Source organism: Zootoca vivipara, chromosome 9, assembly GCF_965207765.1.
Source record: "Zootoca vivipara chromosome 9, rZooViv2.hap1.1, whole genome shotgun sequence".
Classification (NCBI taxonomy): Eukaryota; Metazoa; Chordata; class Lepidosauria; order Squamata; family Lacertidae; genus Zootoca; species Zootoca vivipara.
Genome location: NC_142592.1, coordinates 50,128,651 through 50,411,787, shown reverse-complemented (window position 1 = coordinate 50,411,787; position 283,137 = coordinate 50,128,651). Strand labels below are relative to the sequence as shown.

General features: G+C 43.6%; 5 protein-coding genes, 1 long non-coding RNA gene and 1 pseudogene across 13 annotated transcripts; 4 read left to right on the top strand and 3 right to left on the bottom strand.

Annotated features, from left to right (window-relative positions):
• The first annotated feature begins 24,657 nt into the window (after positions 1 to 24,657).
• Positions 24,658 to 65,816, top strand: TRIM24 (tripartite motif containing 24). Of its 2 annotated transcripts, none has more exons than XM_035127546.3 (19): positions 24,658 to 27,185; positions 39,219 to 39,337; positions 39,879 to 40,026; positions 40,806 to 40,938; positions 42,341 to 42,457; positions 45,092 to 45,206; positions 48,147 to 48,293; positions 49,950 to 50,067; positions 52,521 to 52,792; positions 53,219 to 53,383; positions 55,408 to 55,587; positions 56,469 to 56,604; positions 58,750 to 58,810; positions 59,223 to 59,391; positions 59,776 to 60,068; positions 61,680 to 61,815; positions 62,878 to 62,952; positions 64,579 to 64,728; positions 65,082 to 65,816. In XM_035127546.3, exons 1-19 carry the CDS (start codon positions 26,804 to 26,806, stop codon positions 65,289 to 65,291), a joined length of 3,126 nt encoding a protein of 1,041 aa, XP_034983437.3. In that variant the 5' UTR covers positions 24,658 to 26,803; the 3' UTR covers positions 65,292 to 65,816. The 2 variants fall into 2 exon arrangements, with proteins under 2 accessions (XP_034983437.3, XP_034983436.3); XM_035127545.3 differs by having other exon boundaries at positions 53,216 to 53,383.
• A 5,405-nt stretch (positions 65,817 to 71,221) lies between these two features.
• SVOPL (SVOP like) lies at positions 71,222 to 101,073 on the bottom strand. 6 transcript variants are annotated; one of them, XM_088652226.1, is made up of 17 exons: positions 100,945 to 101,073; positions 100,576 to 100,717; positions 97,415 to 97,556; positions 96,045 to 96,136; positions 91,428 to 91,526; positions 89,541 to 89,612; positions 88,808 to 88,932; positions 87,481 to 87,544; positions 86,697 to 86,822; positions 86,141 to 86,269; positions 84,628 to 84,701; positions 82,515 to 82,726; positions 81,703 to 81,814; positions 77,922 to 78,003; positions 76,674 to 76,763; positions 75,519 to 75,632; positions 71,222 to 71,437 (listed from the first exon to the last, which is right to left on the bottom strand). In XM_088652226.1, exons 3-17 carry the CDS (start codon positions 97,491 to 97,493, stop codon positions 71,426 to 71,428), a joined length of 1,482 nt encoding a protein of 493 aa, XP_088508352.1. In that variant the 5' UTR covers positions 97,494 to 97,556; positions 100,576 to 100,717; positions 100,945 to 101,073; the 3' UTR covers positions 71,222 to 71,425. The 6 variants fall into 6 exon arrangements, with proteins under 6 accessions (XP_088508352.1, XP_088508353.1, XP_034984458.2 ...); XM_088652227.1 differs by having other exon boundaries at positions 101,003 to 101,064; XM_035128567.3 differs by lacking the exon at positions 100,945 to 101,073 and having other exon boundaries at positions 100,522 to 100,842.
• Positions 101,074 to 110,852: 9,779 nt separating this feature from the next.
• Positions 110,853 to 146,112, bottom strand: ATP6V0A4 (ATPase H+ transporting V0 subunit a4). Of its 2 annotated transcripts, none has more exons than XM_035127314.3 (21): positions 146,044 to 146,112; positions 142,152 to 142,284; positions 140,401 to 140,479; positions 139,414 to 139,508; positions 137,629 to 137,754; positions 135,918 to 136,012; positions 134,798 to 134,924; positions 134,559 to 134,641; positions 130,039 to 130,132; positions 129,739 to 129,951; positions 127,281 to 127,431; positions 126,350 to 126,489; positions 125,732 to 125,889; positions 125,252 to 125,345; positions 122,471 to 122,589; positions 119,849 to 120,065; positions 117,966 to 118,073; positions 116,237 to 116,377; positions 114,222 to 114,339; positions 112,480 to 112,654; positions 110,853 to 111,309 (listed from the first exon to the last, which is right to left on the bottom strand). In XM_035127314.3, exons 2-21 carry the CDS (start codon positions 142,266 to 142,268, stop codon positions 111,219 to 111,221), a joined length of 2,541 nt encoding a protein of 846 aa, XP_034983205.1. In that variant the 5' UTR covers positions 142,269 to 142,284; positions 146,044 to 146,112; the 3' UTR covers positions 110,853 to 111,218. The 2 variants fall into 2 exon arrangements, with proteins under 2 accessions (XP_034983205.1, XP_088508350.1); XM_088652224.1 differs by having other exon boundaries at positions 110,956 to 111,309; positions 142,152 to 142,445.
• On the top strand, positions 120,723 to 121,564 carry LOC132592770 (phosphoglycerate kinase-like; annotated as a pseudogene).
• A 6,669-nt stretch (positions 146,113 to 152,781) lies between the features above and the next one.
• TMEM213 (transmembrane protein 213) lies at positions 152,782 to 156,675 on the top strand. Its single transcript, XM_088652222.1, has 3 exons — positions 152,782 to 152,944; positions 154,532 to 154,573; positions 155,529 to 156,675. Exons 1-3 carry the CDS (start codon positions 152,872 to 152,874, stop codon positions 155,696 to 155,698), a joined length of 285 nt encoding a protein of 94 aa, XP_088508348.1. The 5' UTR covers positions 152,782 to 152,871; the 3' UTR covers positions 155,699 to 156,675.
• Positions 156,676 to 160,459: 3,784 nt separating this feature from the next.
• KIAA1549 (KIAA1549 ortholog) lies at positions 160,460 to 273,430 on the bottom strand. Its single transcript, XM_035127547.3, has 20 exons — positions 273,035 to 273,430; positions 214,857 to 217,553; positions 213,444 to 213,532; positions 211,430 to 211,607; positions 210,385 to 210,515; positions 209,763 to 209,946; positions 208,110 to 208,169; positions 206,724 to 206,869; positions 199,662 to 199,839; positions 195,521 to 195,702; positions 183,598 to 183,800; positions 182,236 to 182,360; positions 178,970 to 179,175; positions 176,765 to 176,988; positions 174,602 to 174,746; positions 173,163 to 173,468; positions 171,900 to 171,952; positions 169,468 to 169,613; positions 167,967 to 168,121; positions 160,460 to 163,485 (listed from the first exon to the last, which is right to left on the bottom strand). The coding sequence occupies exons 1-20, from the start codon at positions 273,288 to 273,290 to the stop codon at positions 163,231 to 163,233; spliced, it is 5,919 nt and encodes a 1,972-aa protein (XP_034983438.2). The 5' UTR covers positions 273,291 to 273,430; the 3' UTR covers positions 160,460 to 163,230.
• Positions 162,701 to 169,977, top strand: LOC148684635 (uncharacterized). The gene is made up of 3 exons (XR_015945892.1): positions 162,701 to 163,448; positions 165,130 to 165,231; positions 169,362 to 169,977. It is a non-coding gene; the product is annotated as an uncharacterized LOC148684635 (long non-coding RNA).
• Positions 273,431 to 283,137: the final 9,707 nt, after the last annotated feature.

The window sequence follows — 283,137 nt, the reverse complement described above, 5'->3', positions numbered from 1 at the left end:
ATCTTGTGGCAGCTTAAAAGACTAACAATTGTATCGAGGCATAAGATTGTAGGTGCATGAAGTATTATCCTGAGTTGCACATGGTTGGGGTAGAATTGCAAACAGTGAGGTCAGAAGGAAATGAAGGGCGGGGAAGTACAGTCAGTAACATTGTGCACCTGTTGTGTATGTTGGAATGTTCTAGAAGAAACTTGAAAAATGCTCTCGAACAAGTTGCTAGGCAACAGAAAATCCCCCCAGCAACAGGTGCCTTTATTAAGGGCATGTGGCCAATAAAGGTCAGTCAGTATGTAAATGAACTCAGCAATTGAGTCTCAGAGCCGGATGGCTTGAGAAGGAATTATGTTGTTTTATTTGACCAGTGTAAATTTTTGTATATAATAAAGATTCTCTGTAAAAAGAAACTCTGCTGCAAGCCTGAAAAAGAATACAACTCAAGAGTAGATGCTTATGTGTCATCAGTGTATATATGTAGACAGATGCGTATACTGTATATGTGTTTGAATTTATGAAGAATGTCAGTGGGTTTGTAGCTACCTATACTAGTTTGAAACTGAGGTACAGAATGCCTGACAAAAAGCCTGACAGAAGTTTCTAATTGTGATTCCCAAAACTGAATTCATTGCAAGTGGAGTGTTGAGAACAAACATTTTGGCATTGGTTAGCCAATTAGCACATGTAGTGCAATAAACATTCACTTTATCAAACCGGTCCATAAATGAGGGAGCACTAAACCCATTGCTGAATTGTAATTCCGTAGTTTTGTGTTGAAGTCTCCCTTTGAGGTATCTCTGTTTCAGTACAGCCACCTTGGAAGATGAGCACTGCAGGCCAGTGGGCTGGTGATTCTTACCTCTGGATGGGCTGCCTCTTGGATAGGCTGTTTTGATTAGCTAGAACCCCGACCAGGAGAAAAAATATCTTATAAAAAGCAGCCTTAAAAAGAAAGTGCAGGTAAGAAAAGCGTTCATTTCTCTACTCCTATATATGTTGAGCTTTAGAGCTCACACACAGAAACATTCTCTATCACTTTATAGGGATTTAGTAAGATCCAAGATATATCATGCCACAGTAACACAGAGACTGTACATTGTTCTCCGTACCACAAAAACTCCTTACTCGCATGTAGAGCTTTGGTTGTTTGCAACTACCTTAGTAATATAATCAGTCTTAAAAGGGGAAATGAATCCCCACTGTATGCAGTTCATGCTGTATGTAGGGTTGCCAGACTCAATAGAGGACAGGACTTCTGTGCCTTTAATTGCCCTGCTCTCTTTTGAGTCTGGAAACCTTAAAGAGAAACCAGCAGACCCTTTGTTTAATTTCCAAGCAAAGGGTCTGCTGGTTTCTCTTTAAGGTTTCCAGACTCAAAAGAGAGCAGGGCAATTAAAGACACAGAAGTCCTGTCCTCTATTGAGTCTGGCAGACCTAGGAGTATGCTTCTGAATCCGCTTAACGAAAGGTTTTTTTCGAGCGGAGGTTGCATCTCTTAACGAATGGTTTTCCCCCGGCCGCGACTCGCTAGACGAATTTTTTCCCTTATTTCCCCCCCCGGGTTTTCCCACCTTTTCCCCCCTGGTTTTTTTTTTAAATGGAAAAACGGCCCAATACCCAGGGAGCATTGTGTCTCAGGCTTTAGAAAGCCTCCCCAATGCACCCTGGGCTCACTTCTCGAGGGCAGTTCCAGGATTGACTTCGAGGAGAGAGAGAGAGAGGAGAAAAACTTTTTGGAGGATTTCTACAGTGTGCAGTACAGTACAAGGTTTCCAGCTTTTCAGCACTTAAGGTAAGTTTATTTCAACTTTTCATAACTTTTAAAAACTTTTTAAAACAACTTTTTAATGTTTTTAAGTGCCTTTTTGGCTCTGGTTTGGTTGCATGGGGTTTTGTTGGTAAAAAATGTGGCTTTCTGGCTCTGGTTTGGTTGCATGGGGTTTTGGGGCCAAAAAAACTGCCTTTTTAGCTCTGGTTTGGTTGCATGGGGTTTTGGGGCCAAAAAACTGCCTTTTTTAGCTCTGCTGTGGTTGCATGGGGGTTTTAGGGTAAAAATGTGCCTTTTTAGCTCTGGTTTGGTTGCATGGTTGTTGTTTTTTTTTGCAAAAAAATGTGCCTTTTTAGCTCTGGTTTGGTTTCATGGGGTTTGTTGGTAAAAAAAATGTGCCTTTTTAGCTCTGGTTTGGTTGCATGGGGTTTTGGGCCAAAAACCTGCCTTTTTAGCTCTGCTTTGGTTGCATGGGGTTTTGTTGGTAAAAAATGTGGCTTTCTGGCTCTGGTTTGGTTGCATGGGGTTTTGGGGCCAAAAAACTGCCTTTTTAGCTCTGGTTTGGTTGCATGGGGTTTTGGGGCCAAAAATTCTGCCTTTTTTAGCTCTGCTGTGGTTGCATGGGGTTTTTTTGTAAAAAAAATGTGCCTTTTTAGCTCTGCTGTGGTTGCATGGGGGTTTGGGCCAAAAAACTGCCTTTTTAGCTCTGCTTTGGTTGCATGGGGTTTGTTGGTAAAAATGTGCCTTTTTAGCTCTGCTGTGGTTGCATGGGGTTTTGGGCCAAAACACTGCCTTTTTAGCTCTGCTGTGGTTGCATGGGGGTTTTAGGGTAAAAAATGTGCCTTTTTAGCTCTGCTGTGGTTGCATGGGGGTTTTAGGGTAAAAATGTGCCTTTTGAAGCTCTGCTGTGGTTTCATGGGGTTGTGGGCCAAAACACTGCCTTTTTAGCTCTGCTGCGGTTGCATGGGGTTTTTAGGGTAAAAATGTGCCTTTTTAGCTCTGCTGTGGTTGCATGGGGGTTTGGGGCCAAAAAACTGCCTTTTTGGCTCTGCTTTGGTTGCATGGGGTTTTTTAGGGTAAAAATGTGCCCTTTTAGCTCTGCTGTGGTTGTGGTTGCATGGGGGTTTTAGGGTAAAAATGTGCCTTTTTGGCTCTGCTTTGGTTGCATGGGGGTTTGGGGCAAAAAAACTGCCTTTTTAGCTCTGCTTTGGGTGCATGGGGTTTTGGGCCAAAAACTGTCTTTTTGGCTCTGCTGTGGTTGCATGGGGTTTTTTTGTAAAAAAAAATGTGCCTTTTTAGCTCTGCTGTGGTTGCATGGGGTTTTTTTTGTAAAAAAAAATGTGCCTTTTTAGCTCTGCTGTGGTTGCATGGGGGTTTTAGGGTAAAAATGTGCCTTTTTAGCTCTGCTTTGGTTGCATGGGGCTTTGGGGCAAAAAACTGCCTTTTTAGCTCTGCTGTGGTTGCATAGGGGTTTTTTTTTGTAAAAAATGTGCTTTTCTCAGATTGCCTTCTAATGTTTTCTATTCCTTTCCTTTTTCCTCAGATTCAGACTGACTTGGGTGACTTCTCCACGTTCAGTTTGAAGATTTTTGAAAGGTGTTCAGCATCTACAGTCAGGTAAGTTTCTTCGCACTTCTTAAAAACTGCTTGGGTAGGGTTGATTTTTTTGGATGAAAAAAGTGTTCCTTTAAGACTGCCTTCTAAGGTTTCCTATTCCTTCCCATTTTTCGTAGGTTCAGACTGACTTGGGTGACTTCTCCACGTGCAGTGGAAAATTGAAGATTTTTGAAAGGTGCCCAACATCTTACAGTGAGGTAAGTTTCTTAAATTATTCATTAAATTTTTTTCTAAGGTTTTCAGTGTCTTTCTTTAAGTTTTTAAAACTGTCTTCTTTTTTTCAACTGTAGGAACATGGGTCCCAAACAAGCAGCGGCCGAGAAGAGGACCAAGGAAAAGATCACCATAGAGATGAAGAAGGAGATCATCCGAAAGCATGACGACGGCATGCGGGTGACAGACCTCGCCAGGGAGTACGGGAGGAATCCATCCACCATCGGGACCATCCTGAAGATGAGGGAGAAGATCCTTGCGATGGATGCAGCCAAGGGAGTCACCAGGATCATGCCCAACCGGCCAGCTGTTCTTGAGGAGGTCGAGAAGTTGCTCCTCATCTGGATGCAGGAGAAGCAGCATGCAGGGGACACAGTGACCGAGGCTGTCATTTGCAAGAAGGCCAAGGCCTTGCACGCAGACCTCATCCAGCAACAGGCAGGACCCTCAGACGCGGAACCAGAAGTCTTCAAGGCGAGCAGAGGCTGGTTTGAAAGGTTCAAAACCAGATCCGGAGTTCACAGCGTGGTCAGGCATGGAGAGGCGGCCAGTTCGGATGTTCCTGCAGCTGAGAAGTTTGCCCCAGAGTTCCTTCAGGTCGTGGCGGAAGTTGAGGAGCACGTGTCCTCCACGGAACTGAAGGACATCTGTCGACAGTGGGAAAGCGTGCAGAGGTTTGCACGCCAACACCACCCAGACAAGAGCCTGGCACGTGTCCTTGCAAACACTTTCGATACGAGGGTCATGTCCTCTTTCAGAGGGATGCTGAAAAGGCGGCAGAAGCAGCAGTCCATGGACAGGTTCATCACGAAGAAGCCAAGAGTGGAAGAGGAACCTGCTGCTCCTGAGGCTAGCCAGCCTGAGACTGTTGCTGCCTGCTCTTCAGCGCCTTCAACCAGTTCTACCAGTTGAACAGCGTCCCCAGAGAGACTCTCCGCAGCTCTGGGTAGGTGCTGCCTCATGTTTCCTTGTTTTTAAATTTTTTTTGTCATGCTTATAAAGTTTTGCACTTTAAATTCTTGGCACTTTAATTTTTTGACATGCTCTGTGCAGAATGTATGCCTTTAAAGTGCACTTTATAAACACTTTGAAAACCAAATTTGGCTTTATTGTGACCTTTTTTGCCCATAGGAACGCATTAATTGATTTTCAATGCATTCCTATGGGAAACCGCGATTCGCTAGATGAAAAAATTGTTAAACGAATTTACCTGTGGAACGAATTAATTTCGTCTAGCGAGGCACCACTGTAGAGAAAACCAAGAAGAAATGAGAGACAGGAAGTGAAAGCCAGGCTCCTTCTGGCCTGTTCTTATAGTCAGCATAACCTTGAGAGAGAGATAACAGGACCAGATTGAACTAGATTAACTCAGATTCTCTGAAGGAATAACCCATGGGTCCCCAGACTACGGCCCGCGGGCCGGATGCGGCCCAATTGGCCTGCCAATCCGGCCCGCGAAAGGTCTGGGGGTCAGCATGGCCATCCTGCACTAATTTTTTAGAGCCGAGAGCCAAGCCGAGAGCCATTTTTCCCCCTTCGTCGCCATTTCCCCCCTCCTTCATTGTGGCTGGCCAGTAGCAGCCAATCAAAAAGTTGAAGTGCTTCAGGCCCCAGCCAATGGGTGGGCAGCAGCTGCACGTGTACAGGAGGAAGGGGGCTGTGCTAAGCTGGCTGATCGCCATTTGCAGCAGCCGCTTCTTACCAGAGCAGAGCCAGCCGGAGAAACCCCTTTCTTTGCTGCCGCTCCACCCTCCGCCGCAAGGAGCCCCTGCTGCAAGACACAGATAAGTGTTTTGTGTGTGTGTGTGTGTGTGTTTCAGCGCTCCTTCTGCAACGCCCTGCGCAGCTGCTTAGCCGCGCTGCTGCTCCCGCCGCCGGAGCCGGGCTGGCCCGACCCGCCGCTTGAAGAGGAGTTGGCCTGGCGCCGCCGCCTCCCCCGCCACCGTTCTCTTTCTTGAGGCCCCTGCCGCGGCCGCCTGGATAGCCCCGCCGCCTCCCCCTCCGCTCTCTTTCTTGCAGCTGCCCGGATGGCCGCTGCCGCCTCCCCCTCCCCCTCTGCTCATTTTCTTGCGGCCGCTACCGCGGCCACCCAGATAACACCGCCACCTCCCCCTCCGCTCTCTTTCTTGCAGCCGCTACTGCAGCCGCCCAGATGGCCACCGCCTCCCCCTCCTCCACCGCTCTCTTTCTGCCGCGGCCGCCCGGATGGCCGCCTCTGCCTCCCCCTCTGCTCATTTTCTTGAGGCCGCTACCACGGCCGCCCGGATGACCGCCACCGCCTCCCCTCCCCCTCTGCTCATTTTCTTGAGGCCCCTGCCGCAGCCGCCCGGATGACCCCACCGCCGCCGCCTCCCCCTCCGCTCTTTGTCTTGCGGGCGCTACCACGGCCGCCCCGATAGCCGCCTCCGCCTCCCCTCTCTTTCTGCCGTGGCCACCCGGATAGCCGCCGCCGCCTCCCCCTCTGCTCTCTTTCTTGCAGTCGCTACCGCGGCCGCCCGGATGGCCCCCTCCGCTGCCGCTCTCTTGTGGCTCTCGGCGCCTGGATCACCTCAAAGAGCTGGCTTTGGGATCCTCCTCCGGTGTTGCCCAGGCCCCTGGCCCACCCCCAGTCCCGGTCAGGCTGCCGTTAGCCCCAGCCCCGGCCCCATCGCTGCCGCTCAGCCTGAGCGCTCCAAATATGGCAGGCGGAGGTGAGCGGGAAAGCGGCTAGGGGCGCTGGGGTCTGGCGGGCTCCTGGCGGGGCTCTGTATGGTGTTGTTTTATTTTAAATATTATTTTGTGTTTATTATTTTGTGATTAAAATCATTATTTTAAATTTAAATATTGTATTGTTTTCCTGTTTTTTGTGCACCAAATGCAGTATGTTCAATGCACATAGGATTTCGGCTCCCCCCCACCCCCAAAAATATAGTCCGGCCCAGCACAGGGTCTGAGGGCGGTGGACCGGCCCCCGGCTGAAAAAGTTTGGGGACCCCTGGAATAACCCAAACATCAGGAACCTCCTGCTCGTTTCCAGGAAGAATGGAAACTGACTTGTCAGCTAGAAACTTCCAGCTTGCCCAAGCTTGTTTCACACGAAGTTCCAGAACCTTATTGAATCAAATAGAATAGATCTGTACACTATAAACCAGGCTTCCTCAACCTCGGCCCTCCAGATGTTTTTGGCCTACAACTCCCATGATCCCTAGCTAGCAGGACCAGTGGTCGGGGATGATGGGAATTGTAGTCTCAAAACATCTGGAGGGCTGTGGTTGAGGAAGCCTGCTTTAAACCAATACTGTACTTTCTGTACTTAAAGATGCAAGCCATGATATATACTGTGGTAGTGCATGAGGATATAAAATTGATTTCAGCAAATCTGAATGAGCTGATATTATTAGGTCCAGTTTCTTACGCTTTAGTCTGTCCCCTAAAAATGTTCTATAAGAGAGAGAGAGAGAGAGAGAGAGAGAGAGAGAGAGAGAGAGAGAGAATGGTGCTGGTAATGGTGAAGACAAATGCAACGTTTTAAAGCATGACATAAATGGTTTGAACACATATTTGCTGCATTATATGCTATGAAATTTATGAAATTGCCGGCGCAGAATTGTCAAACCACTTCCACTGCACGTAGAGATAAGTCTGTCTTCGACCTAAAATACAGATCCAACATGATGTTCATAGGCTTATAGAGAATAATCAAAAGAAATTATATTAAGAAGTCACAGAAGATGTTTCTAGGAAGACTGCTCTAAATATTTAACAGATGTGAATGTCTGCTATTAGAGCCAATAAATGTTCCCAAATCTTGTTTTTATGCTCTAACACTTTCCTATGCCTGTCAAGATAGGCCACCATCCAAAGGTGATGGGAGGTACTCTGTGCTGCTGAGGCCACCTGGGCCTCAAGCAAGAGCAATTGACCCAGAAGTACCCGCTCCTTCAGAGGGAATGTTACCCCACCAAGAGCAGGCCACCTCCCATCCATCTGGTCTAGGGAACCGCCCACTAACAGTGTCTCTGTCTTATCTGGACTGAGTTTCAGTTTAATGGCTCTCATCCACTCCATTACTGAGGCAAGATAGTGGTCCAGCACACTCACTGCCACTCATTGGTCTATTGGGCCATATTGTTTTTTAAGGCTACAAACCAATACATTTCCACTCAGCTCTATTAATAGGGCCTACTCCCAGGTAACTATATTTATGATAGCAGTCTAACATTTATAAACTGGAGCATGACAAATGATGGAGATGTAAGTTAAGAACAGCAGCAGTTCATACATTGTGGAGCTGACAAAAATATGCTGTATTAATCCTCAGTTTTTCAAAGTATTGAATAAATGATGGGTTATAATATACATGAAGAACCCCTACATCCTTTAACTGAATGGTTACCTGAAACAGAAGAAATTAAGGACTTAGAGAAGACATCCACTTTTGACTGCTGTCAGAAGGGTTGTGACATAAGCTTGGGGGTGGTAAAATAACTATCCTTCAATAACAGGTTGATTGTAAAAATAAAATACAGATAATTATCCCAATAATAAAATAATTGAATATGAGGGAAGCCAAATTAATAATAAACTTGTTAAGAAAAAGATTTTATTTGCAATATTTTGGAATGGCAAATTTCATTATGATATGGAGCCACACACTGTTGTTTCAGTTAATATAATCTTCTAATAGTTCTTTTTGTTCGTAAGATGGTTACTAGGAAAGTAAAAAATATTTTCAGTTCATCAGTAGTCAAATCTTCCTTTCACAAAGGCATCTGCGCCTTAATCCTCCCCCATAATATAGCAGATATGTTTGAAATGTAGGATTTTCTCAGCCTCATAGATTTGACCTGTTTCATTAAACAGAAGACCCACAGAGACAGATTCTTTCTTTCTCTTATTAATTTTAACATTAAATATGCCATTCATGCATTTGAGATAATGTGGTCCAAGCCATAAACCATGGGATTTCAAGCCAAAAGAGCTACGAACCAAACACATTGTTCACTGTGAATTTGCTAGTTCATTATCGTCGTTGGAACCGTGAATACTTAAAAACGGAATATTTGAACTTAAAGCTGGGGAATTCCCATAGGGATAAACGGCAAACAGCATACTAATCATGCACAGCACAGCACAGTCCCCCCCTCCTACAGATATTGCAACCATCCACCTTTATCTCCCATATTCCACTAGCTCTGTAACAAAGGCCCAGCTCCTGGGTATTTGAAGATATCGTCCCCGTCTGCAGCTACAATTAATATTATATGACAGAAGACTGGCTAAACCCATCCACCAAGCCCTGCAGCCATCTGTGACAGGTCATAAATATTCAGCCCACAGATTTGGAGCCCCGAGACTATATTGTACATCTCATATTGCTTTTCCTCCTGCAGAGGCACAAAATAGGTGTGTCTTGCGATGGGGCAACAGAATAATACCGAAAACCAAGCCTATCCCCCATTTTCCATAGTACTAGAGGGTTTAGTGAGAAGCAATGCAGGGTTTGGTTTCCTTTGGATGAGAGACCACTGGAAGCTTAGAGTGTCTTCATTGATTATCTCTGTTAGTTGCAGATGAGTGTGTGTGGAAACCAGCCTACTCTGCAAAGGTGAAATTTACATGAGCTGCTTGACTCACTTATGCCGCAAGCCCTGCTGCCCACTATTGACAAGTGGCGTCCAGAAGATTGCCCAGATGGGAAGGTGGCTGTTGGTCTGATAAAACATCCCCACGCCTGATTTCAATGAAATCTTGCCTTCATATATCTTTAGAATATAGCATCAAGTATTCTTCCACATTTTATCATAAAACTAGTAGTAGGCTGTGGTTGACTTAGTTGAAATACCAATGCCACAGAAGTATACTGTAAGATTTTATGTGGCCATATAATATTTATTCGGAACTAGAGAATGCTTCCCAAAGACTGGCTCTTTCCTCTTTCACCCATCACAGCCTTTCTTTACCACTTAAAGGACATGATTGAATTTAGCTGTATTAATGAGAATTTGCCAGTTGCACATATCTTTCCCATTAATCTAAATGGCATCTGAAATCAAACACAAAGTCCACAAATAATGGGGCCTTCTCTCTCTCTCCCCCCCCTTTTGCTGCATAATGAGTTCAGGGAATATCTGCCACCCAATAAGGAAGAGAATGGATGTCTGAGAATGCAGAGAGAAATGAAAGAGTTTAAAGTGTCCTACATAAAAGGCTGTGTAAGGCATTCTTTGGAAATGAATGCAGGCTTCGACAAAAGATGAGAGAAAAGGGGGCGCAGGGAGAACCTAGGACTTCATGCTGAGATGTGTCATGCATACAAAAAAAAGGTTGCTAAGGTAATATATAAGGCCACCATCTAAAGGGGAATGAACTGTAGGTAATGGAATGCAGGCACAAATACGGTTTGACGGGGCCAGACAGGATATATTAAGGTCTGGCCAAACTCTTGGAGAGGAGGCATGAAGACATCTATGTAAAAAGAGGGCAGGATTGGGGGGGAAACAATGACACCACTTTACAGGGTTGTTTTTTTAAAAGACTGCTATTGGAGTTTTATGATCAGGTATATTATATTCAACAATTTAAAAGAGTCATTATCAAAAATCAAGCATGTATTTGTGCGTTTTCAATGGCTCAATTCCATGCAACCTCCCACCCCAACACTTCCCCACTGCAAGCTATCCAGATTCTCAGTGTATTCCTGTGTGTCAGATCATAATTCTCTAAGAGGTCTGTACTGATCTGATTAGACGTCTCTAGGTCATAGCTGCCAAGTTTTCGCTTTTCTCGCGAGGAAGCCTATTCAGCATAAGGGAAAATCCCTGTTAAAAAGGGATAACTTGGCAGCTATGCTCTAGGTGATGATTTCTTTGAAATGTAGGACAACGATTGCCATTGATCAAATGCAAATAATCTCAGAATCATTAAAAGAATAAGGCAACACAGAAGGTGACTGGCTGACTTTATATAATAATAATAATAATAATAATAATAATAATAATAATTATTATTATTATTATTTATTATTTATACCCCGCCCATCTGGCTGGGTCTCCGCAGCCACTCTGGGTGGCTTCCAACAGAAAAATAAAATACAATAATCTATTAAACATTAAAAGCCTTCCTGAACAGGGCTGCCTTCAGATGTCTTCTAAAAGTCTGGTAGTTGTTTTCCTTTTTGACATCTGTTGGGAGGGCGTTCCACAGGGCAGGCGCCACCACCGAGAAGGCCCTCTGCCTAGTTCCCTGCAACTTGGCTTCCCGCAATGAGGGAACCGCCAGAAGGCCCTCGGTGCTGGACCTCAGTGTCCGGGCAGAATGATGGAGGTGGAGACGCTCCTTCAGGTATATTGGACTGAGGCCATTTAGGGCTTTAAAGGTCAGCACCAACACTTTGAATTGTGCTCGGAAACGTACTGGGAGCCAATGTAGATCTTTAAAGACCGGTGTAGCCCCACGTAGAGCGCATTGTAGTAGTCCAAGCGGGAGATAACTAGAGCATGCACCACTCCGGCTAGGCAGTCTGCAGGCAGGTAGGGTCTCAGCCTGCGTACCAGATGGAGCTGATAGACAGCTGCCCTGGACACAGAATTGACCTGCGCCTCCATGGACAGCTGTGAGTCCAAAATGACTCCCAGGCTGCGCACCTGGTCCTTCAGGGGCACAGTTACCCCATTCAGAACCAGGGAATCCTCCACACCTGCCCGCCTCCTGTCCCCCACAAACAGTAATTCTGTCTTGTCAGGATTCAACCTCAATCTGTTAGCCGCCATCCATCCTCCAACCGCCTTTTGTTGTTAGACCCTGGTAGACACACATCTAATATATCAGAGAGATCTTTAGAATTAAAAGGGACAAACATACCCTCCAACATTCCTCCGATGAAAATAGGGACGTCCTATTCCATAATGATAATTTTACTATTTATACCCTACACATCTTTCTGGGTTGATCCAGCCACTCTGGGCAGCTTCCAACACACTGTACTGTATATTAAAACATAATGAAACATTAAACTTTTTTTAAAAAAACTTCCTTATACAGGATTGCCTTCAGACAGCTCATCTATGTTGGAAATACCCGCATCTTGCTTTCTTCTAGAATAAGATTTATCAGGAGATAGAAAAGATTATTAAAGCGCATATTCAACTTTCTCCCCGTTATCACTACTAAATGTGTGGACAGATGCTATGAAGACATTTTGCAAAAAGAAACTTCTGACACAGATGCTGGCAAATCGCTGAAAAAAATTGACTATATCCTTATGGAATAAAAATCTCTGGAATTTAGTTATTGCAGACAAAATAATACATAACAGGTCTCTAACAGACAGGAAGTTCCTGATAATTTCTATTCAGTATAATGGGACTTTATTTAATATACTTTTGTTTCAGACATCGCTCCCCATGCCATCTAGAGAAATATGGTTGGCATGATTTTCGATTGGGTGTAGTTATGTTTAGGTTTTGTTTGGCCTGCCTTTGGTTGGATGTATTATTGAACTTTTATTATTGTTTACTTGTCTTTGTGGTTCCATAATTATTTGAAAACAATAAAAATGTTGTTTTTAATGGACAAAAGAGATTGGTAGGAATTAAGGTCGGTGTGAGATACAGTTATCAAACGAAACAGAAAAATCTCCTGTAGAAGCTGTGCTCTCCGGAGGCATACCCTTAAGTACACCCCTAGAAAAAAGCAGTGTAGAAGGAGCAGCTCATATTGAAGAAACTTGGATAAATGAGAGTTAATATAATATACTTTGTCTGGAAATGTTTTCTCCAAATGAAGATTAAAGAAAGCATTTCTTAAAAATAAATAAATTGATGGCTCTATGGAAATACAGTACATAGATCAAAATTAAACTTTAGAAGAAATGATGTGCCATGTTTCTTCTCATAATACCTAGTATGCCTTTATTTATTTATTTATCACCATCATCTAAAATTGCTAGATACTATACAAACATTACAACACATGGCATTCTTTGTTTCATCACCCTGATGTCAACTCACACCACCAGCTGTTGTCATGAGAGATGGCATATGACTCGGTGATGTTAGACTATATAACTAAACATGGTTGAGAAGGGAGAGATCAGGCTCATGTCTCCTATAAGTTTTAGTTCCATTCATGTTATCCCTTCCCTCCCATGCTGAGACAGCAGCTCAAAGAACCTGATGTATGGATCTAGACCAGGGATAAGAAACCTTTTTTTTCTGCATTCTCTTCTGGTCAACCTTCTGAAGACTCGCCGTTAGTGGGCAAGGCTAAAGGCCAAAGTCGGTGGAGCAACAGACAAAAGTTTACCTTTGTATAGCAAGCTAGTTTGGGAAACCCTGATCTTGAGTAATGAGTTATCATCAGAGTTCAAGGATACAATCCAGTCAGGTGCTTGGATGTGCAGCATGGCCAGTGAAGTGTCTGGGCATGAGAAGATGTGTGTAGCTTGGGGAGAGGTGCAAGTGTGAGACAGATTTCTAGAGGGCCACATTTGGCTCCTGGACCTAAGGTTCCCCACCCCTGATCTAAACCCATTCCTTCTTCCATGTTGTGGACACCTCAACCCAGCCATTGGCATCCTCAACCTCCTTTCCCTGAACAACATGGCTGTGCCACTCTAGGTACTTATTCTGGACTGGGAAAGGTCAGTTAGATGGCAGGATGGGGGACAATGAGAGATCCATCTTGTCCATCTTATAAGATAGTCTTTCTCAGGAGTCAAAATTAGCAGTGGCTTGCAATTGGGACAGAACAGAAGACATCCAAACCACTTCCTAGGTAACTACTATTTGCAACACTTTACCATCAGTTCCTAGCTGCAAACTGCCTGTTCAGTTATGTCTGAAAGCATGAATTTATGATGAATGAGTCAATGCACTCATCACAGATTAGAAATATGGATTGCCCATTGAACTTCAGTTAATCAGAGCTGATCCTCTGCAAAAAGTGTTGCGGCTGATGGCATTGCAATACGGGCAATGAATGCAAAATGCAGGCAGTGCACTTAAGATGAATTTCCCAAAGAATACATTGTGTGCATTACTTAAGCAAGAAAGACCTGGATATCTTCAAAATATCTTCTTCGGGGTACAGCAATTTATACACTTTTAACATTGATCTATAAACAAACCAGTTAATTTATAGCCAAGGTGGGTGAATGATGGCGAAAAGAAGGAATAATTTTAAGTATATTGGCTGTTGCTGGTGAATATAATAGATTTTCTTATTTAAATAACAATGCCTGGAGCCAGAGTCTTGTGTGCACTCTGACATGCATATGGAACTGCCGCTCATGCAAGATTGCACCACTTACTGCTGAGCAAAAAGTTATCTGAACAGAACTTTCAGCTGGAATTTTCAGCCTGTGGTGAATGATGGGGACTTACTTAAGGGGGGATTTATGTAGGTTTTGGGGGGGTGGGGTGGTTTACAAGCAGCAACAGATTTCCTGGTGGCAGACTCACAATGGCTACTCCTGCACTTTGAGAAAGCATACAGACCACACATTTAAAGGCACTCCCCAAAGAATCCTGGGAACTGTAGCTTTTTAAGGGTGCTGGGAATTGTAGTTTTGTCAGGGGCATAACAATTTCTAGGATTATTGAGGGGATGTGTAGCAGGGGTGTATGAATTCACACAAAGCCCACCCAAGGATGGGAAGAGGGGTGAAGACAATAGGGAGAGAGAATGTTGATTCACTCCTCTGCCCACATCCAGGGTTGGAACACAAACATGCAGATCAGATTGGAGGCCTGTGAACCTTTCAGAGCATCGTTCTTCATAAAATACCACTGCTTCCAGGAACTGTTTAATGGAAACTTGTTGATACGTGCAGAAACCACCACACTTTCTAGGTGCTCCAAGAAGCTAGAAAAGTTTTTGTTTTTTAAATGAACCAGAAAGCCCTTGGACCATCTCATTAAAGAAAAAGTAAATGGGGACAAACAGTACTTGGAAAGAGTTCATAGACTTGAGATCTAATACACATGCCTGTGTTCCAGTCTGAGCATGATTTGTTGAAAGTGGACTGGGAAGGTTTCACTCCAAGTTGTGGAGTGAACCAACCCCCCCTCTCCTTACAAACATTCAACGGGATGAGCTTACCAGTCTACTCATGTGCAAGAGATACAAACTGGATTGATACCATTCTATCTATTCCTAGAAGATGAAAGCATTTTATTAAGAAACTGTACGCGTGTCATTACAAGAATGAGGGGTGGGGAGAGAGCTTGTCACAATCCCTTTTCAAAGGCCATCATCACTAGGCAGCACGATTGCTTCCTTGTTTCTGCCTTTCTAGGCAAAAGTAGTGAATAGGGAGATCTTCCAGCAGCTCTACATCCTGAGGAGACAGGTGCCAGAAACATTGTTGAAAATCTTCATTCAAGAAAGGTATTTCTGCCAGATTTCTGGTTTTGTTACACATGTACAAAGGCAGAACAAAGAGCTATGTTTGGCAGTAATCTCAACCGTTGATAGGAATCTTCACATCTCCATTGGGAATGACCACAATCTCATTGAATAATTTAGTTTCTGATCTTTCAGAATGGTTAAACATTGTTCATACTTGCATAACCAAGTCTGCAATTAGTGTTCTTTCTGGCTGGCTATTTGCCAAGCTACATAATAAGGTTTTAAAAAGCACAGCCTTACCTTAACCCCCCCCCCCAAGAATTTGTGTGTGGGGGGGGAAACCCACACAAAATCCCCCAGGGGTGGTAGAAATTAGCTCCTGATCAGACTACTTTGCCTTTTTAATTGATGCCAGTAACAAGGCTATTTATAACTGAAGCACACCAAAACTCCAACCATAGCTTTTTAAAATTTACATCTACGGTGATCTACACTGAAATCAAATAAAGCTGGTATAACTATCACTTCTTTTCTATCCAGGTGATGTTATTCTTTTGGCTGAAGAGAATCACCCCATCTTCAGTGCAGAAGTGTGATGAGACTGAGTGAGGTTGCTTCCAGTCTACCTGTTGGCTGAGCAGCCATCCTGAATTGTTTACACGGTTTGTAAGGAAGTTATACAGTGGAAGCTTGTTTATTTAACAGCTATTCCATTTTGTTAGCAGGGAGGTTATTCTACACTTTCCAGTGCACTCTCCGTTATTATTTTTTACTACAAAAAGTGACTTTTGTTTGTTTTGAGAAGCAATTGAATCCTATACCCGCAAACTAGTGAAAGTGTCCCAGGAGCAGTGCAGGAAAATATTGATGGGTTTGAAAACTCAATCACTTGCCAAATTTCTCCTGCCTCTGCATTTCTTTTGGCAATGAAGGCTTGGGAGCTCCTATTTGCTGGAGGAGCGGGACGTCCTACCCTTTGGCAACCCTTGCTGTCAGAAACACTTCATATGCCATTTGACTTTTAACTTTTTTCATTATACCATGCTGAGTGTTCTAATGTTAATGTTATTGCTATTTATTAATTATGGTATTTTCTGCTTTTATTCAGTGCTTTTTCCTGGGGGTTCTCAAAGGTATGCAGTACCGGCACCTTCCCCCCACCCTATGTTAAAAGTGTGGCAGTTACTGTAACTACTTCATAGTAAGTACTAGAACTCTAAAAAACAACAACGGGTATATTAATTTATTATTATTATATTATCTTATAAAGGGTGGCTCAAGTTGGCTCTAAAAGGCAGTTTATAAATATTTTGAATACTAAAACAAACTAATATGCACATTGATGCATCTGTATTTCTAAGAATTTGCTGAATGAGCAGGGAAGTATTATATAGAAATTATATGTATATTTGATTAAATATATTCATGCATGTGCACAATCTAAAAAGAATGCTTTTTGCTTGACAAATACTGTTTCATTTATTTATGACATTTGTTCGCTGATCATCAAAAAAATTCTCTTGGGACATACAAAGCAAGACAGTATTAAAATTGTTCCATATAATAGAGATAAGTATAGAGTTTAGCTCAGATTGAAACCAACATTAAACCACAACAGCTTCAGTGAAAGGTGTCTACCTGGAGCTGAAATTGCCATAAAGTACCCAGGCAAACTTCTCTAGGGAGGTACTACCACTTAAAAGGCTCTCTCCTCAGTAGCCAGTTGCTTCACCTCCCTTGGAAGGAGCACACAGCCCAGGGCCTCTGAAAAGGATAAAGATCTCATGATTCAGGTAGGCATTTGTGAAAGGAGGCACTTTCGGGTGATTTGTTCCCAAGCTGTTTAGGGACTGATAGGTTTAAAGTAGCACTTGAAATTGGGAAACTTACCAGGAACCAGTACAGCTGGCAAAGCACTGGCAAAATATAATCAAAACACCCAGATCTAGTTAATAGACCTGCAGTTTTATCAAGACAGTTTTAAAAGGGTGCCCTACTTGCAATGCATGATGTGAGTGAGATCACCACAGCATGAACAACTGTGGCTAAGCTATCTTCATTCAGAGATGATCACAGCTGGTGTATCAGCTGCAGCTGATAAAAGGCAGCCTACTTAAGCTTTTAATGATAATGTTGGATCAGGGATGGGCAACGGGTGGCCTTCCAGATGTTGCTGGATTCCAGGCTCCCCATCAGTGCCAGCCAACATGGCCAATAGTCAGAGATAATGGGAGTTATAGTCCAGCAACATCTGAAGCAGCACAGGTTGCACATTCCTGCTTTAGATGGAGCACTATCTTTTCTAGAACAAGAATACCATTTACCTGGGTGAGGAAACACTCACCAACACTATATTTGCGTTTTGAGTCAGTTTTTTCAGCCTTTCTCCAATTCAGGATGTACACTGCTTCACTGGTGCCTGATGGAAATGAGAGAAGACTTGGGTGTCATCTGCATACAGGATTTTACCCATAGGCATGTTTATTTGGTATGTGGGAAGAGACTGATTAATTATATGTTTTATTCAATTAAAAATTATTTAAGCAGGATTCAGAGCAATGCATTTGTAATAATAAATTAATAAACATTTGCAGATTTTAAAAGTCAATTTTATTAAACCGCAGCAGCAACCACAACAACAACAACAATAGGGAAGCAAAAAGTGTGGATGCAGGACACTACACCTATATAAGACAATACACTTAATTACACTACACCTGTATAAAATAATACACAAAAGTAAGTTTTTGTTTTTTAAGAAAATGGACAATCAATTCTAGCAGATTTATTTCATGTGAATTTTGAGGATGAAAATCGCTAAATGCAAGATTCAGTTCTATAAGCTTACCAAAAAGGTATCAAGTGAGAAAATCAGCAACCTAAACATGTCTGAGATGTTATCTTGGCTTTATTTTTATTAGTCAATATGAGAAGAACACAGTGGCTCCAGCTTTGTAATATCAAAGATACATGAGGGAACATCTGCCATTATGACAGAATCATAAATCACAACACTGAAATCCTGACACATTTTCTCTGCAGCGAGTACATTCTCAAGATGAAACAACTGACAAATTGCCTAGATGGGAATATATTTTGCAAAAATATTATCTTTAGACATGACAGAGTCTCCAAATTTTCTACATCTGCTTCAAATGGTTATTTTAAAATAATGTTATTGGTGAGTAGTATTTTTCATGTGAGATCTATTCTAAAAGCCGTGATATGAACAGTTAGCCTAAGGTATCAGTTTTGATTCTCAAGCACTTAGTCAGTGCACACAGCATTAATTTCAACAGGGCAAACATTAGCAGAAGCTGTGTCTTCAGTCTACAAACGCACTTGTCACATTAGATTTAGTATCATTTTTCTTAGTAGGCGGCAATAATCACATGTTCCTCAAACTCACATGCTCCTGCATGCTGAAATTATAGGCTTACGCTGCAATCTAAATCCTGGCCGAGCAGGAGCAGGGCTTAATGGAGTGGTGGAGCAACCATCACATTTGCAGCCATGGTGCTCATGCCACTTGGGAAATGGGGTACAATTCATTGGGCCTAAATCCATCAAGTGAGAGCATGAGGTAAGCTCAGCTCCCTTACCCAATTTTGAGGCTTTCCACAGTTTGCTATCAGTAGGCATCCCACTAGCAGAACTTCTGCTCAACTGTACATTCCCTTACATGTGTTTTCTACTCTTAAGATTTTTGGGGTCTTTTAGCTTAAAGACTGTAATTGTTGAAAAATCAATTCAAATTCTACTCTTTAAAAATGTATTTTACCCTTCAGCCAGCTGCTTGTAACATTCTGGATGCTGGAAAAAAATGGTTGAGGCTCATTTGGAGGAACTTAAATTGAACTAAATAAAAGAATTCCTTCCAGTAGCACCTTAGAGACCAACTAGGTTTGTCTCCAAGTGTGCATGCACACTTCTTCAGATACACGAAAGCTCATACCAATGACAAACTTAGTTGGTCTCTAAGGTGCTACTGGAAGGAATTTTTTTATTTTGTTTCAACTACGGCTGACCAATACGGCTACCTACCTCTAACTGAAATTGAACTGATTTGAACACACTGTTCATTTTGTAAAGGGATAAACATGAACTAGAACAGGGTCCCCAAACTAAGGCCCGGGGGCCGGATGTGGCCCAATCGCCTTCTAAATCCAGCCCGCGGACGGTCCAGGAATCAGCATGTTTTTACATCGAGTAGAATGTGTCATTTTATTTAAAATGCATCTCTGGGATATTTGTGGGACCTGCCTGGTGTTTTTACATGAGTAGAATGTGTCCTTTTATTTAAAATGAATCTCTGGGTTATTTGTGTGGCATAGGAATTCGTTCATTATTATTTTTTTCAAAATATAGTCCGGCGCACCACAAGGTCTGAGGGACAGTGGACCGGCCCCTCGCTGAAAAAGTTTGCTGACCCCTGCTCTAAGGTGCTACTGGAAGGAATTTTTAAATTTTGTTTGGACCCCTGACCGTTAGGTCCAGTCGTGGACAACTCTGGGGTTGTGGCACTCATTTCGCTTTACTGGCCGAGGGAGCCAGTGTACAGCTTCCGGGTCATGTAGCCAGCATGACTAAGTCACTTCTGGCGAACCAGAGCAGCGCACGGAAATGCCGTTTACCTTCCCGCTGGAGCGGTCCCTATTTATCTACTTGCACTTTGACGTGCTTTCGAACTACTAGGTTGGCAGGAGCAGGGACTGATAAAAGACATTAAGAATGTTACTAAGGTAATTCAATGCATAGAGGAATACATATATTCATATTTGGAAAGTGTTAGTCAGCTTGAACATGGTTATATCATAAAACTGCATAGATCCAAGATCTATGTTTGATTAGGTTAATGATTAACCATTGTGTATCAAAGGTTAGTTTATTGTACAGTACTAGTATGACTTGTAGGATGTTCTGACAAGGAGATGTGATGTCATGGCTGACATGGAATGGACAACGTGGAACTAGTTATGTACTTAGCATGATGTAAGCAAAGTGTATAAAAGGCTGTGTGAAGCCTGTGATCAGTACAGTACCCATCACTTATGGGACTGTCCTTTACTGCAATAAAGTTAATATTTAAAGGATATTGTCTTGCTGGAATCCTTGGTTGCATTTCTTATTGAATTCCCTACCAGAAATGAACCTGACAGGGTTAATTTAACATAAGCAATTGTGGCCCACTACGCACCACACTACTGTAACTTGAAACCCAATGGGTGACCTTGGGCAAGTCTAGCCCTGTCAAACAAAGGGATCATTACCAGACCTGTCCTACAACACCCCAGGCTTATAATATTGGCAAATAACGTTCCAGCACCCAGCATAATCACTCCTGCAGTGAACACGCCCCTGTGACAAAAAAGTTGGTTTTGCTGGATCATCTCCAGTTGGATCAAAAAATGTTATTTTTTTTCTTTCCCTGCCAGCAAATGGTTAATGAACGGCAGCCTCTGATTGGCTGTGGTTTCAGGAGGGAGAGTTTACAAGGAGGGGATTTGAGAGTGAGGGGAAGGAGAGGGTTCGTTGAAGTGGGTTGGAATAGAGGTTGGAGAGGTCAGGAGATAGGTAGGGAGAAAGATTAGGAGACAGGTTGAGGTAGAACGAGTGAAAGTGAGAAAGAGTTGGTTCTGGAAAACAAAACAACTTCCACTCTGAGTGTATTGTGAAGGACCGAGTGTGGTGTCCTGTAGGAGGAATAGACCTGAATTTTCCTGGGAGGCAGAGGTTGAGCCAGGAGGAGTCTACTTGGGACTCAAATCTAGTCTGGAGGGGAGAGATTCTTCTAGGGAAAAGAAGAAACTCCCAAACCCAGTGAAGGGAGGGGGCGTGGAGAACCCTTGGGTCTATTGCGTAAGGTACCTCAGGAGCTGGATTGTTAAAGGGGGTGGATAACTGAAAGAAAGTATCAATGTATGAAGGAACCAAACCTATAAGGCAAAAACAACTGAGGACAGCATTAAAGTGAAATTGCACTGTATCACTGAAGTGACCTAAGTTTAATCCATTTGTGTTAAATACTACTGTGCCTTAAAGAAATATTTATTCTTTATTTAAAGAAAACCTGTCTGAGACTCCAACTTACTAGAATTCCCCTCACAAAGGTCCCCTGCAGGATACAGTCATATCTCATGATACGTCTACTTCATGTTGCGCCTTTTCAGATTACGGACACGCCGAACCCGGAAGTCCTGGAACGGGTTACTTCCGGGTTCGGCATGTCCGTAACCTGTGCGCATGAGCAGAAGCACTAAATCGTGCTTTGCGCATGCACAGAAGTGCCACATTGCATTATGCGCATGCGCAGATGCGGCACTTCATGTTGTGAACGGGCTGCCAGAACGGATCCTGTTTGCAGCATGAGATACCACTGTACTCTGGGTTAGAATTTAAAGAGGAAAGGAAAAGAAACCTTCGTGTAAAGGGTTGTTCAGTGAGGTCATGTAAATGAGCATATTGTTTAGTTAGTATTTTCCTAACCTACCTTTCTTCCATCACAACTCAATCCACTATACAAGGGTATTTCTGGAGACACTGATCGCTCTTGTCTTCAGTGAAGTCACTTTATCATATGCCTTTATATCATGCCTTCCACAAGTCCCTCTTCTCCCCTATGCATAGTGGATGTAGCTTTTCCATTACAGAAGAAATCTGGAGCATGCATGATGGAATATCTTGATTCCATGGTGCTTGGCCTGCCCTTTATAATGAGGAAGTAAGCAGACAGCAAAACTGAAAGATGTGGCCTTGAATTCCTAATTCCTTTCAGTTTCTCAAAGTTTAAAGTCTTTCCGTTTGAGGAACTGAAAAATGGGCCTAGCACATGGGTAGGCATACTAAGGCCCGGGGGCCAGATCCAGCCCAATCACCTTCTAAATCTGGCCCACGGATGGTCTGGGAATCAGTATGTTTTCAGTAGAATGTGTCCTTTTATTTAAAATGCATCTCTGGGTTATTTGTGGGGCCTGCCTGGTGTTTTTACATGAGTAGAATGTGTAAGTCCGGTCCCCCACAAGGTCTAAGGGACAGTGGACCAGCCCCCTGCTGAAAAAGTTTGCTGACCCCTGGCTTAGCACATGAAATCAAGCCTGGAGTTATTCAATACAATCTCTTTGCTACATAGGAAAAACAGGCATATTTGCATTTAGAGAAACAGTGATTGCACTGATTGGACAGATTTGCAGAAGATATGCACATGGTTTCAAGACGTATGGTCAAATTAGCTGCAGGATGAAGATCTCACACAACTTCATAATCACAGTTGGTTACAGGAAACAATTTCTGTGCAGCTTGTTTCAAAACTACCCCCCCACCAGCTTCTTATGAAATCTCTTGCAATAGCTTGTGAATTAAAACTAAAAAGTTTGAGCAAGTGGTGTTTGTAGCTATTGTGATGTTCTGTAGTTTCTTCCCTTTTGAACCAGAGAAGAGGGGAAAGAACACTGTGAAACTATGAAAGGCTTATCAGGGCAGAACTAAACAATGCAGTACAGCAGCCTTCTCCAAACTGATGCCCCCCCCAGTTGTTTTAGACTACAGAGACTAACTAAGTTTGTCATTGGTACCGTATGAGCTTTTGTGTGCATGCACACATCAGGGGTCCCTTTACCTTTACCATGCTAAGGCTGGTGCAAAATCCAGTCACCAACCTGGCTCCATGCCTGGGTAAGCACTTCCAGTGCATGCACATGAAAAGTTAAGCAACAAGAGTGCCCAGACATGTGCAGTAGAAGAAATCCAGTGCTGTGTCCAAACAGAAACACAGGCAGCAAAGCTCATCAGTACTAATTTACTGAGGTTCAACAGCTTAAGAACATAGTTACAGCATCACTGGATCCCCTGTGATGGTGAAAAGCTTCATAATGACAGAAGACAAATGAAGAACTCCAACCTAGAGGTCCAGATATATGGATCTGTGACCTTGGCTCTTTACAGACTCAGAAGAGTTAATTCACAAACAGGTGAACATCTGCCATAGCAAAGATAAAATCTAGCTGACTATGCAGAAACTGTATGTTAAAACCACCCTGACATACGATGTCTCAGCAATAAGCAGCACTATACCAAACAATTCAACTTTTGATATTCTTGCCAACATTAAAGGTAAAGGAGCCCTGACCGTTAGGTCCAGTCGCGGACAACTCTGGGGTTGTGGCGCTCATCTCGCTCTATAGGCCGAGGGAGCTGGTGTTTGTCTGCAGACAGCTTCTGGGTCATGTGGCCAGCATGACAAAGCTGCTTCTGGCGAACCAGAGCAGCGCACGGAAATGCCGTTTACCTTTCCGCTGGAGCGGTACCTATTTATCTACTTGCACTTTGAGGTGCTTTCGAACTGCTAGATGGGCAGGAGCTGGAACCGAACAATGGGAGCTCACCCCATCATGGGGATTCGAACCGCCAACCTTCTGATCGGCAAGCCCTAGGCTCAGTGGTTTAGACTTTAGATCACAGCGCTACCCGCATCCCCTTGCCAACATTAGTTCTTGCCAACTATGATTACACACAAACCACAGCGTTCATATTTAAGAACAGAGGTCATTCATATTTGAGTACACGTTAAGCTGACAAGTCAACAGCCTTTAGTCAATACAGTCAGCGTTCCCTGATACATTAATTAGTATTTAACATCCAGATAAACAATACAACTTTCCATCATTTCTATTTTCACATTTATACTAATCTAGAAGTTCTAAACAGGCATAAGCAAACTCGGCCCTCCAGATGTTTTGGGACTACAACTCCTATGATCCCTAGCTAACAGGGCCAGTGGTCAGGGATGATAGGATTTGTAGTCCCAAAACATCTGGAGGGCCAAGTTTGCCTATGCCTGTTCTAAAGTAACTTGGGAGCAATTGGGGGGAAGCCATTTCTCCTTTCACAACCTTATGGGGTAACCTGGATTTGAAAATAGAGAGGTAGTCCTTTTTGTAGAAGCATGCTGCGATTTATACATTAGATCAGCTAATAGGATCAGATGGAGAATTTATGTGTCATTTTCAAGTTGGATAGCTAGTGCCGAATGGCAGTGTCTCTTCCACTACTGCACCTTAGAGTGTATTTATGGACCATCGGGTTTGAGCATCTCACCATCACCTATATTTTTAGAGGAAATCATTTTATCTTTGCAGACATCTAGATTTATAATACAAAAGTTGTTTATAAAACTTTATTGGAAAGGTGTAAGTTGTTCAGCATTTTACAGATGACTGGAATAGGGTGTGTTCCATTCATCTCAATAAATGGAGAGCTGCTTTAGCACCTGTATCTAGTGTTTCTTCAAATTTAAAGCAAATATTGATTCAACAGAAACTGAGGTTCTGAGTATAATGGGCTCTCCGGCATCTTGATAGAAAGGAAATGCCTAGTTCAGATATATAGTGATGACAAAATACAGAAATGCTTTTTGAGGCATATGATGTGAGAATGTTCTGTAGTGTTTTCCTTCTGTTAATAAATGATTGTTCATATTAACTTTAGGGAAAACCTTTGACACTTGCAGATATTCACACACTTTTAAATGATATACCTGTGGCATTGGGATTAACAGATGGACAACAAAAGTGGATCTTGTGAGCCTATATAGTTGTTAAGAGACTTCGAGGTTGGATGGATAAACACCCACCTTCCACTCTTTGGACATATATTAATAAGTATGTTTAAATCAGGATTACTGTTTCTGTTAATGTGAGTTGAAAATGTTTTATTTCCTTTTTGTTGTATTTGCAAAATAAAAAACTATTAAAAATGAAATTGACATGAACTTACTCAATTTCAAGTAGCTCCTCCTGGCTCAATTCAGGTTTCCTATGATCAGCAAGACCAGTTTCCATTTATTTCAACTGTTATCTTTTACTACTTCAAAGGGAACAAAATGTTCAGGTATTTCAGCATCAAAGAGATTTGTTCCTTTTTCTGGGTGACGTAAAAGGAAATTAGGCATTTCATGTGAGCTGTGGTTATACATGCTTTTATTTATAAATAGCTTGTTCAAGATAAAAACAGGATTCTGAACAGTAGATTTTACTTACTACCCCTTCACATCAAGATTCTTTCCACCAAATTGTTTGTTGTGAAACTAGCTATTTGCAATTTGTTAATGGCAGTGATACTGCCCTCAGAGACATAAACCTAAGGACTGGGAGAGTTGTGGTCTGTTAAGCTTCAATTACATATTCAGACCTGCAACGTAGTAGGTTTTTAAAAATAGGGTTATATACAGCTCCATGGCATTGCTTTAAACACAGGTCTGCTATAGTATTTTTGCTAGACCATGGGGAGACAGCACACCCCTGCAATGCCAGGAGTTTGCCCCAGCAACTGTCCATCTTTCCACTGCAAATTTATATTGGGTAGTGAATACAGTCTCTTTCAGAGCAGGTCTGCATAGTAACAGAAGTTTCACTTGTTTCTCAGATAAATGTGGTATTCTCCTTAACCCGGTTAGAACATATGTTAGTCTGTCTGTATGGTCCAAATGGCTACATTCCTGTACAGTATGTGTTTTTATTACTTCTGAATAAGGAAACCTCTTGCTTTCTCTGCTGCTTCTTGGCCTTTGGGCAGACAGTTCAAACGATCAACTCACACAGCAAGTAACACTCCTCCATACCCATGTAAACAGAAAGCAAGACATTATAGGAGTGGTCACCAACCACTCAATCATGGTACAGCCAAACAAACACTCATCTCTACTATTCCAAATAACTACCTACGAATTGCGCAATTTTTCCAGTAGCATGCCTCAGCGGAAGATGAGAAGCCCGGCTTGTTCCATCAGCTCTGCTGGAAAAGCTGCTCTTTCTTGAGGAGGCAAGCTGTCCTCTGGAGAAAAACAAGGGTGGATTTTCTTTGGCATCTCCCTCCTGGTTCTGGAGTCACTTTGCTCACCAACGTATTTCTGGGAGAGCACAGCAGATATTTCTTCTAATTCAAGGAAGCTGGGTTCTGGACATGTTCCGGTTTTCCCTTGGACCAGTTCTGGGTTTAGTCTTCTCAAGGGTGGGGTGTGAGGAGAGAAGATCCTAGTTTTTCTTAAGCGTTGCCTCTGGTGGAGTTGGCATTGAAGTACTGGCCAGTTTGCAGACCTGGGGAGGAGGTTGGTCACCAGGGCTCTCCCTTTCACCAGCTGCCCTGCAGAACTCCTTGGAGGGAGTTCAGTATCCCTCAGGGGTGTAGCTCCAGAAATGAAAGAGTTAATATCTTCACTCTCCCACCACCCGCCCATTTGCTTCGATGGTGCTTACCTGCTCTTTCTGAGGGGCTTGCAAAGCACTAGGGCGGAGGGGGTCGTGGAAACAGTCTCACTTCGCTAGTACTTTACTCAGCCCCGTCGCTAGTTCCTAGCAGCAAACCAAATTGACCCACAACCACCTACCACATGCCGTCCCAGTCCTCCTCCTCTAGGCGTCTTTCGTCCTCCTTAAGCCGCCAGGCTGCTATTTCTCTCCCTTGGCCCGAAATGAATCCCCCGCCCCGAATTCGCCCAAGCCCAGAACAGCCTGCCAATCACACCGTTATACAAACGTAATAGCAGTTCCAAACGGTCGCCAGGCACCTGAGGAGGAAATTGACGCTCTGAGGCGGCTACGGCGAGACGGGGTCGATAGAGGGGGCGTGGCGTGAAGCGGCGGTCCTGTCACTGGAGGGGGCGCGAAGGGGGCGGGGCGTCGTTAGCCGTTGCCCGCGCGCGGCTGTGCGCGCTGGCGACCTCCTCTCCGGGTTCGGTCAAGGAGCAACCGACGTCGCTTGCTCCCAGCGGCCGTGGAGGGGCGGGGCTCCGCTCGTAAGCAGGCCGGGGGGACGGTGAGAGCAGAAGCGGCCGTTGGGAGAGAGGCGTTTCGCGCCTGAAGTGGCCGCCGCCGCCGCCGCCGAACAATGGACGAGCCTATGGCGGGAGCAGGGCCCACCGCGGCCGGTCCTGTCGCCATGGGTGGGGAAAACGAGGCTGAAAGCCGGCAAGGCCCCGCGGACCGGGCCGACGGAGAGTCGCGGCTCAACCTGTTGGACACTTGCGGGGTGTGCGGCCAGAACATCCAGAGCCGGCGGCCCAAGCTGCTGCCGTGCCTCCACTCGTTCTGTGTGCGCTGCCTACCCCCTCCGCACCGCTACCTCATGCTGCCGCCTCCCGCCGCACCTTCGCCGGGCGCCGGCGGCCCCAAAGACCCGCCGCTGCCTCCTCCGCCGCCTTTGCTTCAGCCTTCCCCGGCCCCCTCGTCGCCCGTTGCCACGCCGCCCTCGCCGCTGCACTGCAACCCGGGTAAGGAAGCCCGCGCGGCGGCCGTGTCACGACTGGGAGTGAGGAGGAGAAGAGCTCGTAGTTATCTCGGAGCAGGGCGGGCGGGAGAGGGCGGTTGTCGCGATTCCTCTCAGCGCTTTATACCGGAAGAAAAGACAAATTGAGGCAGGGTTCAGTTGGCGAAAAGTGGCGCTGAGGCTGAGGTTGGAATAGCGCTCTTTGTCATGGAAATCCTTTCCCCCCAAGTCCTGAGGCAGGAGAAGTGGGGAAGTGAGGGGGGGGGGGAAGCATTTCTTCTCCACGTACGTTTCAAAGAGGAGTCCCGGGATTTACAAAATGGGTTCCTGGGCCGAGTCTTACCTCAAGCTGAGCCCTGGTTCCGTAGCGGCATGAGCTGTGGTAGCCAAGTCGGGAGCCTGCTTCGTCGGGTGCGTAAATATGCACAGGCATATTTCGAGATACTTGAAGGCAAGCAGGCATGCGAAGGACCCAGTATCCCGGGAGCTGGCATGCGAAAAGCAAACAATAGTAGGGCGGGGGGGGGGGATGTGGTCATTTTGAGGTAGTGGAGGCAAGTGCTATGAAGACACAGGCTCTCCGCCTTTCCACAGAACTCTGGGATTTATGCTGCTGTGCAGGAAACTTGTGGGATTTTAAACGTGGGGCGCCGAGATCCGATGTAAAACGCCACCTTTGGGAAGGGAAACCATAATGGACTGCAACTTCCCATTGTTTATACACTGCATCCTGTGCTAGCATAGGTGCAAGCCAAGAAATCCCGTTCAGGGGCTGGCCTCCTGATTATCCTTGCTGAAGGAGATATTTGTGCTTAACAGCATGGTCCAAAAAGCAACTGTCTACTCTATTTTATTCCTCTACTGAAGATGTTGGGGCTGATGATAAGCACTTCAAAAGTAAAGCTTTAGAGCTGTAGCATCAGTCCTCATTTTGCTCAACAAAGATGACAGGGTAGTAACTATTTGTTATTTCTTTGTAGGGTACTTCAGTAAGGTACAGCAGGCTAAGGCTTTTCTTGATAGTTTTTTTTTGAGGGAGAGTTCCTTGTCCCTCTCTGGAGTTCTCAGTTTCTTCAGAAAGTGCATTTTTTGCTGAAAAAAGAGCTATTTGTGTGCATATCTTGTCTAGATGATAACTGGATGATAACCCTTGTCGCTAACCCTTGGCTCATAAGTAGTATGTTGTGTGCTTGAGGGAGATGGCTTGTATTAATAGAGATGAGTGTGTTTGAGGATAGTCATCTATGCATGTTATATATATTTATCTCTCTTTTTAAAAAATTCCTTGTCAGGATTTCCCATACATTACATAATTTCAAGTATAATATGCTACTTTTTTCTTACTTTGAAAACTATATACAATTATTCCAGTGACATGTTTTTCACTCTAATATGTCTGTTGTAAAGGTAATTCAGCTTTTGACCTGTCTGATAATTTTTCATCCATAGCAAAATTATTCTATTGCACGGCAAGCAGTGAAAGCTCTTTTTTCCATGGTTCCACTTCCCAGACCACAAATACTGTACAGTAGTACCTCTTGTTGCGAACGGGATCCATTCCAGAGGCCCATTCGCAACATAAAAAGGCGGCATCCTGAAGCACTGCATCTGCGTGTGTGTGTGGCGCAATGCAGCGCTTATGTGCAAAGCGCAATTTAGTGCTTCTGTGCATGTGCGCAGGTTACGGATGCACCGAACCCGGAAGTAACCCCTTCGAGGTTAGGCGCGTCCGTAACCTGAAAAGACGCAACCTGCAGCGGACATATCATGAGGTATGATTGTATACCAGTTTGGAATTTTTGTTCTAAAAGTTCCTATCGGTGTTATGAGTTTGGGGATGGCTAGGTTGTATGCCTGAGCCCCCAACTTTTAATTCCTGGATCCAGTGTAGATTAAATTGTTATAATAGCCATACCTGCCTGGTTATGGCCTTCTAGGTATGAGTCAGTAGGGGAGCAAAACAAGTGGTTCTGTGCTAGATGACAAATGAGTGGGCCTCCCTCCCTCAACTGTCTGTTAGTTAGAAAGAAAGACAAAAGGCCAGAGTAGAGTTTGAGTGCTATTAGCTAGCTAGAAGCTGGGTGCAAAAGCTGCAGGCTAGAAAGGCAGAGAAACAGCCATAGCTTATTTCTGCTGGAATTCAAGGAGGACCTTTGAGTGAAGATTTTAAAGCAGAGGTTGGTGGGCCATCTGCCACTGATGCTTTAATTGAGATTTCTGCATTATAGGGGGTTGGACTTTGAACAGTGTTTTGAAAAGGACTTTTGGAGATCCAACAATCAGCTGATCATAAGCCCTCTTTCACTGACAAGTTTTACATACCCCACACCTGATTGTCATGTGACAAAGGTCTTTGAGAGTAGAAGCTGTAAAGTGTAGAAAGTGTTGGAAAATGCTGAAAAGTGCAGACTCATTCAGCTAGCTGACTCATCCTCTAGATCAGTGGTCCTCAACCTTGGGCCTCCAGATGTTTTTGGCCTACAACTCCCATGATCCCTAGCTAGAGGGACCAGTGGTCAGGGATGATGGGAATTGTAGTCTCAAAACATCTGGAGGCCCAAGGTTGAGGACCACTGCTCTAGATGACTCATTCCTTGTACAAATATTGTATCAATTACAGCATGGGTAGGCAAACTAGGGGCCGGATCCGGCCCAATCGCCTTCTAAATCCGGCCATGGATGGTCCAGGAATCAGCGTGTTTTTACATGAGTAGAATGTGTCCTTTTATTTAAAATGCATCTCTGGGTTATTTGTGGGGCATAGGAATTCGTTCATTCCCCTGCCCCCCAAATATATATATTCCCCCCCCCAAGGTCTGAGGGACAGTGGACAGGCCCCCTGCTGAAAAGTTTGCTGACCTCTGAATTACAGGAAGACACATGGAGCCAGGAAGGATAAATACAATGGACTCAGTGTGCTCTCTAGCCTAGTCTAATCTTCTGTTTTACTTTGTTCTTCTCCATTATGTGTTTGTAAAGAAGTATGATTGCCTCAGTAAAGTTTTATTCATTTACTGTGAAGACTTTGCGTTTTTGACTTTGCTGCGCAACACTGATATAATGCCAGGTGTAGGGAAGGTAGGTGTGTGTTGACTGAAATGGCAGTCCCAGGAGGGGGCCAGGTGAGACTAATTCAGTTTGTGGGCTGGGACCTGCCACCCCATTCTAAAATGTGTTGTAGCTTTTCCATACTTTGGTCACATGTTATTTTAATGAACATAATTCATTCTGCAATAGCTCTTTTAGCATTCCATTTTTGTGACTTCCACTCTTCTGCAGCTCCTTTTTCCATTTTTTACTATTGTTACTATCCTGACATCACTATACATGGCTCAAGACTTTACAGAAGTCAGTGAACAAAAATTGTACAGGTTCTTCTCCAAGAAGCATACAATCTGAAATGTACAAGAACAGGGTATGCAAGAAGAGACTTGGATAGAAAAAGAATGTGAGCAAATTGCTGCAACATACCTGTATTGTACAGCTGAGGAAACTGTAATGTGAGACTTGAGACTTATTTAAAATATTTTAGGGCATCTTTCAGTGCAAATTTGGCTCGGGGTTGCTTATAACAAATATCAATAATAAAAACCACAGTTTCAGAAATACAGTGGTACCTCTGGTTAAGAACTTAATTCGTTCCGGAGGTTCGTTCTTAACCTGAAACTGTTCTTAACCTGAAGCACCACCTTAGCTAATGGGGCCTCCTGCTGCTGCCGCGCCGCCAGAGCACATTTTCTGTTCTCATCCTGAAGCAAGTTCTTAACCCGAGGTACCACTGTACCAGGATATGCTGAAAAGGAAAAGGTATGAGAAAAATCTGGATTCGGGGAGGGGAAAGTGTGGGAAGGCAGTGATTAGGAGAATGTCAAAAAGGCAACAGATAATTAATGGAAGTACAAGATGCTTACTATCCACATTAAACAACTATGAATGAGTCCCTAGTGTTTGCCTCATTGATCTTAATGACATGTGCATGTAGTAGTGGTTCAGACTTTCCAGCCCAAGATATAAGAAGATTGCATGGGGTGCCTGTACAGTATATTCAACTGTATTCTTTATACAAGTCAAAAAATACAATTGGCATGTTAAGGTTTGATACAAGTAAATTCAGTAATAGGCTATCTTGTGCTTCTAATAGCTCTAACAATAACTGTTTTAGTGACTAAAACACAACTTGAAAAACAAAACTATATTCATACATATAAAAAAGAAGCCATTAACATTAAATATATTATATGATAATATATTTCAGTATGTCAGTCTCTGGTACCATTGAATGGCGCTGCAAAAACAAGTTAAAGGTAGAGGGACCCCTGACCGTTAAGTTCAATCACGGACAACTCTGGAGTTGTGGCGCTCATCTCGCTTTACTGGCCATTGTGCATTGGAATCTACTCTGGATCAATATTGAGTAGAATTAATGACACCAACAGTGGTGGGCTTTGGCACTACAGTACTGTACTTGAAGTCCTTTTCTGTTTCACCTCCTGTCCATCCTTCCAGCATTGGCTACAAACACATTTCATCTGGAGGTCAGAAGCCCTAACAGAAGCCATATTGCTGTTACCTTTGCTGCTGTGCACCTTATCTTTTGCCAGTACTTTTTAAGAATCCTGTACCTAGTGTTCATGACCTAAAAGCAAACTTGGTAATGGCCAGAACAACATACGGTAATTCTTTTCAGGGTAGGGAAACAATAGTCATGTTATGCCTCTTAATGAAATATGAACAAATGGACCTTTGGAAACTGCACTTATATATAGTCTTATTAAAAATGCTGTGTGTGTTTTTAACAACTAGTGCTAACAGCTGCTGCATGAGTCCAGTGGAGTATACTGGTATATTCAGAATGACACCCATGTGTGTCAGGGATAGGAAACCTTTTTGGCTCCACAGGCCAGATCCTTATCAATCACATGTCGTTAAGATGTCATACGATTGATAGGTAGGTGGTTGTAGCCACCCACCTGTCAAAATCCCTTTTACTCCTGTGTTAAAGGGAGGAGTGAAGTCTTACAAAAGCCTTTGTGAGCCTCCCACACCCCTTTAAAGTTAGAGCAAGATTGGAGACTTAAAAGTAAAAGGGGGAAACCTACAAAGGGGGTCCCATTTTGAAAGCGACTTTAAAGGTGGGAGCTGATGAGTGAAGATTTAAATTCTGCTGTCTTGGCTGCACTGTTGTGTTCTCTACCGGGAGCCACATGCAGCCAATGCAGAATTAAATCCTGTCTTCCCACCTGTTAGCTGAGATCACTATTCAGCTGATGGGTAGATGGCTTTTTTTTTTTGGCAGAAAATGGCTTCACTGGCCAAATTGGCCCACAGGGCAGAGATTATCCCGCGTATGAAGAAATACATCCATGATGTCTATAAATAAAATGGAAATCGGTAGCATGTCATATAATGAGTGGTATTTGGTTGGGCTACCTTTTAAACAAAACATCAGACAAGAAATAGTAAGTTTGAAAACGATGGGTTAATTGACAAGCAATATTGCCTGGCAGAAATGCAAATGTTTGTTACGGATGTTGTTGCATTTGTGTCATTCTGATATTAACATTCAGTAGATAATATAATCAAGAGATGCAGTGGAGCCAGGTTATGACTGATGAAAAGAAACAATATAATTTTAAGGACACAACCATTTTTAAATTAGAACAAAAATTATTGTTCTTCAAAAGCAATTCTGAGTTAACATTGTAAATGGTTTAGCCAGAAATATTGATAAGCAAAAGAAGTTAAACTCAAACTCTTACCTTCTAGTATTATGTTTAAGAGAAAACCTCAACCTGCACAAATGTCAGCTAAAGAAGTGATACATGGTAAATACTGTATACTGAATCTGTGCTCCAGTTATTTGAACTCTTATTCCATTATCCCTCTGTCTCATGAGTTTTCATCAAACATTGCTCACACATTTTCAAACATTTGGTATCTGAAGAAGTGTGCATGCACACGAAAGCTCATGACAATGACAAACTTAGTTGGTCTCTAAGGTGCTGCTGGAAGGAATTTTTTATTTTGTTTCGACATTTTCAAACATTAAGGCTAGAAGCTGGCTGAAAAGTAAAATGGCTGAGATGCTTTGGAAGTTGAAATTTTCTGAAATAGCACCTTCTGCACTTTTTTCTGTGGAATTGCACACACAGAGCCATGGGTTTTGGAACTGTCTTCTGGAACTCTTGTACATGGAGGTAGTTGTTTGCTAAACCTTATAGTAAAATTTTACCTGTGTTAAAAAAGGGTATGCAGGGAACAATCATTTTGTGCATGTTCAAAGTACATGTGTAAGACAACCTTGGATTGTAATCTTGCAGTAATCCAGCCTTGATGTTTACCAGTGCATGGGCAACTGTGGTCAAGCTATACTAATCCAGGAACTGCTAGAGCTGTCTTAGCAGCCAGAGGTGGTAAAAAGCACTCCTTGTCACCTGCGACACCTGCTTCTCCAGTAGCAGAGCTGGATCTAGGAACATGCCTAGACTTATATACCTGCTCCTTCAAGAAGAGTGCAATCACATGCAAATAAATTTAGCTGACCAACTTCCAAGACTTGAGAATCACTCACCCAAAGAGCTTCTATCTTGCCAGGATTCAGACTGAGTTGATTAGCCCTCATTCAACCCACCACTACATCCATGTACTGGTCCAGGGCCTTCTCAGCCATTCCTGATTCTGATGTTACATAGGAATAAAGTTTGGTATCATCAGCATACTGACAGCTGCACCCAACTGCTTCATATAAATGTTAAATAATAGAGGTGACAATACAATGCTGTGCAGCACTGTATAGCTCAAGAGTCATGGAGTTGGGAAACATCTATTGCCATCTTCTGGATCATCCCTGGATGCAAATATAATATAAATATTAAAATAATGATATGATATGATTGATGTAATTATGGGGTACGGTATTAACATTCATGAATTGTTAATTGCTTGGTTTCATCATAAGTTCACAACAAACATTTCTTTCACTGTACAGTATTGTGGAAACTTTTCAGCTATTCTGTTTTTCTGTGGCTTTTAAAATATTATGTTTCCTAGTTCACAGAAGTGAAAGAAATAAGTATATAGGACATGGAGATATTGGTTAAGTTTAAACAGTCCACTTTCAGTTTTCCTCAGCCTTAATATTCAGTTAAGTTTGCTGAATTTCAAGGTCTTCCTGTTGGCCCTTAATTGAAGACTGGTGTGGTTATTTGTTGCTTCTCTTTTATGAGTTAAAACCTGCAACACAATAAAGCTGGTCAAGGAGCATGAAGAATTAAAACATAAAAGTTGTTTGAAAAAATTGCCTTCCTACATCATATAAATGGACTATCATGGCCTGCACAAAAACAAAAAGAGAAATGGTACAGTCATACCTCCGCTTGCAAATGTGATCCATGCGGGAAGCACGTTCGCAACCCACAGCGTTCGTATTCTGAAGCGCTGTGTCTGCACACACACGTGACGCAATTCGGAGCTTCTGCACATGTGTGTGACGTCATTTTGTGCTTCTGCGCAAGTGCGTGCGCTGAAACCCGGAAGTAACCCGTTCCGGTACTTCCGGGTTCGGCGCAGTCCGCAACCTGAAAATGAACAACCCGCAGCGTTCGTAACCCAAGGTATAATAATAGATTAATAAATGATGTAGGGTTCACCTGAAAAGGGGTTATAAAAAGGGGAAAATACCAGTACGTAAGTTCCTTTTTTTATTTGCTCTGCTGCTGGTGCTGCCCAGGACTCTCTCCTGCTGTGAGTGCCCACAGGCCCTGTCCCTACCTCTCTCCACCTGGTTTAGGGCGGGGCCTGGAAGGCCTCATAAAGGACTGCTGCCGCTGCTCTGCTGCTGGTGCTGCCCAGGACTCTCTCCTGCTATGAGTGCCCACAGGCCCTGTCCCTACCTCTCTCCACCTGGTTTAGGGCGGGGCCTGGAAGGCCTCATAAAGGACTGCTGCCGCTGCTCTGCTGCTGGTGCTGCCCAGGACTCTCTCCTGCTGTGAGTGCCCACAGGCCCTGTCCCTACCTCTCTCCACCTGGTTTAGGGCGGGGCCTGGAAGGCCTCATAAAGGACTGCTGCCGCTGCTCTGCTGCTGGTGCTGCCCAGGACTCTCTCCTGCTGTGAGTGCCCACAGGCCCTGTCCCTACCTCTCTCCACCTGGTCTAGGGCGGGGCCTGGAAGGCCTCATAAAGGACTGCTGCCGCTGCTCTGCTGCTGGTGCTGCCCAGGACTCTCTCCTGCTGTGAGTGCCCACAGGCCCTGTCCCTACCTCTCTCCACCTGGTTTAGGGCGGGGCCTGGAAGGCCTCATAAAGGACTGCTGCCGCTGCTCTGCTGCTGGTGCTGCCCAGGACTCTCTCCTGCTGTGAGTGCCCACAGGCCCTGTCCCTGCCTCCTTCCACCTGGTCTAGGGCGGGGCCTGGAAGGCCTCATAAAGGACTGCTGCCGCCGCTCTGCTGCTGGTGCTGCCCAGGGGAACTTGAAACAGCACAGAGTCCTTTTTAAAATGCTTTTTAAAGAATTTTTAATGTTTTTATCTTCTTTGGGGTGGTAGGTGGGAGGGATTTTTAGTTGGGTGTGGGAATCTGTTAAATTTTAGTGTATTTGTAATTTTTATTGTTTTTGGTTTTATTGTTTTATTGTGTTTGGGGTGGTAGGTGGGAGGGATTTTTAGTTGGGTGTGGGAATCTGTTAAATTTTAGTGTATTTGTAATTTTTATTGTTTTTGGTTTTATTGTTTTATTGTCTTTTTTGTGTTCTTCTTTTGTTGAGTTCTTTGCTGTTTTTTACAGAGGTTTTATTTTGTTTTTAAGGGGAGGGGTCAGGGCTGCCCGGGAGGGGGTCCCAGCAAGCAAAATGGCTGGGGCAGATTCCACAGGGGGGGGTGCACTGGAGCAACCGATCTCAGTGGTCACGGGTAGGAGGAGGAGTTACGCTAAGACCAGACCATGTCATTACCGAGGAGGCAGACTTAGTCGTTGTCTGAGGACTATCCCTGCCTCCAGGTCTGGTCCTGACCGGACGGATATTGGAATCAGCAAGGGATACCCACATGACCTGAAGGTGCTGCTGTGCAATGCCAGGTCGATGATGAATAAGACCACCGCCATTCACGACCTGATTGTGGATGGAGGATTTGACCTGGCATGTGTGACAGAGACCTGGTTGGAGGAAGCCGATGGGCCCGTTCTTGGCGCTGCTTGCCCACCAGGTTTCTCTTATGCACAGCAACCCAGGCCATCTGGGCGGGGAGGGGGGGTTGCAGTGATTTTTAGGAAGTCATTAGTTTGCACCAGGCGTCCTATTGGGAAGACCCAGTTCTCTGAGTGCATGTTCTGGAAGTTGGGCAATAGAGGCAGTACAGGATTCCTTTTGGTGTACCGACCTCCCCGCTGCACCAAGGATTCCCTGCCCGAGCTGCTTCAGGTCGTGTCGGATGTGCTCCTGGAGACACCTAGCTTGGTTGTCTTAGGGGATTTTAACATCCATGCCGACACGACCTTACAAGGAGCCGCTCGGGACTTCGTGGAAAGCATGGCCACCATGGGGCTGTCCCTGAATAAGTCTGGCCCAACTCATAGCCGCGGACATGCCTTGGACTTGGTGTTTACCTCTATGGATGTTGGTGATCTGACATTAAGTAAAAGCGAAACAAAAGAAGTGCCATGGTCAGATCACTTTCTGGTGCAACTGGACTTCTCCGCAACCCTTTCCCTCTGCAGGGAGGTGGGACCGATTCGGATGGTCCGCCCCCGCTACTTAATGGATCCAATTGGCTTCCAAAGAGTGGTAGGGGATCTTTTATCCCGTGTCGATGGCCTTTCAGCTGATTCCCTGGTGGCCCGCTGGAATGCGGAGTTAACCAGCGCTATTGACTGTCTGGCTCCGAAGCGCCCTCTCAGATTGCATGGAGCCCGGACAGCCCCGTGGTTTTCCCCGGCGCTGAGGGCAATGAAACAGTCGTTGAGACGGCTAGAGCGCCGGTGGCGGAAAACTCATTTTGAATCAGACCGGACACGGGCTAGAGCTCAACTTCGAGCCTACCAAGTGGCAATGGCGACGGCGAAGAGGACCTTCTTCACCGTCTCCATCGCATCTGCAGAAAACAGCAGCAGGAGACTCTTCCAGGTGGTTCGCAATTTAGCGGAACCACCTGCTCCATCCGGGCCCAGTACGGGCCACATGATCTCCTGCAATGATTTTGCAAAGTTTTTTGCAGATAAAGTCGCTCAGATTCGGGAAGAGGTAGACTCCACCGTGGGAGCAGGGCCGGGGCGGGGGAGTGCTAGAGTCCTGTCTAGTCAAGTTTTGTGGGATCAATTTCAATCTGTTACCTCCGAGGATGTGGACAGGCTGCTTAGACGAATGAAACCAACCACCTGTCTCCTTGATCCTTGCCCATCCTGGCTTATAAAAGCTAGCCAGGAAGGGCTGGGCGATGGGCTTCGCGGGTTGGTAAATGCTTCTCTCCATGAGGGAGCCTTCCCAGACCCGCTGAAAGAGGCGGTTATTAAACCGCTTCTTAAAAAACCATCTTTAGATCCGGCCAATATGGCCAACTATCGCCCAGTCTCAAATCTTCCATTCTTGGGCAAGGTGATTGAGCGAGTGGTTGCGGAACAACTCCAGGCACGCCTGGAAGAAGCGGACCATTTGGATCCCTTCCAGTCAGGATTCAGGCCTCATCATGGGACTGAAACTGCCTTGGTCGCACTGGTCGATGATCTCCGGCGGGCTAGGGACAAAGGTAAGAGCTGTTTCCTTGTTCTGCTGGATCTCTCAGCGGCTTTTGACACCATCGACCATAACATCCTTCTGGACCGTCTAGAGGGCTTGGGAGCTGGGGGCACTGTCATGCAGTGGTTCCGCTCCTTCCTCCTGGGCCGTGTTCAGAAAGTGGTGGTGGGGGATGAGTGTTCAGACCCCTGGGCGCTCACTTGTGGGGTGCCTCAGGGTTCTGTCCTCTCCCCCATGCTTTTTAACATCTATATGCAGCCACTGGGAGAGATCATCAGGGGGTTTGGGCTGGGTGTCCATCAGTATGCTGATGATACCCAGCTCTACCTCTCTTTTAAATCAGAACCAGTGAAGGCGGTGAAGGTCCTGTGTGAGTGCTTGGAGGCGGTTGGAGGATGGATGGCGGCTAACAGATTGAGATTGAATCCTGACAAGACAGAAGTACTGTTTGTGGGGGACAGGAGGCGGGCGGGTGTGGAGGACTCCCTGGTCCTGAATGGGGTAACTGTGCCCCTGAAAGACCAGGTGCGCAGCCTGGGAGTCATTTTAGACTCACAGCTGTCCATGGAGGCACAGGTCAACTCCGTGTCCAGGGCAGCTGTTTATCAGCTCCATCTGGTACGCAGGCTGAGTCCCTACCTGCCCACTGACTGTCTCTCCAGAGTGGTGCATGCTCTAGTTATCTCTCGCTTGGACTACTGCAATGCGCTCTACGTGGGGCTACCTTTGAAGGTGACCCGGAAACTACAACTAATCCAGAATGCGGCAGCTAGACTGGTGACTGGGAGCGGCCGCCGAGATCACATAACACCGGTCCTAAAAGACCTACATTGGCTCCCAGTACGTTTCCGAGCACAATTCAAAGTGTTGGTGTTGACCTTTAAAGCCCTAAACGGCCTCGGTCCGGTATACCTGAAGGAGCGTCTCCACCCCCATCGTTCTGCCCGGACACTGAGGTCCAGCTCCGAGGGCCTTCTGGCGGTTCCCTCATTACGAGAAGCCAAGTTACAGGGAACCAGGCAGAGGGCCTTCTCGGTAGTGGCACCCACCCTGTGGAATGCCCTCCCACTAGAGGTCAAAGAGAACAATTACCAGACCTTTAGAAGGCATCTCAAGGCAGCCCTGTTTAGGGAAGCTTTTAATGTTTGATGGATTTCTGTATTTTAGAATTTCTGTTTTTTTTGGAAGCCGCCCAGAGTGGCTGGGGGAACCCGGCCAGATGGGCGGGGTATAAATAATAAATTATTATTATTATTATTATTATTATTATTTCTAAACTTATTAATTCATGTCATTTTTTCTTTCTCCCTAGTTGGTGTTGTTCGTTGCCCAATTTGTGGCCAGGAATGCGCAGAAAGACACATTATCGATAACATATTTGTGAAGGATACTACTGAGGTTCCTACTAGTACGGTGGAGAAGTCAAATCAGGTGAGTGTGTCTGATGCTTTTCAAATTCCCTAAGCTGTCAACTCATCAGTCTTCTCTGCATACCTTATACTTAAAATGAAAATGTTATTGCTGTCATATTTTATATTCTAGTTGTCATCCAGGAAATGAAAGTATAGAAGGAGTAAAATATTTGTGTTGTTTGACATTTTATGTGTAAGATTCGCAGCTTACAGAGAGAATCTAGTTATCAAAGGGTAATAGTGAATATTACAATGTGGGAAGGCACAAAGTTTAGAATGGGGGAGAACTTTCTTCATCCCAATATCTAAATTCACTCATGGATAACCTTCTAGTGGTAGGCAGGATCAGAGGCAAATCTGAGCAGAGCAATGGATATGATTCTTACCTTTGTAAAGTAGGCTACATTCCTGCCAAAAGTCAGTGCCAAAATAAGTATATGTGTAGGTGAGAAATCTGATTTCTGTTTCTCACTGGTTTTCATTCCTACTAATAATGATGCCACTGAAAGCAAATATGCTGATTTGTTTCAATAGGCATACTTTTTATTTCTACTTACCAGGTTTGTACAAGCTGTGAAGACAATGCAGAAGCCAATGGTTTTTGTGTGGAGTGTGTTGAATGGTTATGCAAGACCTGCATACGAGCTCATCAAAGGGTGAAATTCACGAAGGATCATACAGTCAGACAGAAAGAGGAAGTATCTCCAGGTAAAAGTTCTTTTACTTAATGCTCAGATTATCTAATGCATTTTTTCCACATTCTCTTCTATGTATTAGTTTTGTTCATTTTCATTATTTCAGTACACTTCGGGGTTAACATCTGTGCCAGTCTTCAGATATTTTACACAAATGTTTTCAGGGAAATATCTCCTGATCAAGACTACTTTGGGGGGCCAGTGGATATCCATTGTTTTAAACTACAATTTAATGTGATGCGTGAATGAGGCTATTCAGTTCTAAGAAAAGAGGAAAGAAAAGGTTAACAATATCAATAAATATTATAGATAATTGTTTCTGAATGTGGACAGCAAGCCTCTGATTCTTTATATTCAATAATAACTGCCATACAATATGTTCTTGAACTATGAAGCATATTTAAGGCCCACCTGAGAGGATCATTAAATAATTTTTTAAATTTTGGAAACGTAACTTCTTATTTAGATTCTCATTGCTTGAATCTGGCATATGAAATCCTCAGACTAGATGCACAATCCTGCTCCCAACATAAAATGAGCAAAAGTGATATTTCTATTATTTCCCTTCTTTCATAATTTGGCATTATGTTGTGGAGAACAGTGCTAGAGCTCTCCATCAAGCATGCCTATAGAGAGTGTTGCTAGGCAACTTGATTGCATTGGGGGACCGGGATGGGAAGAATCTTCCTTGTTTCCAGTAATATATGTAGGGTTACTTGTAGTAATAAATTGCCCCTTCTAATCCTAGCAACAACAACAACAAAAGTTGATTTCCCCCCTTTAATTTTGCAGAAGCAGTTGGTGTAACTAGTCAGCGACCTGTGTTCTGTCCTTATCACAAGAAGGAGCAGCTAAAGCTTTATTGTGAAACTTGTGACAAGCTGACATGTCGGGATTGCCAGTTGCTGGAACACAAAGAACACAGGTATTACAATTGCATGTAACCAAGTTGAAGGTGAAACTGAAAGTTGAAGGCAGATTTAAATTTATTCCAAAAATATAAATATCCTATAACCTCTGTGGTGGTTCAGGTTGTAGCCTGAACTGTGAGAGAGAAGAGAGGCAAGCAAACCAGCTAGACCTACCACTCCTCCTTGTTAACTTAACCATTGCTGCCAAGTGGGTAACTTTATTTTTCTCTGACCATCTCCACTAAACAGGCTATTAACCTTCTGGACTTTAAGTATACCCAGTATACTTTCTATACTGGGTAGAGTAGTGTGGCACTTGGGCATGGAATGAATAAGACCTTGCACCATTTTTTTCCCAAGCAGATGGGGGGCACACCTAATTTTTCAGTTTTGGTAGCTACACATAAGAGCAGTTTAAAATAAGTGTACCCATCTATAACTGTTCTAGACTGTTTCCCAAATGGTTCAGCTTTCTGGCTTCCTTCATTGTGCTCTCTAACACATTCCAGTGTCCCTGTTCTCTTAAAGCAGTCTAGGTCCTTTTCTTTCTTGCAGCTCTTCAACTCTCAGTCCTTCAAGTTTCTGACTCCATAACTAGCTATTTTCTAGCTTGACTAATATACAATATTTCACCCCCACTTCCAACATTTTAGCTAATCAGGAGAAGAATGTATTACAGTGGTACCTTGACTTACAAATGCCTCGACTTACGAAGGTTTCGACTTACAAAGTCGGCAAACCCGGAAGTATTTTCGTCGCGCGTTTGGTCTGCGCAAAGCGCAAAATCACACTTCGCGCATGCGCAAAATGGACACTTTGACATACGAAGATTTCGACTTACGAAGAGCGCCGCGGAACGGATCGCCTTTGTAAGTCGAGGTACCACTGTAGTCCAGTTTCTATTTCCCCTTAATTGCCAGATTCCTAGCATGAAGCTTTGACCTTCCCATGCAAAATAGCATCTTGACCAGGCATTCCCAAACTTTGGCCCGCCAGATGTTTTGGACTACAATTCCCATCTTCCCCGACCACTGGTCCTGTTATCTAGGGATCATGGATTGTAGTTATATCAGTACAATTTTGGTTTTCCTCTTTTGCAGAAAAGGGGCGGTAAATTTTGGCATGACTAGTCTAAATGTCAAAAGTACTTAGAGGTTTTACAATATAATCTTGGACAATGTTTATGGCCATAGGCCATACAATTTTGGCAATCAAATGCTTTATTGATCATTATTTTATTGGCCTCCCATGACCTATAAAAATAAAATGATTTCATATGAAAAATTGTTGTCGCATAATTTGCCTTACCTTTTAGCAACTTTTTAAAAAGTCATTGTTGTGCGGTTCATTTTTTAGTAAGGCAAGATGGGGAATATTTTGCTATGTGCATGGTTTGTTGTTTTTCTTTTACTGCAGGTACCAGTTTATAGAAGAAGCCTTTCAGAATCAAAAGGTTATAATTGATACATTAATTACGAAGCTGATGGAAAAAAGCAAATATATAAAATATACAGGGGAGCAGATTCAAAATAGGTACTTGTTTTATAATAATAAAATATCATGTTTATACAACATATATTCTAGGCTAAATTTAATCTATAGCTATTTCTCATATTGTGGGTTTCAGGTGATATTTTCCCTTGAAGTATTTTTGTAATTGGTTTCATGACCATTGGAATTGTACTATATAATATAACAGTTTAATATGCACAAAAAAATTATCAGAATCACTGTAAAGAGGCTTGATGAACTATAATGTGACTGCATTTGCATTACTATTACTATGGATTATTGTTGTTGTTTTGTTCCTAAAAATATACTGCTTTACAAAAGAATAATAGAATTGTAGAGTTGGAAGGGACCACAAGGATCATTTAGTCTAACCTCCTGCAATGCAGGAATCTCAACTAAATCATACATTACTACTCTCTGCTTAAAAATTTCCAAGGAAGGAGAGTCCACCACCTCTCATGGGAGTCTTTCCCACTGTCAAACAGGTTTTACTGTCAGAAGGTTCTTCCTGATACTCAGTTGGAATCTCCTTTATTATAACTTTAATTCATTGGTTTGGGTCCTACCCTCCAAAGCAGGGGAAAACAAGCTTGTGCTACCCTCTACCGTCATACCTCGACATCCGAACGCTTCAACTTCCGAAGGTTTCGACTTCCGAAGTCGACAACCCCGGAAGCCTTTTCACCGCATGCGCCTGGCCACGCGTTCTGCACCTGCGCAGAGTGGTGCGTGCGGTCGGCGCTTCGACATCAGAAAACCTCGACTTACGAAGACAGCCGCGGAACGGATTGTCTTTGTAAGTCAAGGTACCACTGCATTTCAGGGGTCAGCAACCTTTTTCAGCCGTGGGCCGGTCCACCATCCCTCAGACCATGTGGTGGGCTGGACTATATTTTTTTTGGGGGGGGGATGGATGAAAGAATTCCTATGCCCCACAAACAACCCAGAGATGCATTTTAAATAAAAGGATACATTCTACTCATGTAAAAACATGCCGATTCCCGGACCGTCCGCGGGCCGCATTGAGAAGGCGATTGGGTTGCCTACCCCTGCTCTATTTGATGGACAGCCCTTTAGGTATTTGAAGATGGCTATCATATATCCTCTCAATCTCCTCATTACCCAGCTAAACATACCCAATTCCCTCAACCATTCCCCATAAATCTTGGTTTCCAGACTCTATCATCTTGGTTGCCTTCTCTGCACATATTCCAACTTGTCAATATCCTTCATAAATTGTGGTGGCTAGAACTGGACACAGTACTCCAGGTGTGGTCCAACCAAGGCAGGACACTGAACTTCTCTTGATGCAACCCAGAATATAAAATTAGCTTTTTTGTGCTGCCACATCACTGCTGACTCATGTTAAGCTTGTCATCTGCTAAGACCCCTATATCCTTTTCACATGTACTACTGGCAATCCAGGAGTCCTCCATCTTATATTTGTGCAGCTGGTATTGCTACCTAAGTGTAGAACTTAACATCTGTCCCTATTGAAAATAATTTTTAAAGTTTTGGCCCAGTTCTCCAATCTGTTAAGGTCACCTTGAAATCCCTATTCTGTCTTCAGTGGCATTGGCTACCCCTCCCAGTTTGGTGTCATCTGCAAATTTGATGAGCATTGCCTCAGTACCTTCATCCAAGGCACATATAAAGGATACAAATGAGAACTCTCTGCCCTAAGGCAAGCTGTCTAAAAATGGGAGTATGACAGAGTTGGGAGATGGAACAGGAAATGCAAATAATGGTGTACTCAAAATTATATTGATAAAAACACACACTACAATATTATATTGCTTATAATTAATATTTAAAAAAATAAACAGTCATTCAAAAAATTAAATTATATGGGAGGGGAAGGAGATTGATTTTGAGGTGTTCAATTACAAAGAGGAATAGTAGCATGCATGTTTTGAGAGAAGATCCCTGACAGAAGAACAGGGAAAAGAACAGTGCCTTTATTCTTTACCTTTCTGGTAGCTGGTGATGTGGGTTATCCAGAAAATTTTGAATGGAAAAAACTGCAGAAAATGTTACTTTGCAAATTAGCATAATTTAAATAAGAACATTTTCTGATGGCCTAAAGAGGACTTCTTTTACTTGTTTTTAGTAAACAAGGCTAAAAGCTTTGAAACTATCAAGCTTGCCTAACATTGCATTTGCAGTTCACAGTTGTTCATTTCTACTAATAAAAATATGAAACAGAACATTTTCTGCAGAAAAATAAAGCACTGGAAAATTTCATTGAAAATTGTACACTACACATCACTGCTGGTAACACAAGATGTGAAAGAAGCATTTTTTTTGGTATTTCACTTTTATCCATAAGGCTGAGGGTTCATTTTTCTTCCAATTTACCATTAAAGTTCAAACGTTCAAGATTCATAGAATCATAGAATTGTTATAGTAAGAAGGGACAATTCAAAGTTTTTCCCAAAGGCTCATGAAGTTGATTGGACATAATCCAGCAAATGCTAGTCGGAACAAAAATCCAATTAAAATAAGTAGAACTTGAGTTCATGGCTGTTTCATTCCATTTATTTCCTAGGGCTTAGTTAGGACCAAGTTTACTGGTGTCCAAAGATTTCAAAAGTTATTTTGCACATTTCCCATGTTGAGCATATTAAAGAGCATTTCTGTTTTCCACCTTTTTAGGATTCATGAAGTGAATCGGAATCAAAAGCTGGTGGAACAGGACATTAAAGTTGCTATTTTCACATTGATGGTAGAAATAAACAAAAAGGGGAAAGCTCTACTCCATCAGCTTGAGGTAAATTATTATTTACTGAGGGGCAACATTATGACCCCACTCTGACATACTGCACATTTTTAAAAATCACTTTGCAGTAATATGTACTGCTAAATAGATCTGAACATATTTGTCATGCTTTATTAAATGCATTTGTTATACTTTATTAAATTCTTTTAAGAAGAACAATTGGAAAGGTTTCAAAATTTTCTTCTTCTGCATAGGAGGGATTTCATATCGATAGACAATCCTGTATTTTTTTAAAACTCCATTGTATGTCTTTGAATACTACCCATCCAAACACAATCAGATATTGAGTATGCCTTTTCACACTAGGCATGTGATTACTTTGGATAATTTATATTTACATTGAAAACAAATAGTTGCAGTATGGAGTGCTCCTGCTTATTTGTTTTTAAAGAAATATGTGTAGAGTGTATTTAAGCCTTTAGTGTTGCCACATTATAAAATACATTAGAAATCACCAAATAAATATTTATAAAAAGTAGGAAAAACAGCAACTTTAAAGCATAACAGAGACATTTCAGTAAGTTAGCATAACACATCTTCAAACACCTCAGCAATTTCAAAACCAATAGCAGTAGCAGTTAAAACAGAACAAATGAATCCAGTTTTAAAGACTTGTACAGAAAAATCCATACACAATAATGGAGAGAAATGCATAAAGCTTTGGGCGGAGTGGTCACCACCAACCTAATTGACCTTAGCAACGAACCTGTGAGTAGGGCCTCTGAAGTACTCTTTATGTACATACATCAGGTCATGTGGGTAAGGTTGGTCATGATCTTTACCTAGTTACTCCATTTCCATCTCTGCCCCGTTACCTGCATACTGTGGCCATTGAGCATGTTAGATGCTTCTGACTGTTTAGGGGTTTTCTCCCCTTGTGTCCTTTGTGTATCTGTGGGTTCATTTTGGCTGCATGAGGTTCAAATAACATATTTGCTATTTGTATATTTGACGTTTGGCATTGGAATGCTGGGCCATTGTGACTACACTTTGGGATAACATCTTCCCTCGGCTGCCCACATCACTGCAGGTAAAATTCAATGAGAGAAGCAGGATATCCTCTCTTGTGTTTGAACAAGATGTAATACCAAACAAAATGCATAATTACTTTCTTTTCCCATAGAGGGATACTCATTTTCAAGGCCCACTACTGCTAATTTCCCAGGTATAAATCAAAGGATCAAAACAGCATTTGAAGAGGCTCATTGTATTCCATTATCAGCAGAGATTACCTTGAGCTGTGTTAGACTTTAGACTTAACTATTTTGCTTCAATTTATATACATGTATTAGCAATAGGGTTATGCAAGCATAAAGAAACATGTATAAAATGGCCATAAGGGCTTCTTTAGGGTTGTTTTCAGTATTAGACCTCTGTATTATATACTCTAGTTCAGGAAGCCTGACATAAGTAAGGCAGGCAAATGTCTGGTTACTGAAACAGAGATACAGTACAAAGATACTAAATGAAAGTACTGTATTTTTCCGTGCATAAGATGCCCCAATATATAAGACACGCCCTACTTTTGGGGACCCCAAATTTAGAAAATGGGCATATGCACTATCCATGTATAAGACGCCCCCAGATTTTTAACCTTATTTTAAAGTTAAAAAACCTACGGTAGTCTTATACCCAAGAAAGTATGGTACATTCTGTGGTTAAAAACAGGTGCAAAGAATGATTGAGAGAACAGTGTGGTTAAAAAGATGTCAATTTCCATGAGCTTGTGTTCAAATAGTCACTGAAAACAGGATATAGCATATAAAACCTTGAGCACTATTTAGAGAAAAAACACTTTATTGTCATTTTGAGGATGGAAATGTTATTTAACTTAAATGTTGTTTAACATAAACAGGCTTCTCATATAAATTAATAGTCATACAGTAAGGGGGTATAGAAAGGACGCGGGTGGCGCTGTGGGTTAAACCACAGAGCCTAGGGCTTGCCAATCAGAAGGTCGGCAGTTCAAATCCCCGCAACGGGGTGAGTTCCCGTTGCTCGGTCCCAGCTCCTGCCAACCCAACCTAGCAGTTCGAAAGCATGTCGAAGTACAAGTAGATAAATGGGTACCGCTACAGTGGGAAGGTAAACGGCGTTTCCATGTGCTGCTCTGGTTCGCCAGAAGCGGCTTTGTCATGCTGGCCACATGACATGGAAGCTGTACGCCGGCTCCCTCGGCCAATAACACGAGATGAGCACTGCAACCCCAGAGTCAGTCACGACTGGACCTAATGGTCAGGGGTCCCTTTACATTTAAGAGGGTTCAAAAAGCAGAACTTGGTCTTTGTTTAACACCATTTCTTGGACAATCAAGGTAGACACTGTTGCTATTATCTGGGCAGGTATGGTCCTTCATCGATAAAGATCTTTGCTTTTCTGCTTTGTTTCCAAGTTCATGAGCTTTTTTTTTTTGCAATGGAAGGATGTGATTGTTTACTTGTCTATTTTCTGGTGTTAAATAAAAGCACTCTGTTGGGCATTATCTGCCTGTGTGTTAATCAAGTGCGATCTTGTATTGCCTAGATTCCGAGAGCCTACATATTGGGAGAGATAGTTAGGAACTTGGGGGTTGTGCCCCTTTCTCAGCCCCTGGATTTTTCACAACCTTCTTAGCACTTACAACTTCTCTTTTAGAGTGTGCTCATTGAAATGATCACTTCTAGCACATCAGTCTTCTAGCATACTACTTTGAGTCAAAGGGTAGCTAACAAAGGGTAGAAATCAAAGGGTTTGAATAGTAATAAGATGTAAAAGACAAGGCTTACTTGTGTTTGATCACTTGAAGAGATGGAGATAATAAACACACAACTAGAGTAATGTGTTAGTGACAGTTAACACTTATGAACACAGCTGTTCTTGTATCTTCTCTGAAAAATGCAACTGTTTGAATTGGCAAAAGAACTGATGAGTGTCTGGGTTTGTCCCTTGCAGTGTCTAGCTAAAGAACACCGAATGAAGCTTGTACAGCAACAACAGGAAGTGGCAGGTCTTTCTAAGCAACTGGAACATGTCATGGACTTTTCTAAATGGGCTGTCACCAGTGGTAGCAGCACAGCATTACTGTACAGCAAACGCCTAGTAAGTGTTGGAAGTTGGGGTGCAACTTGCTTGCAGAGAAGAGTTTGCATGGGACTAAAACAATTAGAGTAAGAGAGCTTCAGTTTCCTTCACTGTCTCTGTCGCTTTGATCTCAATGCTGACCTATCCTTTGATCTTGTCTGGTATTTTCAGGTTGCCTTCTCTCCAATTTACGCCTCTACAAGACACAAAGGCACAGCCACCTTTGTTTTCTTCAACTTAGGATAGATTTTCTAATTCTAAATTAAATTATCCATGTTATGTATTTCCTATAATAAATGATTTGTTATTTTTCCTCAACAAGTGTCTCCACATATGCGATTGCAGCAGGCAAACTTAGTACAGTATCTAAACAGATTCACAAGGTAGCCCCCACACTGTGCATAAATTTCAAGAGTACGGATAGAGAGCTACTGGACTTTTGTCTAGGAAAGCCATAGTCATGGCAAGTTGATTACAAAGACAATGTTATAAGACTGTGCTCTTAGCAGGATATGGGAAAGCAAGGAACATAAGAACAGAGTCTGCTGAACAGTTAACTATAAACTTGCTACTGTTGTTCATTGTTCTACTATGGAAGCATGCAAAAACTAGAAAGAGTGCTTAAAAATAAACTCTGCAAGCAGGGATTAAAAATGTAATGCATGAGTTTAATAGTCATATTTTTAGATGCATGTATTAATGAGCTGGGATTGACCCAGGTGAGCATGCAGCTAATGGCTAACATGGGTTTACCATTGCAAGGGATGAAGCAGTCCACTCAGCAGCAGTGTGGGGAGAGGGGGGAGTCACAGCAGCATCTTTGTGGTGGCAGTGCTAAAGCTGTGTGTACACCTGTGTAGCTGCCTGCAACCCAAAGCTCCCTTGATCTTGCTGCCTTCTTGCCCTTGTCTTGGCAAGTGTAGCACCTTTACATGAGAAAAACCCTTTTGTCTCAATTAAATCCACAAGTGAAAGCACTGAACCTTTGATGCAGGCCAGCAGTTTCACATTGCCCCTTTGAAGTTGCTTTTTTCCAGCAAAGCCACATAAAGGGTAGTTGTTCAATCTAGAAAGAAACAAGAAACTGATTATTATATATTTTAAAAACACACAACAACCAGGTTTTTAAAAAGGTGTAGCACCATTATCCCATGGAGGGCACAGCCGCCACTTCACCTCCATCATGCACCACTGCTGAATCCAAGTTAAATAAATTCAGTCAAAGTATCTCCTCTCTCAGTTGTTGTTACATCCACTTATAGCCAAAGCTTCCTGTATTACACATTTTTGTCTTTCATTTTTATTATTAGCTGTTTGTTATTACAATACCATATTATGTATTTATTTCTGTTTATTATTACCTAGTGTAAGTTGTATCTTATCTGTCATGCTAGTTCACAGTTTTGAAAGAAGCCCTGTTGCATTGCCAGGAGCGATGCTGTGTATTCTAATTTAAATAATAGTACTGTATATTTTAAAGCCAATTATATTTGTGTCATGGGATTCATGAAATACAATATTATTGTTAAGAATGTGAGAAACATGCTATATGTTTTTTTTAAATCAATTTTAGGGTGGTATCATGGGGGGAAATAGCCTTTATGTGGAACACTTTCTCCAGATAACAGCAGAAAAAGTTGAACTTTTTCATACATTATTCCTGATTTATTCTAGATTACATATCGATTAAGATACCTCCTTAGAGCAAGGTGTGATGCCTTACCAGTGTCTAACACCACCACCGTGTTTCACTGTGATCCTAGCTTCTGGGCCCAAAATATCTTCAATTTAGGTATGGTACATTTCCATGTACATCTTTGTTAAAAACTTTTGATGTTACTAAACTTACTCTCTGAAATAACTGTTGGCATTGATTTCTTTTAAGAGGAATGGTTAGAGAACACATTCCCCCTCCAAACTTGATACCCTTCTTAGAATAATCCATTTCTGTTATTTTTTACTTCTTCCCTCCACTTTGGGAGGGAGGGACAAGAAAGCCTCCATTCATGATGAATTTCTACATAGAGATATCATTTATTGACAGGACATTTTGTGTTCTTTGTGTATGCTCCGAATACACACATCTGTCTTGTTGCCTGTGCAGGCGGTAGGAACCCCCAATTAGCTGCAGTTTTGAACTGCATGCATAAGCACATTGAAAAAATGTGTTGTCACATGACACATGTATGTATCAAGTACATTACATTTCAAAGATGGGAGTAGGGATGCTCAAGGAGTCAGATAGGGTGTATATTCCAAAGCAAACTCACCTGATCTGTATATCCCAGATTGGAATATTGTTCTTTTTAGAATCCACACACACAAAAGAGTATGGCGTAGTCCAAGGGCAGACTCTCGGCCTTTGTTTTTAATATGTAGTAGCTGCCTAGAGTGGCTAGAAAGTATGTTTCCTGTTGTACACATTGAAAATTGGGGCACAGATGCTCTTAAGAACAATGGGGGCATTATGTTCTGTCCCACCCAAGGACTTTGTACAGAAAAAGAATGTGCTTGCATGGATCTAAAGCAATTTTTGCTCTCTTCAGGGTGGAAGTCCTAGACAAGACTTCTGTGTAGTAATCCTTCTGTTTGTTGGTTAAGCAGTACTCTAGTTCCTCCTTTTACAGTTGTCATATTAAGGTGGAGCAGGGTTAATCTCTCTGCATTAGTATACAAAAATACAGGATCCAGGAATGAGCCTCAGACATGCAGATTTAGTTAACACATTTCTTCTACTTAATATGACTGGTTCAGCATTACAGAAAATAAAATGAGGTTAGTCAATAACATGTAAAAACATAGTATAATGAGGTAACTCAGAAACAAAGCATTACAGAAATCAGACCAATCAAATAGTCGAGGTACCTTTATTCATTACCTAGGTGCAAGCTGTGAGTCTCTCAGAAAGAGAGGACTGAAGAGAATCTCAAAGGAGGGAATGTTTATACTAAATTCCCCCGTTAAGAACAAAAATTTGATACTTTTGTAAAACTGACACAGTTTGGGGTGGGGGAACTATTCTAAGTTATATCAAAACTTACAATTCCATAAGGTATTTAGGCTATATATGTGAAAGGAATAGGATAAATTCCAGATTCAAATTCCATATCTTTAACTCAAACAAGATTCTTTTAACTCAAACAAGATGCTATCTCTGTGAAAACAATATTTCTGGCTAATTGGGTTCAATTAGTAATTTGTTGTTTTGGACACATGCAATAGAGGTTTGACAGTTCAAGGTTTTATGGATTTACAGTAGGGAGCTGCTTAAGGTTTCATTCTTTTATGGCAGGGCGAAAGTTACATTGTTTTAAGATAAGGAAAAGGAAACCATAGGATTGATATGTGAGCACAGCTTGTCTCACCAGTTATGATGTTCTGTAAAATGTTCGGGACATCACAAAGATACAAAGAATGCCTTCATTCCCAGTGTAACAAGCTGAATTGAGCTTCATTAGGTTGAAGGACATTATTTATCTTGAGTATCAGCTATAAGGTCCAATCCAATGACCAATGTCATCCAAGGCAGCATGTGCAGAAGTGGAATTACTTGCCCCAGATCAGTAGGGCAATTATCTTTTTTCTAAACAAAGTCCCTAGGATGGACAGCAAATCATCATGTTCTGCCACTTTCAGGGGCATTAATGCCCACTTTTTCAACTTGCACAGCAAGTTTCTAGCACTTCCAGGCAACTCTTACGTGTAAAGAGAGAAAACGTTTAAAGTTGGCCCTATGGTAACCTTGTAAATATTTTTTAATGTCTTTTTTAATGTAATTCTTGCTGATTTTTTGAAAGAAAAAGATCTACATATTAAATGCTAAAGTGGGAAGGAGCAGACTTTGTTGTGATCAAATAAGAAAAGGACACAAACTAAATTTAGGCTGATCCATTAATCCCTACATGGAAGTGACATCCTGTAGGAAATTTGCCATGATGAAGTGGCCATCAGTGTCTTGGAATGAAGGTCATGTAGTCCAACCCCCTGCATTGCTAGGTTAAGAGGATAACTGATAAGTACATACTTAACAGTTCGTAAGTATCTGACCATTATCTGACTATATTTGTGTTGGTCTAGGCAGCTAAATAAAAGTGTATGTGAACAACTTAGCTCCAGAGTTAACAGAAGGGTTTTTATTTTAGATATTTGGCAATGACACATGCCAGAAAGGTTAATGTGGCAGAGGGTATTGCCTAATGGTAGACAGTAAATCCTTAACTTGTAAATATAATTATTTTTATCCAGGTTCTCTGGTAATTGAAGATAATGAGACCCCACCACACATGCCTAAAAGCCCTGTGATGGAACCAAACATACAGCCACAAAGTGGCTTACCTTCAAATCAACTATCCAAGTTCCCAACACAGATCAGTTTAGCTCAACTGCGACTTCAGCACATGCAGCAGCAGGTCCTCGCTCAGAGGCAGCAGGCTCAACGGAGGGCAGGTCCTGTGGGGCTCCCAAATCCTAGAATTGCAGGGCCCATGTACCAGACTCCACCGCCACCACCTCCTCAGGTAAATTAGGGCAAGTCCAGAGTAGAAGACCCTTAGCCATTTGTATTTTGTTCAAAAGGAAAACTGAAGTCATCAGGGCAACCTCTAAAGACAGTTAATATTACCTTTATGCATTTCACAGAATTATAGTAACACCATATTGTCTGACCACCAGTGTATGTTTTATCTGTCCAAGAGTTCAGTCCCCTCTGTTGATTTCCTAGATGCTTACAGACATCTTAAGGAGATCTCTTGTCATATTGCTATGTAGCTTTCCCTGTTGTTCAAGCAGATTGTGAAACTGTTAGTTATCAGGCTACATAGCTTTATGTTGAGGGTGAATCCCACAGTACTCTAAACTGTTACTGCTCATTTTTTGTGAAACCTGAGAATGGATTTCTCTTTAACTTACAGAAAACTAAGAACACTGTTTTATCTTTCCAGCAGCCACCTCCACGTTTGGTTAACTTTCAGAATCACAGCCTCAAACCCAATGGCTCTGTTCCTCCAGCTCAGCCAATGAGGATTCCTCAAAATCAGAATATACCACAGTCAGCTGTACGGCCCAATCCACTGCAGATGGCATTTTTGGCACAGCAAGCTATTAAACAGGTAAAATGTTTTTATTGTTGAACACCCTGCCTTCCAAAAGACTTAACTGGAGTACAATACAGTAACTTAAAAGGAGCATCGAAGAGGTTATAACAGAACCCTAAATAGGATATATTGACCACATGGAGTCCTGATGTAACAAGTTTTCTAAGTATTTTGCAGACAAAATTGCTCATATCCACTCTGTTCTTGACACCACTGTTGAAGAAGTTCCTATGAAGGCATCTGAAGCACCTTTTAGTCTAGTTACTTGGAATGATTTTCAGTTGTTGCAGCCTCATAAAATCATAGAATTGTAGAGTTGGAAGGGACCATGATGTAGACATGATTTTCAACCCATAATAATAATAATAGATTTTTTGTACCCTGCCCTCCCCGGTCGGAGCCGGGCTCAGGGTGGCTAACATAATAAAATTAGTACAGTATACTAAGAACATAAAAACAGGCAATCAATTAATTATAATACATCTTAAAATTAATTAAAATACATCTTAGTGATCCCCCCTCCCCATCCCCACCCCTCCCCACCCCTTCTCTACATAAGTGCCTGGAAACTTCCATTTCACTGTATCTGAAGAAGTGTGCATGCACACGAAAGCTCATACCAAAATAAAAACTTAGTTGGTCTTTAAGGTGCTACTGAAGGAATTTTTTTATTTTACTTCGATCCAGACCAACACGGCTACCTACCTGTAATCTTAAAATTAGTTCAGAACGAATTGAAATCTGCTTTTGGGTAATTTTGTTTAGCCAAAGGGGATTGACTCAGTCCAGAAGGTGATAAATGCATCTTTGAAAGAGGGAATTATGTGAACTGCCTTAAAGCAGGAGACAGTGTTGTGACCACTCTTTAAGAAACCTCGTATTGTGATCTAGTGTTTGTGTCTTGCTTTGGGCAATCAGGACCTATTAGGGATACTGCTGGATTACTGCCTGCCTCACTCCCTGCTCCACAGTCTCTGCCTGAGCTAGAAGGTTGAACGCTAGGCTGTTGGTGTTGGGGGACATGCTGAGGCCACTCATTCTAAGGTGGCTTGGAACTTTGTGGCCTCCATGACAACTGTGGGGCTGCCTCAACATGTCATCAGACCAACACTTGTGGCTGACCACAATCTGAATCTGGTCGTCTCAACCGGGCAGGAAGAGGGTGATCTTAAGGTGGCTCATATTAATGCCAGTTCCTTGTCATGGCCAATCATTTCCTGTTTAGACTTTTAGCAGCTTCCCCCCTCCACAAAGATGGGGGACCTATTAGAATGTCTTGCCTTTGGAGGCTGGTGGAACCAATTGGCTTCCAAAAGACTCTGGGAGATTTTGCAATTAATATGACTGGCACTCCTCTTGAAGCCATGGCTGATCTGTGCAATATGCAGGTTATAGAAGTAAGTAAAAAAGAACTACTTTGCTGTCCATAACAATCTCTGAGTGAAAAATACTTCCAACTGTGCCTAATGTGTCTGTTTTAACTACAGAGCAGAGCAGGGAGAGATTAGGGCTCCTCAAAAAGAAGAGGTGTTATTGGAAAGGAGACACACCTTTAATAATGCTATTTAACTTTTCATGTAAAAGTAAAAACTGTACAGAGTACACATTACAATGACATTTTGTCTCCCAACTTGCGATTGAATGGCAGCATCCACTGTCATGGGACTATTGGCCACTACTGTAACTTTGTGCTAAACACAGTTCTACAACTTTAGTCTGTCAACAAGATATATGTATCTGTTCTCCTTTTCAAAGGTTAACATAGTTGGAGAGATGTTGGTGCCTGAGTGTAAACCACAGTTAACTAAAACCTGAGTGTTCACTGTAACTCAGCAATCAACAATTTCATTCAACTGAAAGCAGCTTGGAACATTTTTTTCTATTAACACCTAATTTTGCAAAATCACTTCACACCACCAAGGTACTACAAATAGTACAGCAAAGTGATATAAAGGCAGATTAACCCAATGCACTGCAGTTTTATTATTGGTATATATGATAAACTATTATTTCCTTAATACAGTTGTTGTTCTTTGTAGTGGCAAATCAACAGTGGACATGCTTCTGCTGCTCCCTCAAATGCCAGCAGTACAACATCCACTCCTTCCAGTCCTACCATTAATAGTGCTGCTGGATATGATGGGAAAACACCTGTTCCACCTATGATTGATCTGTCCTCAACAATGGGTGGCTCCTATACTCTGCCTTCTCTTCCTGATGTAAGATGGATATTGCACTATGTTTTGTATCTTGACTTCTTGAAAGCTTTATTACTTTTGTGGAAAGCATGTTGAATTGGCAGATGGGGAATGTGACAGCTTACACAGAAAACAGTCTAGTCCACAAATCAATAGTATGTCATTTTTCTAGTATGTCATATTCCACCAGTTTATATAGAAGTAACTGGGGCTTATATTAGTATGATTTTGCCTCTTTGCCCTTATTTTCTTTTGGTGCTAAGAGCAGAGCTAAGAGCCTATATTTTATGTGGTAATAGTCTAGACCTTGTCATATGTACAAACACTCACAAAAGAATTCTGTGGGAAATTCTGACATTAAGCCACTTTGTAGTTACTTCTTCATCTGATAGATATATTAAAGAAAAGCCCTGACATGATTGTCTTTCCTAACAGGTTAAAGTATTGGTGGGGAACTTGTGGTCCCTGGTCGAATTTCTTGCAGCAGATTTTCCCAAGGAAATGCGTCTCTCAACAGCAAAATAGGGCTTCTTTCCCCAGCTTAAAGCAAAGGGTGGGGGCAAGCATCCTTTGAGCCTAATTCCCCCCAACCCACTGCTCCCAATGGCCATCCAGCAGAGGCAAGATTTGCACCTACACAGCCCTTTGTGTCTTCTCATATTTTGAAGATTTTTTCCCTTAAAAAAATTAAACCAATACTTTTCTGCATTCCTAGTTTTACTTAGGTATGCAAACACCCTTGCTGGTCACCAGAGGGCCACCCACTTTACTCTTGGAGGGAATTATAGTTGGATTATATGTATGCGGCATTTACTTTACCTGTTACAGTCTTGAAATTAGTGAGTAATGAAAAGTGGTGGCATTGAGCCTCTCTGGCCTAACTATCTCTTAATTGTTTTAAGATTGACTGTGCAGGAAGCATTTCACTGGAAAGCATTGGGAGGAGAGAAGGAATTGTTGAGCAGAGCCAACCCAAACCTCCTTCACGCAAAACTGTCCAGTCCCCAAATTCATCAGTGCCATCTCCAGGCCTTTCAGGTATGGCTATTATTTAATAAACTCCTAATTTTCTGATAAAATGGATGGTGGGTTATTCTCTTGCCCCAGAATTGATTAATCACCGGCTCTGGATAGATTTGTATTTTCCTAAAGGAGCAGGTATGTAGGCTGGCAGTGCCCTTGATCCAGTGCTATCACTGAAGGCCCAGGTATCTTCAGTCGCTATGGCTGACTCACCAGTTAGTCTTTCCTAGATTAAGAGAGCCTGACAAGAGTCATTCACACTCTGATAACTATTGGTGTTTAGAGTTAACACACTCTTAGAAGCTGAGCAGAACACTGGATCCCTGTTGAAAGAGCATAGAATCATAGAATCATAGAATCATAGAGTTGGAAGAGACCACAAGGGCCATCCAGTCCAACCCCCTGCCAAGCAGGAAACACCATCAAAGCATTCCTGACAGATGGCTGTCAAGCCTCTGCTTAAAGACCTCCAAAGAAGGAGACTCCACCACACTCCTTGGCAGCAAATTCCACTGCCGAACAGCTCTTACTGTCAGGAAGTTCTTCCTAATGTTTAGGTGGAATTTTTTTTCTTGTAGTTTGAATCCGTTGCTCCGTGTCCGCTTCTCTGGAGCAGCAGAAAACAACCTTTCTCCCTCCTCTATATGACATCCTTTTATATATTTGAACATGGTTATCATATCACCCCTTAACCTTCTCTTCTCCAGGCTAAACATACCCAGCTCCCTAAGCCGTTCCTCATAAGGCATCGTTTCCAGGCCTTTGACCATTTTGGTTGCCCTCTTCTGGACACGTTCCAGCTTATCAGTATCCTTCTTGAACTGTGGTGCCCAGAACTGGACACAGTACTCCAGATGAGGTCTGACCAGAGCAGAATACAGTGGTGCTATTACTTCCCTTGATCTAGATGCTATATTCCTATTGATGCAGCCCAGAATTGCATTGGCTTTTTTAGCTGCTGCATCACACTGCTGACTCATGTCAAGTTTGTGGTCTACCAAAACTCCTAGATCCTTTTCACATGTACTGCTCTCAAGCCAGGTGTCTCCCATCCTGTATTTGTGCCTTTCATTTTTTTTGCCCAAGTGTAGTACTTTACATTTCTCCTTGTTAAAATTCATCTTGTTTGCTTTGGCCCAGTTGTCTAATCTGTTAAGGTCATTCTGAAGTGTGATCCTGTCCTCTGGGGTGTTAGCCACCCCTCCCAATTTGGTGTCATCTGCAAACTTGCTCAGGATGCCCTCAAGCCCATCATCCAAGTCATTGATAAAGATGTTGAACAAGACTGGGCCCAAGACAGAACCCTGTGGCACCCCACTAGTCACTACTCTCCAGGATGAGGAGGAGCCATTGATGAGCACCCTTTGGGTTCGGTCAGTAAGCCAGTTACAAATCCACTGAATGGTAGCATTGTCTAGCCCACATTTTACCAGCTTCTTTACAAGAATATCATGGGGCACCTTGTCAAAGGCCTTGCTGAAATCAAGATAGGCTACATCCACAGCATTCCCTTCATCTACCAGGCTTGTAATTCTGTCAAAAAATGAGATCAGATTAGTCTGACATGACTTATTTTTCAGGAACCCATGCTGACTTTTAGTGATCACAGAGTTTCTTTCTAGGTGCTCACAGACTGTTTGCTTAATGATCTGCTCTAGAATCTTTCCTGGTATTGATGTCAGGCTGACTGGGCGGTAATTGTTTGGGTCCTCTCTTTTCCCCACATTTCAGCCTGGATGTAATCACACTGACTCCTTGAATTGAGGAAAATACAAAAGCTACATTTCTTGCAAGAAGTACATGCTTGATAGGAAAGATCCTAGTTATAATTTACTAAGGTGGAGATGCAATGAACCATGCTTGCTCTTTCATTCCTCAAGGCATGAATGTGGCCTTGAGATAAAATATTTCTCATCCTCATTCAGGGATGTCCCCATACACCTTATCTGTAGCACGGGGGGTGGGGCTCTGGGCACATATTTTTGCTGTTCATAATTTATTTCCCTTGATTATTTCCCTTGATTTCTTCTGCAGTAGTGGGGCAGTGGAGTGGAAATCAAAATAATGCTTAACTACATCTTAAAATCATGTGTTCAACTTAACGGAAGCTTTTAATTCTATATAAAATAAGTTTTTTGACAAGATTTGTTTAAAATTCAGGTGCGGTTGTCCATCCTCCAATCCGTTCACCCAGTGCCTCTAGTGTTGGAAGTCGAGGCAGGTAAGCAAAAATAATAGGTCCTGAAAAAACTGTCAGTGTGAATTATCCAATTAAGATGTTTTTATCTGGCAATACAGAAATCTAAGAAACTGAAGATGGGTGCTGGTTATCATATTTGTTTCTTGCATCTTGCAGATGAATGTTAGTTCCACCCCTTTTTTGTAGTTGAACTTGATGGAGAGGAATGTTTTTGGGGTTTTTTAATGTGGTAACTACCCACTTAAAGCACGATTTTTTGTGTTGTCATGGTTGAAACACAAACTTTGAATGATCAAATGTGGAAAAAATACCACAGGCTGGTTCACACAATTATGACGTACCCTCTTCAAATTATCTAGAACTTGTGACAATAGTCTCGTTTTAGTCTTGCTTGATCTTTTATCCTCTTCCCCACTACTTCTTCCTTTTACAGCTCTGGCTCTTCTAGCAGACCATCAGGTGCAGATTCAACCCAGCGAGTCCCTGTGGTCATGTTGGAGCCTATAAGAATAAAACAAGAGTCTGGTGTGCCAAGTGAACACTATGATTTCCCTGTTGTAATAGTGAAGCAAGAAACAGATGAAGAATCCCGGAAGCAAAACGTAATCAAAGTATTAAAATAGTCTTTAAATTTGGGAGGGTAATTATTAAGTTGTCTAAGTTGTTACTCTTCTGCTCAGGATTTATATTATGCTAGAATACAAAAGAAAACTTCTAGTGAGGGTTACTTATGTTCTTCATGCTGATCTGGGAAATCATAGAGCACTCATGCTGTCTACTCTTTCGCACTCAAGAACTAAATGCTGGTATTTTTAAAATGCTGTAAGCTCTTTCTAAAGCCATAAATTTATCCAGTTATGGTAGTTGATTCAATTAGCTAGACCCTTACTGCAGAAGAGGCATGATTGTGTGCATCTTTATACACACATGTATATAACAATTTTACATTCTTTTCAGGCTGCATACTTTTTTCTTTTTCCCTACAGACTAGGTTTCCAGGAAATTTACTTACCTCATTGTTGTTGAATAACAATCGCAATCGCTCATCTGAAGCAACCGTCTTGAGAACAGAAGCACCAGACAGTACAGGTGACCAACCATCCAATGGCAAGGCAGCATGGATAGGGACACCTCATGTTGGAGAAAGCAGGAAAGATGATGACCCCAATGAGGACTGGTGTGCAGTGTGTCAGAACGGAGGAGAGCTTTTGTGTTGTGATAAATGTCCTAAAGTGTTCCACCTTTCTTGTCATGTTCCCACACTCAGGAATTTTCCAAGGTAAAACCAGCCAGACTATAAAACATTAGCTCAGACCTTCATTCTTTTTTATATATACAGTCATTTTCTAGTTTTAAAGCTAAACAGGAGCCATCAGTAGTTCAGATTGTGGATGTGTGAAACAACATACCCGTTATGGTTGTGGTGCTACAGTTTTGGATTGCGATTCCTAAAAAGTGCTCCATTGTTTTCTGGTTCGTATTTATTTAGTCTGAGGAGTACTGTTGATGTTCTAGTACTGCATTTGTTCTTTGTTATTGTTTGTCATGTTTGAAATATTTTTTGTGGTATGTTATACAACTTCAGCTATTTTAATAGAAACATTATTTTGAAAATGTAAACATGAGATCGATCTATCTTATCTATCTATTAAATTTGTATACCACCCTTTATCTGAAGGTCTCAGAGCCACTTCTGTGCCCAAATAGCCTCTCCTACAATTCCATATGCAAATACACAGAATTTGCAGTTGAAATGTGCATCTTCTTCTGATATAGTATCATTGCAAGATGATTTTACCTAGTTAAGAAGCAGGTAGGAGCACTCCTTCCTGTTTTCTAAGCTATTAAGATCCTTCAAAGGAGAAATATGTGTTTTTCTATGTTAAATAGAGGCAAAAGTATGTATTTCAGGAGCGCTGTTGTAGGAGAAAAGTTCTCTGAATATATGCATGTACGTCTGTCTGCTTCTCTCTGCATACATACATGTGTTACCACCTGTGCCATGCAAACCCAGATCAAAATAAGTTAGTCACCCAGTTATAGAGTATAATGTATCTAAATAAGAAAGGCTGAGGGAGACATTTTGCACACTGAGAAAATGCTTTTGGAGAGAAATTTCTGTTTTCTCTAGTCGGTTGTGATCTGCTGTCCAATGCTGCTAATTGTAGGGGACTCTTCCGTTTTGCTGTTAATCAAGAACAGCACAATATTAAGGGCAGTGCTTAACCTTCCCCATTTACTTCCCTGTTTTTAAACTAGAATATGCCTGTGATTTGCAATGCATAATAGACTTTCTATTGCTTCCTTTGACAATGGCAGCAGTTTTGGTACTTACTAGCAGCTAACATTTCATCCACTCTTTTTCTAAGGAACTGATGAGAAGACAGTTTTAGCAAGGGCCACTTTGTTGAAGCCAGTGGGGAATGGCAAGCCACATTCCTTCAATCTTCAGAGAGGCCGCCCAGCAAGTTCCTGTCCCCAACCAATGTAGCACTGTTTGCTTTCAGTGAGAAGGGAGAACAATAGATTCAAGAGAATGTTGCATAGCAGTGGCCTGCATGCTTATAATTCTGAGAAGAAGGAAGCAAATCTAACTGAGAGGAGAGAAATAGGAGGCACGGTGAAGACAATAATTTTAATAGAGCAAGCCTCACACATCCTTCTAAGTCCCTTAAGTGTTCATATGTTCTTAGATTTTCTTTCTGATAATGAGATGACAAATGGTGCCTGGGTGAAGAAATTCAAAATTGCAGAAGGCAAGCCCTATTTTTATCAGTTGACTTCATCTCAGCCTCAGTATTTTCTAAAACTCATTATAGATAGCAGATAAGAGTTTACTTAGAAACATTCAGAACATGGATTGATGCCTGTTTGTCTTCTCTTTGTTTAGTGGAGAATGGATTTGTACATTCTGCCGTGATTTGTTCAAGCCAGAAATGGAATATGATTGTGATGGCCCAAGTCATGTGACTGAAGAAAAAAGAAAACTGGAAGGCAATATGGGATTGGCACCTATGGATCAGAGGGTGAGAGTATAGTAATTGAAATGCATTGTGCATTGTGAATACACCTTGAAAAATGCCACAATAGCAATAAAATTATTATACCTCTGTAATTTCTTAGTAAGTAGTGAGAACTTGAGAGTATGTCCTAAATACATCTTACACCTGGATTCTGCTCTGGTCATGGCCTTTTCGATACCAGAAGTTTGTAGTATCTCACTGAACACATATTAACACTTCACTCTTGCACACAGGGAGGGGTGGACAAATGAGACCCATGATGCTTCTTCTTGAGTTTAAACCTCATTTGAAATCAGAGCAGTTTGATCCTCAGGCAGGTTTTTGCTCCTGTGTTTTCTTTACTTGGAAAGTGGTTTGAAGATCAAGTAAATGTGTGTCAGGTGTGGAGTATTTGAGTTGCCATGCCCACATTTTCTTTGTAGTTTTAGGGAATATGCTAATTAATTAGCAGAACTCCTATTCTTTGAGGTATATGTTGTAGCATGAATAAATAGCCTGACTAAGCATGAACAGATAAGCCTGCCATGTATTCAGAGGAAAAATAACCAGCCCTCCTATCCTGTTCCTGCTATACTATGCAGTGCAAAGCTATGGTTTGACTTAGTGTACCAACCTGAAGCTCATATCTTACCTCCCCTAGGGACAAATCATGAGCTGTAGCCAAGGTTTGTTCTTGGCTTTCCACTTGTGGTTTCTCCGTGGAAGACAAACCATGATCCTGTTTTTCAGACATAATGCTAAGTCAAACCTGGATTCACTCTGGATAACACAGCAGCAACAGGACCAGGGGAAGAGTGAAGCAGCCACAATTTTTCCTCTTGAGTTCCTGCAAACTGTGTCTGCAGTCCATTTTGTCAATACATCTTGAAAATTATGTATTGGTGGCAAAAAATGTAATGGAAGGGAAAGTTGCCTAGGAGGGTGGGAGTGGATCTCACTATGTCTGAATTTCAGCAGACTGTCTTCTGTAGCCTCAGAAAAATGCAGTTTCTACTGTGTTGCTGTTCTAGCTCTTCAAGGTGGTACTATGTGTAACTGAAATCATTCATCTTTTCTATTGTGCAGAAGTGTGAAAGATTACTACTGTACCTTTACTGCCACGAAATGAGCCTTGCTTTTCAAGATCCAGTCCCTCCCACGGTATGATGGCTATTTTATTTGCCACTAACATTCTGTGAGGATTCTGTTGGTGTTCATTACTGGTCAGATAAGATATTCTCCATGCTTCAGTGCAGTATATAATTTCAACAGAGAGAGAAGAAATGCTGATGTAAAAGCAGAATGCCATTTGAATCTCATATTTGAGTACAGTTGTTGACTGGCAATTTTTATTGAAGTACATTTATTAATGCAGTAGTTCAGTTTCTGATCTTCTTGCATCTTTTTATTAGTTAGTGCATGTCATTGAAGTAAATGCTACCAAGAGCCATCCATTATGTGTTTTACTATGCAGTGTGCTTAGAGATACATAGCTTTGCATAAGCAGTGTAATAAAAGCGAAAAGAGAGTATCCGTTTCCAAAAATGTATGGTGGAACCTTTTCTAGACTTTTTCTGCAGAAAATTTTTCATTTCACAAGTTAATTAGTAACAATGAATGAATGCCATCTGTAAATACTGTGGGTTGTATCTAATGCTAATCATGAGCATAATTGCATTTACACATCATAACTTTCATCCTCCTCCTGAAAAAAAATCCCCAAACCTATGCTCCAGAAGGTCTCCCAATCCTCCACATCTGATTTTGAGGGCATTCCAGGAGCTTGAGGGGAATAGGAGAGGGAGGCAAAATTCTGTTGCATGCACAGATGTGTATGTGGAGTTCCAGCATTTGTAATAGTCCAGTATTAGGCGGGCCTGGCAGTTTCAAAATGTTTAGGTTAGTTTACACAATAAAAACAAAACACTCCATAGATGCCGTCCACTTACTTTGAAGTTCCTATGCAATATGAACTAGAGCAGGTTGTCCTGTGTAAATAGGAGCCATTATCCATATGCTGTCATTGGCTCAGTTGCAACAGAAATTGATCAAAAGATTAACTACCTTGTTCTGAGGCAGGTATTAGGAGTATGCTAGAGCAATACATAGCACTGTACATCCTGTGCTGGGCCTAAAATAGAGATAATAAAAGATTGAGACCCAGCTCGCTGACATTTCTCCTAGTATAGGGGATGTGTTTGTGTTTTGCTGTGATAGCCTGCAATGTGCTGCTAAATGCAGTTTCTATAGAAATTTATTTCCAGTTGGCTTATCTAGATTTTCATTATGACACTGTCTTCAATAGCAATTTGAATCTAAGAATGTGTATGTATGTTAAATGAATAATATGCCTTTTAGAGACATTCCAATAACTGCTGTTTTAATATATATATACTGTATTGCTTTCAATTATTTTCAATAAGATACGAAGATTGCTCTCTCCATTCATAGCAGGAGTTATTTGCTTAAGATCTGCACAGCAGATGTTCACTTTCCCAGATAATGCCACAAGATGTATGCTAATGTATTACTGAGAAGATTCATCTACAGTGGTACCTCTGGTTAAGAACTTAATTTGTTCCAGAGGTCCGTTCTTAACCTGAAACTGTTCTTAACCTGAAGCACCACTTTAGCTAATGGGGCCTTCCTGCAGCCACCGCGCCACCAGAGCACGATTTCTGTTCTCATCCTGAAGCAAAGTTCTTAACCTGAGGTACTATTTCTGGGTTAGCGGAGTTTGAAACCTTAAGCGTTTGCAACCCAAGGTACCACTGTATTTCTTTCTAGGTGCCTGACTACTACAAAATAATCAAGAAGCCAATGGACTTGTCAACCATCAAAAATAGATTGCAACTGCATCATCCATTGTACACAAAACCAGAAGATGTTGTAGCTGATTTCAGACTGATCTTTCAAAACTGTGCTGAATTTAATGAGGTCAGAAAAGACTGTAACTATCATATCTCTCTCTCTCTCTCTCTCTCTCTCTCTCTCTCTCTCTCTCTCTCTCTCTCTCTCTCTCTCTCTCATCTATTGCTAACATATTGTTGCATACTAGTTTTATACTTCAAATGCTACTGTCAACTGTATCATAGTCAAATCGTATTTTGATTTGTTAAAGTGTTGATTGAGTCTTTGAATTTTAATTTGAGTAAGATTAATTTTATTCAACTAAATTAGTAGTGTTCGTGTGTTCAAGTTGATTTATTTTGGCGTTTGACTTACCCATTTTTTTATATGGGACTGCAAATATAAAACCTATGATATGATATGTTAAATTTCCCCAACAGCCTGATTCAGAAGTGGCTGATGCTGGCATGAAACTGGAAGCTTATTTTGAGGAACTCCTGAAGAACATTTTTCCAGAAAGAAAATTCCCTGCCCAGTCTTATTGCCGTGCTGATAGAGATAGTCCCAACTCAACAGATGACTCTGATGACGACTTTGTACAGCCACGGAAAAAACGTCTCAAATGGGAAGAACGCCAGTTTGTAAAATGAACTGGATATAGGCACTGCTAAAGATTTTTTCCCAATAAATATTTATCAACATTCATTTTGGGGAGGGAATTTTATGAGCACATTGACATCTACAGATATGGACATTCACTGGGAGTCCTACCTTGGTACAAATTTGCCAAGAAGTGAGGCATGTAGGAGACATTAGAAAAATTCTATAAAATTTACTCTTGGTTTTTAGAATTCATTCTGCCACCACTCTAAAGTGACAACTGTTCAAATCTTTTATTTAGAAAGGATTTGTAAAAATTAAACTAAAGTTAGAAACAAATTTAATGTGTAGATTTCAGGAAAATGTGATCTTACCAGAAATTAATTTACCAACGACATGTGGCTGGCCATAATTTCAGTTCTTTGTACTGTACATAACTGTTAGCCACTGAGAAGAGAAAAGCACTTGCTCTGATTTTGGCCTAGGATACAATGAATTGTCGTTGCTCGCAGAGAGCTACTTGTGCTCTGAAATGTAAGGAGTGGGGAGATGAATTAAAGTACTTCGAAAATGGACATTTGAGTGTCTTGTGCTCATATGGAGAGAATTTTTATACAATTGGTTGTAATTTCCTGCTGACCAGCATTGCATGTATTTCTAAACCTTAATCTAGCAATGGAAGTATTAAGGTTGACTTTTATCTTCATAGTTTATCCTATATTACACATACTGAGAGAGCTAGAAGGAAACCTCCCTCTGCTGCTTTTATGAGAATGAGTGGTCTGCTGTCATAAGCTGGTTTGGAATTTTTCATTAGAAACATACTGATTTACTCATTAAAGTATACTGTGTGATGCTTTCCCGAATGATTACAAAGAGAAAGATCATGTCTTTAAATTTATCCTCGCTTCAAATTTTGAGTATGCTATCAAAATCAACATTGAAATGGGAACTTTCCATGAACTAATAACAAGTGTAAACTACACTTGCACAATATGAAATTACTTTTAAATACCATGAGGAAATTCCATGGACAAAACTTGCCCCATTCCTGATAACAGGGTTGACAGCATCTGGTTTAGCTTCCACCACAATTCCCTTCATGCATCCTTTTAACTTAATTTGGCCTAAATAAGTGAATGACCACTATTCACTTCCAGAGGTTGGGACTCCCAGGGAGAGGGAGTGAGACCTCACATGGCCTAGAGCCTCAGCCTTGCTACCATGCCGCACCCACCGCTGTCCTGTTGGCCCGAGTTCACACGTTTGGAGCTTGTGGATTGGAAAAACTCCAGGAACGAGTGAGTGGGGAAGGGGAGAGGCCCTGGCCTGATTGCCCTGCTGTGAGGCGACCTCTGTTGTTGCCACGGAGAAGGGAAGGGACAAGGTGGGTGAACAAACTTGGGGACAAAAAGGCAGTCATTCCAGCATAGGCCCACTGTAGAGCCCCACCGCAATGTCTGGCTGTGGAAAAGGACCTCTAAAAAGAAGACGCTGTATTTTTTCAAGCGCCAATGTATGATACCTCCAGATTCCAGCCTCCCTCCTCATGTTCTTAGAATTATTCTTAAAGATTATATCTTTTACAAGTAACAGTAAGACTGTCAAGGAGATTTTATGTATTGCTTTCTATAAACCTTTCCCTGTGGTTGGAAAGACACTAAATACTCCTATGCTGACAAGATATCTACATCTACGCCTAATTTCCACCAATCCCTCATTGAAGCAATTTTATGTTTTATTTCCTAGAAGCAGCGGAAAGTTTGTTAGGAGTATTTTAAGCATTTTTTCTTATAAGTTCTATAAAGACTGAATTACGGGATGTGGAAAACGTCTAAGGGACACTGAGGAGGCATTATCCTCACCGAGGTCAAAGCAACTAAGAACTTACTCTTCCCCCCCCCCCATGGCGGGAGTTGCCTCTTGGAATGTAGCTATACGATAGAAACTCAAAATCGTTTCATTCCCTTAATTGCCCTTGATACAACATCAAAAGCTGAGAATCTGGATACGCCACAAATCGCAAACGCCAATGGTAGAATTAATGGGGATGGACCTTCCCCGAAGGGAACTATGGAGGCTGAACCTGATGATTGCACAAGCTGCGAACAACTCTATCTAGTAATTAGAACCTTACATTGCATATTTAAAAGAATATATGGCCTATCCTCATAGTTGTACAGCCTCCAACAAAAATTCAATACTCCATCGCAGCCAGGCCATGATGTGGCAGCAGGAGATCAAATGAGTCAGCGAATACCCCCTTCAATTAACAAATGTATTGCTAAATGCAATTACCGTACAACCACCAATCCTTGATTTTACAGCCAAGGAAAATATGCCTATCTGGGATGGGGATCTAAGATGGCCAACTTTGTGTGGGGCTAAAGAGCTTCTTACTGTGCTTCTAAACCTTGAGGCATCGCAAATAGATCTTTGTGCGGTGCTCCTTTAACTTCTCAGCACAGACATCAGAGAGTGATGCTCGCCTTCCAAACTGCAATAATTCCCTCCATCACCATTAGGCAAAAAGCAGTCCTGTCTAGTCGTGGTATGATCCCAACGAGAGTCTTCAAGGATTCCAACATTAAACCTCTCCTATCTGGGGGATTAACCCAAGAGGCTTCTCGTCCAACTAGCTCTGATCCATCAAAGAATGCTGGGCTATACGCCCCATACCAGCGCCAGACTTATAACACCTTCAACCCTTCAGTTAAGAACTACGACTGTGCCGATAATTGCCTGACTCCCCCGGAGGAACGAGAGCTTATTGCTTCCTTTGGAGTACTTCCTGCGACTGAACAACAGGAAATTATTAATAGACTGGACTCGCTCAAACTTCAGCTCTCCAATGTACTCTCCGATAGAGCTTCTAAGAACAACGTCCATCCTATTGCAATGGAGCCATACCCCCAAGGATGCTGAAGCACCTATCCCCCAATGCCCGCTTTCAAATAGAGTGGCCCGTGTATTGGATGATAAGGTTTTTACCAGGAAGCTAACCCTTGTTCCCCTCTTCACGTTGGACATGCATCTCCACTCCTAATAGATCTACACGCACCTCCCTTGATTAATCCGCAGAAGAATGAAATTCAAAATATATCTCAACCTGATAATTTGTCACCTTCCTACTCCATGCCGGAACTGGAGTCCTCATATACGGTCGTTCTGCCTAGAGCCGAGGTAACACAGGCCACTCCAAGGCTGGCCCCATCAACGCATTCCCGTCTACCAACAACTCCGGCATCGCAACAAATGCATGAAGGAGAAAATGCAGAGTCAAATGTCTCCCTGGAGTGGATTGAAGACCCAGCAGGACACATAAATCAATTGACCACAAGCTTACTAGCTATGTACCTGAGAAAGACAGCTCCAACTGATACTGGGTCGTGTGATTTGACTGTGCTTCAATTTGCTTCTGTGAGAAGGAACGACTCACTACGACAGGTTGATTACGTTGTACAGAATAGTAGGTCTGGGCAGCTCTCACACCAACCACCCCAACAAAGCAAAATAATGGACTTTTTATGGGGTCCTCCTTGCCTCTCAAGAGCACCCCCCTGCCCTTTAAATTACAGCTGGGCGGTACAGAAAATCTCCATTATCGGTCCTCTGTTGGAACATAGCTGGCTGGCGTAGGAAAAAGCTCAATCCAGAATTCCAGGAGTGTATTAATTCTTTCATATCATCCTATTACAAGAAACCTGGGAGGAGGGTGAAATTGTCATAAATGGTTTTGACCTCCTAACACTCCTCGGCACACGGGCATTACACCTGTAAAACACCTTACATCCTACCTATCAACCCTCACCACTGCTAACCATCGCTTTGCGTTCATCAAAGCAAGGTCTAACGCCTTCCCCTCCAGGGTTCTGTCCCATAGATTCTCTAAGGGCCGAGTCTCAGACTTATATTCCTGTGATAATCAGTCGAAAGAATCCGTCCAGCACATAGTTTTTGTTTGCCCTCTGAACAGTGCTGTTAGGAGAAATCTGCTGAGTCCATTCTGGACTCCCAGTCGAGACCCAACTTGCCTTTTTATTACAGGATACTAACTCAGTGGCAACCTTGCAAATGGCCTCTTACATGAATTCTAAAATCCTTCCATTTCCCCTTTTCTGTATTAAATATCTGAAAGTTGTATAGGTTAGACTTTTATTTATTCTTCCATTTGTATTTTATTTTATCCTATTTTATCGATTGTATGACAAACGTGTCTTGTTGTGTTTATTTTATGTATGAGCTTATAGCTGCAATAAAGGTATCTATCATTTCCAGAGGTCAGGGGAGCAGGGACATAGGATGATATGAAAGAATTAATACACTCCTGGAATTCTGGATTGAGCTTTTTCCTACGCCAGCCAGCTATGTTCCAACAGAGGACCGATAATGGAGATTTTCTGTACCGCCCAGCTGTAATTTAAAGGGCAGGGGGGTGCTCTTGAGAGGCAAGGAGGACCCCATAAAAAGTCCATTATTTTGCTTTGTTGGGGTGGTTGGTGTGAGAGCTGCCCAGACCTACTACAGCACGAGTTCCGCATTCCCGCCCGCTGTGCCGCACCCTCCAGCTTCCCGTCGCGCTCTCTGGTTCCCCGCTGTGCTTGGCCTTGTTGAAGGGCGCGACGGGGAGCTGGAGGGAGGGCGTGGTGCAGTGGGTGGGAACTCCGAACTCGTGCTCCGCCGGGCTGTGCTCCGCCTCTGCCCACCAGCCCCGCCGGCAGCGCCGCTCTCGCCCACGGCTGCGCTGGCCCTGCTTCTAGGGGGGCAGCTGCCCCCCTGCCCCATGCTGGGTACACCCATGCAGGGGAGTAAACCCACCCATTTGACACTACTGGATGTGCCAAGCTCTCATGAGAGGGAGCCTGCAGAGGAATTCAATGTGTGGCAGTGTAGTAAGATTCTTCCCTCTACTTCAGTTCCCCAGCTGCTAAAGGAGGATAAGATTACAGATAAGTTAAATGAATTATTTGCATTTGTCTTCACAATAGAAGACACAGGGCAGATCCCAGTGCCTGAACTAATCTTTGCAGGAGGTGAGTCTGAGCAACAGAAGGTTGCTGGTGATACTAAATTGTTCATTGTTGTTAAAACAAAAGAGATTATGAAGAGCTCTTAAAATGATCTCTCCAAGCTGAGTGAGCAGGCGGTAAAATGGCAAATGCTGTTCAATGTAAATAAGTGATGCATGTTGGGGCAAAAAATTCTTAATTTCACATATATGTTCATGGGGTCTGAACTGGCCGGGATTAGCCTGAAACGAGACCTTGGGGGTACAGTAGACAGTTCTTTGAAGTTTTTGTCGCACTATGAGGCAGCTGTGAAAAAGTCAAATGCCATGCGAGGATCACTAGGATAGTAATTGAAAAGAAAACTGTTGATATAATGCTATTTTACAAATCTCTTAACGGAATGCTGTGTACAATTTTGGTTGCCTCGCCTGAAAAAGGCTGTACTGTAGAGTTGAAAAAGGTTCAGAAAAAGGCAATCAGAATGATCAAAGGGATGGAGCAATTCCCCTATATAGTGTGTTGGACTTTTTAGTTTAAAGGAAAGGCAAGTAAGAGGTTACACGATAGAAATTTATAAAATTTATAAAATCATGCATGAAGGAACAGAAGTTTTTCTCCCCCTCTCAGAACACTAGGACTCATGAATGTCCAGTGAAGCTGAACATTTGAAGATTAAAGACAGATAAAAGGAAATATTCCTTCATGTTGTGCATAAACTGTGGAACTAACTTCCTTCAGGAGGTAGTGACAGCTACCAACATCTGCATACAACAACTACCTGAGGAACAGAATTATTATTTTAATGTGTTTACGTATCTGCCATCAGTGGGCTTATACAGCATGTTCTGCCATGTACATATGGTGGCTTGAATGAATGGGGGACAAGACATTTGCACATGTTACAGAGCCTTCTCAAGCCTGGATGTAGCATGATGTTGGGCACATTTTTAAAAAATCAACAACTTACCACACAGGGTACTGTCCCATTTATTTGTGCAGAGGTTTTCATTTTACATCATGGAAATGAAACAGGTTTATTAAAATGTAAAGACAAGAAACGTCTTTTTTTGGAAATGCGTGTGGAGAAAATCTCAGTACCTCTTCTGAGAAATAGGCTCAAATGCATGAAATGTAACAGAGCCCTCTTGGGTTTTTCCTCTTTCTAGTGGTCACCTTCATTTCCTTTGCTAAAAAGAGAAAAACAGGTGTTAAGAATAACAGATCTCCATCCAAGAATTAACTGGTGTCAGCTTTACAATCAGGATTAAATGCTTCTAATTTTTTTAGTCCAGTGCCCACTCAGCCACCATGTAGCAGCAGATACATCTATATTAAATTGCTTCCTTGGACAAATATCCCAATGCAGCAATCACTGACCTACAGGAGCTTGGCCCCCAGTTTCCCCCCAGACTTTTTTTGTTTGAGGAATTTCCTTCATAGCACTGCAATCTACATACATAGAAACACTTTCATTGGATGGTATTGGCTGCCTTAAATGGTTGACTGTAGTAAGTGTTCCATGTGATACGGCCCCTCCAAACTATATGTTGGTTCCACAGTTGTTAAATCACATTGCCGTTTCATGAATTCTTTCTCGATGAATGATTACATATGTGTAAGCCACCCTTGGAACCTTTTTCTGCCAAAGAGCAAGGGGGGAATGCCATACAGTTGCCAAGGCATCTCGCTCTTTTTTCCTACCTACGGTAAGTAGCATTTTTTGTATATTAAAGGAGGAACATATATTTCTGTGTATCTGTTGTGAAATGGGCTGTTTTAATTTTGTAGAAGGAAACTAACAGACAATAGCTTTCCTGAAGGCACCCATTCAGTTAATGAATCAATGCGAATTACACAAGATCTTCAGTTGAACCCATTGGCTTCTAATGCCACACCTCCCTCCCAAGTGTAAAGAGCTGGTGTTTCAAAGCTGGAGACAACTAGCCAGAAATTGATCCAACTACAATGGTACCTTGGTTTTCTAACAATCCATTCCAGAAGTCCGTTCAAGTTCGAAATGTTCAAAAACAGAAAACGGAAGCCTCAATACAGAAAACTCAAAACGGAAGCCGCGTTTCCTGTTCAACTTCTCCAAGGCACATTCAAAAATCGAGGCATTTACTTCCGGGTTTTCGGCATTCGAGTTCCGAAATGTTCAACTACGAAGGTGTTTGAAAACCGAGGTACCACTATGCATAGATAATGGACTCTTTTCTGCTGAGATTCTGTGTCTATTTATTAGCTTAGGTGCACATCTGCTTTGAAATGCGGCTTGCCCAGCTCTGCAGAACCTGGTGGTTCTACAACCACCAAACAATCTCCAAATATTGTTTAATAGCTTAGTAAATGTTCTTTTCTCTGCATTGCTGTTGTATTTCAAGCCATTTGCAGATGAATTACAGCTTCGAAGGTTGTGCGAGGAATAATTTGCCCCTGGTAACAGGGCAGCATGCAGAGGCCTAAATGAGATCTAAGTGGTACGTAAGGAATGAATTACCCTAATTGAAAGCGTGGTTTTTATTAGCAGTGTTAAGTTATTATAAATTGGTGGGAGGTGTTTTCTGGGTCACTGGGTTAATTATATGTCATTCCTTCTTATAACAAACTAGTGTGGCCTGATGCCTGTCAGCTTAGTGTAATAGCCACCCACAAACATGGTAGGGCTTTTTTGTGTACTTGTTGGACTCCTTATGATATTTTTTTAAGGGCATGATTTTTTTATTAAGAAAAAGCATGTAAAGAACAGGAAAAGAAATTGCACACACAACCCCAAGCCATCCAAGGATGTCAGTGACTTCAAGAGCCTACATTGGGGGGGGGGGGCAGGAGAAGAAAAGAGAAAAAGTAAGATTGCCAATCTCCAGAACCTTGATGTACACTTGAATTTGAGGTTGGCAGGCATCTCCAGAGCCAAGCCTTTTGGTGCTACCAAAGTACACAGTACAAAGGATTTCAGGAAAGGGTGAAAGGTGTCTCTTTTTTTTGTCTCTTCCAGGCTGGCTTGAGCTCTCGACAGGAGCATTGTCAGAAGCTGGGGATATACTATATATCATTTTGGAAAACCCCAAGAAACCCAGAAGACAAAAGTCAAGAGATTGTTGTGCATTATAATGAGTGAAATAAGTATTTGATCCATATGCAAAAGATGACTTAGTACTTTGTGGCAAAACCCTTGTTGGCAATTACAGAGGTCAGATATTTTTTGTAGGTGGCCACCAGGTTTGCACACATCTCAGGAGGTATTTTGTCCCACTCCTCTTTGCAGATCCTCTCCAAGTCAGTAAGATTTCAAGGCTGATGTGTAGCTACTCGAACCTTCAGCTACCTCCACAGATTTTCAATGGGATTAAGGTCTGGAGACTGGCTAGGCCATTCCAGGACCTTACTGTGCTGCTTCTTGAGCTACTGCTTTGCTGCCTTGGCCGTTTGTTTTGGGTCATTGTCGTGCTGGAATACCCATCCTTGACCCATTTTCAATGCCCTGGCTGAGGGAAGGAGGTGCTCACCCAAGATTTGACGATACATGGTCCCATCCATTGTCCCTTTGATGCGGTGAAGGTGTCCTGTCCCCTTAGCAGAAAAACACCCCTAAAGCATAATATATCCCCCTCCATTTTTGACGGTGGGGATGGTGTTCTTGGGGTCGTAGGCAGCATTCCTCCTCCTCCAAACATGGTGAGTTGCGTCGATACCAAAGAGCTCAATTTTGGTCTCATCTGACCACAACACTGTCACCCAGTTCTCTGGGTCATTCAGATGTGCATTGGCAAACTGCAGGCGGGCCTGTACATGTACTGTCTTGAGCAAGGGGACCTTGTGGGCTCTGCAAGATCTCAGTCCTTCATGGTGTAGTGTGTTACCAACAGTTTTCATGGTGACTATGGTCCCAACTGCCCTGAGATCATTGACAAGTTCCCCCCGTGTAGTTCTGGGCTGCTTCATCACCGTTCTCCTGATCATTGCAGCTCCACGAGATGAGATCTTGCATGGAGCCCCAGACTGAGGGAGGTTGACAATTATTTTGTGTTTCTTCCATTTGCGAATTATTGTCACCTCACCAAGCTGCTTGGCAATAGTCTTGTAGCTCAGTCCAGCCTTGTGCAGGTCTACAGTCTTGTCCCTGACATCCTTGGACAACTCTTTGGTCTTGGTCATGGTGGCTACTTTGGAATCTGCTGGTTTGATTGCTTTTGTCGACAGATGTCTTTTGTACAGGCACTGTAATGAGCTGGGATTACAGGTAAGACCTCTCCCTTGCAGCAGGTTCTTCTAATCTCAGCTCGTTACATACAGTGGAGATACCAGGTAGACTACATCTGGCTGGTTGATAGGGGATCAAATACTTATTTCACTCGTTATAATGCACATCAATCTCTGATTTTGTCTTCTGGGGTTTTTCCTGTTGTTATTCTGTCTCTCACAGCTTCAGTAAACCTACCATTAAAATTATGGACTGGTCATTTCTTCGTCAGAGGGCAAACGGGCAAATTTAGCAGGGGATCAAATACTTTCCCCCCTCACTGTATAAACATACAGAATATTTTAGGCTGTCTTTCATTACTGTGTTTCATTAAACAATTACAGGGAAGTATACAGCAAGTATATAGTCTTTAAATATAAGAAGGCATGTTATGCTACAGAGACAAACAGTCACCAATACTCCTAAATATCATAAATAGCTTTACTGCCTTGGTTCCTCTCAAAGGCCTGATTTATTATTCTTGAATGACACAAATTGGAGCTCATCAGGCTTTCAAGCTTTAACTTGGAAATCCCACTGGTTCCAGTCTGAATCAGGGCAGTTAATGGTGTGTATCTATCTATGTCAATATATCCAAGCAGTTAGTCTCTTAACTAGCTCCCTTTGCAAATAGGTTGGCCTTGCAAAACCGAGTCAGTTGTAATTATGCAACCCAAGCCCCCTTTGACTTAAGATACAAATAATCACTCCTATTTTGGGGTCTTCAAGTTCCTTCAGGTAGGCATATGGATGGCATAAAGGTTATCATTTGCGAGAGTGGATTGGAGGACATTCAGTTAACAGGAGGTGGGGAGGAGTCATCCTGCTAATCAAACGTTCTCCAGTCAACTCGTCAAACAGAAATTCACGGTAAGACCAATTTCCATTGCTCCTGATGTGGAGAGGCCTCCTATGAGACTTGTTTGTTTTTCATAATGGGGTGAAGTTCAAAGGACGCTGTCACAGTGGCCTTCGGCAGGGCAGGAGCCTGCTTCTGACCTTACACTACGGAAGGCAGGTTTACTAACCTGAAGCGCTCTCCCTCGTGTCTCAATGGGTAGAGTGAAAGCAGAGACAGCACACACGACACAAACGGAAGCGAAAAGGCAAAGTGCTCCCAAGAAAGAAGCATTCATGAGCACCTGCAAAGAAGCAATGTATTATTGCAACGCTGCCATGCAACTTTGTCAAACACATTTTTTAAACGCCCATAGGATTTCCTTCCCAGCTTTCTCAAAGTTTAGCATGCTGGCCAACAATCCAGTGCAGAAGCCTTTAGGAAGAGCCATGAAGCCTATCCAGTCCATCATCCACGTCTCACACTAGCCAGCCAGATTCCTGCAGGAAGCCCACAAACAGCACTTGACTGCAACAGTACTCTTCCCATTTGAAATTTCCAGCAACTGGTACCTGGAGGCATACCTTTCCAGGCTATAATCTAGGATTATTTTAACAGATATGGTGATAGATGGTGTTGCAACATGTAGTTGTTGGGAATACAATAGTACTACTCTAGCTTAGGGCCCCTCTAGACATAATTTTTTAATTGCATATCCATGATTATTTGTGGTCGTGATACTATCAAGGGGGTCATACATGATTCCTCTTTCAATACTGTTTGTGTTGCAACGTTTTCAGGGCAGCTATACAACTTCATTTGCAATCAGGGCATGTCCCGTAATTTCTTGGGAAAATCCTGTAACTTTTTATACCATAAATGCTCTGGTTTATTTTCTGCCCCACTTTTGTTGCACCATAGCCCTTCCAGACAGGGAAAGCATCTCAGAACAACTAATAAGGCAGGATAAACACGCTACTATTGTGTCAATAACTTATTAGGGAATGTTGCTGTTGTTTAGTCGTTTAGTCATGTCCGACTCTTCATGACCCCATGGACCAGAGCACGCCAAGTACTCCTGTCTTCCACTGCCTCCTGCAGTTTGGTCAGACTCATGTTGGTGGCTTCGAATACACCTTGTTGGTGGGGAATACACCTGCACTAAAACAACAGTCTGGAGGTGCCCTTTGGAGATCCTCCAAAAGTAAGAATAGCTTGACAAAAGGTCAACATCAGCTTTGGTATCATCCTCTTAGTTAAAAATGTAGATGAGAATACACATGAATTCAGGTCAGAAACCAAAGAATCAAAACAATTTAAGTAACTTTATTGAAAGTCATCTTACCTGGGCTATAAAAGGTGCCACCATAGCACCAATACGACATACAGAACCACTAGTGCCAAGGCCAACAGCTCTCATGGTAGTTGGATAAACCTATAATACAGTAATATAATTCAAGATCAGATCTATAGTATAGACTGAAAGGGAAACTGGGAAACTGTGTAACCGAGCATCCATTGTGGGTCCCAGAGTTTAGGTGGCCGTTGATTCAGAGATAGTATCTGCAGAAGATTCAATTGACAATCTTGTAAAAGATACTGCTTTAAAAAATGTTATTTGGCAGAATCCAATCAAAAGTAAGGCTAAAAAAAAAGCCCCATTAATTTAAATGAGAAAATACAATATGCTTAATTTTTGTGCCCATTTAGTTTACAAAGGCTAATAATAAAAGCAATGACAGCAAAACATTGCTGTTTGGAAATATAAAAATGTTGAATTTTACTTGGTTATTGTTTTGTTACTTGGACATTTCAACTATTTTGGGGGGATAGCAAAAAATGATAAAATGTTCCACCTCCGGTTTCCAGACGTTGAAAGAGTGTTTTTTTGTTGTTTTGTTTTTGCCTTAAACTCCCCCTAAAAAAGTAATGTCAAAATCAGCCTCAGCTATTCACTTCTGGACTTCAGATATGCATGAGAAGTGGAAGATAATAAATTATTCCATACTTATCTAACATAGATTTTCTCATGCTAGCCTGTGAAGAACAGAGTAACATTTACTACCAAGCAAGCGTTGGCCTAAGGAGATTCTTCTGTTGCACAACAACTTTTATGAGCTGCTAAATCATTTTGGTTTGTTCATGTATGCAATATAAGCATACAATGTTCTGTTAAATCACAAAAAGGAGTGGTACTGCAGGTAATGTGTGGATGAGTTAAATACTATCCTTCATCGGTAAGCATGGGGCTGTTTGTTCAAGCGCCACCACCTTTACTCATTAAGAGAGGAAGTATCGTTTGGTGAGGTCCCTGCTCAAGCACATCAATGCCATCCAAATCCCAGGAATTGAACAGAAATATTTTTAGCCGTGCACTGCCTTCTTGCTCCTTCCAGCTACCCAGCTAAGGCTTCAACCCCATGCTCACTTAGCGTGGGAGTCTCATTGGATTAAATGATACTTACTTCTGAGTAAATATGCACTGAGCTGAATTGTCAATCTACATTTCCCATTTATTGTGGAAAGCTATAATGAGAGACATCTATTGTATGTTCCTCCCCTTCGGCAATTCACAGGTTCAAAAGCATCTCACCTCTGCTGTGTAAATGTAGATGGTGTTGAAATTTGCAGAGACCAAGGCACGCAACATGAAGAGAAAACCAATGAGGCCCGAGCTGGTTAGAAAAGGAAGGAAGAGAATGCATGGGGAAATTCACATCGTTATCCAGCATTTGATTTGAGGTCCTTGATTGTACGTCGCGCCAAGAATTCCATAAAGGGGGATTTTATATGAATAGCGTCAAAAGTGGTGGCCCTTTTCAAAGACAGCACACAGGAGAGAATGGATGCTTGGAGCAGATGTGCGCGGGCACCGTTAGAATAAGCAGAGCATTTTAGACTCTCCCATGGCAAGTAATGGTAGTTGTGGGGCCCAGAAATTCTAAAGCCTACAGCCCTCTCAATGTTGCCGGAGCTGAAATTACATCAGTCTCAGCATGGCTGATTATCAGGGGTGATGCGAGTTGTAGTCCAACAGCACCTGGAGAGGTCCCACAACTTCTCTGTTTTAATATGACCTAAGATGCCTGTGGTGCTTTTAAATGGAAGGTTGGGATATAAATAGTTTAAATCAGGCTTCCTCAAACTCGGCCCTCCAGATGTTTTAAGACTACAATTCCCATCATCCCTGACCACTGGCCCTGCTAGCTAGGGATCATGGGAGTTGTAGGCCAAAAACATCTGGAGGGCCAAGTTTGAGGAAGCCTGGTTTAAATAAATAAATACGTAGCTTGCAGTCTTATCACAAGCCAATCACACACATCCCTGGCCATATACTACTAGAATGTGTGATCAAGGGTCTCAACAAAATAACTGCTCAATAAGGTACCTTACAATGAGTCAGAACATTTGTCTATCCTATTTGTCTATGTATTGCCTACACAGGGACTGGCAATGGCTGTCCAAGTTTTGAGACAGGATCCTCTCCCAGCTCTACCTAGGGATGCTGGGAATTGAACCAAGGAGCCTACAGCATGCAAAACATGATGTTCTGCTCTGAGCTATTGCCTTTTACCCTAGCTACATAAATGTGGCATCTTCTCAGAAGTTTCCAGAAGATACATTCTGTCCTCACCTAGAGTTTATTGTTATTTTTACACAAAAGTTAAAACAAAAGCGGCAAGAGCTATATCTAACAACGCTACCCTGAAAAATCCTGGTAACATAAAAAAAAAACAAAAACCTTGGAAAGGACTTCCTAAAAGAACAAATGGTTGGCACCATCCTGATTTCCCCTTGGAGTGCATTCCAATGTGCTCTCTGTGTGCCTAAACTCTCTAGAACAAAGACCTGGATGTTCCAAGCGCCAATGCAATTTGACTGGTTTGAATGAGCCAAATCACAAGAGGCACATACGTTTGCAGAGAGCGCATAAGACACCCCCCCCCCAAAAAAAGATATTCTAGCAGATGGGCATTTGCTGCTGTCCTGGCCCCTCCACCAAATATGACCTATCCTGTATCCCAAGTCATTCCCAGAACTCTATAAAAATAGGGGATTTGAGCTATAGTATCCTGGCATATAATGTATGGGGTGTTAGGAGAGGGGTAGTAGATACTGCATGGGCTGAAGAGGTTCAGGGCGGTAAAGCTTTGATGCCTGATTCAGTTAGTCAACCCTCTCCTTAGAAGAAGTAGAAAACCAGTATATAGCTATATATCTCCAGCTCTAGCTCTACATCTATATAGATATAGACACCTGACGTGTCTGCGCCACTGAAACAGAACATAATTCATTTTTGTGTGTGACATAGAACTCTTCAATTTATATTTGGGGCAGAGTTCAACCAGCTCTGATTATGAGCAACTTGTTATGTTTTCAAAAGTGCCACAGCACACCAACACGGCAAAATATCAGCAAAGGAAGCTTGTACGCTTTGCCTACTCTGGTCTCTCTCTCTCTTTTTCTTCTCCCTCTCATAATAACAAGGAAGTTTATTGCAAGCTTATGTAAGTCAAGCAATTAACCAAGATTAAAGTCTTGGTATCAGTCAGCTGGTACACTTTGTTCACCCTGGCATCCTCAAACATTCTCCGCTGGCACAAACACCATTCATTGCCAGGAGCTGCATGCTGGAGCAAAACTGGTTTGATGTTCACACTGTTTCGTCACATAATTTTTACATTAGAGTGGCCATATTGATTCAACCCATAGTTTAGGCTTGCTGCCTAGAGTAAACAGAGAAACTATAAGCTTCCTAGACATTGCATGTAAAGGTACCCCTGACCGTTAGGTCCAGTCACGGACAACTCTGGGGTTGTAGCGCTCATCTCGCTTTACTAGCCAGCCGAGGGAGCCAGCGTACAGCTTCCAGGTCATGTTGGCCAGCATGACTAAGCCGCTTCTGGCGAACCAGAGCAGCGCACGGAAATGCCGTTTACCTTCCCGCCGGAGCGGTACCTATTTATCTACTTGTACTTGAAGCGCTTTCGAACTGCTAGGTGGGCAGGAGCTGGGACCGAACAACGGGAGCTCACCCCGTCACAGGGATCTGAACCGCAGACCTTCTAAACAGCAAGCCCTGGGCTCTGTGGTTTAGACCACAGTGCCACCCGCCCCGCCCCCGGCTTTGCTGTAGGAAACTGTAATGTATATTTATTAGAAGGCGAAACTGGACATTATCTGGCAAATGAAAGTTTCCAAACCAGCAAGAGGCCCTTACTATAAAGGCTTGCCCACATTTGAGAATTATTTGAACATAACCGGAGGTGTCCACACCTGAACCCATTTGTATATACGTGGCAACTTTGGTCTTTTCTGGTCATACCACCAGGCCATCCAAACCTTAGTTTCTTCCCCACAGGTAAGGAAGGAGAAATTCAGTGGAAGAGAAGGAGAAATGTGATGTCAATCAAGTAATGTGTACAAAAATGTGTTTATTGGGATAAAATGTGCTTTAAAGTGCATATATTTGGTGAAAATAACAGACAAAAGTGCTTGTAAAGCTGTGTCTATTGGGAGAAATGTGCACTCAAAAGCTGGTGAATTTTCATGAGCGGTTGTTTTTAATCGCAATCTGATGTAGAGATGTGCAGAGAACCAAATTGAAGAAAAAACGAGAAGCTGAGAGAAACGAAGATTGACAGATGGGCCCATTGCTAGTTACAGGGAAATGCTGTGGGAAGGAGGGGTTCTTAACCTCTTCCAAATGTGCCGGTTTTCCTCAGGAAATGTCCCCCAAAGTCATTCCACGCCCCTGTCTAGGCAGCTTACTTCTGGTTTCAGAAGTTAACAGGAGAAAATTAACTAAAAACAACTGAAGGGTTGCTGTGCAGGGGAGAATTGGCAGGACCATATTGAGAACTCTGACTCTCCCCCCCCCCCTGAATTATAGTTCTGTCACATTTATAGGTCCACCAACTCCAGGATTCCCCCTGTTTGGTGACATCCTGCCAGTTACAGTCAGCTGCAGTCTGTTAAAGTTCTAGATCAGCCTTCACCAAACTGACGCCCTCTGGGTCTGATGAGCGCTGCAGTCAAATACATCTGCAGGGCATCAGGTTGGCAGTGGCTGTTCTGGATCATGCTCTCTGCGGCATGCTATGTTGGTAAGGAAGCACATTGGTGAGTGTCTGCAGGCACCGGAAGCATCAGCACTGCAGATAGCGCTTGCCATCTTTAACCCTGACAAACTAGGAAAAGTGCAGTTCCTGTAATAGGAATGGCCATTCTGGTAGGGAGGGATGAAAGTGAGTTGCCTTTTCAGAATTAACCAACTAGACATCACCGGTGCAGGAAAGGTGTGAGGTGCAGTGCAAACAGGACTGTTTAAATCTTACTTTGCACACACACACATCCCACCTGAAAACACTTACGTTGAAGTGCATATATTGAGCAGGAGGAAGAACACGGCAGTACACCCCATGGTGATTGTCAGGCTGAGACGCCTTCCCAGAAAATTGATGCCCAGAATGTTTAGAGGATTTACTGGAAAACAAGAAAGCGGAGAGGGGAGAACGTCAGGCTGCAAAATCAGATGGCCCGGCTGAGCTATTATGCTGTGTTTATACCTGCCCCACTCCAGCCTTAAGGAAGACACTTTCAACAGCTACTTGCTTTATTACTTCTCTGTGATTACTGGGAATGCTTTGGACATATGGTACTGTATATACCTCACTACTGGAGTTAATGCGGAGGAAAGGAAAAGTGGCAAAAGGGCCACAGATTTATTTTATTGAGAGCGCACTGAGAAGGAAAATGGAGGCTTGGTCCCAGTCACAGTGTCTCTGGCCTAATAATGTGTGAGGTGGGACAGTACAAACTTAAACCAACAATGCTCTGGATTAAAAATGGCCACATCTTTGTTGCACAGCCAGCCTTTTAAGCGTTGCAGTGATGATAACGAGTGAAAATAAAAAGTGAATTAGCCCTCCCAGTACAATTCCTAAGACTCCTTTGTGTGTGTCTCTAGCTCCTGTTCTGTGACCTTTTAGAACAGAGATGAGGAAGATGTAGCCCTCCAGATATTGTTGGACCACAACTCCCATCATTCCTGACCGTTAGCCATTCTGGCTGGGGCTGATGGGAGCTGGAGTCCAATATTATCTGGAGGGCCACAGCTTCCCTGCTTCTGCTTTAGAGATTTACCCACATCCTGTTTTTAAATAGATAGAGCAGGAGAAGTTACATGCGATCTCTCCCATTGTGCTGATGATCATGATCTGGTAATCGGATGGGGCGAAGTGATGGCAGAGGCACGGGCTCTGGGTCTCCTCGGAATAATCCCCCAACTCATCACCTTTACTGGTTCCTCCTCCCCCTGTGGCACAAACCAGATTCTTCTCCAGCAACTCTGCGCTGGCCAGGATGATACCATAATAAGCAAAAGATATCCCAAGCCTACGAAACAGAGGGGGACATGTTAGAAAGGAGAGCAACCGAGGGCATTGTGACAGCATTTCAGCCAGTTAATAACACGAAGAACTTAACTACTGTGGGATCTGCAAATAATTGCAATTCATAAAACAGCTCTGTGCTACAATATGGAAACAAGGCCTGCTATTAAATTACACCTCTGGAGTACTTTTAAACAATTGCAAAGAAATCCTAGTTTCATTGAAGTAGATGCTGAAATGTTAAATTCTTCAACGTAGTGAATATCTCACGGATGTTCAATATCATCACCTGACTGAAGTACGTTAAAAGGATATGAAGCGAGGGTTTGGGGAACAAACATCACAACTAGAAAGAGACCTGTTAAAGTGATACACTTTATACTATGTTATTGGAATGGGAGACAAAGGACGAACAAGTGAAATCTTCAATGATACACTGGGCAATAGATATTGGTCATAATAGAAATGGAAGCATTGGAATGTTTATGGAACATGGATATAAAATTAACAGCATGTTATATAAGAGAAAACTATATTAAAATGTTTTATAGATGGTAGCTAACACCTAGTAGATAGGCAAAAATGTATAAATCCAAATCAAATATGTGCTGGAAATGTAAACAGAAAGAAAGTGCCCTTTTCATATGTGGTGGTCTTGTAATAAGGTTAAAGGTTACTGGGAAATGATATATAATGAACTGAAAAAGATTTTTTAAGATAACATTTATTTTTTAAAAAAACCCAGAAGCTTTTCTTTTGGGAATTATGGGATCAGAACCACCTAAACAGTATAGAAATTTATTTATGTATGCAACCACTGCCACAAGAATGTTGTTTGCCCAAAAATGGAAGGAAGAAGAGGTCCCGACAAGAGAAGAATAGATACAGAAGTTAATGGACTATGCAGTAATGGTGAAACTTATTGGCAGGATTAATGTAAAAACCTGCAGTTTCAAAATACATATGGGATAAATACAGGAATAGATATATACAGAGCCATACCTAGGTGATATTGCGCCCCTGGCAGAACTGTCCAGATTGTGACCCCTAGCCACTGATGAATTAGCTCTTCTTTCCACCTCTCCTCCAACCCCCCCTCCTTCCACCCATTCAATTCACCCTCTATTCAAAACTATTTATTATGAGGCAGTAATCAATATTTATATTTCTGGACATATTTTAAGCCGATTTTGTGTGGGGGGGGGTCGCATCGACTGCGCCCCTGGCGGGGACCCACCTTACCACCCCCTAGCTACGGCCCAGGATATAGAAAAGGATATGTTGAGATAATTTGGAGTATGCAGGAAGATGAAAAGAAATGTAAAGAACCACAGAAAGAGGGGGAAGGGAGTCAGATTTAGAAATGTTAAAATTACATCTGCGTTAAGCAGAATTCAGAGTGTGTGGGCATGTGGGCATGTTTAAACAGCTAAATGACATGTCCAACAGAGTAAGACCATGGAGTGAATTTCTGGCAAGCAGCGGTTACACTGTAATTCTATACAATAGCACCATTTCAAAGGATCTAGACATATACTGTACAAGTGCTTCTCCTACAGTCTTATAATCTGTTTTGTATTCATATTTTATCCACATTTACTTTCCCAAGTTATAAAAGAGAGAGAGCAATAGATTTTAAGCGGAATGTCATTATCTGCAATTCTGGTCCCTCTGCCTGCAACACAGAGGCAGCTGGCAGTATATAGCGATTTTCATGAAACGGGGGGAAAGGGAATTGTGAGTTCAATCACCATAACCAATTTTCTCCCATTCTGACTGACTAGTTTCTGAATAATAGCTTTGATCCTTAGGATGCATCTGAGCCCCCTACTCCCTTGACCGATTCCATCGATTTCAATTTGGTTATGCATTGTCATATGAAAGAAGAAAATCAAACACATTTACCATATAATCCATAATTGCAAAGTTGTCCGTAAGTACTTGGGATCTATTAGGTCTTTGAACCTACCCCTTCTTTCCTGAAAAAAAATGGAAAAGGAACAGCATGAAACACATTCGGAATGTGAGGCTGAAGCCCTGAAGCCTGCAATTCTGAAACCCAAGCTTGGAGGCAGTTTCAGGGGTAGAGTCCATGTCATCTAGCAAAGGGGAGGCTGGATCTGTCAATGGCAATTAGCCATGACAACGGAAATATACAGAGGTAGCATATACTTTTGTATACCAGGTGCTGGAGACAAACGGCAGGGTGGCAGGTCTGTGAAGAGTTTGTGGCGGAGGCAGGGGACCCAGGCAAGGGGACCAGCGATTTGTGGGATGTGACATCACCTGCAAGGCAGGAGCCAGGGCAGGAGGGAGAATCAGGGCAGGAAGGCACAGAGGACATGATGGAGGGAGAAGGGATGGTTCAGGCAAGAGACGGGTCCCACCATCTCCTAGAACTACCGTAGGAGGGGCAGGAGAAGTCTCAGAGGAGAGCATGTAAGCCAGAAGAGGGGAGGGGCCCTACTGTTGCCGCAACTGCTCCGTAGGGTTCAGACCTGTGGGCCGCTGCCTAAAGGCTAGAAGTGTATGTGTGTTTCTGTTTGTGGAGCACCAGGGAAGCACAAGTGCTTCTTCCTTATTTGGGACTGGCCCTGATACAGGGGAAGGACATCATCTCTGTGTCCTGTCTGTGAGCACCCAGAATAAAGCTAAATTAAACTAAGAACCAATGAAATTGCCCTAAATCAGGGGTGGGAACTTTTGCCTCCCCCCCCAAGGAATGCCACTGATTTAAGGGAGATGGTAAGCTGCAGCCAGTGGTAGGTGACAAGCCGGGCTAGAGCCAAAAGTGTGCAAAGCCAGAACCAAAGGCCACGAGCGTGCAGGATTCTCCCCCCCCCTCTGCCTTCCCATTTCCCTTTCCCATACTCTTGGATATGCCATCTCTGTGGGCCACATGGTGTGGCCGGCATGCAGCTTGTGGGTCAATTTCCCCAATCTATTTTCAAAAAAACCCACATCTTTCAGTGGATGGACAATGAGGACTAGCATGGTCCAGTCACATATTTAGCATAGCCGTCACTCCAGATGCTTTGAACCACAACTCACAGCAGCTCTGCCCACGCTGGTTGGGGCTGAAGGGAGTTGTAGCCCAAAGAATCTGGAGGGCATCAGGTTGCCAAAAGCTGGCTTAGAAGATATGTGAAGCTGCTGACATTCCATGTTTTTCCTTCCCTCACCCTCTTTGTTGTAAACATATAGATTGCTTCTGTGTGTCCACATTTGGAACAGGAGCTGGCATGCATTGCTGGTTTTTCCACCCTCAGATAGCCGTATCCAGTGCTGCAAAGTAGGTTAACTGTGTTAACCTATCCAAAGTAAGGGAAGGAGGGCATGAAAGGGTTGAGGACAGAGAGGAGCTCCTTGTCTTTTGACATCTGATCAGTCTGTACAATGGCAGTATTCTGAATCTTACATCAGTGGGTTCTACCAACTTTCCTTCAGGCATAACAGATCGGTTCATCTTAGCAATCCACTGCAGCGTCGCCAGGGCAGCCTTGTCATTCCCGCAAGACACATTATAGCGAGCAGACTCAGGGATAAACTGCAAAGGGAAACAGGTTGGAAAAGTTAAGTGGCAGAGCTAATCTAGCATCACCTTGCACCTTACAGTCGTCCTGCCAGGTTCTTGTTAACATAAAGAGCAGATTTTACTCAGCATCTCTTGCAAGCTTATAGAACTCACAGCAACATTAATACAAAGGCACTGTGTTGGTCAATTCACACCACACTCTTCCCGTCCATGTGAGCCACCCTAGGGCAGGTGCACATTGAGGACGAGCGTGGACCACACAATTAGTCAGAAGACGTCCTGGGAAATGTGCTGCTCTGATCATCCACAATTGCCAGACCACATAGGTTTGTCTGACTGGACATGGCCAAAGACTGATCAGATCAACAAGCATGTTCAGGCATTTTACATGACAACCCACAATGTAACAGTGTATACTAGTAATTTGGGTCTTCCAAACCTTAAATGCTAGGAGGAGAACAATGCCTGGCAGAGAGGCAATCCGTATTAGCCACCGCCACCCAATGGTTGGGTTAACCACTGACGCCAGTCCAATAATTAATAAGGAGCCTGCCAACCAAAACACCTGTCAAATGGGGGGGGGGGGAAACAGAGGTTAAAACACAAGGTGATGGGATTCTCTTCTCGTTATTTGTTCTAGCAGCCGTTCCTCTCCACACAGTCACATCAGCATTCATGATTTCCTTCAAGCTGCTATTGCCACATAAAATATTATTAAGCAAAGAGATTTAGTTATGCGCTCTGGCTTCTGACTAGGAAACTGTCAATACAGATTCTGATGAAGTAAGCAATGTACTCATCAACTTGGCCTAGGAAGGTTGAATGTCAGCTGCCAGACTTTCTCAGAATGTGATATATGGAGCATCCAATTTATTGGAGAATAAATTTATTCCCTGGATAAAGGTGCACACATTTCATGATGCAAAGGGATAGATGATGGAGATATTTCACAAACGGAAGTAGGAAATTGTGCAATTCTGGGGCATGTGGAAGCCTTATAGAAAACACAGAAAATCCTGAGGTGTTCTTTTCGTATTGAGTCTTTCAAATTTTAGTTGGTGCGCATGTTCAAAAACCGGCCTCATGTGACACACCTGAAGACAACCATAGATGCAAATATACCTGCAGTCACCCAGACCATACAGCTGTGAGCCAGATTGAGCCAAAACAAACTTGCAGCAATTTCCACATTTTGTTTTTCAGTGAGCATACTTCTAGCTTACCTGCGATAACGGTAACATATAGCCTCGGTATTTTGTAGGCAGAAATTCTGTTTTTATTATAAGCCTGTAGAAGAAGAAGAAGAAGAAGAAGAAGAAGAAGAAGAAGAAGAAGAAGAAGAAGAAGAAGAAGAAGAAGAAGAAGAAGAAGAAGAAGAAAGGAGGTTATGGAGAGACAAAGAAATATGTAAGCCATATCCAAGTTCATTTGCATAGTTCCAGCTGGCCCAAGTTGTGAACCTGTGACTAGCAGGGCATTCAGCTCACTTGGTACACAGTAGCTAGATATGTATAGGAATATAGCCAGCATCATTGCTGGCATTCTTGAGCAGCTGATTTGGCCTGCTGCTGATGTCTGCTCCCTGGACCCTCACCCACTGGGGAAAAAAACTTGACCCAGTAGCTCAACCTAGCTCTCTTTCAATTGATCCCCAACCTAATACCTTACTGCATCTACATTGCCCCTAGTCTAGTATCAGACTCTGGGGCATTGTGTGAATTTAAAGATGGCTAGACCCACTCAAGCCCTGCTGTTAGAGCTGCCAGTATAGCCAGAAAGTCCATCATGGCCAGGAATGGACCCCGGGGTCTCAAATTTCAGTGGCACCCTGTGCGGCGCCAAAATTTTGTGCCCCCACCTCTTGCATTCCATTCGACATTATAGCTGCAGCGTCCCTGATGCCCTGCGCCCAATGCAACCAAACCATCTGTCCTCCCCTAAATCCATCTCTGCGACAGTACACCAGAAGACACTTTGCCCAGGGCAAACCTGTGTATGAATTACCTAATGCACCAAAAAATTCACAGAGAGACGATATGGGAGAAGAGCCATAGCACAGTGGTAGAGAATCTGCCTTACATGCAGAAGGTTCCCCATTCTATCCCTGCCATCTCTGAAACCCTGGAGAGCTGCTGCCAGTGAGTGTAGGCAATACTAGCCCTATCCCTATCTCTTGTCCTGTGTCTAGAAGGCATGGGTCTGCATGGTTTTCCCTTTGCCCCACTCCTTTCCCAAGAAAAACCCGCTCTTTAGCAACCCACAGAAAACCCAATTGCCATTGCTCCGATTGAGCACTAAAGAGCAGTTTTCCCTGGGAGAAAGCAGCAGGATGAGAGGAAGTATGGATAAGCCCTCAGTACAAGGTAGCTTGTGCCTCATTGCAACCTGAGTTTCCCAGAGCAGCTGCAGATCCAGAAGTACCTCTCTAACCACAAAACTGAGTGATCAGCATGTATGTATTGATATGGATAATCTGTCTTCCCGATGTGGCGTTCTCAACTGTCATCTGCTGATGCTCCTACTGCCGTTCTGTTTGCAACACAACATTACCCTTGAGCATGACCAGAGACTCCGCATCCCACCATGGTCCGGAGGAAGACGAACCAGATGTATGAAGGGGAAAACGATGTCAGCAGGGAGAAATAGGCTCCCCAAATGAAAGAGATGAACAAAATCTGAAAGGGCAGACAGAAAAATGAGATCAGCTGACACCCAAGCAAAACTCAACACTGGCCGCTGAGACAGTATTGAACTGTGTTGATTTAATGTTGCCTAGGGCCACCCATCCATTGTTCAACATTTCCAGTTCTACAATAGCCATGGGGCTATTTAGAAAACATCTGAAGGCAGCCATGTGTAGGGAAGTTTTTAATGTTTGATGTTTTATTGTGTTTTTAATATTTTGTTGGGAGCCGCCCAGAGTGGCTGGGGAGGCCTGGCCAGTGGGTGGGGTATAAGTAATACATTTATTACTACTACTACTACTACTACTACTACTACCACTATTACATCACATGCTTTCGCTGCAGAAGGCCCAGATTGAATCCCTGGGATCCCCAGTTATAGTGATCCTAGACAGTATAGCATGAAAAGATCTCGGTCTGATATGGTGTAAAAAAGGATTGCAAAATAAATAATTTTCTTCCTATGCTGGTTGGGAGAAATGTGTCCTGCTACATCTCTACATGTCAGGCTGGTGTTAAAAACACAGAAGCAGTAAAAGGTACTGGCAACTTTGCCTAGCTTTAAATTAGAGACCAAAACAAGACAGAACATCACTTACTTTCCAGCGGCCATATCTATCAGCTAGAACTCCAAAGATGACACTGGATATCATATAGCCAAAAAACACCATCTGAAAGGATTGGAAATAAATGAATCTTGGTCAATTATTGAGCATTCAGACAAAAGGGAGAGTGCCATCTAGGATGCGATTTCTGTCTCAAGCATATTGTTAGATATCTTAACTCTGAACTTATACAGCCGTACCTTGGATCCCGAATGCCCTGGAACTCAGACATTTTGGCTCCCGAACACTGCAAACCCAGAAGTGACTGTTCCGGTTTGCAAACATTCTTCTGGAACCCAAACGTTTGACGGGGCTTCCGCAGCTTCTGATTGGCTGCAGGAGCTTCCTGCAGCCAATCAGAAGCTGCAACTTGGTTTTCGAACGTTTTGGAAGTTGAACGGACTTCCAGAAAGGATTCCATTTGACTCCCAAGGTACGACTGTATTTGCAAGTACTTCAATGTTATGACTGCCAGTTTTTAATGTTGTTCCTGTTCTTTTTTTCTTTAATGCTGCATTCTTTACGTTAACACTCTCTATCCACCCAGCACCTGCGATCTAACCAGCTTGTTCTTTTTTGCATGTCTTGAGTTCATCTTATATGTTTTCAGTGCCAGTTTTGCAACCCTCATCTATTTCTAAGAACCCCTTGAATATCGCCTCCAACCAACCAAATCATCTCATTCTCTTTCCTCCAGAACTCCTCTCAGCTTCAAATTCATCTGTCTTAATTCTAAATCTATCAATTCTAAATCTAAATTCTAAATCTATCAATTCAGCCTTTGCCTGTAATTTACTAACATCACATCTGCGTAGGTGTTGTTCAATAGCAATCTCTCGACCAGTTATTGCATCCTAATCAATCACTTCCTTCATTTTCTCCCTGCCTCCTCTTGTGTCTGAACCTCTTTCTGAGCCTCTTGAACTTTTTATCGTCGCTTTTAATTGCTTCTGATACTTCATTAATTTTTCCATCAATCTTGAATCTCTCTCAATGCTCTTTAATGCTCTCTTCTCCTTAGATTTCTCAGCTTCTCTAGCTTATTTTCTCTTAAAATTCTTTTTCCTCTCTCCAGTCTTCATATTTTTTCATTCATTAGAGAAAACGTCCTTTATATCCTCCATTGCCACCTGTATATTAACATATTCTTCTCTGTCACATTATAAGAAAGTCAGATTTTCCCTTTGTATTCCTATCCATATAATTAAACTTCCCAGCAAATTCTTCCATATTCTACTAAACCATAATGCACATACTGAACAATCAGTTAATCAAATTTCCAATCACTTAATCAATTTTCCAATTAGTATGTGCAGATTGTCCAGTGTACAATTAATTTTGACTACAATTCCTTTTCTAAAAACTTATCATGAAAGTTTATCAGCATTTTAGTGCTATTTCCTCCTAATACAAACGTTCCTGCAAACAATTTCCCCTAATACAATGCATTTTGTATTAGCGAAAAACTGTGTGCAAAATGCTCTGTAGTAGGGGAAATTGTTTGCAGAAATGTCACACACACACACACACACACACACACACACACACAATAACTGCTATATGCATTTTTCTGCACATTACTTGCTTGGAGAACTAAATTGCAATATTTGGAGAAGTGCAAAGGATGACTGCATTTCAGTTTGCATATTGCTTCAGGAACTGTGAACGTAAATATTTTTTTCTCTCCCTCCCTAGAATTGGACCAGAAAGGATGTTACTTTTGACATATCAAAATACACAGGGGCAGGGAAGAGACCAGCACAAATGTTCTTAGCTAGATGGTTAAAAATATGATGGCTATTCAGTAGAGGGAAATGCTTTTTCTACACCTTCTTTCCCCACCTTTATCAACCTAGAAGAAAAGTTAGAATCTCTACTCACTGTTGTCACTAAAGCCACTTGCCAGTTTCCAAGTTGCCATTCGCAGCGGATGACAGGACCCACCACAGCGATCAGCATTATCTCCATGGCCTCAGCCACCTTCAGGGATAAGCAAATGCAGTTACCGTAATTTTGTTTTGTGTATAAGACGCCCCCATGTATAAGAAGCCCCCTATTTGGGGGGACTCAAATTTAAGAATGGGGGGAGATGGCTCAGAGTTGTTGAGTTTTTTTGGAGGGAGCTTGCCAAAAATCGCTTACCCATACGTGGGGCAAAATCCGCCTCTTGTCTGTCCCCTGCCGGCAAAAGCTGCCAATCGTCAGCCCAATTGCCGCCATGTCAGCCAATCAGCACCAGGCCTTGACACAGCAACCAATAACATGCCCAATATCCGCTGACAGCCACAGAAGCAACCAATCAAGCGTCCACCCTATGTACTATCCATGTATAAGACGACCCACACGTTTAAGCATAATTTTTAAATAAAAAAGCATAGTCTTATACATGGAAAAGTACGGTACATAGGCAAACCTTCCACCATTTCACAGATAATAAAAACAAGGACTTGCTTATCATCCCCCAAGTTCTCATACTGTCATGGGCCAAAAATCGAAAGGAAAGATACCAAGAACACTGGCCAGAAATTTCAATGTAAGGAATAAAACCTACTCATGAGTTGCAGTCAAATAAAGGTATGTCTTCTAGTGAGAATAACAGATTTAAAAAGAACACAAAAAAGCTTCAAGTTCACAAGAGCATATGTAGCTTCAAATAGGTGTTGCACCTTAAAATTCACAAAATGTGTATATATAATGGTACATTACAATTTATATATGTTGATCTTTCCAAACTCAGACACGATATTTGAAAAGCATAGAATTTCATTTCAGAAATCAACACGGCTTCATAAATTACCCATATATTCCGGCGTATAAGACGACTGGGCATATAAGACGACCCCCAACTTTTCCAGTTAAAATATAGAGTTTGGGATATACTCGCCGTATAATAAATACGACCCGGCGTATAGACCCCCGACTTTTGAGAAGATTTTCCTGGGTTAAAAAGTAGTCTTATATGCAGGAATATACAGTAGCTGACAAAGGCGTCCATATCGAAACAGGGCCCTGTCCTGGGGTTTTTTTCTGAATCAACTCGGCATTTCGGCTTTATATATAAAACAACTCTTTCGTGAACAATACTGGGGTCTTGCCCTGAATCAACTCAGCACTCCAGCTTTATATAAAACAACCCTTTAGGACACTTTTGGATTCGGTTTGATAGTTATTGTTTATTGATATCTTTTGTGTCTTTTCATTGTAATGTACCATTATATATACACATTTTGTGAATTCTAAGGTGCAACACCTATTTGAAGCTACATATGCTCCTGTGAACTTGAAGCCTTTTTTGTGTTCTGTTTAAATCTGTTATTCTCACTAGAAGACATACCTTTATTTGACTGCAACTCATGAGTAGGTTTTATTCCTTCCATTGAAATTTCTGGCCAGTGTTCTTGGTATCTTTATTTGACTGCAACTCGTGAGTAGGTTTTATTCCTTACATTGAAATTTCTGGCCAGAGTTCTTGGTATCTTTCCTTTTGGTTTAACTCACAACTAGAACTCCCAACTTATTTGATGGGCCAAAAATCAGCTTCACTTGAAGGAGCAGAAGGCAAAGTGACTCCACCTGCTGCTGATCAGCCTTCTTGCTCCTGATGAGAACCAGCTGGCTCCAGCTTTCTTCAGCAGGGTTTCCAGCCTCACTCAGTTGCTGGAAACAAGATCTGTGGTTCCTGACCAGACCTTGCTGCTTCTTGCTTCTCGTGACCTTGGACCTGGATCGTCTGACTACGTGAGCTGAGATCCCCCTGACCTTAGAACTGGACTGAATCTTGTACACAGACTGCCTTCAGGCAAGTAACCCCCTGAGGCTTCTCCCTCCACTGAGCTCTGCCTTGGCTGGCAGCACAGGACTGTGACACATACTAAGATGCTCTGCCTGAGACCATGCCTATCACAGCCTTCCCAAAGCAGGTGCCCTTCAGTTCTTGTTGGACTCCAACTTTCATCAGTCTCAAGGAGTGTGGCCAATGGTCAGGGATGATGGGAGTTGCAGTCCGACAACATCTGAGAAAAGGCAGCAGGTTGGAGAAGGCTGCAATTGTCACATGGCATGGAGGGCTATACTGTACTCTTCTTCTGTAGGTTGGGTTAATTGACTCTGCAATTGTCTGTTTTCCTGCAATTCAAAAGGTAGGGTTGTTTGTTCTTTTAGGTATATGTTGATGAGATATGGTGGGGTGGGCGAAAACAAATGATCTGTACTGATCTAGCCACTGAAAAGAAACATTAGTGTGTAAATTGTGAGAATATGCAGCCCAAATCTAAAAATGCATGTTTGCTAAATAAGGATATGAAGGGGTTAAGACTCAGAGTTCCTGATTAATAGAGAAGGCACTGTGTGAGGTCACTTCCCTTGAATTCTCTGGTGGGAAAAAGGCAAAAGTGTTTAATCCTTTCTACTTCCCCTTTCCTCAAAACTCAGCCTCTTTTCCACCATGATTCTGAGGCAGACGGAAATCTCTCTGGTCTCCGCTCAAGTAGAGACTCCATTTTTGAACTCGACTATGTATTTTTTAATCTAGAAGTATAATTTGCCTGCCTTGTTTCTGTTAATCGGGTCCTCTCTGAACAGAGGGCACGTGTTGCGGTGGGACCCGGCACTCAGGCCTTATGTTTTGGGTGGGATCATTGGAGCAGCCACAGCACCCTATTGGTGATCCCTTGAACCAGGGAACAATTGGGCTAGCAGGACGCCAATCAAAGCAGTTTGAGGGACCACTACTTAAGCGCTGCACGTGACCCTGAGATTCTCTTTCGGGCTTCAGTGCATCGGAACACCCGCCCACCTCTCCCTATATTTAGGGCTTGCGCTTGACCTTGCTATGCCGTCATGTGTCATCTGTTGTTGGGACAGGGGCACGGCAGGAATTTTCCCCACTTGGCTGATTGGCTGGTGCCACTTGGGTTTCGCCTGCCGTGTAGCAAATCATAACTTGTAAGGTTGCGGATAGGCTCTGGTTCAGGTGGATAGGGGTGGCAGGATGCCTAGCCATCCCTATGTATTGGGTATTCCTTTAAGAATGAATCCAAGGACTCATGGCTGGTCTTCCCTGTGCGGGGTTGTGCCCTGAGCCTGAGTTCAGGGCTCATCTGGGACACCTCTGCCTGCTTCTGTCCCAGGTGTTCACCCAAGGCTGACTTATGGTTGGTGCCCAGAGTTAGCGCTGCCTGCAGAGAGCTAGCTGAACCAGAGCCTGTGCAACCACTCACTTGATTTGTAACCAATAAAGTTGTGGCCTAAGTTCTGCCAAAAACCCAACCAAAATTTGAATCATAGAATCATAGAGTTGGAAGAAACCACAAGGGCCATCCAGTCCAATCCCCTGCCAAGCAGGAAACACCATCAAAGCATTCTTGACATATGCCTGTCAACCCCCTGCCAAGCTTAAAGACCTCCAAAGAAGGAGACTCCACCACACTCCTTGGTAGCAAATTCCACTGCCAAACAGCTCTTACTGTCAGGAAGTTCTTCCTAATGTTTAGGTGGAATCTTCTTTCTTGTAGTTTGAATCCATTGCTCCATGTCCGTTTCTCTGGAGCAGCAGAAAACAACCTTTCTCCCTCCTCTATATGACATCCTTTTATATATTTGAACATGGCTATCATATCACCCCTTAACCTTCTCTTCTCCAGGCTAAACATACCCAGCTCCCTAAGCCATTCCTCATAAGGCATTGTTTCCAGGCCTTTGACCATTTTGGTTGCCCTCTTCTGGACACGTTCCAGCTTGTCAGTATCCTTCTTGAACTGTGGTGCCCAGAACTGGACACAGGACTCCAGGTGAGGTCTGACCAGAGCAGAATACAGTTGTACTATTACTTCCCTTGATCTAGATGCTATAGTCCTATTGATGCAGCCCAGAACTGCATTGGCTTTTTTAGCTGCTGCATCACACTGTTGACTCATGTCAAATTGGTGGTCTACCAAGACTCCTGTCTGAATTTATTTCTAGGCCAGGTTAAAGGGTCTCCACATGCAACTGTTACTGATGGAATCCTCAGCCTGGATAATTTGCAATAAAGCTGCATAGCCTAGTGCCAAAGTTTCCACTTTAATGCCAGCAGGAGGCCTTCTCAGTAGTGGCGCCCTCCCTGTGGAACACCCTCCCTTCAAATGTCAAGGAGATAAAGAACTACACAACTTTTAGAAGACATACAAGGCAGCCCTGTATCAGGAAGTTTTAAATGTTTCATTATGGGTTTTTAATATGCTGTAAGCTGCCCAGAATGGCTGAGGCAACCAAGTCAGATGGACAGGGTATAAATAAAATGATGATGATGATGATGATGATGATGATGATGCAAGGGATGGCGTTTTGAACTTGGCTAATTAATTGTTTTAAGTTTAAATATTCTGCTCACACACATGAGTAATGCATATGTTCTTAAAGGTAAGTGGTCCAAAACCACCTCTCAAATCCGTATGCTTTATAAAACTATTCTTTCAAAATGTTACACATAGATGAATATTTTCAGAATCGGAAACTTACGCCAGTGCTGCCCATGATCAAAAAGAGTGCAATGTGAAACCTCCCAAAGCCAATTGTTTCCACAGCTTCTTCCACCGTAAACGTTTTCTGCTCTAAAACGTTAAGAAAGAGAGGCAGTGTTAGTAGTAATAAGGCCACTGTTGTGGAAGGCTTACAGAACACCCAAGCCAAGAGGGTACACAGGAACTTTATTGCCTCTCTCCAGCAAGAACAGAACAGCAACAGGAAATTCCTGGCTCCACCCCAATACAGCTGAGTCTAGTGCCACCTAGTGGTTAATCTATATATGGACACTATCCACACAGAGTCTGCAGCCTTACAAAAGAGAAACTGGCTTGCTATCAAGCTGCTGTGTGAAACAATCAGGAAAGCTCTGGGAGTTTTCAAGAGCACAAAACATTCTACTAGCTTAAATGGAACTAGATCTTTTAGCTGCCAGAATCTTTGAAGATTAGTGAGGAGGAGAAATCAGCAGAATCACACTGGGGGCAGAAAATAGAGCTGAAATGAATTTGGAAAGGGGGAAGGATCCCGAGGCAAATTCTAACTCAATTTGCTTGCAAAATTTGAAATGTATATTTCCCCACAACTGGTTCTCTCTCTCCACCCACCACCTCAGTTGAGGGGCACTTTTATATAGGGATGCTTGAGCTATTTAGCCTTTGGAAATTGTTTGATTAAATGACCAGATCTGTACTTCTTGGTACTGTATAATGTGCAAGGCAAGATTCAGCTGTCTACTGGATTTTGCTCATCTCCCAAAGTTGCAATGCTGGTATTGATAACTTAAATACATCAAAATACATATTTACATATACTTTTTGCGAGGATCTTTAATTATACATTATTATTTTTTTACAAAAATGGAACAGAAGTATGGGTTAAACTTGGGGGAAATGGCCCAGAACAGAAAGAAACAGATCTACCAGTTCCTATTTTTGAATTTAGAAATTTTAAGTACTGAATTTGGCCAGCTGGTCGATAGCATTATTCCCTTGGTCTTATTTGTGCAAAATGTCATTTCAGATTTAGAATGAAGCATGGACAACTCTACACTACAGAGGCAAGAATAAACGTAGGGGAACTCAGACCACCAGAGGAGTGACTGAAGCTACCAGTGGACTTGAGAATGAAGTGTGATTTAGTCAACAACATCCTTCCTCAATGGTACCTTCCAGATGTTTCGGACTACCACTTCCACCAACCCCAGCAGATCAACACACTTAGCACACCTCTTTGGGAAACAATAGAAACACAACTCTAGAAGGTCCTCAGCTGCGGTTGTGTATCAGAACTTGGATGGAAGGTTAGTCAAGAACTCCAGGCCTATTATGGGTACAGAAACAAAAGAATGCCCAGAATTAGATTACCTTTCTTTGGCTCCTGTTTCTGAGTTCCCATTTCCTCCAGGGCAATGTCGCCCGTTCCTTCTTTCTCCTTGTCATCCATCTTCAAATTATATTAGTATATTGAGGTTTTGGCTGGATAATGTATTATTGTTTCCCTTTACGGCTAAAAAGGAAGAAGAGGATGATGGTAAACCAACATTTCATGAACTGAATTTGTGGCGTTGGTGCTTTAAATGTGCATACCGTAGGCTGCTGATATTTATTGAAAAGTGCATTAAGGTCCCAAGATTCAGCCCAGGTTAGCTCATGAAGAGACATATACTTGGATATAAGGCATATGTTGTGGGGAAAGGATGTCCCCCCCCCCCCCCGCCCCGGTCCTTGGCAGTTGGTGATATAGTTTGTCCCACGTTAATCTCTTTAGTATACTCAAGGCATAGGGAGGTGTGGCAAGATTTGTGTCTTGGCAGTCACTAATCATATAACAAGTATCTGTATTGTTAGTAGTAGTAAAGGTAAAGGGACCCCTGACCATTAGGTCCAGTCGTGACTGACTCTGGGGTTGCGCGCTCATCTCGCATTATTGGCCGAGGGAGCCAGCATATAGCTTCCAGGTCATGTGGCCAGCATGACAAAGCCGCTTCTGGCAAACCAGAGCAGCACATGGAAACGCTGTTTACCTTCCCGCTGTAGCGGTTCCTATTTATCTACTTGCATTTTGATGTGCTTTCGAACTGCTAGGTTGGCAGGAGCTGGGACCAAGCAACGGGAGCTCACCCCGTCACAGGGATTCGAACCGCCGACCTTCTGATCAGCAAGCCCTAGGCTCAGTGGTTTAACCACAGCGCCACCTGGGTCCCTTAGTAGTAGTAGTAGTTAGTAGTAGTAGTAGTATTTATTAAATTTATATACTGTATGTATTTGTAAGCACACTTGATCTCTGAGCAGTGTGAGATTCCAGGTGTTTACCCATGGTTCGGTTTCCTCGGAATGTGCGACAGCAGAGACTGTGGTGTCATTAGGATATATGGTTTATTTACATATATATATATATACATCCTGAGCCTACAGTAGAGGGGTGCACGGCATTAACACCCCAAAAGGGTCTTTCTTCCCCCAATGCCACAGCTTTCAACCCCAGCAGAAATCAAGTATGGCTCTGACTCTTGGCTGCCCAGCCTGCAGCCTGCTTCTGTCTTCTAGCTCACAAACCTCAGCTCTGTCTTTTGTCTTTTTAATAGACAGTTGAGGGACCAGGGCCGGCCCTACGGGCAGGCTGGGTGGCACAGGGCGCCAGGGGGGCGCCACGCAGCTCCGCCCACCCGCCGCGCTGGGAAACGGGGCGGGGGCGCCGGAGGGATCCGTCGCACCACGGCACCACGGCGCCAAATATACTTAAGACGGCCCTGTGAGGGACGGAGGAGGCCCCACCCATTTGCTTTCTGGCACAGAGCCACTTCTTTTTCAAAAACTTTTGTGACCCATACTTAGAGGGTCATGGCCAAGAAGCTGACCTGGCTATTACAGCAATTGAATCCATTCTGCATCCTGGAATTAGAAGGGACTGGGCCATACTGCCTTCCCCTTCACCAAACTCACAACAACAGCAACAACAATAATCCTGTTGCAAAGAGCAAGACCCCTTTCCCCAGCTATTGCAGCTTTGCATGACACAAGGCAAGGCGGGCACAGTTTCTTCATCCTTGCCTCTAGTGATGGGAATAAAAGAAATCTCTTCTTATCCTGTGTGCAGATGCATTGGGATAAGCAGCTATAGATCCTCAATCCCTTCAGACTGGTGCGAGGGGTGTTCTGGAACATGCCATTGATAAAATAGTAGTACATACTATTTTAGCTCAACATCAAAAAAACTAAGATCATGGCCACTGGTCCCATCACATCCTGGCAAATAGAAGGGGAAGAAATGGAGGCAGTGAGAGTTTTTACTTTCTTGGGTTCCATGATCACTGCAGATGGTGACAGCAGTCACGAAATTAAAAGATGCCTGTTTCTTGGGAGAAAAGCGATGACAAACCTAGACAGCATCTTAAAAAGCAGAGACATCACCTTCCCGACAAAGGTACGTATAGTTAAAGCTATGGTTTTCCCAGTGTATGGAAGTGAGAGCTGGACCATAAAGAAGGCTGATTGCCGAAGAATTGATGCTTTTGAATTCTGGTGCTGGAGGAGACTCTTGAGAGTCCCATGGACTGCAAGAAGATCAAACCTATCCATTCTGAAGGAAATCAGCCCTGGAAGGACAGATCCTGAAGCTGAGGCTCCAATCCATTGGCCACCTCATGAGAAGAGAAGACTCCCTGGAAAATACCCTGATGTTGGAAAAGATGGAGGGCACTAGGAGAAGGGGACGACAGAGGACGAGATGGTTGGACAGTGTTCTTGAAGCTACCAACATGAGTCTGACCAAACTGCGGGAGGCAGTGCAAGACAGGAGTGCCTGGCGTGCTCTGGTCCATGGGGTCACGAAGAGTCGGACACTACTAAACGACTAAACAAAAACATACTCTTTTGCAAAAACATCTAATGCATTTAGCAGTTTAAAAATCCAAATGAAGTCGTCATCTCCCCTCCCTCCTTCTGCCTTAGGCAAGAACAATAGCAAGTTTCTTATAAAATGATACCTACACGCATGTTGGTATAATTTGAAAACCTCGCAGTAAGTGAAGAGACAGAAAATCACAGCAGGAAAGTGGGAGTACGGCAATGTTTAGCAAAGGTTTTATTTAGGATGCAACCCTGCACCCAGTTTCCTGGGAGTAGGATTCATAGAACTCAGTGTGATTTAGTTCTGAGTAAATATGCACAGGATTGCTAACGGTCATTCAATGCTTAGTTTGTTACATTCTTTAAAAAGGAACAGAGGGGTATCTTCATGATACGCTCATCCTGTTTCACATTCTCCCAACAACCTTGAGAGGTAGGCTGGGCAGACAGATAGCATGTCTGGCTCAAACTTCGCAGCTGGGTGTTGCTTTGAATCCAGCTCTCTCCAACACACTAACCAACCTGCCACATGAGCTTATTAGTTAATACTAAGTCCTCATTTGTTAATTGAACAACTGTTCAAGCATCTGACTCATTCTGCTTCCACAGTAAAAGTTTCTTACCTTTCAATTACCAAATGGAGAAATTTTGTTCCCCTCTTCTTTTCAAATACACACCTTTTCGTGGGTCAGTTGCACTTTCTGCAGCTTTGTGGCGACTTGCTTCATAGCCTGAAGTACTCCGTGCTTTAAAATCTCTGCCTCTTGTCCTGTAGGAGATTTCAGGTTTTAAGATTTTTTCAGAGAAATTATTTCCTTGCTTTTTTGAGAGAGAGAGAGAGAGAGAGAGAGAGAGAGAGAGAGAGAGAGAGAGAAGGTGGCTATTACACCTGCGTTATCTGAACAAGGGTATAATCATAGGCTACATTTATCAGTTCAAGGAAACACACTTCTAATGGGGATGAGGAAGCTGGATTTCCGTGAGTCTCCATCACCAGCCACCCCACCCCCCCACCATCACCACCTTTTGAAAAGGGCAGTGCTCACTATTGTTGACCGAAGGAAACCGGAGAAGGGACTACAGTACAATAGCAAAAGTACAAACTCCTTAGCCATCCGAATTTCCTGTTCGTTCAGCTGCTCTGGGCAGCCTGCTAAAGAAAACTGGTGGGTTAGTCCTGGTGAACTGACGAGAGGGCCAAGCCAGCTTTAGCCTAGGGCAGCGATGGGCAACCTGTAGTCGTCCATTTCTTATTGGTCCCCAGTTACCTTCAACCCCGGTGAGCCTGGTGAATAGTCAAGGATGATAGGAGCTGTAGTCATAGAACTGTAGAGGTGGAAGGAGCCATGAGCGTCATGTGCAATGCAGGAATCTTTTGCCCAATGTGGGGCTTGAACCCATGACCCGAGATTTTAAGTCTCATGCTCTACCCTACTGAGCTACCCCAGCTTGACCAATGCAGCAATATCCAGCTATAACTGAAGAGCCACAGGTTTGCTGTCCATGCCCTATGGCAGACTGTCGGCTGGTAAGGGCAGTGATTTTTGCTGCAGTGAAATGTTTCCTATGCGTAGGAGAACCGTGTGTGCAAGCTAGTGAGGTGGGAAGTGTGGCAACTTCAATATGTGCCCCTAGACTTTGTTGTCGGCTTCTGTCCTAGTTAATGTTGTACTCAGCCAGGATTTGGATGAATCCGCAACCATCACTTGAGAACATGCTGACCTTTAATGGTGCTTTGCAGACACTGTGGGACTCCAGCTCCCATCAGCCCCAGACATCATGGGATGATGTTGGTCATTGTCAACAGCATCTGAAGGACACCAGGATGGGAAAAGCCACTCCATGTTGTAGGACAGGCTTCCGCAAACTTTGGCCCTCCAGATGTTTTGGACTACAATTCCCATCTTCCCCGACCACTGGTCCTGTTAGCTAGGGATCATGGGAGTTGTAGGCCATAACATCTGGAGGGCCAAAGTTTGGTGATGCCTGTTGTAGGACTTCCATGCATTTGAAATGTTGGGGTTTTGGGGAGATTAAACAAACTTTGTAGCCTCCCCTGGCCTTCACACACACATTCGATTCCATCCAGCTTTCCCCTCACTTAAAGTCCGATCCTTTGGAAAGAAACCATTACAACAATGCCAATAAAAGGGGGGGGATGTGCTGTCTGGTAGCATTGGGAGAAGCTGCGTCTAAAGTCTTGGGCTGTGTACACATTAGGTAAAGGTAAAGGACCCGTGATAGTTAAGTTCAGTTGCAGACGACTATGGGGTTGCGGTGCTCATCTCACTTTACAGACCGAGGGAGCCGGCATTTGTCTGCAGACAGGTTTTCCAAGTCATGCATGACTAAGCCGCTTCTAGCGCAATGGAACACCGAAACCAGAGCAGCGCACGGAAACGCTGTTTACCTTCCCGCTGGTGCGGTACCTATTTATCTACTTGCATTTTGGGGCATGGGCGTGCCCATCGAGGGGCGGGGGGCAGCTGCCACCCCCAGAAGCAAAATAAATAAATAAATTTAAATGGTTATAAAGTGATGAAACGAGGAGGCTAATATTTTTTTTTCCTGCAAGACGGAATGCATGCCTCCTCGCTTATTTTCCCCCACCCTCTCATTCACTCTTTAAATCTGATCTTAATCCTTTCAGGCTTTAACTGCTAGCCTGTCCTGAGCAGTCAAAGTCCCCCCCCCCCCGCTTTGATTTCTATCCTCTCTTAGCCTTTTCCTCTTTCACTCTATCATCCTTTTTTTGCCTTCCGATCCAATTCTCCCCCACCCATTCCCTTTCCTATTCCTTCCCTTCTGAACCTCCCCTCCATCTCTTTGTCAACCCTTATCTTTCTCCCATCGCTCTTGGCTAGATTGTGGGCTCCTTTTCCTTTGCTTTTGTCTAAGAGCACCCAGCCCCAGCCCCTCTCCACTCCCTGCATTTTATCCTGTTCCGTGGAATGAAGAATGGAGTTTTTGCAGTGATATTTTGGTGAGCAAGTAATCCCCTTGCCCCTGAAAGTTAGGTGGCCCCCCCAAAACTGAAGTTTTAACCCTGCACCCCAATACAATGGGTGATGAAACAGGTCATTTCCCCTCTCTAAAAAAGCCCACTGAACCCCACTAAAACGGGGTAGTTCACCTCCAGTTTATAACTCTGCAAGTAGATCGCAGTCTCCTGGAAGTTGGCCACCCCTGCTCTAAATCATAGCCTGAGTTTCTCCTTGCTACTGCTATTTGCTGTAGAACATTTGTTCATTGCCATGGTTTTGATTTGCTGGTTTTGGGGCTTGGTGTAAGGAAAAGGGGTGTTTGGTTGGGGGGGGAGTGCCTGAAGGTCCTTAGCTCCCTGGCGGGAGCCGTTACTACATCTAATAATTGTGTTCTGTTCCCGGGGCAGCAGTTGGCGCAGTTCGCTGCGATCTGTGGCTATTTCTCTGTTCTAGAGGGAGGCGTTTGTATTATTTTTAGTGGTAGCCTAAATTGTTTGCTTTAAGAGTACATCGTAGTGCATGGTCAGGCGTTTTTTGCTCTGCTTATTTTAGGCGGGAATCGCCATAAGACACCCCCCGAAAATAAGCCATAGGCTTATTTTCTTGAGGAAAATAAATATAAGACGGTGTCTAATATTCGGAGAAACACAGTATATATAATTTTCTTAAAATTTTGGTTTCATTCGCCTTTTCCGTGCTGAAATGTCACAACCTGAATGACCCCCCACCCTAGTTCTGATCCTGGGTACGCCCCTGCTTTTGGGCGTGCTTTTGAACTGCTAGGTTGGCGGGAGCTGGGACAGAGCAACGGGAGCTCACCCCATCATGGGGATTCAAACTGCCAACCTTCTGATTGGCAAGCCCAAGAGGCTCAGTGGTTTAGACCACAGCGCCACCCGCGTCCCTGTGTACACATTACTGGCTTAAAATGCTGCTAGCTTTTTGTTTTGCTCAATTTGGATCTAAGCTGCTATTTTGTGGGGGTGGAATACACATCAAAACACAGTATTCCCTAAGAAACTACAGGGCAGATACAGGATTGCAGCTAAAGTTCCCAAACCAATACATTGATTCGAGAGTTGCACCACAAAATTCAGAGAAGCGTGAATTTTGAAATTTCAATTTTCGTATTGTTCCCGAAAGCATAAAGTTAATAAATCCGAATAAAATTTATCCCCCATCCTTACTTTGGATGTGCAAAAGGCCTCTGGTTTAATCCCTGGCATCTCCAGGTAGGGCTGGGGATGTCCACTACCTGAAACCCTGGGGTGTTCCTGCCAGTCAGTGTAGGCGAAACTGAGCTAGATGCCTCGATGGTCTGTTTCAGTATAAGGCAGATTGCTATGTTCCTGTATCACTCATGAACGTTCCAGCACGCAGGGCATCAGCTCAAATAGCAGAAATGGGATATCCCTTTTCATTCTGCCTTTCTAGCCCCTTCGTGTGATATTTCTCCTTTGCAGATTGTGTTCCAGAAGATCAGGGATATCGAGTGAGAACAGAGGGAGAACACGGAAGAATATTGTGTTATCCTTTAGACCTGACGACCCGGTTCATTGGCTTTCCCAAAGATTTAGGCGGTGGCAGGAGGTCTGGTTAGCTGCCAGCCAGTGTAGACTATATTGATTCTGACTCGGTATAAAGCAGCTTCAACTGTTCCATGTTTATTTAGCAAGATTTATACACAGCTTAAGAGACGCGGGTCTAAAGCACTGAGCCTAGGGCTTGCCGATCAGAAGGTCAGGGGTTCGAATCCTCGCTACAGGGTGAGCTCCCGTTGTTCGGTCCCAGCTCCTGCCCACCTAGCAGTTCGAAAGGACATCAAAGTGCAAGTAGATAAATAGATACCGCTCCAGTGGGAAGGTAAACAGCGTTTCCGTGCGCTGCTCTGGTTCATCAGAAGCAGCTTAGTCATGCTGGCCATATGACCCGGAAGCTGTCTGCGGACAAACGCCGGCTCCTTCAGCCTATAGAGTGAATGAGTGTGCAACCCCAGTCGTCCACAACTGGACCTAATGGTCAGGAGTACCTTTACCTTTATATACAGCTTACTAAATAAGTTCACATGATATGGTATAAAATATCGAAGATAGCAACAAAACCAGACTTGTGAAGGCATAATGAGTGGTATTCAACTATGTAGAGTAGACCCGTCGAAATGGATGAACAGTTCTAAGGTAGGTCTATTAAGTTCAATAGGTCTACTTTGAGTAAAACTTAGTTGGGTAACACCCAATAAATACAAGGAGGAATTCAACATAGCACTGTGGATAGTTGTTCCATCAGCACAAGCTTTTCAGCTTCACAGACAGAACAATCTGCCCTCTCCCTGCCATGCTCTTTTTGGGGTTCTCCTGATCCCCACGTGGATCCAATTTTGAAGAGCCCTGGAGACACACAAGGGGAAGGGGAAGCCACATGGCACTAGAAGAATTCTTTGCATCGGCTCCCACTAACAGGAAGAACAAACTGAATCCTGCCCGTAGATAAAGTCAACAGGCTTTAAAAAACAAATGTACAGTGGTGCCTCGCTCAGTGAATGCCCTGCTTAATGAAATTTCCGCTTAACGAAAGGATTTTTCGAGCGGAGGTTGCCTCGCTAGACGAATTCATTTTACGAAAAATTCGTCTAGTGAATCGCGGGTTCCCATAGGAATGCATTGAAATTCAATTAATGCGTTCCTATGGGCAAAAAAAAATTCAAAAAAATTCAATGCATTCCTATGGGATTCGCTAGACGAATTTTTCGTTATAAGAAAAGACCCATGGAATGAATTAAATTCGTCTAGCGAGGCACCACTGTACATAATAAAATGCAATGGTTGGGTAAAGTAAACGTAAAGGGACCCCTGACCATTAGGTCCAGTTGCAGATGACTCTGTGGTTGCGGCACTCATCTCGCTTTACTGTCCGAGGGAGCCGGTGTACAGCTTCCGGGTCATGTGGCCAGCATGACTAAGGCACTTCTGGCGAACCAGAGCAGCACATGGAAACACTGCTTATCTTCCTGCTGGAACGGTACCTATTTATCTACTTGCACTTCGTGCTTCCAAACTGCTAGGTTGGTAGGAGCAGGGACCGAGCAATGGGAGCTCACCCTGTCGCGGGGATTCGAACCGCCGACCTTCTGATTGGCAAGCCCTAGGCTCTGTGGTTGAACCCACAGCGCCACTTGTGTCCCGCAATGGTTGGGTAGGCTTACTTAAATTAAGTTTTTAGCAGACATTAAAAACAGTATAATGAAGGCCCTGACTAATATTGTTAAGCAGGGAGTTCTAAAAAACAGGTGCTGCCACACTGAACAGTTCATTTAGTATGGAACAAATATTATGTGGCACTTTATAAAAGCACTAATCCCATATAAAACAGTTTCCAGAGGGGTGACTGTGATAGACTGTGGCTGCAAAGACAGCAGAATCTTGCAGCACCTTAAGTTGGTTATAAATGTGTTTGTCTTTCAGGTGCAATAGGGCTATTGATTTATTATCTTATTGTATTTGTTAAGTATTTGTTAATCTTAAGTATTTGTTTCTGGTCTGCAGCTGGTAAGTCGTCTTGTTTACATCTCCATTTAATAGTTTATGATCCAGATCAGACTGTTCCTCATGGTGATGTTGTGTGGGAAAATCTCCAGCTACTTTAATGTTAAGATGCGGAACAATTAAGATAATATGCAGGTTCTTACAATGAAGTTATGTTTACATGCTGAAAACACTCAGTCATTCCTGAATCCTGTTTGTGTTCTTCAGTTGCCAGGATAAAGAAATGTGATCTTGTAAGAGGATTACTGGCCATTTGGTAACCTGATCAACTTCAATATCTGAACATGCTTTTGGGGGTTAAATCTTCATGAGTTGGCAAGAGAGACAGCCACACCTGAGTTGGTTTTGAGCAATTTATTCATTTACTAGCTGGCCTGGCCACACGTTGCTGTGGGTCATCCCTGTGATTCCCCCCATCCCGTCGCGATCCATGACGTATCCCACCCCTCCTCCCTCCAACCCCCTGGCTCATCCCTGTGTTTTGGTAGGATACCCTTCCCTCTGTTTTCCCCGGGGAGTGTTGTCCCCTCCCCCCTGTATCTCCATACATTGGCCCCTGCGCACACACCGTGAACATTTTTATATAGATTTTTGAAAATTGAAATAAGAACATGAGAAGCAGAAGTTATTATTGTTTAATTTTATTTTTGGGGTTGTCATTTATTTTGGTGGGTATTGTATTATTTGGGCGTTGTTTGTGTGTTTTGGGGGTTTGTTTGTGTGTCTCTCTGTGTGTGTTTTGTTATTTGGATTTTCTAATTTTGGAGTAGGTGACCCAGAGAACCCAGAGAACTACTTTAATAATCCCGACCGGGGGGGGGGGAATCAAATAGCAAAGACCCACAGCCCCATAGCAACAGAAGGCGAGTTCCAAAGCGCCCGAGCTGTTCGGTTCCATAAAAAACCCAGGAAGTGGCAAGGGAAAGGTAGGAGATTGTAAATCGGGGGGGGGGGATTGGCCACTGCAAATATCCAAATATCCGAGGACTTAAAGTGGGGAGAGAAAGTGCATGGTTTGTTTGTTTTTTAAAGACGCAGAGGCTTGCAATCAGTCATAGTATTAAGCCTAGGTTAAAAGGGGCACCACTGCCCTTACTTAAAATGGCCGCCGGAGCCTCGCATGTGACACAACGCCCGCTAAATTTTAAAGTAAAAACCCCTTCCCGTGCCCCAAGTGCGTTGCTGTGGGTTATCCCCCCCGGGCCTAGTGGAGGCCTGGCAGCCTGGCAGGGGCCTACATAAAACAAAGGCTGTGCTGCGGCCTGTGATCCGGGCGCTCGCCCTCTCCCCCCTCGGGCCTGGTGGGGGCCGGGCGGCCTGGCAGTGGCCTACATAAAACAAAGGCCATGCTGCGGCCTGCAATCCGCGCGCTCACCCTCTCCCCTCCCGGGCCTGGCAGGGGCCTACATAAAACAAAGGCCGTGCTGCGGCCTGCGATCTGGGCACTCTCCCTCCCCCCCCCAGGCCTAGTGGGGGCCTAGCAGCCTGGGAGGGGCCTGGTAATGGCCGCCTTGGTGGTTTCAGTTGCTTGGTTGATGATGTCATTATTTGGCGCCGACCTTCAGAGCTTTTGCTGGTGACAGCGTGCAATCTGCCTTTTTATTGGATGCTGCTGGAGCCTTCAGAGCTTTTGCTGGTGATGTCTTATTTGTGCGCCACTTTTTTGCATTTAATCACTATTTAAGGTATGAAAGCTGTGCTTTTTTGGGAAAAAAATTATGCCAGATTCCTCACTGATGGGCAAGGTATGCTTTGTCCTAATTTGATGCAATTTGGTTCAGCACTTACGTAAAAAGGCTGCGACCTCTGCGCACACAATGCCTACATTTATATATAGATGCTACAAAATCAATGAACAAGCAGTTTCGACTTTTTAATGAAATTACATAGGGTGTTTCAACAGCTGTATTCCATGGAACAATAAAAGTTTAACACTAGGATTCCATGGAGCAATAAAAGAATAACACTAGTGTTATTCTGCGAGTAGAGAAGTAATGGCTTGTTGCATCCCTTGGTTTTTGTCAATGGGTTTCAACATGTCACTTGATAGTTTATGTGAGTTACTACCAGATGCCATAAATATTATGAAGAGAGGGCTTCAAATGAGAGGGGATCCCGGGATCCCTAACTGTACGCTAGTCTGTGGAAGAGCAGGAAATGAAAGATAGAAGTCTGTTAGCTCTAGACCAGGCATCTCCAAACTTTGGCCCTCCAGATGTTTTGGACTACAATTCCCATCTTCCCCGACCACTGGTCCTGTTTGCTAGGGATCATGGGAGTTGTAGGCCGAAACATCTGGAGGGCCGCAGTTTGGGGATGCCTGCTCTAGACCTAGGAGTAGCTACTAAGAATTATGTCCCTATTATGCTCAAAACCAACTCAGGTGTGGCTGTCTCTCTTGCCAACTCATGAAGATTTTACCCCCAAAAAGCCAGGATTTGACCACTGGAAATGACAATTTTGGCAAATTACCTTAAAAGTAGGTCCTCTCAAAAGCCTAATTTTTGCTTTTAGATTTTGCAAAAAAAAAAGCTCAACAACTTTGTCCCCCCCACTCAAAAAACTATGACAAGCCTAGGATACAAGTTCCTCATCCTTGTCTAATGGAAATATAGTAAAGGTTTGATGTGCCTTTAAGAGTTATGCAGAAGGAAAAGTATTTGTAGGAGGGCAAGAACTCTGGCTGCAGAGGTAAATAGTGCTGGATTAATGGTTCAAATGATTCAAATTTTTCAAAAAGTCTCTTTGGATAGATTTATTTCTTGAGGTTTACACCTGGTGAAGTTTATACGCTTTTACACCTGGTGAAGTTTATACGCCAGGACAGGGCCCTGTTTCGAAAATTCTTCAGCGGATAGTCTTATAGTCAACATGTACTGGGAGTTTCAAGTTGACTCTAAGACTATCCACTGAAGAATTTTCAAAACAGGGCCCTGTCCTGGCGTATAAACTTCACCAGGTGTATAAACGTCAAGACATAAATCTATCCAAAGAGACTTTTTGAAAAAATTGAATCATTTGAACCTTTAATTCAGCACTATTTTACCTCTGCAGCCAGAGTTCTTGCCCTCCTACACATTTTCTGTGAAGGAAGAATATTGGCAGGTTGCTTCTCCCATCATTGCAGCCCAACAGCAGGGAAAGCTGCAACTTCTGAGCTTGTTTCCAGACTATGCAATTACTTAGGTTATAGTTGCTTGACTTCTATAGCTAAGCACTAGATATGGATAGAGCCACCTGGTTTCACTCTGGAAAAGATTCTGCAGGCCTAGCCTTTTATGAACTTTCCGACTGCTCCATAACCTGCTTGAGATTCTAGATTGACTGTTTCTTCTGCAGAACTCCCCAAGGCACAGCCGGTTTTGCTGAGCTCCCCAGATGCTTAACAAGCATTGTAGGCTATGCTGGGCATGTACAAATGCCTCTTGGACCAGCAAGATGCTTTAACAGCATCACCTATGACACCAGCCAGGCGTTCTCTGTCTGAGCAAGCCTTGTGCAGCAACCTACAATGCCAGAAAAGCATGGACTGGATTGCTCTGTCCTTGCATGACAAGACACATTTATGTCAATGCAACACAGAAGGCTTCACCTGCCTATACTTTACTCCTGAATCCTGTTCTGCAAGGAAAGGATTCTGAACTCTCAATGAAATTGTCCAGTTGTCATTAAATCGTCCAGCAGAAATGCAAATCCACCAGCCATTTCAATTTGTAGCAGAGTTCCCTAGCATCCCTTGCTAACCAGAAGTACATGTTAGTGGATTTTGGGAAGCCATAATCTATAGGAGGCATCATACTTTGGCCTTGCAGTTGAACACAAGTCTGCCTCCTGGCTGGGTGTGGCACAGCAGAAAAGCATGTTGCACAGCAAAGTTGGGAAGTATTGCATTTGCAGAACCCAAGGTCCTAGTTCTCATTGAGATGGCAAATCTATGTCTGGGCTGTACCACTTCAGAATACAGAAGGGAGGTCAGACGCTTAAATGCTCCTCTAGACAACAAATGTGCCCTGCACCTTGAAAACTGGCAGGACGATGGGCAAAGGCTAGGCTAGAATGCTTTCCCCTGATATTAAGGGCCAAACTACATATTGCATTGGGAGCTGCCTCTTTTGAGCCCTCAATGCTTTTATTATTTTGTAAAAGCAGCTATGGGGACTCACTGGAGGGGCTCCCAATTTGGATCAGACCCCCTACATGGAAGCACAGTCATCCAATTGTGATTAGTCATAGAGAGAAAAGTTTGCAGGCTGAAACATTTAAGCCCCACGTGGCTAATGGATCCCTGAGGGTGGGGGAGGATCTGCATCATTGTTGGGGAGGGTCAGTCAGTATCCCCCCATATGCCCTGATCCTGCAGCTGCTTTTTACAAAAAGAAAATTTAAACAGGGGCTCCAAACATGAAACTCCATTGCAACATATCCTTGGTCCTTAGTCTTTTATGTAGATGGTCCAGTCCCCCCATCTTGTTATGGAGGAGCATCAAATTGTGTGCGTCTACATACCTGCAATCTGAAATGGAACATATCTTGTTTATGATTTTAATAGGTCCAAACCAGATTCCTTTCGCATGGAGCAGAGTGAGATTGAACAAGATGAGTGCAGAGGTGAAAGAAACCTTGGATGGTACATCTTTGTTTTTAAATAAATCACTCACTTCCACTTTTTTTTTAAAAAAAACAATGGTTTATAGAGGGAAATATTGTGAAGTATTCCTGAAGCTAATCTTGAGAGTTAGGAGGAGGAGGAGAAGCAATCTTGAAAGGTTTAGATCTCCATGCTCTAAGTGGACTTCAGTCTTCTGTTCGTTCTATGATGGCTTTAAATGAGAATGGTAGGAAGGCATATCCTGCCCCAGTGTAGAATTTGTTCTGGAACTCCACCCTAATGGGAGGGCAAATAAAGAGGGTTCTGTGTTCAATAAGGGGTTAGTTTAATCTAATTCAGCCGTTCTCAATGAGCTGCGGGCCCTTTGTTTTTCAAAAGCCAAGCCATGGACCCCCTATCAATCGCTGTGGTAGTTTTTGTTATGCGAATGGTGCCACGGACCCACTGGGTAGGCTATGCAGACCCACCTGGGGGTCTGTGGACCACTGGTCAAGTTTATTATTTCTATCCTACTTTTCTATTAAACAGCAATCAAAGTGGCTTACAAAAGGAAATACAGGTAGGTAGCCATGTTGGTCTGACATAGTCGAAACAAAATAAAAAAATTCCTTCCAGCAGCACCTTAGAGACCAACTAAGTTTGTCATAGGTACCGGTATGAGTTGAGAACTGCAACTTATTACCAAGCTTAAAACCACGGAGAGACCTGGATTGAATAAAGACACTGGATTCTTATCTCATTATACATGATAAAGCTGGAAGGAATTCTCACCCCTTGCTTTTCCTGTAGAGCATTTGCAATCGTTAACGGTCATCAACAGCTATCAGTCTGTCAATCACCCACTCCCTTCCCCCCCCCATCTGACTATATATAAGCGTCTGGGGACTTCTGCTTCAATGTATCTGAAGAAGTGTGCATGCACACGAAAGCTCATACCTATGACAAACTTAGTTGGTCTCTAAGGTGCTGCTGGAAGGATTTTTTTATTTTTTTTTGAAAAGGAAGTACAGTTAAGCCTATTTTTTCATTTTTGAAAAGAGAATATCAAAACAATGCATCCATTAAAACACTGTCTTTCGCCTTCAAATGAGAACTGTATCAAATTTCTCTCTCCCCCCCCCCAATCCCAGAACAAATGAGCTGAAGGCCAGAAGCCTCTTTGTGATGTAGGTCTCTTTCTCTGAAGATCCAATTAAGGTAGCAGATCTACTCCTTGGTTGGAATGTGTATCATTGATCACCTCCACCTATGCTCAACTTGTATAATTGTAAATACACTAAATGTTTCAAAAAAACACCACAACCTCTCCCAAGTTTTCTCTTGCAGGAGAGTATCACTGGGCCACTGGGGATGTGGGGAACCCATAGCGATACATTTTCAAACTATTTCTTTTCGTTGTTTCTTTGTCAACCCTTTTCCTACTCAAATGCAACCCAGGTTACCTACCAGTGAAGTCTCAGGGCATGCAGGAAGGCAGAGAGGCCCTCCATGATCAGCAAAATGGCTACAGTCAGAGCAGCAAAGACAGCAAAGAGGATGAAGATTACGACGAGTCCTATCCAGTTGCCGCTGGACTGGAATGAGATGATAAGCACCTGGCCCCAGAGGACCTCTGAGAGCTCTGGAGAGACAAAGGGGAAGAGAGTACAGAGGCAAATGTCAAGCAAGAAACAGCCACAAACAGCAAGACATTAAAGACCATTCAGGCAGGAGATCCCCCTAAGAAGAGTAAGTCACAGCTCCCCTCTGTTCCCCCCACCCCCCATGAAGGCCAGAACCTGTAGCCAAAGGGCCACATTCCTTTCTGGGCAACCTCCCAAGGGTGACATGCCAGCAGTGGATGGCATAGCTGCCAAGTCTCCCATTTTTTGTGGGAAACCCCGGATTTTAATCCATTTCCCGCTGTTATCCCGAATAGAAAAAAATCCCGGAAACCCCCCGGATTTCTTACCTGCCAGGGAGGCTCCATTTCGGGTGCCGCTCTGCCCATGCCTGGGCACCGGAAATCAGGCAGTGCCAGCACCGGAAGTTGCTTCTACGCATGTCTGGACATGTGTAGAAGCGACTTCCGGTGCCGTGCTGCTGCTGATCCCGCATTTTTCAGCGGGAGACTTGGCAGCTATGGTGGATGGAGCTTCAACCTTTGTAATACAACAATATCTGAAGTTCACTGCCACTTCCTACTTTCTTTGTTGATGAATCAGTACTGTTATTTTCCCTGCCTAGGGCTCTCTGTTCTCTTTCTTAAAGGGTGCACCCAACCAATATTGAACATGATGGCATCGCAGCTTTCTCACTGATCAGAACTGGCTTTGCAATAACATCACCAAGAGCAAACAAAGCCAGCTCCGAGCGAGGGCACTGCTGCCTGCATCAGTCATTTGGTTGAAGCCAGTCAGCTGGCCCCACTGATCACCCTCAAACTATGTGGGTGAACCTTGTCGCCTCCTCTCAATACAAGCACCACCAAACTGCCCCAAGAAGGGAGGTGGTGTTTTCTTGGCAATGCCAACAACGTTGAAAAAACACTCCCCATCTTTTGGCTCACGTTTAGCTTTAATGTGCCTAACTGTGTGTGGTATTCAACTAAGCTTTGCTTAGAGTAGACATGTTGAAATAAATGAGCATGGATAAGTTAGATTCATTCATGTCAATGGCTCTACTCTGAGTTAAACTTGAATGCAGTATGACCTTCCTTGTACACTGTCCCTGAGTTCCTAATTATCTGCTGGCCATTCAAATAATCTCTGGGAGGGATGAGGAACCTGTGGCTCTCCAAATGTTGTTGGACTGAGTTTCAGCAAGGGCTGCTGGGAACTGGAGTCCAGCAATGCCTGGTATTTACCAGGTTCCCAGCACCTACTCTGCGGAGATGCCTAGTATTAATATTCTCTCATCCCATGCCCAAACAGGTTTGATCCCTGTATGGGACAACTGCATATTCCTGCACTTCAAGAGGTCGGATTAGATCAGGCATCCCCAGACTTCGGCCCTCCAGATGTTTTGGACTACAATTCCCATCTTCCCCAACCACTGGTCCTGTTAGCTAGGGATCATGGGAGTTGTAGGCCAAAACATCTGGAGGGCCGAAGTCTGGGGATGCCTGGATTAGATAATCCTCGGGCTCCCTTCCAACTCTGCGATTCAGACATATAAAACACAGTGAGCACCACAAATGAAAAACTCACGTGCATGAGCCAAGCTCAGCGCCCAGAGCCGGAGGTAGGAAGCTGTATTGGAAATGCAGCCCAGGCAATATTCAATGGTGTGAATAGCCTGGTGAACAAAGATGTCTCCGAAGTTGAACTGAAAGAGATTTTAAAGGGGGGAAATGACATTACATTGTGGCCAGGAGCACCCAAAGAACTACATAACCGAGGATTGGGCACAGAAGAATCGAAATTGCATAATGTACTATTGAAAAGCAACAAGAAAACACCATCAAAAGTTTACAATCTATTATTAGAATGGGACCTATAAGAAGAAGAAGCAGGGCCGGCTCTAGGTAGACCCCCGGTGGCACGGTGAGCCAGGGCGCGGAAACCATACTACGCCCTGCGAGGGCGGGGGCACCGGAGCGATCTCCGCCCCTCAGTGCCAGGGCGGCCGACCTGCTCAAGACTGCCCTGAGAAGAAGTTAAAGAGGTGATGGTAAAGTGGGCTCAAGACATTGAGCATACAATATATTTGGAACAGTGGGAAAGGCTCTGGTGTATAGATATTAGGTTCACCGCTTGCTACACCATAAAAGAGAATTTCAAGAAAATGTTTTTCAAGTGGTTCCTAACACCATCAAAGCTTGCCAAAATTTATAAACAGAAGTCTAATTTATGCTGGAAATGTGGAAAAATGGAAGGAACATTGTCCCTTATCTGGTGGAGCTGTGAAAAAACAAAGACCTACTGGGGTATGATTCATGAAGAACTAAAAAAAATATCTTAAAACATCTTTACAAAAGAAACCAGAGGCATATTTATTCGGCTTATTGGGAAAAGACATACCACAGAAAAAGAAAGGAATTTTCTTATATGCTACAGCAGCCGCCAGGATAGTATATTCCAGCAAATGGAAGAGCAAACTAATACCCACAAAAGAAGACTGGCTATACAAACTAAGTCAATTTGTAGAAATGGCAAAGCTAACTGCGTACATAAGAAGACAGACAAACCAAAAACTCAGATCAGAATGGCAATGCTTCGAAGAATACATGGACAAACACTGTTCAAGAAAGAATATGTTGATATGCCTAGATTAAAGGAGTAAAGTAGAAAATATTAATTAGGAATGTCATAATGAGATCAAAAATTTAAAAATCGCAATGATAGTATCAAATCTATAAGATAAGGAAGTTGAGATGTTGTGGAGGGGGGAAGTATTTTTGTGTATGTGTATGTAAATAGTAGCCTTATTTTTGTATGTTTTTGCACCGGGTAGGGTGCATTTCTTTTTCTATATTACTAAAATTTAATTAAAATAATAATAAAAAACCTACATCACTGGTTCTCCCCTAAATATTTTGGATTTTTTTCTCAAACAGAGCACCTGCTACCAATACTGCCTTCATTCTTTAATCACACTAATGCTGTTGACTTTTCATCTACATTTGAATACAACTGGGCACCATGTTGAATTAAGACAGACCCTTTGAAATCTGCAATGATATGTGTGTGTGTCTTAGAATTCCTGAGCAACGTGGAAGACAAAGCTGGTAATGTACTCCTGTATATCTCTAGCTATATACAGGATAACGGCCTCTTGACAGTGATGCCATAACACCTCTGCACACATGTCTTCAAACACTTTGGCTGAAAGTGGCCTACACGCCATGTGAAGAGGTGCCTCCTTTTGTCTGTCCTGAAGCTCTCATTAATCAGGCATTAATAAACAAAAAACAAAACAAATGCAGCCTCATGTTAGTAACTGATCAGTGCATAGTTGGCTTTTTAATGTTCGTTGGGTTGTACTATTGAATATATGCAAAACAGCACAATCTGCTTCAATGGAGGACCCCGGGTTCCGGTGCTATGAGGGAGGGAGAAAAAAGAAAAGCTCTCCCTATTCACTTTCCCCACAGCATACATAATTTCCTGCACCTCTTTCTTCCTAACTAAAAAGCCTCAAAATGCAGAAACCATATTTTTTCCCCCATAAGGGAGTTTCTCCAGCCCCTACCTCTTCCTCCCCTACTTTTGGTTGCCCCTACCTCTTCCTCGTGGTCTTCATGCCCGCCATGGTGGCCGCCATCATTGTGGTCGTCTTGGACTGGCTTCTTAGGATAGTCAGACTTAATGATCTCCACCTCAATGTCCCCAGTGGGGCTCTCCGACAGCTCAGGTGAAGCCAGCTTAGGAGAAGCAAAACAGAGAAGGGCTTTTGTCAGCGCACGTAAGTGCATGTGGGTCTCCAAAAAAGCAGATCCAGCAGAAAGTACGACGTATTATTGCAGAAATAGTTTTTAAAAACAATAGTCTAAAGCCCAAGGTCCCCCAATTCTTGTGCTCAAGCTTCCAGGACCTGCTTGCCAGGGGTGGGCCAGGCAATGGATGCAATTCTTACCCCAGTACAGTCATACCTCGGTTTAAATACGCTTCGGTTTGAGTACTTTCAGTTTAAGTACTCCATGGACCTGTCTGGAACGGATTAATCCACTTTCCATTACTTTTGATGGGAAAGTTCGCTTCAGGTTAAGTACGCTTCAGGTTAAGTACAGACTTCCGGAACCAATTGTGTACTTAAACCGAGGTACCACTGTACAGTTGGCTACATAACAGCCCCTCAAAAGTCAAGAGCCTTCTACACACACACATGGACACATGCCAGGCAGGCAGAAGCACTCAAGCTAGGTCTGGGGAAGGGCTTGTCCTGAGGAGAAGCCTGAGAGCTGGATAGAGCGACCAGGAGGTTCTCATTTGGCCCCCCGAGTCTGAGGCTCCCCAGCCTCAGAGACTATATCCTTTGATTGCATAGTAATCAACCTATTTCTATATACATGCATCAGGCAATCTATCTTCCCATCGCCTCACTGTCTTTTTTTTTTTACCAGACATCAATTTCACATCTTAACAAGCTACAAAAAAGGTTCTTATTATTGAATAAGGCTTTGGCTGACAAATGGGCTCATTAGTAGTCAGTTGCTATGGGGAATGTCTAAATGTACTTCAGATGGCGAAACAATGAATTACAGGGCAGTGAAAATAATCTTTGAATTAAATCACCACCCATCTAAGAAATTAATATTGCATGTATTGTGTGGGGTGGGGGTGGGAAACGAGGCACTTGTTTAGCAAGTCTCTTCCCGGGGTTTAATGTTTGGGTTGCATTATAATAGTTTTCAAATGGACTGGATTCTCAGAAAGCTGCTTTCCATATGAGCAAGAGCAGACTGCGACCCAGCAGACAGAAAGCTAGAGAAGAGGACTCGCCTTCTGTTCAAAAACTAAGTTTATTGCACAGCTATTGGTCAAGCCACCATCTTTTAGCCAAGACCACTTCAATGGGTATCCTATATATTACTGATGCTACGCTGCTGCATAAACCTGTGAGTTTTAACTCTGCTAATGGGGCTTTCTCCTGCTGGAGGGATTGCAAACCCCTGTGTTTTAGAAACAGGCACCAGCCGTTTTTCCTTCGTTGTTAACCCACACAGGTTGGGTGTCTAGATTAGTATAATTGATATATCCTCTTACCAATTCCAATTAGTTTGGTTGATCACCTATCACAGATGCTGTAGCAGCAGATTCCCTCCCTTGGAAAGGGGTTGGATTAGTTGAATTACAAGGTTTCTTCCAGCTCTACAATTCAGTGCTTTCAGAACCTGGTTTTGTAAAGATCTGCAGATCTTTGCTACTAATCTTCAGCTCATCTCACTCAACACAAGATTGCCTTTACCTCTAGCAAGGAGGCCAAGTGTCTCAAGAGATCTGTATTCTTACCATACGCTGAGCTCTCTGGTGATTGGCTCGAAGGATGAAAGGCTTAATCAAAAGCATCCAAGGAACAGAAATCAGGGCAAAAATTACCAGGAAGGTTTGTACTTCTTGCTACAAGGAAGGAAGGAAATAAGATAGATAAGCAATACACACCACCCACCCACCCACACCTGCTTAAATGAAAATTTGGTGTCAATTATCTTTTTTCAAAAATGCAATTCTATTGTGATATTAAAAAATAACACACTGGCTCACTCACAGCTCCAATTCTGAGTGGTTTAACACTCGACCCCTCTTGCCAGGGGACTCTGGGAATTGTAGGTCTGGAAGGAAACAGGGGTCTCCTAACACACTACAGTTCCCAGGATTCTTTGGGTGTGTGAACCATGATTGTTTAAAGTGGTATGATACTGCTTTAAATGTATGGTGCAGATGAGACCCATGCAAGTAAATTTATTTTACCTTGAGGGAAGGAGCTATAATTTGGCAATGTGGTTTTGTTAAAAGAAATGGCCCTATGCGTTCTGAAAAAATTCAACCGTTCTGGCTGAAGATCAGTGAAATTGCTATTTGAAAAACAGAAACATATCCTGGGAAACCATTGAATGCTGAAGCTGCCTTACCAACATGATTAATTAGGACTCTTTGGGGAAATGTTTCGCAACTTTCAAACTGTGCTTTTGATTTAAGATTGTTTGCCCCGAATGCTGCTGTATTATCCTTCCTCAAGAGCGTGCTCATAAATCAAGAGCATTTGCCAATCTGTTACTTGCAAACTAATGCATGTACTTTTAATTTGTAACCTGGAACTGAGTAATTCTGTGCCATTTACAGGGCACATATAAGTCTGTTGTGAAACAGGCTGGGTTTTTTTGTTCTCATTTTCATTATTCTGAGAGTAAGCTTTCCGAATAAAATGAAGTTTATCTGTTTCACATGAAGTCTCTGCTTGTCTGCTCTCTCTCTCTTTTTTTCCCCCCTCAACATCTACGGTAGGTTTTTTTTATAAGGCAGGAACCCTTTTTCCAGTACTGGCAGATCCAGGGCTCTACAACATGAAAACCTATTTGTTTCCAACACACACAGCTACATTAGGGTTGCCATATTTCAAAAAATAAAAACCAGCAGCTTTTTTTTTTTTTACAAAAACACCAAAAAAAACCCCACAATTTTTTCAATTGACTTGCCTAAGATCCAGGACAAAGCACTGCCTTTCGGAAACACCCCCGGATGTCAATTCCGCCAATTACATCTCAGTAATGTCCGGGAAAATCCAGGTGTATGGCAGCCTTAAGCTACATTAGACTCTGAATCCTCCTTAGTCCACAACAAATCTCTCTCTCTCTCTCTCTCTCTCTCTCTCTATATATATATATATATATGTAAACTGGCCATGTCCGTTGGTTTGCACTTTTCACCGAAACCACTTGAGCGATAGCGATGAAATTTGGACACAACGTCACATGCCACTATGCGAGTGTTCCTAGCTACGCGGGGTATACAAATGTCACACCTGCGCAAGCTAAAACCCCGTTTTTAGGACCTAAAAAGTCAGCCAGGAGACCCTGTCGAGCATGCTGGGAAAAGAACCAGGTTACAAAACATTGCCCTCTATCGGCAGCTACACTGGTACTGCAGCTAGAACACCTTCCCTCTCCACAACACCACAGCTCGCCTTTACAGACTAGGCCGAATGGAAGTGGGGACTCACCTGGGTGGGGGTTGGGGGGAGGAGGGGCGGGATATGTCATGGATCGGGACAGGGTGGGGGGAATCACAGGGATGAGCCACAGCAACGTGTGGCCGGGCCAGCTAGTAGTCAAATAATAACCGTAAACCATCCTTCCAAACCTGGTGCCCTTGGCAAAAGAGAAAGGAGACCATACCTGATGCACATACAGTGGAGCATTTGTCTCATCATTGTAACTGAACAGAAACATGTTGATAAAATGGATGAGGATGCTAGGGGCATCTTGCGCGTCAGCAACACCGTATTGGCACCACTTGAAAATAACCATGAAAACCAGGTAACCAAACAGGCAGAGGATGAAAATCATCTGTGGGATGAACTGCAGGATGATGTTGAGGGTTTGCCTGAAGTAACTGGGAAGACAGAAGCCAAGAGAAGAAGAAAAACATCAGTGTGGAAGCAAATAGAGTTTGCAACAGCTTCCCACTGTGTGGTGCCCTCCAGACATTGTTGAGACTCCTCCCATCGTCTCTCTTGGCCATTGCCTATTCTAGATGGAGCTGATGGTGGGAGTTGTAGCCCTGCAACATCTGGAAGGCGGCATGTTGGAGAAAGCTGATTTACAGGATGATGTGGAAGGAAGGAGGGCAATTGGGACATATTAAATCACCAGTTGGTTTATTTTGGTAAGGTGAAGCCACCACACAGTGCCGGATTACTAAATAGGCAGAGTAGACTATGGGCCTATGGGCCTTTTAGGACAACAGATCAAAATAATACTGATTTGATATTGAAATAAAATTACAATCCAGCTTTCTTGATTGTTAGCTTTATATACATCAATAATCAATGGGTTTTTTTCATATATGCATTGCTCTCACTTTTTGCCAGCTTAAATGAAGTCTTGTGCAACCGTTTCTAACAGTAAAAACAGGAAGCCAAGATAAGGCAAATCGCTTCCTGGGTGCTTCCGTGGTAATACATACATCAGACCGTTTGTGGCCAGGAACATCCTGCTTCTGCAAAGTACCAGATTTTACAGATCTTGCAAGTGACACAAGGATTGCTCTTTTCACCGCACCCAATGAAGGAGGAAGAGGCTGCAATCGTTTGGTCAAGCAAGACTGAGCCAGCATCTTCTGTTGAGAAAAAGTCTCTCTACTAAGCCCATCCTGGACAATGTGAACGTGAAGGGCAAGCACATGGTCATGCAGGTGGACTTCAATGTCCCAATGAAGGACAACAAATTAACCAACCACCAGAGAATTAAGGCAGCTGTCCCAACCATCAAGCATTGCTTGGACCACGGAGATAAGTCTGTGGTACTGATGAGTCACCTGGGGTGACTTGGTGGAGTTACTATGCCTAAGAAATTCCCCTTGCAACCTGCAGCCGCAGAACTTTGATCGGGACGCCTTGTTCCTGGAAGACTGTGTGGGTTCAGAGGTTAAAGCAGTTGGTTCTTATCCTGAAACTAGCTCAGTCACTCTTCTGGGAAACCTCTGATTCCATGCAGAAGGGGAAGGGGAAGATACTTCAGGGAACAAGATCAAGGCTGATTCAGCAAAGGTAGATGATTTCAGAGCATTGCTTTCTAAACTAGGAGATGATTTTATCATTGGTGCTTTCGGAACTGCACACAGAGCTCACAGTTCCATGGTTGGGTTCAATCCACCTCAAAGCTGCTGGTTTCCTGATAAAGAAAGAACTTGATTATTTTGCTAAAGCTCTAGAGCAGTCTTTCTCAACCTTGGGTCCCCAAATGTTTAACTACAACTCCCATCATTCCTAGCTAGCATGGCCAATGGTGAATGATGAGGGGACCCAAGGTTGAAAAAGGATGCTCTAGAACAGGCACCCCCCAAACTGCGGCCCTCCAGATGTTTTGGCCTACAACCCCCATGATCCCTAGCTAACAGGACCAGTGGTTGGGGAAGACGGGAATTGTAGTCCAAAACATCTGGAGGACCGAAGTTTGGGGTGCCTGCTCTAGAAAGTCCAGAGTGATCCTTCCTAGCAATCCTTGGAAGTGCTAAAGTTCAGGATAAGATTCAGCTGACCCAAAACATGCTGGATCAAGTCAATGAGATGATAATTGGTAGTAGGATGGCTTTCACCTACCAACAACATGGAGATTGGCAATATTTTTATAAGAAGAAGAATCGGTTGGAGGAAAGCAGTATGCTAACTTCTTCTAAGCTTCTAATTAATGCATGTGTTGTTTTAAACAACCAGAGGACACTGCTTATGTAGCAATCTAGCCAGAATTTTCTCATACTCCCTCTGTTTAAGTTAACTCCACCCCTAAAAGCTGAGTCATCTTGTTTGCTATTCCTCCAGAAAAGATGTCTGCTATTCCTCTCCTATCTCCACCCATCTTGCAAATAGTTCCTGCATGAATAAAGCCTTTAAACTCCAGAAACTGCAAGTTATGATTTCAATCTGAAGCCTTGACCAAATCACTAAGAAGGTAGCTTTACTTCCTGCATTCTTAAAATATTGATAAGCCTGGAGTGGTAATGAAGGAACCCTCTCTTGGCAGAGTTTAATTAAATAATTCAGTCTCTCAGGAACACTGAGGAGTGAAGCCTAACATTCTCCTACATGAGAGATATGGACACTGAAGATATGGTCATATGAAAATAGGGAGAGCAAAGAGATCACAAATGAAGAACCAAGGCAGCTGGGCCTGGGAAACAGCAAGATCTCCAAGGCAGAACAGCAAAAAAGGATTCCAGTTCAGGAAACCTACAAATGAATCACAGTTGTATGCTACAACAAGCAACATATGAATTAAGCATGGGACATTTAAACTTACATGTAGTTGAAGAGACTGAGTACTACCCCAAAGACCATGTGTGTGATTCCCATGACAACAGACATCTTCATTTTGTAGGAGTTTAAAAAGGTCAACTTGTTGCTTGCAATGTTCCAGATCTTGGAGAAACAGGAAAGAAGACATGTGAACATAATGGAAGTTGTAAGTGAGGGCCTGTCAGGCCACGAGATTATAAACACAGAAGGCGTTACCCCTCTAAAAAGAAGTGCCATTCATCCAATCCATGCCACCCCCTGCATCCTGGACACTGAGATGGGAGCAGCATGGGGTGGGTGTTGTAGCAGTGCTGTCCTGGCAGCAATACTGCTGCTCTCCAGAAGAGGAGGCAGCAAGGTCAATGGAGAGCTGGGTTTGGGGGCAGAAGCACCCTGCAGATGTACATGCCCGTGAAGGGTCGCAGCCCCAAACTAGGGATGAGGGAGAAATTCAATTTGATTTGCATTTAAAAGTAAATCGGTTGAATCCAAAACAATTTGCAAACCAAAACACAGATATGTTTTGAAATTTGTGCTTATCTGAATTTTGTGACGGGGTTCTCCAATATTTGCAAGAACACACATATTAAAGGAAAGTGCGTATTAAAATGAATGTAGTAGTCAAAATTGCATTAATAATGCTTTATGTTAGGGGAAATTGCTTTGTAAAAAGGTGAGTTGAAACTGCATACAAAAATGTGTCTTTGGGGAGAAATTCGTACCAAAACGGCAACTGATTTTCGTGAAGATCTTTTTTTAAAAAAAAACCAACAACGCAAAATTGCCTCAGAAACGTGGAGAACTGAATTTAAGACCAGAAAGGCAAGAAATGGGGAGAAGAGAAAGTGACAGGTCCTCCCATCTCTGCCCTTCAACCTCACCTCCCTCCCGCCCCCCAATTCTGGTGAATGACAGGATCACTGCCACCGGAAGGGCCCGCCTCTAGCTCCACACATTCCCTTCAAAGGGTCCCCTTCCCACTAATGCTGAACACAATCAGTCACTGGGGGTGTCATCTTAGCATTCATTAAGCATGTGAGAGGGGAGGTGTTGAATCCATAGTCCTCGTGTATGTTCTCCACTGTTTTCAATTGTACTGTTTGCGTCTTGGTAAACCTATGGACCAGTCTGGCTGAAATAGGCAAGTATGACTGACGGACTGAAACAGGACGAGCCCTATGCAGCGCCACCCAAAGTCTGTGACTGTATGACTGTCACTAGAAGGGTCTCCAAGGTGGAGGGTTTACTTGCAACCAAGGCTGCCATCTAGTGACCAGATACTTGGCTGACACCCTTAAGACGTTCATTGGGAAGTTCTCTCCTGAGGCGGAGTTCTTTTGATGGGAGGCAGCAATGATGTGGGGAAGAAAGTGTTCTGTTGTTCCGTTTCTAAAATGTTAACCAGCATCAGTTAATGCAGAATGGGCACAATATTAGTCAATCTGGGCAACTTCAAAGCTGAGATTAAGACGTGCTTCCCTCCCTCCGGGTGACTATTCCTAAGGAGCAAGCATTTTAACAAATATAAATGCCGCAGCAATTTGGGCATGCTCAAATTGACATTTCTGATTTACAGTGCCATTGTTCCCCCCCCCCCCCTAAAAGCTAATTCTTGGAATCGTGAGGATTGGCAGCCCAGGAGAGTGTTTTCTCTGTGGCAGCCCCTGAATTGCAGAAGTCATTCCACACAGAGGTGTGGGTCTAACTTTTTTCTGCTTGCATGCCCAAGACATACCACTTCACCGCTGGCATTCAGCAATTAAGGTCTTTTGTTCAAGCTGTACTATTTCTGTTCTGGTTGGAAGGGTTTTGCTTTCCCCACTTCCTTTTATAACTGTACGTTGACGTTGTTGCAACCAAATGGTTTTGTGGTTGTAATCAAGGCCTTATGGGGAGGGGCAGGGAAGAAAGTTCATTAATAAATAAATGCACATGCCCACTCAGGAGTTAAGTCTCATGGCATCGAATGGGGCTCCTCCCAGGTAATTGGATGCGAGGGAAGTGTACATTACTGAGTTGCCCTGCAGTAAAATATTTCATGTATTCCTATACAAACAATTTCCTAGTCATTAAACATAACATTACAACCACATGGTGTGTTTTGCGAACTCTGATGGGAGCTGCAATCCAACCATGGCAGGTTGGGGAAAGGCTCAGTAAATGCAGCTCGCTAAATTGCTTCCAAGAGAAGCTGACCTGGCAAGACATGGACGCAGTGCTATGCTTTGATCAGCTGAGTGGCAGGTAGAAATTCAATGAGCAAAAGCTTTTTCCCAGCACAGCAGTGCAGCAAAGGCTAGCCCAGGCATAGGCAAACTCGGCCCTCCAAATGTTTTGGAACTACAACTCCCATCATCCCTGACCACTGGTCCTGTTAGCTAGGGATGATGGGAGTTGTAGTCCCAAAACATCTGGAGGGCCAAGTTTGCCTGTGCCTGGGGCTAGACCAGGCATGTCAAACATGCGGCCCTCCAGATGTTTTGGCCTACAACTCCCATGATCCCTAGCTAGCAGGACCAGTGGTTGGGGAAGATGGGAATTGTAGTCCAAAACATCTGGAGGGCCGCATGTTTGACATGCCTGGGCTAGACCCTTCACATGCTGAATTTCTGCTTATCTTCCAGCTGTTAAAAAGACACAGAAGCCCAAACTGGCTACCCCAATCTGTTACTTGCTACCTTCTGTTATTTCCCCGGAAATCTTAGATTGGCCCAACCAACAGATCACCCCTCTTCCCTCCGCCATGACCCACTGCCAGATGAATGGCAGGAGGAGTTCCGATTACCGGATCAATTCCAAAAGGATAGGGGTTTCCAGAGAAAACTCCTGCCACTGCCGGATCCAGCTGGAGGGTCTCTGAATTATGCACAATTTCGTCCCTGCAAATGAAGAGAGAAACATGATTTGCTTAGGTTGCCTACAGCAGTGAGATGGGCTTTCCCTATTGCTTGATGCTTGAAGAAACAGTAACACCAAACCCAAACCCCAAACCATTGCTAACCACTTTGCATTAGCCAAACCCATTCTGAATTAAGGCACAGGGAGTTTGCCCCTCACTATTTTCCTGCTCCTGCTCTGCACCCCTAGACACTGCTGGTGTGGGGCAGGGAAATGAGGACGGTTGCGACCCGAGGAATGTTCCAGAAGACATTGTGGAAGGGCGGGGGAGACACAACGACTGTATATGCGGTTGCCGTTTTCTGCGGCCGTCACACATTTAGGGTAGCATCTAGGTTGGCTCACAAGGACCCAGCTCGCCACTTACGTCCAGTTCCCGCCGATGTACATGGGGCGGACAGACCAGGAAGACCCAAATATATTCAATGACTTGGAGAAGCAATCGTTGTAGATGAAGCCGGTGTAGATGGAGAAGATGCTCATGAGGAGGATCAGGTAGCGGCCACTGAAAAAGGTGTTCCAGATCTGCACAGGGTGATTGCCAGAGCAAAGAGAATATCAGGAGCCAGCATACAAGGGCCAGCAAGCCTCAGACTAAATGTGGCCCTCTAGGGCTCACTTTCTGGCCCTCTGAACATTGCCAACCCAGCTCCACCCCCCATGTGTTCTGGCCTGGTTGGAAAGTGTCCTTGAACTCTCGTCATCTTCTTGCTTGCCTGGAGGGAGGAGAGAAGAGTGTCCTTGTGTGTAGAAACTGACCTGCTGTGTAAAATTTGCATTTGTTGCTCCGCCCACTCCTGGCCCCCGTAAGAAGGGCATGTGGCCCTGGGGGCTGAAAATGGTTCCCTATCCCTACAGTATGGAAGAACTTATCACCCTCCTTTCCCAATCCCTGCTTCGAATTACTGCTGTGGAAATAAATTGTCCCTGGAGCGAAATCTTTGAAGGCTGCCTTCAGCATACAGTTCTGCCCGCGGCCACTCACCTCATTGTCACTTTTCTGGGCTAGGAGGGCCTTCTCATTGGTGACCATCCAGAGAGCAAAGGCCAACATGACAGTCCCGTGGCCACAATCGCCAAACATCACCGCAAACAGGAAAGGGAAGGTGATTATAATGTAGGGGGCTGTGGGACAGAGAAAGGCGTTAAGGGCATTCCTTGAAAGGAAGGGAGTTGTTGAGCCAAGGAGCACCAGGAACGCCCATTTCCCAGCATGGGGGAGCCCCCATTTGGTGGCACTGGGAAATCCATTTCCCAGGCTCCCGGGAGGTAATGCCAATCTCGCCATATGCCAGCGAGAAAAAGCCAAATGTATTTGGCGCTTGAATTATAGAGTGGCCTGACACCTTTTTTTAAAAAAAAAACAGTCTCAAAGGTTACAGGTGGGTGCAGGATTTGCCTAAAATTGGAGAGGCAGCATAGCTTGTGGGTTTCATTAGAGCCCATAATTTGAGTAATGGTTCCAGCAAATTAAGTAAATTAGCCCGTGAGAACTAATTGGAATCACCAGGTGGCACTGTTATACATCACAGTGAAGCCTCTTTTTGGGCAAGCAGGAGGGTGGGCATTTTCATTACCAAAAATTCATTATAAAATTGATGATTGGTGTGAGTCTGCTCTGAAAACCTGGCACTGGTGATTGCACTGAATGTCCTGTAAAGAAACATTTGCCTTGCTGACAGCACTTTTTGTTCACCCCCTTACAATAATGGCTTGCAATAAACAGAACATACCCATGTTGCTCCCCCCCCTCCTTCTGAACATTCAATCTACAGAAATCCAAATGTCGCTGCATTTCAGGCAAGCAGCCCTGGTTTAAGTTGAAGTAATAGGAATTGACAGAGGAATAAAAGCACCTTGCATTTCATTTTAAATCTTTTAAATCTACAGCAAAATATAGAACAGGTTCTGTTTACCTGGATTAAGTTCCCTGTAATTACCCACACCATAGGCATCTACAATAGTCTGAAAACCCAAAGTGAACTTATTGGCCCTGTTAAAGGTAGGAGGAGACATCTTGGTCTGTATCGCAGTCAGGATTGGGTTGATTGAAGAGCCGCTACGTTCCTGCAATCAGATTGATGGCGATTAGGGTCCTACCTGTGAGATTTCGCTACCCCATCTATGCCCACTCGACCACTTCAATCTGCAGGACTGGCACTGCTAGACATGCAACGTAATATCTGTCCTGCATTTGTAAGAACTCGGGTATTGTTGTTTTTTAGTGTGGGAGCACCTAGACTTTGGAACTCCCTGCCTATTGATATCAGGAAAATACCTTCACTGAACTCTTTTAGGTACCTGCTAAAAATATTTTCGTTTAGACAAGCCTACCCAGATATTTAGAAAAGTTGATGTGTGTTTTAATCTGTTTTCAGTTTATTGTTGATTTTAATTTTTTGAATGTTTTAAATTAATGTTGATAGATCTTTTTATGGATAATTTTACTGTTTTCTTGTTTACTTTGATGGGTTGTGGTGGTGGGTTGTTGTTTTTAAACAATCAAGCCCAGTATAAATTTTATGAAACAAATGTATAAACACCTGCAACAAAAAATGGATAAATATCTACGACATAAAATATATACAGCAAAGCTAAGCCAGGACTCAGCTACATTAGTAAAAATAAAACATTATAAATGCATTCTAACACTATGACACCAGATGGCGCTGTAGAGCTGAAACAAGAATTTTCCATTGTGAGCTTTAAAACGTCTCCCCCACCCCCAGTATTTTCAAAGCGTTTTTTATAGCTGCCAAGGGAATCGAACCCTTTAGCAGAATGTCAATGTGTTTGTGACACACATCACAAGTGCTTTGGCTAAACTTCACATTCCAGGGTTCTTTGCACAGGAAACCCCCTAGGGCTGATCTGTAGCGTTAATGTGACCTAGGATTACAGAAGAGTTAAGTATTTCTCCAGAGTCCCAAACTCATTTTATCCAGAAGGTATAAAGTGGGTAATATAGCTAGACACAACAACAAAATAAAATGCAAAATATTTAAATGTACAAATGAAGACAGAATCCTTTAGGACATTGTGCCCAGCTTTAACCCCAGTGATCTCAAATCACACCTCAAGATCTCTACATCCATCAACCGGGCCCAAAGACTAGTTTATATGTTAAAAAATAGAAGCTTATGCAGCAGAGTGAAGGTCAGACAGCATAAAAATGGTTTGAGCAAGAAATAAATAAAACACACACAAACCAGAAAACGGAAATGGCTACTGTCAGCAAATACTGCAGATTATTCCATTTTGAGCTTCATTTCCCCAGCATCAGGGACATTTGTTTTCCGATGTTTCCAAAATTAGCTATTGTGAAGCTGACAACAGCTGTTTTCTGCTTCTCAAACAACCCTGCCCCCTCTTTCCCACTTCATATAAAGAGTCTTGTGCCATGGAATACTACCTGCAAAATATACAGCAATCATGGACCGGTTCAGATGAGCTCAGGGCACTCTTCGCCAGCCTGGTGCCCTCCAGATATTTGGGACTACCAATTCCATCCAAAACAGCCAGCATACCTGTGTAGTCTGAAACATCTGCTTGATGAAGACTGCCTTAGAGGCTGCATGTGGTTGGGAAGTGAGATTGCATCCCCCTTGTAACACACTGGGTGGACCTGCCCTGCCTGTGGTACATATGGATGCCACCTTCCCGAAAAAAAACGTTAATCTTCAGCTCAGGTCTATCCATGTGCTATTTCATGCGCAGGAGGCTTTAAAAGAGGACCCAGCAAATTCATGGAGGGCTATTAATGAATTTGCTTGCCACAGTGGCTAGGTCCTATGCCACCTTAAGGCTGTGTGATATATCACCCAAAACCGATTTGAAACCCATATTGCCATATCAGGTTCATAATTTTTGACCTGGCTATCTAGCGTGAATCATGGTGTGTGTGTGTGTGTGTGTGCACTATGCAGAAATCACAATGTGGGGAAAACCGTGAAGCCAGCCAATGCCTCTACATAGCTCCATCTTTATTTCAGACATCGTGATATATATCGGTTTATCGTGATGCTTAGCTGGCGATATATCATGATGCTGAAAACCAGATATCGCCCTGGTCTACTCATCATTCAGTGGTCCAAAAACACCCTTGAAAATTTCCAAGTGGTTATTGTAGACGACTTAATTAGATGCAAAGGAACCTGCCTTATATTGACTATGGTCCACCTCGCTTTGCCTGTGCTAGCAGACAGCATCTCTCCAGCATCTCTTCATCAGTCCTACCTGGAGATTCTAGGCATGAAACATAAGATCCTTTGCCGGAAAAGTGATCTTTTGCTGTATCCCTCAGCCATTCACCTAGAGCGTGCTAGTGAGTACTCTCTGGAAATCAGCTAAAGAATTTCAGGCCCAGCACCTTACCATTCCCTGATGCAGTGCCCGTTTTACACCGCCTGTGTCCACCACAGGGAACCAGATCTCAGCAATGACGCACTGCTGGGTGACGTCGATGTTGCACAAATTCAGGACGTGGTAGATGGCCTTCATTTTCTTCGCCTTGATCCCCCAGCTCCACAGGTTGACTGACGCCTCCGTCAGCAACCCCTGCCGATGGGACTCGGTTTGGGTGATCACCTGAGAACAAAGGACATACATACATGAAGAGCCCTAGCCTGGCCTGGCCTACCATTAAGTCACAGAATGAGGCCCAAAGCGACCTACTGTGTTTAGATCCTCAATCCTTGTGTTCACACCAGCAGCCATCTCCCGGCGTTCTCCAGCCGACTCGGGGCAAGGGTACACCGTGGCACGGAACCTGGGGGAGAACGAGTCAAAACAAACAAGCCAGTGACCACCATTGTACAACCGGGTTTGTCATGTTCTGAAAACAAGGCCTTCTGGCGGTTCGCTCACTGCGAGAAGTGAGGTTACAGGGAACCAGGCAGAGGGCCTTCTCGGTGGTGGCGCCCGCCCTGTGGAACGCCATCCCATCAGATGTCAAGGAAATAAACAACTATCTGACTTTTAGAAGTCATCTGAAGGCAGCCCTGTATCAGGAAATTTTTAATGTCTAATGTTTTACCATTTTTAATGTGCTGTAAGTTGCCCAGAGTGGCTGTGGAAGCCCAGCCAGATGGGCAGGGTATAGATAAAATTATTATTATGATAATAATGATAAGCCAACAGGGGCCACCATCAAGCTGCTTAGTAATCACAGCAATTCTTCCGTGGTGACTTTGGTGAAAAAAAGAGTGACTGACTCACTTGGCCGTGCTTGGAATGCTAGTGGCCCAACAGTAAGCATAAACCTTGGTGCACTCAGGGTCAGGGTTAGGCCACATTCACACCATTCCTTTAAAGCACCATGATAGCATGTTAAACCATCATAGCTTCCTCCAAAGTATTCTGGGAGCTGCAGTTTGTTAAGGGTCCCAAGAGCTGTTAGGAGATCCCTATTTTCCTCCCAGAGCTACAACTCCCACAGTTCCCTGGGAAGAGATTCTGATTGTTAAACCGCTCCTGTGAGAGGAATAGGGGTCTCCTAACAACTCTCAGCACGCTTAACAAGCTCTTGTGCTCCCAGAATACGTCGGGGAAAGTTAAGACTGATTAAAGTGGTATCATGTGAATGTGGCCTAAACCCAGACCCTCCAAGTGTCCCTATCTTCCAGGGACAGTCCCAGATTTACAGAAGCCATCTCAGTTTATGATTTGATATCGGAATGTCCCGTTTTTCCTTAGGATGTCCCTATTTTCACTGAAGAAATGTTGGAGGGTATGCAGTTATCCAACCCCTTAGCCAAGTAACTATACCACCTTTTAGAAGACATCTAAAGGCAGGCCTGCATAAGAAAGCTTTTTTAAAAAATGTTTAAGGTTTTATTACGTTTTTATATATGTTGGAAGCTGCCCAGAATGGTTGGGGCAACCCAGTCAGATGGGTGGAGTATAAGAATAAGAATAGGACGTCCTTATTTTCATCGGAGAGATGTTGGAGGGTATGTAAACCTTTGCCTTAGTGGGACAAGGGGCAGCATTTATGTCCCTCTCAGACAGTTGCTGCCTGCCCAGCACTTAATGGAACTAGGAAGTCAAACACGCCCTTGTCTGCAAAGGCTTCCCTTTCCTAGTCTAATGGAACCCTGGGAAACAGGCTTCTCTCTGTATGTTCATTCCATGCAGAACCTACAGCAAAGGTCCTTTCCATCCCAAACAACAAAGGCTTGGGTCACACAGGGTGGCATAGTTTTTGGTGGCAGCTCCACGTCCTCTGTAACACATTATTATGCTCGAAGTTCCTTCCTCCTCAAAACAGTATTATTTCAATGGTACAGCATGGCCAGGCGTTTTAAGCATGAATAGGCATGAACAAATCTGTCAATCTAATTTTCATTTAGTTTCACACACACACACTCCCCATCTGAAGTTTGGGTCACCTCATTTCCACACATCAATTTGTGGGTTTCTTTTTTTAAGTCCTGACAAAATTTCGCAAGAGTTTTGGGGCACATCTCTCCCACACAGTATATGCCATTTTGCCTAATATATAATTTTTTCGCAAGCAATTTCCCCCAAATCAAATGATTTTGCTATTTTCACTGACGCACACTTTCTCCTAACACACACACACCTTTTCGCACAATTCTTTTACTGGCTGGCGAACTGCGTGGCAAAATCTGGAAAAGCATAAATTTCAACGGAGAGCTACATTTCGATTCGTGTGCTGTTTCTAAAGTGCGTATCAGGCAGGCTCGCATTAAAATGCAAATCTAATCAAATTTCAGCCCCATCCCTTAATCACGAGTACACAGTAGCCATAACAAGCTCGCCTGAAGTACCACATCTTTTTCTCCAATAATGCACGGACTGGCTGGGCTGTCTATTGTTTGCCAAGCTACCATCTGATTACAAGGCAGCCCTTGCATATGCATGAACCAGAGTACAAGGCAAAGTCAATAATACTTTGCTCCCTGATTTTAGGCAGAAAGTGCTAGGGAAGAATAATTAATCTTTGCTCCAATTTCAACTCTGAAATGGGATCTCCAACAAAATATTCTAAAAAAGGAAAGAAAACCTCAAGCCCCCTAGCCCATTTTCATTATTATTTCTGTTTCATATGCTTCTGAGTTCTGAACCCATCTTTAAATTAGACTTTTAAATCGTGCCTGAAAGATTATTCCTCTTTACTGCAGCCCACAGATTTGGTACTTTTCCCACACGATCACAGTAACTTGGCTTTGATCTTCTAACAGCCCTTTTGCATACAGAATGTCACTTTTACCCTAATGGTACACACGATCTTAAGAAAACTCAAGGAGAATTCGCTGGGAAGCCCCTCTCGGGCGAAGAGATCTGCTGAAGCAGTCAGCGTCCAAGCACCTTCAAGTTAAAGAGAGGAGGATGCAGGTAACACCCACTATTTTTTATTCCACTTTATATTTTTTTGATAGATCTGCGTGTGGATTTGCCACACATGAAACTGGCAGAGCAATGACACTAATTAAAAACAACTTGCAGTAAAAAGAAGAGGTGGAAGCTCTTGCACTGCTGGAGTGTCTCTGATGCCTATTAGCTATTTGTATTTGCATCTTCACTGGTCCCATCACATCCTGGCAAATAGAAGGAGAAGAAATGGAGGCAGTGAGAGATTTTACTTTCTTGGGTTCCATGCTCACTGCAGGTGGGGACAGCAGTCACAAAATGAAACGACGCCTGCTTCTTGGGAGAAAAGCAATGGCAAACCTAGACAGCACCTTAAAAAGCAGAGGCATCACCTTGCTGACAAAGGTCCGTACAGTATAGTTAAAAGCTATGGTTTTCCCAGTACAGTAGTGATGTATGGAAGTGAGAGCTGGACCATAAAGAAGGCTGATCGCCGAAGAATTGATGCTTTTGAATTATGGTGCGGGAGGAGACTCTTGAGTCCCATGGACTGCAAGAAGATCAAACCTATCCATTCTGAAGGAAATCAGCCCCGAGTGCTCACTGGAAGGACAGATCCTGAAGCTGAGGCTCCAATACTTTAGTCACCTCATGAGAAGAGAAGACTCCCTGATGTTGGGAAACATTGAGGGCACAAGGAGGTGGTGACGACAGAGGACAAGATGGTTGGACAGTGTTCTCGAAGCTACAAACATGAGTTTGACCAAACTGCGGGAGGCAGTGGAAGACAGGAGTGCCTGGCGTGCTCTGGTCCATGGGGTCACAAAGAGTCGGACACGACTAAACAACAACAACAAATTTGCATCTTGTCAAAAATAATGTGCCAGAATCTCCAATAGACTACAGCAGCACACACACAGTTTGGGCATGATTCCGACCTACAGAATCATATAATTGTGCCGCTGGAAAGGTCATCAACTCCAAACCCCAGCAATGCAGGAATCACAGCTAAAGACTCCCTGACAGATGGCCACCCAGCCTCTGCTTAAAAACCTCCAATGAAGGATAGCCAACCACCTTCCGACCCAGTACTGCCGAACAGCTCGTAGCACCATCAAGTTCTTCCTGAAGTTGAGTCAGAAGTTATTGAAAATGACTGCTAGAAGTCGCCGGGGGGGGGGGGTAATTGAAATTGTAAAATGTAATTTGAATGTTTGAGTATGTTAAAATTTCTTCAATAAAAATGTATTTAAAAAAGGAAAAAGGAAAAAAGAAAATGACTGCTAGAGCTAGGAAGTAGGGTGGTGCCTGGAGGATTAGTTTCCTACTGCTCAGGGAATGATAAGATGGGCTTATTAAGGCTGAGGACACATCATACATTTAAAGTCCATTTAAAACATACACACAACACCCCAAAGAATCCTGGGAACTGTAGTTTGCTCGTCACAGAACTACAGTTCTCGGCATTCTTTGGGGGAAGAAATGTGTTTTAAAATGCAGGGTGTGCGCAGGGCCTTAGTCTTGGCCAGCCCTACCATTAGACAAATGAGGTAGGTGACCTTGTGATGAGGGGTAAAGGAAGCAGGTACAGTTTTGCAAAGCGGACTGGTTGCCTCATGCTCAGGTTTGACAGGTGGACCTGTTTAGTCACGACCAGCCCTATCATTAGGCAGAGTGAGGCAGGGAGGTGTTGGAAGGAAAAGCTGTATGTGCTACACAGCCTGCAATGCACCTCAAGTAGCAGGAAATGTCACTCCGCACAGGATTCTTATTTCTGTCCCAAACTCTTGTTTATCACAATAGAAAAAACACCTCCGTTACAGCCAGCACTGCTTTCTCAACAGCACATTTCCCCTTACCCTTCACAAATCTTCTTGATTTTCTGTCTGAGTTGCTCCCCTTGATAGAAGATAATGAACACGTTCTTTTTCATCTCTTCTTTCTGGAGAAAATAAATGCAACCCAAGTGGAATTTTAAAATAGTCGCAGCCGACGAAATACTACGTGTGCAATTTAATGGGGCTGCGCGTACCAAACACAACAGCAGAAGCGACAAAAGTTATTATTATAATTATTTTTTTAAACCGTCTCCACCTACAGTGATAGGATCCTCCAGGGGTGTGTCCATTTCGCTGAACTTCAGATAGATGTTTCCACGGCAGGCTCTCCACAGCAGACGCTCAAAAGGCACCATTCTTTCCCTTTTGATCACGCCAGCTATGAATCTGCGTGTCACACAAACAGAATGGATATGTCATGAGCCAACCCTCTCCGCACTAGGTGCTACAGATATTTGTGTTTTGTACTCGTGAAGTTATTGCCTGTGTTGCCGAGTAGTTGGCTGATGCATGAATGAGACCTCCGATTATGTAAGTAAAGTATTTAAAGTTACTGAAGTGTGTGGTCTATTCACGGAAAAAGGGGTAGAGATGGAGGTGCAATGCAGGGGCATGTTGTAAGTGTCAAAAATGGGGTATTTAAAGGTCTAATAACCTATATTTCCCATGCTTCACAAACCCTGCATAAACTTGTGTTTTTAAACGCTGCTGGGGGCTCTTTCAGCTAGAGAATGAGTCAAGAAGCCCCATGCTTCTTAAATCCAGGCAGCCAGCTATCACTTTGGTAGTTTCCCACACAACATGGGACTTCAGGATTAAATATACTTCCCCAATTTATTCCCAACATATAACAGACAGGGTAGGTTTGCAATTTAGCAACAAAGCTCCACCTGTGCTACTAATCTAGGGCTAGGAGTATCAGAGAAAAATCCTCCTCAAGGTGCTAGCCATTCAACTAGATCAGGTTGCTCAGTTAAAATATTCTAGACTCTTTAACTGATGAAGTGTCCAGAGTTGTGTTAAACTAAAACTAAAGTCTATTTCTACAGAATAAACGTGCCTTTCCCAGCCTGTATTCCCTCAAACTGTGGACTCAGCTACATTAGTAAAAAAACAGTGATTTGAATGTGTTATAAACATACAACACCAGGTGGCGCCGGAGAGCACAAAACCTTTCTATAGCGTTTTTAAATAGGGTTTTCCCCCCTTTGGTATAACAATTTAATTTCTGACTTATTTATAACGTTCCCCCCCCCCCCTGTGTGTAGATCTACCATGTGTCTTTCCTCTGTGTCACTGACTTTCTCCTCCTGACTGATTTCCTGATTCTCTCACTTAGTTCCACATATTGAGCTTTCTGCGAGAACATAAATCACTAACCCCAGTTTAGCAGCAACGGCTGCAGGTGTGCTTCTTAACTCCAACAGCCCGGAGGTGTCTTCATTGAAGAAATCATCAGGCAAATTAGTTTCCGTCTGAAATCAGGAATTAAATTTATCCTACAGGTCTAATTGGAAAGTCCACGGAACAGAAAGATGTATGTATATATCATTATTTAAAATATTTATGAATCTCATCACTTCAACATGAGATTCCAGGGTAGTGTGAACAAAACTATTCAGACGTCGCATGAACACAATGTTTAAAAGCAAAAACCAACCACAAACAATCTTTTGGTTTTTAAAATCTAAAGTTTTTTTTTTATAGAAAGGCTAAAAACATTAGGCTAAGGTGGGCAGAAAGGCAGTACCAATTAAAATTTCATTTAAAATGTGTCTGAACCTGGCACCAAAATGGCGACTATCAGGGTAGAGGTAGGAACCTGTGGCCCTCCAGATATTGCTGAACTCCAACTCCCATCAGTCCCTGCTAGCAAAGCCAATGGCAAGGGATGATGGGAGCTGGAGTTGAGCGTCATATAATTAAGCAGACATTTGTTCTTTCCTGGGAACCGTCATTCTGTGAGATATCAGCCAGGCTGGGGATCTCTAAATATATAAGCCTCTGTACCCTCATCAAACTATAGCGCATAGGACGCATGTGGCGCTGTGGGTTAAACCACAGATCCTAGGGCTTGCTGATGAGAAGGTCGCCGGTTCGAATCCCCACAACGGGGTGAGCTCCCATTGCCCGGTCCCAGCTCCTGCCAACCTAGCAGTTCGAAAGCACGTCAGAGTGCAAGTAGATAAATAGGTGCTCCTACAGCGGGAAGGTAAAAGGCGTTTCCGTGTGCTGCTCTGGTTCGCCAGAAGTGGCTTTGTCATGCTGGCCACATGACCTGGAAGCTGTACGCCGGCTCCCTCGGCCAATAATGTGAGATGAGCATCGCAACCCCAGAGTCGGTCACGACTGAACCTAATGGTCAGGGGTCCCTTTACCTTTATCCTCAGCAAACTACAGCGCATAGGCATTTTTTAAAGGGCAATTAAAACTAGACTTGGGAGTTTGAGAGATTATAGAGGTTATGCTGCCGTATGTGACGTATTTTCTCAAGAACTGCCAGTCCCAGGATTCCTTAGTTATTGCAGGCAATTTCTGAGCCCAAGCAAGAGGGCGCCAGCTGAGCATGGCAGCTGACTGACTAGAGGAGGGTGAGCAGCAGAATAATCAGGACCATTGAAATGGAGAGATAGGACTCTTTCATTGCAAGTTCGTGTTGTGGCCCAGAAAATTCTGTTTGGGCACTTATCACATCTACTATATTTAGCCATCTGAGGGCCACATTCCTGCCTGAGCAGCCTTCCGGGGGCCAAATGCCAATGGCGGGCAGAGACATAGGCAAAAATGGAGGGGGTTAATGGATTTAAGTGTGGCATACACCTAACTCTCTCTATCCTCAACTCAAGCAAGCAAGAAACATTTTCAGAGTTCAAGGATGCATCCCAGCCAGGCAGAAACATTCAAGGTGGGCATGACTAGGAAGGGTGTGTGGCTAGGGAGAGTTCTGAGGGCCACAGAGAGAGGCTTGGTGGGCCACATTCTGCCCACAGCCCCAAGGTTTCCCACAGGGCTTCAAACAAATAATTAAGAGATTGCTTCCAACCAGTAGAATGTTCCGAGAAGCCAACAGTGTATTCGAAAATCACCTCACCTCAAAGAAGTCCTGAGTTTTCTTCAGGAGATGTTTCAGTTCAGTCAGTTCCAGAAAGTTCTGCCTCAGTGCCTGCAGATTCTGGTTAGCCTCCTCCAGCTCAGCCTCCAGTTTTTCCAAAACTCCCTGTTTATACCCAGAGCAAAACAAAAGGCATGCCCAATTATTCCTTCATGCACCTCACTGCTGACAAAACAGATCACTATAAAGATGGATAAACACGGTAAACATTTCAAAATACGTCTCAGCCTGTTAGGCAATCTTGCTGTGAATATTAAAAAAATTTAGTGCTGTTCCCGAGAATGAATTATTCATGGATTACTCAAGATATGTGTAGACACTAAAACAAGTAACAGGAAACACAACAAATCTTCCTTTCACCAACATTAGCTAAAATGATGAATGGTGACGGTGAATCTCTAGCAGATCTAGCAGCTCAGGCTGTTTTAGGGTCCAGAGTTCTCCTCATTTTCTTAACTCATTCAGGCTGCAATCCTGAAATCAGAATGGGGAAACTAGGGTTCTCCAGCTAATGTTGGACTCCAACTCCCATCAGCCCCAGCCAGCATGGCCAATGGTCAGGGACGATGGGAGGTGCAGTCTAATACAGTGTTTCTCAACCAGTGTGCCTCCAGATGTTTTGGGACTACAACTCCCATCATCCCTAGCTAGCAAGACCAGTGGTCAGGAATGATGGGAGTTGTAGTCCCAAAACATCTGGAGGCACACTGGTTGAGAAACACTGGTCTAATAACATATGGAAGGCACCGCGTTGGCTACTTCCAGCGTAGAGAAAATACATAGGTCCATTTTCACTTCTCATTCTACGAGATATCAATAGAGATTGTACCAGAGACACAGGAGAGATAAGAGAGAGCACTTTACAGTTTGATGAGCCAATATTGTTCATTTGTTCTCATGATGGAAAGCAACTGGGAATGCCTTTATTAGGAAGACCAACAAAAATGTCACAAAGAACTGAGCAAGCAGGGAGTTGTTGTTGTTTAGTCGTTTAGTCGTGTCCGACTCTTCGTGACCCCATGGACCATAGCACGCCAAGCAGGGAGTAGGAGTCCAAAATTATCTGGAGAACCCTAGTTTCCCCATTCTGATTTTAGGATTATGGCCTGAATGAGTGAAGAAAATTAGGAGAACCCTGGACCCTAAAACAGCCTTAGCTGCAAGATCTGCTAGGAAATTTGCAGTCACCATTCATCGTTTTAGCTAATGTAGTTCATGTTTATTTGTGCCCTACTCTGGATTTCTCCCTGCCCCCCTCAGACGGACAAATACAACTCCTTGCAGTGTATTTCTATTAAGAAGTATATGGTTCTCCTAATATATAAAAGGTAAAGGGTAAAGGGACCCCTGACCATTAGGTCCAGTCGTGACCGACTCTGGGGTTGCGGCGCTCATCTTGCATTATTGGTCAAGGGAGCCGGCGTACAGCTTCCAGGTCACGTTGCCAGCATGACTAAGCCGCTTCTGGCGAACCAGAGCAGCGCACGGAAACGCTGTAGCGGTACCTATTTATCTACTTGCACTTTGATGTGCTTTTGAACTGCTAGGTTGGCAGGAGCTGGGACCGAGCAACGGGAGCTCACCCCGTCGCGGGGATTCGAACCGCCGACCTTCTGATCGGCAAGTCCTAGTCTCTGTGGTTGAACCCACAGCGCCACCCGCATCCCTCTCCTAATATATACAGTGCGTCAACTGCCAATGCTACATACAACACTTCCCCAGAACATGACTAGCACATGCATGTACCTGTCCCAAACTCCTTACCTCTAAGTCAATCATTTCTCGAGGTAGCGGTGTCTCTGGGTATTTTTCAGGCTTGTAAGGCACTATATCATCCCCCATCTCACTCCCCAGAAAGCCTGTGAGCAAACCAGAAAGAAATATGCCATCTAATTTTCACCTGCATGTAAAACGGTGCTATGCTAAGTGTTTACAGTTGCCAACATGGCACCCACAGGTGCGCATGTACCCCTGGAGGTCTTCCTTGGCTCCCACAAGGTCCCTCCCCACCCCTCTGAAATGAAGCTCGAAAGAAGCATTCAGTTGTGGTGTGTGTTTGTTTGGGGTCTGCGTGGGATGTCTACAACAGCTTCTCCCATTTGCAAATGGGCCCAAAATAGGCTCAAAAAGGTTGGTGGCTCTCTGCTGTAGGCCATGTCAAGGGAAGAGATAGCCCAGTGGTGACTAATGGCCTATTTAGTATACAGTGTTACAAAACAAATCCATTATTAAAGGGGTTTGAAACCACACCTACCTGCAGGAACAGTATCCTGAAAATGCCCAGATACTGTACCAGGAATTGAACCTAGCCTAATACAGTGGTACCTCTACTTAGAAATAACTCTACTTACGAATGTTTCTACTTACGAATGGAGCTCCGTCCGCCATCTTGGATGCGGTTTAGATAGGATTTTATCTACTTACGAATTTTTAGATAGGGTTGCTTCGACTTACGAATTTTTTCTCCCAATGCATTCCTATGGGATTCGACTTACACATTTTTTTCGACTTACGAATGTGCGTTCGGAACGCATTAAATTCGTAAGTAGAGGTACCACTGTAATGTCTTCCGTTTACACTCTATTTCTGGGGATTTTTTTTTTAACATGCTAAAAAAAACCTCTCAGAAAAAGAGCCAGCATCTTTTACTGCTGCATCCCCGAGTTACTGTTCTTTTTATAAAGCAGAAACCTGTTCCACGGCTCATTTTAGTGAAGAACAGCACAAGAAGAAAGTTACAAGTCTACTTACGAATGATCCTTTCCAAGGATTCGCATCTTCTGACTTCATTCACAAATTTTCTCTGGAAGCTGTTCACGTTTGCATTCAACTAAATAAATATTAATAATAAAAATTAATAAGAACTGCAAAAGTAAAAACAAAAACAAAACTCCCTGATACCAAGATGAGGGATGCACTGAATAATGACAAACTTAGTTGGTCTGTAAGGTGCTACTGATGGCAAGGTGCTATTTTGTTTTGACTGCAATACAGATAAGTTATGGTTACAGGTAGGTAGCCGTGTTGGTCTGGGTCGAAGTAAAATAAAAAAATTCCTTCAGTAGCACCTTAAAGACCAACTAAGTTTTTATTTTGGTATGAGCTTTCGTGTGCATGCACACGAAAGCTCATATCAAAATAAAAACTTAGTTGGTCTTTAAGGTGCTACTGAAGGAATTTTTTTATTTTACAGATAAGTTAGTTTCAATTAGGAATAATGAACTGTTGTGAGACTGATGGAAGCCCAAAGAACGAAAGAACAAAAAACACAAAATACTGAAATATTTAAGAAATGTTAGTTTATTAGGAAAATGGATGACACGGAAGAGGTAATTGTTTAAAACATTTATGTTTGATCTGTAAAGTGTTAGTTTAATAATGAATGACTTAATGTCACTGTATTTATGATTTTCTTTTTTCTTTATTAAGATTTAACTGTATGATTATATACATATATATATGATAAATATATATTTATGTTTCTCTTTTTTCTTTTCTTTTTCTCTTTTCTTTTTTGTTACCTTTCTTAAAAAAAATTCTTTTTCAAGTTTGCGAGTTTTGATTTGTACGTATTTGCAATAAAAATATATATATTAATCCAACAATGATTGGCTGTCCCTGGGCCAATCTTATAGACAAATCTTAACTTTCTAGAAATCTTTCCATCTGTATATGCATAGACAGTGCAACCTTCAAAGTATAAAATCCCGCAAGCAGTTGTTTACAGCGCCTCACCGCTATAATAATAACAATAATAATAATAATAATAATAATAATAATAATAATAATAATAATTTATTTATACCCCGCCCATGGGCGGCTTCCAACAGAAAAATAAAATACAGTAATCTATTAAACATTAATAGACAGGGCTGCCTTCAGATGTCTTCTAAAAGTCTGGTAGTTGTTCTCTTTGGCATCTGATGGGAGGGCGTTCCACAGGGCGGGCGCCACTACCGAGAAGGCCCTCTGCCTAGTTCCCTGTAACTTAGCTTCTCGCAATGAGGGAACCGCCAGAAGGCCCTCGGTGCTGGACCCCCCGGGCAGAACGATGGGGGTGGAGACGCTCCTTCAGGTATACTGGACCGAGGCTGTTTAGGGCTTTAAAGGTCAGCACCAACACTTTGAATTGTGCTCGGAAACGTACTGGGAGCCAATGTAGATCTTTCAAGACCGGTGTTATGTGGTCTCGGCGGCCGCTCCCAGTCACCAGTCTAGCTGCCGCATTCTGGATTAGTTGTAGTTTCCGAGTCACCTTCAAGGGTAGCCCCACGTAGAGCGCATTGCAGTAGTCCAAGTGGGAGATAGCCAGAGCATGCACCACTCTGGCGAGACAGTCTGCAGGCAGGTAGCGTCTCAGCCTGCTAGGGATCATGGGAGTTGTAGGCCAAAACATCTGGAGGGCCAAAGTTTTGGGAATGCCTGTTCTAATCCTTGCTGCTGGTTCTTTGGGGTGCAACCAACACCACTTCCCCACCCAGCAGGTTCCCATGTCTACTCACATCTCTGAACTGAACCAGGCCCAGCTCTCCAAGCTCTGCCACGCAGCAATAGGCAGACTCCACCTGTAGAAAAAGCTGCGACAGGCACATCTCTTCGCTCCTGAAGACCGACGCCATCTTGCATGCTCTTCTTCTGTGGGGGATATTGAGAGAAATGCTGGAATCGATAGCTCTGTATAAGGACTGCAAGCTCCCTCCACGAGGGCTGGTAGCACTGACCAAGGAAGATGTTTTGCTACGGTAGTATCGACAACGGGGTTGCATCCAAGGTTAGTCCTACTCAGAATCGACCCACTGAAATTAATGGATGTGATTAAATGTATAATGAATTCATATATATACTTATATTCTCTCTCTCTCTCTCTCAAGCACATACTAAAATTAAATTATTTAGAATTTCAGTATGCAAGATCCATTTCCCCATATAAAGCAGAGCAGGTGTGTGAAGATGTGGCCTCAGTCAGCATGGCAAAGGTCAGGGATGTTGAAAGTCATAGCCCAAAAACAACAACAGATTCTGTCTCTGAGGTAGACAGCAATGCTTTTCCAACCAAAGAAAGGAGCCCTAATTCAGTATACACCAGAACAGGTGCTAGTTTTTTTTAAAAAAATTAAGACTAAGGTTTAAGTCATATGACTGGTAGATTAATCAAGTAAGGCTTTAGCTAATTAATAAGTAAAGGCATCTTTTAAAAAGACTGAGGGTTAAGCACATATATTTAAAAATTCCATTTTGATTCTGGTGTCTTACTACAATAAGGCATAATTTTGGGGAAAGAATATCAGAGACAGCCCTTCCTTAAATTAAAGTGAATGTCACCCACATCTAGGAAAATATTTCAGGTTTCTTCCTAGGCCTAACATGCGATTCTTTAAGAACCAATGTTCAGAAATAGCTTAGGATAGCACTGGAGAGTATATTTCAGAATCTGAATGAATCACTAGTACGGTATTCACTATTGATTAGATTCTCTTGGCAGCCAGTGGCCTGCGATCCCCCCCCAAGGCTGTTATTAAAATTGCTTGCCACCCCTCAGGCTGCAAACTTCCCAGCTGGGGGGATGGGGAGGTGTCAAAAGAAGAGAACAAACCCTGAGGGAAAGCAGGTATAAAAAGAGGGCCTGCTCTGTAGCAACTTCCTCCATCCCACCCAAAAGCTTTCCTTTCCTTTCTGTCCCATTCCTACTTCTGCAAGGAAGAGGAACAAGAGGGTTCTGGGAGAAATTTGGCAGAAGAACTGGGATGTCGCAGCATCCCCTTCAGGGAAGGAGGCAGACATGCAGCAATTGAGGAGCTTCCGTGACTCTTTACCTTGGAAAACAGAGCAGGAGAAGGCCATTCAGCTCTTTTCCATCCATGCTGCCTGTAATCTGCCCTAACCACCATTTAATGGTCAGATTTTCATTCATGCAGCTGTTCAAGAATCAGAAGCTCACAAGTTTCACCTGAAGCAAAACACTGCAGGGTGGAATGCCTAGTTCTTTCACCTGAAGATTTCTGTGTGCTTTTTGCAAACTTTGGAGCCTGTGGGAAACTTCCTCTTGGCCCCACATTGACTACAATGCTGTTTTGGCACGCATCAGCTGAGTTCGCGATTAAGTGTTCACCCCCAGCCCAGAGTAGGGATCCTAGATGTGTGCCACTGGATCTTCCATTAGGTAGTCCTGCTCATTGAATTAATCTACATAAATGTGGAGAGGAACTATAGCTCAATGGTACAACACACCACTGGCATCCTGAAACTCTCAGGTTCAGTTCATAGCATCCCTAGTTAAAAGGGATCAGGTAGCAGGTGGGGGGGGGCAGGCTGTGCCTGAGACCATGGAGAGATGCTACCAACCCAAGTAGGCAAAACAAAACTAGATGGCCCTTGCCTACATTTTTCCTGTGCCTACGTGCATGCAACTGTCCCTGCACAGGACTCTCTGCACGGGGTCAGGAACCTTGAAAAAGCAGAGTTTCGGATTGTGCTGTTCCAGACCCTTCCACCCAGTCACTAACCAGATCAGGAACTGTTTAATTTCAGCAAGGTTGTGGCATTGTGCACCACCTGACCATGGCACAGAATGGGCATGCAAAGGACAATAATCGGGTGCTTTAAAAGAAGGGAAGGGGCTTGCTTAGGCTCCTTATCCATGGTTTTATCAGGTTCCAAATAAGTTAAATAAATTGTTGTTGTTTCCGTTATTACTATTATTAATTGGTCTTGCTCTTACCAAATTTATTACCTGCCCTTCTCCCCAAAGTCCCAGGGCGAGTTCCAACATTTAAACACACAATATTGACAACCCAAAATAACAGAAATAAGGTGAGCACCCTAAATGCTCAATATAGAATCTTGAATGGGCGTTTAAAGACTATTCCGAAATTTTAAGGGTCGCACCCCATCCCTTCTCTCCTCCACTACTACAAAACAAATCAACAAAACTGAGAAAGAGGCAATAGGAGGGCAGAGAGTTGTGGAGAGACAAGGGCACCCATGGACTTTCTTCACTCTTTGAAGCAGAGCATTCTAGGGATGAAGGCCAGATTCCTTCATGGGTTTCCATCAACCTAACACACACCCCATTTTCAGTATCTTAAGCCCATCCTGGCACCTCAGCTTCAAACTTAATATGTATTTAGAAAAAAACAACATTTAGAGAGGCTTTTGCTTTATAAAGCAGGATCAGAAAATTAAGAAACTTTAAAACTGAAATTTACCAGACATTCATCCTTAATGGTTAAGGGCACAATCCACAGCCAGGATACACAAGTAAAATCCCAAAGAAGCTGCTCTATACTGGGTCATAATATGTGCCCCTCTCTGCCAGTACTGTCTAATCCAGGGGTCAGCAAACTTTTTCAGCAGGGGGCCAGTCCACTGTCCCTCAGACCTTGTGGGGGGCCGGACTATATTTTGAAAAAAAAAAAAAGAACTAATTCCTATGCCCCACAAATAACCCAGGGATGCATTTTAAATAAAAGGACACATTCTACTCATGTAAAAACACCAGGATGCATTTTAAATTAAAAAAAAAAAACATTCTACTCATGAAAAACATGTTGATTCCGGACCGTCCGCGGGCCGGATTTAGAAGGCAATTGGGCCGCATCCGGCCCCCGGCCTTAGTTAGGGGACCCCTGGTCTAATCTGACTCAGCTGTTCTCTATAGTCTCAGGAATACCTTTTTTTTTAACCATCACTTGATATCTGCTCCTTTTAATGGATGATACCACGAACCTGAATCTGGGCTTTCTGGATGCAAAGCATGCCCTCTGCCACCAAGCTATGATTCTTCCCTGCATGAAGTGGATATATTCGACACTAAATGTAATTCTCCTGAGATTTTGACCTTACTGCACATATCCAAATCACCCTCAAGGATACTAAGATACTAAGAGCACAAACGAGCTGTGGACTGTAGCCTCTGAAGTCCATGGGCTTTTCTTCCACACATGCACAGTTCAAGTATAAATATTGCTAAACTGATCCCATATCGCTCCTCACCACGGGATTAAAATGCAATTCATATCCCTCATCTACATCATCTTATGAAAAGCAATAATCATTCACATTCATTTCTGCTAGCCTCTTGTTCGCTTCTTCGTACCGAGGTTATAATTTGATCAAGCACACCAGCAATTAAAGAGCCTTGGAATCCTGTGCTGTTGGATGTTAATTGCTGGTTTCAAAATACATCTTTAGCTATTTAATCAAAGCCTCCATTATTCAGTGGGGGAGAGGGGAGAGGCCATTTGCTTCTGAATGGGAGAAGAAGAAAAACATTTAGGATCCGTATGTTGAAGTGATTTTCCCCCTTTAGGAAAATTCAATAGGCACTGCAAATGCAGAGAAGTGGCTATATGCCCCTCTGAGAATTGCCGATAGTTATCCATGCCAAGATCTCACCTCAGTCACCTGGTCTTCAGTTTCCTTTCTCTGCGTAGCCTGAATGAATGCTGAAACTCTTTCCAGCTTGACAGAGCTCCAACTGAAACACTGGGGTGAGCTGCAGTTCTAGGCATGTGTCCTTAGGACAGCTAAACTGGTCCTGGCTAGACCAGAGACCAGAGTGGAAATATCAGGAGCCATGCTGCTCCATCTAAACCTCTGGTGTCAGATCTGTGAGATAAGAACTAGCAGTGTTGTGTCAGCACAGTGTGTGTGTTGCCATTACAAACACAACCATTCCCTCTCAACGTGTGTGTTGGGGTGGTGGTGGTTATACTGTTCTATAAGCAGATGCAGAGAACGGAAGACAAATACCTCTGCTTCTTCAGTCTCTCTGCAGTTCTCACCTCACAGAAGTCCTTCTCCGTCTCGGGTCCCTAGCTGTTGCCGGACTACAACTCCCATCATCCTTAGCCAGCATGGCCAGTGGTCAGGGGTGATGGGAGTTGTACTTCCAAAACACCTGCAGACCCAATGTTGGGAAAGGTTGCTGCAGAATGAAAACAGGAATTGGAGAAGGAGAAGGCATCACCCTGGACAGTCCCCCCTAGAAGTTTGGAATAGAGAGGTCAGGTCTCCTTTCCTTCTTAGGAGAAGACACTGGGGGAAGTGATTGTTGCCAAATATGCTAGCTCAGTCCCCAGATGTTGTTGGACCACAGCTCCCATCATCCACAGCCAGTTTAGGAATGATGGGGAATGTCGTTCCCTCTGGGGACCCAGGGCTCAAGAACGAATGAAAGACCTCCATCAAACTGCTGGTGGCCCTCCAGATATTGTCAGATTCCAGCTCTTATCAGTGCCTGCCAGCATAGCCAATGGTCAGGGATAATGGGAGTTGTAGTCTTACAACATGGGTGTGTGTGTGTGTGCAAGTGCCCATCCCTGAAGCCCTGGGGAGCTAATTCCAGTTATTGTAGACAGTACCAAACCAGATGAACCATTGGTCTCACTCAGTATAAGGCAGCTTCCCAGACCTCCTTCCTGAAAGCATCCCCAATCACAGTTCTCTACCAGGGCCACCCCAAGACATTTTGCTACCTGAGGCAAGGGACAAGATGGTGCCTCCCCTTCATTTCATATCTAAAAAGCCATGTTCCCTGCACTTCCCACCTCTGTCTCTTGGTAAGCGGTATTGACCCATGGTGTTGGGAAGCTGGGAGAGCAATGGAGTCCTACCTCTGCTGCCCCACAGGCTGCAACTGCTGGGAACCGTAATTTGTCATGCATGCGGACGCCACGAGCCCAGTTCCCAATTTAGTGAACGCCAGAGACCAGGGGTCAGCAACCTTTTTCAGCCGTGGGCCGGTCCACCATCCCTCAGACCTGGGGGGGGGGCAGACTATATTTGGGGGTGTGTGAACAAATTCCTATGCCCCACAAATAACCCAGAGATGCGTTTTAAATAAAAGGACACATTCTACTCATGTCAAAACACGGTGATTCCCGGACCATCCACGGGCTAGATTGAGAAGGTGATTGGGCCTTAGGTTTCCCCACCCCTGCCAGAGACTGTAAAATTGGTAGGCATGTGGATGTGACCTTGTTTGTTCAGTGATACAATGGGCCATTCTTCTTATTTTTATTCTTAAAAAATAGCACATTGGGGGGGGGGAGCAAAACCTTTTCCCTCTCTTCTGCCCTCCTTTGCCGAAGTCTGATGCTTTCAGCCATTTTCTCCTGGCTGTTCACTTCTCATATCAGAGGGGAAACAGATTAATGCTGTGGAATGTGGCAAGTTAAAGGGAGCTGTGCTCCTCTCCTTCCTCAACCCAAAATGTCAACAGCTCACACCCATTTTATAGCCAAATAACATATGCAGCGCTTCTAGTTCAACGCCAGGCCTTGTGACAGCGGGAGAGTGTCCTGAAGAGAAGGCTTTTTAAAATCTCTTTGGTACGGCTGTTGTTGCCCCAACAAGGTGTGATGTGCTTGTACACAGAGCTCCATCCCAATTTGTTTCGGCTACATCCCTTTAAACTAGGTTAAGGGCAAAAACGTGGTTGGTATGCCTGAGGTTGCCTGAAATAATAATAAGAAAAGTCACCCAAGAGTGAGGCAGTCAGCACTCATCCTGCGAACAGTGGAAGAAGTTGCCTTATATTGAGTCAGACCACTTATCCATCTAGCTCTGCCCTGTCATTGCACTCCCTGGCAAAGGCTGTCCAGGATTTCCAGCAAGAGTCTTACCCTTGGAGGTGCTGGAGGTTGAGCCTGGGACCAGCTGCATGCAACGTGTGTGATCAGCACTGTGCTGCAACCCATCTCTTATTCCAGGCAGCGCTTTACAATGGCTGCTAGGAAAGAGAAAGGGGAGCAGGTTCCAAAAGAGGCTACAGGCTGCAGTCTGTCCCCTGTGCTCTTGTGCAGTAAAGGTAAAGGGACCCCTGGCCATTAGGTCCAGTCGCGGACGACTCTGGGGTTGCGGCGCTCATCTCGCTTTACTGGCTGAGGGAGCCGGTGTACAGCTTCCGGGTCATGTGGCCAGCATGACTAAGCCGTTTCTGGCAAACCAGAGTAGCGCCCGGAAATGCCGTTTACCCAGACCTATTTATCTACTTGCACCTTGACATGCTTTCGAACTGCTATGTTGGCAGGAGCTGGGACCGAGCAACGGGAGCTCACCCCGTCGCGGGGATTCGAACCGCCGACCTTCTGATCAGCAAGCCCTAGGCTCTGTGGTTTAGACCACAGCGCCACCCGCATCTCGTGCAGTACCAAACCTCTAAAGGAAGTTTTCAATGTTTAATGTTTTATTGCGTTCTTATTTCTGCTGGAAGCCGCCCGGAGTGGCTGGGGCCACCCTGTCAGATGGGTGGGAAAATAAAATCATAATCATAACAACAACAACAACAACAACAACAACCAACAACAACAACAACCAACAACGGATTCCAATCCAATTCTGATTAACTGGCAGCAAATTCTTTTCAAAGGCTGTGTATCCACCATACATTTCAAGGACACATCTCCCCCAAAGATCGCTAGGAACTGTAGTTAACACTCACAAAACTACAGCACTCCTAACAAATGACAGTTCCCAGGATTCCAGAGGGGTGTGCTTTAAATATATTGTGATAGGGGTTTGGGGGGGGCAGGTTTCAGTCAAGGTGTGCGTGCAGCCATAGAGTCAGAAGCTATGGGCAATGAATATATCAGGCATCCCCAAACTGCGACCCTCCAGATGTTTTGGCCTACAACTCCCATGATCCCTAGCTAACAGGACCAGTGGTCAGGGATGATGGGAATTGTAGTCCAAAACATCTGTAGGGCCAAAGTTTGGGGATGCCTGGAATATATGGTGAAAGGGACTGTGCCTCCCACCCACCCCCTCCATGAAATATAATCTGTGCTTGTATGATGTTCACCTTCAGTTCTGCAATGTGCTGTTGGGAGAGGGAAATCCTTTCAACATCAGCAAGAGCAACAGAATGTAACAAGAGCCTGCTGGATCAGGCTAATGGTCCATCCATTCCAGCATCCTGTTCTCACAGTGGCCAGACAGATGCTGGTGGGAAACCAGCAAGCAGGATCTGAGCACCAGAGCTCTCTCCCTCTCCTGTGGTTTCCGGCACCTGGTATTCAGAAGCTGTGGAGGCAAAGCGTGGCCATCATGGTTAGTAGCCTTTGATAGCTCTCTCCTCCATGTACAAAGAAGAAGGCTAAGAGGTTGATCAACGCAAGGATCAATGACAGGGAACTTTCCTTTTCTGAAGTTGATACAATCAAATGTCTGGGTTAAGCCATGAGTAGCCAATGTTGCACCCTCCAGTTGCACTACAACTCCCATCATTCCCAGCCAGCATGGCCAATAGCCAGGAATACTGGGAGTTGCAGTCTACAACATCTAGAGCAGAGGTCAGCAACCTTTTCCAACTGTGGGCCGGTCCATTGTCCCTCAGACCTTGTGGGGGGGGGCGGACTATCTTTGGGGGGGGGAGAACGAATTCCTACCCCCCACAAATAACCCAGAGATGCATTTTAAATAAAAGCACACATTCTACTCATGTAAAAATAGCAGGCAGGCCCCACAAATAACCCAGAGATGCATTTTAAATAAAAGCACACATTCTACTCATGTAAAAACAGCAGGCAGGCCCCACAAATAACCCAGAGATGCATTTTAAATAAAAGCACACATTCTACTCATGAAAAAACACACTGATTCCCGGACCGTCCGTGGGCCCGATTTAGAAGGCGATTGGGCCGCATCTGGCCCATGGGCCTTAGGTTGCCTACTCCTGATCTAGAGGGCACCCCAACTTGGGTTAAGCAGACTTTAAAAAAAAGATAGAATGAATGTTGTAGGGTAGGGATGAGAGATCAAGAGAACATTGATTTTAGGTCCTGCCTTTTAAGATGAGTGTTAATGTTAGTTCATGCTTAATGAGCAGCTTTGGAAATATGACTGGTGTGTAACATACTCAGAAGAGGAATAAAAGCCATCCTAATCCACTGTGAATATCAACAAACAGAAAGGCAGACCCAGCAAGAACAGACCGTCAAGAGGCTGGGCGGAGGCTGCCACAACTTCCTTAGAAGTTTAAATAGAAAACAAAACTGACCTGTAACACCAAACACTGAAGGTTAATTCTAAATATACAAATTTTTCCATACTGATCCCTATACAAATATTGACTCATGTAAGAAAAGACTTGAAAAAGCTGGGCTAATGTCGCAATTACAAAAATGTCAACATTTGCATTAATAATATTTCCTTTTAAGCTACCAAACATTTTGAACAGAACAGCTGTTCTGTCTACATTGTCTCATCCTAGATTCCTGCTGTGTGTAGCCAGAGGTGGGGAGCAGAATTCCCCACCCATATCTTCACATGTTGCTACCACAATATGTAGTTATGGTCATTTCTTAAAGTGCTTTAGGAACTTAGGAAGGTGCCTTTTGCCATTGATCCATCTTGCTCAGTATTGTCTGCACCAGCCTTTCTCAACCTTGGAACCGCAGGTATTGTTGGACTACAACTCCCATCATCCCTAGCTAGCAGGACCGGCGGTCAGGGATGATGGGAGTTGTAGCCCAACAACTCCTGGAGGCCCAAGTGTTGAGAAAGCCTGGTCTACACTGACTGGAAAGGGCTCTATAGGGTTTGAGGCAGAAGTTTCTCCCAGCCTTACCTGGAGATGCCAAGGATTGAACCTGGGACCTTCAAGACTGAGATATGGCCCTTGCCTAAATTCATGAATTTTAGATACATTCATGATGGATAAGGCCATAGCAAATAAGTCAATAAACATGATGGTTATATTACCTCCAGTACGAGAGGAAATTAATCTCTGAATACGGGTTGCTGTGGGGCAATGAGCAGGTCCTGCTTGTGGGATTTGGTTGGCCACAGAGAGAACAGAATGCTAGGTTATCTGGGCCATTGGCCTAATCCAGCAAGCAGTGGAAACTAGTGAGAATATAGGCACAGATTATCTCTTTTGTCAACCATGATTGGCTGTTCATCCCAAGATCTGTCCTCTCTAGGGGACTGCCTCCTATTGGAAGGACAACCTTGCCCTAACTTGGTTTATAGATGAAGAACTTGAAGAACAGAGTGTAGCAGGCCTTGAAGTTGCCCAGCAACATTGGCAGCTGGGCAGCATACTCACCAGGCACACTGCTTGGAGGCTGGTCCTTTAGGGTGAATGGGGCGCTGCCACACCAACCTCAGCCTGCCCCCCCCCCCTGCCTCTTATTTAGAGCCAATCAGATGGTGGCTCTGACTTCACATCCTCTTAGTTTCTCTACCTTCTGCCCTGCCAATCCCAATGGTCACCATCTATCCCTGGCACACAAGCCACCTCGACACCATTTTACTCACAACAGTGAGTTGTCCTGTATTTTTAATTATATCAAAGTACATAGTTGATGGGGACCCAGGTGGCGCTGTGGGTTAAACCACTGAGCCTAGGGCTTGCTGATCAGAAGGTCGGCGGTTCGAATCCCTGTGGCAGGGTGAGCTCCCGTTGCTTGGTCCCAGCTCCTGCCAACCTAGCAGTTCGAAAGCACTTCAAAATGCAAGTAGATAAATAGGAACCGCTACAGCGGGAAGGTAAATGGCGTTTCCGTGTGCTGCTCTGATTCACCAGAAGCGGCTTTGTCATGCTGGCCACATGACCTGAAAGCTATACGCCGGCTCCCTCGGCCAATAATGTGAGATGAGCGCGCAACCCCAGAGTCGGTCACGACTGGACCTAATGGTCAGGGGTCCCTTTACCTTTACCTTTACATAGTTGATATACAGCATTCTAAATTTTCATATTGACCTACAAGTGAGTCTATTGCACATTTAAATACTGCTTAATTCTCCTCTCCTCTCCTTTTCAGTGATGTATTAGCGGGACCCAAAGCATGGTGAGTTCTCGGTTTTCACCAGGGAGTACAACTTATATACTGTTTCCCCCCTGTACTAATAAATAATATCCAAATCTTCTTAGGAATAGCATGTGTTCAAATTAGCAGTGTCCCAGAGAAGTATAACTGCTGCAAAATGCAAGGAATTGAGTGTTTTGCTATTTGCTATTAACATCCCTAAAAGCCCCAGGGATCACAACAGCCTGGGAGGATGGGCTGTTTGTTTCTTGTTTGGGTTAAACTCATCTGCCAGTAGGTGAATTCAAGGTGTCTGAGCAGCACAGCAGGAAGTTAATTTTCTCCACCCACCGGTCTGGACAGGGCATTTGACTTTGCACTGAATTGCTACAGTCACCTCTCTCCTTCGTGACAGAGGCTTCAGTACCGATCAGCACAAGGATTGGGGGGCAGGGGCCAAAATTCAGGGATGGCTCCACTGACCTGGATTGCTATTGCCCTCCTCTTGCTGTCCTCAGCTTGCCAGAATTCGCTTTCAAAAGGTGATTCATCCTTTTCTGATTTGTCACAACTTAGGGTTGTATTTGGGATATTGTTGCACAGGTGGGTGGGTGGGTGAAGTTGGCAATCTATGTGGTCAAGTAGTGGGAGAGGGACTTGTGTTTAGAAATGCATGTGCTGTTTTAACTGTCATCCTCAAGAAAAGGAATTGTTGTTTAAAAAATACCTTAGGGGATTGATCAATGCAGTGAATGCTACTTCGGTAAAAGGCATGGTTTTTTTTAATTTAAAAAATATTAAATTGCCACATACAATGAAAAATCAGGCTCGATAAATAAAAGGCCAGGGTGTCTTGGCTAAAGATATTTCACATAGGGGAAATGCTTAGAAAGGCTTCTCATGGCACCTAGGGAAGCCATGTATGCCTGTTATATTAGGGCAAAGTTTTGCAATGGGAAGAGCAAAAGTGGGAAAACGGGGCTCAGTGGGGCAGGATGTGCCTAATAATAATAATACTAATACTAATAATAATTTATTATTTATACCCCGCCCATCTGGCTGGGTTTCCCCAGCCACTCTGGGCAGCTTCCAACAGAAACATTAAAATACACTAATTTCTTAAACATTAAAAGCTCCCCTAAACAGGGCTGCCTTCAGATGTCTTCTAAAAATCTGGTAGCTGTTTTCCTTTTTGACATCTGATGGGAGGACGTTCCACAGGGCAGGCGCCACCACCGAGAAGGCCCTCTGCCTTGCATACAGAAGATTCTGTTTCCTATCCCTGGAATCTTGGGGTGCTTAAAAAAAATAGGGTCAGGTTTCGGGAGATAGAAAAGCTCTTTTCCCCAAAACCACAAAGAGCTGCTGCCAGTCAAGAGCAGACCAGAGGGGGCCCAATGGGCAACATTTGCAAATGAGAAGCTGCTTGGGGCACCTTGAAGATGGACACACTTTCCCTGCAACCAAGCACACGCATGCACACTAATCCCCCTCAAATCCAGCATGTTGGTTCAAAAAGTGTTTTTGCTTCCCCCACCCCACCCCAAGACTAATCTCTTTGGGGAGGGATTTTCCTGAGAGTGCAGTTTGGTAATCCAGAGTTAACCATCACAGTCCAATTTGAGGAGATAAAAAAATATTCCTTCCAGTAGCACCTTAGAGACCAACTAAGTTTGTCATAGGTATGAGCTTTCATGTGCATGCACACTTCTTCATGGTATCTGACCACTGTTGCCAGGATTCTTTGGGGGAAAGCCATGTGCTTTGAATGTGAGTTGGATGTGCTTTCAGTCACAAAATCACATAAGTGTAGAGTTAGAAGGTACCCCAAGGGCCATATAGACCAACCCCATGCATATGGTGCAGAACAGTGTTTAGAAGTGTATGAGGACAGCAATAAGCATGGAGTGCATATTTTCACTCTCCAGCAAGGGAGCTACCATGAATTCAGATAGCCCTTGAGATTTGGCCTTTTCTTAGGAACAAAAAATAATGGGCACACACGATAAAGGAATTTTTTAGGGATGTTGTCTCTGTGTAGGAGATGGAGAAGGCACTCCCCCAAGTTATGAATCTAAATCTGTTCTCGGGTTTCTCAGTCTAAAGCATAGCTTTCTCTTATTTTCTAGCGACTGACGGACACTCTTCCAACTCTTCAGACTTATGTCCTCGTAAGTATCATTACTTCTGTTTCCAGTGTTCAGAATGTGAGCGTCCTTGCTTATGGAACCTAAATGTAATGTCACGCATGGTGGCAGAACATTCTGAAAAAGCTGTGTGGTGTTAGAAATCGTTGTAGGGCTTTTAGTTAAAGTAATCTAGGAGTCAGGGTGTAAGGCTCCCACCACTGGGCACCCACGGTCAGGCGTTCATTGCTGCCAAGTGCTTGCCTCCTCCTGCCCCTTCACTGCTGCAGCTGTGCCACCCTCACAAGTTTTGCATGTTCCAGTTCCCAAGAGCCTGGCATCCAGGTTTTACACCAAGCTCACGAGCGGTGGAGCCCTGAGGCAGCTGAAGATCACAGAATCATAGAGGTGGAAGGGACCCCTAGGGTCACCCAACCCCTTTTGTTGCAGGAATAGATAGGAAGACAGAATTCTGGTTGGCTGCTCCCCTGCTTTTTGTAAGAGTTATTCTAAATAAAATGGCTTGGTCGCTATCCTTTGTGTAAAAAGGGTAAAGGGACCCCTGACCATTAGGTCCAGTCGTGACCGACTCTGGGGTTGTGGCGCTCATCTCGCATTATTGGCCGAGGGAGCCGGCGTACAGCTTCCAGGTCATGTGGCCAGCATGACTAAGCCGCTTCTGGCGAACCGGAGCAGCACATGAAAACGCTGTTTACCTTCCCGCTGGATACCTATTTATCGACTTGCACTTTGAGGTGCTTTCGAACTACTAGGTTGGCAGGAGCTGGGACCGAGCAACGGGAGCTCACCCCGTCGCGGGGATTCGAACCACCGACCTTCTGATTGGCAAGCCCTGGGCTCTGTGGTTTAACCCACAGCACCACCTGTGTCCTTTGTGTACATAGTACAATTTACAGTACTGTGAGATGACCTCCATATTGAGAAGACATTCAAAGTTCAACCTACCCTTTGTGTTACTCTTCTCTTTCTCTGCCATCAGATGTCAATTTCTGCTCAGAGGCCTCCAGATGTTGTCAGTTTGGAGTGGATGAATATGGTTGGATTGCTGCAGCTGTTGGATGGAGTCTCTGGTTCCTCACCCTTATCCTTCTCTGCATTGATAAACTCATGAAGCTCAAACCTGACGGACCCAAATATTTGGAAGCATGACACTTGGCTAAGCTTACAGTTAGTTCTTTCTGTCGTATGGGATGAGACAAGGGGATGAAGAAATTAACTTAACCTGCTCTGCTAAGTACAGAAAACGGACGTTATTCATGGCTTTATAAAAAAAGGGCCTAAATTGAGGAACAAAGCATAGCCAAGATTTGCTTTATTGTTTCTATAAAAATCCCTGTAACTTCCCAAGCCTCTGGAAGAAAATCCCTGCTCCTTCTTGTAGCTGGTCCGTCAAATATGTGTGCACTGGTTTCCTTGCGTCTTCTGTCATAGTTGTGAAAAGAACAATTTACACCCTCTGAAACTGGGATGGGGAATCTGTAAACCTTGAGCTAGCCAGCATTTACTTCCGATGACACATGTGTGACATTTTGCACGGTCAGCAGCTTTCTCTCTTACACAGGTGCTGTGTAAATGAGGAAATATTTCTTGGTTCTTTTTTAGAAAGCTAAAGGTCCCCACCCTACGCCACTTCTGCTGTACAACAAACACAAGATCAGATGCTTGCACAACAATGCAATTGTGTTTTCATTCTACTTCGGCTCATTTCTCAACTGCCATACAGAAACTGCCACCCCCCCCCAAAAAAAAATTCTGGCCTATTCACTATTTTTTAAAAATCTGCGGCATTCACCGTGATGTTTTAAAGGGTAAGGAAACTTTACTTCTTTTCACATTGTTGGCAGTAAGACTACAATATAGGGAAGCAAAATAACCCTTCTGACTCTCATTTTTAAAAACAGAATCATACATTTAAAAAAGAAAATAGCAAATATTTGCCTGATAGCCTCCTTATAACCTGTTGTGTGTTATCTGTCACAAATAAATCATTATGTATAGAGAAATGCCCATCACTATAGCCTAGTTCTTGCTAAGGAGAAAGTCATTGGAGTGTTCAATGTTTCTCTGTATCAAAATCTAACCCACCCTACATAAAGGCTGCTAATCGGCTGAACTACAACTCTTAAGATCTGAGAACTAGTGTTTCTGTGTGCAAATGTTTTGTTTTGTTTTTGCGGTTTTTTGAATGGAGCAACTAGGTTTTATTTGACATGCTGCATTTTATTTTCTCCTGGAGGTAAATAGCACACACTGTGTTGCAACAGAAGCCCAGCATATATCAGGGCATATGTCAAGTGACTTAGCAGTAAATATATATTCAATTTTCAGTGCACAGTACTATATTATACAATGTGTTCTAGTTGTGCTCCACCACATAAGTTAGGTTGGGACAATGACTTGCCCAAGGCTCAGTACATAGAGTTTAATTGAAAACAAACAAACAAAAAACTCACCATTTCAGCAAGTGTTATTTGCACACTCTTTTCATCACATGAATGCTGGAGATAATTGACATGTGAATGGGCATGTGAGTCTGCCTTACAGCTGGGAGCAGTTTAAGCACCCAGGCCTGAATGGAATTAAATCAGGTGTGGGGTTAATTTACATCTCATTACTGAGGTACAAAGAGCTATAGATCAAGACCCAGTTGCACCTGATCAGCTGGAATGTAGCCGAGTTTGAAATTTCAACTAAGTGATTGTTTCATGTGTGTGTCCAGGAATAACTATATCAAGGCTTTGCACTCAGTAAAGTTGGTTTTAACTCTTATCTAACCGTGTAAATCAGGTTTCTGGCCAATGTTTGGGACTGAAATAACCTTGGCTGCCCTGTTTGACGAGCTACACTGGAAACTGGACTGGGGCAGTTTGTCCCTGTTGGTTTTGCTGGACTTCTCTGTGGCTTTTTATAACTTTGATATCCTTTTGGTAGGGGTGAAGCTTGAGGACCAGTTTTGCGGTGGCTCTGATACATCCTGGAGGAAATTTTCAGAAGGTGGTGCTGAGGGCCTTCTGCTTGATACTATGGCTATTGTCTTATGGTGTCCCTCAGAGTCCTATAGTCTGTCTGCTATGCTGTTGTAACCTGAACACCAAACAACTGGGAGAAATCAAATGGGAAGATGGAGCTTGATGCCACAATCCTGATCACACTCACCTCAGTCCAGTTGGCCATAGAAGGTATACTTCAATGTCACAGGTCAGTGACAAACTGAATGTGGACAAACTGAAGCTCAATTTGGCAGTTCCCTAAATTACTGCTCTAAGTTATACGATCCAATAATACGGACAAAACCCATTTTGAGTGGAGATTTGGGTGGTTACCGTAGCAACAGGACCTTGAGAATGGGCTTTGGGAAGTCCTGTCTGGGAAGTATCTGGAGAACGGACACTGGAATTCGGTCCTGTGGGGTGCCATCTTCCCACAACCCATCCCAACCTTATTTTAGGGTTTAACAAAAGCCTAATTAAACATTAGCCATGTGCCTGAATTAATTTGGGGACAGATTTGGGGTCGGTTGTCCCTGGGTTGGGAGTGTGCACAGCACTAATGTAGACTCACTAAGCAGATTTTGCTACATATTGAATACATGACCTCTTATTCCTTTTTCAATAAGGCAAACATACATGTTTTCTTCAAAAGAAAGCTTTGCACAAAGTCTTTAGTTACATTCCTCCCGGCCCCTGCACCCACCTCACAAAAGTGAGGTGTAAAGTGGTTAGGATTGCTACTGCCATCTTCTCAAAGTTCAATCATGCTCATTTCCTTCACTTGTTCCACTCATGATATACACATCTGAAAGCCTTCAGCATATTCGTTCCACCTGGAATCTTTTTCATTCTGAAAATATCTTTCTTGAAATGTGTGTCTCTAAACCAATAATCAGTGGGACATGGGTGGCACTGTGGCCTAAACCACTGAGCCTAGGGCTTGCCAATCAGGTCGGCAGTTCGAATCCCCACAACGGGGTGAGCTCCCGTTGCTTGGTCCTTGCCCACCTAGCAGTTCAAAAGCACGTCAAAGTGCAAGTAGATAAATAGGTACCGCTCTGGTGGGAAGGTAAACGGCGTTTCCATGCGCTGCTCTGGTTTGCCAGAAGTGGCTTAGTCATGCTGGCCACATGACCAGGAAGCTATATGCCGGCTCCTTCGGCCAGTAAAGCGAGATGAGTGCTGCAACTCCAGTCGTCCATGACTGGACCTGTCAGGGGTCCCTTTATCTTTAAGCCAATCAGTAAGTTGGGGTGGGGGGAAAGACAAAATTTCATATTGTTCTTCAGTCCCTAATTTATTACAAAAAAGTATTGTCTTGTCATCATTATTTCTAAAAGTGCCCAAAAGATACGTGTCACAAGAATCTCTCTTAGCCTTCTTGTTAACCTCTGTGGCGGGTGAACTCCTCACCTCCATATTTGGATCTGATAGATTATTCGGTGGGGTTTCCACAACAGCCTGAGCCACTTAATTTAGAATGATTGCTCTTTGGAAGCTCAGCACAGAGATAAAAACTGGCATACAAGAGGACTTCTTTTGTGTGCAGGCTAAACGCAAAGGAGGTTAACTTCCTCAGAAAGGGCGGCCAGTGCTGAGAACCTGGAAAAAAAGAAAGGCCACGGAAACATTGCAATTCCATTGAAATACTGTGAATAGCTAGAGCCCATTTTGATGTTACACAGATGCTGGCAAGTCTTCCAATGCTTCTTTTAAAATGAGGCCACACATTCAGCGAAGAAATGGCAATGGGAGTTTGGCATGAGTGAAAAGGGACTACTTAACTCTTCCCACCCCCTGGACTATTTGCCCACTCAATCCCATGCCTAAACTGCTTTCCCACTCCCTAAGAAATGGGGGAGATTTTAAGTGGGAAATAGGCAAGAGTTAAGTAGCCTCCTCTCATTGCTCCTTAGCTGAGACCTGTGGCCTAGCACACAGCCACTCACGCTGAAGCTGCCTGATCGCTGCCATTAATCATGCTGGCGGCGTTTGGGGAGCTGATAGGTGGTTTCTGCAACGCAAGCAGAACCAAAAATTTGTGGTGGGGAGAGATTGATTGACTGGTCCCCCGCGTCCCCCAACAGAGACCCCCGGCGATTTTCATGCGCTCCCTGCGGAGAGGCGAAAGTTTGGGAGGAAGGCACAAGCCTGAATGATACAGCAGCTGTAAGCAGGCTCCTTTCCTCTGCCCAGGACAGCGACGTGAGTTCGTGGGCGACCGAGCCAGCGAGACGCTGAGGTGGCCGGCTGGCTCTGCCCTCCTGCGCACCTGGGACTGGGCAACCTGGGATGGGGGGGGGGGCACCGGGCAGATCTTTGCACCCCAGCACCGCATATAAGACAGCCCTGAATAGGATTTTTGTCAAAGAACTCAGCAATCTCAATTTCCCCACGTGGATCTCATAGCTCGTGTAGAGGGCCCCAATGGTATCCATGGGAAAGGAACTAAATCTACCTGCAAAAGATATGTGAATCAGCTCCTTCTGTTCGTTTGAACCAAGATGCACTGGCACTCTTGCTCGAAACACACTAATGGAGGGGTGTGTCAAGGTATACAATGTGGAGTGCGTTTCCAAAGATCAACAAAGCAAGGTTAAACACACTGGTGAATCAAGCATGGGGGTAGACCAGGCATCCCCAAACTTCGGCCCTCCAGATGTTTTGGACTACAATTCCCATCATCCCTGACCACTGGTCCTCTTAGCTAGGGATCATGGGAGTTGTAGGCCAAAAACATCTGGAGGGCCGCAGTTTGGGGATGCCTGGGGTAGACCATCAGTTCATTCATTAATACCTTAAGACAGTAAATGCATGGATGCCACACCTCCACACAAATAACTGCTTTCGACTGTCTTTGTGCCACTGCTTTAGCTTTAATTTAGTCTAAGTTAAAAAACAAAAACGGGAAAAAATGCACTCCAACAAATAAAATAATTTAGTTAGATTTTCCACTCGTTATTATTACGCAGGTTACAATTAAGCAATGGCTGTAGGACAGTAAATTACACCTCACAACTAGCAATAAAATTAAAATTCTGTAAAAACTAGTGCCTGGATGGCATGTACCGTCGTTATCAGTAGGAACACGTACAAATGCAGAGGTTGCATCTAATGGTGAAATCTAAGCTTTCGTTATTCTAAAATGGTCCTTTTTTATCACAAGGTTAACACTTTATTTGCAGGCTTTATCAAGAACCGAAATGCGGAGGGCGGTTTATGATAAACTAGTGCTGGTGTTGTGATATCATCCTGGTTGGCCTCTCCCGCTTGTCTCATTTCAAACTACAGGCTTGCCCGTTTTTTAGTCTCATAAGAAACGTAGCACTTCTGCATTCATGACCTTTTGGCAAATTAACACAAAAAGCTTAATCTACCACCCCCTCCTCCCAAAGGGAGTTTTCACAAGTGATGTTAAGACTGCCTTTCAAGGGCAATTTGCATGTTACCAGCAGTGGGGGCTGGTGTCCATTTTGGTGGGTAGGGTGGAAGGCTGGGAGGCCACCGGCAAGTGGAGCCAGAGCCAAGGACAGGTGGAGCAAAACTAATTCCAGTTGTGCCCCACCCTCCTCCCTGCTGAGTTCCGCAAGAGCAACACTGGCACTATAGAGGAGGAAGATAACAGGCAGTGCCCACCCTCTGGTCTGGTTGCAAGTAAGAAGGCAAGCAGGTGCTGGCTGAGAGCAGGCTGAGGTTGGCGGGGGCAGTGCCCCCATTTGCCCTAACAGATCAGCCTCCACTAACATTGCATTTCAAGTGATTACCTAACATGTCTAAAGAACACACTTAAAAATATAGTGTGTGGGGAATGACTGAAATGAAATGAATGAAATGAAAGAAGCACGTTTGGTACCATGTGTACCTTATATGTCACTAACCTGAGAACCAAGATCATCTTTAGCTCCCCATCAAGTGTACTTGGGCTGGCTCTCATGTAAACTGTGGAAAAGCCCTCTGCCTCTTTCCTGCCATGTGAATGCTGTCCACTGGCTTACCATGTCTTAGAAGATCTTAGAATGCTGTCCACTGGCTTACCATGTCTTAGAAGATGCTCATTTTAAAATTGAGGCACCAATGAGGAAGTGGATGGACATTCACATTGTGTTTCATAGCTACTTGGGTCAGCCGTGGACAAATATCATCTTGAATAGGGTCTCCACCCTTTCTGAAGATGAAGCAATTAACTAGGCTCACCCCTTGGGAGTATGTGCAGCATCTGAAAGATGGTGCATTTGCTTCTCCTTTTTTAAGGTAACGATCAGCACTATTTTTCTAGAAAAAGAGGTGCTGGGATTCACTATGGATGCCTCCCTTGTCCTCTTAGAATGGCAATGGTGCCCACCTGAGAGGTGCCAGAACTGAGCTCCAATGGGTTCTGGCTGCAAGTAAGCCCTGGTAATAATGATGAGAAGTGGAGAAATGCTTCAATATGAAAGGCTCTTGGTTTTCTGCAGCAGAGGATGGGGCCAAAGGGAAGGTGACCTGCTTGAAATAGCCAAGGAGGCACATTAAATGTATGCATTAAATGTTCTCCGCTCATTGGCATACACCTTTCAGGTTAGATGCATCCATTGTAAGGTGGGGAGGAGGCAGAAAAATGGAAGGGCAATGGGCTAGCTAGGGGCTCTCTGGTGCTCTGTTTATCACAAAACTGGAGCCAGTTGTGTTTATTTAAAGCACTTGTACATCACCTTTCCCCACTGCCTGGGGTGTAATTACAGTGTCATTAATGCAGGTGTTGAGATGTCCTCACCATGTAGAATAGTGTCTTCATGTCACTTGTGAAACTGCCTTAAACATTTCCACCCCTCCTATTCCCACCTATCAATTATGATTACCAAGTAAGTCTTTGCTTGCTTGCTTTTTTTTTAAAGAGAGAATTGTGTGTTTTTTCTCAGCCTGAATGAATACAAATGATTATATCCTTGGTTTTTAGTTAAGTTAGTTAGTTAGGGTTTTGTTTTTTTTGTTAAAAAAGGCCATCATTTCAACTTTGCAAACATCAGGATGAAGGGACATTTTGAAGCTTCAGCACCAGAAGAACAACAAGGGAGAGTGCAGAGAACGGCTCCATTTGGAAGCACAGAGCAATATTTAACAACAACTATTATTGTTCCGGTTTGTTAACAGGTGGCTCCAAGTCTTTTATTTGTGGAGTCTTAACCATGGTTTCTTTAAAGTAATTGCTTGCACAGGATCAACACGGCTTCTTGTGTATTCGAAGTGACACTTAACAGCAGCGCACACGGCCCACCTTCTTGGGGGTGTTTGAAACCATCGGACTCTTGCAGTCTGTCATGAGAAAACAGCTAACTCCATCTTGCAAACTTCACTTCCTCCAACAAGGAGTCTCGTGCATTGCTCTGTTAGGGGATGGGCTTTGCCATCTCCTGCAGGGCTTGGCTTCTAGACCAGAACTGTCACCGAAATGAACAGTCCCAACCCAAGATGCTTCAAAGACACACAAGCCCAATGCTTGTTACATCTTCCCAGGTTTCCCTCACCCTCAAGAACAATTTTCTCTCTTGCGCTGCCACCGATTCTGCATAGTTCTTTCTCACCGTGCCCCATTTCTCTTGTATTGTACATGCTCATTCCTCTGACGGAAGAACAGTGCTCTTGCTGATTTCCTGTGAGTCTAGCTTCCACGGGAAGCAGGTACACTTGGCAGATTTGCAGCGACATGGCAAATCAGCTGTGGAAGTTCTGCACAACCGTCTGTTTCTGAGAGAGGCGGAGGAGCTCCTCTCGGATTGCTTTGATGAGAGAGGCCGACGAGTGACCCGGCTGCAGGTCCTCAGTGGAGCTGGTGTTGTAGCAGAGCCCCGGGCCCTGGTGGTTGCTGTGTGGAAGCTGCACAGGAGGAGCTGAGGGCTGTCGGGCCGAAGTCCTCGGCATCTGGAATACTGGTGAGGAGGAATATTCTTGATGTCCAGGCGTATGTGTCTGGGGAAAGGCACAAAGCATTACTGCGTTTTCTGTTTGGGAAGTGTAGGTGAAAAGATGAGGAGGCAGGAGACCAAACAAACAAAAACCAAGGCAGGGAAGAAAGCAGGTGAGTTTCTCTTGGATCTGAAACGCAAAACTGGAAAAGTTTGAACGCATGCAATTATTTGGGAGAAGTGTTGGCGCTCCTGGAGTCTCAGGGCTGCTCTACAAGCAACTGTTAAAACACAGCTTCCAGAGAGGAGCTGTAATAGCCTGTCGCGGTAAAAAGCAACAGAGTCTTGTGGCACTTTTAAGACTAAAACATGTTAGGAAGGATGGTGTAAGTTTTCATGGACTAGAGAAGGCACCCCCAAACTTCGGCCCTCCAGATGTTTTGGACTACAATTCCCATCATCCCTGACCACTGGTCCTGTTAGCTAGGGATCATGGGAGTTGTAGGCTAAAACATCTGGAGGGCCGCAGTTTGGGGATGCCTGGACTAGAGTCTGCTTCATCAGATGCATAGACAAAATCAGCAGGTATGTATAACGATAGCAAGCAAATTGAGAGCAGAAAAAAGAGCTGTTGTAGCTCTATGATAAACACTATTATTATTATTATTATTATTATTATTATTATTATTATTATTATTATTATTATCATCATTATCATCATCATCATCATCACCATTATCACCTGCTCTTTAATAGGAGGTCCTGATGTCAAAACCCAGGGTGTGTGTGAGTGTATAGATAAATAGATACCAAACACTTTTTGAAAAGAAGGCCTTCTTCAGTGGTCACTTATGTATGGGTGTGTGCCTAAGTGTGCTAGCCTGGCATATGCACAAATAAGAAATGCAAAAATACTTCCAACAACTAATCTAAATTATTTAAAATAAATCAGATGTAACAGCACACAGCTGGGCTGACTATTAATAATACATTTAAGGCCAAATACTTGCCTCGTAGATATCAAGACTGACTCTGAAGCAAAGCCTAGTCAGTACAGCATGAGACTCTTAATCTCAAGGTCGTGGGTTGAAGCCCCACTGGACTGGGCAAAAGATCCAGGCAATGCTGGGGGCTGGACTAATGGTAGAGAATTCTACAATTACATACCCTCCAGGATGAAACGTGTATCTGCTGTGGACCGACTGACAAGACAGCAAGGAATTTTGTTTCCCCCTGTCAGTACTGATTCATGATGTACGTGCATGGGTGCAGGGGGGGGGGCATTAAGAAGTGATCGTTGTACTTACGTTACATGTATGTAGGCATATTTTACATGCTGTCTACATTTTTTGTGCTTTGCTTCTCTCTGACCTCATTGCTCCCTCCCTCCCTACAACTACGCCTTTGTGTGATTTTATATACACATCCCAAATTAGGATTAAAACATTCATGAATCTGATGAAGTGGATTCTAGTCCACAATTGCTTATCCCATAATAACACTAACCTCCAAGGTGTGCCAAAAGGCACTGGGGGTTTGGTGCGGGGCTTGTTTTCAGTGACCTGGAGATTAATGGCCATGCAGTGGGGCAGAAAGCACCATCTATTTGTATCAGGAATTTAATACCTATACTGTTTTCACATCTGTTTTGAGACCACAAAAAGGCGACTACGTCAAGGTGCATGCCTGTTATGTATTTTTGCAACAGGGCTGACAGCATCAATTTATAACATGCCATCTGGCTTGTCTAAAAAGAGCCACGGACTCGAACTGGGGAAGAGGAGAATAATTTGCTCTGAAAAGCGTGAAGGTGAGTAAGATGAAGGGAAGTCATAACAAAAGGGACGGTCGTTGGGTTGTACTAAGTAGCCTTACCAAAATACATTTGAATGGGCGATGCATGCACTGATCATCAAAATTAACAATGTTTGCACACCAACCACATCCGCTTCAGCGTCAAAATACTCCCCTGTGTTCTTGAAAGAGCACACACTGTAAGAAGTTGCAAAAACTTGGGCAGTACAGGTAAAATAGGCCGAAGGAAGAAAGAAACAACAGAGGGCTGCAAAGCAACACTGAGCCAACAATATTAGCAATGGCAGGGCATGCAAAAGCAGCAGAAATTCAGCTAATTGCTGTGGCAAACAAGTACAGAGGAGTTTAATCCAGTTAGAACCATCAGGTGGTAGAGAAAGAGAAAGAGAGAGAGATACTCAATTATGTGTTTCTGAGGACAGTACAAATATATGGGTGATTTGGACCTTGGTATCAGAGGCTGTGGGGCTCAAACCAGGCTGCCTATAGCGCTGCCCTGCGAAGGTTCACAGATGTCACTCAGGAAACCAGAATCCTTCTGGGCCACAAAGTCAGGTGGTCTCACAAGGCCAATCCAGTGCTGCCACCTGATCTAAAGCTTTCAGATAAATTTATTTCCCTGAACTGGAGCAATGCCACTGCAGAGGGAAGCCACCAGGTTATCTTCTTGCACTGCACCAGTCCTGGGCCTGCCCATCGCCTACCTCCTGCCCTCATCCGCCCAGAGCACTTGCCCACCTTTTGGTACCAGCTGGGCAGCTATGGTTTTACATGGCGACAGGGAAACTATATAGGGCACAGGAGACTACATGTTCCCCAAGGCTTGGTCCCAGTGCACCTAAAGCCCCCATCATGTCTGCTGAAATAACAGGTCTCTCACAAGCGTCTTGGCAGCAGTCTTCTCCCAAAACAGGAGTCGTGTCACTTGCAGGGTTAATACAAAACATACTAAAGGGAGAGACGGTGGGACAGATGGCCAAATTTGTATGGGGTGTTCCAAATCTCTTCCCTTCCCCCTTCCTTGCATGAAGGCAACCATATAATGTTGGACGAAATGGCAAGATCGTAGGGTCATAGAGCAGAGGAACCTGTCTTATACCGAGTCAGATCATCTAGTCTATCTAGGTCAGTACTGCCTACACTGACTGACAGCAGTTGCCCTGGGTTTTAGGCAGAAGCCTCTCCCAGCCCTACCTGGCGATGCCAGGGATTGGACCTGGGACCTTCTGTATGCAAAGCAGGTGCTCTGCCACTGAGCTATGGCCCTTCCACAAAGACCCCCATTTCACTGTGGATATTGTGGTACACCACTTATTAGAAGTTTGCCTCCATGACCCAATAATAGGGACCAATTGCCCATCCCTAGCTTATGTCATGTCTGATCAGCAGCAGTGTTTAGAGTTCCAACTTTTCCTTTGGGGAGCCAGGAATGCATTGTGACCCCCCCCCCCGAGTCTCTTTAAAACTTATTTCTCCATTTCTGGGTTCAGGTGGGGTGGGTGGAATGGGGAAACCATTATTGCTTGCAATAATGCACTTCAGGCGGTACTACATCTTCCTTCAATGAAGGAAGGAGCTGAAGAGACAAGACAACAGAGAGTTGGGAGAACCCACTAGTGAGCTACGACCGATTACAAAAAGGAACAAATAATGTTTTGGGGTCTTCTCCAAGAGGTGAAGGTAGCATGGCAGAGACAGTATTGATCGTGTTGTGCAGATTAATTCCACTATTACTCAAGTAGGTTCAAGTGGGCTTTGGTCATACTTCAAAACTTTTTTAAAAAACAAACCAGACCACCCCCCATGTGACCCACTTGGGTTTTAAGGGTCGTGAGGTGGGTAATTCAATGAATTTTTACCCCCCTTTTTTTTAGGTTTGCTAATTTCAATGAGTCTGCTCTTGAGAAAAAACTTAGCTGAATGCCACCCCATGTTCTAGAAGTAGCGTCTTGCCCAACTGGTTTCTAAAACTAAAACATGGCATTTTGTTTTGCTGTGCTCAGGGCAACCTCAACTCCGTAGCCAATGATAGGAACTGACAAGGCTCCACTAACACCAGCGAGACAATCTGTGTCTTTGTTGCTGTTGTTGTTAGTGCTCTCTACCTACAGTGGTCTCATGAGACGATTTCAGGGGAGCAGAGCCCACTGAGAGCATGGATCAGGGGTGGGGGACCTGCGGCCATCCAGATGGTACGTAAGAAAGGCTGGATCAGGCCTTTCTAGTCCAGCATCCTGTTCTCGCAGTGGCCAAGCCAATGCCTGTGGGAGGCCTGCAAGCTGGACATGGGCTCCACAGCACTCTCTCCCCACCTGCCGATTCCCAGCATTTAAATCTTGCTCAAACGTAACTGCTTTGTAAAAAAAAAAACCCCTGAAAACATCCCTGGTGTTGGACTGCAACTCCCATCATCCCTCACCACTGGCCATGCTGACTGGGGCTGATGGGAGCTGGAGTCCAGGCAACCTCTGGAGGGCCACAGACTCTCCACCCTCTGGGCACAGAGGAGAGAAGCCAAGGGTGATAATGAAGAAGACATAGAGAAGCAGAGTTTGGGGGCTGGGATGCGAAAGTGACAAAAGCAGTGGGCTGAGATCAGAGGAGCAGGTAGAGATGCCTTGAGAGGAAGCTCCCCAAGCAGCACAGGATGAAAAAAAAAAGGCGGGGGAGAGAAACAGCTGAACAGAACACTGCTTCGGAAACTATTCAAACATGAAGCACAGTACTCACTGCATCTCTCCTAGCATATTCATCCTCTCCACGGTACGGGGGCCACCCGGGTTCCCCCATCTGGCCATGCCCTGCTCTGCCTGAGGGGATCTCCACTTGTTGACCTCCGATCCTGCTAGCAATTCCCACCTGAGTGAGGTGCTGTATCTGAGAACCTTAAAAGCAAATATTTGTTTGTTTTCTGTTTTGTCTTTCCATGCAGCAACAGAAGGGTGAAGGGCAAATGAAAACGGGCGGCAGCAGGGCATCAAAACAAGTATATGGGGGTGGGGGTGGCATGTGAGGAAAAGGAAACTAAATCAAACTAATTAAAAAAAAAAAGCTCCCAAAGGAGGGGCAACAAAAGGACCCATTTGCATGCACGTCCTTTTTTTTTTTTTGCAAATGGGAAGGTGTTTCTGTGTGGTATAATATTAGGGTTCTATTAGGCATGGTGGAGGTAGACAGGTAAGGAACAGACCAGGTAACACTTCTGGCCCACTGGCCCTATAAATATTGCAAGTATTATTAATACGTAATTGAAAAGAATGTGTGTGTGTGTTTTAAAGGTTTGCATGCTAGTGATTTGCCCTTAGTGGAAGAGCAGAAATATTTGCTTACTGCAAGACACTCAGCTCTACAGACGTAACACCGGTTTCTTACAGGTGTGTAGCAGTCGCCTATAATTCCTGGCTAGTTGTGAAGTTGAGGCCAGTATCCTGGAGATGTCCTCAGGCCTGCTTCAAATACTGGAATCAGTTATGAAATGTGTACATTTCCTCTTTTTAAACGAAACAACCTCCCTTTAGAACACGTAGAAACCCGTTGTGTTTACAAGTTCCATATAACGCTCATTGCACATTTGCAAGGAGCCGATCTTTGAGTGCGGCAGCAATGGTGCTTTGGAAGTCCCTGCCTATTGAATTTAGGCAGGTGCCCTCACTATATCATTTTAGATGCCCACTGAAAGCTACCCAGATGTATAACTTAGTATTTAGAACATAAGATAAGCCTGTTGGATCAGGACATTACCCCATCTAGCTAAGCATCCTGTTCTTACAGTGGCCAACCAGACACCTGTGGGAAGCCTGCAAGATGGACGTGAGCCCAAGAGCACTCTGCCCACCTGTGATTCTCAGCAACTAGTATTCAGAGGCATAATGACTCTGGCAGTGGAAGTATGTATGTCCATTGTAACTGTGCTCAGCTAAGAATTCATTGTGTTAGGTACCCTACCATTCCTTTTATTAGGAGACCAATGAGCACCTCCTACTAGTAGCTTCAGCCATCCTGTTCCTCCCCAGGCCCATGCATGCAGGATACACGTGCTCAGAGTTGAAGGGGATTTCACTGGAAGCCCAACTCTACAATTCTCTTGGTTCTATTATTCTAGCAAGCTCCTTGTTTGCATTCTAGATGCAGCCGCATCTGCTCACAATAAATGCTTGAGTTGTGGAATGGGGCTAGCTGGTTATGAGAGAGTCGCTGCAAGGACGCAACAGCTTAAGGAACCCTCAAGTACCTGCAGTGCTTCCAACTGGTCGCGGCCGGGCCACGGGTGGCATTTCCTCCGGGTAGATCCCCCTTGTGGAATACTGAACATCGGAAGGCTGCTGGTCTGGGTGCATTAATTCGACAGGGGGAAGGAAACCTGGCCCCAGGTTTTGCCTGTTGGTAGATCAAGAAAAAAAGAACAATGCCACAATGACTGAGCCCCGGAGACAGCAGCACCTCATATTCCAACCATGCAATACACCACTTGCTTGTTTTTACTGTGTACAGCTCTCTGTCCACTAAGTACCCTGTGAAACACTGTGTGTGAAGCTTCCATAGCTCTGCCCCATGTAAACACAGCACTATGGCTGCTTCACGTGAGTTACATCCTCTGCCTTAGCCTGAAAGATCTAGGCAGAGGTCCTTTATGCTTAGAAAAGAATGAAAACAACGCACGAAGCTGACAGATACTGTTCCTGGCAACCCTGAGATCTGTGTTTTTAATAAAAAAATAAAAAAATAAAAAATATAGAACTGCTTTTAGCTGTTGGTTTTTAAATGTTTTATGACTGCTGTGTGTGAGCTCCTTCGGGAGTAAGGGTGGGATATAAATGGGGGGGGGGAGAGATCTATAGAGCAAGCCTCCATAGTAGTGCGCCTTCTCGACTGAAAACATCCTGTAGCCTTTTAAGGACAGAGGAAAGGGAAGAAGTATGCCGTAGAGCTGCCACAGTTGTGACCAAAGCCTGCAGAGGCTGGGAGTGGTCTCTAATAATTATCCACAAACTTTAAATATGTGCTATGGTATGTATTTACGTATACATTTTGCCTAGCTGCTTATGACACCTGCAACCCCATATATTATTGAACGAAACAATGGAGATTATGTGGGAGGCAAGGCTTTCCGTTCATTGCTAGATCGAGTAGGTTCTCAATTTTCAAATCAAACTCCAGATTCAAACATGCTTGCAAAACATAGTCCTTAATTCAAGTGTTTTTAACATTCCCAGTTATGGACACTGCTGCTGCTATACTAAATGTGTGAACTATTAAATAAGATTTACAGCTATTGCCTGACAACTGGCTAATTCAACTTTTTAGAGTCCCTCAAAATCAAATTTTAAGATCAGTATCTGAAAATGACAGCATTTGGACAAATGTGATCAATTTCTTTATTTTTGCAAGTAGGATATTTTAGCTCTTAGATGTCTGTTGTGCTCCAGACAAAGCAAAATCCCATTCATTCGTTCCACTGATTTTTCTATTCCATTTTTCATTAATGGTGATGGTGATTCATTCCCTCCTAACATTATTGCTTGTTTTGAATTTGCCTCTTTGAAATTTCTAGGAGAAACAAAACAATTAAGAGCTATGCAATAAGTATGTATTTACCATTTTTCAAATTTAAGAACTTTGATTTCTGCTTGCAAAATCAGAAAGTTTAAATGCAGAATATCAAAGTTCCCAGCTCCCAATTTTGTCTTGCATTTCAGTTAAGTGCTGCCTAGGTATTGGAGCTTCTCTGTCTTAACTTACTGGAAAAGGAGTTACATGAGGAATACATGCAGTACCCAGCTTGGTTCCAGCCCACTGATAATCCTAATTACATTACTGCAGAGAAAAGGACCAATTTGTTTTTCCAGTCACTGTTCCGAGAACTGGTTATTTGAACCACTTGACTGTGACATTGATTAACAGTTCGGTATCACAGCAACTTTTCTTCTTCCACCCCTAAAGTTCACCAACTTCATTAAATTCAATGGGGCTTCCACAAACGGCTCGCAAAAAATGAACGGGGTTCAGATAACCAGACAGCATTCATTAGTTAATGACTTGCTCACTTTCTCTTTTCAGTCATGAAGAATAAATCACCATCCAAATTGCCTAATCCAGAAATAGCTGCCTACTCTGAAAGAGGAAAATCGGAGGGCAGTTAAGTGTTTTATTGCAATTGCGGCTAGTGCAGTTTAGGACAAAAGGATGCTACTTTGCCTTGTTATGAGCACAGCAGAAAATTAGATTTTTACTCCTGCGTGCTGTCTCAGTGTCACGTGTGAAAGAGAAAGCAGCTTGTGAACATTTGAGACAAACACAAAAGCAAACAAAGCAGAATCGCACACGATGGTCAGGATGCAATTATTCATTACACAATGCACAAACTTAAGCTGCCGCACAGGGCGCTCCCTTATTTCTGCCACAGATCACTGGCCATCATGGGGAAGGGCACAGCCCGACGACATCACACGAGATGCTGAGCAAAACCAGACATTAGCAGGAAAAGGGACTGAACCACGCCAGCAGCTGTGTCCCCCATCATAATGTCTAGTTAGTACCTCAAAATCTGGCACAAGGTCAGGAAGAAACTCCATCTCCCACAGTTGCTGACAATTTTTGGTCTACTTGGAATAAAAACATCAACTAGCAGAAACGCACAAATCAAACAAACTGTCAGGGAACTACCTCTGTAGCAGGCCTGGAGCTGTTGGAGGAGTCATCCCAAATTCCATGTATCTCTGGAAAAAGACCATGCATCAGAAAAAAACCATTTTAAAGAGGAATTTAAAATTAAAACATTCCATGGCTCTAGTTTCTGAACAAATAGAGATTAAAAACCACTTATTTATACATCACAATGGCTGCATTCAGACATAACACTAAAACATGGTTTAGTGATATGTCGGTGTGCCTAGCCCCCTCCCAGGATCTGCCAAGAGAGTGGTCAGAAGCATTTGCGTTCCTTTAACCCCTACTTCTTCCGTCATCCGAACAGGGGAGTGCAGTTTAACATCAACTAGGGTTAGTTTTAAATCAAGGCAACTTCATACCTTAGGTAATGAAGCTGGCTTGTTGAAACCAACCAGTTACCGTTAGCTAAAACCCCTGTTTGAATGGCGTGCGAACTCACAGTTAAGTAAAACGGACAGGGAGAATTTCTAAACACCCTCTCTCAGCAGTATTGGAGGGGATTAATCAGCCCATAAACAAGTAATTTTCTTTTTAGAAAGATGTGTTCCTAATTCTATTTGCACAACATTCACTCATAGTAATATACCTGAATTTTCTGGATTTATAAGCCGTTACATTATTTACAGGGCTGTAGGTCTCTTCACCCATACAGCAAATCAGCAGCATTCAGCAAAGCAGGGCAAGGTGGGGGGGGGTGCTGTTTACATGGCTTCCCAATGTTAGGATCACTGTTGCTCCCTGAGACGGAGGTGGGTAAGGCAGCAGGAAAGTCAGCATGGTGCAGGCGCAATGGCGGAACCAATCCGACTCCCCCACGGCTCTGCCTGCACTGCACTGCACCTCATCGCACCAGCCCTGCTTCCAAATTTTCTGCTAACAGAGCGTGGCTACAGTTGCTTGCCCACCTCCCCTTTGTCACCACTAACAACAGAATTAGTTTCATTTCATAAAAAATTATATGCCGCTTGTGAAAAAGCTTGTGAAAAGATCTACAAACAGTGGATTCCCCAGTGGTTGTAGCACCCTTATACAGAATGCATGCCAGGAGTAAATAAAAAATACACAAAGATTCAAGAGTGCTGGAAATCCATTAATGCATACACAGTAGAATTATACCTAAGCCACCCCAAATCTTGGGGAGGGAATGGGCTAGGTACCTGAAGAGATAAAAACCATGAAAGCGCAATGGCAAAAGTAAGGATAGGCTCTAAAACGGCACAGTGGAGTCTTGAAATGACCACCAACTGGGCTGCTTACTGTGTGTGTTGGACCGTACGGTGACCCCCACTGGCTGCTCGGAGTGTCCCTCGCTGCTCGAACAGGAGTGTTTGTTGGCTGCCCCGCCGACCCTCCGGAGTGTGTGATGGGAGCAGAATTGGATGCTTGGCTACTAGGGGCCACCAGGGCGAAGGCATCATCCAGGAGAGAATGCATTGTCTGCCGGGCCTCTTCAATGGATGGCTGGGGAGGCATATATTGAGCAGGGTGCGGAGGGAGGCCTGAGTACTTCCCCAAATCAGTTGAAGAAGGCGTCTGGGGTTCGGCAGGAAGGTCAGGATCAGACTGCAAAGGTAACAGGAAGATGGCAGCATAAGGAGGAAACTACGGCCTTAGCAGGTGTTATAATGTCAAAGTTCCCACTGTTTCAAGAACGGTTTTACGTGCTGCAATGATGCCATCTGCGTGTGGCATTTCGCACATCTACCTGCAGAATCATCAATAGTGCATCCCTTTGATGGCAAGTTGTGCATAATCTAGGAAGCACTGATGCCAACAAGAAACTGCAAACCTCTTGCTCAACTTCTTCCCCATCAGCCTATTTACATTGTGCACATTCTGCTGAAATTCAGAAGCCGTGTGATTCATTACCCCGAACTTGCACCATTTCAGGACAGAATATGAGGCTAATGATTGGAAAACAGTTGTTCACAGTCCTCAACAGGTTCACCACTCCTATCAGCCAATCACCCATTCCCACCACCCTTCTGAGTTAATACCCCTCCCCACCCTCTGACTATACATAAGGGTCTGGTGACTTCTGTTTCAGTGTATCTGAAGAAGTGTGCATGCACACGAAAGCTCATACCTATGACAAACTTAGTTGGTCTCTAAGGTGCTACTGGGAGGATTTTTTTTTATTTTGCTTTTCTGGATAGGCAGGGAACTGAGTGAAATCCTCTGAAGGCCCATTGAACGAATGGCAGTCACACTAATGGGACTTGCTTTTGTAACAAAGTTTATAACAGTGAGCAGTTGGCCAGCTCTTCTACCCAACTTTTGCCTGTGCATGGGTGGGAACATATGCTGGCTCTGCCTTGGCCACACACCGTTGGTGCACATTGCTTTGGGTTTGCAGAGTGAATTGGTCCACAACGAATGAGGACTTCTTGAGTAGCTAGTTACACCTGCCCTACTACTACTACTAATTATTTTTTTATTATTTATACCCCGCCCATCTGGCTGGGTTCCCCAGCCACTCTGGGCAGGTACTAGATAATGGATTTGAGAAAGGATTTATGCACAAGACATTTGTTGTGAAAGCTCATGGTTTCACAAGGCCGTAATTCACAGTGGGTTCTTGCATTATTCAGACTCAAGCCAGCAAGGCTAGTGCTTCCTGAAAGCCTTTCCCACAACCCGCAGCTTATCATACAAGTAGAAAGAAAATGTTGCCTTCCAAAAGGTTTTAAACATACAATATATGCAGAGTTGTTGACTCCCGGAGGTCTCTTGTAAGTCCCATCGCTGTCAGTTGTAATTAGCCGGTCCTTGTCCGCATCTATAGGACTTCCATTAATCTGATGCCTCCGACGCTGCTTCGGAGAACGTTTGGCTCGAGAACTAGGTAAAAATAAAAAGAAGAAAAGGGCAAAACATCTTAGGGCTTCCTAGGAGCATCCCAGCTGGGGGCGGGGCAGTTCTGAGCCTTTTTTCAAGATAGCATCTTTCATAAATTTAAAGAGTCTTTGTAGAATCTGAGGCAAATAAAAGCTTTTTGATTTGCTGAGTCTTTATAGCCTTTTCAATTTCCATCTGTCTCTGGAAGCTCTATGTGGGGGACTTTAAATCCATTTTTGCTGTTTATTGTTTTTTTTGTTGTGTTGTATTGCTTTTATTGGTGCAATTGGCTCTGAGAGTTTTGGCCAAATCTAAATAAATAGATAAATATCACAGACAAATAGCAAGCAAACAGATAAAAGAGCCACATCACAAGGTGCTATCACCGGTCAAGCTGTAAAGCTGAATTAAGGGTATAAGTTTATTTTAGTCAGCTAATCAGTAATCTGGACACAAAGGCATCATTCGCACATAACAGAAAAACATGACTTAGTACTACATGGACCAATCAAAGCCTTGGGCTTGTGTGTCCTCACCAGGGACCCCGCTTTAAACAAAACTGGTTAGTTTAATGTTAAGTCAACTTTAAAATGGCTTATGAAGTTGGGATATTACGTTAACCAGTACGTTTTCTTTTTAATAAATATTTTTTATTAAATAGTTCTTAGTTTACAAAAATACGTGCATTGTCTCTTTTTTCAAGTTGTGTTTCTACAGATCAGTTTCATTTGTTGTGAGACATTAGTGCTGCGTGCAGTAATAGGCTGGGAAGAAAAGAGGGGGAGGGTGGTGGTGAGTGGGGTGGGTGGCAATGCTTCAATTCTCCTACTTAGTCTTTAAGCTCTTGTTTGTTTGTAGCGTGCTGAGCGGGCGTTAACCAGTATGTGTTTATTTTATTTTTATTTTTTTCCAAAAAAAAAATTGCATTTATGATAACAAATATTAACAACAGATACACAACAACACAACACAAAAACACAAAACATAGAAAAACATAACAATACAGCCCATCCTTTCTAATCATTTTGGGGTGACTTCCTCGAGCCCTCCCCCCCGTGCCACGATTCACTGTATGTTTTAAACAGAATTCCTAAGTTGTACATAACGTCAAGCTGAAATTCTGAAACTGAACTCAATGTCCTCCTCCTGCTGATTCAGGAAGAGAGGGGAACGTGGAATGTCCAAACCTTACGTTTTGCTTGGGCTCATGAAGGTTTGCTCATATAGTACATTGGTGGGGAACTTATACCCCACGGGTCGTTTTCAGCCAGTCACACCTGCCTGTCACTTACCTGCCACTTATATGACATTAGGTGTGGGGCAGGTAAGGCCACAGTTGCAAAGGAACATTCAGGAGCTTAGAGGTTGCTTCCTATGGTTCCTTTGTAGTCACGTCTTGCTATGAGACCATCCTGGCTATGAGTCCTGGAAGACCGGCTCCCGGCCTTGTAGGTCTTTCCCCACCTGGCCTGGGAGAGCAGGGCCCTGACTGACTCCAGCTACAAAAGTTGAGGCAGCTGAAGAGGCCAGAGACCACCTTGGCTGTCTCTTAGTGCAGACCCAGGTCATCGAGCCTGAGCTTCCACAGCAGCCGCCCACCATGAACTGCCATTGGCTGGAAGCGACAGTAGCAGCTATGCTCTATACTTTATCCTCTTGCTAATTATGCTGTTTTAAATGAGCATTTTATATTTGACTTCCTTCAAATGTGCATTGTTAAATGTGCATTCTGCAGTTGACTTCCTGCTCTGTGCAATCTCCACATCCTTTTGAAAGGGAGCATGCCTACCTTGTTATCTTTTATGACAGGCATCCCCAAACTTCGGCCCTCCAGATGTTTTGGACTACAATTCCCATCATCCCTGACCACTGGTCCTGTTAGCTAGGGATCATGGAAGTTGTAGGCCAAAACATCTGGAGGGCCGCAGTTTGGGGATGCCTGTTTTATGACAAGCGTTTGCACACTTTCACATTTAACAGAGAAAGAATTCCATCCCCGGCTGTCTCTGTGTTACAGTTACCTCTTCCTGTGTTCTATGAAGACAGTAGGCATATTGCCTCCAGGGTCCAAGATCTTGTCTATCTGCATCTGTGCCTTGCGGTACATTCTCTGCTGCTCTTTGGTGTCGATGAGAACCATGTCATCCACGATCGGAAACTCATAGTGTCCTTTGCGCTTGGCTCGAAGTCTGATCTTGTTGCGATGGTGCTCAATTTCAGATTTATGCCTCAGAGCTGTTTGTATCTGTAAAAAAGAAAAAGAGAGAAGCATAAACGTTTTGGAACGCACAACTTCTCTCTGCTTTGATGGAAAGTGGTTATGTAGAGTTTGGAAGCAAAATGCTCAATGAACCTCCAGCTTACACCTCAATATCTCATTCTCCAGCTTGCAATTCGTTCACACTCATTCCAGGTAGAATAATTTTTACATACCGCATAATGATTAACACAGCATGGGTAATTAAGAGACAGAGAGGAGGAACACAAAATGCTAATAAAAATGTTTGACAAGCTGCAAATTATACTTCCTGCGGGTTGCCATAAAAGCCCAGCAGCAAAAAAATTAGAAGAGATCTGTGAAGCTTACACAGTGAAAAATGTGTGTGTGTGTGGGGGGGGGTGCACGCATGCATGTGTGAATGCATGCTTATGGATTAAAATTAGAGACTTTGCTTCTGCTTAGGGGCTGTTTGTGATTTATAAGACCAAACAATATCATGGTTGGCACACTCCCACTAAATAGGAGTTTATCTGGCAACATTCAGGAATATTTGGTATGAACCTTGTAATTCCACTATATTTAAAGCCATTCATTCTTTTTAACGATTTCTATTATTATTATTTTATTATCTTGTAATCTTACTCTTCCTGCTTTTAAATATAGATGGGGTTGCTTGCTGCAATCAGCCCTTTGGAACTTTCTTCTCTGTTAGGGTGGTTTACTTTTAAAGAAAGGGCTGGTGTTGTGATGTTTTTAATGTAGCAATGTGTATGTGATTTTTTTAATCTGTATATATTTTAATTGTACGAAAGCCTTATTGTTTAAATAAAACATGCCTCTGACAGCAGAAATTGGGGGGGGGATTAGAGACACAACTCAAAATACTTCCTTTCTTAGTGCGTAACAGTAAGAACTATCCAACTCAAGAGGAAAACACCTCTACTCTGCATTAGACCTGACTTCTCAGGGTGCAATTAATTCTCCTGTGTCTGTTTTGGGACTGACTGACTTGTCACATGATTTTTACTGCAGAGATTCAGAATTATCTGCCCCAGTGGAAGCTGAATGGAAGGAGGCAAAATCAAAGCACTTGGTCATACAGAGAGGTTCATCCATTTCCCCTCTTCCCTCATTTTTAATCTCCTCCTTTCATCAGTGTCTTGCTGAGGGTTTGCTGCGCTTCACATTTTCCTCTCTGCCTGCTGTTAGTAAGGACTGGCAAACGTTCCCCCTCTCTCTTTCTCCTGACTGAACATGGGCACACACAATAATAAATATCTCCTTTCCCTGCCCTGCTCTTTCAACCATCACCTGCAGAACTGGTGATTTATGCTAAGGAATTATTGCATGGAAGAAACTGCTCTTAGAATGGAAGAAGGTTACTTCCCTCTGCTGTTCATACTCCTGTTTCCCTAAGAACCCACACACTTGCATGGCTTAGCTCAGCAAGGTAAGGCTGTGGTCACGTTCAAGAGTAGGATTACTAAAACTCAGGTGCCCAGGTTTGAAAGAGGAGGGCCTGTGAGCCCCGAGATTCCCCAGCTGAGCTCTCGACACTCCAAGTGACACTCAAAAGCTGCATCATGGCTTGCACCAAATAATTCTGGGGACTGTGGTTCAGTGAACCTATTCAATCATTCCCTTTCCTCAGGGAATCTTGGGAACTGTAGATCTAAGTGGGTTGGGGAGGGGAGCAACTGGGGACCTTTATTAAATGACTTTTCTAATGTCACACTCACACCATACATTTAAAATGCTCTTGTGCCGCTTTAACAGTCATGACTTCCTCAAAAGAAGCCTGGGGGCTGCTGGGAACTGTAGCTCTGTGGGAGGTCTCACCATCCTTAAGAAGCTACTGTTCCCTGGTTCTTTGGGGGAGAGGCATAAGAGTGCTTTACTTGTATGGTGTAAAAACAGTATTTTCTATATGTCCATGGTGTATCTATGCTTTTAGAGCAAGGCATTTTCACAGGCTGTAAAGCAGTTTACCGAACGGATTGATTACCTCCTTGTTAATCTTGTTGGTCTCTGCTACTCGGTCAGCAAGTGGCTGGTTCTGAATCGGAGGTGCTGCAATTGGCTGCATGGCAATCAACTGGATCTTGCTAGGAACCCTTCGGCTGACCTCCGAGGATCGTGACATTCTGTCCACATGCTCAAAGATGGAGGCTGAAGAGTGTTGCTCTGTTCCATTGCTGATCTGCGGAGGGCCTGAATGTTTAAAAATACGAATGAAAGGTAGTAAATATTGTTTCAAGTCCCCAAGAATGGAAGGTTTTGCAAAATTTTCAGCATCAAGAGACTGGCCCACCATCTGAATTACACCTTTTGAACAAAAACAAATTACCACAATACTAATAACATGAGTTTAAGGGGTTGTGACACACACACACGGGGGGGGGGGGATTGTAAGAACATCGGCAAGGCCTTTAGATAATTTTTCTGTTCTCTGTGTTCATTCTTTGCTTAGATGTTGCTTGTAATGTTTTGAATTGCTCAATTATTCTCTTGTTTTCCTGTAAATGTAAAGGTAAAGGTACCCCTGACTGTTAGGTCCAGTCACGGAAGACTCTGGGGTTGCGCGCTCATTTCGCTCTATAGGCCGAGGGAGCCGGTGTTTGTCCGCAGACAGCTTCTGGGTCATGTGGCCAGCATGACTAAGCCGCTTCTGGCAAACCAGAGCTGCGCACGGAAACGCCGTTTTCCTTCCCGGCGGAGTGGTACCTATTTATCTACTTGCACTTTGACATGCTTTCGAACTGCTAGGTGGGCAGGAGCTGGGACCGAACAACGGGAGCTCACCCTGTCGCGGGGATTAGAACCGCCAACCTTATGATCGGCAAGCCCTAGGCTCTGTGGTTTAGACCACAGCATCACCCGCGTCCCTGTACTGTACACCAGTTTGGGGGTCCTTGTTTAGGGCTCAAAAGCAGTCTAGAAAGGCCCTTAAAAAAAGGCTTTGTTTTCCTCTGGGCGACTCACACTGTTACTTGAATATTTTGAGGTTAGTGCTGCAGTGCTTTCAATATCTCTCAGTTTCTCTGTCTCAATATGTCTGTCTGTCTGTCTCTCTCTCTCTCTCTCTGAGTTTATATCACCCTTGCAGCTACAGGTTTAAGTGTGGTGTGGGGTAGAGGAGAGCTGAGAGCAGGAAGCTCCTCTACCTTGTGGGTGGAAAAGGGCCTACAATAAATACACCAAGAAAGACAAATATAGGGCAGTTCAAACGCTGCACACAGTACAAGTTAATTAATTCCTAGAAGGTTTATCCACTACAGCCAGAATCGCTCCTTATGCCAAAAATAGTTTCATTGCACTTTCCAGGGCTTAAAAGGTTTTCCTTATAGAAGCCACATGATAGTTCTCAATGAACAGCCCATTTAATCTTTGACGAATTGAGAAGATGATGAGATTCAAAAAGGCTGGAAAAGGCTAAACTGAGATGGGCAAGTATAGTAGATCTGCCTAGCTCCAATATGGCCTCAGTTCATACAATGCTGAACATATTACATGAATGAGTCTTGTGTTCTTTCCCGCTTTGATGTGGCTTAAGGGCTAAATATGTGCATACAAAAATGCCCCAGAGTTGCTGTTGTTGCTGCTGCTGCTGTTTTTAAGGAGCACAGCAAAGGCTTTTTTAGAAACAGGTTAACCACACACACGAAATTCTGTAGGGGGTGAAAGAAGCATTTGGAAATACCAGGTGGGAAAACAGTCCAATCACTTCTGGCTACCCCATTCTATTTCTCCGTTCTTAAATAGGACTTGTTTATTGTCAGGCGACCTCCGTACAGGGAGCCTCCGCCTCTCCTGTTGACCAGCACTTCGCCCAGTGAGAGCAGCAGCAGTGGGTCAGGTGGGGGGAATGAGGAAGTTAGTGGGGTGGTGGAGTCAGGGCTCGGCTATATTACAGAGCCATTGCAACGCCCTGACCAACAGGTGGAGGGGAACAGGCAGCCCCTTCGGGTGCTCGAATTAAGGCGCCCCACCAAACGTAAGGTCGGGAGGAGGCGTTTCGGGGTGCCCAAACTCTTATGCTGGGCACGCAACAGGAAACGTCCACTCCTGGATTCTGCGAGTGACTGAGTGGTCATGTTTTCTGCGGTCTCTGCACTGTAAATACTATGCACAATAAAAAACTCTTAAAAGACAGAGCAGACTTGGGTGTCTTTACTCAAGAGTAGCCGCAACAGCACCATTACATTTATGAACTGGGGAACAGTGGGGAACACCCATTAACATGTATCATATAGAAGGGAGAGGAACAGTTCAGAAACGGAGCCCATGTTTTGCATGCAGAAGGCCAAGGTTGTTCCTGTCGTCTCCAGTTGAATAGCCAGGTAGCAAGTGATGTGACAGACGTCAACAAGAGAGCAGCTTTCAGCCAGAATAGGTAAAACGGAAGCAACTTCCTATGTGCATATAATTAGTCAATCCTTTACTGGCAGATGGGATGCCTTTAATGGTTCCCATTGGCTATAACACGAGGAAACACCTAAAAGCCAGCCCTAGCTATTAGGCACTGAAAGCTAAGCCCTCTCCACACACATTTTCAATTAAGACTTTCTCATCTTAGGCTTATTGCACATTTTTAGGGGGAACTTACCCACTCGGTTTACTCCTGGAGCATCAAGAGAAAGATAAAAACAGTGTCGTTATAATTCAGCAAGTAGTGACAGAAGGAGAGCCAGGTGCTCCCGAAAAGAACGCAGGTATATCTATTTCTAAATTTCAACGAAAGGGAGTTGATTCAAATGTTTAAAAAAAAGCAAATGGCACACTAGCAATACAGAATGAATGAATGCTTCAATGATGCTTCATTGTGAGATACACAGGTGTTGTTGTTTTTTTAGGTGTGACTGCTTTAATCCACCTATCACCACCACCTGCATTCTGGAGAAATGCACTGCATGATGTTGTTGTTGTTGTTTTTAAGGACTGAATAAGATTTGAATGACTACAACACTGGGATAGAATACCACACAAATGTACAGATATCACGGCTTAAAACTCTGTAAGCTGTCTGTTGAGTGTGGCTTTATTCAACTACATCATTTAAATGTTTTTCTCTGTTCTATGATGTCAATTTGCCTTCTAGCCGTGTGGTGTATGTGTGTGTGTATGTATGTATATATAGTGTATATAAAATAATAGATGTGTTTCAAGCTGTGCCCAAACAAATGACTCAGCAGATTCCCTATTCCTGGCACTCATGTGTGATTTGTGAATGAATACAGGAAGAAGAGTGCGGTGCATGAGAAGGCAACATACCAGACTTGTTGACTCTGTGTGGCTTGACTTCATTTGCAGCTATCTGTGGTCTTGCAGGCCCTTCTCCTGTTTCTCGACCACTGGACTGCTCACTTGCTGTGGAGTCAGCATCTGATGGGGAAACTCTGCAGGCATCAGGTCCCAAACAAACAAACAAACAAACAAAAATTAAAATGGCTGTTTATTATTTTGTATGTTTAGATTTTACCTTTCTTCCATGACAGAACCCAAGGCGGTACACAAAGTGTTCTCAGGCGGCTTCTCATTCAGACACAAGACCAGACACAAGACTTGTTTAGCTTCTGTAAGCTTTTTAATTCCTCTGCATTGTGTTTTTAACTGATTCAATGCTATGCAGCCTGCTTTCAAAGTGCTTTCTGTTTTCTGACTCTATAGTTGTTTTATTAATTTATGTTGTACTTTTACTGTGGTTGTGATTTTTAAAAAACAAACAAACAAACTTGTTCTTGTTTATAACAGAAGCCACTGCTTTACTTTGGTTGTATGAAGCCTATAAAATAAATGGTATAAATCCATCAATAAACTAAGATAGAACCTCCATATACAGAGGCAGTCAACCTCTAGAAACTGGGCTCACTGCAGCCCCCTCCCACATGCTAAACATAACATAATAGAATAGAATAGAACAGAACAATTTATTGGCCAAGTATCAACCATACTTGGAATTTTGCTTCGACTACATTGCAATGTAAAGAAAAAACGTACATCATACAAACACTATTCCCCTCACAATGCACTGCACTGGCTAGTGCTGCTCTCAAGACTTCCATGCGCTGAGTGCATGTGACCCTGAGAGCATAGGCATTTGAGGGAAGAACTGAGCCAGCACACAGGGGTGGCACCAGGGGTGGGGTCAGGAAGCACTGCTTTCTTTTAACGGCACAAAGGGGGCTTTTGTGGCTTGCTGGTCTAATGGTCTCCATGAGCAATCCAATTTGGAATTGAAATGAGCATTTAAGAGGTGAACAAAGCAGGGAATGAAGGAATCACCTTGGACTTTAGCTATGAATTGACTCCTGTCAGTTTACCCACCAGGTTGTAAAGGCTAGAAAGATCAGACAGTTTAGCCGTGCAATCACGTTTAGTGCCCACATGCCCACTGCCTATCCTGGCTCATCTCATACTTCTAAGTGAAAAATCTCTATAATTAAGAAGCGCAGCAGAAGAACCTAAAAAAAAGAGAGAATGAGACAGAAATCCTGGTGGATTAATGTAAAAGGCAACTTCCTGAGCAAAGGCTATTCAAACTGAGAAATAAAAGCCCTTATGAAGCAAAAAATAATCCCCCATAACTAATTAACTTTAATCTGTACCAAGCAGTTTCTCATCAACTGAACTGACCTCCCTCTGTGTCGGACATTCTTGGATGGCTTCGAAGAGATCTTTGCTTTGGGGCTCGGCAGGTCACCGTTTTCGGAAGGTGTGGTGTCCTTAATTGGTCCCGGTAGAGGAGCTGGCTCATGTATGATCAGGATGTCATCTTTGTTGTGCTGCCCTAAATGCTGCTTTGCAAAATCAAAGCCCTTCACACTGGGGGCTTGCAGCTAGAGTGTTAACAAAATTTAAAAAGGGAAGACAAAAAAAATAAAATAAATTAATGAGCCAGCATGGTAAAACATGCAAACTGAAATCTGACTGGTAAGTCCTGCAGGATGACATAATACCACGAAAACAGAACAGAAATACATGAACTACCAGGGGTGGGGAGGTGGGGAGACACCCTGAATGTATGGATGTGATCTGGATTTTTGTTACACAAAGTTAAACCACTTCTGCTGTCCAAAATCAGTATCTTGTGAAAGAGGTCCTGAACCTCCTCTTTGAACAATGACCAGAAGCAAAGCCCTAAAAAAGGGACAAACCCCACAATGAAATACAAAGTGTGTGTCTACAATGTCCAGAGCAGGCATGTCAAACCTGCAGCCCTCCAGATGTTTTGGCCTACAACTCCCATGATCCTTAGCTAGCAGGACCAGTGGTTGGGGAAGATGGGAATTGTAGTCCAAAGCATCTGGAGGGCCGCAGGTTTGACATGCCTGGTCCAGAGGCACTTCACACACACACACACACACACACACACACACACACACACACACACACACACAGCTGGAGAATATGTTCCCTAAAAGGCAAATTGTGGGGAAAGGAGGAAAATATGAGTAGGTGCTATAGAGATGCCCAGAGTCTTGAGAGGCCATTGGGCACCATTGCCTCCTCCCCCAATTTGGCATTTCTGCTCATAATGAACTAGTTTGCATATCACACTAAGTTACACTTTCTTTTGAACCACAGCTTAAACTCAAACAACCCCCCCCCCAGCCTCTACGGATGCTGTTCATGGTGCAAGCGACATTGCAGTACGGCATTCTGTGTTGTATGAAGCTGGATTGTGGTTTGTTTGAAACACGAGTGGTAGATCCGAAATAAGCCATGGTTTATTGTTGGCTTATTTCTGGCTTGCCACTGATGGCTTGTTTGGAACAAACTGTGACACAAGTGCTAGTGCAAGAATGGATGACCACAGGGGAGTAGAATGGAAAGAAACTATGCAACTATGGGGTGTGGCGCTCATCTCGCTTTCAGGCCGAGGGAGCTGGCGTTTGTCTACAGACAGCTTTCCGGGTCATGTGGCCAGCATGACCTAACCGCTTCTGGCACAATGGAACACCGTGACGGAAACCAGAGTGCACGGAAATGCCGTTCACCTTCCCGACACAGCAGTACCTATTTATGTAATCACGCTGGTATGCTTTCGAACTGCTAGGTTGGCAGGAGCTGGGACAGAGCAACGGGAGCCCACCCTGTCGCACGGATTCAAACCGCCGACCTTCCGATTGACAAGCCCCAAAGGCTCAGTGGTTTAGACCACAGTGCCACCCGCATCCTATAGACTGGAAAGAAGGGCAGAGTTAAAGTGAGTGCAGGTAGAAACTACCAGTTTTTTTAAAAAATGGCAGTTGGGGTGAGGAGTGGTTGAGAGAGACAAAGTGAGAAAATCTATATAGAAAGCTTTAAACCCTGTATATACTACGTTATTTAGTAAGACATATATTTACATTGGGGACCCAGGTGGCGCTGTGGGCTAAACCACTGAGCCTAGGACTTGCTGATCAGAAGGTCAGCGGTTCGAATCCCTGTGACGGGGTGAGCTCCCGTTGCTTGGTCCCAGCTCCTGCCAACCTAGCAGTTCGAAAGCACATCAAAATGCAAGTAGATAAATAGGTGAAGGTACAGCGGGAAGGTAAAGCGGGAAGGTACAGCGGGAAGGTAAACGGCGTTTCCGTGTGCTGCTCTGGTTCGCCAGAAGCAGCTTTGTCATGCTGGCCACATGACCTGGAAGCTATACGCCGGCTCCCTCGGCCAATAATGCGAGATGAGCGCGCTACCCCAGAGTCGGTCCAGAGTCGCTACCCCAGAGTCGCTACCCCAGAGTCGGTCCCCCAGAGTCGCTACCCCAGAGTCGGTCACGACTGGACCTAATGGTCAGGGGTCCCTTTACCTTTACCTATATTTACATTATAACATTGTGTTCTGGTAAAGGTAGATGTTAAGGTAAGCCTATTTCACCACAATGTCTTGTGCTATAGATGTAATTGAGTAAGAATATAGAGAACCCTACAGCTCTCTATAAAGTCACTTACGTGGTGGTATTTCAGGTATTTTAAGAGAAGTCTGGGCACAGCAGATTAGCTGCGGGACCGACCTTTGTGACCACGTGAGGACAGGACATTATAGGGGAGCCCAGGAACGTCACATAAACAAACCATGATCCGGGTTGACCCGTCACAGCAAACCAAGCTGATGCTGTTGTGCCACATGCAGCACCCAGAGGGGTGAAGGAAGCCGCACACGATGTGGGAAGCATGTTCATGATTAACAAACTGTGCCTTAGTGTAGAGTGCAAAAACAGTTCATTCTCCCTTATTCAATTAAGGGGAAGGGGTCGTTCTTAATGCAAACCTGAGATTTCCAGAAATGCGAACATGTACACATAAATCAAATACACAGAAATGTCATTCACGTGTTCCATTAGCTATGTTTGTGAAAAATGGCATGGAATCTTTATTTTTTCAGCCACACAACATTAAACAAAAGGAGTTGCTTACTACTGGACGATATGGTGTTCCCCCTACCTTGTCTGTATTGCATAACAGGTTGGAGAAAGCTGCACTGTCAATCTGAACCAGCAGATGGGGATAATAAGCATTAAAGGCAAATATGCTTTCTGTCTACTTCCTTGCACATTATGCAGACAGCTAATGCAATCGGGCTTTCGGGTCAATAGTACAGACACAAGTGGGACCCTGCAACAAAATGATGCAGTGGCTCTCCATCCCTTAACAGGAGTGCTCCTCTTCAGGATCCCAGTCAGCCAGGCATATTTTCCTGTGGGATATTACAAGCTCTTAGGGAAATGGTGGAGAACCTGTGGCTTGCAAGATGTTGTTGGATTTCTAACTCCCATCAGCCCCAGCCAGTATAGCCAGTGACCAGGAATGATGGGAGTTATATGGGAGCTGCATCTTGAGAGCCACAGATTTCTCACTCCTGTCTTAGGGACTTAAGAAAGTTAATTTACTCTTCCCCATCCCAATTTCCCATTCTTCTTTTCCAGCTGACACCTTGAGAGTACTAAGCATGCTCAGTCCTTATTTCACTGGGTTTGTTTTCCTTGTGGGAGATTGCCTGATTTTCTTGTGGTTTTTGTTTAAAGTACTTCTGCATATCCTAAGATCCACCCCACCGTGCTGATACATCCGCCATGCTTGTCAGTGGGTCACAGTTTGCTACGAAAATGTGCCATTACCTCCACTTCCTCTTTTCACACTAATTTATGCCACATTCAAAGTGTGCTTTTCCAAATTTACACCCACAATTTCCCGAAGTGATTCTGGGAAACTTGAGGTTTTGATGATAAAAAAAATCATCTTATCTGTTATACCCAATCCCTTCATTGCTTGTATTAAAAAGAAAAGAAAAAAAGACCAGTGCTTTGTGATTGTTAATGTGTTCAGCTAAGACAGGGAGACCTGGATTTGAATTGCCACTTAAACACCAAGAGACTTTGAGAGAATCAGGCTATCCTATTTCACAGGCTTAGTGTGAGGGCAAAGATGCAGGGACCCATATACACCACCCTAACCTTTTTCGGAGGGCAAGATAAACATGTGATAAATAACAGAAGCGAAGGCCGTTCTATGAGTCTGTGTGCAAACAGCACTCTACCTAGTTGTGATTCCCAGCTACAACCTTACTATATGCATATACTGTACTATATGCTTGTGAAACACGGACCACTTATAAATGCCATCTCCAACTCCTCGAAAGATTCCACCAACAGTGTCTCCGAAAATTTTTACACATCACTTGGGAAGACAGGCGAACTAATATCAGTGTACTGGAAGAAGCAAAGATCACCAGTGTTGAAGCAATGATACTTTAACATCAACTTCGTTGGACTGATCATGTTATGCGGATGCCTTATGATCATCTTCCAAAGCAAGCAACTACAGTGGTACCTCTACTTACGAATTTAATGCGTTCCAAACACACATTTGTAAGTCGAAAAAAAATTGTAAGTCGAATCCCATAGGAATGCATTGGGAGAAAAAATTCGTAAGTAGAAGCAACCCTATCTAAAAATTCGTAAGTAGAAAAAATCCTATCTAAACCACATCCAAGATGGCGGATGGAGCTCCATTCGTAAGTAGAAACATTCGTAAGTAGAGTTATTCGTAAGTGGAGGTACCACTGTACTCTATTCCGAACTTAAAAATGGAAAGCGTAATGCTAGTGGTCAACAAAAGAGGTTTAAAGACTGTCTCAAGGCAAATCTTAAAAAATGTAGTATAAACACTGACAACTGGGAAACCCTGGCCTGCGAGCGCTCCAGTTGGAGAACAGCCTTTACCAAAGATGTCATGGGCTTTGAAGAAACTCAATCTCAGGACACAAGGGAGAAACGTGCTAAGTCAGAGGAAGGCACGCTTGACAAATCCACACCGTGATCAACTCCTGCCTGGAAACCAATGTCCCCACTGTGGAAGGACGTGTGGATTCAGAATTGGCCTCCACAGTCACTTACGGACCCATTGTTAAAACCGTGTTTATGGAAGACAATCTTACTTGGCTACAAGTGATCTCCAAAGAAGAAAGAAGACTGGGATTCAGAGGTATACTGCCTCCAATTGTGGAGGAAGAATACAGCCATCATGGCTACTAGCACCCACTGAGAGCCTTTTTCTATGAAAGGATCAGCAGCTGGAGAACTGGGGGTGCTATTGGTGCATATGGTTCTGACCACAGCACCCTGAGAACTTCTGAATGCCATCACTGTTTTCACACGCCTCTGCTGCTTTGAAAGCTGCTTACAGCCTACTTCTCATTTCCCTTCAGACTGGATCGGCTTCATCTTCTATTCCCTATCAATTGGTTTCGCTTCTTGCAGGAGTGGCTGTGCAAACACTGGACTGGTGCCTGGGTGCCATGGTGGGCTGGAAGAGGAGGGGAAATAAACTGAGCTTGAATCCTGGCAAGGCAAGAGGCTCTGTGGGTTTGTGGTTCTTGTATCCGATAAGTTGGGTTAATTGCCTACCATGGAACAGGTACATAGTCTGGAGGTTCTCCTGCATTCAAGTTTGTCCTTGGACTTCCAGGTGGCCTCATGGTCTGGGAGCATCTTTTAAAACAGCTGTGACCATTCCTGGAACAGCTTGACCAGTGTAGCCCAGGCAATAACCTCTGTTTTAGCAGTTAAGATTACTGCTGTTCTTTTTGTTCCTTCAACCAGGCCTTTGGTTAATTAATATTCTACAGCCTTTTAAATGTGTTTGTGCTATTGTTTTGTTCTTTTTTGCTTTATCTATTTGTGTTTTTATCTTGCGAGAATCCCCGAGATCTTTTGATGAAGGGCGGTTTATAAATCTTATATATATATATATATATATATATATATATATATATATATATATATATTCTTATTTTTGTTTGCTGCTTTGAGTGGAAGGGAAAAGCATATATATATATGTAGTGGTACCTCGGTTTAAGTACATAATTGGTTCCGGAAGTCTGTACTTAACCTGAAGGGTACTTAACCTGAAGCGAACTTTCCCATTGAAAGTAATGGAAAGTGGATTAATCCATTTCAGACGGGTCCGCGGAGAACTCAACCTGAAGCGTACTTAACCCGAAGTATGAGTGTAATTGGTTCTGGAAGTCCGTACTTAACCTGAAGCGTACTTAACCTGAAGCGAACTTTCCCATTGAAAGTACAGTGGTACCTCGGTTTATGAACACAATTGGTTCTGGAAGTCTGTTCATAAATTGAAGCGTTCATAAACTAAAGCGAACTTTCCCATTGAAAGTAATGGAAAGTGGATTAATCTGTTCCAGACAGTCCGCAGAGTACTTAAACTGAAGCGTTCATAAACTGAAGCAAACTTTCCCATTGAAAGTAATGGAAAGTGAATTAATCCGTTCCAGATGGGTCCGCGGCGTTCGTAAACCGAAAATTCGTAAACCGAGGTGTTCATGAACCGAGGTTCCACTGTAATGGAAAGTGGATTAATCTGTTCCAGACAGGTCCGCGGAGTACTTAAACTGAAAGTACTCAAACTGAAGCATACTTAAACCAAGGTATGACTGTATATATTAATCAGAGCAGTACTCAAGTACTGATACAATACGTAGGCAATAACTGTGTAAGACTATTTACTTATTTTCCTGTAGATATAGGTAAATGAACATGTGCTATCTATGCAAGTATTATTTACATATGCGCTCCCACGTGCAAAATGCCCTTTTGTTCTGCTTAGGATATGTACAAACTGATATGGAAGCTGCCAAAGCACACTGCTTAATGAGTAAGGACCCATATCTGATCCTAGGAATAATAATATTTCAGCTTTGGCAGCTAATCTGTGAGCAGCTCTGGAGACCCTGTAAAAATGTCTTAGTGAATTATGACCTGGCAAAAATGCTAGTGTACACAGTTCTGGAAAACTGGTGGTGGTGGGAAATAGGAAACACACCCACCCACAAAACGGAGCTTTAAGAAATGCTTTGAATCCAGTTGTCTTTTTAAAAATCTGTAGGAAATTAAAAGCCAATAAGCAAAGCACTTGTGCGGAAATGACTTCAGTTTAGGGTCAGCAGAAACTCAGCCGCAGACTTTATATCCCAGCCTGATCTTCAAAGTGTGATACTAGATGCATGCTGCTATTCGTCAAGGCAACAGAGAGAATGATAAAGGACGAATAAATAACAAAATATCTATGTCTTTGCATTCCTAGCTGCATCTGCAAAGGAATATATTTTACCACAAAGCACAATGTGAGTCTTTGGTCAAGATACAAAAATCTCGCTTGTGCCACAATCCTATGCATTTTCACTTGTAAATAAACCCTACAGTTCAAATGCATTCATTCCATCATAAGAGTTGGAAAATGGCTTAGGAAGGATTCCAACAAGTACCCTAAAAAAGGACAGGCCTGGGGCTGTGGGTGCCGTGACCTTTGTTGAGGAAGAAGAAACAGGGGGGGAAGGACTGATTGAATTGTGAGAACCTGGGTTGGAAGGAGGGGATCTCCACTTTCCACCCCAACCTCAACCACTTTGGAAGTGGGAGCAGGGATGCCAACCTTCTTCCATAGCAGAGCCTCAGTGGAGGCTGGGGAGGGTCTGATCAGCCATGAGAGCTGAGTGAACAGCAAATGAACTAGAGCCAGAACAGCAGGGTGCAATCTTGTTGACTAGAACCAGATGCCACCTTCACAGATGGGAGCAGACCCACCTGCCCCAATGGATCACACCCCTGCAATCTCATTTTTCCTGCAAGGCAAGTATTGTGAGTGACCACACTGCACCTAATCTTTAAAAGCTTGGTAGGAGAGACGGGGAAACTTGTTGGGACATCTTCGTTGCTTCTGTCCATTTCTGAACTTCTTGCCTTGCACTTGGACTCCTAAATCGTCACTCCTGAACACTGCACCCTCCTGCCAAGCCTGGGCCGTTGCTTGTCAGACTAAATATCTCATTCTTAATTAAAAGTAAGAGACTCTGTCCCTCTGTGTTGGATGGGAGCCAGGGGGTGGGTTGCTCAGCCCTGATACAGAGTCATATCTGCATATCAGGAGAACATATTTGGCAATTCTCATATGTGACTGATTTGGGATGAAGCTTCAGCAACTAATAAAAAATCATTTCATCTGAAAACTTTGTGTGTGTGTGTGTGCGTGCACGCATGCACACACACCACTGCCATTTAAGAATATTCATCTAGTTAAGGAAATGACATATTTCCAGGCTGAAAATACAAGAGGCAAAAACTAAAGTGATTTATAAATGTCACCACTGATTTAATTTTCTTTCTCAAGGAAATGAAATCCTTATACAATATGACAAAACAGATCACATCAAGGTGAAGTTCTTAAAATGCATGGTGATTTACAGAGTGGATCTTTAATATTTTACGAAGCTCTTTGGGCTAAAAAGGCTGCTCTGTCTCAGAATCTACTGGAGCAGTAAGGGCTGAGATTTACCCACCTTTCAAAGCACCCATGTCAGAAACTCACAGCTAGTTTTATTATACTGTTCCACCTACCTACAAATAGATTCTTTATAGGCTACATCAGGGGTCAACAACCTTTTTCAGTTTCAGCCGTGGGCCGGTCCACCATCCCTCAGACCATGTGGTGGGCCGGACTATATTTTGAAAAAATATATGAATGAATTCCTATGCTCCACAAATAACCCAGAGATGCATTCTAAATAAAAGGGCACATTCTACTCATGTAAAAACACGCTGATTCCCGAACTGTCAGTGGGCCGGATTTAGAAGGTGGTTGGGCTGGATCTGGCCCCCGGGCCTTAGGTTGCCTACCCCTGGGCTACATGAAGGTAACTGTTGAAGACATTGGCTCCTTTTGCACTATGCAAGAGAAAGGCTATGACATGAATTATCGTATTTTACTAAATATGAATGTTAAGGGATAGTAGGACAATAGTTAGACCTTTATGGTCCTTTTTTAATTTATGAGAGAATATTGTGGCTCTTCAAGGCACTTCATGTTTAACACTCACGTTCTACAGATCACAGAGTCTACACTTATAGAAAGAGCCACAAGTTTATGCTAATATCCAAATGAAGAATTTTACAGATGCATTGAAGGAAAGGAGAAAAAAAGTATATAGCATTCCACAGCAAGAAAGAATAAAAGAGTGAAAAATGAACAAAGCTGATTCAACTGTTTCTGGTCCATTTGTAAATGCGAAAGATCTCTGAAGCATGAAAAGCCGTTAGCAGTTAGTAAACCTAAGCCTAAAATAGTATATTGTTCCAGGAGGAACCAATTTTCTTGAGTTGACAGAGTACTTTGGGGATCTGACTGGAAGTGGCTTTGGACACTGATGATAACACAGGAAGAGTGAGCTCTCCTTCCTAAATCTAAGCCTTATGAGGAACGGTTGAAGGAGCTGGGCATGTTTAGCCTGGAAAAGAGGAGACTGAGATAGCCATCTTCAACTATCTCACAAGGAAGATGGAGCCAGCTTGTTTTCTCCAATGGCTTCAAGTTACAAGAAAGGAGATTCTGACTAAAATCAGGAAGAACTTTCTGACAGTAAGAATTGTTCAATTAGTGGAATGGTCTCCCTCGGGAGATTGTGGACTCCCTTCCTCGGAGGTTTTAAAGCAGAAATTGGATGGCTATCTGTCATGGATGCTTTGGTTGAGGTTCCTGCATTGCAGTTCTATGATTCTAGCACACACACCTTCTCCTGGAAAAGATGTGCAAGTCCCTGCTTCAGACAGGTATATATGAAGATGGAAATTTATCTATTTGTGTGATTTCATTTATGCTATAATTTGCAGGTATCACAAACACCTTCAAATTGATCAGTATGTCCTTTTCCCACTTGTTTACAGGACTGGCACTATGGTCTTAATGCATGTAACACATGTATTCAACCCAAAGAGTCAGTGTGGTGTAGTGGTTAAGAGCGGTAGACTTGTAATCTGGTGAACCGGGTTCACTTCCCCGCTCCTCCACATGCAGCTGCTGGGTGACCTTGGGCTAGTCACACTTCTTTGAAGTCTCTCAGCCCCACTCACCTCACAGAGTGTTTGTTGTGGGGGAGGAAGGAAAAGGATATTGTTAACAGCTTTGAGATTCCTAGGTGAATTCTGTAGTTTGCATTTAAAGGAGCTACTTCTTTTTATTTATTCTTTAAAGCCCTTATCCAAGACACTGCAAGTGGTTTCAATACATGATGGCATTTAGAACTCAAACTGTACACCTGCCTCACCCAGGCGGAATTCTGCCTTGAATTATCAACACAGACAAAGGAAAGCAGAGAACACAGAAGTCACTGGTTCAGAAGTTCGTCTAAGGTTATAAGTGTGACTGACCTCGATTCCACCATTCAAACTCAACAACGAAGAGAGAAGTGCGGGCTGTCGTTCATTTGTTCTGGTGACTTCACAACAGTAAACACTTTCTACCTCTCTCATCTTTCACATGATTAATTAAGGCCAGCAGAGAGTACGGCACATAGCACAGGACTCCTGCAGCCTACCAGTCTCTGGGCACAAGAAGACTGTGCTGTTATGACTGCCACTCACACAACAACCTGACAATCATGAGTACTGTGGTCAGTGCTTGGATCTATTCTCCGCAACCAGGGTGGGGAACTGCCCAGGATGTTTGCCTAACACAGCCTAAATAGATGTAGCTTCTGCCGCACTGCTGTACTTTGCAATCACATCCACATAATTGGGGCCCGGAACTCGTGTGGTAGGTATGGGACTGTGCCGTTATACCACGCAGTCCTGTCACTGCTGTATGCAGTTAACGTCTCCAACCACAGTGTTGCGAGTTGTGGTGTGGTGGTTAGTGTTGCGAGTTGTGGTGTGGTGGAGTGTTAGACTAGAACCTGGGCGACCATGGTTCGAATCCTCACTTGGCCATGAAGCTCACTGGACGATCTTGGGCCACTCACTGGCTCTCAGCCTAACCTACCTCACATGGTTGTTATAGGGTTTAAATAAGGAGGGGGAGAACCATGTATGCCATCTTGAGTGCCTTGGCGAGAAAGGCAGGTTATAAATGCAATAAATAAATACTACCGTGTTTCTCATATTATAAGACACGTCTTATATTTATTTATTTTCCTCAAAAAACACACACTATGGCTTATTTTCAAGGGATGTCTTATTTTTTTCCTCCTCCTCCTGCCGCAGCCAGCATTGCTGCTGCGCCTATCACTATGTCTTATTTTCGGGGTATGGCTTATATTCCTTGAATGCTTAAAAATCCTGCTATGGCTTATTTTATGGGTATGTCTTAAAATATGAGAAACAGGGTAATAGGCTGTTGGGTGAGACTTTTTAGTTTCATTCCTCTCTAGAACCTTATTGGGTTTTTTTGGCTGGAGGAGGTGTAGCTCACAGTCTCACCGAGCTTTGGCTAAAACATCTCGGCAACAAAATATCCTGCAGTTCTTATGTTACTTTATTATTGTCAGAATGCATTTAAGGGTGCAAAGCCAAAACCCATTTTTACCTACTTTGGATACCAAGAGAGTTCTATCACAATGGATAGAAATAATTTGAAAAAGTGGGGGACATGAACACATGCAGTACGGATAATGTAAAATCCCTGGATCCACCCCCTGCCACGTATACTGGCAGTGCTGATCACCTTGTTGATATTTCCAGCTGTTCTTAATTTGTTGGAAAATAGAATAAACATACATGGAGACATTAAAACATAACCCGTAAGCCAGGTGTATATCTGTTTTGTACACCTATTTGTCCCAATTCGCCCAACAGTCTAAACAGCTGTGTCAGAAATATTTCCTCAGAAGTGACTTCTGGTTTCAGTAACTCACACACTAACAAACACATGCTCAATAAAAAGGTATCACCCTAATCCAGTTTTTCCTCTCAGACATGGAGGCCGACAAAAGATATATCGTCTAAAACCGCTACTTATCTTATTTATTAACTGTGACAACCAAGTCGAAAAACAGTTGTTCTCTTGCTTTCCCTTTCTCAAAAGTATCTTATGGCAATATATGGTTCAATATTTTAGTGACATATAGTTTCAAAAAGGCGTTGACGGGGTTCCCTGGTCATGGGCAGCATCCTTCAATTACCCAAAGACAGTTTGTCCTGAGGTAATACATGAGAGGCGTTTCTGTTGCCCAACAGCCTTGATAACTCTAGTTTCCCCAGGACGTTCTCACCCATGTCTGGCGCCATTACCTTTTGTCTTTGCTGAATGTTGCTCATGGTGTCCGGCTGAAATTCCAGCTTGTCAGAGCGGCAGAGCTTCCAGTATAAAATGATGATGATCAGCAGCACCACAGCTACCGGAACTGCAACACCAACAATAATCCAGAGGTTGTTCTGCGACTCTGGAGGTGACTCTTTGACTCTGTCCACAGCTGCAAAAGAAACGGGGGAAAGCGTTAGAATATCCTAGTGGTGTGTGATCATAGGATCTCATAACTTCTAATGTATGTTAATTTATTTATTTTTTGAAGTAATGGAGACTTAGATGTTCTTCTCACATAATCTCCATGTGGTCACTGTGAGGGACAGGGGATATCGCGAAGTCCCTCCCCTCCTGAGTTCAAGCCCATCCCCGAGCACAGGGGAAAGCAGAGAGAGTTCCGATTCCAGTGGGGAAGCAGGAAGTCGTGTCCGAGGCTCAGGCAAGGTAGAGGAGCCAGGGTACCAGGTGGGACAGGAAGGGGCAAATAAGGGGGGGAGACCCATCCCCCCAACTCCGGAATTACGCAGAAAGAGGAGGGGAAAGAGGATGGGTCTGCCAAAGCTTTTGTGTTGGAGAAAGACGCGCCAAAAGCCATTCGGAGGTTCTGAACCCGACTGAACACCTAGCTCCGTGTATATAGCAATGACTTCAGCACTGTAAATACGCAGCACCAATAAAAGAATAAAATGCAGAGCTGTGTAGAGTCGTTACTCTGAAGTAGCCCGCTCCGGCCACTGTGACAGTCACTAAATATTTGGTGGGGAGAGAAAAGACTTTACATACTCAGAAAAAGGACACTTTTTTGCATGCAATTATATTTGAGTGAGACAGAGCATGTCTTTGCTGCTGTGTTTTGCTTTTGGGTGGGCATGCTATTGCCATGTGACAGCTACATTAAAATACTGGCTTTCTCACTTATTTTATCTGGGAAACAAATAACATTTCTGCCATATAAAATGAAAAAGGAAAAAGCTTCAGAATGAACCAAGCAAACCTCTTCCATTGTCTTGAATCGAAAGAAACACAGGCACTAAGACTAACCCCTACACAGCTTCAAAATGACCCAGGAAGTTCCTTCTCTTGATAATGCAGATGGGGCTTCCTGGCATATTTTGAAGCTATTTTTCTGTCTCCCCTTTCATGTCTAATTTTCTCTCTAGCAGTCATCAACCACAGTGCTCACTTTACTTATTGGCTAAAATCACCGAAAGGCAAGCTCATATCTCACAAATGTGTGCTTGCACATTTTGCTTCATAACTTTCATGTTAAAGGAGCTAGACATTTTAAAAAAATGAAAGAAAGCTTATAGTCTGCTCCCCACCTACTGGCTCTGGATCTGGGACAGATGTACACTCTGTATCACTCACTCAGTAGTCCTAGAAGCAACTGAATTGAAAATCAGGTATGATCTTGATTACAGGTCTTATGTGTTTGCATGTATAGAGCTCATGTTCACCTTGAGCAAATCACATGGAGTTCAAGAAACAAGGAGGGCTGATGCACAAAGATTGAAGCTATCCATGTGATACCAGCCAATGTGTGCAGATTACTTGAGAAAAGGGTACAGTGATAGGTTTCTAGGACCGCCATTCCTAGCCTTGAATCCTGAACCTCTGAACTGTTGCAAGACATCTGACAAATGTCCCTTCTCTTCTCACAGTAATGTGGCAAGAGAAAACACCAGGCGCACAGCTATTAATGGGACAGGCACGCCAATAGAGATGGCTGAGTGCTACATTGAAAAAGACAAGGAGGGAAGGGAAATACCAGCAGCAGAGGAGAAGAGTTTTAGCAATGTGATTGGATGGCCAAATGGACAGATGTTGTTCCATGTGGTATGTATATATGACTGGAGAGGTCCACGCCTTTAGGGCGCTGAGAATTTTCACAGGCATCAGTGGCCGCCGCTAGAGGATTTCAATGCAGCAAGTCTAGAGAAACTGTCTTCTGGGCTGCATGTTGACATGCTTTCTTGATTATTTAAGCACTTATCTTTAAGAATTTACTGAAAGGGGTATTTATTTGAATAGCAAATTATATGATTACAAGAATACAATAAAATTAAATTAAGCTTCTTCTGTAAGTCAATGCAACTGCTACCTCTTCTAGAACTCTGAATAAGGTATCAAAATATATTAATAAACAGCTTAATAACAAGCTTAAAGGCTTAGTCGTCTTCCCTATAGCTACTCTTACAAATGTAGGATGTGGAGCAAAACAAATCCCTCACAGTTTTATATAATAAAATTATTGTATTTATACATATTTAAACTATAATCTATTTTCAGTAAAACAAAAAAAATATTCTACTGCCTTCAAAGGGAAATAAAGCCACTTGTAAATACCCCCAAATCCTTATAATTTGTGCAGGCATTACTTGTCAGAGATACAAATAGAATACTGCCTCTCCCAACTCCTCTGGAAGGAGTGATGGGGGCCAATAATCTGAGGCTGAATTCTGAGGCTGTGGGTAAGTGGTTCCTATATCTGGGAATAAGGCCTACAACTCAATGGCTAGCAGTGCTTTTTGCCAACTGTGGCTGCTTTGAAAGCTATGGCCATCCTTGGACCAGGAAAGCCTTGCCACAGTAGTTTGTGCCTTGGCTTACTTGAAGAATGGATTGCTGCGATGTGTTCTTATGTGGGTGTAAGGGTGACTCCCTACAGGGAGCCAGCCCCCATCATCCTGACGTCCACCTTGTCAAGTACAGAGAGCACCAGTGGTTCTGAAGCAGCCAGATGGGGAGGAACAGACTCGGAGGAGGAGAGAAATCAGAGGGAGGAACAATGGGAAAGCTCAGGGGCGGAGGGATGCAGGCAGACGCTCAGGGATGTTGCAGAGCCAGGGCACCGACCACTTAGGGAGGAAGCTGAAACGGCATCACTCCTTCCGGCGCAAGAAGTAAGGAAAGCGCCGCAACGCAGGTCAAGGGGGGGCGTTTTGGCGTGCCCAGACTACTTTGCTGGCATAGGAACAGACGTACGCCATTGTCGGATTCTGATTCGGGATGAGAGGTCATTTTTAAGCTGTCTCTACACTGTAAATAAATAGCACAATAAACGTCTTTGAAGACAAACTGGACTCAGGCGGAGTTACTCTAGAGTAGCCACGACGACCCTCTGACAGTGGGGCTTCCCTCGCAGGGCTTCAACGTCAGCTATGAAACTCACTAATGATAACGGGCCACTCACTATTTCTTAGCTTAATCTACAGGGTTGCTGTGATGATAAGATGAGAGAGGGAAAACCACGAATCCCACCCTGGAGGTCCCCGGAGGAAGGGCAGAATACAACTGCAATCAGTAAATAAAATAAAAAACAAACCTTCTCCCAATGCTGCTTGCCCTGCAGGAAAAAGCACAGTTCCCAATGGAACTTTCTTGAAAGAAAAGCAGGACGCATAAGAAAAAAAGTAAGCAAAGCAAAATGGGGAACTGCATTTTCTGTGAAGATGTTACATAACCAAACCCACACGTAAATAAGCCTTGTGAGCCTTAAGGGTACTGAATCCTCCAATGTACTTTACATATCCCTGCTGTTTAAAGCTATTTTTAATGTGAGGACAGCTCAGCTTCACACTGTTGTATATGCTCTCCTATCTTTTTTCTGATATTAACTGGAATCACTAATTAATTATGACGCATAGCTGACATACATAAGATAGATTGACTGACTGATATGTAGAAAAGCTCCAGCCCTATGAATAACGTTTGAAAATCAAGGGAAATAGTTTGTAATATATGTTTCCCCAACTAATTTTGCCTGAAGTCACGTCTGTTATAATTTCTTCAAGTGGCATTGTCACATCTTATTCCTGCGTCCCCCTAAAGTAGTTCCCTCTTTTGTTGTTGCTGTTGTAGCAGATTTTACATACAACCAATGAGATACTCTACTTTATGTTACCTAAGCAAACCCAAATTAAGAAGCAACAGGGGAATGAAGACAACCGTTCAGATACCGCACTTAGTTTAGTGGGGCAAGAACGGACCACGGAGAGTCTCAGGCTTGCTCCCCCCCCCTCCCGGCATGACGACAAAGGGTGACAAATGGTTGCATGTGTCGACCCCAGCTTCTTTGAAAAATGCTGAACGGGATCACTTATCAAAGTGTTTCTTAGGAAGACTCACGCTGTGCCACTGGGCCTTGAATGCGGTATCCTAGAATGATGGCAGCCCTCTGAATATCGACTCTGTTAATCAAGTCAGATGTCTTCACAGCACCGAGTCTTTCTCCATCTTGGTCCTCCACAAAATACACCAGCATAACTGGGCTGTCGGCTTCCTCTATGCGTGACACGTTCACAATCTGAAATGGCACATCAACACCCACATCACATGACTGACATTACTACACAGAGTACTGGTATAAGAGTAAGAAAGTGTTGGTACCTGATCTGCTTATTTTCCCCCAACTCACTGCTTTTGTATTTTGGTACAGTCATACCTCGTGTTGCGTTAGGTTCAAGTTGCGTCCTTTCAGCTTGCAAACGCGTCAAACCGCTCCGCGCTTGCACAGAGAGGGAGTCAGAGAGAAGCTGTGTCCCAACTTGTGCAAGTGGAAACACATACCACAAAGGCACCGTTGGATACAGCCACATCTTTGGTCAGGTTTCTGATACAGAATTTTCCTATTGTCTTGTCTGCTTCTAAACAAAACCCACCCATGTAAATGCCCAGTGAAGGAAGTATCTTTAAAAAAATAAAGATTTAATTTTACAAAAGCAGAAGGAATGGAAAGTCTCATCTGCGATTTTATATGGGCATCTCTTAAGAAATATATTGAAAGTTGATGTCGTTCCACACACAGGCTGTGGATTAATCATGACAGTAAAACTGCATCAAAGTTGTGTCTTACAATGCAGCCAGGTAGAGAGCTTTAAAATGAGTAAATCTTTAAGCTATATATGCCATTTTATAATAAATACAGGGCATTTTCAGGGCCAGTTGGCATCAGAGGCGAATGTTGTGATCCAAAGAAGCTGGTAGGCAGCTTCCAGAAAAGGCAGACAAAGATTGAAATGTCCAGGGGGAGACAATATGGTCTGGCTGGAAAGAGGAACTATAACACTCAAGGCAATTCACAGTTTAGAATGAGGCTTTGCAATTGGAAATACAGTGGTACCTCTAGTTGCAGACATGATCCATTCCGGGGTGCCGTTCGCACCCCCAAAAGTCTGCAACTATTTAAGTCCCGTCCCCCCCTCAAAAAACTATTTCTTAGTATGATATATCCTCTGAAACAGAATGAATTATAGCACAGTGTTGCAACATGAGGCAGGGGGTAAGCAGCAAAAACTGGGTGCCACTATTTGTACTTTTTTGCTAGCAAACCCCTTCCCACCAAGTAAAAATCACAACTGGATATAATATTAACAAATGTGGCGCTGTGGGTTAAAGCACAGAGCCTAGGGTTTGCCGATCAGAAGGTCGGCGGTTCGAATCCCTGCGATGGGGTGAGCTCCCGTTGCTCGGTCCCAGCTCCTGCCAACCTAGCAGTTCGAAAGCACGTCAAAGTGCAAGTAGATAAATAGGTGCCACTCCAAGCGGGAAGGTAAACGGTGTTTCCATGTGCTGCTCTGGTTCGCCAGAAGCGGCTTTGTTATGCTGGCCACATGACCTGGAAGATGTACGCAGGCTCCCTCGGCCAATAATGCGAGATGATCATGCAACCCCAGAGTCGGTCATGACTGGACCTAATGTTCAGGGGTCCCTTTACCTTTTATTATGGTATAAGCTTTAGTGGACTGGTTATGAATGAGATATAACAATTACTGCAAAAGCACCAAAGATTCCAAAGGCACCTTAGAGAATGACAAATTTATTGTGCCATAAACTTGCATGGGCCAGAGACCATTTCACCAGACACATGACGTAATCTCATAAATTGGGGGCGGGGGGCGGGAGGGAGGGAGGGAACTGAGCAAAGAGTTATCAACGGTTCAAAGCTGTATGAACCTGTGTGGAGTTACATAGCACAAGGTCAGTTCTATGTTAATTTCAGTAGAAAATTATTTTTGATATGTCTTTTCAATAAAGCTAGCTATTCTGCTATCAAGATCTAAACACAAGAAGAATGCATGTTGTCTGTGAATTTATTTTCAGTTAGCAATGTTATTTACGGCACTGGTAACATTTTTCGAAATGTCAAATTTACAATGGGATCACTGACAAACCTTTAGTTATAGCAGTGCTTCTGGGCTTTGCTGTAAATATCAGCTCCACAAACTTTGTGTAACATGCTCTAGCAATAAAAAGCAATAGGATTCTAAATTCTAGAAATTATGCTTCTTCGGAAATACATTTGGGGTAGCTATTTATTATCTGATTTCCTCTCCACTGTGCCAAACTCTCTTCCCCATACCAACTGAAGCTCAAACCCTAAAATATAATTGAGGATGAAGGAAAGTGCATTTGTACATTTAAGTGAAGATAGCTAGGATACTATTATATATAGTTTGTGACAGCTCTGTCGTTTCTGGTTATCATCACTGCAAATTTAGGTCTATGAATATTGCCATGAAAAATATATTTGAGTGCTTCAGACAGGTATATAGATATAAAAGATTCTCTTGTCATTTTACTACAGTGGTACCTCGGTTTATGAACACAATTGGTTCCGGAAGTCTGTTCATAAACCGAAGCGTTCATAAACCGAAGCAAACTTTCCCATTGAAAATAATGGAAAGTGGATTAATCCGTTCCAGGCGATGAAAAACACCCCCTAAAGCAGCAATTTAACAATAATTTTACTTTCTACCAAGAGCTTTCCGAGGCCTATGGAGGCCTTCACGGAGGCATCGGAGGGTCCGTGACTGGGACGCAGCCACGGAAGCACTCCGATGCCTTCACAGAGGCAAACTGCACAGAAAGGAGCCTTTCCCCGACGCGAGTGCCCTGCGCTGCGGCCGCCTCTCAGTCAAGGCGGCTGAGTAAAGCGCGGGAAACCGGGGGGGGGGGGTTTCTCTTTGGAAGCTCTTACCTCGCGCTTAGAAAAGGGCTTCCAGCAGCAGTAGCAGCAACAGCAGTGAGAGGCTTTGCGAGTCGTTTCGCTGCACAGTGGTGGCAGCGCTCGCAGCTCTCCTTCCCCCTCTCTCTGCGGTGCCGGCCGGGCGACCTTCCTCCTCCTCAGAGCAGCCGCCGCCACCACCAGACGCTAGGACTGGCCGGGGTGGCTTGCGGTGCGCCTGGCTCTGGTTGGAGCGGCGGCGGCAATGGCGGCTCTCTCAACCCCGAGCCTCTCCACTCCGCAGGGGCGCAATGGTGAAGGCCCGGCCTCGCTTCTCTTGACCCCTCCGCGAGGCCGGGCCTTCGCCGTCGTGCTCCTGCGACGTCTCTCCACCTTCGGCGTCGCGCTCCTGTGGAGAGGCGTCGCAGGAGCGCGAAGGTCCGCTTCTCTTGAGCCCTCCGCGAGGCCGGCTCAAGAGAAGCGGGCTTTCGCGTCGTGCTCCTGCGACGTCTCTCCACCTTCGCCGTAGCGCTCCTGTGGAGAGGCGTCGCAGGAACGTGACAGCGAAGGTCTGCTTCTCTTGAGCCCTCTGCGAGGCCGGCTCAAGAGAAGCGGGCCTTCGCTGTCACGTTCCTGCGATGCCTCTCCACAGGAGCGCTACGGCGAAGGTGGAGAGACGTCGCAGGAGCGCGACGCGAAAGCCCGCTTCTCTTGAGCCAGCCTCGCGGACGGCTCAAGAGAAGCAGACCTTCGTGCTCCTGCGACGCCTCTCCACAGGAGCGCTACGGCGAAGGTGGAGAGACGTCGCAGGAGCGCGACGCGAAAGCCCGCTTCTCTTGAGCCGGCCTCGCGGAGGGCTCAAGAGAAGCGGACCTTCGCGCTCCTGTGACGCCTCTCCACAGGAGCGCGACGCCGAAGGTGGAGAGACGTCGCAGGAGCACGACGGTGAAGGCCCGGCCTCGCGGAGGGGTCAAGAGAAGCGAGGCCGGGACTTCACCATTGCGCCCCTGCGGAGTGGAGAGGCTCGGGGTTGAGAGAGCCGCCATTGCCGCCGCCGCTCCAACCAGAGCCAGGCGCACCGCGAGCCACCCCGGCCAGTCCTGGCGTCTGGTGGTGGCGGCGGCTGCTCTGAGGAGGAGGAAGGTCGCCCGGCCGGCACTGCAGAGAGAGGGGGAAGGAGAGCTGCGAGCGCTGCCACCGCCGTGCAGCGAAACGACTCGCAAAACCTCTCACTGCTGTTGCTGCTACTGCTGCTGGAAGCCCTTTTCTAAGCGCGAGGTAAGAGCTTCCAAAGAGAACCCCCCCCCGGGGTTCCCGCGCTTTACTCAGCCGCCTTGACTGAGAGGCGGCCGCAGCGCAGGGCACTCGCATCGGGGAAAGGCTCCTTTCTGTGCAGTTTGCCTCCGTGAAGGCATCGGAGCACTTCCATGGCTGCGTCCCAGTCGCGGACGCTCCGATGCCTCCATGGAGGCCTTCATGGGCCTCGGAAACCTCGGGTTACTTACTTCCGGGTTTCGATGGTTCGTAAACCGAAAGTTCGTAACCCGAGGTGTTCGTAAACCGAGGTACCACTGTACTAGTAGTACATTCCCTCCAGGTTGCTAGCATAGGGTATAGCACACATTCACCCTCCAATTTATTAATTTTCATATCTATACCCACTACATGACCAAAACAGGCTAACCTAATTGTTGTTATATCTGAACAGAGCCAAACTGCTAAGTTTAAACTATGTTTTATTGAAACAAGCCAAGATAAAATGGTGTTTTCTGACCCTGGTTTCAGTAAACTGTAATTTAAAGTACAAGCAGTCCCTGGTTTAGGTGCAATGACAAACTGTGGTTTGTTTCAACCTAGAAATGGATGCTTCCAGTTTCTTCCTCACAGTTGTTCTGGAGGCAGTGTGGGTGAGCACTCAAGCACAAGGCATGAACAGGCTTAGAATCACAGAATTGTAGAGTTGGAAGGGACCCCGAGAGTCATCTAGTCCAAACCCCTGTAATGCAGGGATCTCAACATACAGTCTCCCATTCAATTCAAAACCATACCAGATCCTGCTTAGCTTTGCAAATGAGCTAGCAGTTTTATGGTCCGCTTACATCATGTTTTGTAACACTGAACTATGGTTTAGCATTACAGCCAAACAATAACACATTACTCAATTAATATATAGCACATAACACAGCAGCAGAATAATAAATCTCAAATTTGGGATTAGAACAGCAGCCATTTATTTATTGCCACCTTTCCATAAAATGCTCAGGCTGACTCACACAAATTTCTAATGTAACTTCAGCACTTGAGCGAACAGATCACCAAATCTCAAAACAAAACTGAGAACAGAAAGCTAATAAAAACACCAAGAAATTAATAATGGTTAAAAAACAGAAAAGATTTAAAACTTACCAGTCTCATCAGCATGGAAACATCTTTCAAAAACAATAATTTAAGAATTCCAGCCTCTTACAAAAAGGGATAGGTATATGAAGAATGATTTGGGGCCCTAAGTTGCAGTCTAAAGAGTCCACTACTGGTCACCCTACTGGACATGCATTCACAGAAAGGAACTTTAATTGCCTATCTCTGCTGCTCTTCCTCCAAACAAAAACTTTCCCACATTTGAAATGTGGTTTGTATTCAGATGCTGTCCCTGTGTAGAGGGGCATGTGACAATTGCTTTAAGAGCACCTGTGCACAAACTAATCCCTACCTCTCCCATCTCTCTCCCTCCACTACCTGTTTTGGATTAGAAATTCCTTAGAAAAGGTGTGCTGATGCCGATTTAACACTGTAAGGCACTGTGCACACTGATGCCACTGCTGTGTAAGGGGAAAAAAATTAAGTATCTTGGAGCAAAAAAATTAAAATACAGACGGCAACCATTTTGCACACATCCTCTTGACCTATGGCCTCTCCCACACGTGCGCCACTTTCAACCCCAGAAGGGGGCAGAGGAGGAACAGGGGGTGGAACGGGCTTACGTGCAACCACTGACACGCGTGTGACCTAGAATGTAACCCCCGTGCAAACAGGGAGTTGCCCGTACCAGCTAGAAAATGTGGTTGAAGATAACAGGCGCAGAGTGTCGGCAGCATGCCTAGCAAGTTAGTGAAGGTTGGGTGGGAAATCTTATTTATTCAATTTTAACAGAGGTCCTAGTAACCTGAAGTCGAGACCTAGGAACTTTTTCCAGCCCTGAGCAGAACACCTCTGTGCCTCTGTTTCATCCTCCATTGAAAAAAAGGTCACCAATTTGCTAGTCCTACCATACTTATATCTAAGGTTATTGGAGAATGCAACCAAAATGGAAAGGTGAGCAGAAACTGCCAATGTTTGCTTATCTGCCCAATGTCAGGAATGGAAATCAATTCAATGAATATAAGCAGCATTTGCTGTTATTGCAGCTTTCCATCCGCAAACAATATGTAATTGATTAGGTCTCCCCTGGCCCACTATCTGCTTTGTGTTTCCTTTGAAATGGCTGGGAGGGAGTAACACAACGACAACATCATTCACACAATTTCTGTAACTAGCTATGCAAGTTACTTGATTTCACCGCAGCAGGCAACTGAGATAATGTAGCTATTAGCAGAAGATGAAATGCAGCAGAACAGAAACAGGGCTCCATGTGACAAACAGAGGGCAGAACAGAAAGTGATGCATTCTTACATTCCCCACTAATCTATGAGGTGAAATAACATGCAGCCAAATTACACAGAATATCACAAAAAGGGAGGAGGAGGGGGAAGAAGTTTAAACTTCTGAAGAATCTGGCATCTCTCTGAAGTATTCTGCTAAGTTACATACCGATTCGTGACCATCTGTTTCAACATTCATGGAAACATTAACAGGGCAATGTTTTCTGGCTTCAGCTTGCCATGTGTTAGGAAGAAAACAACCCCTGATATTTTCTATGTTTGGAGAATGAGGAGGAGTTGGAGACTGATGGGGCATAGGAGAGGAAGGAGAAGAAAAGAGGCAAAAATGTCATCTATTTGAAGCAAGAATGAAAGGGAGTACGGAAAACCCCCACTCAGTCCAATTAATTAAAATTCTGTTTATGCAAGCCAAAGTGAGGAACAAAACTCCTCTTTAAGCCTCAACGAATTAAAAAATAGAAGTTCCAATAAAATGTAATTCCAAGGTTGTTTGTGGTGGTGGTGGGCTGATCACAGATCAACAACTCCTGTATGATTTATGCTTTCTCCCCCATGTTAGGCTTCTATTTCAATTAACTTTAATACCTGCACAACGTTGTTCCCAGCAAAAGTCGCCCTTTTCCATATCCGCCCTCTGCCCAAGGCCTCACTTAACAACTGGGCTAACTTCCGCTCCATCTCAGCCTGGAAAACTTCCTCTTGAATTTTCTGGTTGACGACACCAAGGACAACTACATTGAAATAAACATTCAGAGAGAAAATAAATAATGGCAGTGAACATCAAGCTTCACATCATAGGCAATTTCTAGTTAACGGAACGCCATGGTGAAGCAAAGATCTGATATCCTTGGGGTGTTGGGAAGCCTTAGAGCAGGCACCCCCAAACTTCGGCCCTCCAGATGTTTTGGACTACAATTCCCATCTTCCCCAACCACTAGTCCTGTTAGCTAGGGATCATGGGAGTTGTAGGCCAAAACATCTGGAGGGGATGCCTGCCTTAGAGGATGTATCATTGCTAACTGATGTTCTGTAATGTGTATCATTTACATATAAGTCTGAAATCTGGTTATCAAAAGTTGTTGTTCTTCTTTAGTCACACTAGATCTTTTTTACTCACTCCGAAAGAATAACCTAGTCCTCTGTCTTCATGTTCCTTTGAAAATAACCTGGCTTCTGACACAGCAACCAAAGAAACAGTTACAGGCAAACTAAATACAGTGGTACCTCGACTTATGAATGCCTCGACTTCCAAAGGTTTTGACTTCCAAAGTCCGCTAACCCGGAAGTATTTTCGCCGCACGTGCGGTCTGCGCATGCGCAGAAGCGGTGCGAGATGTCTGCGCATGTGCAAAGCGCAAAATGGAAGCTTCGACTTCCAAAGTTTTTTACTTCCGAAGACCGCTGCGGAACGGATCGCCTTCGTAAGTCGAGGTACCACTGTATACAAAGAGAAGAATGGCAATTCATATTCTTGTATCTTGGAAACTAGGGTCTCCTCAAAGGCCTAGTAGAGGGAGAAGACACCCCACCCCACCCCCAGCAGAACTCTGCGCTGTCATCTCCAAGCAGCCCAAACCTTTCTGCCTTAGACTGGAGTTCTCCACATCAATAGCTTCAGTTCTTCGCTGGTTCTCAGATGCCCTTCCTGGGTCACCCCCAGGGCCACAGGAACCACCTGTGCTGCCTCTGTTCACTCTGGTTAAGTTCCCCATGGGGCGGGGCCTTGGGGGGGGCTTTTGAGGGCACTTTGTGAGGATGGGGGTTAATCTGCTCCTTACCATGCAAAACCACAGCCACCATTTTTAAAATGTAAAGGAACTTTAATGATGGGTTCTTTATCTTATCTGGCTAAGACCTTCCAACAGTTTGACTTCACCCCCAGATGGCATGTGCCTCCGTTGTCTCCCGAGACAGATGGATGCCAAACAGAGGTTATCAGTTGAAACTATTTAGTCTTACAATTGTACTTACCTGTTCTTACCCAGGAAGATTTCATCAAGTGAGTTGTGTTCAACTGAGGGTAGTAAACAGCTGGAGGGGAGAAACAAGGGGAACGGGTGGAGAAACATGTATTAAAAAGACCCAGAAATCTAACAGACTGGAATCAAGGGGCTATTTTTTAAAATTCATACTGAGACACTCAAATAAATTGGCCAAGGTCCTGGGGAAAGTCAATTGGCCAAGATAATAATCACTGCCAGCTCTACATTCTGACCATTAAACTAAATTAATTAAATTCCCACAGAGCTATTATATGCTTGCATAATGGGAGGAGGGGAAGGAAGCTAAAGCACAAAATTGGAAAGCTTGTTATTTTATTTGCAAAGTGGTGAAGTCTCCTGCTTAGATATACACAGTGGCAACCCTAAAGCACCACTTTTGGGAATAAGGTATCTCAAGGCAATAGAAAAGCAGCAGCAACAACAACAAATCTTATGTTCTTCTTTGCACAAAACGAGAACTGCTTCTGCTTCTAAACGTAAATTTCTACAACGGAATAATTTACTCTTTATTCCTTTCCTTCCGAAATGAAACCTCGCTGTTCTATTCCCCAGAGCAGGGCCCCAGCAAACTTGAAGGCTGTGGAGTCTCGGTGAATTTACAGGCAAACTAGACCCGATTGTGGGAGCCCCACGGCTGCTTTTTCTCCTGCTGTTTTTTAAAGAGTTTAATAGCGCCCAGAAGGCTGAATCCCCGAGCACTTCCAAGCGGCAGTTCACTGTGGGCTCAGGGCTACTCGTTTTCAGACTTTTTTTTTTGCTTAACATCCACACAAAGTTCGAAGTCAAACAAAATACCAGCTCACACTTTTAATTAGTTCAACCCTGATTTCCCCTTACTGAGAGAAAATCCAGTAAGGAAAAAAAATAACCTTTTATACATCTGCAGTCACAACTGGCACTGGAAGCTCCTTAGTGCATTTGTTGTTTTTTTTTAGTTGATGTGACATGTGTGGTGACTTTTCAAGGAGTGTCCTTCCTACTTCCATTTACTTCTCACATGAGCAGATTTGCACAAGTCATGTGCATTGCTTAGTGCACTGAGTGGAGGTCGGAGTGGGGGCGTACATGTGTGCCAGGCTTTCTGCAAATTAAGACAATTCCTCTCTCCAAGCCTCCTTCAAGTGACCTTCAGCTTCAGCTTAAAACACCTCAAAATCATGTTGGTAATGGAGGAAAGGAAAGGAGCATCTTGTCGCTGTTTTCTCAATCCTCCTCAAGAGTCTCCTCCAGCAGGAAGCCCCTTGGAACCTCTTTTCTCCCCCAATATTTCTGATGCTTAATTTACTAGAAAGATCAGCACGTGCACACACACACACACACACACACACACACACACACACACAGCACTAAGCAGCCCCAGTTAGTTTTAACTATTAAAGATCTTGTGCAATTCTGCCATATCAGAATTGTGCAATCAGAATTTTCATCAGTTTAATCCTGTAAACTAAGGGGGAGGGACTGATGGGAAGATAATGCCTCCTTATTGGACATGGTCCTTATGGGAACCATGACGCTGGAGATGATAACAATAACAACAACAACAATAATAAACATGTTACAAGAAATAAGCAATAAAGGTCAACAGGAAAACAAGATTTTGCTGTTTTATGTGAATACTCACGTTCTGCAATCTGTTGCACGGGGAAGCCCATGTAGAAACTGAACTCCACCACAGAGAGGTTCCTCAGCAGCTCACTGACTTCGGACCCGTTCAAGAATCTGTGTTTCTCTTGGATGGCAAAAACAATTTGCACAGGGCCCTGTCGAAACACTGCTCTAGATTTACCCAGGGTTATATTCAGTATCTGAAAAGACCGGGCAAGAGAAAGCAAAAAGCAAAAAACAAAACATTAGCCCTGCTCCTCTTTTTCTGACCCACCATTCTAAAAATACAATAATCACAAAGGACATAAGTTAAACAAAAGTTAATGGAATTTTCTGTCTGGCTGAGATGGGGTTACTCTGACACAACATACCTATAGCTGCTTGATATACTTCTGGATTCTAGCGCAGTGATTTTTCCAAAAGGGGTATTCAGAATTTTCTTTTCTTACTGTCTAGGCAGATTTATAGAGTATCTACTTTGTCTAAATATTCTGTTTGCTAGTTTAGTGCAATGGCTAAAAACCCGGTGTGTGACATCAGAAAGGCACCAGCTCAAGTCATGGTTCTGCCATGAACAGCCATTCATCTGCTGGGAATAACTGCAATAATAACAAGCAACATCACAGTCGTCATCTTACCTGGACACTGAAGTTGGAAATACCCTGGTGATGTTTTCTCACCTCCCCAAATGCAATTGTCAGCCCTTTTTCAATGTGCTGGCTGAAGTTACAGAACCTAACGTCAACACTTTGAGGCACAAACTGAAGCACTAGGAGGAGAAAACAAATATTTGTGTTACTAGATTTAAGGTTAGCTTGAGAATTACAGGATACTCCAGTGCCCACCCCCATCCCAAACAGTCACAGACACAAATTCTGTTCCTACCCACAAAAAAACTCATGCCAAGTTCAAGGAACCTTCTTGACTCCCATCTGTACCATATATTTTCTTGATAATTTATTATGCTATACAGTACCTGAATGATGGAATACTTTGACGCTGTTTTTGTACACTTTCCTTTGCTTTTGGCCATTGTTTATCCTTCTGCTCTTATTTATCAACACTAAACCCTCTCTTTACACCGCCAAGTGCTCAAAGTACTTCTCCACACAGTGCATATTTAAAACTATAGAATTTGCTACCACAAGAGGAATGGGTGGCCATCAACTCGGATGGCTTTAAAAGAGGATTAGACAAATTCATGGAGCATAAGGCGATCAGTGGCTACAAGCTACGATGGCAATGTACTGTGTTCAGTGCTGTGAAGGTGAAAAGGAGAATGTCTAAGGTAGGCTTCCTCAACCTCGGCCCTCCAGATGTTTTTGGCCTACAACTCCCATAATCCCTAGCTAGCAGGACCAGTAGCCAGGGATGATGGGAATTGTAGTCTCAAAACATCTGGAGGGCCGAGGTTGAGGAAGCCTGGTCTAAGGGGTGGGGCTGGCCAGATATCAAGGGAGGGGATTGGCTAAGGGATGGAGCTGACGGGTAGGCGGAATTGGCGAGTGAAGTGAGTACGAACACTGGCCCCTAGTAGCATGAGAGATATAACACACACACCAAACCATATAACTTGAGGAAAGAGCCCATGTTTGTCCCACAACAGATCTCGGATCAATAATGCCAAGTGATTCTTTTCTTGTGTGCAGTGCAAAAGCACAAGGGTGATACAGATCAGCTTACCAGTTTGCACCTGGAACTTGCGGTCTGGAACAGGGAAAGAAGGTTGTAGCGATGAGATGAGAGGTATCTGCCCGCGTAGAAGGCTGCTGTCCACAAGAGCATTGATGACAGCAATTGCCGTGTAAACAAAAGGACCCGAGGTCACCAGAAATGAGAATTTGGGAGAAAATCTATGAACCTATTAAAAAGAAAGGGGGGGGAATTAAAATCCCAAAAATCCCAGAAGGAGCATTATTTATTGCGCTGCAAAACAGAAAGATTGTATAGGGGTGAGTGTGCTGTTCAGCACCAAGGAGGTTACACAGGAGGGGTCATATCTTCTGTCCTGCATACCTAAATGTACAGGGCTGGATCAAAACCAAGTCAGTTGCTCTTAAATCCTGCTGCAATTAATGGGACTGAAGTCAGAACTAATTTCATATTGATTTCAACAGAACCTAAGTGCAATGGGACCACAGTATTTTGGCACTGTGATAAAGGAATGGAATCAACTGCAGATTCAAGGGCTGAAGCCTCCTTGTAATCGCCTTTCTTTAATTTCTACCTCCTCCTTGGCAGGATCTAACCCAGTCCCCACAGTTCTATCGCAATCTACCCCCCTACCCCCACAAAGTTCAGTGATAGAGCACATGCTTTACATGCAAAAGGTCCCAGGTTCAATTTCTGGTATATCCAGATGGGGTTGGAAAAGACTCTGATCTAAAAACTTGGAATGAGGGGCTGCCCATCAGTAGAGACAATACTGAGTGCTGACCAATGATGTGATTCAGTATAAGGCAGCCCATTACGTTCCTAAACACACAACCACATGAAATTCACCCAACTAACATGACTGCGTGGGTGGTGCTAATAATCTCTTATTGTTGACATCTCTCTTTGTGCAAACTCAATCCAAGCTTGGTCATAGTCATAATTAAGACCTTTGTAGGGCTAAAAGGTGTGAACCCCCTTTCACTGCCAGAAGATGTTGCATTGAAAGCGTTATCACTTTACATTATCATCATCATCATCATCTCTTGTATTGGTGTTGAGCCCTGAATGTTAAATTACAACCACACACCTCAGTTTTCTGAAGTGTACTTTGCCACGGTGCTGCATTTAAGAGAACTACCCCCGGGACAACACATCATAAAAATGAAACATCTGTGAGCAGTAAATGCAAGATGTAAGGAAAGCAAACCCTGGAACGCACATTATTTACCTGTGGTTTCCCTGTTCATAAACCTGTTTATGTGCAGAGCCTTACAGTAAAGTCAAATCTGTTAGCAGGGAGCAGGTTTCACACTAGGGAATGCATTTCCAGGATCTCTGACAACAATTCATTAGTGTAGGTTATTAAGCTGCACAGCAGTTAACCTTGGCAGTATTCCATCACAAGGCATGGGTCTTTTTTCTTGAGGGAGTTGAGAACACCCCAGACATAAATGTTGCAGTTTGGAAATAAAGCTGCCCTCCCAAGATGGCGAGCATGCAATGGTGTCGTCCAATCGCAACAGAAACAGGACTAAGTGCACAGAAATAGGTCCTCTCTTTTTTAGCATTATAAGGGATTGCCAGGAGATGAACCTATGTTTGGAAGGTTCTGTGGATTATTCTCAAAAGAAGCAGGCCTATCATGGCCCAGAGATCAATTTTTAATCACAGTTTGCAGTGTAAATGAATTGGAAATTGCTTATACTTTAGAAAACCACCATATTAATAATATTGTGACCTAGTGAGACAAATGGATTGAAGGCCTTGCCCTGGGACTTCTTGGACGAGAAAATGAGGAAGGTGCATGCCAATTATTCCGTATATCAATGCATCACAACCACAGCATTACACGGGCACCGCAGAATGATGCAACAGCACTAACGCTGAGGAACAAGATACCAGTTAAGTGGATGATATATCCAGTTACACCCATACCTCTCAAGTGTTCCTGTGATGCTGTATAATGAAACAAATTATCTGAATAATTAAACAAATTATTAATAGCAGCCACGCAGCACACTGTGGGTTTGATATTGCTTACCTCCAGTTCAACAAGCCTCCTAAATTCAGCTCTCAGGATTTCTTTGATGGATTCGCTGATGTTTCCTACTATAGGTTTCCGAGCTAGAACTAGAAATTTGAATCAATGAATATATATATTATTTGTTTAAACCATGCGCATACAGATCTAAAAAAAAGTGATTGCAAAGAACTACAGGGAGCTGGAGTTTATTTCCACCCTTATCCATATTTCATTTTCAGTCAGAAACGCTAATAGGTATTTTGAAACATAGCATCCCATCAATCCTGCATAAATAAGAAGCATAAATAAGCATAAATAACACCTGTGGGTTGTTGTTTTTTTTAAAAAAAAAGTTCAAAAATTGTGGTTTACCCTAGGCACAAGATAAGGATGCAGTTTTGAGAATTATGCAGCACTGTTAGTGGTCAAAAACATTGCATTGTCTTCAGCAATCTACCTGATGTGCTCACATAACATGCTTCTGGCTTTCCCAGGAAGCAGACACCAGCCGCAGCCTCTAAGCAGGCTTTTAAGGGAATCCCTCACTATTTGGCCTTCCTGGCAGGTAACCCTGCGATTATCAAGTGGTACTGCAACAAAATGTCCACTGAGCATGCCCAGTCCTGACTGAATCATTTTTGGTGTTCTGCCCACCCACCCTCAATATTTTTTTCCTTGAATGTTTTTTTTAAAAAACTTCTGCAAACCTGGTGATTCTCCCAAGCATGCCAGTAATTCCCTGCTGTTTTCAGTTGGTGTCATTTTGGCTATATAAACAAAGCTCCTCCATGCCTGAGCATCAGAAATATAGGGAACAATGAAGGACAGCCACCCAATCACAGGCTCCGTCTGCACTATGCATTTGGAGCAGTATCGTACCACTTCAAACAATCATGGATTCCCACCAAGAATCCTGGGAGCTGTAGTTTGTTAAGGGTGCTGAGCGTTGTTAGGAGACCCCTTTCGCCTCGTAGAGCTTCAATTCCCATTGTTCCCTGGGAAAGAGGAACTGATTTTTAAACCACTCTGGGAATTGCAGCTCTGTGAGGGGATTAGGCAGCCTCCTAACAGCTCTCAGCACCCTGAACAAAGTTCCCAAGATTCTTGGCGGCAGCGGTTAAGGATGCTGGGAGTTATAGTCCAGCAACATCTGGAAGGTCACTACAGTCTACCTACTTGCACCACTCCTGGCCCGAGACAGAAAACATTAGTATTCCATAAAGAATTAAACTGAAAGGCAGCGTATGAAATATTTTAAATGAATAATATTAGTATTGCTGTGCAAAATAAACAGTATATGACATTCGCAACCTGGAAGGACAGAAGTAGTTCACTTTCCTTGAGCAAAATGGCATGAATTTGTGGATTTTAAGGAACAACTTTTAATAACACAAGAACAACAACAGATCTGGGTAGGGTGGGAAGTCTTACCGGCTTTCACTATATATTTATCAGGGACTGTGATGTCACAAACATAGGGCCGTCTGGTTGCTGGAATGGTAGCTGGAATGGTTGCCACTGTAACTTCTGGAGTTGTGACCAGAGCAGAAGTGGTAGGTGCTGCAGAAGAGCTTGGTGTACTGCTGGTAGTTGTCAAAAGGCCTATTGTGCTGCTAGAGGTGGTGGCAGTAGAGATTGTCATGCTGGTAAACTCAGTTACACTAGTAGTTCTTGTTGGAGCTCCAGATTCAACAGAGGTCATCACAGATGGAGGCATCACAGTAGGTGCAGATGAAGACACCATGGCCACTGATTCAGTAGCGGAAGCGGCAACACTGCTCACATCCGTAGCCAACGGTGGCATATAAGGGGTAGTTCTAAAAAACATTGTGGTCTCAGTTGCCTCAGTAAATGAAGAAACCGAGGCGAGGTTAGCAGTAGCACCAGCATCCTCAACAGTAGTTGTGGTAATAGTAGATAAAAGGGATGAGGATGTCAAGATGGGGGTTGCCTGCAACGAGGTGAACCATGAGGTCGCATGCATTTCATCCTCCAATATATTGCTGGTGAAAACAGGCTCTGGGACAGAAGTGGGAAGCACCAGTGTAGGGACGGTTGCATCAATAGCTATGGGTGATGACTCAAACTGAGAGGTAGCTTGTGTGGAAGGTGAGGTAAAATAAAATTCAGATTCCATCACTAAGATTGATGTTGGTTCCAGTAACATAGAGCTCGTATAGAGACTTGATGATGGCACAGTTGTCGAACTATGTGTGACTGAAACGGAAGATGAGTTCAAATTAAAAAATGAAGAAGTCTGGGATGCCTCTATGCTTGTGATGTCAACAGCTGGGAGCTCAGCTGAACCCCAGCTAGAAGAACTGTCGAGAAACACAGATGACGGAAGGAATGTCGGCGAAACATGAGGTAAAGATGTTGTCAAATCACTTGGCATTATCAAGAAAGATGTGGCTCTAGCAGATGACAAATGTGAGAAGCCATTTGGCTCAGAGGGAAAAGGTGTTAATGGAAGGCTGGATGGAATGTCTGATCTATTTACAACGGGCTCTTCTGTGGGAAAACCCAGGAGTGTTTTGCTAAGGAAAACGGTAGATTCTGATGGCATTAATTCGGATATTTCCAAACTTGAGTTCCTGATTGTCATGGTTGGTGTGTTCACATTTTCGGTGAAGGCAGATTCAAGGGGAACCGTGGCAAGGAGAGAGGATAGTTCTACAGCACTAGACATAACCATTTCAGTTACAGAGTAGGGAAAGCTGACAGGAACACTCTCCGAGGATGTTATTTCAGAAGACCGGCCATAGGAAGGGAAAACTGATGTAAATATTATGTTTTTAAGGCTAATGTCCACAGCATTTGACATGGAGATTTCTGTAAACCTTGAAGAGAATGAAACAACAGGTCTTGAGGGGAAAGTAGTATCGAAGACTTCAGGAGGAGGCTCTTGCAGGTCATAAAAGTCACTAACTATGGATGTAAGTGGCGCAATACCTTTTACCTCAGAGGCCGTGAATGACGGTGTCTCAACATAATCACCTGAGCCCACATCATTTTCTGAAGGTGCCACTGAGAAGACTGGCTCTGAGAGAACTGAGGTGAAGTCACAGTAAGAACATGAAGCATATGGTCTAGTGGAAGGCACTGGGCTTGCAACGTCACTGAAGAACTCAACTTGAGTTTGTTTCTCTGAACCGTCAGGCAAAACTGATGCTGTACTTCTGGATAATTGAAAGGAAAGCTCGCGTGTAAACAATTCCTCATTAAAAGAACTACTGGAGACAGTCAAAAGTGAGGCTGGGGAAGCAGGGGGAGAAACGAAAGGAAGCGGAACTGAAAACATATCAGTCCCCGTGTTAGTTAACAAAACAGGAATTTCATTCAAAACGTTCAGGACAGACGAGCTTCTTAGAGTTCCTGTAACACTACTGCTATTAATACTATAGCGAGCTTCAGTGTGTGTGTCAGTACTTGTCAAAACATCTGGCAGGAAGAAGGATGACCCTTTCGCAGTAGTATCCAAAAGCAAAAATGCTGAGGATTGCGCAGAAAACAGCAAACTCTCTCCTCCTTTTCCAACCATTGCATCCACTGCCTCAGATGCAACAGAACTTAAGTACGTAGAGGACATCAGCAAGTCTCTGCTCGGAGTCAGAGTTACACCTGCCATGTCAAAAGGCTCTGAAGAGGGCAGAGGAACGTGAGGGACAGAGGCAGCCCTTTGCAATGTTGTTTGCAGTGTTTCCAGGTAGTCCAGTGAAGAGATGGCAGGTAATGAAGGCGCCAAAAGCAAAGTTTGCAAGGATTCTTTTGTTGCTTTCACTGGGAAGGAACCTGAATGATAGTCCTCTGTAAAGGATTTCAATGAAGGGGTTTGTTGTGCATTTGGAAAGGAGCTGATCAATCCATCATTACTTAAGACTGCTTCGTTGCTTGTTACCAAAGTATCCAACAGTGGTACATTTTGTCCAGCTGAGGCTCTGCTTGTTCCTTCTTGGTCCGATGAGGTCACCTCAGGAGAGGTAACAGGTGACGGCAACCCCTCAGGAAACACACTATTTGCCTTGGGACCCGTTGTGCTTTTTGTTAAGGCTTCGTGAGTCATGCTGCCCATGGTGCTTTGACTCGGCAAAAGAGAAGAAATATTCTGCTGTTCCAAATATATGTCATCTATTAAAAAAAGGAAGGAAGGCAAAGGTAAGTTATTCACGTTAAGCAAAATTACTATTAATACACTGACATGTCAAAATGCAAAAATCAGTGCAGAGGACATTCCTGGGCTTTCTTTGTGAAATAGCCAGGAGATATAACAAATAAAATAAAATAAAATAAGAATGGGTAGAGTGTTTGACCGCAATACCGCTTATCCATGGGTTGTGTTTTAAAGTGCTTTAAAACTTTTTATTTCTGTAAACTGTATTGTGAATGCTTTCCCTTTTTAGCCTTACCCATATATTTTACTGAAGACTCAGCCTAACAGCAAGTGGATCAGATTGCCATAAGATTTTATATCACCTTAGTAGACTTTGCCACAGTCCAGATGTGAACACTAGTCAACAATCATTTATTCAAAAGCCAAAGTATTCCAAGTGCTGGAGGATATGAATGCAAGAACACTTCACATTTATGAAAAGGCAACTCATAAAGCTAGGAAAACAGAAAGCAACCATGTAGTACATACTCAACTGTTGTAAAGAACTGCACTTCACACTTCACAATTGTAGCTTTTACTTGGGGCATTTTTTGCTTTTTGGCATTTAGCTGTATACGGTAATGAAGGAGCCATGTGTGGCAGCAGGAATAAGCCAATAGCACTTGCAAACATTAATTTCAAACACTCTTTGATTTGATTACCTTGCTAATTATTTTAAACTACGTAGGTCCTTATATACCAAGGATGTGGGATTTGTAGCCCTCAAGTTGTTATCAGATTCCATCTCCCATCATTCCTGAGCAGTGGCCATGATGTGGCTAAAGAGCGGCAAGTTCCACACCCCTGGACTCACCCCAAGCAAGAGTGCCTTCAGGCAATTCTCTGGGATAAAGCTAGTCTTCCCGTTGGGACTAAACTTTCAAGATACACATTCTTTTTTCCCCTTTTTTTTCTTTTTTTGGTTAGGTATTCTGACTATAAATGAAGTTGATGCATGCCCATTTTAGGTTCATGGTCTGACTGTATCTTGGGTTCCCTAGAACAAAGCACTAAATTGGTGAGCCACTGAACTGCTGGTTGCAGCATCTACATAGGCAAGAGGTTGGGAACCTGTGGCCCTTCAGACGTTGTTTGACTACAACCCCCATTATCCCTGACCAAAGGTCATGCTGGTTGGGGATGGTACTTGGAGCCAAATAGCTTCAGAAGGGCCACAGGTCCCCTAGCCCCTGGCCTACACAGAGTACAAGACCCCAGCCTGATCACTGGACTCTCCTGGACAGGCAAGAGCATGTGGGCTTCCTTTTTCAGGCTTACCCAAGCAACAAGACCTTCCCAAACTCTATGTTATTCTGGTATCTTTTGGTTGTTTTTTTGGGCCTGACCTTTGTCTTGCTCTGTGTCCTGGTTTGTCCTTTAGCCCTGACTTGCTCTCCTGACTTGGAGCATTAACCCCCCCCCCATTCAGGGGCGTACCCAGGATCAAAACTAGGGGGGGGGCAAGCCATGGTCATTCAGGGGCAGGGCCAAGACACGGGAGGGGAGGGGCCACAAAGTGGGAATGTGGGCGGGGCTACGGAGCCCAGGTGAAACTGACCTTTTTTTAGGGAGCTGACACCACGCTTACACATTATCTCTGCTTGGGAAAATAAAACAGGAAACATAAACAAACCTTAGTCAGTAAAGCATGAGACTCTTAATGTTGTGGTTTCAAGCCCCATGTTGGGCAAAATATTCCTGCATTGCAGGGGGTTGGACTAGATGATCCTGGTGGTTCCCTTCCAACTATGTGAATGATTCTGTTGTATCTGAAGGGCTGTTCACAGGAAAGATAGAGCAAACTTGTTTTGGGAGAGATGCTTGTGCTGTGATTCCTGCACTGGAGGGGGTTGGTCTAGAGGACCCTCGGGGGTCCCTTCCAACCATCTAGTTCTGTGATCCTATGATTTAAATACTCCAAGAAATATACAAACAGGCTTCTCTGTGGCAGTCACTGGAAAGGGCTCCAGGGGCGGCCATCCCACAGAAAGTTTGGTATGTGCCCTGCCAAACCACCCTCTAGCCCAAGCCCCATTCACCAGGTGAGACCTGGTGAGCTGAAGGAGTGCTCTGCAGTGGCAATGGGGCTGCCCAGGAGAGCTTGGCTGGGGATCTATCTATACCTATCTATAGGGCTGATTCATTTTATCTTAGGTAGGATTTAAAGATTAATAAACTGCCAGTGATCAAATCAAACCCAGCTCCTAATTTTAACCCCTCACCCCTCCTGGGAAGAAGAGAAATAAGAAGGGGGGGCAGGTGGAGAAGGTCATATGCAGATCTTCAGACATATTTTCTCTCCAGCAAAGACTTGATACGTGGGGTGCCTTCTGTTCTTACAAAACTTGATTCCCCCCCCCCACTTTAAAATGTACAAAAAGTTAAAATGCTGAAATAGATTGAATTTCACATCCACTTAATTGGATATTCCCTGGTTCTAGTATTATGAGAAGGATAAAAATCTCTCATTCCCACCCCCAATTACTTGCCTTTTTTCTAAAAGTTATAATGCCCCAGGTTTTGTAACATTTCCTCATAGGGGAATTGCTCCAACCCCTGGATCATATTGGTCACTCCCCCGCCCCGCCAATAATGTGCTTTGCTGCCATAGCAATAAGTATGCTCTCATAGACCCAACCTTCAGCAACATAGCCTTTCAGTTTTGTTCCGTGTACATGCTGTCAATTACTACCTGATAAACTGCAAATATGGTACTCACAGGTACATGATCCACTGAGTCAACCATTCATCCTATTATTTAATGTAAACTGCTTAGCTGCTTGTTTATAGTTGCTTTATACTAAGTCAATTGGTCAGTCTTGTTTAGTATTGTCTACACTGACTGGCAGCAGCTTTCCAGAGTTTCTGACTCTACCTGGACATGCCTGCAACTGAACCGTCCTAGGGCAATGCAAGGCAGTTGATCTATACTGAGCTACAGCCCAGAAAGCATAAACCTGGAACCAGAGGAGCACTTAAGAAAGGACAATAACAGTTTGCTATAATTTGGCAAGATTTGGATACCTAAACCAGCTCAAGAGAGGGGCTTGCATTTCTTTGAGGTGAAGAACTGAAATACACAGGTTCTTCCTTTGAAACAAAAGAATGTCAGGGATTTGCAAGATGCAAATTAAATCCCTGCCCCCAGGCAAATCTACTTGGGGTGTGAATTGGATTTGAGCTCACAGCTCCTTCTTTATGTGGCTGTTGAGCTCAAACGAACAACAATGGGCTGGGCACAGGAGGAGCTGCTGCAAAAAAGATATTTTAAAAAGCAAAACTTTTGAGGCCATTTATCATACAGTAATAATTTTCACAATTTGCCAGACCAAAGTGAACTAAAAAGGAGGGTTGAAGAAGGAAGGAAGAGCTTGCAGGAAAACCTCCTTCAGTTTGACAGCGAGTCAGGGAGGGAGAGGAACAGCTTTGCTGAGGCTGCTGCTCACAACTCCAGCCGCTGCCTTGCCGGGTGGGGAGGGGGAGGGGAAGCCACTTTGCTGGGAGGGAAGGAGCCCCGCTGGGGCTGCGAGATAGGGAAGGAGCCGAAGGGAGAACAGCAGCTTTGCCGAGGCTGCTTCTCCCGACTCGAGCCGCTGCCTTGCCCGACAGTCAGGCGGGGAGGGAGGGGCAGGAGCTGCTTTTCAGGGAGCTGGTCGGCAAGCTGCCGTGTCGGGTGTTTATTTTATTTTTATTTTATTGCTTCTAGAGGGGGGCAGGAGCCCTAACCTGCCGGGTGCTGGGTACGCCCCTGCCCCCATTCCAATCTCTTGGAACAACTCCTGCCTCCTGGTCATTTCAAACTGCTGACCATCGCTCAGCCCTGATAAGACTTGAGTAGAGAATGGATGTACTGTAGCTGACTGAACCACAATATACGAATGTAGGAGAGTAGCAAAACTCTCTTCTGAACAACCTACTGGGCTAATTAAAATAGAATTTCCCCTTATATCCTAGTAACCTAGTTATCCACAGGGAAGCTTTTTGCTGACATCAAGCCTTAACTATTGTGACACAGGCAAAAGAAACCACCACCACCATCACCTTTCACTACTCTTCAAATTGTTCAAGTCAACACAGTTTTTGGTACCAATTATCCAGTCTCCCTAAACATTAAATGTCAGGATCTTGTAAAATAAAAATAAAATAAGCACCCTAGAGCTTCAAGGTTTGTTCAGGCTGAAATCCTATATGCACTTGTTTGAAAATAAGCAATTGGGCCTACTTCTAGGTAAACTATTTATTTATTTATTATTACATTTATATCCCAACACGCACAGCACTGCGCCACATATGAATATAAACAAATTTAATTCAGATAGCAGTGAGGGTTTAAAGGAAGTCCACTTCAAAGGAAATGCCTGCCTGCTTCACAATGCAAAAACCTGCACACAACCAATGTATGGATTAAAAAAATCTGGTCTAAATTTGACTCTTAGTATTCTCAATCCCGACTATTTGTTTTCACAAAATCATGTGCACCAGGGCAAGGGCATGACTAATATAACATCTAGTTTGGCCCTTAAATGCTATTTGGGAGGCTGCTAGAATGAAGAAGCAACAGATAAGAAGAGGCATCCCCAAACTGCGGCCCTCCAGATGTTTTGGCCTACAACTCCCATGATCCCTAGCTAACAGGACCAATGGTCAGGGATGATGGGAACTGTAGTCCAAAACATCTGGAGGGCCGAAGTTTGGGGATGCCTGGATAAGAATGAAATGCTGAAGTTAAGTGTGCACCTTTAGGTCACAAACAGCTTCATAAGGAATGAAACAGGTTTTAATGTCAAAAAGTACATAGAGTTTGTTTCAAAAAGGTCATGACGTCTCATTTTAATCAGCCTGCCAGTTTCCCTTGTTCCCTTTATGCTAAAAATGACATGCAAAAGGAAAATGCAGTTTTTCTTTTCTCATCATTTTCCAGGAAAAGACATTTGCCTGGAGCAGAAGCTTCTTATTTGGCCTGAATTTGGCCTAATGCATTAAAAAGCTCAGGCTTGATCACCGCTGTCATAGTGTTCTACTTGCAAACAACCCATCCATATTGATCTCTCATCTGATGCTTCAACACACTGGGCTGGTCGCATCACTTGCATAAGAAGGCTGAACTCCTGACTGTTCAACAGAGTTTGCATCCTGGACTCGGGTAATGAAATCGGTCCTCAGAACTCCAAATCCCCCTTTCTTTCATACAGTAGCTGCCAAAGAAAACACTGCTTTCTTTTTATGTAAAAAGAAAAAAAAAGAAAGGTTATATTTTGAGAAGCTAGCTTTTCCGAATAACTTTTTCAATAGGTGTGAGTTGAAATTTTATAATGGACAAAACTGTAAAATGGGCGCTTGCCAGTGCTGAAGAGTTTAACAAACAGAGAAAGTGAAGCGCTCTGCCCCACCTGAACCTGGCTTTGCATGAAAAGAAGAGTGACAAGAGAAAATTGCTGGGAATAGATCAGGCAACCTCATTTTTTTTGTGGAGAAGAATGCTAATGAGGCCTCAGCAGAGAGATGCTTTAGAGCCAGCCAGGAGCAGTGAAGAGGTTGCAGCCTTCTCCTTGTTAGCCTTGGGGAACATGTTCTTGTTATGACAGATGGCTATTAGGCATGTGAAATATAATAGCCTCTTATTCATCCCAGTGATGAGAAAGGGGATGGGCAGAGTATCATGTGAATGCTTTCAACTATATGCACTCTTTGATGCTTTCAGAAATGCTCCCTTTTACTGGTTGCAGCCTATCCTTTACACTGCATTGCTTCTACCATCTCCAATATGACCTTGGGGTTTAGGGTTTCCTGCAGCAACATTTCAATTATTTACCTGGCATGTAACAGAACTCTGCTATATCGGAAAATTATTCTCCTTCGACAAATGCAAAGCAGTGACCCTTCCTCCTTCCCAATACTTTTCCGGATTAGAGTAAAATAAACGGCTGGGAGAGCTGGGGAAGCAATTAAATGCATCCATTTCCCATTCCCACACAAAGATTTGCTAAAGGACTAAACCAATGCCAAATCTGAAAATATGGGGCATTCTTCAAGGGAAAAGGTTGGTTATACAGCTATAAAAGAATAAGCATAGGCACCGTAATACTTCAGGTGATTTTTACACCTAGCCTTGAATTGTCTGATAGGCAGCTGCCCTCTCAGGTCTCAGGCAGAGGTCTTTGACATGACCAGATGTTAGATCCTTCTAACTCAGGCATAGGCAAACTCTGGCCCTCCAGATGTTTGGGACTACAATTCCCATCATCCCTAGCTAACAGGACCAGTGGTCAGGGATGATGGGAATTGTAGTCCCAAACATCTGGAGGGCCGGACTTTGCCTATGCCTGTTCTAACTGGAGGTGCCACGGATTGAACATAAAACCTTCTACCTGGACCCTCTCCTGTTCTATTTCCCACCAGAATTAAAAGTGCTGATACTGGATTAGAACTTGATTACTGAAGAGACCACCTCCTTTCACATGAACCTGTCCTATATTAACATATGCCTCACAGGTTCTTCATCAGGTGCACCTGCCATGAGAAGGGAGGTGCGTGGAAACAGGACCTTTTCTGAGGTGGCACCCTGGCTTTCAAACTCTCTCCACAGAAAATGGAGCTTTGTTTTTAACTCTTGTTGTCACCAACTTTTTTTATTCAAAAGTGGGTCCCAGGGCCAGTAGGGGAGTACCCAGAACAAATTTTGGGGTGGTATAGGGGAAGGGGAAGAGGAAAACATTCAGCCACACAAAGAAAAGTCCTTGCACTGATAGAACTTTCTCTCTAGAGCTATGTTGCATACAACCTGATGTGATTAGTTCAACCATACATTCTTTGGCTAACTTACAATAAGCTTTGCAGACTGGGGGGGGGGGATGGTTATCCAAATGCTTCCCAGAAAAATAGTAGATACCTCATATATCTCCCCACCCCATGCTAATTTTCCAAAGGCAGGTTGCTTTCAAGCCATTAAAGGGGCTGGAGCCTCAGATCCATTTAGCAGTAATGCTTCAGCTCTGCAGAGGCTGAATCTCCCATGGCGCCCTGATAAACACACCCATTAAAAAAAGATGATGAATGGTGGAAGAGTGGGTAATTTGGCACTCCTGCCATAATGTGTCCCAGACTATTAATTTTTTTTTGCGTTTTTACACATTCAAGTTCTGCGGTTACCCTTAATGGACATTCTGCGCTAAAAGGTTTCCATCGGCATGCAGAGAAAATTCTTAGAAACTCTGACCATCTATTGATTGCCCCCCCCCAAAAAAACAGGATCCAGTAGAGTTAAGTTCCTGACAGGGCTATTTATTCCATTTCTGTTGCAAGCTTGACTGTGAAAAAAGAAGGAGAAAGGCATGCACCACCCTATTAACTCTTAAAAAACAACAACAAAACACTCTCATTGTAGAGACAATTATGCTGCATCTCCCACAGCACCATTTTTTTCTCAGTTTCCAACCCCCTCTCCAAATACATCAATAATGAATTCTGATAAATCTGTGCAAATTTTGAACCCAGGACTCGGTATTCATTACATTAGACTGGCTTGCGTGCTGCTAGGCTTGGGTTCAAAGAATGCTGCACATCCATACAGCTCACTGGGTGACCCTACAACCAATCAGCTATCATGGGCAGGCCATTGGCTGGTAATTTGAGGTGAGCAAGCACTTGTGGGACCAGTGTGTTGTCAGGACCGAAGAGCAAATCAGAACTCAGGAGGCAAGACCAAGCTGCAAGCCAGAAGTCAGTGTCAAAGACACCATGCCTACAGCGATTCTTAACTAGGACTGGAAGGCCTCAGACATTCCTTCTTGTTCAATAGGATCCAATAGCCAATCAAGATACGGTATGAGGTCAGTCGAGGGCCAAAGTACAGAGGTCACCCAGGGACAGGAGTTCACCCAGGGACAGGAGCCAATGGGGCCAGCGGAGCAGGGGGAGAGCTGGCCGGAATACGAACTGGAAGGTGGGACTGGCTACCAGCGTGCAAGGGGAAGAGGTGGTGGCCGAAGGTACTGCAGCAGGAGAGGTGTCGGGGATTGAGGAATTGAGGCGGCTGCTCAGCAGCTCGGGGGGGGGGGAGAAGGTTCTGTACCCGCCCCCTCGCCTGAGGTCCGCAGACGGGAAAAGCGTCAGGAGCAAAGGAGGCGACGAGGGGGGCCGAGGTTCCTATGCTGGTGGAAGTTGAGACGCGCGCCAGTTCCAGATCCTGATTCGGAATAGACAGTCATGATTTCATTGCGCTCTGACCTGTACATATGTATATAGTATTAAGCTCTGTAAAACTACCACGGAGTTTGGCAGCCTTTGTCGTGTGAAGCCGACACATGGTAGGAATTTTGAGAAGAACTGGGTGGGTAAAAGAGGGTCAATTCTAAGTGATCAATAGACTACAAAGGCACAGACAATAACATCAACATTAAACCCAGCTAACCTGAGGAAAGTTTGGTTTTCCATCCCTTGCGTCTTAATTCCATTCTCTGCTATGTCCCCGATCGTTTGAAGAGGACTTCTTAATAATCTAAAGACTATTCAGATGTTGCAACACTTCATCAAAAGTCAGGTTCCCCTTCCCCAACCCCCGTGTTTTATCTGTTTCACTATTAACAGGCACAAAATTGCTACAAGTTGCCAGAGGAAAACAAATCCATTTTTTTAACTCAATGAACGGCACTGTCTGTGGTTATTTGCAGTAATACATAAGCATGCTTAACAAGAGTGAAGATAGAAGAACATTGGATTTAAAATGTCAGTGCTAAAGCAAGAGAATATTTTCATTTATCAATCTAAGAATTTTCATGTTGGTTAAGGAAGAGCCATGTAATTGTCACTTAGCTGGAAAAGCTACTACAAATTCACTGCACTTTAAAACATTTCAGTTTAGGTAAGTTATTAAAAAGTTGTCATATGAAAAGCAAGTATTTTGCAAGCTAATTCTCATTGTTAGTAGCACTGAGAGCTATCATAGGATAAGGTAGCTGCCCCCCCTTAAAATAAGCAATAAATGCTCTACTTAAAAAACACACAGAGATGAACTGAATTGGGAGTCTGGTTCAGAAAAGTTTATGCCATAATTAGGAATAGAAATATATGTTACCGGTAATTTCAGTTCCCTTAGCTCTCCACATTTTTGCAATTCACAATCAATTCCCTTAGAATTGAGCTATCTGTACTGTTCAATTTATTTAAAAAGTGGGTGGGAAGATTGATAGGATACAGTATCACATCATCCCTCCTTTTGTGACTGTGATTGTACTGTATTTAGATATTATTATTTATACAGCACCCTCACTGCACATGACACTTTAAAGAAACAAAAATGAAAAAACACTCCCTGTTTTATTACTGTAAAAGTGAGGGAACGTAATGGAATGGCAACAAGGGTATTACAAAAATAATATGATTTTCCTTGTGTACACATACATTTGTGCACATACCAAAGGGTTGTATCCAATATTAGTCCTACTTAGAGTAGATTCATTAAAATTAATGGCTATGACTCATTCAATCAATTCATTTCAATGGCTCTACTCTAAGAAGAACTAACAACCCAAATACTTAACTTTAGAAAATGTTTCCAGGTCACAGCATTCTTTTGTCACTACAAATTTTATTTTAAGTTAAATTGCTGGCCATACATTCACAAAGGCAACCTGATGCTGTCTGCATGGATGGTTACCTGAACATCTATCAATACACGGTTGAGCATTATAATGTACACTTAGACATAATCTTGAGACAATACTGATTCAATGGGTAGTTCAATTAAGCAGTCATTGTGATTGATTGCAACATTGCCCCAGAGCAGCCAAGTTCTTCCTTTTTGCCAAAGTCCTTTGAAAACTCATTCATAAAAATGTCTATCTATTCATCCAGTTCTGCAGTATGCTTTTAAGTCATTCATAATTTACTTACAGGGCATAACATTGATTGGTCATTAATATTTAGCTGCACAAAGATCTGTCAGGTGAAGTTTTTATAACCCAAATAGTTCTGACATTAAATCACAGAGCTCTAAGTAGGCTCATAACACACAATCTCCCTTTAGCCATACCTTCGTGATCCACCATCCCACATGTAACTCAGTAGGAATTTATTTAGCTCCTTGTAAATGGTATTTCTAATTAATTATGCACTTTCCCAAAAATTATTGGGTATTCATTAACACGGACCAACATTTAACATGCAAATGAAGTGACCAGAGAGATATCAACAGGCAACAATTTCTGTGATCATGTTATCACAATGTACGCTTCTTCTAGACACCACATTCCTAGATAGAGCTGGGAGTGTTTGTGTATGTGTGAACTGGCCCCTAAGCAGGGCTCTGGTTTTTGTGGGCTCTCTGCACAGGATGCCCATAGACCATCACTGCCCCCCGACTGCAGGTCCCTTTCTCAATTCACCCTCCCAAATTGCATGTCCTCCTATCAACCAAACTAAGGCTTCAAGAGAGATTGGAGCATAAGAAAATTGTTCCTTCCACCTCACCCTCACCATGGGAGACTGGAACTTGTCCATAACACCCCGAGGCAAGTTCCCATTTCCCACTGGGAAAGATCCCGGAAAGGAGGACAAGAGCAGGAAATCTCCCAAGTTTCTTTCTCAAAGTGGTAAATGGATGATCACCTCAGGTTGAAGGGAGTCCAGCAGCAGTGGACTCAACTGTCCTGAAGTCCAAGAAAGGAAATTTTGCTAGCATATGGGTCCTCTGCTTGCCTGATAGTCTCCACTGGTGTTTAACCATGTCCTTTCTTGATATTGGTCCAACCACTAGGATATTTAGATAAACAAGTTTCTCCTCTATATCCTGGATATTAGAAATTACCCATGTTTCAGAACAGGTTACAAGCCATTTGCCCCATTTGGCAACAGCTACAACTTAGTGTTCATTTTCTACGCCAAAAAGAAATAGCATCCATAACAGCTTGAAAAGAAAATGACCTGTATGTTTTTCTGAGGAGAGACTTCAGAAAATGCAAAATTGCTACCAGGGTACAAAGGATATTCCCCTCCACAGCTGCAGGTCAGCCTTAAAATATTGCCATCAGGAGCCTGTCATTACAAAATCAGGATTGAATTATACATTAAAATTCTCTCTCTTTTGGAAGGCATAAACAATATAGTGGGGGTGGAGGGAAAAATCCCACCCACTCACCCACAGCAGGCGGTATGAATTTTACATTCTTAGACTGAAGACTGTGGCAGGCCTTTATTTACTAGTATCCAATTTCTAATAAATAGAGCAAGTACTGTTTGTGGCTTTGACTCCTGGGAGACCCTTCACAGTATTTGCTCAGACCATCACATCATTTCCTGGCAACCGAAAACCAAGAGGAGAGAGCGGCCTGCCTTTTTCTTTCTACCCACACAACTAGTTTTGTGATTTCACAATAATGCTTCGGTATTAGTAAAGACTGTAGAGCTTTCACTTCACAGATGGTTCAATTTATGGCTTTGTTCACCGTGAGGACACAGCCTCAGTCGCCTGGCATACTGTGTGCTCTGATACACGTAGAAATGCAGCAGATTTTCAACTTGCAGAGCGTGGGTAGGAAAAGTAAAGTTGAAGGAGAACAGTTATTATTCGGCGGCAGAAATCCCCCCTTTAAAAAGAAAATACTTGGGAGTTATTCTGCAACTAAGTAGGTTGTGTAGTAACTAAACTACATTATTAAAAGAGTCTGGAAACATTAAAGCAATTCAACCGAACCAAGCCACACTACACTAGAAAAAAAAGTGCAGGCAAAATTTTGATGCTTTTTAAAAAGAAGCTTTTAAACTGTCCTAATGTTCTTTTCTAATCTGTTTGGCTTTCTCTTGCCATGGCCTGGCGACAACTGGTGTCTCGTGTGAATGTGCTGTAGATACAGACTGACTATGACAGATATTCCTAACCAAGGAGGCCTATGCAGAGAAAAGGTCTCTATCGCAGTGTCTCACATCTGTAAAATGAATGTGTGGGGTTTTTAAAAGAATGCTTTATAAAGGTTTGATTCTTCAATATACAGTTGTACCTTGGATCTCAAACGCCTTGGCTCCCGAACAAACCGGCTCCTGGACGATCGAAACCCAGGAGTGAGTGTTCCGGTTTTCGAACGATTTTCAGAAGCCGAACATCCAACACGGCTTCCACAGCTTCTGATTGGCTGCAGGACACTCCTGCAGCCAATTGGAAGCCGCGCCTTGGTTTTCGAACGGTTCCGGGAGTCGAACGGACTCCCGGAACGCATTCTGTTTGCGAACCAAGGTACGACTGTACCTGATCAAGGGAAGTAATAGTCCCACTCTATTTTGTCTTGGTCACCTGCAGTACTGTGTCCAATTCTGGGCTCCACAATTTAAGGAGGATACTAACAAGCTGGAATGTGTGCAGAGGTGAGTGACCAAGTTGTTTAGCCTTGTAAAGAGGAGACTGAGAGAAGAGATGATGGCCATCTTCACATATCTAAAGGGCCATCAAATGGAGCAAGCTTGTTTTCTCCCACTCCAGAGGCTAGGACCCCCTGGTATACCTTCCAACTCTACAATTCTATGATTCTGTACTACATGTAGCTGAATGCAAGTGGTTGACCAAATCTGGCTTTGATCCGAACCCAGAAAGTTCAGAAGACCCAGATTCCAAACTGGAAAAACTTTCCGGTTTTCAAACTTCCTCTCTGAAGAACTCAAAATTGCTCTAGAATAAGCTACCCCACCCCCCAGAGACCTCCACACCCAAGTTATTGTAAGCAATCAGAGAGCGGAAGGGAAGGGGGGGGAATGCCCTGCTACTGTTCTCATCTAACTGCAGAAAAAGGTAATGGGGGAAGGAAGATAAGGGAGTATTCTCAGCCCTGGGGAGTAGCAGAAACAGCTTTGGGGTTGGTGGAAGGGTGATGGGGCAAAACCTTCTGAGTGCTTAGTTTACCTCAGGAAATTTCAAGGCTTCCCCCAAACCGTGGTAAGCAAGAAACAAGAAGCGGCAAACTGAGGAGAGCCTTAGAGTATTTGCCCATCACTAGAGACAGACATTATGGTTTTTTTCACAGGTCCAAAGGAGGTTTTCACCAAGAGCACAATGTGTACATGGACACTACAGTTGTCCTCTGGTAAAGCAAGTTTCAAAGAGTTTCTGTGCTATTTCGAAAGCCTTCAAATTTGACAGAGGTGACAGTGGGTCAACAGGAATGTCTGCATGCACCATGGGAAATGGCGCCTCTCTCAAAACACTTTATAAAACAATTGCCTGCCTTCAGCCTTAATTGGCCTCTCCCATCTGTACCCACGGCATCAAGGGCTAATCAACAGTGCCAAACTCTCACAGGGTTCACAACATTTGAGCATGCTCAGTCGAGTTTGAAGCCAAGTGCTGACATCACAGTGCTGGCAAATCCCTGTTTTTCAGAATGGTTCATGACTCACAATGCCTTTTCTGCCTTAAGCCTCCCTTCCCCTCCCCACTGCCCAATAAATTCCCAGTGCTTGAAGTTTGTTTCAAGTCTTGATTCAACTGTCTTTATCCAGACAACAGACTTCAGTTACTGGCATTCATTATGACATAGATGTCTGAAAGTAATCGCAGTTTTCATGCATAATATCTTATGCTGTGGCCGCTCAGCGCTTTTAACCTTGCACACCATTGCTCAGAATGCAGGCAGCAAGACGAAGGAATAATTAGGGCTTCCCCAGATTACTAATTCTGGAGGAAATAAGCGCTTAGCACTGCTTCCTCAGCCTATGTCTGTCTGTCTTTCTCTCTCACACACACACACAAACAATATTCTCCCCCTGCCCCCGCTCATTTGATTCAAACCAAGTATCCATTTCCGAACGCATAGACGGCTTTGGGGAAAGCTCCAATTACATATCACTGGGTCAATGCAGTGCAACGCAATGCACTCACCGTACTACCAGAACGCAAGCCGTCTAGTTTTTAACAAGAATATTATTGTGATAGGGTTCTTCCCTCTACAGAGCCAATGCGTGATTGCTTCAAAGACAGGGTGAAAAGGCTGCAGCACTGAACAACTACATAACATTTTATTCCAGGGGTGCTTTAGCCATGATTACCTATGGTAGGGTGCAGTGGTGTACAGGGCCGGTGCATCCATTCAGGCGAACTAGGCAGCTGCCTAGAGCGCCAGAATTTAGAGGCGCTGGCCAGCCTGCCCGCCGCCCCCCACCGCTGAGCGGCTTCAGGCCGCTCTACAGCTGACAGGCGCAGTGGAGGCGGCCCCAGGCTCGCACTTCCCCTGGAGGCGCACGGGAGGGAGCGCGAGCCTGAGGCCACCTCCTGCGCCTGTCAGCTGTAGAGCGGCTTCAGGCCTCTATCCCGAGGCGCACGCGCGCCTCTGGAGAGCGGCCTGAATCCGCTCTACAGGCTACAGCTGACAGGCACAGCGAGGTGGCCCCAGGCGCGCGGGAGCGGGAGCCTGGGACCACCTCCCCGCGCCTCTCAACTTTTTTTATTTTATTTTTTATTTTTTCTATTTTCTATTTTTATTTTTTTCTATTTATTATTTTTATTTTTTCTATTTATTATTTTTATTTTTTATGTTTACTTGGGGGGGGCAGAAGGTGATCTTGCCTAGGGTGCAAAAAACCCCTAGCACCGGCCCTGGTGGTGTAGCATGGGGAGGGTCACGGGGCAGTTGCCCAGGGTGCAAAATTGTTAGGGGGTGCAAAATTTCAACACCCGGTGCTGCCTCAATACAGCTGTGTGCTTCCGTTGCTGGGCTCCGTTGAAAACGGCTTCTCCATGTGAACCAGGAAGTGACCTCTCCAGACAACGGAACAACTCTTCTTATCTTTGCAGATGCGATTTTCTGGGTGATGTGGATGCCATTGCGTGCACATGCATACTCTGCCTGTTTCCCTCCTTCCCCCCACCCCCTCCGCGTAGCCCTGGACACTGGCAACCCATGCTACGTCACTAGTAGGGTGGTGCTCTCCATACATTTCTGACTACTAGTCTCATCAGTCCTAGCTTGTCTAGCTTGGCCATGAGTTGCCAAACGTGTAAGTGATTCTCTGCAGGAACCCTTGGGGAAATGCAGCACACCTGATTCTTAAACCAGCAGTTTGCGCTATGACTAGGGAAAAAAGCCGGCAGTCTCCCAACATGTGAAACAACAAGTTGATCCCAGCAAAACAGTACAAAAAAGGGTGACCTCTGACCAACGGATTATTTGGCAAAGTTATTTTACTTCCAACTTAAAAGCTATGACTAAGCTGCTTAGTCATAAGCAACACACAGGCAAGTCTTGTGGTTTGAGCACTTTCCCCATCTGTAAAATCAGTTCATCTCATTAAAGAATTACACATGAGCAAAAAGAAAGGAAAAGGCTTTGTCAAGCTAGGCAGTAAAATAAGATTAACATGCTCTTGACCCATCTAAATAATAGGGAACACCCTCCAACAGCAGCTGAGAGAGGTTTGCTTTTAAACATTTCACGTGAAGATGGTTGTTAAGTCATTATTATTTAACACCTGTTAGTCAGTGCAAGCCTAGCCTAAGCTACTTGCTTTGGCTGGAATTATACAATTGGGAAAGGCTGTCTTTGGCTGTCCATTCAGCTCATCAAACATGTAACAGAAATAACAACCATAAACCTTGGAATATTGAGGCCAGGCGAACTCAAAGGCAACATACCATGGAAACCTCTTAATACTTCTCCCTGTGTGGAGAAAACGGAAATCTGCAAGGAGCAGACACACCATGTAATAGACTGCTTGTGCATATAAGGCCACGGTCAGTCTTCAATCTTGGTGTGAAATAATGATGCCCAAAAAACAAGCAGAAATATTTAAAATATTTTAAAGCTAAACATATTAAACCTAAAGTCCTCTCCTCTTTTGAAGCTGCACTTACATTCTCACCAGTGGTGGTTATGGCTGATAGAGACAAGAGAAAGGTCATTTTCCATAATGGCATCCAGGATGTGGAAGGGTGGGAATGAGCTCCCTGGGCCCGCGCCTCTGATCCCTTCATTGTTAGCTTTTAAGAGGGCATTAAAAGCTGAGCAGACATTCTTTAGTTAAGGGATGGGGGGCACTGTAGTGTTTAAAGACCCTGGAACCTGCACTTGTCTCCTCTTTTTATTGCATTATGCTGGTACTGCTTTGGATTTTGAATAGTTCTACCATTGTGTTGTAGAACCGTTGTGTTTTCTTTAGCAGCTCAAACAAACCACATCCCAGTTAGAAACAGAAACAGTGAAGAAGAAAACAACAACCCACACATCTAAGATATAAATGTCTCTTTGCTTTCATTAGCGAGGAATGATGATATATTAAATTGTCAAATATATTTTGAATTTAATTTATAAGTTGTTTTAAGTCACCTTGAGCCTGTTTTGCAGAGAAAGATGGGGTATAACTTTATATCAATAGTAAATACAGTACATAAAAGCCACGTAAGAGAGAGCCAAATAACTCAGTTATCTCTCATTTTGACTTCTGTGCTGTAAGTCAGTCACCACCAAGCCGGGAGAATATTGATTAAATTCCTCAGCCTTTGGGTCACCTTTTAAAAAGAACTACCATTGTAACTTGTTTGATTAACATAACTGTTATCTAGTGCAGCCTAGGAACATTTTCAAAATATTTGGTCAGAGCTAGCTCAGTTTCTAAAAACCAGCGAGATAACAAAAACAAAAAACCTGACAGTTTCTAAGCAGTTGTGCTGATCACTAAGAAGAAACACAGCATAAGTGAGGCAGCTCCTTTAACTGGGCCAATGAATAATCAAAAATGCTGAAAGTGCGAACTTTGAAATTATATAAGGCTTCTTAATACATATGTGTTGAATACTAACTACTTCTGAAATAATCACGGGATGTGATTATAGATGCAGTCCAGGGCAGGTATTTGTTTTAGATACACAGTTAAGCATTCTTTAAAGCAAAGGAATTAAACAGGTTTGAACAGAAAATATATTAATGATTACAAACCCACCAGCCCTTCACTAATTATTTTCTGTTCTTACTGTGCATGTCTTTGTGCAAACCAAGAACTATCAAGGGAAGGGGAAGAGAGATTTAAAGCTTAAAAGAAAAAAAAAAGTTGGGGCATAAAAATAAACAAATCACCAATTATCGCCCAATAACAGAGAATTATAAGGCTAAATGTCTAAACTACAATTTCTTAGAAATTGCACTTAAATCAAATGTGGTCTCCAGGTAAATATGTTTTATCTTCCAGTTTCTGAAGACAGGCAAAAAGAATCCAGTATAAATCAAAAGCAAAAATGAGAAAGGTTCCTAGAAATTGCAAAATGTCACAGGTTCAAAGAGTTACCGTAATAATGGTTTAGAGACTAAGCTACAAACCAGGAATTACCTTCATTTTAATCTCTCCTGTGAGTTCTGTAGGTGTTCCTAAAGCTAATTCTCTTTTCAGTCTCAGTCCTATCTGCAATATGGGAATAATAAAACTGACCTACCGAGTCTGGATGATGACATTTAAATTTCCCACAATGCTCCCTGGCATAGCTTAACCCTGGGAAATTTTGCAGGAAATTTGAAAAAGGGGTCTGGTGTTGCTGGCAGAAGTGCTTTGAGGGGCTTGGTGCTGCTATGAAAGTTTCTCACACAATGCCTCTGACATTAGCATCTCTCTGTGGAATTGTGGGGAAATTAAGTAGCATCCCCCAGACACACAGTGTTGATTTAAATCACTGCTTTTAGCCACAGAATGTCCTGGAGAGACATTATCCGGGGGGTGCGGCTAACAAGACCACAATCTGCTTAAACAGGAATGTGAGATGGGGATTAAGAAATCCAGACAAAACACAAGAATAAATTAATAAGGTTTTGTCTTATGGGATGAGGAGACAACCAACAACGGCTGCTATTTGCTTCACCAAAATTCATACTACAAAGTAAAGTGAGGGACACATGCCAAGAGCCCCCCCCCAAAAAAATCTGAAGACAGCTTTGCAGGGTTGTTGCAAGGATTAGAGAGATAATGTATGTGAAACACTTGAAAGCGCTCGAGATGCATGAGCTAATTTCATTTGCAGGAGAAAACTCTCTTACTCAATTTTTATTGGACATTTGATATATCAATATCATCTATACATACGGAATGGTTGTATCCATTATTGAAAACTTGCTAAGAATGTTACACATGGGTGGTTAAAAACTTCACTGGTTTGTTGTTGTTGTTTTTAGAAAGATTAACAGGTAAAAAAGCTTCCATTTCCAATTCAACCAGCCTAAGGAAAAAAATTCAACAAGCTTAAGGGGGGGGGGGAATTAAACAAGAGACTTTTTTAAAAAAATAAATGGAGCCCTCAAGTGCCAGGATTCAGGCCTTCAGCATTCCCTAAAAGGCCAGTTACATAAATTGGAATCACTTATCATTGTTACTAGCAATCTCATTAATTATAATACAGTTACCTCATGTATTCTTCCAAGTAAATGAACCCAAACTACTGAATGTTGCCTATCAACAAGGCTGCTTCCCCTGGAGTTCCAGATTATTTTGTTTTGAGGGCATTTGTGCATTCAGTGCAATGGTAGCTCTTTTCATTTGCAATGTTAGCCTGCTATCACCTGCCTTCTTTAATTATGGGGGGGGGGACCACTAACACTACAGAGTGTAAATCGTTTACGCCCCAGATAATTTTCAACTTAAAACTCCCCCTCCCCTCCAAAGCATATCCTGGTTCATTGGATCGAATCCAGACCACGGATGCAATTCTGTAACCAGTTACCTGAGGTAAAGAATTGACCTGCGCCTCCATGGAGAGCTGTGAGTCCAAATGACTCCCAGGCTGCACACCTGGTCCTCCAGGGGCACAGTTACCCCATTCAGGACCTGGGAGTCCCCAACACCTGCCATAGCTGTCAAGTTTTCCCTTTTCTTGCGAGGAAGCCTATTCAGCATAAGGGAATTTCCCTTTAAAAAAGGGAGAACTTGACAGCTATGACACCTGCCTGCCCCGTCCCCCCAAAACAGCACTTCTGTCTTGTCAGGATTCAACCTCAATCTGTTACACGCCTCCAGATACTTCTCTGCCTTCACTGGTTCTGATTTGAAGGAGAGGTAGAGCTGGGTATCATCCACATACTGGTGAACACCCAGCCCAAACTCTCTGATGATCTCTCCCAGCAGCTTCATATCGATGTTAGAAAGCATGGGGGAGAGTACAGAGTCCTGAGGCACCCCACAAGCGAGAGCCCTGGGGTCTGAACACTCATCCCTCAACACCACTTTCTGGACAAGGCCCAGGAGGAAGGAGTGGAATCACTGCATAACAGTGCCCCCAGCTCCCAACTCCTCTAGACGGTCCAGAAGGATGTCATGGTCAATGGTGTCAAAGGCCGATGAGAGCATTACACATGTGCAAGATAGATCCTTGGAACACTAGCAACCTAAATGGCCCACTCAGTAAAATGTACCCACTACAATGCTGGTGTAACAGGACTTCAAGTTTCAGGTGCCAAGCTCAGGGCATTATCTTTATCTTTATTGTCATTGTCCCCTTGCGGGAACAACGAAATTACTCGGTTGCTACACCCACTCAGATATTATATTAGCACACAAAAGGATTACACCAGGGGTATAAATGATAACGGCACAGGTAGTGTATTTGCCTATATTTGAACAGTATTTGAACAATATGCACATTCCTCTGAGAATATGCAAAATTGATTTACTCTGACCGAATGAGTTTAGCATAACCCAGTTGTTGCCCCTTGCATTCAGGAAAAAAACAGGATTTCTTATCTACTCTTCTTTACCATATCATGGAAAGGAATGCACCTGGGAAGACTACAGTTAGGACTTATGAGACAGCTCTGGAAGAACTGAGGCACTGTCCTCATCTAACCACACACAGTTGTGTTCCTTACGTGGGGAGCAAAGACAGACCCGGTGCGCATTTGCTCAGTTCTAGCCAGTGACTGTCACAGAGAACATGACCTAAATACCCTTAAAATTGCGGTCATGACTCTCTGGGGCGTCTCCTAATGAGGGAACAGCAGACGGGGGGGGGGCGCTACACAGAAGGCTCACTCCATGAGCAGAAGTGTGCATGCACACAATAGCTCATACCTATGACAAACTTAGTTGGTCTCTAAGGTGCCACTGGAAGAATTTTTTGTTGTTGTTGTTGACTACGTCAGACCAACACAGCTACATACCTGTAACTAGTTCAATGAGCAGAAGTTACTAGTAAGCTACAGTACTGCCGTTTTCTTCTTTGTGGATTCTGTGCAGTCTCCACATGGGAGACGAGTGAGCTCAGTTACCCAAATGAGGAAACAGAGGACTATCAAATGAAGAGATCGTGCAAGATAGCTCTTCCAAGGCTCATTTCACATCAGATCTTGGAAGTCACAGGCCATGTGGCAGATGCTGGTAACAGGAAAATCTCTGGCAAAGGCAGCTGTTGTAACCACAGACCTAGCGCAGTGCTTCGGGATAAGAGCATTGGTTTTAGGGCCACCGCAAGAATGAAAAGCAAAGCCCTTGGAGGTTTTGAGTGAAATCTACCTGCGTCCATCCACCAGTGGGCACCATTGGCAGAAGAATGGATTCGCTCTCCGCAGCCCCCACATACTCTCCAAAACTGCTCTGGAGGGCCGGGAGACCCTCTAGACTAGAGCAAATTAGGAGCACCTATCAAGGCTACAGAAAGTTAGGTGTAAAAGAAGTGGATGTACACTCACACAACATTGGAATGTTGCCCATGCTCCAGCCTATTCACACCAGTGACTAGAGAACAAGGAAAGTTCATTCCCATATGCAAGAGGTCACTGAACCCGTAAAGAAAATTGCCATTCAGGAAATTAACTCTGCCTCTTACACATAGGGGAAATCCACCGATCAGAATTACTCATGGAAATGAACACACAGTGCGATGTAATTCACAGGAAAGAATGCACCATACTATCAACACAGTATCCCTTAAAATGGATTTGAGATGATGGTAGTAAGTGAATAGGCTAGAATACCAAATGCAAAAGGCCACTAAATAGTCTAGGTTATATGCAAAATTGCTTCATTTTGTATCCCGAGCCACAAAGGCTGTCACCAGCAAAGAAATGCATTGTAAGACTTCAGACAAGAATCTTGTTTTAAATTTGCAATCTACAACTGCAGAAAGGATAATTTCAATGAACCCTAAATTATGCCTCAAACTGCTATTTTCTCGCAAAAATAATGTCCTTTTTTTTTTGGAAGGGCCTAAAACATAAAACCACCCCGTAATAAATTCAATGACATTTTTGGAATGCACACTCAGCCAAGCTATTCTGAAATTCTCATAATTAAGAACAAAATGCTAGAATGGACTGTGCTTGTTGGCAGCCAAAGTTACCTATAGGGAAGCAAAAAGCCTCCCACCCCTTATTTAATATATTTTACCAATCAATATTTACTAGGAGACTGCAAAAGGGCAAATCCACTGTAAGTGTAAAAAAATACCAGGTCTTATACTGTTTTGCACGTGTTTTTGCATGGGAAGAGAGGAAAGGACACAGAGAGTGTGTGCCTGGTGACCTGGGAGTGGTGGGGTTCTTGGCTTGTTGCTTAGCACTTTCCGCCACCTCGGGTGCTGGCCATGGTGCTGGGTCTCCTATCTCCCACTTGTCTCTACAATAGCAGTACAGTAGCTCTTAGTGTCTGCTGAGCCACTGCTAAGAGGGCCACACTGATTGCTAGGATCATGGGTTACTACCACTACAAATGCTGTTAGCTTGAGTTAAGGTGTAACAAATTACAAGTGTGCGAGGCCATATGGAAGCAAAGAGTAGGCATGCACATACACACAATACAGTTTATATTGCCTCTTCCCAATCCAGCCCCCTCCTGTTCATTTAGATTCTGTATCCTACTAATAGCAGAAGCATGAAAGGTTGGGAGAGCGGAATCTTTTCTATAGCTACACCAGTGCTATGGGACACCTTGCCTCATGCAGTTTAGATCGCTCCATCTTTAACTGCTAGTCATCAGTTTGTGTAGACTGTTTTTTTTAAAGTGCTCCTAGTTTTTTAAAAATTGTCAGGCTATATTTAATTTATTTTTATTTCGAATATTTATAGATCACCCTTCCTCAAAAAGAGCTCAGGGCAATAAACATGAAAACAAATAAGCAAAGCAGAACAAACGTAACTAAAATATATATGCCAACTTTTTTTTCATAACAAGTCATGAACATACCAGTAGGAAGTGGTTTATAACACTTTTAACCAGCCAGCTGTTAAGAAAACTTTAAAAAGCCAAGGAAGTGGGGGCTTGACTTTCTTTATATCACTTGATTGTGCAGGAGAAGCTTGGATAGCAGACTTTGGAAATCAAAATAATTCTATTTTGCTGGTACAAATCAAAACTCAATTAGGAACCTTGCTTTTCTGTATAAACCTTCCCCCTACTCATAGTCATTTTTAGACAAATGAATGAAATAACTACGTACGGCCACTTTTAGATTCTTAGAGGACAATGGAATAAAATTATGAAAGATGAAATATTTTCTTTTTCCGCTGCCCCAAAGTCAGCTCCAGATGGTCTTGGTTTAATCGCTCATGAAAGGAGAGGATGAAGAACTGTGCAGGGAAGCCTTTGACAACTTGGTGCCCTCCAGATGTTTGAACTACAACTCCCAAGGGCCCCAGCCCTTGAGTTGTAGCTCAAAGTATCTGAAAGGAACCAGGTCGGTAAAGTTTTGTGTAGGGTACAACAGTTTCTCCCAGGGTGGATTTGATTTAAATCAAACTGATTTAAATCACGATTTAAATCACTAGTCAGTAAGGCTTGATTTAAATCATAGTTTTCCACATAAAGACTAATTCTTGCTGGTATAACTTTAATATGCAAGTAGATGAAGATTTTTAGAATAACAACTTTTCATATTAGTTTTTTATCCCCAGTTTAATAAGTTAATCATTCATATTTGGACAACTTTACTGTTGTACGGTACTTAGGAAGGAGAAAAATAATCATTACCTTAATAATAACAATTTAAATAGATTTATTCAACTGAAACAATAACATTACAGCATATGTTATTTGCTTAAACAAACATCCATGTTTGTTAACTAATTTGGCTAAACAAAAACAAAATATATATATTTTAAGAAACTTAGACTGTCAGCCCAGCCTACACATGAAAAACTTAAATACTGTCCACTCCAAACAATCAGAAAAATATTGTTTCTATTCTATTCACTGAACTTCTTGAAACTTAGCACTGAAGGGGTTGTTTCTGTATTCATAGGTTTGTAGAACAATAGGATTAAGGTCTTTTTGTCAACTCTGTTCATGTTATAACATTTTTGCTGTGAAGAAGAGGCATGTGATCTCTGTTGAGTCAAATTCAGTTTTGAGAACTGCAAAAGTAAACCAAGCATCTGTGATAATATCTTGTAGGCAGAGAAACTGCCCAATAATCTTACAAAAACCTCTGGAAGAGCATGACATTGTGAATGGATTAATGGAATTAATTTACCCAAAAATTAAACATATACAACCTTATTCTACATAATTAAAAAACTAATCTTTATTTCATGATGGAATAACCTTTGGATGGTAAAATATTTTCCTCAAAAAGCATTTTATTTAAAAAAATCCGATTTTTTTGATTTTTTTAAAAAAAATCATTGATTTTTATCCACCCTGGTTTCTCCTATGACCACAGAATGTGTTGTATAAGCACCAACAGTGTTTTGTCTCATTTATACAACGTGTTTGCTTCCCCACTTCCCCATAGGGTAACTGCCGTTAAAATGGTTCTAGACACCACGGAATCGGGTAACTTGGTGATCTGCAAATCCCTGAGATCTCCTTACCCAAATTGCACCAAAGGTTGAGGAAACAGATATACACAATTACTTAGCTTCTTTAATTTCCAGGAGGCAGGAGCTTGGACAGACACATTGGATGCGTAGCAATGGGCTCAAGCAAAAACACACAGCAGAATGAGCAGGCACACCTAGCAGTCCAAACTTAAGCTGGGTTAAATAAAGGAAAAGGCAAATTTAGACCACTACATAGAAAGCTGAAGCAGCCATGTCAAGAAGTCTCCTCTTTCAAAAGGAAGGAGTGTTTCGACAGTCAGGTGCACTTTTGCTAGCTTTCTTGGCATTTACAAGAAAGTGTTTACTTTTTTCATTAGCTTTCCTTTTCAGTCAACAGATCTGCAGCTTTAACTTTCCTAAAAAATAAACTGCCTTCTCACAGCGTGGAGAAAAAGAAAGACCGTAGCTTAAACCAAGGGTGGGGAACCTGCGCTCCTTCAAAAGTTGCTGGACTTCCAAATCCCATGAGCCAAAGCCAGTGGCCAAGGGGTGATGGGAGTTGGAGTCAAACAAAATCTGGAAGGCTACAGGTTCCCCAGCCTTAACTCAAAGGTCAAAGATTTATCTGCAGTATCTCTCAAAAACTCCTTCTTGGTGCTCAGAGCTGGATTAATTCTAGATGGGTGGGTGGGTGTTTTCCAAGCTAGGGAATGGGCTGGTACCCACCTCTACAGCATCTTAAACAACTGGAGACTGTTTAGATAGATAGATAGATAGATATCCTACAAACCCTAAGGGGTTTTAGGCAGCCTACATGACTCTCCGCCCTGCCCCCTTTGATCCAACAAGCCTCTTTCCCCATTTTATCCTCACCCAAACTCTGTAAAGTAGTTTTAATGCTTTATGCATGCAGATAATGGCACTCTTTGAAAGAATTTAAATACTAGTTCCTAAGAATTCAATCTTCATGCCAAATTCTGGACAATCGATAAATCGCACCAGTAGCCACTGGGAAAAGAAAAAGGGGTGCAACGAGAAATGAACAGTGAGCACCAATCGTTGCTCTAATCATGTTAACCCATCTCCCCTCAAACATCTTCCCACAGCTGTAAAAACTACCTTGCATGGTTCCCAAAGAGAACTGTTGGTCTCTGCTGAATTCCTTCTGTTGTTGTGTTATCATTTAAACACAGGGGGATTTTCCTTGGTAAATTCTTAACAGTGAATTACAACTGCCCCTAACTTGAAAACTGCGAGTGTCCTAGTTCTGCCAGAACAGATATAGGAACTAACCATCGTAGCAGGTCTAAGACATATTACAACATTCCGGTATTTTGCCTCTGATTAAATCACACACACTCAACCCATACAAACACAATTGCTGTTTTAAAGGCTTTTTGGGGGGGGGGTCTTTTAAAGGGTGGGAAGAGGCAGCTCCGGATCTTCCATGTCACTGTTGTTTCAAATCTTCAATAGCTTTTATATTGCAGCCAGAGAAGGAGCAGCTGCAGGGAACTTGCTTCTCCTACACTGCGAGAAATTCACACACCCCAAGCTATTCTTGGTCCTTTGGCTTATGGGTAGAGTCAGAACACCTTTCGTGACACACTGTTATTTCTGGCATGGAGGTGGGGGCACAGAATCAAGCTTCTTCTCTGGACAGCAGATGGAGCCAGGCCATGAGTTTTCTCTTGCCATAAGTTTCTTCCTGGGAGGAAGAGGGTTCAGCTTCCCAGTGATCCTTAGTCTTTTGGCCTATAGATGAGGCCAGAGTGAGCTTCCCTTCCGAGGACGAAACCATGGATCACAGTCCAAGTTTGAGAAAGGCAAATGTTAGTTTTGTGGTGTAGATGTTTGATGTCGTATGCCAGGAAAGTTGCTAAAGTTATCAGAGTCACATAACTGAGATGAATACAGTGTCTGGGAGTGAGAGTAGCTCAGTAGAGCTTGTTGTTGTTTAGTCGATTAGTCGTGTCCGACTCTTCGTGACCCCATGGACCAAAGCACACCAGGCACTTCTGTCTTCCACTGCCTCCCGCAGTTTGGTCAGACGCATGTTGGTAGCTTCAAGAACACTGTCCAACCATCTCGTCCTCTGTCGTCCCCTTCTCCTTGTGCCCTCAATCTTTCCCAACATCAGGGTCTTTTCCATGGAGTCTTCTCTGCTCATGAGGTGGCCAAAGTATTGGAGCCTCAGCTTCAGGATCTGACCTTCCAGTGAGCACTCAGGGCTGATTTCCTTCAGAATGGATAGGTTTGATCTTCTTGCAGTCCATGGGACTCTCCAGAGTCGCCTCCAGCACCATAATTCAAAAGCATCAATTCTTCAGCGATCAGCCTTCTTTATGGTCCAGCTCTCACTTCCATAGAGCATGAGACACTTAATCTCAGGGCTGTGGGTTCAAGCCCCACATAGGGCAAAATATTCCTACATTTGCAGGTAGTTGGGACTAGATGACCCTTACGGTCAACTCTACAATTCTATGATTCTATGTTTAAAGGCACTGGAATATCTTTTTTAAAAAAAACCAATAATAAACAGTAGAAAGTAACTTAAGTAAATTCATAACATCATTTTTTTCCTTTGAAAAAAAAAGTGGCTTTGAAAGAAAAAGTGATGTATCACCTAAGGTTAAACTTTTAAAATCTAAAGTGTTATAAAATAATCAGACAACTACAGTTTTCTGTAGTTAAACCTTTTTATTTTATTTTAATGCATCTTGAGTGTTGATGGAATTTCTGGCAGGTCGAACCAAAAATAAACTAGAATGGCCACAAAAATGCGAAGTGAAGTCATGGATTGATTTTACTGGTTATCCAATAAAAATCTTCCCTTTTCAGTATTAAAGTGTCGCTAGCAACATGCGAGCAAGGAGTACTAGGGTTCAGTTTTAAATTTTTACCTTGCACTTCAGGTCACAGAGCAATTTGTAGGGCTGTTATGTATTACAAGAATAAGCAGGCACATGACCCCTCACAATGACCTGGACCTTTCTGAACTAACAAAGCGCTTTCTAGCTGAATGACTAGGTAAAAAAAAGTCTTCACGCTTATAGTGGAGAGGATGTCAAAACGTCTCAGCATGGAGCCAAAGCTTGGCCTGCAGGGCAGCAACCAAATTTACACCAAAACGGTTGTTAAATGAAAAAGCAGCCCTTTAAAATAAATAAATAAATTATGGGTACTGCATTGTACATGTTTAGAGACTTCTGGGGAAAAAAACCCCACTCACAAGCAGTGTAATGCTTTGAGAACTCAAAACCAAAAAGTATTGACAATTTATCAGTTCGGGAAGGGCCATAAGCTCAGTGGCAGAGCAGCTGCTTTGCATGTAAATGGACCCAGATTTAATCCCCAGTAGCACCAATCAGAGGGATGCGGGTGGCACTGTGGGTTAAAGGTTGGTGGTTTGAATTCCCGCGATGGGGTGAGCTCCTGTTGCTTGGTCTCTGCTCCTGCCAACCTAGGAGTTCGAAAGCACGTCAAAGTGCAAGTACAGTAGATAAATAGGTACCACTCCAGTGGGAAGGTAAACGGCGTTTCCGTGTGTTGCTCTGGTTCACCGGAAGTGGCTTTGTCATGCTGGCCACATGACCTGGAAGCTGTACACTGGCTCCCTTGACCAGTAAAGCGAGATGAGCACTGCAACCCCAGAGTCGGTCACGACTGGACCTAACGGTCAGGGGTCCCTTTACCTTTTTTTAGCACCAATCAGAAACCTGTTGCGGGGGGGGGGGTTCTGTTTGAGATCCTGGAGAGCTGCTGCCTGTCAAGTGTATGCCTGGTTGTGAGGAACCTCAGGCCCATGCCTCTCTAACCACCCCCTCAGTACTCTTCCTAGGCCACACCCGTCTCCATAGGCCACGCCCCTCACTGAACCTGCGCAGTTCCCTCCTGGGCTCTTTCGCCTGACTGGGACGTGCACTTGAAGCAGCAGCGATAACGCCTGCTGCTTGCCTTCATAGGCAGGATAGGTGAACCTCTAGCTTCTACGTGGCTGGAATGTAGCCTACTGTACAAAGGTAGGTGCTGCATCTTGCTCCGCCCACTTTGGCCTAAACCACCTCTGGCAGGTGACCCCGGAAGGTGCCTTACAGGGAAAAGCAGCTCTCAGGGTGAAAAAGGTTCATTGGCCCTTGGTACACACAATACTAAGCAATATTAATTTGTGGTCCGGCTCTATATAAGGGGGCTTCCTCTGGTTTCACCCACCACAAGCCCAATTGCCTGACATTTTACAGTCATTAGCAGTGTTTCTTTTCTGGGGAGACGCATACCCCTAAACATTTTGTGAATCTAAGTTTGGCCTCATTGAGGGGTATTATTTCAATATGAATAGAAAAACGAGAGTACCTCTAAACGTGTTTTTTAGAAGAAGAAAAAAATGCACTGGCCATTAATACACATTGTGTGTGACCACAACAGAACAGCATGAAGTGTTGGTTTCTGTCAAAAGTACAGAAAGCCAGGTGTTGGGGGAAAGAATATTAATCTTCCCCAACCTGGTACGCTCCAGAAACATGGACTTCAGCTCCTATCAACCCCATGCTGGCTGGCGATGATGTAAACCAGAGATTTCCAAACTGTGTGTTGTGACACGTTGGTGTTGGGTACAGTGTGTAGCTGTGCCGTGCAAACGCTCCACGCACAGCTCCTGGGGCTAGAAATGGGGTTAGTTTAACCTCTGGTTTGGTAGTAAAAACAGGTTGGGAAAGTCTGAAGTAAGTGGTAGCCAAAGTTATATATTTCTGACTCCAGCACAGGCTTCAGCACAGAGTTTTAACACTTTTTAAATTAATGGGGCTTTAAAAATCTGCTTCCTCATGGTTAAATCGTGCTGCGGTTTTGATTTGCTTCTTTTAAATAAACAAAAAATAATTCCAAGCCCCAAGACAAGAAAAGCAACATGGTTAAGACAGCCTTGGAAAAACAATGAGCATATTATTGAACTGACAGGTATAGTTTACAGGTAAAGCAAGGTGGCAAAGTCCTCTGCAACAAAGGACTTGGATAAAGTTCCCCAAACATATAATAGTCTTTTGACTTTCATTTTTTGGTCAGGCACAAGTTGTGGCAAGTGTTTCCCAACAGGGTCAACACAGAATCTCTCCAATGGAAATGAGGCAGGCATCATGAATATTCCAGATGGCACAAATGAGCAACACAAGAGTTTTGTATTCCATTATTGCAGCCTGGCAGTCAGCCACATGTCTGGAGCAAACAACAATTACTTCTGGATAAGTAGCTGTCCAGTCCTGCTGCTGAAGTTGTCCTATAAACACATGAGTGGGCAGGCTGGGGGGAAATGGTCTGCAAATTTATATGTAAGACTTGAGTTATGGCATAAAGTTATTCCCAGCCATCCTACACAATCAAAATTGATCGCTAAAGCTGTACTATGCAGGAGCCAGTAAAAAAGTACATAAGGTGATATTGGGTGCAAAAAAGTTTAGCTAGCAAGTTCAGCTTTTGCTTTAATGGGTGGGGAGGATTTAGCCCTTATAATTTTGAAGTTATGTTTGACAGTGTGTGGGCAATGCCTGCTGACATCTCAGAAGACAGAGCATGTGCTAGCAAATTTCTCTTTTCTTAGCACAGAATCTGAACTGTCTGGGTACAGATTTTTATCTTACTCACGGCATAGCACACCATCCTGCGAAGATTAACTTTCCTCACATAAATTAAAACTGAAGGTACCTGAGGATCTATAAAGTCATGCCTTTCTACAACAAACCTTTTGCCGCCAGAAATAACAAAAGCGAGTGGCTGAGACCACCTGCCACATCTTTCCACGTCTGCAAAGTTATGCACTAGAGCAGAGCTTTCCAAGCTGTGGGTCATGTGACACGTTAGTGTGTCGGCTGCAGGGTGTAGGTGTGTCACGCGAACGCTCCCTTGTGGTCCTCCCGGGGCTGGAAGGGGGTTAGTTTAACCTCCGGTTTTCTAGGAAAACTGAATTACTGTCGCGAAATGATGCATGTCTAAAAAGTGTGCCACCAACATGAAAAGTTGGGAAAGCTCTGCACTAGAGCAACGGGTGGGGAACCTCGGGTTGGGTGCTGGGACAGACCAAATGCACCCCCCCACCCCAGCTCTCTCAATCTGGCCCTTGTATTTCTCATTGGAAACACAATGCAGGATCAGAAAAATGCTGAATCAGAAAATTCATTCACAATGCTGAATCAGAAAAATTAACCAAGAGATTACATACACTGAATAATACACATCATGTAGATGATTTCGTTGAAATATGGCATCCTTTTATAAAAAGAATTTACTGATAACCCTGAAGAACAGCAACCACAGAAATCACAGATTGGACTTGGGCAAATTTAACTGGAGTGGGGAGGGGATTTTGTTTTGGTATCTTTTCCCTTTGTTGCAATTGTTGTCATACAATAAAACTATATATTTTTAAAAATCTGGCCCTTAGAAGTATCCCTAGAGTCCACATCCTTTACAGACCCTGCTTTGATCCTAACTCAATTGCTTTTGTTTGGCTGGAATGTGTCCTTGGGCAGAGATGACTCATCTCACTTATCTGTATGGCAGATGGACTAATGTCTGTGCATGCAGAAACCTCTGCATGGAACCTGCATGGAGCCAGAGCCTTTGTCTTCTGGCCCCCAGATGTTTGCCCATGAAGGAATGTGGCCCTTAGGCTGAAAAAAGAGAAAGCAGAAATGTAGGTATGTTACCTTTCATTGTATTCCAGCCCTAAGAATATAAAGCCTTCCTGTTAAAAGAGATGTGCCTTCTATGAAATAAACTGCTAAATGTAAGAGGGGCAGGGACACAGGTGGCGCTGTGGGTTAAACCACAGAGCCTAGGGCTTGCTGATCAGAAGGTCGGCGGTTCGAATCCCTGCGACGGGGTGAGCTCCCGTTGCTCAGTCCCAGCTCCTGCCAACCTAGCAGTTCGAAAGCACGTCAAAGTGCAAGTAGGTACCGCTACAGCGGGAAGGTAAATGGCGTTTCCATGTGCTGCTCTGGTTTGCCAGAAGGGCTTAGTCATGCTGGCCACATGACCTGGAAGCTGTACATGACCTGGAAGCTCCCTCGGCCAATAATGCAAGATGAGCACACAACCCCAGAGTCGGTCACGACTGGACCTAATGGTCAGGGGTCCCTTTACCTTTAATGTGTTGTTGTTTAGTCGTTTAGTCGTGTCCGACTCTTCGTGACCCCATGGACCATAGCACGCCAGGCACTCCTGTCTTCCACTGCCTCCCGTAGTTTGGTCAAACTCATGTTCGTAGCTTCGAGAACACTGTCCAACCATCTCGTCCTCTGTCGTCCCCTTCTCCTAGTGCCCTCAATCTTTCCCAACATCAGGGTCTTTTCCAAGGATTCTTCTCTTCTCATGAGGTGGCCAAAGTATTGGAGCCTCAGCTTCACGATCTGTCCTTCCAGGGAGCACTCAGGGCTGATTTCCTTAAGAATTGATAGGTTTGATCTTCTAGCAGTCCATGGGACTCTCAAGAGTCTCCTCCAGCACCATAATTCAAAAGCATCAATTCTTCGGCGATCAGCCTTCTTTATGGTCCAGCTCTCACTTCCATACATCACTACTGGGAAAACCATAGCTTTAACTATACGGACCTTTGTCGGCAAGGTGATGTCTCTGCTTTTTAAGATGCTGTCTAGGTTTGTCATTGCTTTTCTCCCAAGAAGCAGGCGTCTTTTAATTTCGTGACTGCTGTCACCATCTGCAGTGATCAAGGAGCCCAAGAAAGTAAAATCTCTCACTGCCTCCATTTCTTCCCCTTCTATTTGCCAGGAGGTGATGGGACCAGTGGCCATGATCTTGGTTTTTTTGATGTTGAGCTTCAGACCATATTTTGCGCTCTCCTCTTTCACCCTCATTAAAAGGTTCTTTAATTCCTCCTCACTTTCTGCCATCAAGGTTGTGTCATCTGCATATCTGAGGTTGTTGATATTTCTTCCGGCAATCTTAATTCCTGCTTGGGATTCATCTAGTCCAGCCTTTCGCATGATGAATTCTGCATATAAGTTAAATAAGCAGGGAGACAATATACAACCTTGTCGTACTCTTTTCCCAATTTTGAACCACTCAGTTGTTCCATATCCAGTTCTAACTGTAGCTTCTTGTCCCACATAGAGATTTCTCAGGAGACAGATGAGGTGATCAGGCACTCCCATTTCTTTAAGAACTTGCCATAGTTTGCTGTGGTCGACACAGTCAAAGGCTTTTGCATAGTCAATGAAGCAGAAGTAGACGTTTTTCTGGAACTCTCTAGCTTTCTCCACCTTTAATGTAAGAGGACAAAGCAAAACGCCTGGAGAAGGATAAGCCATGGCTGGTCAATGAGCTGCCTTCCACATGTTGCCAGACTCCCAACTCCCACCAGCCCCACCCAGCATGGTCAATGCTCAGAGATGATGGGAGCTGGAGTCTGACCACATCTGGAGGGCACTGCATCGGCTATCTATGGCTTAAGCCAGTGCTTTTTTTCTAAATTAATGTTTAGGGGTACTCTCATTTTCCTACTCATATTGAAATTCTGCCCCTCAATGAGGCCAAACTTAGATCCACAAAACGTTTAGGGGTATGCGTACCCCTGCGTGCCCCCAGAAAAAAAGCACAGGCTGAAGCTATAATAGTTGAAACAAAACACCATAATATCAAAATATTAGCTCTCTCTCTGTGCACCGAACTAGTATGGAAATGGCGAAAAAACAAGTTGGCTAAAATGCAAGTGTGCCCTCTTTAAGTGGCTTTTGGATTGCAGCATATAGAGGGCAAATAAACGGAACCAGAGCCATTGTATCACTTCTTGCCTTCCTCCCCTTAAACAGATAAATTGGAAGGAAGCAGGAACAATGCAGTTTGGTGCCAGAGTGCAAAGCTTTGCTTTATATTAAAAGCGAACAAAACAGGAAGCTCTGGGTTTACGTAACCATGCAAGGCACCGCAGTGACTGGCACCGCCTAAAGACCTGGAAAATGGCAAAAGACAGGCAAAAATAGCATTGCCAGCTGACGTTCTGTTGTTGATGTACCAAAATCAGGCCATGACTACTGGAAAAACAGCATAACAGAACCAAATATTACCAGAGGTCTTGAAAAAATGTTCTCCAAACACTTAAAGCCATTATAGCACACTAACTCTGGAATATACATATTTATACATAAAGCAAAACAGCCTAACCTTCATCACAGGGTTGTGATGAAATAAAAATGAAATAATAACAATTCTGCTCAATTTTAAATCTAAAGAAGCATTACTAACGGAGATAGGTTCAACAAAAATTGATGTTCCAGGTATAATGGACTCCACAGGGCCTTAATGGAAAGAAACCGGCTAGTTCAAATACATGCTGGTGATGTAAAAGGTAAAGATAAAGGACCCCTGAACGGTTAAGTCCAGTCAAAGGAGACTCTGGGGTGCTGCACTCATCTCGCTTTTCAGGCCGAGGGAGCCACTGTTTGCCAACAGGCAGCTCTTTGAAGAATATGGAGATGTCCGACAGTGTTTCTTTCTGGTCAGAAATTATTGTTCATGGTCCCCCATGCTGGTAAAATGTGGACTAGGTGAGATGTTAGCTGGTTGACTGACCAAGCTCAAAGAGTGCTCACTAAAGGTTTCTCGTCACTTTGGGGAAAACTGGCAAGTGGGGTTTCTGTCCTGGGCCCATTGTTGTGCAACATCTTTATAAACAACTTGGATGAAGGTATTGAGGGGATGTTCATCAAATTTGAAGATGATACCAAACTGGGACGGGTAGCCAATGCAGCTAAAGACAGAATTGGGATTCAAGATGACTGTAACAGATTGGAGAACTGGGCCCAAACTAACAAAATGAATTTCAATAGGGACCAGCTGCACAAATATAAGATGGGGGACAACTGTCTTGCCAGTAGTACATGTGAAAAGGATCCAGGGGTTTTAGTAAACCACAAGTTTAACCTGAGTCAACAGTGTGTGAAAGAGATTGGGGGGGGGGGTTGATGGTTATCTTTATTGTTAACGTGAGCTGACAATGCTTTCTTTTCCCCCATTTGTTTTGTAAGCAACTATATACAGAGAGATAATTTTATTACCGTAGCATAAATTAGTGCAACTGCCTGAAGTATGTAAAAACTACAGCCAGGGTACTGAAATCTGAAGTCTCCACATACAGACCTCCCAATAATTGATTGATAGATAGATAGATGGATAAACAGATGTGACAAAACTTAGTACTAGACCTCAAGAAAATGTTGTCAACCTAAACTGAGAAGCATCCTTAGGATAGCTCTCTAAAGAGCACCTCTAAATTAGCATATTGTCCTAGCTATGCCTTTAAGACACCAATGCCCAGAAAATAGCAGGTGCCTATTTCATACCTTTACAGAGTTACTAGATTAAAAAAACATGCTGGCTCAGTCAAATAATCAAGGGAAGCATAATGCTTCGTTCTAAATCACTCAGAGAAAATTCTGCCTTTCCTCATGAAACTTCCATAAAATCCAAGACCATCTGCTTGAGATTTTACTCCATACAAAAGGAAATTGGCTTAACGGACATCTTTTCTTAGAGGAGCCTCCTGTTTCTGAATCACTTCGAAGAAGAAGAAGAAGAAGAAGAAGAAGAAGAAGAAGAAGAAGAAGAAGAAGAAGAAGAAGAAGAAGAAGAATCCATAAAATAAAATAAAAAGTATCAACACACAAGCTGTGGACTAAAAATAACAAAGTTAAATCTAGGCAGATGATTCAGTTATAAAGTGACATAATGTCAGGCCCAACCTGCATTTTTGCAATGCAAAATTAATTCCTGAAGGGACTCCTTTATAAGTTGACTGGAGGACACATTCAAAAAGCTCAAGAACCTTTTCCATTTCTCATCACTGTTTCTGAATCAAAATCACAGAAAGACAGTTATCGTCCAACAATGGGAGGCACAAACTTCAAGGATTCCTTTTCGCCTTGCTTACATTAACACAGACGTGTGCCATATTTATTTCATCTATATCCTGCCTTTCCTTCACAACAGAACTCAAACTGACATACACCAGATTCCCAGGTGGTCTTTCTTCCATCCAGGCAGATCAATTGGAGGGCACCATGTTGAGGAAGGAGGAGCTATAGCTTCCACATTAAAAAAAAAATCACCAATAGTGAGCCCATATAGAGTACATCACAGTAATTTTATTAATAAGTTACTATTTAACTTGGGGTAGGGAATAGGATCCAGCCAGCAGGTCAAATCCTGACCTCCCCCATCCCCTGCAAGCAACTTTGACAAGTGGGGGGGTTATTCCCCTGTCAATCAACTGATATCACCATGACATCAGGTGACCCAACTTCAAAGGAAAGAATCGGGAGTGTTCTTGCACCAGGAGGTAAAGGAAGGTCCAGCTGCAAACCTCACAGGATTGACTCCACTCAAGACGGGGCATCATATATTGCTGAATTAACCTGGGGAATTGATTACTCTGAGGCACCTTGGAAAGCACAGCAAAGATTATACAAATTCATGCTGCCTGTTTTAACAAACGGCTGTTAGCCAGCAGCATGAAGTAATCCAGACTTATTCTTCCAAGTATCTGGAAACCTTTAGCTGCTGAAACTGAAGACTAAATGACAGGACCAAGGTTGCCACTATGCTGGGTTTGTTGGCTTCTAGTTTACCCTTCTTGATCCAAATGGGATGGGTTCGTGTCAGCAATTGGACACTGTCTTAGGAGGTACATAAATGGAAGGCAAAGACATACCCAATGAATTCAATTACTTGACAACAGCCATGAAGCAAATTAAACAAAACAGAGGGGAACCACATTGTTTAAACCAGGGGTCCCCAAACTTACCTGGCTTTGGGCTGGTGTCCTCCGGGCCATTGGCGCGGCAGGCCGGAGAGCGGGGGAGCGCACGGGAGGGTAGGGGAGTGTGCGCCTGTGCGCAGACGCTATTTCTGGTGCACTTGCGGGTTGGAAAAGCATCGGAAATAGCTTGTGCGCATGTGCATGGGCCTCTTCCGACCCGGAAGTGCACCAGAAACGATGCTTGTACATGCGCACAAGCTGTTTCCGGCACTTTTTCCGACCCAGAAGTGGGCAGCTGTGCCACGCCACGCTGGTAAGAGTGGGCGGCGGAAGCAGGCGGCGGGGTCGTTGCGGGCCGGATAAAAGAGGCCTTCAGGCCGCATCCGGCCCACGGGCCTTAGTTTGGGGAACCCTGGTTTAAACTCTCTTTCCCACCTCAGTGAGTCATCTGTGCTCTCCTCTCTCATCCCACTCTGGTCCTGCAAGCTCTCATGCACCAGCTACAGTGCTTCATTCTCAGCTTGTATTAAGGCCAGGTTCCCTCTTATATCTAAATTAGTAAACTTTGGCTTAGTCAGTTAATAAATCAGGGTGATAAGCCAGAATCAGAGGAATGTTCGGCCCCAGCATTCATTCCTGGCTTCATAAACTATATAGTTTAAAAGCTGGGAATGATTGTGTGAACCAAGCTTAACCCTGTTTTTAGTGACTATCTTCAAGAAACAAAAATGCTGCAACTGCAGGGGAAGAACCCAAGAATGTCTATGTTCCTTGAAGTCTAACTTGTCAGATGCATGGTGTACTTTAGACCATTTTCTATGTCACGTTTAGATATAGCAATGGGACGCAAGGGATGGAGGCCATGGGTTAGTTTGGATGCAATGCCAAGCTGTGATTTGGGGCTGTGCATCCCCTTCCTCTGGCTGCCCCATCAGTTTCAATTTAGTGCCAACCCATAGTGTGCCCTCAGTGTGCAAGCTATGGTTTACTTAGGGGAAACCAGCGTGCAAGGGGGAAAGTGAATGGGAGAACGAGGCTCACTCATACAGTACCGAATGATGGTTTGGCAAAATATTGGAACTAACCGAGGGTCACAGATATGCCAGAATCAAAGCCAGTTAATCCTTTGCAGGGGAAAGCATAGTCCTTTGAATTGGATCTAGATAGCAGCATCAGTGAACTGCAAACGCTGCAAGGAAATAAAAGCATTTCACATATTGCCATATGCCAACGACTTTGAATCCAAAAGAACTTGGCTGGCAACTAGTACCATGAGCAGCTAACAGCTTTCTCGAGAAATTTAAATTAAGCAAAACAGCCATGCTTGATCTTTAAGTGATTCACCACCTAGAAAAGTATCCCGTCTTAGTGCTGTAAGATCAAATGTATTTTATTCTGTAGAGGAATAGCAAACCTCCCTATATCCTGACATGCGGGAATCTATCTATGATCTTAAGCTTTTCACCAGCCTTAGAGGCTTGCGTTTTAAAATGTACCAGATTAATATGAAAAGGAGAAAAGCAAATCACACTGATCAATGTGATAGGCTGCTATCACAGGTACCCTGAAGGGTTCATCATCTTTAGGTGCAAACGATCTCAGAGACTGGCTGTGCTTGAATATTGAAGCAAGGGCTCAGAGTCCCTGGGGAACTTCTAAAAAGACAAGCAGAGATGCTGAAAGCCAGGTAAGTCCAGGAGCCAAAAGATGGCATATTTTTCAAAGATGCTAATGTCAGCAAAACTGATTCTGCACTTCTGGAAAATAAAGGAGTATGCGCTCTCTCTCTCTCTCTCTAGCTTTTTTAGCCCCTCCCCCCAAAAAACTTAGTGAAGACATCTACATTAGGAGGAGTCCGTGAAGGTTACTGCCTCATTGCAGAAGAGGAAGGTGCTGCCAGCCCTTAAGGAGGTGGTGGCATTTCCTTCCCTTCAGAGAAACTCCCTGGACCTGGAAGTGTTGGATAACTACCATCCAGTCACAAATATCCCCTTGAAGTAAAGGTGCTCAAGAAGATGTTCAACAGTAGGCATGCATGGAAGAAACAGACTATATGGACTGATTTCATTCTAGCTTCAAGCCAGGTTTGGAACTGAAACAGCCTTGGTCACCCTGGTTGATGCACTTTGTAAGACGAGAAAGAGGGGGGCAGTACGACTCTGCTGGTTCTTTATCCTGTTGACCATGGCATCCTTCTGGACCAGCTCCAAAGGTCAGGTGTAGGGGTCCATTGTGGGGAATGGGGAGTCACTATTCGGTGCAACAAGAACTGCGCTACAGTGTCCCACAGAGAACCACCTTACAAGGTCACACCTAATTCTCCCTCTCTCTTCAATGTGTAACAGGAGAGATGGCTGACCTAAACTGCTGTCTGAGGCAACAGACTGGCTGGAAACTGTGGATGCAGATGCATTTTGAGGCACAAAGGTGAGAAGCACCAGATTGGTTTCCTGATTTTATGGGGAAATATTCAACCTTTGCACACGCATGCAAATGGCGTTTGCCATATTCTATCTTCATGCATACATACAGGAATGCTGCATGTGTGAATGAGTGAGGAGGGGCTACATGTACTTGCACTCCTCCAAACACAGGGCCAGATATGGGGAACAGGACATGGAGCTTGGTTTCTCTACGCACATGCAGTCATCCAAAAAGATGTTGGCCAAACCTAGCAGCCAGAGAGATTTACTAAGCTCCGCTTGGAAGGGAGGAGACATGGAGACCTGAGTCTGCCAAGGAGAAGTCAGTTCCTGTTCTCTTCTCTCTCTTTTTTATCACCTTCCAGGCAGTGCTCAAGTCTACATGGAGCCATCACCTTAGAGTTCTGAGTAATGCCTCTTGCAAAAGACTATTGGGTACAATTTGGGCTGAGGAAGTAGGAGTCGGAGGAGAAATACCCAAGTCCATAGCAGCCCACAAGTGAGTAAAGGAAACTACGGTAGCTCTTGCCCTGTGCATGAATCCAAGTGCCAGACACCCATTTTTTAGGTGGCAGTGGCTACTGAGTGCAGTATAGTTTTTCACACTGTAGGTGACATAAAATACTGCAGACCTAAATATATTTCACCACCTCTCTTTTCTGTGTTATCTTATTGATTTTATTCTGGGTGCATAAAAAAATTAACTTACAGATGGGTAGCTGAGAGGGACAGTTCAATACATTTGCTGCCCAACGGAAAGGACAAGATGATGCCTCTCATTCCACAAACAGAAACTGACAGTTTCTTCCAGCATTGGCAATGGAATAGCATCTTCCACAGCACCTAAGGGCAAGAAGCCAGTTCAGGGGAATGCTGTCCCTGCCCAAACTGCTACCTGAGGTGGTTGCCTCTCTCTGCCTAACAGTAGAGCTAACCTTAGTTGTTGCAGCAAAAAACAACAAAGAGTTTTGCAACACCTTAACTTTTAAGAAATTTATTGTGGCCTGTAACTTTTGTAGACTGCAGATCGCCTCATTCAATGCACACATCAGATGGTGTGGCCTGTATGCAGTCTATTTTATCTGACACATGCATTAGTTGATATGGACTGCAGCCCACAAAAGTTCATAGAATCATAGAACTGTAGAGTTGGAAGGGACCATGAGGGTTATCTAGTCCAACCCCCTGCAATGCAGGAATCTTTTGAACCCATGACTCTGTCTAGGGCATAATAAATTTGTCAGTCTTTTAAGATGCCACAAGACTCTTAGCTGTTGCTAAAAAGCAAGAAGCTAATCCCATTGCTTTTCTTGTTAGCTGTGGCACAGATTTGCAATACTTCCATCACAAAGCTTTTCACTTCAAGGCAGCAAAATGCACCACGATATGAGCAATTAATAAGTTCAGTTGGAGGTGTTAGAGTGCAGAAGTGCAGGACTTCAGAGTGCCCACAGCACAACACAATGGTGCCAAGAAAAATACTTCACAGGAAGTGCTGATACTTCTTAGTGCTGTCACTGCAACTCTGAAGGCTTAATTTGACAGTAAAGAAAATATTATCCGGAATATGTCTAACTAATAAAAATTCCACTCTTTTGCCAAGTGGAAAAAAGTGTCCCTCTCAGCAATAACAAACCTGCTTCATGTAGGGTTGCAAAGCTAGACAACTCATTTAGTGTTAAGATCAACAAAAGCTTATGAATATCCATGGGGCCAGTTAACTTGGCTGGTATTTCCCAGGCAGCAGGGTGTCAAAATGATGAATGGGAACCTCCTTCAATAAGTTCCTTTTACTAGGTAATTTCCATGGAGGGTGTCGGGACATTTTCATCAGCCAAGGAAAAATGGGAGGCCAGTATGGTCCTATTTGAATTAATTTTGCCTGAGCCAGGAGGAATTTTCCTTGCTGCTACAAAGTAATTTTTATTAAAAGGTCCATGTCTGCCATCCAAAATTTCTGTAATCCAAAAACTTATTTAGCACACATTTCATATAAATGAGAAGTGGAAAATTGTTTTTGCAGTACTGAAAAGAAAACTATGAAATATTCCATAGGCATTTCAGTTCTAGAGATGCACAGCATTAAATTGTCCCCATTTAACAGATACAATACCCATTTTCTTACTTCACATACCAATAACTGGTGTATAATGAATGTGCATAAACACTAGGCACAAGTACAATAGGATGCAATCAGCTGAAAGTCCTGACAGCAAAACACAAAAGAAGGCATTCTAATAACTTTGTTAACACATACAGAGTTTTGAATCTCTGGAAAAAAATAATACCCAGAAGTTAAATTATCAGTGAATACAAAGATGTGCCAAATGTTTATCATTATTGGTGGGCAAATTTACAGTTAAAATTTGCATAATGTGAATCACCAGGCACCACGGGAATGCGGATTTTTTCACACTGTGATCCTTTCAATCGACGCCACATGTACCTCCTGTGTAATAAATGCTGGAGATCAAGCATATGACATTAAGGCAGGTTTTTGAAGGCTGCGGAGTATTCTGTGGTCTGCAATCTGTTTGGTCTTCTCAGCATCTATCAATGGTGACATTAATTGCCTGGAAAGCAATTAACGCAATTTAAGGGCTAATCTCCAGCCACCACCAAAATCCAGATCAATTCAGTGGTTTTTATTTTTTATTTATGTATTTATTCTCTGAAAAGTACTGTACCCTATTGCCAGATAGAAAAAAAATATATAGATACCACGTCACCAGTAAGAACTATAGCTGGAAAATAGCCGAAGGCATCATGCCTTCACACGCCAACAGGATTTTCAGCACAGGAGAGTAATGTGAGGCTGCAGTGGAAGAGACGAACAAAAGGCATGACAAGCTGTAGAGACAAATTAACTATCCTCTGGTGGATGGCAACTTCTTTTGTCAATCCTTACTTTTTTATGTATAAATACACAGTGATTGCAGAGATGGGAGCAAGAGCACAGTTCTCTAAAAGTCAAGAAGACTGAGGGAGAAACTGTACTGATTTGAGTATCTTCCTTAGTTTATTCTATCATCTATCTATCTATCTATCTATCTATCTATCTATCTATCTATCTATCATCTAATTTACAGACCATGCTCTTCATAAGAAATACAGCAAGGTAGTATCCAACATACAAAATTAACTAGCTTTGGCTACCGCCACGCCATAGATTTAAAAGCACTAGGTCGCCACCGATAAACAGTCATGGCTCCCCCAAAAGGATTCTGGGAACTGTGGTTTGTCAAGGGGTGTCAAGAGTTGTTAGGCAACCCCTACTTCTCCCTGCTCATCCTCAGCTACAAATCCCAGGAGTTCCCTGGGAAGAGGGATTGATTGTTAATCCAATCGGACAACTGTAACTGTGAGAAAAACAGGGGTCTCCTAACAACTCTCAGCACCTCATTCCTTCTCTGCATGAATGCCCCTTTCTTTTCTTTTTTTTGGGAGGGGGGGATAGCCACAGTGCAACATTATGCCTACCTTAATGCAAATCTTAACCACAGTTAACGTTAATTGGCTGCCAGTTCGTTTCTAGGCCCAATTCAAGCTGCTCGCATTGGTGTTTAAAGCCTTAAATAACCTAGGCCCCCAATATATGAAAGAGCACCTCAAGATCCCCCTGGATGCTCCACCTCCCTGAGAAGTTTGGGGTGTGGCATGGCCCAAGAGAGGGCCTTATCTGTGGCAGCCCCTAAGTTGTGGAATTCCTTCCCCACAGAGTTGTGGCCAGCTTCTTAACCCGTAAAACTTTTGGCAGATGCTGAAGACACACCTGTTTACCCTGGCCTTTGGCCCTTGAGATGTGTGTTTTCAGGGACAACCCTATTCCTGGTTTTAACTGTTATTAACTCTCAATTTTAAATTGTTGCAACCTGCCTTGGGAGCTGCTGGTGAAGGGCAACACAACAATAATTTGCAAACCTTTGCAGAAGTATAGCAAGCAATGAGGGGTCAAGTGATACTCTGCTAATCAGCAATAGGCTTCTCTGAGCATCCTCTTCACCAAAACTCCATGTTCCAAACCATGGATGTGCCACACCATGGAAATGAAGCCATGGGATAACTGGCCGCACTCAATTCACTTCAACTGAGGGGTGCAGCTGTGAATGTGCATCTTTTTGCCCCCACCAGGCAAAGCTGTGATTCTTGCTGCAGCACATTTAAGCAAGACTCTCTCTCTGTCCTAAATTTCTAAGATTTCCCCATGGCTCAAAACTTGGCAGCTGTTGCTTTGTTGCATAACTGGAAGGGGAGGGAGTAAGGAGGTGGTGTCCATGCTCCAAAACATGCAAAAATTAAAATATTAATAAGCTACCCAGCATGAAAGGCAGAATAATACAGTATTAATACAGCACATTGCATGAGTTGGATTTTCTGGACAGGCAAAGGATGCCTCCTTCCACGATGAATCTGTATGAATAGAGTCTGGAATTTGTAAAGATGCTAGATTCCAGAATATGGTGTATATCTTGTGTCCTTTAATCCTTTTCCGTGGCACACAGCAGCCACTAAATTAAGAAGCAATCTCACACTAGGGATACGCTATATACATAATGTAACAGATACAAACCGTCTTCTTGACAGCTGAGGGGCTCTGTGTGCATATGATACCCGAATCTTGTTGTATACAGTTTATTTTAGACACAGTCCGCTGCAACAGAAGACTTAAAGAAATCCTTGATGGATAGTTTGCTTTTACTCAGAAATATTTCACAGCTGGTCCCAAGTCTCTATGCAGCAGCATATATGCTCTGAGGCAGAAAGCATTCCCAACATAGTCAGCTGTGTCTGTGAATGGTGCCCTCTTGTTTAGAAAAGCCAAAACAGTGCTTTCCTGAAATCACATTCAGGAAAGAATGGGGGGGAGAGAGAGAGAAAGAGAGAGAAAGAGAGAGAAAGAGAGAGAAAGAGAGAGAGAAAGAGATCTACACAACTTGCAATGATAAAACTCATGGCACTTTCATATGGATCCAAAATTTCTTCTGATACGTCTTCCTGCGTGTTAGTTCTTCCGGCAGCCCAACATGGTTTTCAGGCCTTGAGAATTTGCCTTCTTTTCCGCACATAGGAATTTTGCATCTCTGACTCTTAGAAGCAACTCAGATTGGCTATGTGTGAAGGTGAGGAAGTCACCTGTAAATAGCCTCCTATGAAGGGGTAGGGAAATATCATGTAGCATAGCAACGGCACACATTTTGCAGGCAGTCAAGCTAGTGTTCGAAATTAGCCAGGCACATTTTGCACCTAGCTTTCGACCAATGAAGATATCTGGGCACCAGAATGGCGCCTGACATCTCCACCATCTGGAGGCGCATGCCTGGGAATCATTGGTTTTGGAATAATATCCTGCAGAATTCTACCAGTTATGTTTTATCTGCACAATCAGAATGAATTCCTGGAACCAAAATGCTTTTTCTGTGAAGCCTGAGCAGGAACAGTCAGTCACCATTAAGAAAAAGGTGTCAGAATAGGCCAATGTATATGTGTAATGTCCCTGGATCAAGTGACATTTCTTCTTAACCTAGGCTCAGGGTTGTCATCTGAACTAGCCAGGTGTTTAACTGAGAATCAATCAGAGTCAGGCCATCATTTGAAAAACTTTAGAGCTGTATTGCCCCCAAATGGCAGCTAGACATTCCATTCTGGCGACGATAAGCTTAGTTTAAGGAGCCATTTGCCCCCTAGCTTTTATATCTGAGTTTCTAACACTGAGTCAGACATTCGTGTACTAATGTCCTAAATCAGGCATCCCCAAACTTCGGCCCTCCAGATGTTTTGGATTACAATTCCCATCTTCCCCGACCACTGGTCCTGTTAGCTAGGGATCATGGGAGTTGTAGGCTAAAACATCTGGAGGGCCGCAGTTTGGGGATGCCTGTCCTAAATTCTCAGGTGTATGGGTTACTGTTCCACAAGCTAGACTGCTTCGGCACATGTGCAAGTAAATCCACACATCTGCATACCCCCCAAAAATATGATGTGGGGATTGGGCTTTAGTCGCATGCTGAAGTCCCCTACCACCATTCCTAGGTACTAAACCCCACAAAGAATGAAACATTATTGCAGACTAGAATTTTTTAACACTCAAGGTGCACTACAGTCCACCTGTAATTTCAGTGTAAGAAAAACAGGATTCAGGGCCTTTTCTTTTTCTTTTTTAGCTTGCTCTGTGTTATCGACCTGCATGCAACATGAACCACCACAATTTGAAAACCCAGGCTAAAATATAAACCTCCCATGAGCCGCCTTATCAGCAAACAGCCAACTGTCACTTATAAATCTTGTTTTGTAGGCTGGGGCAGCTGTGCTTTTTGTGTCCATGTGCGTCAAGAGAAAAATTATGGATGTTCTGTTTTAGGCTCTGTGGAAAACGCAAGACAATGCCGGGGGTGATGGGGAAGGATCGCTGATGTTGTTGATCAGCCCTCTATTTCTTTCCACTAATGAAAGTGGCCCATAAATATAATGTCTTGTTGAGGTCAGCAACTCCAAACACTCTTGACAGCCAAGTAAAGCCTAGCAACAACCTAAAAGGTGCAGGTAGGATGAAACACACAGAGGGCCTGGTCATCCTTTAAGGTGACAAACAAAATTCTGTAATTTTGCCCTGGCATCTTGTGTCGAACGGTCCTGTCTACTGCTCAGCCATACTATGGGGTCCCCCCCCCTTTCCTTGTTATTTATTAAATTTGCATACAACCCTTAATCCAAAGAACCCTGGGCGGTTCACAGCAGAAAAATACAAAATGAGAATACGAAATACATAATAAAAGAAAAAACAAACTTATAGCCCCCTCCCACAAACATATTTAAAAAGCCATACAGGCGGCGACCACGTTAGGCATGTCCAATTGATGTGATGGCTGTAAGTACTGTAAGTAAAATTATTAAAAACAGCACTAAATGTTAAAACCATTTTAAAGTACCAGGCGGGTAGCGGACCAGAAGAAGAATGTCCACCCTTAGAAGTCGCTGCCACAATAGCCAATCAGTGGCCAAAGGCCTGTTGGAATAAAAAAAAAGTATTTGCCTGCCTGCAAGAGGAAAGCAGAGAGGTAGCTAACCTAGCTTCCCATGGAAGAGAATTACACAGCCTGGGAGCAGCCACTGGGAAGGCTACTACCGGAGAAACAGGGTATAAGAATTTAGTCTCTCCTCAGGCAAAAATTACAAATACTATACAATAGTTTGTAGAGAGCACTGCTATTTTTTACTTAGTAACGTATTTTCAAAGCACTGTTTGAAAGGAGCATTTCAGCCATTCAATGTTCAGCGAAGTTCTTACTTGGGCAAAGGGTAAAGGAGAAAGGGAAATCTTCACTATAGACTCATGTTGCAAAATCTGATTACCCAGCAGGAAAAAGGAGGTTTGCTTTAAAATCAATACTGTACATATTCCTCAAAACTGCGCTTCCAAATTATACATTTTCTTTTTCTTTCTTTTTTATTGAATCTCTTTCCCACCCATAATCCCAAAGGAGCCCAGGTTAGCAACATGGGTTTCCTCTTTGCAGAGGACGCAGTTTTACTGATGACACCATTTTCCATATCACTTCATAGCACAGCCTAAACCTTTTTCCTTTAAATGGCATGGAATACACATCACAAATTATATGAATGAACACATGAAGTGAAGATTGAACTTTAAGCCATCATTGCTGTTAGCAAAATTAGAGCTACACAGAGGTCCATATAGATGGGGTTGGTGGGCGTAAAGTAATAAAATAATCCATCTTTGAAGCAACAGAAAAGAGCAGTTATTATCCCACTTCTAAAAAATGATACATAAATTCACACATAACTAGAGATTAATGGGAAATTTAACCCCATAGAAAACATTTTAAAAAAACAAACCACACTTGGCAATCTGTTATTTCATTATACGATTAATAACCTTCCTTTGGGTTAATTTATGTATTTAGTAGATCACATGCTACTGTTGATCTTTTATATTGTGTTTTTAATGTTGCTTTTTATTTAAAGCGTTCCCCACTTTGAGAATTCTTGTGAACTGGGGGGGGGGGGGGAGTTTATAAATTTTCCAAGTTAAGTAAATGCATACCATATGATACTTTATTCAGGAACAGTGTGGATTTGTTATATGTTATAACGTAAACTGAAGATATACAAAAATCACTGTGGGTTGTTTTTTTTTTCAAATATAAAACTTTTAAAAAGTTTTAAAAAATAAAAGAAAGAAAGATAGATCTCGGTTCTTTGAAGAATCCTTAAACATTATTTGGTTTAAAATGATATCTGAATGCAACAAATAAATATCCAAGTCTTTATTCACAATCTATTTAAACTGAATCCAAGACTATTTCACACTGAGTGCTGTTCAACTAGATTTTACTCAGAGTAGACCCATTTGAATTAATATATGTGACTAAATTATGTTCATTGAGTTCAATGGGTTTATTCTGAGTAAAACATAATTGAACCATTGCCATTACATGTGAATCAAGCCAAACTATGGTTTTGCCATTCATGCCTGCCATTCAGGCTTGAGGGAAACACTAATTCCCTACCTAAAAACCCTCATTTGATCAAATCGTTGTTTGCTGTTATATCCAAATCCTGCAAACAATGGCTTGTCTGAAATGGAACTGGAACCTGCAATTGAAATGGATTTCTAGTTCCAGGATGAAGAGTAACTATGCACAGTTCAGATGTAACAGCAAACTATGGTTAGACCAAACCAGAGAATGAAGAAATTGGGACTATAGGAAGGAAGCACATGTGTGTGAATATTATTATTATTACTATTAATATTACTATCTTGGCTGCGAGTCCTGGAAGACCTGCTCCCTGCCTTGCAGGCCTTTTCCCCACCTAGCCTGGGAGAGTGGTGCCTTGACTGACTCCAGCTACAAGACTATTGCGCTGGGATATGGTTTGTGGAGGGGGGCATTGTTTGGAGTTGTTTGTGCTGTTATTGATTTTAGGTTTTTTGCATCTATCTTTTAGATCTTATGATTTGTGTGGAAATTTGGTTGTGTATTTTTAATGTTTTATTTATTATGACTACTTTTGTTATGTTGGAAATGTGCATTTTTTCATGTTGTAAGCTGCCATGAGCATGGTTTGAACTATGGAAAGGAGGCATACAAATAAAATTATGGATTATGTATTATTAATACACCATCAGCAGGTCTCAGGGTGTTACAAGCATTTCAGATTCGGTATTAAAAACAGTTAAAACAAATTTACAGTCACGGGAATAGGTTGAATCTTTAGCCACCAGGCTAAAGAGTTGCATCTTCAGCATCTGCTGAGAACTACATAGTGAGGGTATTGAATACGTCTTTGTGGGAAAGGAATTCCACAACTTAGGGGCTGACCCAGGGAATGTCGTCTCCTGGGATGCCACTCTTGACCACCTCTGAACTTCTGAGGGCAGCAGAACTACAAAGTAGATACATTCTGCTGATCCTAACACCAAAGATGAACTGTAGGGAAGAAGATATTTGGGGCCTAAGTCATTTAGGGCTTTAAAAACTAGCAAGAGCACCTTGAATTCAGCCCAGAAACGCAGCTGTTTTAGAACAGGGGTTATATGAATTAAAATCATGGTCTTATACTAAAGGTCCGGTAGTCAGTGGTTTTATATGTAAAGTGAACAAACTAGAGACAAAAAAAACCCTCAATTTTTCAATCAAATATTATTGGGATTATTGCGTGACGAGGCTGACCGAAATCCCCCAAATAACTCACAACAGACACATATTTTAGGTTTGGGTTTTTTGGCATTGTTTTGGCCACAACTTTATTTAAATACAATTTAAATTGAGTGTTGGCTTAGGCCATCTGCCCCCCTCTTTGGGACAGGACCAATTTCCATCTGCCCCGCTTGGGCCAGGACCACCAATTCCATCTGACCACTTGGGCCAGGACAATCTCCATCTGTCCACTAGGGACAGGACCAGCTCCGACTTTCCCATGGGATTGGGGAAGTCAAGTAAGCACCCCATGGGAAAGGAGGTAGCTGTGCCCAGGCATTCCCCCCTCTCGCCAGGAATGTTCCCCAAGGCTCAAACTCTGTAATGGCCCTTCAGCCCTGCCTATGGCGGGAATGTAAGGACTAGAGCCGAGAACACCAGGATTCCTTTAACGGAATACTTCTATGTGGAACAACATTAGGAAGAGGGTAGGCATGTAGATGCCACACCCCTCCTCCAACCAAATTAATTAACCAAAAGCCTAACCGCCAACCTAACAAGTTTGCTAAGCAGTAGGCAAAAACCAAGTGGCAAAAACCAATCAGCCAAATGGCAAAATTCCTACTGGGCCCCTGAATACAGGCGACCCCGTGAGAGGCAAAGCAACGTCAGGCTAACACCTTCTTAAACACGCGGCGGGTGGGAGGGAGATTTAAAAACGCCAGCCAGAGTGGCCAAAAACGAAAGGGACTGAGAATATATAGGGGCCCTCCTGTCAATCAACTGGACATTAGTTATTGTCACGCCCACCAGGCTATTCAGCCTGCCTCAGCCAGCCCTCCCCCAAACCAAGAGGACTTCTCCCAGCCCTTCCGCAACCTGCATTATCTTTTATAAGATAATGCGCTTTATGAATATAGAATGTCAACCCAACAGTACAGGTGTTTAATTTCTGTATCATGGAGTAACACTAAACCATAAATACAAGTAAAAGCCCTACTAGGTATACTTTCATTCTAGTAGCAATCAATTAGTTTACACGCCTATTCAGGAAAAAAAATGTTTTACAAATCTGGAAACTTTATCTGTAACTGATATAAGCTGACAATTTTATACTACACAACACAATAATTATTCTAGGATCGGTAGATATGAGGTAACTCTTGAGAAAGCTGAAAGGACGATTCAATCTAATATAAAAGCCGTTAGTTTTGCTAATCGTAACACAGTACAACATTTTAAAGTACAACTTTGTTACTGGTTAAATGAGGCAATGAAATAAGCAAGTAGCTTATATAGAAATTGCCAGTTTCATCACTGTTATAAGCAATGAAGCAGCTCAGGCAAAATACCTTAAACATGTTTTGGAAACAAGGCATGAAATATAACAATGTCATAACAGGAATGAATTACAAGACAAGACAGCTCTTTAAATGGCATCATGCTGAACAGGAGATGAGCTTTTCCTCACTGCCACAACAGAAGAAACAAATCTCACCAGCATGTTAAAATAAAATAAAAAAGACCCAGCAAAAACAGAAAAGACATGAAAGTCAAGAATCGCCCTCAGTGGACAAAAACAACAACAACAACACAGCCACTGCTAATGTACTAAAAATACTTATTTCTGTGAACTGGTGTTTTTTCTCCTAAACAACCTTGCGAACATACCAAATATACAGATAAATCACAAGCCTGGATAAACAGGAGTCTGTTTGCAATGTGGAAATAGTAGAGGACCACAAAGAAGACAGTATATGCTTGACTTCAAGATTTCAGTCTTAACTGGGAAGAGCAAGCAAGCAAGCCAGAAAAAGTTACCAGAGTGGAATATAAGGAGGCAGGGCCTAGGCAGAGATGACCTATCTAGTTATTTTTAATTGTGAAACAAACCTAATAAGTAATTATTTGGGGTCCCAATATTTAATCTTTGCTTTGCTTTTAGGTTAACAGAAAATAAAAATACCATATATACTCGAGTATAAGCCTACTTTTTCAGCACCAAAAATGTGCTGAAAAGGCCGCCCTCGGCTTATATTCGAGTGAGGCGGGCGGCGGTGGAGAAAGGCACAGGACCAGGGGTTCGGAGAAGCACACTGCACTGCGACTCTCCGAACCCCCGTCCTATGCCTGCTCTGTGCGAGGCGGCGGGGAGGGAGAAGCGGCCGCTTCTCACCCCGGCACCGACAGCTGGAAAAGGCATAGGATGGTATTTATTTTTATTTTTGAAATTTACCAGTAGCTGCTGCATTTCCCAGCCTCGGCTTATACTCAAGTCAATAAGTTTTCCCAGTTTTTTTAATTTTTGAGGTAGAATTTGATGCCTCGGCTTATATTCGGGTCAGCTTATACTCGAGTATATATGTATTTGGAAAATTAGCATACACTCACGCACCCCATCAAAGAGACTACAGCAGGCTCCCAAGTACCTCAGATTTCTTGTTGCGTGTTCATTTAGATTGCCTCTTGGCCAGGGTACTTAAAGATGAATGACTACCCAGAAGGAGCTGCAATTGTACGTAACACACTGGGTGCCTCATATCTTCCTGCCTACTATCTTCCTGAGTTAGACTTCCATCCTTAAGTTACAGTAAGACAACCTCTCCACACACTGGGCTGTATCCAACACTCCTGCTCAGTACAGACCCACTAAAATTAATACCTATGACAATCTTGTTCCTTACTTTTCCCCTCCTTTTTTCTTTCTATCATCATCATCATCATCATTATCACCATCATCATCAATACTCACCCAATACATCAAAGAAGTTTTATAGAGCTTTTGGATAAAATCCCAAATCATAGAGCAATCAGTAACACCAGATCCCGTCCTGGCCTTGCTTTCGACAGAAAGCAATGCAGATCCCAGAGTATCTCTCCAAACACCTTGGTCTTTCTATTACTAGCTGTGGTGAGAATATCAATAGCCAGTCAATGGAAATCTTGCTCACCTTCCTCAGTTGGTTATTGGTTTGGTAAGGTCTGGAATATAGCTCTCTCTGAGCATCCCACATATCAAAGAAAAGCAACTAGGGGAGAATCTAAATCATTTTTATGCCCTTTGGTGTTAGAGAGAGAGAGACAGAGACAGAGACATAATACACACACACGCACACACGTCAATACAACAGAGACAGACATTAACCCCCAATAGTCCAATTAAGTTTGTTGAGAGGGACATTAGGATAGTGATTTCTTGAAGCCTTGGATTGTGATGCTAAAAGATGCATCAAATGATGAATTAATGTAGGGTATTATTTTCCCTTTTCCTGCCCTCCTTATCTACTCTAGCCTTCTTTTTTGCCCCTTTTGTATCAGTATTTTCAATGCTGTTTACATTTTGTCTTTATTTTTAAAATAGTTGCTTTTTTAAAAAAAATATATTTTACAACAACCCCAATTTACTTGTTACAACAATAAGGCATTTTCTTGAGCCCTGTTACTCCAGTATATAAAAAACATACTCCATTTCGCTATAAAATTGTTCCATTACCTTCCGTCCCTAACCATTAGTATATTAGTTAGTTTAACCATCTACAGTGGTGCCTCGACTTACAAATTTAATCCGTTCCGAAGGCACCTTCGTAAGTCGAAAAATTCATAAGTCGAAAAAGGCCATTGGAAAACGCAATTTCCCATAGGAATGCATTGAAAACGGAAAAATTCGTAAGTCAAAGCAACCCTATCTAAAAATTCGTAGGTCAAAAAATCCCAATCTGAAACCGCCGCGGGTTTTTTTCCGGATGTCGAGACATTCGTAAACGTGCGGCCATTACCCCCATTCGTAAGTCGAAAAATTCGGTTGTCGAGTTGTTCGTAAGTCGAGGTACCACTGTATACGATTCCCCTTTATTTCAGTCTTCAACAGTTGGGAGTTCTTGTTTTCTTCATATCAACGCTCAAGCAGCTACTTAAGAGATGCACCACCAGTTCTTATGCTCCTTTAATTTTAATGGGTCTACTCAGAGGATAACTTAGAGGGATATAACCCACTGCTTTCGTGGCGGTAGGGGTAATCATATCAGCTTCCCATGTGCATCCAGCCTTGCTGCCCACAAATCACCAGCTCTCTGGCTCCACTATTCCCACACCTGTCTTCACTGCAGACAGAGAGACAGCACAAGCATAGGGAACAGATTTTGCAAACAGCAGGAACACTGACTGTGAAGAAGTAAATTTTGATATATCAAGAAGAAAGGAGACAGGCATTCTGGTAAAGGAGCCTAAAAGAGAATCAGGAATAATAGACGGAGCTGACAAAAGAAGTTGGAACTTCTTGGATGCATAAGAGAAGAGGGATGGCTTGCAAAAGCAATGCATTGCAAACTCTGAAAGACATAAATTAACCTAGCAAGTCTTAAAAAAAGGAACACCACCCATCTTTTCTATGCAAGAAACAAGAACTGTTTCCACCTTATGCAACAGTAATATGTATGCAATGGTTAACACACATTAAAATTAAAAATATATTTTTAAATATTGTCATACTCTCCAATTGCATTTGGCCTCGACACTGTCTTTCAAAAAGGTTTGGATACATTTCCATTCTCTCTAGAAATGCTACAGCCCAAATTCCTACAACCCTCAAAGCTAGAAGAGAAGCCCAAGACCAGGGGTCCCCCAACTTACCATGTTGTGGGCCAGTGCCTGCAGCGCCGATCGCACGGCGGGCCGGGGGGGGGGGAGAGAGTGGGAGCGTGCACTCATACGTGTACGCACACGCTATTTCCGGTGCACTATCGGGTTGCAGGAGCACCGGAAATAGCTTGTGCGCATGCACACGGACCTCCTCTGACCCGGAAGTGCGCCGGAAATGATGTTTGCGCGTGTGCACGAGCTATTTCCGGTGCCCCTTTCGACCCGGAAGTGGGCAGCCGTGCCATACTGCTAAGAGCGGGCGACGGCAGCGGGTGGCGGGTGGCGGGCCGGATAAATGAGGCCGTCGGGCCGTATCCGGCCCCCGAGCCGTAGTCTGGGGACCTCTGCCCAAGACCCATTATCTTTGCCAATCCTTCTGCCTCCCCAATAGCCCCCGAGTCCTCACATTCCTCTCCAACCCATCCCAATTTCCCCCAGCCTAGTGCCTAGAGCTACCACCCCCAACCTGGTGACCTCCAGATGTTTTGGACTACAACCTCCATCAAATGTAACCAGCATGGCCAACAGGCAAGGTGATGAGAGCTGGGTAGCCCCAGATGTTCCCTCATCCCTGGCTAGGAAGAACACTTCAGCATACAAACTTCAGGAATTAAATATCAGAAATCAACCTGCTGAAGAGGGGTGATCCTGAGCAGCTTTCCTCCTCCTTATACAAGGCATTCAATGGAATACATCCTTGTTCGCTCAAGCACTGTCAGGCTCTTGCATCACCAGCTCACTTGCTTTTGGTTATTTGCTCTTGGCCTGTATGGTGTGTGTATTTCTTATATGGCTTTATGATGTTTCATTGTTCAAAATTATTGTTCACTGTGAAGAGGACAACTGCACCTCTTAGGGAAGAGCTGCAAAACCTAAAGCAAGGGGGCCTATGCCCCTTCAGATGTTGTTGGACTGCAACCTCCATCATCGCTGACACAGGTTGTACTGGTCGAGGCAGACAGAAACCAACAAAATCTGGGAATGCCAATGGTTCCTCATCCCTGGCTTACGGTCAACCGTAGAGAAGGCCTGATCCCATATACCTACCAAGTTCTATTAGTAGCAGCATACAGTGCACAGTTCCCTTTTAAAATATTAACTGGCAGAGTATACAATAAGTGGTCCTTCAGATACCCTGAGCCTGAGCTGCTTAGGTCAAAACCTAAGGGTCGAAAATTGCATTTTGAATTGCGCTCAGAGATAAACAGTATAGCAAGCTGAAGGGACTCAACACTTTCCAAGAATAAGAGTACAGATAGATTATCTACAATTCAGAGGTCAGAGTTTCCTTTGCTGAGAAATTCTTATGCTTTGCTTGTATCTGAGGGAAGTTCTTAACACAGACATTATGTTTTAAAGACCAAGAAACCAAAATTACATTTTAAAAACCTCATTATAACTTTGGAGAGGCTCCTACATTTTTCAAAAAAAATCGCAGGCCTTTTCACTGTATCATCTGGCTGGACAACGTTAGCAACAAGAGCCATGCCACAATCATGAATATGCCCATTGTCATACTTTCCAGTTGATGTTAATGAAATAGGAAAAGTCAGCTGTGTCCTCCTAATGAGCAGTATATTTCCAATGACACCTTCAATGCTGAACATCTCACTTGTGTGCTTGAAAACCATTAACTCCAATATATCCATACACGGTTGTTATCTTTTATTTAGTCCACATGCTAAACCTGTCAAAATTACCTCTGATTTTCACCTTGTGCTTGACCCAGTTCTATGGCCAGTAAGATTAATGGAATGGTCCCTTCCCTTACTGTCATTCTTTTTGTTAGCTTCCATGGATAAAATGCAAATGGTAAGGAAGTAACAGCACAATTCTAACTACATCACATTCAATTCAGTGAGGCTTACTCCCCAGTAACTGAAGTTAGGGCTGCAGCCTAAGACATGAAAAGATGATTCAAATGAAAAATATTGAATACTGCTTGGCTATTAATAAGAAATTAAGCTTTTGTCAATGGTAAAATTACTCTTTCCAGTTATTTCTCTGGATGGCTGCTGGGGAAAAAAGATTTATGATGCACTCTTTTATTAATATCTTTGATAAAAAAAGAGAAAGAGATAACCTTAAGCATACACTAGCAGGTGGTGACTGCTCTCTCAACTATGTTTTGTGAACTTTAGGATAACATTTTCCTTTTCTTAGAAAGAGAGCAAATAGGAGAAAGTGGGGGTTCTTCTACAAGTGGATGTCTGCATACGGAAACCATTTGCTGCAATTTAGCAACTGCATTATAATTCTGTATATTTTTCTATTACCAGACGGAAACAGTCTCTACAATTTTAAAGTACCAAAAAAATACTAACAAAGCACAATAGTTATTGTTTCAATGGAAAAAGCAGACCCATTACATGGTGTTTATTTTTTCTGAAGTGAGCAGTGTTTAGTCTTATGAAGTTGTATGCTGGATTCCCTTCCACATTTCCAAACTCTGCGGTTCCACACTGAGCTCCTAGTGAATATATCTGGAATCCTAGAAATGCTACTACAAGCTAATACTAAAACCTTCAAAAGTGCCAAAGCATTCATTAAAAAATAATAATACTCCACCATTCCCCAGAAATAAGCAAATCTCAAATGGGCTTCAGCTGCACATCAGCTTTCAGATGACGTCATAGAGGACTGGATACTGTACCCAATTTCCAAACCCATTTCAAGTTACAGTGTAGGAGCACAATTCTTATATTTTAATTCAATTCCAATAGATCCGTCTGCTACCTTTCTTTTTTTTTTTGCTGGGAGGGGGGTGTTCAGTTATGTAACCCTAAAAAAATGAGTTTCTTATTAGGAGTGTCTTTCATTAAATAAAAATAAAAGATTGCTCTGGCTTACATACTTGTATATCCTCAATGATAAAAAAACATCCAGAAAAATATCTCTGTGCACAGAATGTGCCCAAAGTGACACACTCCCTTTTTATGTGGTGCATAAAGCACACACACACACACACACACAGCACAAGAAAAGAAGCTGTTCAGGTTTCATTGTCTTCACATATTTTAACATTACAGTGGAGGGGGGACACTTTTATTGAAGAAAACACACACAATTACAACTATAAGAAGAGACAGAGGGGGTTGATGCTAAAAAAAAAAGTGGTCAACTGCAACATATCCTGGCAATGCAAAACAGGAGAATTTGCAAGAGGTTGCCAAAGGGGAGCTTATCTTGCCCTCCAGGGTCCCAACAAAAGAAGCCTGGGAGTAGCACCTAGATGCCAGGTAGCATCCGCCCAGCCTCCCCACATCCCCTTACCTGCTAGCGGGGAAGCCAGAGAGGCCGGCAGAGACAGCAGTAGAGGCAGCAGAACTGGGAGACCCGTCGAAAGCACCAGGCGGCGGGCAACGCACCAAGGTGGACCCGGGCAAGAGAGCAGCAGCGTGACCAAGGCAACCATGAAGCATGTCATCCCATCCATGGCAAAGCCAAGCATCAAGTCATCATCTCGGCCACCCCGCGCACCCCCCAGAAGAAAGAGCCGGGAGGCCTCCCCGCTTCCTCCTTGGAGCATCCAACACCGGCAGGCAGGCGGGCGGGCGTCAGAGGCATGGGGAGGGGGTTACAGCGAGGCGCCCCCCTCCCCGGCTCTCCAAGCCGAGGCAGAACCCCCCGCCTCCCGAAAATTGTGGTGAAATAAGAGGGCTCGGAGCAGCGGGGAGAAGCAGGTGGAGGGAGGGGGGGGGAGATGGAGGGAGTCTCCAAAGAACAAGTGGGGGAAGAAGGCAGGAGAGAGAGAATCAAAGTGAGAGCCTCAACTACGGGGCGAGGAGGAGGAGGAGAAAAGGGAAAAGAGAGCCGAAACGGAGGAGAGTGAAAGGAGAGGCGATCCTCTTAATGAGAGGGGAAAGTGGATCGGAGTATCCCGTTGCCGGGAGATGCGGGGGGAGGAGGGAAGCGGGAAGGCGTGGGAGGATGGAGCCGGAGGAATTGCAAGAGATGGAGAGGAGAGAGGGGGAAGCCTGCGCTGAAACGGGGAGGAGGGGATGCAAGGTTGGGGGAGAGAGGGGGGGGAGGTCTTGCACTGTGGTGGGTAAGAAAGGGAGGTGCACACAATTGCAAAGTGGGGGGGGGGGAATCTAGTGAAAGGTCACATGAGGGGTGGGGGGAGAGAGGCGCGTAAAGGGAAGGAGAGACCAGGGCGCCGAAAAGGGTTGCCAAGGAAAAGCCTGTAATGCTAGGAGGGGAGCAGGCAGAGGAGGAGGAGGAGGAGGCGAGTGGGTCTGCGGTGGCTGGGCCGCGGCTCTCGTCTTCTTCCACAAGCCGGAGGGAGCGGGAGCAGGCAGGCTGGCTGGCCGGCTGGCGAGGCGCTGCTGCCGCCGCTGCTTAGCCTTTCCCGGCTCTTCACGTGGGAAGGCGGCGCTGGCTGAGGAGTGGGGGGGGGAGGCTTCGGCGGCGCTGTTGCTAACGGGGAACCTCCCTCCTCTTCTCCTCCTAGCTGCTCCCTCCTCCTCCTCCTCCCCGGCCCCTCCTCCGAGAAGGAGCCCGTCCTCCGGCTTCCCGGCGGCGCTCCCGGCGAGCGACGGGAAGGAAAGAGCGAGCAAAAGAGCTCGGAGGCTGGAGAGGGTCGCAACACCTGCGTGCGCGCGAGCGAGCGTGTTTGTATGTACGCGCGGGCGAGCGAGCGCCCGGGCAGGCAGAGAGGTGGCGCCCAGCTTGGAAGGCGCGCGCGCGCGCGGCGCAACCAACTCCTTGGCCGGGCAGTGCAGGCCGAGCGCGCGCCGGGAAGGAGGCGGAGTAGAGGAGACGTTTTCATTAACAACCCCAACCCCCGCCCGCCTCGCAACTTGGGAAGGGGGTCGAGAAGGCGGGCTCCTAAAGGGGGGCGTCGTGATGTCACCAGCTCCGGCTCCGCCTCTCCTGCCTTCCCTTCTTCCCCGCTGCGGTTCCGTGCGCTGCGCCAAGCGGATGAGGAGCATGGGAAGGAGTCGGGAGCGCGCCGCGTAGGGAACGGGTGGGTGGCCGCCGAGCGCCCTTCAGCTGCGCGCAAGGGAAAGCGGGGACCTCCTCCTTGCGCTGCGACGGTGTTCTCCGATTTCCCCCGCGCGCCCCGGCGGCATCCCCGCCATCGTCCCCTCTTTCCGCCCAGGGCGAGAACAAAAGGCCTCCGAGGTCCTGCTAGGATGCCGGCGCGGTAACTGAGAGGTATATTTGCAGCGCCGAGTTGCTCCTTTGCTGGGCCAGCCTCCCCAACCGAAGTAGATTTCTCTTCCCCGTCTTCTGCCGCCGTGCCACACGTGCATCATAGCGAGGAGGAAACGAAGCATTGTGCCGGCACTCGTCCCTTGTGATCCATTCAGATACAAGTCGCCCTCGATAAAATAGAGGAAATCGTAAAGTGGCTCTGTAAAAGATCACGTTTCTAGCCTGTCTGGTAACAGGAGAAGCCTAACAGAGCATCAGAATTCATGGCTTTGTAGGCTCCTTACCAGCCATGTTCTACATGAAGCTGTGTGCTCTTCTCACTAAAGAAGTAGGCATGGTCCAATCCTGCTGCTGTCTGCAGAGAATTCCTGCAGTGGCACCTCTTTAACAAGTGGCATAGGATAGGCAGTGGAAGCTGGCACATGGGGCACTGTCCCACTGACTCAGCCAGCCCCCATCTGCCTGCTTATACAGTATATACTACATGTCCAGGGGGTGTTTTTGGCCATTCACTTCCTTTTCCTTGGTCTCTGTTTTGCCCTCTTAGAACTCAGCAGGGAAGAGGATGGGGACAGAACTATCTTCCATATTGGCTTTGGCTCCCCCTACTGTTGGTCTCCCTTCTGCCCTACCAGCCACCATTGCATAGAGCCAAGGGCGTACCCACACGGGGCAAGTTAGGGCAGCTGCCCTACTCTAGAAGCAGGGCTGGTGGGCAGAGGCGGAGCACAGCCTGGCGGAGCGCGAGTTCGCCATTCCCGCCGCGCCGCGCCGCACCCTCCCTCCAGCTCCCCGGCGCGCCCTCAGGCAAGGCCAAGCACGGCGGGGAACCAGGGAGCGCGGCGCGGTGGGCGGGAACGCCGAACTCGTGCTCCGCTGGGCTGGGCTCCGCCTCCGCCCACCAGCCCTGCTTCTAGGGAGGGGCACAGCCCGGCGGAGTGCGAGTTCGCCGTTCCCACCCGCCACGCTGCGCCCTCCCTCCAGCTCCCCGTCGCGCCCTCTGGCAAGGCCAAGCGCGGCGGGGAACCAGAGAGCGCGGCGCGGCGGGCGGGAACGCTGAACTCGCGCTCCGCTGGGCTGGGCTCCGCCTCCGCCCACCAGCCCTGCTTCTAGGGAGGGGCACAGCCCGGCGGAGCGCGAGTTCGCCGTTCCCGCCCACTTTGTGTCCCCTCCCCTTCCGTGCCTTGGCCCCTCCCCTTGCCCCCCCCCTAGTTTTGATCCTGGGTACGCCCATGCATAGAGCATCAAATTGCCAAGCAGCCTTCCTCCATGAGCGGTCCGGAGGGTGGCAACACGAGAATGGGCCTTTTCTGCAGTGGCTCCCCATTTGTGGAATGCTCTCCCCAGGGAGGTTTGGCTGACACCTTCATTATAGACCTTTAGGCACCAGGCTTAAACGTTCTTCTACAACCAGGCCTCTAGATGATTGACATCCAATGCTCTTCTAAATGTATTGAGGGGGGATTATTGGTTTGTTGTTGTTATTTTTACGAAGTATTTTGTGGTTTTCATATTGGAATTTTATTTTGTGAACTGCCCTGAGGGCGGTATACAAATATATCAAATAAAAATAATAATCCTGTGATAAGATTTTTCCTATCTCTCTTTCTCCTCTTTTCTTACGATTCAGCAGCAAGTTGATATTTGTGAGAAAGAGGCACGGCAAAGTTGTTTCAGTGTGTTAAGTTGCTGCTGAGTGACATTTGATTGTGCCTTCGGTCATACCTCGGTTTAAGTATGCTTTGGTTTGAGTACTTTCAGTGTTTACTTCCGGGTTCCGCAGCATGCGCAGAAGCACTCTATTGGCACATGCGCTATCGCCGCTCAGATTAAGTACTTTTCGGGGTGTGAATGGCACCCCGGAACCAATTAAGTGCTTAACCTGAGGTACCACTGTAATAATTATATTTTTTATCATCTACAATACTGTCTTATTTATTTTATTTTATAGTACAGTACATTGATTATTGCCTTCATTTTATGGATCAATGGTCTCATTAGACAGCAAAATTCTGTTAAACTGCTGTTTTAGGGGGTGTTTTTCATCGTCTGGAACAGATTAATCCACTTTCCATTACTTTCAATGGGAAAGTTAGCTTCAGTTTAAGTACGCTTCAGTTTAAGTACAGACTTCCGGAACCAATTAAGCACTTAACCCGAGGTACCACTGTAATCTAAAAGGGAGGGAAGGTTTATCAAATGTGATAATAGCCAAAAACAACTGTTGTCAGTCCCTGCTTTACGCAACACCGTGACATCAGAAGCCTCTAAACCAGGCATGTCAAACCTGCGGCCCTCCAGATGTTTTGGCCTACAACTCCCATGATCCCTAGCTAGCAGGACCAGTGGTTGGGGAAGATGGGAATTGTAGTCCAAAACATCTGGAGGGCCGCAGGTTTGACATGCCTGCTCTAAACCATTCCCTGCTGTCGCCTCAAACCTACCAACATGCAGAGCAACTGGTTCACCTCACATTATGGAAAAGGACAAAGATTTCTAGATTTAACTACCGGGGGGGGGGGGGTGGTGGTGGTCAAGAATGAATGTGAATATGCAGAGGAGAGCAACAAGAGATTCTCACCATTCAACTGGCATTTCAGCAAATAATTTCATACGCTTTCCTAAACAGTGACAGTATGTCAGCCGGTTCCAGATAGGTTGGAGGCCTGCCCTGGTTTGAAAACAAAATAAAAAACAGAAAGAATAAATACATAACTGAATTTTTTTAAAGGATAGGAACCCCTTATAAAATGCCTGCAGGGTTACAATTTAATGGGCTCGTATACGGTGCGCTCTGTTGGAGCAAATGAGGATTAGATCATAAGAATACTTTGAAGGTGTGATGGCTCGCGATGAATAAGAACTTTGGAAGTCATTAAAACTCATGAGGATGCAAGGTCTCTCTTTTTTTTCCCCTCCTTCCCTTCGCAAATTAGTTCTGGAGAATCACCAGAATCATTCCATGCACACACTCCCATGCATTAATACTTAAGAAGGCACCAGGTGCAGCTTCTGCCACTTCCCCGCTCCCCAAGCCAGTGGAAGGACTGCTGAAAGGAGCAGCTGTAATCTCCGAACAAAACTACCCTTCTTTCCCAGTAGCACTTTATGCAACATAAAATTAAGGTCACCCAAAGGACAAGCACAGGAGTATCCCTCCTTGGTGAACATTAGATTAAAATGAAAAGCAGCTCCCACCCCGCTAAATAAATAAACAACCCCCTTTACTTTGAAATTCCAATTTATTTATATTTTGGTGAGGTTTGCAAATAAGAACCAGGGCCAAGAGATTTCTTTTAAAGGCAACTCCATCCAAAAGATCACAAGTCTCAGTACGCAGTTCGGATCTTTTTGGTTTTCTTTTCCAAACGCATGATTGGAAAATCTAGATTTACCCACAGACCAACCAGCCATGCATCTTGGGCTTCAGATTCTTAGGGGGCTTTAAAATATCTGGAGGAAAAAGAATTGTTTTTTTTTAAAAAATAGATATTTATTGATTTTCACAGTAGAAAAGGGATTTACAGAGGTTTAGAAAGGATGGGGGAGATACAAAAAAGCAAAAATACAAAAGTCAGGAAAAACAGAAAAAACCAGAAAATAAAAAAGAAAAAATAGAAAACTATATAACTTATCTTTATCACAGTGTATATTGGGACCTCCTCGGGTTCCCGTCCCTGTGTTTCTCAAACACACTTCCAATTTAGCAAATTCTACCTCTAAGTATTCACTTTTAATACTAAGTTCTTATTTTCTATTCTAAAATAACCTCTTTTACCTAATCCACAGATTTATTTACCACTTAATTTCTATTCTTAAAATATTACTTTAGCGTACTTTTTTAAATACAATTTAAAATCTTTCCACTCTTCTTCAATTGCTTGTTCTCCCTGGTTGCGGATTCGTCCGGTCATCTCTGCCAATTCCATAAATTCCATCATCTTCATCTGCCATTCATCAATCGTTGGTAACGTTTGCTGCTTCCAATATTTAGCGATCAACAGTCTCGCAGCTGCAGTGGCATACATGAAAAAGGATACCTTTCTCTTGGGAATCTCCTTCCCTACAATGCCCACTAGGAATACCTCTGGTCTCTTCACCAATGTGCCTTTTAGCACTTTCTTAAGTTCATTATAAATCTTATTCCAGAAGTCATTCACCAGTGGACATGTCCACCACATGTGGTAAAATGAACCTCTTTCTTTCTTACATTTCCAACATTTATTGTCATTGTTGTGGTAAATCTTTGCTAGCTTTTCTGGTGTAAGGTACCATCTATACATCATTTTCATTATATTCTCCTTTAATAAACTACACGCAGTAAATCTAATATTTTCCTTCCACAACTTTTCCCAATCCTCTATCATAATATTATGTCCCACATCCTTTGCCCACAAAATCATAGCATTTTTAGTTTGTTCATCTTTTGTATGCCATTCTAGCAGCAATTTATACATTCTCGAAAGTATTTTCGTCTTAGGTTCTAACAATTCTGTTTCCACCTTTGACCTCTCAATTTGAAAGCCAATTACTCTGTCCATTTTAAACGCTTCATTTATCTGATGGTATTGGAGCCAATCATCCAATTTACCTTTCAACTCCTCATATGTTTTTAATTTAAATTGATCTCCATCTTGAATCAACAAATCTCTATATTTCAACCAACCGGTCTCCATATTTAATCTTTTGCGAACCTTGGCCTCCAAAGGCGAGAGCCAATTTGGCGTTTTTCTTTCTAATAAATCTTTATATCTGGACCAAACCTTGAACAATGAATTTCTAACAATGTGCCTTTTAAAACTTCCATGGGCCTTAACCTTATCGTACCACACATATGCATGCCAACCATGAACATTATCATAACCTTCTAAGTCCAAAATATCAGCGTTTTCCAATGTAAACCACTCTTTCAACCAGCAAAAGGCAGCTGCTTCATAGTAAATTTTAAAATCAGGTAGAGAGAAGCCTCCTCTTTGTTTATCATCAGTCAATATCTTATATTTGATTCTTGGCTTCTTCCCTTGCCATATAAATTTTGATAGCACCTTTTGCCATTCTTTAAAACAACTCAGCTTTTCAATTATTGGTAATGATTGAAATAAAAACAACATCTTTGGCAATACATTCATCTTAATCGTTGCTATACGGCCCAATAAAGACAATTTCAGGTTGGTCCACGTTTCTAAATCCTTCTTAACTTCATTCCATAATTTCACATAATTATCTTTAAACAAATTTAAATTTTTTGCAGTCATATGCACTCCAAGGTATTTCACTTTTTTAACAAAAGATAAACCAGTTGTTTCTTGCAATTTCTCTCTCTCTTCCTTATTAAAATTTTTATCTAGTACTTTAGTTTTGGATTTATTCAATTTGAAACTTGCTACCCTTCCAAACTCTTGAATAACTTCCAGAGCCCTCTGTACACTGGACTCTGGATCTTGTAAAGTTAACACCAAATCATCCGCAAAGGCTTTAAGTTTATATTGTCTCTTCCCTACAGTTACACCTTTTATTTCATCATCTTTTCTAATCCTGTCAAGCAGGACTTCCAGGACCGATATAAAAAGCAAAGGAGAGAGAGGGCACCCTTGTCTTGTACCTTTCTCAATTCTAATATCATCTGACACCATATTATTCACGATTATCTTAGCTTTTTGTTCTGAATAGATTGCTTTTACTCCATTCAAAAAACCATTGCCCATTCCCATTTTTTCTAAATTTCTTTTTAAAAATAGCCAAGAAATATTGTCAAACGCCTTTTCCGCATCTATAAACATAAGAATGGCTTTTTTGTTTATCTTCTGCTCCAGCATTTCCAAAATGTCAACTATATTCCTAATATTATCTTTCAAATGCCTCCCCGGAAGGAAGCCAGCTTGATCTTGATGTATAAAGTCTTTCAAAACCTTTTTCAATCTGGAGGCTAAAATGTTAGCAAATATTTTATAATCCACATTAAGTAGGGATATTGGGCGATAATTCTTAACTTGCGTTCTATCCGTGTCCGGTTTTGGTATCAGAGTGATGTAAGCCTCTTTCCAAGATTCAGGGGCCTCTCCTCCATTCAAAATTTCATTGCATAAATCCTTCAAAGGTTGAACTAACCAATCTTTCATTGTCTTATAATATGCATCTGTCAAACCATCCGGTCCTGGGGTCTTGCCCGACTGCATTTGTTGTATAGCATATTCCACTTCTTGCGTTGATATCTGTTGAGACAGTAGGGATTTGTTCTCTTCTGGGATTTTATGCAGCCCAAATTTGTCCAAGAATTGCTCCACTTCCTCTTTATTTTGATTTTCCTGTTTGTACAATTGTTTAAAATACTTCTGAAAAGCTTTTTGTATCTCTGTCGGGTGCTCCAGATGCTTTCCATCTTGCACTAAACTTACAATAGTGTTCAATTTCTGCCTCTTCTTCAATTGCCATGCCAGTAACTTTCCACATTTATTTGCTGACTCAAAGGATTTCTGTTTCATCCATTTAATTTTAGATTCAATTTCTTGATTCATCAGTTTAGAGAATTGAACTTGCAATGCCTTAATTTCTTTCTGCACCTGTTGATTTTTAGGATTTTCCCTCAGTTTCTTTTCTTTTTCTTTCATTTGATTTAGAATCTTTTCTTTATTTGCATTGGCTTCTTTTTTCTTTATAGCATTTTGTTGAATTAGAAATCCTCTCATCACAGCTTTGCTGGCATCCCATACAATTTTTTTCTCCGTTGTAGTCCTTAAATTTATCTCAAAATAATCTTTCAATACTTTTTGGGCTTTCTCCACTACTTTCTCATTTCTTGTTAACGCGTCATTCATTCTCCATCTGAAAGCTCCCTGGAGAGATACCCTTAGATCTAATAGTACAGCATTATGGTCGGAGCAAGTTCTTGGGCAGATCTCAACATTGTTTATTTTTGGTCCTAACTCTCTTGTAATCCATATGTAATCGAGACGACTCCACGATTGTTGAGAATTTGAGAAAAAAGTCTGGTCTTTTTCCAATGGATTTTTCAATCTCCAAGTATCAATCAGATCAAAATTTTCAATCAAATCAAAGAAAGACTTTGGTAGTCTTCCTTCTTTGGTGCAAGACTGTCTTTGTGATCTGTCCATTAATGTAGAGACCACTCCATTCATGTCTCCCATTAAGCATAATTTGTAATCCAAATAGTCCAAGAGTTTGTTATGTAATTTCTTTAAAAACTCCGATTTTCCATCATTTGGTGCATAAACTCCCAGAATCAACAATTTTTCGCCTTGCGATGAAATTTCCACTGCTACGTATCTCCCTTCTTCATCTTTAAATATTAACTTTGGCTTTAATTTTTCTTTCACGTAAATCACCACACCTCTCTTTTTGACATCATCCGAAGAAATAAATTCTTCTCCAAATTTATTATTCTTTAAAAGTCTTTGATGTGCTCTTGTAATATGAGTTTCCTGAAGGCATATTATGTCCAATCTTTGTTTTGCTAAGGTATGGTAAACTTCATTCCTTTTCCGTTTTAAATTCAAGCCATTCGAATTCCACGACAAAATCCTCAGTGACATCTCTAAATTGCTGCCGCAGCTCCTGCTCCCAAGAAGGAATCTGAATCCAGCTCAATCGGGTGTCCTGGTTGGCCCGGGGTGGAGGTTGCTAACCCAACTCTTGACAACTCTCTCTCGTGTTGCTGAAGAAATTCTCTCTTCTGCTGTTCTGACCTGATCTTTATCTTTTTCTGTTGAAATTGGAAATTCAAGCCCTCCGGTAATTCCCACTTATAATTAATCCCTTGTCTCTTCAAGATGGCAACCAAATCCGAATATTGTGATCTCAGGTCCAAAAAGAATTTTGGTAGGTCTTTAAAAATTATTATTGGCGCTCCTTGCACCTTTAAGGTCTTCTCGTAGTGTAGGCCCAGAATTCTATCTCTTTGTTCTCTTGTTTGAAATGACACCAAGCAATCACTAATCAGTTTCTTGTCTCCTTTTGATTTTGCTCCAAACCTAAATGCTTTTATCATTTGTCCTTCTATCTCTTCCTTTGATAGGTTCCAGGCCTTCACAAATTCTTCAATTATTGCCTCTTTCAGATCACTCTTCTCAATGTTAGGGAACGCTCTTATCCTGAGATTCCCTTCTTTTTGACGTAGTTGTACAAAAGCTAAGGCCACTTGGGTCTGGTAGGCTTGCTTCTCCAAGTCAGGTACCTTTTCCTCCTCGAGATGGTCCAGT

What these genes read in the sequence shown, in the direction of transcription:
- TRIM24 (XM_035127545.3), top strand. Translation starts at nt 26,804, where the DNA reads ATGGACGAGCCTATGGCGGGAGCAGGGCCCACCGCGGCCGGTCCTGTC. An exon ending in CGGTGGAGAAGTCAAATCAG is followed by an intron (nt 39,338 to 39,878) that starts GTGAGTGTGTCT and finishes TCTACTTACCAG; the next exon opens with GTTTGTACAAGCTGTGAAGA. An exon ending in CTGGAACACAAAGAACACAG is followed by an intron (nt 40,939 to 42,340) that starts GTATTACAATTG and finishes CTTTTACTGCAG; the next exon opens with GTACCAGTTTATAGAAGAAG.
- KIAA1549 (XM_035127547.3), bottom strand. Translation starts at nt 273,290, where the DNA reads ATGCTCCAAGGAGGAAGCGGGGAGGCCTCCCGGCTCTTTCTTCTGGGG. An exon ending in ACATTCAGCAAAGACAAAAG is followed by an intron (nt 183,801 to 195,520) that starts GTAATGGCGCCA and finishes TTAACACTCTAG; the next exon opens with CTGCAAGCCCCCAGTGTGAA. An exon ending in ACCAGTTGGAAGCACTGCAG is followed by an intron (nt 168,122 to 169,467) that starts GTACTTGAGGGT and finishes TTTGCTTTTAAG; the next exon opens with GTTCTCAGATACAGCACCTC.
- TMEM213 (XM_088652222.1), top strand. Translation starts at nt 152,872, where the DNA reads ATGGCTCCACTGACCTGGATTGCTATTGCCCTCCTCTTGCTGTCCTCA. An exon ending in CCAGAATTCGCTTTCAAAAG is followed by an intron (nt 152,945 to 154,531) that starts GTGATTCATCCT and finishes CTTATTTTCTAG; the next exon opens with CGACTGACGGACACTCTTCC. An exon ending in CTCTTCAGACTTATGTCCTC is followed by an intron (nt 154,574 to 155,528) that starts GTAAGTATCATT and finishes CTCTGCCATCAG; the next exon opens with ATGTCAATTTCTGCTCAGAG.
- SVOPL (XM_088652226.1), bottom strand. Translation starts at nt 97,493, where the DNA reads ATGGATGACAAGGAGAAAGAAGGAACGGGCGACATTGCCCTGGAGGAA. An exon ending in ATAGATATGGCCGCTGGAAA is followed by an intron (nt 88,933 to 89,540) that starts GTAAGTGATGTT and finishes CTGCCCTTTCAG; the next exon opens with ATTTTGTTCATCTCTTTCAT. An exon ending in AGTTGGTAGAACCCACTGAT is followed by an intron (nt 84,702 to 86,140) that starts GTAAGATTCAGA and finishes ATTTTTTTTCAG; the next exon opens with GAAAGAAGGGGTAGGTTCAA.
- ATP6V0A4 (XM_088652224.1), bottom strand. Translation starts at nt 142,415, where the DNA reads ATGCAACCCCGTTGTCGATACTACCGTAGCAAAACATCTTCCTTGGTC. An exon ending in GCCTGGTTCAGTTCAGAGAT is followed by an intron (nt 140,480 to 142,151) that starts GTGAGTAGACAT and finishes ATATTTATTTAG; the next exon opens with TTGAATGCAAACGTGAACAG. An exon ending in ATCCTTGGAAAGGATCATTC is followed by an intron (nt 139,509 to 140,400) that starts GTAAGTAGACTT and finishes GTTTGCTCACAG; the next exon opens with GCTTTCTGGGGAGTGAGATG.